This window comes from Pseudorca crassidens, chromosome 1 (assembly GCF_039906515.1).
Source record: "Pseudorca crassidens isolate mPseCra1 chromosome 1, mPseCra1.hap1, whole genome shotgun sequence".
NCBI lineage: Eukaryota > Metazoa > Chordata > Mammalia > Artiodactyla > Delphinidae > Pseudorca > Pseudorca crassidens.
Window position 1 is genome coordinate 181,733,998 of NC_090296.1, and position 271,067 is coordinate 182,005,064.

Sequence of the window (271,067 nt, forward strand, 5' to 3'; positions counted from 1 at the left end):
TGTCAGTTCCCTGCCCATCTTAACCTCTAACCCTAGTGCACAAATTAGCATCAGAAACTTCCCTTCTTGTGGGATCTTCACGCACTGATATTGCCTTTAACTGCTGAAAAGAATAGGGTTGGGGCTGCCTTTGTTTCTCTAGGAAAAGGACAGGTGGCCCCGGCCATCTGGGTGTCATTTATCCCAAGCATTTGCCTCTGATTCCCTAGACATTTCTCCCAATTTCTTCCGGAACACTTGTCTTTTCCTCTGTCCTTTACCACCCCTCAATCCCCCCGCTCTCCTTCCATTGCCTCACATCCTGGCCCTGTCACAGTGTTTTTGCTACTTCCTCTGTATTTTCAAAATCAGTCTTGTGTTCATCTTGTCAAAATCTTATCTGCCCTCTATTCTCCCTTCCTTCTAGTTATTTATAAAGTTTCATTCACTTTGATACATAAGAATTCTGACTTTTATCCTTTGCTTTATTCAAGAGCTTTCCCCATCCCCCCTCCCAAACCCTCTCTTTACCATAATCTCCAAAAGTTCATTCTTTCAATCTATAAAAAGCAGATCCTACATGCTTCGTGATTCAGACAAATGCACGGAAAGATATACAGGTGTGGATGCACAGGAAACAGTACAGTCAGGACCATGAATCCATCTCATAAACTCTCAGGCAATCGTGCTCACGTTCTTCATGTTTTCACCTGCTGCTAAATTCGGCCCTTAAGACGTTTCTTCTCCTTGAGTGGAGTAAGAGGAGTCGTCCCCTGGGTGTCTCGATCCCCTCTGCCCTCTATTTCCTAGACACATCCTCCCTCAGGTCTTGACTTTTAAATGTTTCTCCTCATACATCAAATAACCAATCTAAAAATGAACCCTGTTTGTTTCCTTTTTAAGACGGCTTGGTCTCCTTCTTGACTGTCAATAACACCTCCTCGCCTCCCCAACTCCAGGGCCTGGAATCATCTATCATTTCTCCATTTCCTCCTCGGCCACGCTCGTTCCCATGGGACCCTGGCTCCACTTCCTGAACAGAAACCTTACAAATTGAGTGCTTTCTTTTTCACTTCCACTCTGACTTTAGTTTAGGCTGAAATAATTTCCTGCTCCACCTGTATACAACCCCGACTTCCTGCCCTCCTTCTCTGCTTATCTCTTCTCGTTCCTAGGAATCTAAAATTTTACTGTGAAAATATTTTATTTTCTTAGTCCCCTCCCTCAGATGTCCTTCATTTATGTGGGTTTCTTTTTCTCTTAGATTTTTCTCTGGGATTGACTTTTCATTTTTCAGTACAAAAGTCCCACAGTATTTGCATGACCTTTCTTTTTATCTTTTCTTCTGCCCCTCACCGCAGCAGCCTTCAACTTACGGATTTATTTTATTTTAACACACTGGACTTAGAGCTTAAGCACTATGTTATACATAGCCTATACTCTGTGTCCCCTTCCAGAAAGGTCTGATTACAGAGGGCAAGGACGCATTAGATTTTGTTACTACATCACAAATGATCTCTAAACACTTCTTTTGAATCACAACAAACAGTGGCACAAGGCATCATCGTTACTATTTCTTTAAGAACATGACCTTACACAGGAAATGGGAAGTGGACAGCCCTAGAATAGCCTTGAGGAAATGTTGTGTTATGGAAACTGCTGTGGGGATAACTTGGGACATTTCCTAAGACCCAGGTAAAAGCAGAAGCAAGAGAAAGACTGTCTCAGCTGCTTCCCAGGGAGTTTTCATGCACTGAAAACTGTGGGAGTATCTCCATGACTCACTTGGTGGAGAAGGTACTTGGGACCAATTTTCCTAACTTTGGTGGAGTTGGACCAGTGCTTAATATAAGCACAAGGACAGTGGCCCCAGCAGCCTGCTTTCTGAAGTCTTTCCGTTGGTCCTGGACTCCTTCTCTGTGGTGTTCACACCACCTCTTCAGCTGGAAGATCCTTTTGAAGCCTATAGCTATGAAGACCCATATCTCCTCCAGTCCAACTTAAACCCATTCATCCATAATAACCAATATGATGCATTCACTTTCTTCCTTTGACTTTGAACTCTTAGGTGTCACCTTCAGAGTCCTTCAATACGAAGATGTACTGAAATGGCTGAGGCTGCACGATGGTCACAACTGAAAACCTGGTTTAAATGTTACTTCCGGGAAGAGTTAGTTATTGTCCTAATGTTGCCCCAAACTGGTCCCCTCAGACCACTCCTGGGAACTCTGTCACAGTTGCTTGCACTGTTTCACCTCTACGATTTTAATACATATTAGCAAAAACTAAATGAGATTTTTCATGGAGGTAATTTCAATTCCTTCCCAAAGATCAGCAGAGAAAGCAGCATGACACTGTGCCAGCTGCAGCTTTAGGGCTTTGATGGAAGGATGCAAGCTCATTCTTTATCTCTTTATGGATCACAAAGGCCTGAACTAATTAGTACTTATTAGAAAGCCAATTAGAAATACATTTTATTTCTCCGTGTGGTGTAAATGGAATATATACCAAGGTGGATTGTGGGCTAAGATACCCTCTACAGCACTAATGCCGAGATGCAGACGCAGGGTCTGGAGAGCACTGCACACAGAGTGGGGGGTTTTCACCCCATAGATGCTGGGTGGATCCAGTGCTATGCAAATGCTCGGTCTACTGCTAGGATCCATATGCTTTGGATAATGAATATACTTCCCCAGTTTGGGTCTAACGTCCTAGCATTGCAACAGGCCCCTCTTCTATAGCATTTCCTTTTCATTCTCATTCTCCTCACTCTCAATCTTGCACATCCTGGATTTTGTTTAACTGACTTTAGACACCAACAGTTAAACATATGTCATCTATTTTTGAGAACCTTCCATCTTCCTCTCTGACAACGCTCTTATTCAGTTACCCAAAGCTGCACAATCAAGGTTGGTGCGTCTCCCCCGCTCCCTCTAACCACTCTATCCTGGGCTGACCTACGTGTGCTCCTGATTTTTCTCTAAGGAATCTTCACCAATTATCCAGCTGATGAATCCAAAGGATGCAGAGCCATATTCTTCCACAAATTTCCCATTCACTCAGTTGATATTAGAATGTTAATGACTATTTATTAACTATAAAATTCATGTATATCATATGTATGTATGTATATATCCATCCATCCATCCATCCATCTCTCCATCCATCTTTCCATTCATGCATCTATATCTCTATCTAGCTACCTACCTATTATCCATCTATCTTTTTCTCATATGTACAAACTTTAATAGCAACCTATATACTTATATGGCTTGGGAGGTTGGAAGGGGGATGACTTTTCCTATCATATGCTTCTTTTGATTCAGACTCAGTAAGTAAGCTATTTTTGGCCCTCCACTCACCATTTAGGTTAGGTGTCACCTCTCCCCTCATTAGGCTAAATTTTTCTTGCTAGCCAACACTGTGTCCATTTAGAAATGGATATCATAATCTCAGGAACCTCCATGCAGAAAAAGCTATTTGCTAGTTCTCAGAAGTACTTGCTCAGGACCTCAGTTCTGTCCCACTGTCACCGCTGAGCTGACTAAGCCATCTGCCCGCCTGCTTTCTTTTCTTGTACACTTTGGGGCCTCCCATGTGTCGTTCTGAAAGCTGCCACTGCTGCTCCCTGAATTGCTTTCCACTGCTCATATTTTTATTGCCTTTGTCTTATTTTAGAATCTTACATTATTCTCATCCTTCACCTGCCTTTGAGCTTAGAAGAAATTGGTCCAGTTGTATGGGTCACTCTTTATGGTTATTCAAAATGAAATGAAAGCTTTAGCACAGAAAGGTCTAATAAAGACATTTACTTATTTCCTCCTGTAATATCAATGTTTATTTGGGGGGATGGGGGACGGTGGTGGTAGTAGGGACAGATTTTCAAGGTTTGTGATTCTAAACAAAAATGTTCAAGAAGTCCCATTACCCATAAAGTACAAAATAAACAGGCTTCCACAGAAAGGGCGCTTCCTTATGCCCCCAATATTGCTTTCAGGGCACTGGCTGCTTGGCTGACATTTACAATGGTATTTTCTTCTAGTTTTTCCATGAGATTTGCTTCCTCTTATGGGCATCTCCCTCATATCAATTTGCTATGAGTAGAAATCAGTCACATGTTTCTTCTTCTATCAGGTGCCAACTAATATATAGAACCTCATCTGTTCCTAAAATCAACCTTTTCTTTTCATTCCAGGGCATTATAATATGCTTTTTTATCCCCTCTCATATATCTTCATTTTAGACAATCGAAGTTTTGTGCCCACCTTGTGTCAATTAATGAACACAAGTGTATTAATGATTTTTGAACAAAAAAGCTGGGACTAGATTTTGAGTCATTCCTGACCCAGGGGTGCCTCCAGCATTCCCTGATCCTCAAAACCTTCTCTAATATGAAGAAGGTTCCAATAGAATCTGGGTTCACTTGCCACAAATTAGAAGTGTAATTCTTTCTCTCTTCAAAGACTCATTGGAATCTCAACAAGGAGGTTCCCCAACTGTACAAAAAATTTCACATCATCCTTCTGTATCACGTATTATTCATCCTTTTCGATTTTATCCCAAGTTCCTTGTTGCTGTATAGTTCGCCAACGCTACATTTTCTATACATATCTCCAGCCCTATCCTCAGCTTCTCTCTCATCGTTCCTTCAGGCTTCAGGAAGGATCCGTAAGCATAATGTCTGTTCTGTCCCCACTTTTCTCTGCTGGGTTATGGGAAGCGTATTCCTGGGTTTGTTACACAGCTCCCCCTCATCCTCTTGGACCACTCAGATCCAAGCCACTTCTGCTATGGGAATCAGAGTTAGCTCCTGAGATAAACATAGCTCTTGGATTTGCACAGTTTTTCTGAAAGTAGGGGCGGATTGTCAAAGCAGGGGTGGATTGTCTCATCTCCTGGGAAATAAGACTGCTGGTGTACTCTCATTTTCTGAGTAACTAAAAATGCATTTTTGTGATCTATCAGGACATGATTTAACTATAACTGATCTTCAGTTATAGTTTTGATATCTAGAAATTATGCATACTTGGTCATACCTTTTTTGAGATTGAACTGAATTCATAAATTGACTTGGGAAAACATTACATTCTTATGATATTGAATCATACATTCAACAAAGAGAGGATTTAAAAAAATATACCCTTGTACTTTATTTACTTTATACACAGTAGTTTGTACCTCTTAATCCCTTACTCCTCTCTTACCTCTCCCTTCTTTCCTCTCCCCAGTGGTAACCACTTGTTTGTTTCTGTTTTGTTATATTCATTCATTTGTTGTATTTTTTAGATTCCACATATAAGTTACAGCATACAGTATTTGTCTTTCTCTGTCTTATTTCACTAAGTATAATACCCTCCAGGTCTATCCATGTTGTTGCAAAGGGCAGAATTTCATTCTTTTTATGGCTGAGTAATATTCCATTGTATATATACACCACATCTTCTTTATCCATTCATCTGTTGATGGACATCTAGGTTGTTTCCATATCTTGGCTATTGTAAATAGTGGTGCTATGAACACTGGGGCGCATGTATCTTTTCAAATTAGTGTATGGTCATACATTTTCATAATCTTTGCCATGATGTGCACTGTTTAGAATTTGGCAATCCTGAGGAAGGAAGGCTAAATCTCAGAAAGATACTTTTCATTGTTTCTCCTGTCTCTGGTTCCTTCCTCACAGGCCTATCCTTTACTGACTATGAGCCACAGAAGCAAATGCAGCTTTCCCTGCCATGTGAGGTCACAAAGCACCACTTCCACCGGACCCGGGCTCATATGTGAGTCTGAGAAAATTATTAATGAGAAAATGGTCTCTGAAGACCTGCAGTGTGGGTGTGCAGCTACAGAGCCTACCTATAGATATTTCTCACTCCTTCCCAGAGAAGGGTTTCAGAACAAAGCAAAACTCCCTCTTCACTCTGGCGTGCACTCCCATGATTCCACCCCAGGTCAGGTCAGGCGTCTACGACAGACACTTGCTTCTGTCCATCCAGCTGTGTCCCCTCTAGTAAACGTGATCAAATAACATGCTTTGTCCTTGGTCTACTTATCAGTATGGCTGCCAAGTCAATGCCCATCTCAGCTCCAGAATAAGTCAGAAACTGCCCCGTGGCTAAAGGTTACTTTATACTCTATACTCTCTCAACTCTGGAATCTGAATCATGACTGAAATGTGAGTGAGTCAAGGCCAGCGTTTGAATAATGAAAGTTCCCAGGATGGATGCCCCAGTGTGGACAGTCACTGACTTCTCTTTCCAACCTCGTCCTGATGATGAATCAGCTTTTGTCCGTCTCGTGATTTGCCCTCTTCCTCCTGGTTGACCCTTCACAGATCTGCTCTCTTCACTGTCAGCCAGTTGTTGCCTTCTGAAACTTTAGAGGAATTAACTGAGTAATTCTACCCACGCCAGAAACATCAACTTTTTAAACCAAGCATTTTCCCATCCTTATTATTTCTCCTTCCTTCTTTTTCCTTCAAACAGCAATTTCCCTCATGAGGTCGTCTGTACATCTCTTTCCCGGCTTTTACTAGACACCCATTCTGTAGGCATCTGCCATCTTCCAGGACATTCCGTGCAAGCCCTGATCTTCTCCAAGTCTCTCACATCGTCTCCTCCCTCCCCACACCATCACCCACTGTGGTTGCTGTGGAAGCGGTCCTCCCCTCACCCCACTTTGCATTAAAGTGCCCATCCAAGCTGAGCTCGTGCATCTCTCAGACTTTCAGGAACTTGCACAGAAGTATAAAACCTCAATTTCATGACTGTGCTTTGGGGGGAGTGTTTCTCATCCATCCAAAACTATCACTTCCAGAATGGACAGAGAAACTAAATAAATAGTAAATCTGGGTAACAAAAATATTCAGAACAAAACCCCCAAATCTTATAACTATGTTTTAAATGACAATGAGAGGTAGAGTAGCAGTGAACTGAAGCGAGCAACCCTCTTTCTTCAGGTCAATGGGCCAACAGGCGCTATGGTCAGCTTCCTCCCTTCACCCTCCCACATGCTAGAATTTCTGCAGTAAAAAGCCACAGGCTGTTGGAATTCCTGTCCTAACCCCACTTTTTTCCTAACCCATCTTTGCTGCACTAATTCTTTAAGTGAAGGTGGATGAGAATTTCTGCCTCTCCAGAGCATCAGGGGACACCCTACAGACATGAGGCGACGGCAGCAAAGGAACAACCAGCTTGGCTTTCTCACTGTGGTGGCTTCTCTTGTTGGGAGCACAGGCTCTAAGCGTGCAGCCTTCAGTAGTTGTGGCTCACGGGCTTAGTAGCTCTGCGGCATGTGGGATCTTCCCGGACCAGGGCTCGAACCCGTGTCCCCTGCATTGGCAGGCAGATTCTTAACCACTGCACCACCAGGGAAGTCCGTCCCACTTATTTTTATATCTCCCTTAGTGTCTGATGTGGTAACACCTACCTACCTAGAAGGTCAACAGATTCTTGTTGCATGAATGCCTCGTTCCCAGACTCCTATATGGTGTATTTGAGGGCTCAAATAGCTCCCCAGAGAAGTCAGTGTAAAATGGGATTGGGGAAAGTCTGGCATCTGTGTAAGGTGATAATTTATTATCAGGTGTTGGACTCTGAGATGTGCTACTTTTGCCAGTTGGATCAGCTGTGTGTCAAACTCCTTTCCAGTGTTAATATTAAATTCTCTATCTGTATGTGCCTCCCTCCCCTGGTCCCCTAGGTCTGAGGGCTTGACAGTTTCGGTTAATGCAAAACAATGGTAGTGCTCGGTTTTTGCCTGATTCGTGATTAGTTTTTTTTGGTTATTTTTGTACTTTAGTATTTCATCTGCCTCCAGAGACTTTGATGCTGGGCACATATTTTATTTATCTGAATTTTAAAATGCTGTCATCCTTTGTGAGAAAAGATAAGTAAGAGTGCTTTTCGTTTGGTCCCCTGTGGAGCTGTTCTTTGTTTTATCGGCAATGCATGTGCTAGAGAACAACTTTAAAGGGATCTGTCCTGAGTGTCTGTAGGACGTATACGAATTGGAATTCATTCCTTCAGAGAAGATTTCACCATCTTCACTGTGTCCGTGTGTTAGCCTGTTCGGGCTGCAATAGGCTGGATAATAGCCGCCCAGAGATGTTCGTGTCCTAATTCCCACAACCCGTGAATGTTAGTTACCTTATGTGACAAAGGGGCTTTATTTGCAGATGTGATCAAGTGAAGGATCTTGAGATGGGAAGATTATTCTGAATTAACCGGGTGGGCCCAATGAAATCACAAGAGTCCTTATAAGAGGAAAGCAGAGGGAAATGTGACTACAGAAGAGGAAGAGAGGTTGTTGAGGATGCAAGGAGAGATTAGAGTGATACCCTTTGCAGAGGGAAGAAGAAACCACAAGCCAAGGAATACTGGCGGCCACTAGAAGTGGACAAAGGCAAGGAGACAGAGTTCAGAGTTGCCAGAAGGAGCCAGTCCCACCAACACCTTGACTTTAGCCCAGTGAAGGTGGGCTCTGAGTTCCAGAACTGTAAGAGGAAAAACATTTGCTGTTTTAAGCCACTGATTCTACAGCAATTTGCTACAGCAGCAACAGGAAACTAATACCCATGTCATATAGTGTAAGTATCCAACTTGCTTACAAAATGGCACAGAATCCTAGAAGCTCTCATTTAAACAGGGCTTTAAAGCCCACATAGTCCAACAGCTCAAGGGATGTTTGAATCCCCATTACAATATCCATGGCAGTGATCACTGGGTGGATTGGAAACTATCTACCTGGCACGTGGTCCATTTCACCTCAGATAGCTCCACTCAGGGGGGAATAAAACATTACAGATTAGCTCTTCCCAAGAGAATCTTGAAGTATCAGAAAAAGAGAGTCAGACAGATAGGTTTGCGTCTTGAATTCACCTGAGGCCCCTCAGCTGCACAAGGAGGAAGAAAACATTTATCTTACAAGGTCGTTGAAAGGATTGGAGATCCTAGCGTAATATCTGGTGTGTATTAGTCACTCACCAAATGATAAGCATCATAATTTTTATTGTGCACTAAATCACGTTTTCCTTTAGCTTCATCCAATTGTACAACCTACAGCTGTACAGCAAAAGTCAAATCCCTCCTCCTACATGGAAAACACTTTTAGTACTTAAAAATAGCAATGTCTCCTGTGAGACATCATCTATCCCAATAAAACCTTCCCGTATACTTCAGCTGTGGCTCCTATGTCATGATTTAAATCTCCTTCATAATTTTCCAATCTCAAACTCTATCCCACCCCTAGTGGAGAAATAACACACATCGATGAGGACAGGATTCATCTGAGGGGTTCCCAGCACCTGTGAATGGGGAGGACAAGCTATCAGCACCCAGGATCTCCATCAGCTTCCCCACCCAGTTGTGATGACTCAGTGTTCAGACCTATGTACAGACCCTGCCAGGTGATAATCTCTGTCCACTGACATTTAAAGGATAGTCTCTTTGTAGCCCAGTGTCCAGAGAATAGGCTGGGCTCCGGAGGAGCAATTTGATGGTAAAATATATATATTAACACTCTGAACCACAGGTATTGGCTTCCCGATTTCACTTTCTCTGGGCAGCTAGCAAATGCTCTGAGCATGCAGCAAAACTTTCCCCTAGTTATGCATTCTCCTCGTGTCATTGGCCCACATCAAACCCTTCAATAACTGTCTGTCCTTGGCACTTTCCCACCTTTGCAGCCCTCACCCCTTCCCCCTTCCAGACACCCCACCATAGCAAACTACCAGCAGTTGGGCAGAGAGTCTCTTGTTCTCCCCCCACACTTCCATCTGCCTGGCACAATCTTCTCTCCCCACTATGTCTGCTGAGCAGATTCTTATTTCACCCTCAAGACCAATCTCAGTGCTCAACTCCTCCAGGACATCGTCCCTTACCCATCCTACCCCATCACCACCACAGGGATGAACCAGAGCTCCTCTGTCTGTCATTAATACCACGTGCTTGCTGCCATCCTAACACTTATTATATTCCTTTCTATTAGATGATCATTTGCCTCTCTCCCATGTGAGTTTCTGAACTTTTTGAGAGCTGGGATTTTTTTATTTGTGGATTGCAGGTACTTAGCACAGAACTAGACTATGGAAGGAGCTTGATGTATACATGCTGGATGCAAAGATAAATGCTCCGGAGTTCTCTGGTCCTATGTGCGCACCTCTACCTAACCTTTCGCGCTCTGGTATTGTCATTATGCCACCAGTAGGGCCTGCCACACATCCACCCACGTGGAGAGATGGCGTGTTAGAGTACCATCCTGCTGCAGATGCCTGGATCTGTTCCAGGATGGCTTCTCCAAAGAACAAATGCTTAATAGAGCCAGCAATCCCAGAACTTCCAAAATGGAAATGATTATTCTTCCATGTATTTTTTTATTATTTTTGTTTCATTAAATTGTAAGGTCTTACAGAATTCTTTTGGTTATATTCTGTGCTAGAGAGAAAATCTGTACAAATGGATATGCTTGTAAGTTTGTTGGAGAAGGTGGAGAAAATTTTCACTTACACTTTCCAGCAAGGGTCTTTGATAATTCTCCCTATTCCTCTAAATTACCTACTTACATATGCTTGATCTTAATTTTGTTTAGAAAATTTTTATAAATACTGATCCAGCAGTTATGACTTATTGAAGAGAGATAAAAGGTATGTCCGTCTTCTTGAACTCATTGGGTAAAAAACACAAATAGTAAATCTAGGACACATTTCACAGGATACGCCAGAGGAGGGGAAGTGCATCAGGTGCTGAAAGGTGGTCCTTTCTATCAATAAGTGAGAACATTTTTCCAGTTTCCAATCAAACACAGACCACTGTACAATGATCTTCTGCTCCTTACCTGGCGCACCACCTGAGTGCCTGGCCAACAGTATCCTTTAGAGATGCACAAATAACAAGCTTTAGCTGGGCCTCAAGCCAGACTTTTTTGCTTCAACACAAGTCCCATAGTACCAGTCTAAGTAATGAGTCACCCTTCAGCAGCTGTATGCAACACAGGATACTAGGAAACATTCAGTGGCTTCGAGGGAAAACTAGTCTTCGGGACCAGTCCCATATGTTTCAACAATAAAATGACTTATACTAAGTAAGCCATCTAATGGTTGGAGATTTAATGGGACTTTTGATTCTTTCCCACGGAAAATCTCTTTAGTGAAAACATAAAGATAAAATTCAGACTATTGGGGCTTCCCTGGTGGCGCAGCGGTTGAGAGTCCGCCTGCCGATGCAGGGGACACGGGTTCGTGCCCCGGTCCGGGAAGATCCCACATGCCGCGGAGCCGCTGGGCCCGTGAGCCATGGCCGCTGAGCCTGCGCGTCCGGAACCTGTGCTCCGCAACGGGAGAGGCCACAACAGTGAGAGGCCCGCGTATCGCAAAAAAAAAAAAAAAAAATCAGACTATTTTCTGGTTAGACAAATGCACAAGAGGCTAAGAGTAAAAAAAAAGACATAAACAGACACTTCACTGAAGAGGATATACAGATGGCAAATAAGCACATGAAAGAATATTCCACATCAGTAGCCATTAGGGAAATGCAAATTAAAACCACAGCAAGACATCACCACACAACTGTTAAAATGACTAAAATTAAAAATACCAAATGCTTGCAAGGACGCTGAGAAACTGGATTCCTCAGGCATTACTGATGGAAAGATAAAATGGTACAGCCACTCTGGAAAAGAATATGGCTGTTTCTTATAAAACTAAACCCATGCTTTACCATAAGACCAAAAAATTGTATTACTAGAAGTTCATTACAGAGAAGTCAAAACTTATGTTCACATAAAAATCTGTACACAAATATCTGTGGCAGCTTTATTCCTAAGAGCCAAAGCCTGAAAACAACCCGCAGTCTTTCTGTGGGTGAAATAATTAATAAACTGTGGTCCATCTGTGCCATGGAATACCACTCAGCAATAAAAAGGAACTTGGAACAATTGATACACAGATCTCAAGGAAATTATGCAAATTTTAAAGTCAATATTGAAAGGTTCGATACTATATGATTCATTTACATAACATTCTTGAAATAACAAAATTACAGAAATGAGGAACGTATTAGTAGTTGCCAGAGACCAAGGAGCAGGAAAGAGAGAGAAGTAGCTGGGCTATAAAGGGTAACGGGGGTAAACCTGGGATGAACTGTTCTGTATCTTGACTGTGGTGGTGGTCACAAATCTACACATGGGATGAAACTGTATAAAACTAAATACATACACGGATAAATAAATGCATGTAACCGGTGAAATCCGAATACGGCTGGCAGAGAGCATCAGTGCGGTCTAGTTACCATGAGGGGGACACTGGATAAAAAGTACACAGGAGCTCTTGTGTTATTTCTTACAACTGCCTGTGAATCTACAGTTATCTCAAAACAAAAAGCATTAACATTGCTAATGTCTGAAGAATATCTGTAGGCTATTGATTGATAGGACTGAGGTTTTAGGTTGATGAGTTGCTCCTCTGAAAGATCACCTTAGGGCCACGTGGCCGGTGAGTAAGAAGTTGGAGCCTTAATTCCGGGTACCAAGGCAATGGATAATAGACCTGGATATCATTCTCACTTTTTCCTTTTCTTCATCCTCCTCCACACTAAATCATCAAGTCCTGCTTCCTACGCCTCCCTTAAATCTTATCTCCTCCTTTGTTTCCACCACCATTGTCTTGGTACATCTTTGTTCCCTCAATGGACCGGACTATTCCAATAGCCTTTTGACTAGCCTCTACTCTTCTCTGCAGTCCATTCGTTATCAAAAGTACCAAAAGCTAGGTGCCTTTCTTAAGAGAAATGTTGCCACTCATCTGCTTCACCAGCTCCCAGTTACATCCAGGATAATAAATAACTCTTAAGCATTAGAGAGAAGCCCCAGCAGCTCACACAATTACCTCATCATCTACCTCCATCACTTATCTCCTGCTTCCTCCTTCCCACAACCCGATACTTCAAGGATTCTGAACTACTTGGAATCCCTATTCTCACCACAAGCACTTATGCCTCTAAACCTTTGTCCATACTCTTCCCTCTCCTTTGACTGATCCATGTCACCCCCTTTTCTCCCAGGAAACCTCCTGTTCTCCTGCAAAGACCCAAGTTAGTTACGATCTTCTCTAGGATACTCCCTTATCCCCCAGTGGAATGTATCACTTCATTTTCTTTCTTGAACGTACTGTTGAATTTATAACATTGTCTTGTACATGCTGGTTCACATGTCCAGTTCCCTTTTTAGACTATGAACTCCTTGAGGACAGATTCCAAGTCCTTTCACCTTTATCTCCTCAAGATCACACATAGTGTTTATCAAACGACAGGCACTTGATAAATATTTGCTGAATTGAATTGGGGAAAAACTATGGAACTCCAGCTGTCCGACTGAACTGGCTGTGGTTATTTGGTGTCTGTGATGAAATAACAGCTGGGATTGATGGCAATGATGGCCTCAATTAATGGTCTCCCTTTATGATGTAACTTTTCAGCCCCTGCCATCAAGAGGGGGAGTCTATTTCCCGACCCCTTGATTCTGAGCTGGCCTTGTGATTTGCTTTTTCAAATAGAACACAACAGAAGTGTCTGTGTGCCAGTTCTGAGCCCAGACTTTCAGAGACCTCATGTGATCCTGCTCTCTTTCCTGGAACCTTGCCCAGTCACTATGTGAAGGAGCCAGGCCGGCCTGCTGGAGGACAAGAACCCACATGAAAGAGAGCCCACTGGCCCTAGCCAGGCCATGCCAGACAAGCCTATAGTGAGCCAGCCCCCAAGAGAGACCAACAGAGCTCTCTGACCTACAGCTGACGGCAGGTACATAAGTGAGCCAGCTGAGACCAGAAGGACCATCCAACTGACCTGCAGATTCATGAACAAAACTAAATGATTTGGGCTTCCTTGGTGGCGCAGTGGTTGAGAGTCTGCCTGCCGATGCAGGGGACGCGGGTTCGGGCCCCAGTCCGGGAAGATCCCACATGCCGCGGAGCGGCTGGGCCCGTGAGCCATGGCCACTGAGCCTGCGCGTCCAGAGCCTGTGCTCCGCAACGGGAGAGGCCACAACAGTGAGAGGCCGGCGTACAGAAAAAAAAACCAACTAAATGATTATTATTGCATGCCACTGGTGTTTGATGTCTTTGATACAACATTATTTTGGTAATAAATAATGATGTGGAAATTGGTACCAGAAGTAGGATGTTGATGTAACCAAAATCTAACATGTGCAGCATTGATTTTGGAACCAATGGGTGAGTGGAAGATGGAAAAGCAGGAAGCACACTGTTAGCAAAGGCTGGAGACGTGGTGAGGAAATTGTTTTCAAAGCTAGGAAAAGTGGTGACCTGTGTTAGGTAGTAAGGGGCAAAACTATTACTTGTAAAAGTAGAGCCCATGATTATTATGCCCAGAGAAAGAAGCCGGTCTCAGAAAGCCCCCTGTTGTATAACTCCATTAGTGTGGAGTGGCCTGAATAAACCAATCAATAGAAGTAGAAATTAGATTAATGTTTGAAATTAGAAAACGGAAATATTAGAAATAGAATGAGAATAATGTGCAGGGGCTGAGGTAGGAGAGTAATGGGGGGTGACTCCTGATGGATACAGGGTTTCTTTTCGGAATGACAAAAATGTTCTAAAATTAGACACTGTACAGTTGCAGCATTCAAAAGAGTGAAGTTTAGAGTATGTGAATTTCTTAATAAAGCTATTATTGAAAAAACTGTCACCTGCAGCAAAATCAAAGATACTCGATTGATCAACTGATCAATACAGTTATTTTACATCATATAGATAACGGTATTTATAGATATGTGTTTATCACTGTATATGTATATAAACTGACCCTTGAACAACACGGGTTTGAACTTCATGGATCCACTTTGGATCAGGGCAGCAGGCAGATGCTCTCGGCATGTGGCAAAACTTTCCCCTAGTTCTGCTGTTCTCCTCGGGTCATTGGCCTACAACAGACCCTTCAATAACTGTCTTTCCTTGGCCCTTGCCCACCTCTGCCCCTCCCCATCCCCTTCCACACATTCCGCTGCAGCAACCTACCAGCAGCTGGACAGAGGGTCCCCTGTGCTCTCCCGCACCTCCACCTGCCTGGCACAATCTTCTCTGCCACCTATGTCGGCAACTAGAAGTGTCCAAATGCAGCTCCGAACCTCGACTGTCTGCCTCCAAAACCTCTTTCACACTGTCCGTCCCAGACTGGACTCGGCCCCAGAATGTCCTGATTCACATGGGTGATTCCTATTCACTCCATAAACCAGTTAATTGTGCCACTGAAATTATATCTTTGGGAATTACAAAGAAGAATTATTTTTTGTCCTGTTCTCCAAGATTTTCTGGGTTGATTCCTTCGGCTTTCTTCTGAAAATTCCCTCCTCTCTCGGCATCATGTTGGAGTCCCCTCTTTGCTCGCCCTCTCTCTCCCCTTTAAAGGCAGGCATCCCACGAGCACACTCTCTGACGTGTGCTGGCCCCTCCTGGACCGTCCCCCCACCGAGACTCCACCGAGAGCCTTCCAGGAAGCCCCGCTCTGGGCAAGTTCCTCCTGAACCTTCCTCTGAGCCCCACCTTGTCCCCAGCTCGCCTGGTGGGTGGCCACCTGCCTGTGGACACTTCGTCCCAGGAACCTGCTCTCAGGCTGTGATGTCCGAAATGATACCTCTTACCTTTGCCGCCCCTCACCCAAAACTAAAAAGAAAACTTAAATAAACTGACTCTGGCTTATTTTCCTTTTTATAGCAGAGTGTCATTATCTTCTGTGTTACCCAAGCTCTAAACCCGATAGCTGCCCTGACTTTTATTCTCCTTGGTCCGCAGTCCCCTCCCCGCTTTCTCCCTCTATTGTTACCCCTGTGTCAGACCCCAGCCTCCCCCGTCAGGGCACTGGCCTCTCCAGGCCTCACCGTGTGCGAGCAGCATGCCCCAGGACTTGGAGCCTATATCCTGCAGCTTTCTGTCTCCCTCATGGGTTCCCAGAGCCCTGCACGCTGGCTCCCTGGGGCCCACCCGGGACTTAGATTCAGGGCAGGATCCTAGAGTGGACCATGGCCGTGGCCCTCTCTGCCCCGGGCTGGCAGCACCTCTGCAGAGGCGAGCCTCTCACCCAGCTGCATCCAGGATCCCAGCACATCCAGGGGTGATGCGTGCGGTCACCCACCTGCCCTGGGCTGGAGCCGTGGGCCATGCACCACGGGAAGGGACGATGCCTGGTTCCACTTCGTCACTAAGGCACGCTGATCCAGCGGCTGGCAGGAGGGAAAACTTGGTCGCTAGAGGATACCACCCCTCACCACACCCCGAGTCGTGGGCTGGGCTTCTCAGGCCCCCAGGGAGCACTGCACTTTCCCTGAGAGTATCCTGTGCCTAGGGAAGCATGATATTAAACAGCAAACCAAACACCCATAAAAGGTAAAGACCACAGGGGGAAAAAATTAGCTTTCGATTTTAGGAATTCAAAGGAACTCTCCCCCCACCCACGTTTTTAACAAGGGACCTCGTGTTTTCATTGTGCACTGGGTCCTGCATATTATCCCTGAAACTTCCCGTCACTCTAGTATCTTCATCTCACTTACTGGGTAACCTAGCCAAATGCAAACCTGTACAAGCTTTGGCCTCGCACGTTAAGTGGCTCCCTGCTCTGGACACCTGACCCTGTCCATCTCCACCCCTCCCCGTCTCTCTCCTTCATCCTGCTTGCTGGCCTTTCCTGCTGCTGAGCCCCGGTGGGAATTGCCAGTCCACACCCCAGACCATCGAAGTCTACCTATCTGAATATTGCTTGTCCTCCAGGGCTCAGTTAAACGGTTAAGTACCCTCCGCGATGTCTCATGACTTCCCAGGGGATGAGCGCTCTCTGCATTTCTACATCACTCCCACGCACTGGGCTATTTTATTGCCTTATGTTTCTAGTTATCTGTTATACATTTGTTTCTTTTCATTCTGAGGAGATTTTAAACCCCTTGAGGGAAGTGCCTGGGTCTTAAAAATCTGAATTCCATACACTTCAAGCAGAGCAAAGACTCCCACACAGCCGGGCTGCAGTGAATCCGGGTTGCTTGTTAGGAGACACACAAAAGCCTGTGGAGCAGGCAATCTGGGTAGAGCAAAGGCAGGGAGGTGGGAAGGGGAATAAGGGACAGCAGCGACCCGGGAAGGGTGTGGAAGCTTCAGGAGGTGGCTTCCTGACAAGAGCTGGGGCTCCTGGTGGAGGTGTGGCAGCATTACAAAAGAGTCCCCTTTCACCGTATCTAACAACTGTGTCAGAAGAGTTGTTGAATCCTCAGCACAGTTTTGCATTCCCACCTCAGTAGCCCCAGGTGCTGTTTTCATACACTGATCTCCCTAATTGTTTCTCACTGCTCGTTTGAAACGTGATTTGCAAATCCAGCCCACTGTTTCGGAGCCCAAGCCCTGGCCGCTGCCTGTCACCCGATTCAGACGTTCTGCCCCGACCTCGCCCAAGTTTGCTGCAGGACTTGTCTCTTGGAAAGAGCCTTTGTGCCACTGTTTTACAATAATATTTTGGGTAAAATGTTCAGTTTCCTCTTTGTGATTCCAGGCAGAAAGAGAAGATCCATGAGCTCCGCGTGCAAGAAAGGGTAGAGGATCTGTAATTTTCCTTAAAACGGTTCTTGGCCAGAGCTCTGGTCTAATTTGTATGATGCATAGCTCGACAATGTTATGAAACACCATGCTAGCCTGCAAGGCTAATTTATGGAAATTACAAACATGCATGGATTGGATTCTTTTTTATATTAGAAAATGGTTTGAACGGTTTGAATTTTTCTTAGGTTTTTAGTCTCCCAGGGATGAGTGGACCCAGAACTTCCTAATGTTCTCCTCTGCACATCAGAATCTTGCTGACCTTTGGGTGGTCTGTGAGTCCAAAGGCAGAAAAGCTTTTGAAAACGGCTCCTGCATTCTGTTTGGCGTTACATTTCTAAGTTTCTCTGAGATGATTTTATTTTCGTGAGACCTGCAGAATACTGCATGTGAGCTGCCTGTTTTGTTCACCTTGCTTGATGTTTCACTAGCATCTCAACCGACGGGAGTTCAGACCAAAGGACCATAGGCTCATACATCAATGAAATCCTTAATGAAAGTACATTAAAATCAGCCTTCAGGGTCTGACTTAAATCACTAGAAACGCATTTACACTGCAGAAAAAGATTTAATTGAAAGGATTTTCTTTTTCCCAAAAATATGTGTAGTCATCTGATCCTGAGTATATGCAACACCATCAAATCCAAGGTTATCTTTATAATGTAGCAAATAGCTACTGATTTGTTTAGCTTTGATGATAAATTCCATTTTTTTCTAGGTACAATATAAACTACCAAGGATTTGTTTTTTAGGAACTAAGGATGATGCAGTGGGTTTGTCTCAATTTAATATGTAATTGCTATTTGAGATAATGTTTAAATAGGTCCTAGATACTCCTTTTATACCAAGAAAGGTAGCCTAGCATCAGTTTTTGTCTAAATGAAGAAGGTTACTAAATAATAAAAATACAGTTTTTACCTCTTTAATCCCACCTTCAATCCTATAGACCAAAACAAAAGCAAAACTGTTTCTTAAAGTCATAAATTGCTCTCTTATCTTCTTAAAAACCTCAATTTCTTTGCTAAAATCTTCCTGTAATTAGGTGTGGAATATCTCACTTTTGATTCATTCATTCATACAACAGACATTTTCCCCAAGAATTCTCATTTCTCCATTCCAATTTTAGCTTTGCAAGCAAGCCTGCTATTTATTTCTGGAACTGATCAATGTCTTTCAGTTTAATCCTCAAATAATTGTATTCAAACACCCAGAGAGCACAAGTGTAGCAACCTAACTCTTTAACTCAAATTCTAAATCACTAGTTATTCATGTTAATGGTTATAATGAGTTTTTCAAGCATATATTATCATTAACATGCCAGAAAAGGAGTTTAGTGTTTCTTTCCCTTGATAAATTTCAAAAATCTCTGGGATTAAAATAAGGCCAAACCCCTTTGGTTGTGGGTATCACAGGGCAGCTGTCATCCTTTTCCATGCCTTTTTACCTCCTTTTGTTACTGAGTCCAAGCTCATACTGCTAGCCGCACGACAGGCTGATAAATCGAGAGATGAGGTATTGGGACAAGGAATAGTGACTTTATTCAGAAACCCGGCAGACCGAGAAGATGGTGGACTAGTGTCCCAAAGAACCATCTTACCCAAGTTAGGATTCAGCCTTCTTTTAGACTGAAAGGGGAGGGGCTGTGGCTGGTTGTTGCCAACTTCTTGGTTTTGAAATCCTTTGTTCTTGCAGCTGTTCACACAGGTCTGGTCACAATGTTTCTGTAAACCTCCAGCAAGACAAAGGGTATTCTCTATTCTGCAACTTTTTATCTCTCTATGAATGGAAAAGTGTTACACCTTTAAAGATCAGAGCCTTGAGAATGGGCTATCCTGTGTACCAGCGGTCCCCAACCTTTCTGGCACCAGGGACAGCTTTTGTAGAAGACAATATATCCATGGACGGGGTCGGGGTCGGGGTCGGGATGGTTCAGGCAGTAACGTGAGCGATGCGGGGGCAGCAGATGAAGCTTTGCTCGCTCGCCCACCACTCACCTCATGCTGTCCAGCCTGGTTCCTAACAGGCCGTGGACTACTACTGGTCTACCGCCCGGGGATTGGGGACCCCTGCTGTATATTTCAGGCTATAGACAACATTCTTTTACAAAAGGCTCAGAGCCAGCATGACTAAGCTCAGGCGACAGAGCACAGGGTTAGAGCTAAAGGAATAGATCCAATATGGAGTCAGGTTTGTTCTCCGTAACACTTTCTCCTTCTACAGGTAGACAGTGAACAGCAACAGGGGATCAAATGAACTGTATCTTTTCTGTGTTTCCATATCTCGACCACACACTTACACAGGTCTAATTGGCAAGATAATAAACATGATGGTGGTTTTCTGACAGGAGAGTTTGTGACACCATGGGTTCCCTCCATGCCCCCTTCACACGCACGCGCGCACACACACACACACACACACAGAGGCACTCTTACTGCTCCCTGATCTCAAGCCCTTGGGAAACTGCTCCAGCTGTTTGTGCTGGGAAACTCGGCATATCTGTGGCTTTACTCTGCAGCAAGTCAGCTCGTTCAGACAACGAGAGCCTAGAAGCTAGAGCTTCGTGTTTGGCTCTGAGCTCCTCCACAAAAGGAGGCAAATGCCCGTGCTGTCACCAGGCTCTGTACCGTCCCCACTACTCTCTCCCACTTTCCCTGCCTCATCCAGGTCACTGCCAAACCAAGCCATGGGGACGGGGTAGGACCACAGACACCGGGGGACAGGCTTAGACCAGTGGGGAAGCGGCAGGTGTAAAGAACCCAAGTCTCGATTCCAGAAGGACTCCATGCCTTGACACTGCTCTCCCCTTTTCTCTCCTGTTTCCAGCCACATTCAGCCTTCTAGGGCCAAACTTCTGATTTTCTTTACCCTCTCTTACTCAAGCCTTCCTCGACCTGACATCTCTCCCCACCTACTGCTCCAAGAATCTCTTTCACTTCCTTCCCAGAAGAAAGCCCAGAATATGCTATTGAAGTCTACCCTGCAGATTCACCCTAATTCAGTATCCTGTCCTGAATTGTTGGTCTGCAGGGTGGTAACTATACCTATGACTCTGGACAGAATCTCCTTGTCAAGCGGCTCATCAACCCTCAGGTGGAGACGATAGCAGTGAAGGCTAGTTAGTCTATGGATGGGCTTTTGTGGGGTTCATCTAGCTGTGATGCTTTATACCCCACCTATCTGGCCTCGTGGACGTCCCCTGCTGTCTGACTTTAGCCCAACATTGGAAGTAATTCAAAAAGGTAATCTTCTTAATACCGATTCTTCCATCAAAGGCTGCCTGAGTAACAGGCAAACATTCAGGCCTTGATCACATCGAGGCTTTCCTTTTCACTTAGGTTGTCTTCCAAAACATACTGTCTAAGCCAAACACGACAATAGCTGCCCTGCCTGCCTGCCTAACCACCAATGACACCGTGGGAAGTTCTCTCCGTCAACATCAGAATGTCTTCACGATGTTCTTTTGGCTGTCTCCAATGTCATTCCAAAAAGCATTCCTCTGGCTCTGTAATAGAGGCCAACTTTGGTATTCAACAGCACAAAGACTTCGCTTCCCTTCCTGCCAACTTGAGGCATCTCTATAGCTGCAAAGGACAAGAAAACTTCAGTAAGTGCCAAGACTAAATGAATCAGTCCCCAAAAGCCATAGTGAAGATTATGTAGGAAATAACAGGCCAAGAACACCCAGTGCAAAATAATGGTCATTTTGAGTGTAAATTTCATGGCCTTTATGTTACAGAAGAAACAAACAAATTAGTCAAGATCTTAGCCCCAAAGAAATTAGTCTGGAATTGCGAAAGAAAGTGTGACAAATAAATTTAAGGATTTTAAGAGAAATTGGCATTTTTATCCAAAGCACACGTCTTGTATTTCTTCAAACTTCTCCTTAGAAGATCATAAAATGCTCCATTATGAGTGTAGTGGAAACTTGATGAACTATTGTTTTTGGCTCGTTTGCAAGAAAGCAATAAAGTTGCCTTCTCTTGGCTGTTACTAGATTGTTGTCATTACCCAGGACATAGCATGAACCTATGTTATCTTCAGTTTTGTTTTTGCAAGCTAACAGTCACAAGAAAAATACCCTCTTTCCCACTTGGTAAATTACTTTATTTTCAGTCTCTCCTTTGGTATGATCTCAACTCAGAGGGAAAAGAAGTGGAGAAATTCATAGAAGATCTCAGTCGGCAGATAGAGCTGTGATAGAGCCCTGGAGAATCGATAAACATTTTTGGTTCAGTATCTTAAGCACCACTGTCATGCCAAATTGGCCCCAATATAATGCTAGTAAGGAAATGATTCCAAACTGTGAGACACTTTAGTGGATATTCTCCTTTCTCTGGTCACCCAGCGCTGCAGGACAGCCATGCTTTGGAAGCTGAGCTATTGTATCTGTGAGACACTTTAGTGGATATTCTCCTTTCTCTGGTCACCCAGCGCTGCAGGGCAGCCATGCTTTGGAAGCTGAGCTATTGTATCTGACTGATGTGTGAAGGGCAGGTCTGTCGTCTGGAGAGAAAGGTATGGTCAAGTGGTTAACTTCGTCCTCACTAAGATGGAAAGGTTAGGTAGTTAGCTAGAAATGAGCAGCTTGAGAACGGAAGGGTGAAAAACTCAAGGCCAGGGGCCTGCCTCAGCCAGTCTTGACAAGGAGGGGCTGAGGTACAGGCTGTGGTCAGCACATCCTGAGAAGACAGGAAGAACCCAACCAAAGAGGAACTCCCCGAGGTGTGCAGGCGCAGCAGACACCTGGCAATAACTTGAAATAACCTGACCCTCATTATGTCATCATTATAATAAATTTACATTGCGGCTTAGCCGTCCCACCTCCACCCAGTGGGCTTTTCGAATGGATTAGGGGTGATAAGAAGGAAGTTACAACTGGGGCACGTGCAATGTCACCCGTCACTCAAATGACGAAGCCTGACCACCAGACCTCAACCCAACCCCTCCCCTCCTTATAAACTTCGCACAACCTGTGCAGCAGGGCTGCTTTCACTTCACAGAAGCCACTCCGCTCTCCCTCCGAGAGTGTACCTATGCTTTAAATAAACTTTGCTTTGAGCTTATACCTGAAGTGTTAGTCTGCTGTTCTTCCCTTACTATCACAAGGATCGAGACTGCTGGTCCGGATTCGTCCGTTGACCTCCTCGGTTGAAACTCTCCAACCAGAACACATGCCAGCCCGGTAACAGAAGCATAGATTATGAGACAAACCCTCCAGTGTCCAAATTTTTACCTTGGAGTCCCAGGGCCGGCCCCTCCAGAGTCTTGATTTACTGCTCAGGGATGTCATTCACAGAACAAGGTGGGGATTGTGATGGCAACTAAAAGAAAAAAATGATTATTAAAAACATTTCAACATTGGAATGTGAGGCAAGCAGAAGGAGAAAGCTTCATGTGTGTCAAACAAAGGCATCCTGGTCTAGAAGAAACATGGAACGCTTAACATCTGGTAAGGCAAAAAGAACCAGGGCCAGTGATGGTGGCAGTCAAGGACACAGGGGGAAAAAATGTGGGCAAACACTAACAGCACACAGAGGGGGAGCTGAGTGCTTGAGACCTTCCAGGTCAAAGAGCTGTGCTCCCCACACCCCGTCTTCCCTCTGTCTCTTGGGAGCCTCTTTTCTTTAAAAAGCTCATTTAGTTGAAATGTTAAAACATCTACAAAGAACTGACAGACCCATAGTGAGAAAAGCCGCCTACAAACAAGACCCCACACCTTCAGGTCCTGGAGGATGCCTGGGGAGGGAGTGAGAGGAACGTGGAAAGAGACACTAGTATAGGCGGAGAGGTGGGAGCATCCCAGGGATCACACAATTGGCTCTAATCTTATGAATAAGGAAGGATTGAGATTTGCTCAAGATCATGGTCACCAGAAGGACCCGAGTCTTCTGGCTTCATCCATTTTGTAGCACCGCCTACCCAGGACTCAGATTTCTGAGGAATAACGAGGCTAATGGAATTAGATAATTCATAACCCAATTACTCATTTCTCAGTGAGATCAGGAAGGGAAATACAAAGTCAGGATGTGTGTGACAACAAGATAGGGCAGCTCAGAGGAGACCACGGGCAGACACGGGCTTGCGCTGATGTTATCAGGGAGCTGACTCTTGTCCAGGGTCTGGGACGTCCGCAGTGGTGGGCAGGAAGGGCTGAAAATTACAGGCAGGTGTGCGGGGATGACCACAAAGGTCAACAGCAGCCGGCGAGACCAACCTGTTCAGAGGTGGGGCTGAGAATGGATTATTTACTCATCCCAGGTCAAAGGCTCTTCATCTCCCAGGTTTATGGGGTCCCTGCTGTGTAGAAACACAAAAGATTGTCCCAGAGACAGTCGGTGAGTCACAGGTGCAGATAAATGTTGCTCACAGCAGATACTGGGCACGAGTTTCTCTGAATGAGGATTCAATGAATCTAGTCAACGTCCAATTAAACGAACTTTCATTATTGAGAAGAATGTATGTGTATATTTAGCTGGGCCTCTGAATACAAGTAACAAACTAATTAGAGCTACTTTTCATCCTAAAAAGGGGGAAAGGGGAAATTGACTATCAGTACCCAAGCCAACCTAAGGCACCCGCGGTTAGAAGGCTGTAGGCTTCAGGGAGAAACTGGGAATTGCCGGAACTCTCCGCTTGGCAAGCCTGCTCTGCTCTGTAGACTTCTTTTTCTTCTCGCTACCTTCTGACTCTGCCTGTCTGTCCACGCTGGGCAGGAGGTGGCCATTCCAAAGTGCCCAAATCCACAGGTCACAGCACAGCCAAAAGCAGACTCTGGTTGGCAGGTGTCCAGGCCTAAAGCCACATACCTAGAGAAGAGAATGGGATCATCCCAGCTAGGTTCCAGATCCACCCCTGGACTGATGGCTACATCCAGGGAAGGTGGTGAAGCAGGTGAGAGGTAGCTGGGGGCTGAGCCGATGGTTCCCAGAGAAAGAGGTGATGGCAGGGCCCTGAGGCATCCACCACGGATTCATTTAAGGAATTTAAGGCTGGGGACCTTGGAGAACTTCCTGGCCGAACGAGCCACTTTATAAATAAAGAACCTGAGGCTCTTAGAATTGAAATTCTTGCCCAAATTTACAACTTATAAATTTCAGAGCCAGCATTAATCTGATTCCATCATTCATTCATTCATCAACTCTTGTCAACTTACTATATGTCCGGCTCTTCTTGACCTGGGACTGTTAATAAGACTGGGTACAAACCAAACAGGATGTCCAGCTTCCTGGAGAGTACAGACATATGGAGAAAAGATCATACAGATAAATAAAATTATAACCCTGATCAGTGCTAAAAAAAGGTAGACAGTGCCAACTCCCATTTTGCTGTGTGGGGTCATCAGCCAGGTCAAAGGAGTAGGTCTCAGCATGGGAACTCAGAAGAGGAGTTACATCTAAAATAAACTTTGACATGAGTGACATCACCAAGATGGTGACATAGGAGGCTCCTGACTTTTCCTCCTGCCACAGATACACTGAATATACAGCTGCACATGGACCATTCCTTCTGGAAGAGATCCAGAAGTAGTTGAGTGACTCCTACACATTGGATGACAGAGAAATTATCCACATCAAACTGAGGAGGAAACGCTGAGACATGCCCTTGCCATAAACCACTCCCTAGTCTCAGTGACGTACAATCCGAAGAAACCCCCAAATCCCAGCTTCTCCCTGATGAGCAAAGGGCTAGGACCACACGTACAGTACTCCAACTTTAAAGCATCCAACCAAGGGGCAGACCCCCAAATCACGTACTCCGAGAGCCTACAGGGCTTGCATTCATAAGCCCCACAGAACTATTCACAGCGCAGAGGGAGAGGCAAAATGCCCATCTCCCAGTTTCTCTCTGGAAGAGGATTGACTGCGTACTTTTCTAGCTGCTGCCTGAGGGCCCAGCTTCTAATCAGCCTGCATTGAGGTGCTGAGTGCGGTCCTCCCAGCATCCCAAAAGACCTGCCCTACCTCCTCCCTGCAGCTCGCTCCGTCAGAAAAAGCAAGACTTCGGCTTCTCCCTGGAAGGAACTTGCCCTCACATCTAGCACTCCATCTTTTGTGGCCTGCACCCAAGGAATGGGCCCTCAAATCACTTAGGATGATAGCCAATCCAGGTGGGCATTTACAGAACCATACTAAACAAAACAAACAAACAAACAAACAAAAAAGCAGTTTTCAAAGGAGTATGCAAACACTTCCCACAGCTATGCCCCCTGGGCTCAGTGCAAATCCCAAACAGAAATAAAGAAAACAATCTCATTTACAATAGCATCAAAAGAATAAAAATTAAGAATAAATTTAACCAAGGAGATGAAAGATCTGTACATGGAAAACTCCAAAACGTTGTTGAAAGAAACTGAAGAGGACATAAATAGAAAGATATTCCACATTCATGGATCAGAAGAATTCATGTTTTTAAAATGTCCATACTACCCAAATGATCTACAGATTCAATGCAATCGCTACCAAAATTCCAGTGGCATTTTTCATAGAAATAGAAAAAATAACCTTAAAATTTGTATGAAATCACAATAGACCCTGAATAGTCAAAGAAATCTTGAGAAAAAAGAACAAAGTTGAAGGCATCATGCTTCCTGATTTCAAACTATATTACAAAGCCATAGTAATCAAAACAGTATGATACTGACATAAAAACAGACACAGAATGGATGGAAAAGAATAAAGAGCTCAGAAATAAACCCATACATATATGGTCACTTAATTTGCATAAGGGTGCCAAGAATATACTGTACAGAAAAGATAGTCTCTTCAATAAATGGTGTTGGGAAAATTGGATATCCACATGCAAAAATATGAACTTGAACCCCTCTTTTACATCATACACAAAAAATCAGCTCAAAATGGATTAAACACTTGAACATAAGACCTGAAAATGTAAAACTCTTAGAAGAAAACATAGGTGATAAGTTCCTTGACTTTGTCTTGGCAATGATTTTTTGGAATTGACACCAAAAGCAAAGGCAGCAAAAGCAAAAATTTTAAATGGGACCAAATCAAATGGGACTAGAAAACTTCTACACAGAAAAGGAAATCATTAACAAAATGAAAAGGCAAGCTACTGAATGGGAGAAAATATTTGCAAACTACATATCCAATAAGGGTTAATATCCAAAATATATAACAAACTCATACAACTCAATAGCAAAAAACAAACAACAATTAAACAACAACAATTAAGAAATGGGCAAAGAAATAGAAAGGGCATTTTTCCAAAGAAGCATACAAGTGGCCAACAAGCACATGAAAATACAAATCAAAGCCACAATGAGATATCACCTCACTCCTGTTAGGATGTCTGTCATCAAAAAGATAAGAGCTATCAAATGCTGGTGAGGACACAGAGAAAAGGAATCTTCATGCATTGTTGGTGGGAATGTCAAATGGTGCAAAACAGTATGGCGGTTCCTCAAGAAGTTAAAAATAGAACTCCTATGTGATCTAGCAATCCCACTTCTGGGTGTATACCCAAAGGAAACAAAACCATTATCTCAAGACGATTATCTGCACATTGTAGCATTATTCACAGTACCCAATGTATAGAGACAACCAAAGTGTCTGTCAGTGGATGAATAGGTAAAGAAAATGTGGTATATATATATATATATGTATACAATGGAATATTATTCAGCCTTAGGAAGGAAATCCTGAGAATATAGATGAACCTGGAGAACATTCAGTATTTGGAGACAAATACTGCATGGTATCACTTATATAAACAGAGAATAGAATAGTGGTTGCCGGGGGCTGGGGGTAGGGAAATGAGGAGAGGTTGGTTAAATTGTACAAATCTTTGGTTATAAGGTAGATGAGATCTGAGGATCTAATGTAGAACATGGTGACCATGGTTGATAGCATGGTATTGTATAACTGAAATTTGCTAAGAGAGTAGAACTTAAGGGTTCTCACCAAAAAATAAAAATTGAAAGGTAAATATGTGAGGTGATGGGTGGGTTAATTAACTCAATTTTTGGAATTCTTTTACAATGTATACATATACCAAATCATCACATTTTATGCACTAAATATCTTACCATTTTACTTGTCAGTCATACCCCAATAAAGCTAAAGAAATAAATATAATAAACGTTGACACTTTATACTTTTGTCAATCAATATCACTTATATAGATACCATATGCTGTTTCAGAATCTTGAGAAGCAGTTTAAAAGCACCTGTAACTGTGGCCCAGTCCTCACACTGTGTGATTGTTCACCAGCAAACAGCATTTTCTCAAAAAATCTTTATTTTGTTTAATTGGTACTGGCTGAACATTTGGAACTAATGGAGCTATTTTGTCAATTCAAAACATACTGTCTTTTTCAAAGATTCTTACAGTACAACCATCCTAAATATTTCCTTTTCAGACATTTGTGACTCCTCCACTTAGACGTTGTCATCAAAAATGTAAAGGCCTATGAAAAATTAAAATGACTTTGTCTTGGCTAAGGCCCTCAGCTAGGATAATACAATCACATGTCTTCACTTCACTCGTATTTATGAAATTGTACTTGGGGGGATTTTTTCTTTTCTTTTCTTTTCTTTCTTTTTCTTTGTAACTAAAACCAAGTCCATTTTAAAGTAGCTAGCTGCCTTTCTTCTTAAGGAAGTACGCTTGATTTTCGTGTATCATTGTTCTGTCCTATTATAATGCAGCTGATCCCATTCTCTGAAAAAGTGACATTCCTAATCTTTTCTTCCATTCCATAAAACACAAACTGAGTTGGAAAAAAATAACTCCAAAATAGCATCCTTCTATATCTGCAGTTTTATATGATCATAGCATGCTAGAAATGTCACTATAATTATAGTAACAAATTATTTCAACAATCCTCACAAGTGATGCTATTTATAGACAATCAGAAGAGTTTATACAGGATAAATCCATCCTGGTAGGAGAGCTGGTAATGGCTGTGCTTGAACGTTAGGCTGCGACTACCTGGAACCAGGTGACTCAAGTGTCCTGTGAAAACAAGAGGTTCTATTCCAACGCAGACCATGAGAAATGGGATAAATAAAAGAGGATTTTAAATGATTATAGCTTGGCACTTACTCTGCATTCCTAGTGCCTTAGGTACTATTTTTAAAATTACAATCACTGCTTAACTCTCTTTCAAGGCTTAAAACTGATTGCTCTATCAGAGAGACCTCAGGTTCAGAAGAGGTAAATGACAAGAGATCAACGCAAACAAACAAACAACAACAACAACAAAAAACCCAGGATATCCACATGTTCTTTATCTATGCTCATTTATAGACTATTAAAGTTGGAAAAAATTACAAATAGTTATTTGTGCCACGCTTACTTTCTTCATTTCATCTTGGGCAAGGGAAAAGAGCTGGCTGGATTTGCTTGTTTGTTATTGGTTTTTCCCTTTTTATTTTTAGTCTCTTTCGTTTCATGGTTTTTATATAGTTTTGCTTAACAAAGCTGTAAATTCAGGGATGCAATACATTTCTCAGTGGCTCTTTAACCTCCACTGCTCGGATGCATTTACAGAAACTTCCATTTAGCTCAGAGATTCGGCTTGGGATAGGGTTTAGAGAGGAGGGAAAACCACTTAACCAAAAGTAATCCCTCAGTAAATCACAATTTGCTCCAAATTATCTGTGTTTTGGCATATTGGGTAATGCAGCTCTCTCCCTGGGTCTCTGAGTAGAGCTGACAGTGAGGCCATTCTGAGGGTGTTGGGTAAGGAGATTCCCACCTCTACCCCCAAACCTGACCGTGGGACTCTGGGATGTCTCCTGCGTAGGTGAGTACCAGCAGGAGAAGCTGATGATGCAATCCTGGGTTTGACCTGTTTTAGCTGACATAAACAATGTCCCTAGTTTTCCTAACCTCTTTGAGAATGGCTGCCTTTGTGTCATTAAATGTTCACCTACCATATTTTAGACTCTATCAAAGACTGCTTTGTTTCCCACCTCTACATCTCTGCTGTGCATCATTGCCTAGAGACTGTGAGGGTAAATTTGCCACTAGTTGGCTGTCATTACGTTGTGGGAGCACATGTCCAGAGTGAGGCTTAAGGCATGAGGTTGAACTTCAGTGACTATTGCATGGCGTCCGGAAGGTGATCTGGGGATGCACCTTACAGGTAAGTGGCAAGTGCAGAAAGGTGCCTCAGAGACAAAGGACAAAGATTTCTGGAGTTAATTGCTGGTTGCTTCTTCTAATCCTTGGGCGGAATTAACCTAGGGAGGAAAAATAATAACAACAACAAAACAAACCTAATAACATGTGTGCAGCAGGGACTGTAGCCATAGCTCCATTTGGAATGAATAAACACATGTTAATCATTAGAGTTTGAAACTGATCCCAGAGTATGTTGCATTATAGGTACAGGCATGAAAAAAATGAATCTCTGCACAGACAATAGCCATGAAGGCTTAGATGGCAACCAAGCCACTCCTCAGAGTGTGGAGCTCAGGATGGGGTGGGGGAGACTGCATGATGTCACTGGGTCACCCTTAAGGAAGAAGGAGATGAATTTTCTTCGGATGCAGCAGGATGTCCTCTGGCACGCAACCTACCAGCTTTGTAAAAGAGCTCCAGATGGATGCTGAGTGTAAGATACCAAACACAGCAACACCATGCTAGTTGGACAGCTACCTGACAGCACTGGAAGGAGTCTGCAGAAAGGGTCCCTTCATTAAGCTAATAATACACCAGCTTATGTGGTTAACTGAAGCCAAGGGCTGGGGATAATTTTACAAAAAGGAAAAAATTTAGCTGCCATGGTAACCTGGACAACGACAGATCTTCTGGATGTGACAAGATTCCAGTCTGAATTACACAAAGTCACCATAAGCCCAGAAAGCAAAATGGATTTAATTAGTTGGTTAAATCTGCAGCACAGATAGAATGGTAACATTTGTCCTTTATTTTCTTTCCAAACTAACAATGCATCGCGAGTATGTACGTTCCTGGCAAAGGAGCAGTTTTAGCTAAGCACGTGATGGCAGAACGAGGCTTCACATGGGAAATCCCCACATTTAAATTCCCTCAAACCTCCAAATCCAAATTAGCTGTGACTGCTTGAAGGAGGCTCAGAGAACAGGCTTCACTATATGTCATTTCTAAACATGGAGTCCTCAGCGGCCCCTTCCCATGGCCACAGTTGCCAAGATTACCACTTTCTAATTTTAAGTCCATAAAGATAACTTTAGCACAGGAACCTTCTTCATCTTATTAATCAAAATATATTTGGTAAGTACATATGGCATTGTATTGAGCATTAGATAAAGCAACTTTCAACAGAGCAGAACTCGGATTTTACTACACAAAATTACATCTGTGTTATCATAGAGAGATCTGTGGAGGGATATTAAAGGGCACTAAAAACTTTTCTAAAATGGAACGATTTATAGGACTGTTTTGCCTTTCTATAATCCTCATTTCCTTGCTGTCTTGGCTGTGTTTCATAGACTACTACTATTAAACTATTAATTACGGTTACTACTTTTGGTAGCAATTACTATTACTATTATATTCGCTTTTTAAAACTTTCTCCTTTGGTTTCCATGACCCCCATCTTTGGCCACTCTTGTTCTCACCCGGAGCCTCTCTCATGTTAATGAAGGACCTGATCTCTCCTTTCTCACATTTACCATTTGATATTTATATCTAGTTTCCCCAAGTCTCCTCACATACCTAAAGTTGAATTCTGCTCCCTTTTTCCTTTATTTCCCTTGCTTTATATCAATGTTGCCATCATTCTTCTGGAACTTCAGAATTAGTGATCTGTGTGTCCCATGTGTACTCAGACACCAGGTCCTGCAGGTGCTTCCTTTAGATTTTCCTTCAACCCACATATTTTACACTCAGAATAGCAAGCGAGTTAAAGCTTTGTAAGCAGATTATGGTCTCTTAGGTCTGCATGCCTTGGAGCACATGCTTTAAGGAAACATCACTTAGAAACTCAAAGTTGTTCATCATAAGGGAATCTTGGCTGTGAAGATTCCGAAGAGACCTCACACCACTCGAGGTAGTAAGCAAAGTCAAACTTGGAGACCTGGAGCTGAGGATGGAAAACTGCTGGGAAGCAAGGTGGCATTTCTGTCCACCCAAGAGGGGCACCATTCCCTCATTTGCTGAAGCCCACTCTCTTTGTTTATTCATCAACATGCAAGTGACAACCAGGCAACAAGACATACCAGCTCCCTTTTCTATCACCACCTGGCGACATGCCCGGCTTTCTTAGGTCAAATGTCAAGGGAAAGAATAGACTGGACCAAATTAGCCATTTAACCAAGACCACACATGGCTGGTTGCTGGACCATGGGTAGGTTTCCTGTGTGTCCAGTACCAGGTACCCACCCCTTAGACAAGCAGTCCTGGCTCAGGAAGTGGGAGAGGTAAACACCGCTGCTGTTCGGAGAGCCTGTGGGTGGAGGATGGTCTTTGGAAGGGGCCATGGGGGAGGACAGGCAATGAAACAACTCTTTTCAAAAGTGCTGTTTCGTAGAATACGCTTTCCCCACCCATCCACTCAGAACACTCCTCTTCCTCATTCTTTGAAACCTAGGAAGGGTCACTGTTTTGTTCCACATTTCACTCATTTTGTGCCGAGCTCTGAGCAGAAACAATCACACCCTGCTCTTTCTTGAGCTCATATCTATTTCTGCACATAATTCACTAAACTGTAATTATCTATTTGCATGATTGGGTCCCCTACTGGACCAGGCATCTCTCAAGGATAGCTTTAGAATTTTATTCGTCTCAGTATTCCCAATGTACTACCAGCACAGTGTCTGGTAGTAAGTGCTCAACAAATGTTTTTTCAACTGAATTGCTTTTAATATGTTAATTAATATTTATGAATGTTGTCTCCCAAGTCTGCCCCTTGCTTTAGGGAATTAATTGTATGTAATTGAAAGGGCAGAAGTTGCAGTTAGAAGCAATGAATTAGAAGCATCCATAGAAATATGGATGAATCTTTAAAAATATATATATAGTCCTTAGTGGAAAAAATGAAGGGAAGCTATATAATTAATATCATTTCTATAAATTAAAAATATATGCACACAAAATAATACTGCTCATTTTTCAAGAACACATAAAAAAATACATATCAAACACACTGAAATTTTTAATTATGGAAATAGAGTAATGGAAACAGGGTATAGGGATTTTAAAAGGGAGAAAAATAACATAAGAATGAGGCCTTGCTCAGATGGAAGAGGATGATGTGCCTTGAACCGAGGAGAAGGGTTAACGCAACCACCCACTTCCACTTCAAAATAAAGAATAACAAACGGGATCAGCCACCAGTTTGATTGAACAGCGGTGGTAAAGTCAAGGTATTAGAAATGACTTAGACCTTGTTATCCATGAGTTTGATACAGTGGGGGATTGAGGTGACTGGCAGAGATGGCATGAGAGGACAAAGAAGAACTGCCCCATATCCATGGAGTTGCCCCTGGACACCCATCCCTCTTCTGTAAGATAAGGAGTGGCCTCAGCTGCCACCCACTGACCCACAACTCAATGCTTGGCCACTCAAGGCTGTTCTATCAACTTCCTTTCATAAACCTTCATCTCTTGGTAAACTGATTTTGTTACCATCTTCAATGCAGGAGCCATGAGATTTCCTAGATCTATGACTTTACTGAAGATATTCCACACTTGGAATGTCTTGTCTTCTGTCTCTTATTTCAATATTATCCATTCTTTAGGGACAAGCAAAAAGCCCCAACTTCTGTAAAGAAGATACATCCCTATATCACCTCAACGTTTGAGTCATTTCTTCTCTCAAGATGTTCACACTTATTTGGCACTATCTCCTGCTTTCTCAGAAGTTTAAGTCATCTACTCAATCTGAATTATAGCTGTATTGAGTGTATAGACATTTATTTTTATGGTATCTTTGATTGTGCCTTGTATATAGTAAACCATCAAAGAATACTGTTTAATGAAGAAGCCACTTCAATAGTTTAAATTGATGTCATGTTCAGGTGAGTTAATTAAGGATTAAAATCGCAACTTATTCAATCACTCAGGAGAGTGTTGGCAGAGAAAATAACTATCCAATCTGTGAGTCAATGGGCAAATCTGTCCATTTAAATTTTGAGTTTCCCTCTCTTTTTTCTAATCCATAGAGGTTTATGATGATCTTGGGATAAAAGTCACAACTACAGTGGGCCTTAGTTTGGCCACTCGTAAAATGAAAGCGTTTGATTCGAACTTTCTTCAGTTGAAATCTTACATGGAAACACAATCAATAATACATTGAAAATACATAACTGCCAAGACTGAAGTCGGGCAGGGGCCTGGACGCCCATCTTCTTGTTCCACTTCCCAGTCTCTTTGAAGATGAGCTTGAAAAGCCCAGGATGAAACCATCCCAAAGGCTCTCAGACACCTACCAGTTGCTGACTCTGTGAATGTAGAAACCAAACAGTCTCTTGCTTCTTTCCCGCCATTTACCATTAAGCTGGCTTTCAGGTGATACAAATCACTCAGCAAACTGTTCTAACTGGTAGGACCCTCACTGCCTTCCCAAGGTCCTATGAAGATTGGGTGGAATAGCACAGGTCAAAGTGTTTGCCAGTACTAAGCCTTAGCATAAAGGTATAGTGACATTATTTATGTTTAGGCAGCAATTATTTTTACTGTTTTTATTACTACTTTCAACGCTACTTAGACATATATTAGTTTTACTTAAGGAAGAGGAAATGGGAGCTTAAAGAAGTTAAATAAGTATCTCAGATCAGGCTAATAGTAATTAACAAAACAGTGATTCCAATTGCAGGTTTTTCTTACACCAAAATCCATGATATTTTCACAATGCCATGCTGCCTCAAGCTGAATTAAGAAAGGCTTCCTTAAAGGAAAGATGACTTTAGAAGAAAGTGTTTAAAAATAACAGAACTTATAGTGTCCATCCTAATGACAACCCTGACTAACATCTCAGAAGAGCTTGGGGTCCATCTCGTTGGATCCTTGATATGCCCTGGAACATGGGCAGTGCTGGGGGTGGTGGGATAAGAGCCTTGCATGAGCTTGGGCTACAATAAAAGATGTCAGAGGGAGCAAAGACCGACAGGTGGAATTTACACGGAGCCAAGGACTACAGCTTCTAACATGAGTAGACTGGATTTCTGGGCTATTTCTCTGGTTCCTCTTTGTTAGCTCCCACTCTTGGTAATGGGTTGACCCATTTCTGTGTTTAGTTTCTAGGCACCAAGCACATGCTAGTTAATTCAATCTTTGCTTCCCAAAGACCTCAGTCTAATACCTCTCATAGCCCGGATAAGACCTGCACACGTTCACACGCTTACTCTTTGCTTTCTGGTGTCAGACTTGTGTTCTTGTTTATGCTTCTGTCCGCTCAGGGCCCATCAATCACGACAGGAAGGATATTGATGTTGCCTAGATTACGAGATGAAGCGACTTGACCAAGATCATGCAGACAGTAACAAATTCAGTTTCCAAACCCTAAACCTGGCTGTCCCTCCACGGCATAGCTTTTGGACAAAACATTAAAAATTGGCCTGCCTATTACTCTATTGGCTCCTGATCCCATTAGTGACATACAGACTGTGTGAAATACTGTTTTCCTCCTCAGGAAGCCAGTTGATTCTTGTATAATCAGACACTGCAAATGTTGTGTTTCACGATCTCTATGGATGGTGATAGGAATGCAGCATGTCAACCTGTTTCATTCTAAGAAATCTCTACTCAAGTGTGAAAGGGAGCAAGTATTGGCGTTTACTCATTTCTTTGACCTTTCAGTTTCTTTTCTTTTGCAAGTTCTTGTTTAAATAATTAATCAGCCCCAATGAATGAGGCTTTCTTTTCTCTTTCCTAATGTCTTCTCCTTCCATAACCCCCTCTAGATCCCAAAGACTTCTATTCAGAGAAGAGAACCTCGGAGGGAGCCATGCTTTAGAGAAGGCCCTCAATACAGGCCACGTCTTAGGGTTCCACATAGCTCAGTAGCTTTACTTCCAGGAAGCACTGACACAAGAATTCAAACCCAGAACAGAGAATCCAAAGCCTCTGCTTTCAACCTCTGCTCTACTATTGTCAGTGTCTGAGTCTTCCACCCAAGGGTTCATTGTTGCCCTCAATACTTCAAAAATAGATGTGTTTTTGATATAATTCACAAAAGCCAGTTACATTTGGTACATTATTAGTAAAACCAAATAGCTAAACCAAAATAGTTCAACAAAATTTGAAAATAATATCACTGAGGCAATTTCCATTTAGAATTTCTATTACATGCTCTGATTTAGTCTAAAATTCATACAAAATATATTTACAATTCACCAAACCTTAAATCTCATACTTCAATGAGGTAAGAGAAACAGGGAATGAAGAAATAAGATTATTACAGTCCTAAATTTCTAAAAACATTCAACGCTAGTTTGGGGGTTTTTTTACTTGGTTTTCATCTCATTCAAATTAGTGTAGGCACTGCAAATAAAATTTTAGAATGTAGACAGAAGGTCTGTGAAGCATAAATTATAGGTGTTTTCCCAACTGGTTTGTATGAAGGATTTGCTAAGATCATAAAAGTTTAATTCACTAAAACTCAATTCTTCTGAAAAATAAACTAACTTGGCTTAAAAAATCACATTCAGTCCCTTAAGGGATTTTTACCGGGTGCCTAGGATTTGCCAAACATTGTGCTTAGCACCATAGGAGACACAGAAATACATATATATGTATACAGTGTGTGTGTGTATAAAATAATCTCGAACATTAATTGGTACACAATCTAGAAGTTTGGCTGGAGTTATTTGAAAAAGAGGAGAAGGACAGAAAGTACATCTATTATACTGGAAATGTCTGGAAATCCAGTTGTTATAAACACGATATGTGTTGAATTTCCTCTGCTCCACTTTGGTTTCATATACCTTATTTACAAAACATATATTTATCTAGTATTTAAGCACTAATGAAGATACAGTGATGAATAATCTGTAATCCCTGCCCTCAAGGAGTTGACAGTCTTGTAGTCATTTTGATAACTAGGTGGTTTTAAGGAAGAGAGGGAGATCTCTCTGTCCTCCCAAAGCAGGAATAGATAGCTCTGAATAGAGGAATTAGCAGACAAAAGAACCAGGCAACTTCTGGGTTGGATTTTGCAGAAAGAGGATAATGTTAAAAACAAAAAATTGACCATTGACTTCCGAGAGACAAGCCCAACACAGAAGAAAAATAGACTTTAGGGAGCCAGCTGGGTCAAGAATTGACTGTGCGTTGGACAGATTATCCAAGCCCAGGGGAAACTGTAAGAATGGTCTCCTTATCTGGACAAAGCTAGATACTTACATATACTCTATGCCTACGTGTTCTTATCAGTAAGAAACTGGTACTCCTATCTGGCTAGAAGAAGCAGTACTCCTGCCCCCAGCCCCGCAAAAGTGGTTCAGAGATGGAAGACTGAATCTCAGAAGCTGGAGGATACACATGCATGCTGCCTCTGCACCCCTGCTGCCCGCCCCCCACCTCGAGCAGAGCCCAGCAGGCCTAGTCCCCCCTCTCATCATCGAGAGGCAAAGCGAGGTCACTGAAAGGACTGTGTCACCATTGGCAGTAACTGCAACAACCAATTTAGACCCTTAATGACTGTCGTCCTGCACTTTCTCCCTCTGAAGAATAGAGACGAAATAACAAGCACATCAGAGATGAGGTAAGTGAGAAATTGAAGTCGTAACTTGGACTTTAAGACGGTACCTTGTGGGCTTCCCTGGTGGCTCAGTGGTTGGGAGTCCGCCTGCCGATGCAGGGGGCGCGGGTTTGTGCCCCAGTCCGGGGGCATCCCGCGTGCCACAGAGCGGCTGGGCCCGTGAGCCATGGCCGCTGAGCCTCCGCGTCCGGAGCCTGCGCGTCCAGAGCCTGTGCTCTGCGGCGGGAGAGGCCCCGTACCGCAAAAAAAAGACTGTACGTTGTATAACATTTAAGCTTTAGTATTAGAGATTGTGTATCTATTCATAGTGTAAAGAATAGGACACCAGTAAACCTTTTAAAAATGTGGATCAGAAACTTTTTCATGAATTAGCAGATTTGAAATAGAATCTATGACAAAGAGCTCTCCTGAAAACCCATGAATCACGTAGACAAGAATCTCATAGAACCATAGAAACTCAAGGTATGGATAGTACCTGAGGATGTAATAGCCATAATTAATTATGGATTCTCCTGGGAATTCTCTATTTGGGAATACCCGCGGTATTGGTGATGCTGCCCTGGGGCTAAGGGTTACCTGTGCTTCAATATTCCCCCCAACATCACACTTGACAATATCTCCCTGTGTGAGAGGCTTAAACTAATTTGCAAACGGGATTCTATGCTTGCCTCCAAGAGACAGGATAAGGTAATATTAACCAAGAAAAAAAAAATTGAACTTCAACAAGGAAACCCATGAAGGAGTCTAGGCATTCAAAGCAGAAAAAGGAATGATGGAAAAGGAAGCTTCTCTTCTCCCTCACTTTTCTCAAAAACTTGGATTCCTGGCATATCTTGTTCATTCTTTCAATTCTCAAACCCCACATTCTCTGTTCCCAGCTTCTACATTTTTCCTTAATGTCCTAGTCTCCTCATTCAAAGCCAAATGTGGAATTATCCCAAAAGTCATGTTTTTTAAAGAGAAATAAAATATGGAGGGTATGCAAAAAACCCTACATATTACAAATTATACATCTGAGGCATAAGAAATTTAGGACTTGCTTGAAGTCATACAGCCAACGAATCAAAAAAAACAGGGACCCAACTTCTAGGAAGATTATGGTCAGATAGACCTTGACTCTGGGGGCAGAATAATAATGAGATAATTCTTATATAGTAAATAACTAATAAAAATCATCATCACATTTCCATCCTCAAAGATCTCAGGGTGATAAGTGCTACGGAGAAAATAAAATAAGATGGATGAGGAAAGTGCTGAGTCAAGGAGAGCTGCTCATTTCATAGAGGGGGGGGGTCTTGATCAATTCACAGTATGCCTGCCTCCTGCCCCTCGACACAGCCCCTTTTTCATCCTGGCTCTTCGCTTTCTTTTTTTTTTTTTTTTTTAATTTTGCCTAGTCACGTGGTGTGTGGGATCTTAGTTCCCCAACTAGGGATCGAACCCATGCCCCCTGCAGTGGAAGCACAGAGTCTTAGCCACTGGACCGCCGGGTGAGTCCTGGCTCTTTGCTTTAAGACAGTCTGTGGCCTTATATCTTTGGTTTCCTCTACTTCTCTGATCAGTAAACTTTGAACTCCCATCAACATCAAAAACAGCAGCTTTGTGGGCTTCCCTGGTGGCACAGTGGTTGAGAGTCCGCCTGCCGATGCAGGGGACACGGGTTCGTGCCCCGGTCCGGGAAGATCCCACATGCCGCGGAGCGGCTGGGCCCGTGAGCCATGGCCGCTGAGCCTGCACGTCCGGAGCCTGTGCTCCGCAACGGGACAGGCTACAACAGTGAGAGGCCCGCGTACCGCAAAAAAAAAAAATAGCAGCTTTGCACTCAGTAAAGGGGGACATAAATGCCATGGATACGAAAAGTTTCTTCAGCAGACTGCATAGGAATTAGCTTGACTTTTTGTCAAATGTAAAAAAGAATGTGTTCAAGCTTTACACTTTACACAAAACTAGTAAGCATTGGCCTATTCGTATTCTCTTGAGTGTCCTTCAAATGTGATTCTCCAAACACTAATAAGAAAAGGGAATTACAGGCAGGATATTCAGATAACGTACTGAGAATTTCTACATTTGACATCTGTTAAACTAACTCACCTGTAGGATAAAACTAAAATATTTCATGGGCATCTACCATCTTAAAAAACCTTAATTTCCTTTTTAAAATCGCAGAGTAAATGTTTTCCTTACCACAGTCTACAAAGGCCTCCATGGTTTGGTCCTGGCTGTCTCACCGACTATGCCCATACTCTCCCTTTGCTCAATCCCTCCAGCCATACTGACCCCCTCGTGGCTCCCACTCAGAGCCTTTGCACATGCTGCCCATGTGGCTGGAACCCTCTCCCCTCCCATCCACCTGGCCTCTACCCTCCTGCACAGGATCTACTGTCTGCCCTTCGCAGAGAATCATGCTGACCTTCACACCTGAAATAACCACGCTGTCACTCTCTATGGATTCCCTACCACCTGCCTTATTTTTCTTAGTACCTCTTATCACCAACGTGTTAGATTGTATCCATAATGGTCCACAATGCATCATGGCTCCTGGCAGCCATCCCATACGTATCTGTCCCTCTGACCTTGGCTCTGAGCCCATAAAGCATGAGCATATATGATGCACAGGGTAAATGCTTTCTCTTTGGTGCTTGTTCCCATGGAACCCTAAGTCCACATGGACAGAGGGGCCTGGCCAGCCCAGCTCTGCCAACTGAGCCCAGCCTCAGCAGACCCTCCAGTTCAAGGCAGCCCCACAAGTGAGCCCAGGGGAGGCCAGCAGGAGAACCCGCAGCTCCTCCACAGAATCGTGGGGATAATAAACCATTGTGCTTTTAAGCCATTCAGTTTGGGGTGGGTTTTTTTGGGTTTTTTTTTATATTGGAGCATAGTTGATTAACAATGTTGTGTTAGTTTCAGGTGTACAGCAAAGTGATTCAGTTATATATATACATGTATCTATTCTTTTTCAAATTCTTTTCCCATTTAGGTTATTACAGAATATTGGGCAGAGTTCCCTGTGCTATACAGTAGGTCCTTGTTGGTTATCTATTTGAAATATAGCAGCGTGTACATGTCAATCCCAAACTCCCCATCTGTCCCTCCCCCGCACTGTTCCCCCGGTAACCATAAGTCCGTTCTCTAAGTCTGTGAGTCTGTTTTGTAAATAAGTACATTTGTATCATTTTTTTTTAGATTCCATTTTTTATACACCAAAATATAACCAGTACAGCTCAGGTGGCGTATTATTTCTCCCACTGTGAACTTCCCATTGGGATGTACATTCCGTGTACAGGGAGGGGCTTGGAGACAGAGCAAGCCATGATGCAGAAGTACCAGTAAGGACAGGAAGAGCATCTGAGAAGGGGACCCAGCCAGAAGGAGCTCAGGACAGTCAGAAATGCCATACAATGTTTCAGTTCATTTATAGTCTGTGACCGTGACCCAAAGCACCAGTGTCTTCCCATCCTGTCTTCCCACTAGATCAGAATTTCTTTGAGCCAAAAGCTTGGCTCACTGCATTACTGATTTCTAAACAGGGCCATCGCTGAGCTTCTAATCCCAAGTACAAGGAACAATACATCTTTTAAGTAACAGTTATCATCTGTGGGGTATAATTACAGTTACAAACCCGCCATTCCTCCCAATGCATTCGAAAGACGACTTCCCTCCCGCTTCGAAAGACGGCTTCCCTCCCCCCTCGTAGCCTCGGGCCCCGAGGAGTGAAAAAGGCCATGTCCACAGAAGAGCTCGGTCTGCCTACTGAGGATGTGCATACAGATTAAGAAGCCAGACCTAACACCCTGTCCCCTGCAGAGTGGGCTGGGGGACCGAGACTCGGGGAACCAACAGGCACAGAAGCTTTAAATAGAGCGTTAAATTGAGCCTGCAAGTGAGCTGAATCAGAGCAGACAGGAGAAGGCGGATGTCCCTTGCTTTCTGCAGCTGCTCTCGGTGGCGATAGGTGTCAGGGAAGCCAGATCTGGGCACTGGGACTGGGCTTGCTTGGGCGCTCCTCTGAGTCTGTCACACAGGCTGCATGGTCTGGAGCAAGTTCATCCAGCCGTCTGGGTGGCAGTTTTCTTACCTGCAGGATGAGGACATTGCTCTAGATGAGCTCTCAGGCCTTTTTAAGCTTAGACCGTTGTGAGCAGAAATCAGTAACGCCAGAAGCACGCTGTTTTACCCCACCTGAGGAGGTGAACCATGAAATCACTGTTCTTACCAATTGTTAAGCACAGATGAATAGTCCTGTGTAGCAAAATCATTTTTATGAAACTGCTTCCTAGAGGTTGTGTTACGTTGCTTCTAAGGTAACATCATGCATTGGTTCACCCCCCACGTATGCACTGAACACCATGCATGTCAGTCTGTGCACCAGAGCCGGGGGTGGGGGTGGGGGAGGGATGAAGACCAGCCTCATGGAAGGAGTGGCCCTGTAGTAAAGGATGTTGAGTTCCTGACGGCTTCAAAGTAGGGAGTTACCATCAGGGTGGTGCAGAGGACTCTTCTGGGGTCAGGGCTATGGGAAGGGGAAGAAGCAGGTGGCAGGAGGCCAGCAAGGGGGCGGCTACGATAGTGTGAGCATCCTGTGTGATGCAGGCTGACGGCTGTAATAAAGCGACCACACGGACCACAGCCCAACACGAGAAGCATTGCTCTGGGCAGTGGGTCAGTTCCACACAGTCATTCGGAGACCCAGGCTCGGCATCTGTGGCCCCTCCACCCCCCTGGGCCTCGCTGTCAGCAGGACTCAGCCAGCAGACGACGAAGAGCACTGAGGTTCTTGGTGACCAAGGCTGGAAGGGACATGTGCCGTTTCTGTTCTCTGTCCATTGTCGTGGCCTCGCCTGGAGCGTGGGAAAACTGTGCGCTCCTAATGTGCCCAAGGAGATAAAAGAAAGTATTTTGGAGAACAGTTGGAAGTTTCTGCTAAGAGAGCTCTGAAAGTAACAATGATGATAAAAATGGGGGCACAGAATTAGGACAGTTCAGAAGAATCATCACAGAACGTGGTGTCAGTTTGGAAGGAGGCTAAAAAATGAAGGGAAGAAGTTGGATGATGACCCTGATGTTCTAGCTTGGAAAACTGAAATTTAAAATACTGGCAATAAAAATATTGGCAATTTTAAAAGTTGGCAATCTTGGAGAATAGAATGGTAGTTGCCAGGGTCTGGGTGGAGGGGGAAGTTATTATTCTTCAATGAGTGTAAGGTTTCTGCTATGCCAGATGAAGTTCTAGAGATCTGCTGTACCATCTGTAGAGGTAACACAGTACCTGTAGTTAGTGATGTGGAATTGCGTTTTTAAAATTATTTTTATTTTGGTCACACCACATGGCTTGTGGGACCTCAGTTCCCTGACCAGGGATTGAACCTGGGCCACTGCAGTGAAAGCAAGGAATCCTAACCACTAGACCACCAGGGAACCCCCTGGAATTGCATATTTTTAAATGGTAAGAGGATAGATCTCATGTTAAGTGTTCTTACCAAATACACACACACATATACAAAAAAGAACACAAGGGAAACTTGAAGGTGATGGGTATGTTTAGTACCTTGTTAGTGCTTGTATCATGGGTGTATGCCTATGTCCAAACCCACCAAGATATATACATCAGACGTGTGCATCTTTTGTATATCAATTATCCCTTGATAAGGCTAAGTATAAAGGGAAAAAATCTGGATGTCTTTTTAGAGGGAAGCTGGTGTTATCAAAACCTCAAATGCACCATTCCTGTCACACAAACATTCTACTCTAGGACCTATCCTACAGAAAAATTGATATTATATATCTCTATCTATCTATATATATGCAAAAACATCAAGAAAATTCACTATAATAAATTATAACGTAGCCATGTAAGTGACAACCGTTAAAATTTGCAAGATTGATCTAGTGTATGCATTGACATGAAAAGGAGTCTGAATTGTACTGTCACCTTCAAGAAGCAAGTTGCAGAATGATATATACATCTGTGTTTGGGAATAAAAATACATGTATGCATATTCATTGAAGAAAAACTCCAAAAGAATATACCAGAATAAGGCAGTAAGTGACTATTTTGAGAGTTATATATTATTTAAATTTCTCTCTACAGAGTGTCTTGTCTTCACTTGGGTAATCAAAAAATATATGATTCGGGGAGGTTTATTATTTATTTATGTGTTTATTTTTTAGACTCTATAAGGCCACGCCTGTTTAGTTTTAGGGGAAGGGCAGGATGTGAGTGTGTGCATGTGTGGACATGTGTGTTATTTTTGTTGTTCCTCTGAAACGGTTTCTAACATCAGCAGTTTTCCCATTTTAGAAACAAGAAAACAAGCTCAGAGAAGCTAATGTGCTTCCCCAAGATCACAAACATCTGAAGGATCTTTACTTGGGTGTCATGGAAACCGTGGGGAGGCCCCCTGCCACCCTTCCTCTGGGCACAGGTACCCACAGACAGATGCTGGGGTCATGGTGGGCCAGGACGGGGCAGAGTGGGCAGGGCAAGAAAGGCCGTGAGCAGAATAAGGAGGGCCCCGTCTTTTCCAAAGAGCATGTGTAGTGGCAGCTAAAACAACCCCTTTGTCTGTTTTCACTTTGCCCAGTTCCTCTTACTGCCCCTTCAAGTCTTTTTGCTCCTTCCTTCTCTTCTTTTTTTTTTGCGGTATGCGGGCCTCTCACCGCCGTGGCCTCTCCCGTTGCGGAGCACAGGCTCTGGACGCGCAGGCTCAGCGGCCATGGCTCACGGGCCCAGCCGCTCCGCGGCATGTGGGATCTTCCCAGACCGGGGCACGAACCCGTGTCCCCTGCATTGGCAGGCGGACTCTCAACCACTGCGCCACCAGGGAAGCCCTTTCCTTCTCTTTTTGATTCTCCCACTTTTTTTTCTTCCTCTGCTTCCCAACAAAAGAAATAAGAGTAGGCATCAGATGACAAAGAGATGTAAAAATCAAGCCCTTCTGTCATTTTCTATAATTTTCAAATGTTGCCATGGGATTTTTTTGGTTTGGTTTGACTTGGTTTGGTTTTGTTTTTTGTTTCTAATCACAAGCCCTTGAGAGACATGGGCAATGCAGTTTTGAGAATTTGGTACCCTGCTTCCCATCGGGACACAGTCATGCCCATAAAACTGTATTATTAAGCTCTTGATCACAGGGACCATTGGAGAAATAAATGCAATTGTTGAGTTTTTTAATTACATATCAGTGCTTCCAATTAATTTATGTTTTTCTCTCCTTTCTTATCAATCCAATAACCTTTTTCAAATGTGTTGAGTGAAATAAATTACAAGGGTGTGTGTTTTGTTGTAAATTTTTGGTCTTGTTTTTGATGAATCATAAAAGGATTCATATGAAAGAATATAAAATATATTTTATGTGTTAAGATATTTCATACAGAGTGAAACTAAAACATAAAATATCACATATATTTGTATAAGCTCACAGAAGCCTGTTATTCTGACGTTCCATGAGCTACACCTGAAAGCTGTTTCTTAGCTTTATAGTCACTACAGAGAGAGAGAGAGAGAGAGATGGCTTAGCAAATAACCAGTAATGTTGCAACTTCGTCCCTGTTGCTTTACTTGTAAAAATAAATTTAAATATATATTTAAGTAAGAGGATGCTGTTTTGCATTTAATGTAACAATGAGTTTGTTACAATCATTAGCATGCAGATGGTGACACTTTGTTTCTAAATAAAGTTAGTGATAATTACTGAAAATGGTTTATTAGGTTCTTTATTTAACAGAAGAATATAATAAGAATGTAATAAGGCTCAGTGTGTGTAGGATGTGTCTGCATCATGCAGGCTTACTTAAAGCATAGGAATGCAAACTGCTTCAAAGTTATTGCAGTGTATTTGATAAGAAGAAAGAAGGTACAATATTTTAATTTGTAATCCATGGAATAGGCTTTTCAAAAATATTATCATGTTTGAATACCTTAAATGGCTATCATTTCTAGGAATCTTCTTCGGCTTTCTCTGTCCTCAAGAAAATCAAATAAATTAGACTAGACCAACCATTAATTGGTTGCCAAGATTCATTTTTGTAAAAATCATTTTGGAGTTGTAGGCGTTCATGAAAAGACTAATTGCTAAGTGGTTTAAATTCTTATTATTATGATTTAATTGTTCAAAACAATTTTCCTTTGGGAGTATTTTTTTTTCCAAGTCATTTCTTTTACTTTACCAAATGACCTTTTAAGAAGTTCTATAATCAAGCCAAGATAGGCAATATTCAGATACATTGGCACTACTAGCTTTCTTTTCTTCTCTCTCTCTTCCTTTCTTTATGAAAGTCATGCATCTTATTATTAAAATAATTCAAGTAAGGTAGAAACCTATGAAGTTAAAAACAAAAGTTCAACTTTAATTCCATCAGGCTAGTTTAGAAAAACAAAAACAATATTTTAAAATAGCATACTGAGCATTTAATATGAAAAATAACATGAAAAGATTTAAATATATATTATAGAATATTAACATATAAAATATAATATGTAATATATAAATATAATAAGAATATATGTATGTTTCTTCTGCACAGATCTTAATTTGCAATGAAGTATAGCATGTTGATTTAAAGTCTCCCTTATGGGAAATCTTTGAAAGCCCTGAAAGATGTTCCTTTCCACAGAGTACAATCTAGTAACATTTCCTTGCTGTGCACTGACTAGTGGTACTCAGGTGTTTCAATCATCAAAATATATACAGAGGGCTTCCCTGGTGGCGCAGTGGTTGAGAGTCCGCCTGCCGATGCAGGGGACGCGGGTTCGTGCCCCGGTGCGGGAAGATCCCACATGCCGCGGAGCGGCTGGGCCCGTGAGCCAAGGCCGCTGGGCCTGCGCGTCCGGAGCCTGTGCTCCGCAACGGGCGAGACCACAGCAGTGAGAGGCCCGCGTACCGCAAAAAAAAAAAAGGATGGAGATGAGCCACACAAGGAAAGGAGGTCAGTGGATTTCAGATGCAGATAACACTGAAGAATCGCTGGTGCGAGTTAGAGGGACAGGTTATGGTGTCTCAAGAGAGAGGTGCTTCAAATCAAGATAGTTTCTCCTGCATTTCAGGTCTTAATCAGTAATTCAAAGCCCCTTTAGCTAGAGTTCAGAGTTTTTCAAATTTCACAAAGCAGATCTGGTCCAAATGTCATATCCTAATGGGATCCATACAGGTGGTACCCTCGAATCAATCACATTAATATTTCTGTAGCAAAACCATGAATTGTCACACTAAGTGGGACAAATAAAGACCATTAAGAGCCTAGCAACAAGGCAGATCAGGTCATCTTGCCAAGTGAGTTGTCCAATCTGGTCAGTTTTGGCCTCCAGATGAATAGTCAACAAATAAATAAATAAGTAAACAAACAAAGGCATCATATTTGGTTTGGATTGGGATTTCAGATAAGAGATTGTAAATATAACAATCCTCCGTGCCCCAAGTCGTTTGACTTTTTATTTTCTCTTTTTCTCCAAGAGACTTTACACACTCCTTGAGGAAGAGGGCCATAATGCTCAAACAATAGGGTAATAATTGATGTGCTGTTTCTCTGAATATCACATACGTCTACCACTGCTCATCTAGAAGAATAAAGTTTTACACACGACCCATGAAAAACTTAACCTCCTATAAAACTATAGGAACAAAAGTAGGCTCACTTCTGTAGGGTCGGAGAGGGGTGGAGGGAAATTATCCTGGAGTGAGCCAGCTCTGAGGTCAGCCCCCTCCTCTGGTTTACATTTGTGGGGAGGATCCGCCCAACAGCTGTGCTTCGATCATCTTTAGAGACACTGTCTCCCACCCCCTACCCTAAGTTAGTGAATTGTAATTAGGAAACACAGCATTGAATGTGCCGGAAAATATACATCATGCTCCATTGTGTAACTGTGTAATTACTGTACTATACATGCCGGACCAGAGATTGACTGAAAACTGGAGAACTGAACAAAGTTTGGCTACTCCTGAACCAAATCCAACAGGCAGATGAATGGGGCCATCGGATCTTTCACCAAGGCTGGAGCTATACGTAAGGGAACTGGGCATGGGGTAGCTGAAAGAACTGGTTGAGGGAAAGTTTAGATTAGGAGGTTAACAGATGTGGTAAGTTCGTTCAGAATGGTTGTTAAAAAAACAACAACAACAACGTTCTATATCCTTCAGTTTCAATCATCTTTCCATGTTTCAAGCAGTGTTTCTGGCAATGTTTCATCATGTTGATGGAAGTACCAATTTCTTTTCTTCTTTTGTAATGTACCAAAGTGAATCGGTTTTTCTTTAGGGTATTTTTGCAGCGGGACATTCCTGAACTGCCATAGAGTTTGCAATGGTGGCCCATTAATAATTTCATTTTTCCAAAAGCTTACGAAAACCATATATTTAATTATGATAAGGCTAAGTAAGCTAATTAGCACTGCAAGTATCTTTCTGACAAAGTGCATTCCAGGGGGGAGGAAGAGTGAGCAAAAGTCGGAAGGTAGAAGGATGCATAAGTCCTTGGAGTTCATTCCACCAGGACAGAGCGTGTAGGTGGAATTCATGGCCGTGAGGAGTGGAAATGAATGTCACCATCCAGCTTTTTGCTCCTAAACGCTAGGCTGAAGAATTGGAATTAGTTAGTTTGTCTGCAAAAACAATGCAATTGAAAGGGTTTGGAATAAGAAAATGTCATTATCATATTTATATAGCTTTTTTCCCTAGAACTCAGACCACTTCTCGTTTCTTCTGAGTCATTTAATGTGTCTATGGCTTTAGGGGAACTCAAGTTAATTTGAGTCCTTGTCGTAGTTTTTACTGACTTCCAAGACCTGGAATCTATAAATTAGAGTCTGCCAGTGACTCAACTCTCTGAACTTCATTTTACTTAAATGTAAGTGGGGATAATAATACTAATTTTATCACATCCCTAAGAGGATCAAATGAGCAAAGATGGAAACAACATTGTGTAGCGCACGGCACAAAGTAGATGCTCATTACAAGTTAGTTCTCCTCCCAGGCCTCCCATGTCTTCTAATAATTAGGATGCTAACATCAGAAAGAAAATATCCCCTATGTCAACCTTTTTATTATTTCTCTATTCAATTTAACAGACTTTTATATGACACACTGCGAGGCCCTGGGAAAAAGATGAATCAAATAGAATTTCTCTTATCAAGGATTCTGTAGTCCAGTAAAGGAAGCGAAGACCACATTAGTAACCAGAACACACCATGTAAGCAGGAGAATTAACAAAATACCACGGAGCATAGCTGACCTAAGCGGGTGGTTCTGGGAAGACATCACAAGAGAGCTGATACCTTAGGTCAGCTTTGAAGAATGAGGAGACAGATAGATGAGCAAATCAGAGACATCAGACTGGGAGTTCCTAAACCAAGAGAGTGAACAGGGCAGACCAGCAGAACATGATTCCGGAAGGAATATGAGACCAGCTTATTAAGGAATATATTTATCCTACTATGAGTGTGAATTTTATCCTATACACACGAGAAACCATAAAAGGTGTTCAAGCAGACTTGATATTTTTGTGAGTGGTATAATCGGGTGGATTGGAACATCAGAGCTGGGAGACCCACAAGAGCCACAGAAACCTCCAAGCTCTTAGCTTTGGTATCTTGATGGATGGTGTAACCAAGATGAAGAGTCCAAGAAGAAAAGTTGGGGGAATGGATTGAGGAGAGACATGAAATTATTTGGGAGCCTTTGGATTTGCATTGACTGTGGCTCATCCACATGGAAATCTGGGTTTGAAGTGCAGTAGAGAGATCACAGCGGATTCGAGGAATCGCAGATTATAGGTGAGAGCTGAAGCCAAGGATGGGACCGGGTTCAACCAGGAAAATTTGGAGTGTGAGGGAAAGAGGTCTAAAGGTGGAATGATAGGAATCATGGTGTGGGACATAGTATGGAAAAAAGAAAGGAGCAATATCCATTATACAGAGGGAAAAAGAACCAGGGAAAAGAACATCTAGGAAGTCAATGGAGAAAGCCAGAAAAGGCTAATTGTGCTTAAAGCAGAAAGAAGTCAAAACATATTTAGGGATATATATATATATATATATATATGGACTAGCCATTCAAACACCAGGTGAAATGTTCGTCTGAATTTTTCCTTCTCCGTATCTTATTACAGAATGGCTCTAGGAAGAGATTATTAGTTCTCTTCATTCTCGGATGATCTCGGTCAGATGATTTTCATTCTTAGATGGCAGTTTGGTCTTCCTGCGTCCACTCTCTTTACAATACGATCAATCCCATTTAATGACACAAGACACATTTTCCTGAGACTCTACCAAACATGCTACTTTCCTATCCAAACAGCTTTAGTTGCTTCTAACTGCTTACAGAATCAAGTACGAAATCCTTCTCTTTGGCATTAACGACCCTTCACATGCAAGCAACAACCTCGTGTTCTGTTGCCGTTATACGTCTATCTTCTCCCTCTTGTCTACTTACTGTCCTCAGACAAATCTTATTCACTTATGCCTCTAACAGTGTTTAAATATTTGACATAATTCCCTCTACCCTCCACTTAGATGGGAACAGAGACGCCATGTCATCCTTACACGTCCTTGAAGGCTCAGCTCAAGTTCCTTTCCTACTGAAGTCCACTCTGCCTTTCTAACCTTCCATGGTTTTTACTTGGTATTTATCAGGCCAGAGACCAAGACCTGAGCCAGGCCCCTAAATGACTGTGTGACCTTTGGAAACATCTCTGGGTCTTGGTTTTCTCACCTGTAAAATGAGATCATTTTTAAGCTTCTTAAGCTCCAAGCTCCAAAGATCCAAAGTCATTTGATCCTATGTGCTACGGTGTGTATGCAGCTGAAAAGACAGGAGTCTCTAAAGCAGAGCAGAACAAAACCAAACCATGATACTGGGCATGTGCATGCACATACCACACACACACACACACACACACACACACACACACACACACACACACACACACTATTCCAGCAAGGAATGAATATTTTCCAAGAAATGAATGTGCTAACACTAGGACTTCACCAATGGAATGACGGTGACACAGTCATGGACTTTATTAAGGACCTCACAAAATTGGAAGCTAAGCCCAGAACAAACTTTAGCTTTTGATCTTTTTTAAACTTTTTATTTTATATTGGAGTATAGTTGATTAACAATGTGTTAGTTTCAGGTATACAACAAAGTGATTCAGTTGTACCTATACATGTATCTATTCTTTTTCAAATTCTTTTCCCAATTAGGTTGTTATGGAATATTGAGCAGAGTTCCCTGTGCTATAGAGTTGGTCCTTGTTGGTTATCCATCTTAAATATAGCAGCGTGTACATGCCAATCCCACACTCTCTAACTATCCCTCCCGCCCCCCACCCTTCCCCCCTGGTAACCATTAGTTCCTTCTCCGTGTCTGTGAGTCTGTTTCTGTTTTGTAAATAAGTTCATTTGTATCATTTTTTTAAGATTCTGTATATAAGCAATATCACACGATATTTCTCTTTCTCTGTCTGACTTACTTCACTCAGTATGACAATCTCTAGGTCCATCCATGTTGCTGAAAAACACTATCAACAAAGTGGAGTTAAGGCCCATGGTACCTGGCTTGGATGACTCACCTCATGTTCCCCTCTCACGAATGTCGCCCCATCTTTTCAAGTTCCTCTGAGTATCCTAGTCATAGTTTCTGAGTATTTTTTAAGTTCTTTTTTCCTCCCTGAATTATTTCTCTTTCCTTTGGGGTCGGTTTTCTCTTCTGGTGTTTTACTATTGTGCTGCAGGCTTTTCTCAAATGCTTGGTGACCCATGGTTGGCCCTTCAGACTTAAGAATGAGAGAATAAGAAAGTTATTTATGTGTCTGCCTTTCTTACTGGACAGTAAAATCTTTGAGGGAAAGCCTTATGTTTTGTTCACCTTTTTTGCTACAGTACCTTTGCAAACTTGGGATGCAATATTACAAGGATAGTATTTGGAACATAGTAATTGACCCTCTCTTTTCTATTCATAGTTATTTGGAGTAAGGGTGGCATTAATAATCAACAAGGAAGACTGAGTCAGTTATGATTACAGCCTATTCTGTGATCAACAGTTGAATCCTTATACCATTAATCACACAAACGGAGGGGTTTCACCTGGAAAAGAGCAGGCAGAAGGAGGAAGAGGAAATGAGACATTAAAGGTACAATGAAATATTTGAATGACTGTTGAACAAATACCATTTGATATGATGGTCACTGACCCCATATCAGACACTATTCTGAAAATCAAACATGGAACTCTCCCAAGCCTATGAGTAGGTATATTTTCCCCCGTTTTACATATGTGAAATCGAAAGGCAAAGACATTAAGTAGTATTGCCAAGGCCACAAGGTTAATAATTGATAAAGCCAAAATTTGTCCCCCAGCTGACGATTCTTAAAATAGTCATTTAACCTCTATAAACCTAATTATCATACATTAAAGCCTTTAGAATCGAGAAGTGGGTAAAGTTTATTAGCAATTGGAATTTCCCAGTGATGAACTGATAGGATCAAAAGCAGGGAAGTCAAGAGGAGACATTTGCAGCAATCAATAAGTTAGATCTTCAAGATCTACACCAAATTCAGGAGTCTCTGATGGTAGTTTTATGAACATAAATCTATCTACCCTCTCCCAATGAAATATAACGTCTTGGGGGTAAGGATAACACCATATTCCTCGCTCCATATTGTTCTAGCTACATATTAAGCACAGATATTTGTCAGTTAATTTTGAAATACTTTCCACTGCCTAGCCTTTTAGAACAGGCTAGGTTATCTCTGTGATGTTTAGCATGAAGGCAACGGCACAGACCAATGACTTCTAAAGCTCCCTTCCAGGGCTATGCTATGGTAGGGGACAAAAATAGACAGGAAAAAGCACCGGCGTCCTTGTGGCCTTCTGTGGCACAGTTGGAGAGTGCTATGTCGGGGCTCTGATTTTTAAAAGTTGTTTAAAAAAAAAAAAAAAGATAAAATGGAGTTCTGAGCAATTCTCAAAATGGCTTATTGATCATGTCACCCAGGTTTTCTAAACTCCACCCTGGATATATAAAAAATACCAAATTGGTGTTGGGAAAATGAGCTAACCTTTCTGATGGCCTCAAGGATACGTCTGACATAACAGCAAGCCATCTAAATATTTCTAGACTACAACATTAAACAGAAGAAGAGCAGTCAAACGATTTTACAAAACAATCTTCAGCTACAAAGAGTACATCTGAAAACGTATAGCAGGATTGGGGATAATATTTCTTAAATGCCGCTCTAGATTGTTGAAATCATTTTGAAATGATTTTTTGCCTCCAAACAATGGCAATTTGATATTAAAAATAGCAGTTTTGAAGCAAAAGCTCCTGGGGTCACTCTGCAATTGACTTCATCCTTGGATCCATTAATCTAGTTTTTTAAAGGCTAAATGAAGTGCAAAAATTATTGTTGAGTCATGAAAGGAAGAGTAAAGGATAATGATAATAATCCTTCAAATCTACTCTGGAAAATTGAAAAATAGTGCATTGTATATAACCATTTTCATCCAATAGCAAAAACATAAAGGCATGACTCAAGGAAAGAGAACTAGATGGCCTTGCTTTAAGAGAAAAATGATGAGTGTTCCTCAAATCTTTGAAAACATCAAGTGATCCTATAATAGAGAAATATGGCTGACTTTTAAAGTTGTAACGACATTGACTAAGACAGCCCCTAACTTCCAAATAAGCCATTTACCAATAGGAGCAACCTGCTTACCTGCTGCTCCACCCTAGGTGACAAAGCCATCCCTGGCCTCACTGATAACACCCATTCCCTCTGACCGTCTTCTTCAAATTGATGTCCTCGGTTGTGAGGGCCCTCCTTCCTGGAGCTGTGAATCCTGTTAGGACCCCAAGCTACCACAGCATTAGGGGCCTACTACCAAGAAATTCCCCTCGCCATCCCAAGAGAGGAGCCCTGCTAGCTCTTGCTAGCCTGTCCTTATTAGTACCCTATTGACTTAGTGCCCTGACCCCTCTTAAAAATAACCAGAGCTCAGGTCATCAAGGGTCCCACAGCTCGGAGCTACCAAGAATAGAAGTCCAGCCATGTGTGAGTCTAGAATGTCTTGGTGGACTGCCCTGTGGTTTATCTTTTATGACATTGTTTCTGTGGGGAACCATGTAGAACTTTAACAAACTAATTTTTTTTTAAAAAACATACTTGAGGGCTTCCCTGGTGGTGCAGTGGTTAAGAATCCGCCTGCCAATGCAGGGGACATGGTTCAAGCCCTGGTCTGGGAAGATCCCACATGCCGCGGAGCAACTAAGCCCGTGAGCCACAACTACTGAGCCTGCACTCTAGAGCCTGCACGCCACAACTGCTGAAGCCCATGCGCCAAAACTACTGAAGCCCACACGCCACAACTACTGAAGCCCACATGCCTAGAGCTCGTGCTCCGCAACAAGAGAAGCCACCGCAATAAGAAGCCCGTGCACCACAATGAAGAGTAGCCCCCACTCACTGCAACTAAAGAAAGCCCGCGTGCAGCAACGAAGACCCAACACAGCCAAAAATAAAAAATAAATTAATAAAATAAATAAATTAAAAAAACATACTTGAAATATCTTCTGAGTTTCTTTTATATGTATATATTTATTTATGGCTGCGTTGGGTCTTCATTGCTGCATGCGGGCTTTTCTCTAGTTGCAACTAGCAGGGGCTACTTTTCGTTGCGGTGTGCGGGCTCCTCGTTGCGGTGGCTTCTCTCGTTGTGGCGCACGGGCTCTAGGCTCACAGGCTTCAGTAGTTGTGGTTCGTGGGCTCTAGGCGCGTGGGCTTTAGTAGTTGTGGCACACGGGCTTGGTTGCTCTGCAGCATGTGGCATCTTCCGGGACCAGGGCTCTAACCCATGTCCCCTGCGTTGGCGGGCGGATTCTTAACCACTGCGCCACCAGGGAAGTCCCTCTAGCAAACTAATTTTGAAACAGATACCTAGAGCATAACCCATACCTAAGCTAGGGACTACACACGATAATAATGACCCAAAATAAGCAGCAGGAGCTGAAATTACAGAATTGAAAATATTCCGCCAGGGAAAGAAGAGGAACTAAGATATTGGGAATGTATATTTAATAGTTGTAGCTATAGAAAGGGAAAGTAAATTGGCCAAAAAAAAAAAAAAAAAAGAGAGAGAGAGAGAAGAAGAAGGACATTACGAAGGCTATTTAGGTAAAACTGCTAGCTAATAATGCTGTCACGGGAACCCCTATAAAATGCTTACACTGCAGTCTCACGTATCCCAGAATCCTCCAATGGTTTAGGAAATCGAGTTGTTGAAAGTACAGTAGCTTTTGTGTTTAGAATGGCCTCCCTGCTTTAGGCTAAGTGTGTCAACCCTAGATGCTAACAATAACCAAAGATAAAAGAAAGCAAAAATACCACTCTCTTGGTTCTTCTTTTAAAAGAAAGACACTAGAAGAAACAGAAAAATAACGAGGCCATGGCACCGATCTAGGCAGAAGGGAAAGGTCACAGTTGTGTAGAAGGCACGAACACAACACCAACAGGATACAGAGTCATTCAGCTTTGACATAGGACTGTGAGAGTGTTTGTGTTTAATTATGAAGCCCTTGGGGGCTCTTCCTTTTCCCCTTCAAATGAGGGGAGTCATCAGGAATGGAAACTACCCGATTGTGAGATTAAGAAGACAAGGTGTTGGAGTCCAATCAAGGGCCACCACAGTTCAGACAAATTGCAACCCGGCTTCTCTTTCAGGGAGGCAGGATACCACCCTGGGGGATTTTTCCATCATCCAGAGCACACCTACCTAGATCTTTGTAGACCTGACCTTCAATTAAGGCATTGATTTCCTCATTACCCACAGGTTAATTTTATAGAGAAACTCCCAGGGAGCACGAAATGGGAAAACTCAGAAGGAACAAGACAGGGGATTTTAAAGTCAGGATCGTCATTACAGCCTCAGGGGAACAGGTGGAATCTTCGGGGGCCTTTATAAAACTTTATTTTATTTATATTGTTTTCCAAGGACAGCTTTTATTAAGGGACGTGGTTGTTAAAACCACAGCCAATGTAGGCTTTGTTAGGTGGATGGAGAAGTTTCTCTCTGACCTCCTCAAGCTTTGGGCCAGCACATCACTGAGGGACATTTTTATGTTAGCAACAGACCCTACATCCTGGATTTCACAATACTGAGAATATTTGCTGCAGCTAGCCACAGCTTCAGCAGTATGAGCCCACCTAAGATCTCCGTGAAGACCCCCATATTGGCCAGAAAACTTCTCAGTCAAAAGCACAGTATGTGGTAGGTAGAGCTTGCAACCTTATATGCAAATCTGCAATTAAGCTCAAGACTGGTCTGAAAAATACTCTAAAAATAATACTGCTGGTATAGAAGAAGCTAGATGCAATGTAAGAGGAGACCTACAACCAAAATGTGTTATCATTTGTCTTCAACTTGACCTGCCACTAGGGATGCTCCATGACTGCTCCTGATTGGAACTGGAAGTGGAGAGCAGAAACCCAGTTTGGTGTTGATCTGTTTCCATTGACAAGGGTGTCTAGAAGGGCAGACATTTTCCAGTAGCACAACCGCACATGATCAGAGAAATTAAAGAACAGCCATACTTTAACCCGTATTTTCTCAAAAAATCATTTCCTTAATTTTTAAATTTAGTTAACTCCCAAATATCCTTCATGAAACAAGCACACTCCTGATCCCGCTGGATGGGAATATTGATTTGCCCTATACTTAAGAGACATCAGGCAGAGAAGAGTTTTGATGAGGGGTGTCTGTGTCTGTGTGTTTTGTGGTTTCTTTGACTTTCTCATGATTTTGATCATCCCCTGCCATTCCTCTGATAGTACGTTATTTTATTATCAGATTTCTCATGCGAGCTCACAGTATATACAGATACACATAGGACACGCACTCCATGTCACCGTCCATGTTAGGAACACAAACAATTCAGAAAGAAAATATACTGAGAAGGTTTCAAATATCAGAAGCACAAAGGAGCCCTGTTGGTATGAGTTACTCCATGTGATGTCCTGGTACAGCCATACACCCATTCCAGGTTTCACGTGACCTTGGGTGATAATCCACCCACTCTTAACAACTTTTAAAAAACTGCTCACAAGATTGTAGAATCACTCAGTTTTGCAACTGATAAGGTATTAAAGGATGACTTAATTCAATATCTGTCTTTTACAGATGTAAACCTTGGCAGTCCAGCAGGATTAAACAATGTGTTCGGAATTGCATACAATCACGGTGGAGCTGGGTCTGGACTCCCAGCCTCTGAAACTAAGTTGTGCTTTCTGTCATGTGCTTGCATGGGTGAGGCTTTCCCCTGCCATTGGTCCCATCCCCTTTTAGGCATGTACCTTTTTTTTTTTTCTATGTTGTGGTTGAATGTTTTTTGGGTTTTTTTAAACATCTTTATTGGAGTATAATTGCTTTACAATGGTGTGTTAGTTTCTGCTTTACAACAAAGTGAATCAGTTATACATATACATATGTTCCCATATCTCTTCCTTCTTGCGTATCCCTCCCTCCAACCCTCCCTATCCCACCCCTCTAGGTGGTCACAAAGCACCGAGCTGATCTCCCTGTGCTATGAGGCTGCTTCCCACTAGATATCTACCTTACGTTTGGTAGTGTATATATGTCCATGCCTCTCTCTCACTTTGTCACAGCTTACCCTTCCCCCTCCCCATATCCTCAAGTCCATTCTCTAGTAGGTCTGTGTCTTTATTCCTGTCTTACCCCTAGGTTCTTCATGACATTTTTTTTTTCTTAAATTCCATACATATGTGTTAGCATACGGTATTTGTCTTTCTCTTTCTGACTTACTTCACTCTGTATGACAGACTCTAGGTCTATCCACCTCATTACAAATAGCTCAATTTTGTTTCTTTTTATGGCTGAGTAATATTCCATTGTATATATGTGCCACATCTTCTTTATCCATTCATCCGATGATGGACACTTAGGTTATTTCCATCTCCGGGCTATTGTAAATAGAGCTGCAATGAACATTTTGGTACATGACTCTTTTTGAATTATGGTTTTCTCAGGGTATATGCTCAGTAGTGGGATTGCTGGGTCATATGGTAGTTCTATTTGTAGTTTTTGAAGGAACCTCCATACTGTTCTCCACAGTGGCTGTATCAATTTACATTCCCACCAACAGTGCAAGAGGGTTCCCTTTTCTCTACACCCTCTCCAGCATTTATTGTTTCTAGAGTTTTTGATGATGGCCATTCTGACTGGTGTGAGATGATATCTCATTGTAGTTTTGATTTGCATTTCTCTAATGATTAATGATGTTGAGCATTCTTTCATGTATTTGTTGGCAGTCTGTATATCTTCTTTGGAGAAATGTCTATTTAGGTCTCCTGCCCATTTTTGTATTGGGTTGTTTGTTTTTTTTTGTTATTGAGCTGCATGAGCTGCTTATAAATTTTGGAGATTAATCCTTTGTCAGCTGCTTCACTTGCAAATATTTTCTCCCATTCTGAGGGTTGTCTTTTGGTCTTGTTTATGGTTTCCTTTGCTGTGCAAAAGCTTTGAAGTTTCATTAGGTCCCATTTGTTTATTTTTGTTTTTATTTCCTTTTCTCTAGGAGATGGGTCAGAAAGGATCTTGCTGTGATTTATGTCATAGAGTGTTCTGCCTATGTTTTCCTCTAAGAGTTTGATAGTTTCTGGCCTTACATTTAGGTCTTTAATCCATTTTGAGCTTATTTTTGTATATGGTGTTAGGGAGTGATCTAATCTCATACTTTTACATGCACCTGTCCAGTTATCCCAGCACCACTTATTGAAGAGGCTGTCCTTTCTCCACTGTACATTCCTGCCTCCTTTATCAAAGATAAGGTGACCATATGTGCATGGGTTTATCTCTGGGCTTTCCATCCTGTTCCATTGATCTATCTTTCTATTTTTGTGCCAGTACCATACTGTCTTGATTACTGTAGCTTTGTAGTATAGTCTGAAGTCAGGGAGCCTGATTCCTCCAGCTCCGTTTTTCATTCCCAAGATTGCTTTGGTTATTCGGGGTCTTTTGTGTTTCCATACAAATTGCGAAATTTTTTGTTCTAGTTCTGTGAAAAATACCAGTGGTAGTTTGATAGGTATTGTATTGAATCTGTAGATTGCTTTGGGTAGTAGAGTCATTTTTACAATGTTGATTCTTCCAATCCAAGAACATGGTATATCTCTCCACCTATTTGTATCATCTTTAATTTCTTTCATCAGGGTCTTATAATTTTCTGCATACAGGTCTTTTGTCTTCTTAGGTAAGTTTATTCCTAGATATTTTATTCTTTTTGTTGCAGTGGTAAATGGGAGTGTTTTCTTGATTTCACTTTCAGATTTTTCATCATTAGTGTATAGGAATGCAAGAGATTTCTGTGCATTAATTTTGTATCCTGCTACTTTACCAGATTCATTGATTAGCTCTAGTAGTTTTCTGGTAGCATCCTTAGGATTCTCTATGTATAGTATCATGTCATCTGCAAACAGTGACAGCTTTACTTCTTCTTTTCCAATATGGATTCCTTTAATTTCCTTTTCTTCTCTGATTGCTGTGGCTAAAACTTCCAAAACTACGTTGAATAAGAGTGGTGAGAGTGGGCAACCTTGTCTTGTTCCTGATCTTAGTGGAAATGCTTTCAGTTTTTCACCAGTGAGGATGATGTTGGCTGTGGGTTTGTCATATATGGCCTTTATTACGTTGAGGAAAGTTCCCTCTATGCCTACTTTCTGCAGGGTTTTTACCATAAATGGGTGTTGAATTTTGTCAAAAGCTTTCTCTGCATCTATTGAGATGATCATATGGTTTTTCTCCTTCAATTTGTTAATATGGTTTATCACATTGATTGTTTTGCATATATTGAAGAATCCTTGCATTCCTGGAATAAACCCCACTTGATCATAGTGTATGATCCTTTTAATGTGCTGTTGGATTCTGTTTGCTAGTATTTTGTTGAAGATTTTTGCATCTATGTTCATCAGTGATATTGGCCTGTAGTTTTCTTTCTTTGTGACATCCTTGTCTGGTTTTCATATCAAGGTGATGGTGGCCTCGTAGAATGAGTTTGGGAGTGTTCCTCCCTCTGCTATATTTTGGAAGAGTTTGAGAAGGATAGGTGTTAGCTTTTCTCTAAATGTTTGATAGAATTTTCTTGTAAAGCCATCTGGTCCTGGCCTTTTGTTTGTTGGAAGATTTTTAATCACAGTTTCAAATTCAGTGCTTGTGATTGGTCTGTTCATATTTTCTATTTCTTCCTGGTTCAGTCTTGGCAGGTTGTGCATTTCTAAGAATTTGTCCATTTCTTCCAGGTTGTCCATTTTATTGGCATAGAGTTGCTTGTAGTAATCTCTTATGATCTTTTGTATTTCTGCAGTGTCAGTTGTTACTTCTCCTTTTTCATTTCTAATTCTATTGATTTGAGTCTTCTCCATTTTTTTCTTGATGAGTCTGGCTAATGGTTTATCAATTTTGTTTATCTTGGGCTTCCCTGGTGGCACAGTGGTTGAGAGTCTGCCTGCCGATGCAGGACACATGGGTTCGTGCACCAGTCCGGGAAGATCCCACATGCCACAGAGTGGCTGGGCCCGTGAGCCATGGTCACTGAGCCTGCGCGTCCAGAGCCTGTGCTCCACAACGGGAGAGACCACAACAGTGAGAGGCCCACGTACCGCAAAAAAAAAAAAAAAAAGCAAGAAAAAAAATTTTGTTTATCTTCTCAAAGAACCAGCTTTTAGTTTTATTGATCTTTGCTATCGTTTCCTTCATTTCTTTTTCATTTATTTCTGATCTGACTTTTATGATTTCTTTCCTTCTGCTAACTTTGGGGTTTTTTTTTTGTTCTTCTTTCTCTAATTGCTTTAGGTGCAAGGTTAGGTTGTTTATTCGAGATGTTTCCTGTTTCTTAAGGTAGGATTGTATTGCTATAAACTTCCCTCTTAGAACTGCTTTTGCTGCATCCCACAGATTTTGGGTCGTCGTGTCTCCATTGTCATTTGTTTCTAGGTATTTTTTTAATTTCCTCTTTGATTTCTTCAGTGATCACTTCGTTATTAAGTAGTGTATTGTTTAGCCTCCATGTGTTTTTTATTTTTTACCGATCTTTTCCTGTAATTGATATCTAGTCTCATAGTGTTGTGGTCGGAAAAGATACTTGATACGATTTCAATTTTCTTAAATTTACCAAGGCTTGATTTGTGACCCAAGATATGATCTATCCTGGAGAATGTTCCATGAGCACTTGAGGAAAATGTGTATTCTGTTGTTTTTGGATGGAATGTCCTATAAATATCAATTAAGTCCATCTTGCTTAATGTATCATTTAAAGCTTGTGTTTCCTTATTTATTTTCATTTTGGATGATCTGTCCATTGGTGAAAGTGGGGTGTTAAGGTCCCCCACTATGAATGTGTTACTGTTGATTTCCCCTTTTATGGCTGTTAGTATTTGCCTTATGTATTGAGGTGCTCCGATGTTGGGTGTATAAATATTTACAATTGTTATATCTTCTTCTTGGATCGATCCCTTGATCATTATGTAGTGTCCTTCTTTGTCTCTTCTAATAGTCTTTATTTTAAAGTCTATTTTGTCTGATATGAGAATTGCTACTCCAGCTTTCTTTCGGTTTCCATTTGCATGAAATATCTTTTTCCATCCCCTTACTTTCAGTCTGTATGTGTCTCTAGGTCTGAAATGGGTCTCTTGTAGACAGCAAATATATGGGTCTTGTTTTTGTATCCATTCAGCCAATCTGTGTCTTTTGGTGGGAGCATTTAGTCCATTTACATTTAAGGTAATTATCGATATGTATGTTCCTATTCCCATTTTCTTCATTGTTTTGGGTTTGTTGTTGTAGGTCTTTTCCTTCTCTTGTGTTTCTTGCCTAGAGAAGTTCCTTTAGCAGTTGTTGTAAAGCTGGGTTTGTGGTGCTGAACTCTCTCAGCTTTTGCTTGTCTGTAAAGGTTTTAATTTCTCCATCAAATCTGAATGAGATCCTTGCTGGATAGAGTAATCTTGGTTGCAGGTTTTTCTCCTTCATCACTTTAAATATGTCCTGCCTCTCCCTTCTGGCTTGCAGAGTTTCTGCTGAAGGATCAGCTGTTAACCTTATGGGGATTCCCTTGTGTGTTATTTGTTGTTTTTCCCTTGCTGCTTTTAATATGCTTTCTTTGTATTTAATTTTTGACAGTTTGATTAATATGTGTCTTGGCGTGTTTCTCCTTGGATTTATCCTGTATGGGACTCTCTGTGCTTCCTGGACTTGATTAACTATTTCCTTTCCCATATTAGGGATGTTTTCAACTATAATCTCTTCAAATACTTTCTCAGTTCCTTTCTTTTCCTCTTCTTCTTCTGGAACCCCTATAATTCGAATGTTGGTGCGTTTAATGTTGTCCCAGAGGTCTCTGAGACTGTCCTCAGTTCTTTTCATTCTTTTTTCTTTATTCTGCTCTGCAGTAGTTATTTCCACTATTTTATCTTCCAGGTCACTTATCCGTTCTTCTGCCTCAGTTATTCTGCTATTGATCCCATCTAGAGTACTTTTAATTTCATTTATCGTGTTGTTCATCGTTGTTTGTTTCACCTTTAGTTCTTCTAGGTCCTTGTTAAATGTTTCTTGCATTTTGTCCATTGTATTTCCAAGATTTTGGATCATCTTTACTATCATTATTCTGAATTCTTCCTCAGGTAAACTGCCTATTTCCTCTTCATTCGTTAGGTCTGGTGGATTTTTACCTTGCTCCTTCATCTGCTGTGTGTTTTTCTGTCTTCTCATTTTGCTTATCTTACTGTGTTTGGGGTCTCCTTTTCGCAGGCTGCAGGTTCGTAGGTCCCGTTGTTTTTGGTGTCTGTCCCCAGTGACTAAGGTTGGTTCAGTGGGTTGTGTAGGCTTCCTGGTGGAGGGGACTAGTGCCTGTGTCCTGGTGGGTAAGCCTGGATCTTGTCTTTCTGGTGGGCAGGTCCACGTCTGGTGGTGTGTTTTGGGGTGTCTGTGGACTTACTATGATTTTAGGCAGCCTCTCTGCTAATGGATGGGGTTGTGTTCCTGTCTTTCTAGTTGTTTGTTATAGGATGTCCAGCACTGTAGCTTGCTGGTCGTTGAGTGAAGCTGGGTGCTGGTGTTGAGATGGAGATCTCTGGGAGATTTTTGCCATTTGATATTATGTGGAGCTGGGAGGTCTCTTGTGGACCAGTGTCCTGAAGTTGGCTCTCCCACCTCAGAGTCACAGCACTGACTCCTGGCTGCAGCACCAAGAGCCTTTCATCCACACGGCTCAGAATAAAAGGCAGAAAAAGTAGAAAGAAAGAATTAGTAGAAGTAGAAAGAAAGAAAGAAAGAAAGAAGGGAGGGAGGGAGGGAGGAAGGAAGGAGGGAAGGAAGGAAAAAAGAAAGAAAGAAAGAAGATAAAGTAAAATAAAATAAAGATAAAATATAATAAAGTTATTAAAATAAAAAAATAATTATCAAGAAAATAAACAAAACAGACAAAAAATAACGGACGGATAGAACCCTAGGACAAATGCTGGAAGCAAAGCTATACAGACAAAATCACACAGAAGCATACACATACACACTCACAAAAAGAGGAAGAGGGGAAAAAATTATAAATCTTGCTCTGAAAGTCCCCCTCCTCGATTTGGGATGATTCGTTTTCTATTCATGTATTCCACAGATGTAGGTACATCAAGTTGATTGTGGAGCTTTAATCCGCTGCTTCTGAGGCTGCTGAGAGAGATTTCCCTTTCTCTTCTTCGTTCTCACAGCTCCCAGGTGCTCAGCTTTGGATCTGGCCCCGCCTCTGCGTGTAGGTCGCCGGAGGGCGTCTGTTCTTCGCTCAGACAGGACGGGGTTAAAGGAGCCGCTGATTCAGGGCCTCTGGCTCACTCAGGCCGGGGAGAGGGAGGGGCACGGAGGCGGGGCCTGCGGCGGCAAAGGCCGGCGTGACGTTGCAGCAGCCTGAGGCGCGCCAGGCGTTCTCCCGGGTGAGTTGTCTTTGGATCCCGGGACCCTGGCAGTGGCGGGCTGCACAGGCTCCCGGAAGGGGGTTGTGGACAGTGACCTGTGCTCGCACACAGGCTTCTTGGTGGCGGCAGCAGCAGCCTTAGCATCTCATGCCCGTCTCTGGGGTCCGCGCTTTTAGCCGCGGCTCGCGCCCGTCTCTGGAGCTCCTTCAAGCAGCACTCTAATCCCCTCTCCTCGCGCACCAGGAAACAAAGAGGCAAGAAAATGTCTCTTGCCTCTTCGGCAGCTCCAGACTTTTCCCGGACTCCCTACCGGCTAGCTGTGGCGCACTAGCCCCTTCAGAATGTGTTCACGCCGCCAACCCCAGTCCTCTCCCTGCGCTCCGACCGAAGCCCGGGCCTCAGCTCGCAGCCCCGCCTGCCCCGGCGGGGGAGCGGACAAGCCTCTCGGGCTGGTGAGTGCCTGTCGGCCCTCATCCTCTGTGTGGGAAACTTTCCGCTTTGCCGTCCGCACGCCTGTTGCTCCGCTCTCCTCCGCGGCTCCGAAGCTTCCCCCCTCCGCCACCTGCAGTCTCCACCCGCGAAGGGGCTCCTAGTGTGTGGAAAGCTTTCCTCCTTCACAGCTCCCTCCCGCTGGTGCAGGTACCGTCCCTATCCTTTTGTCTCTGTTTATTTTTTTTTTCTTTTGCCCTACCCAGGTACGTGGGGGGTTTCTTGCCTTTTGGGAGGTCTGAGGTTTTCTGCCAGCATTCAGTAGGTGTTCTGTAGGAGTTGTTCTATGTGTAGATGTATTTGTGGTGTATCTGTGGGGAGGAAGGTGATCTCCGCGTCTTACTCTTCCGCCATCTTCCCGGAAGCTCCGTGGTTGAGTTTAAGCATGTATCTTTTAAAAAAAGTTTTAATGGGTAACATTTTGTAAAAGAAAATAAACTGGCACTGCAGAGGCTTGTTTCCAAAATATCTCAATATAGTCACCTGGTTTTGATTCTTCATTTTGTTAATGTGGTGTATCACAGTGATCAATTTGCAGATATTGAAAAATCCTTGCATCCCTGGGATAAATCCCACTTGATCATGGTGTATGATTCTTTCGATGTATTGTTGGATTCAGTGTGCTGATATTTTGTTGAGGATTTTTGCATCTATGGTCATCAGTCATATTGGTCTGTCATTTTCTTATTTTGTGGTATCATTGTCTGGTTTCCGTCACAGGGTGACGCTGGCCTCGTAGAATGAATGCAATTTTTTGTAATAGTTTGAGAAGGACAGCTGTTAACTCTTCTCTATATGCTTGGTAGAATTCACCTGGGAAGGCATCTGGTCCTGGACTTTTGTTTGCTGGGAGTTTTTTTTAAATTACTGATTCAGTTTCATTACTGGTAATTGGTCTGTTCATATTCTCTATTTCTTCATGTTCTGTGGAGCTTAACATACCTCAAGAAAACATACTACACAAGATTTGAAGAAGAACATAGTGTTCCAAGCCTTTCCTTGTATGATGTGATTGCTGTTTATTACGAACTTCATTTCTAGAGTCCACCAATCATGTTAACCTAAAAACTTTTCGTTTGTTAAAGAAAACGTGTTATTTTATTGGGAAGTCTTAGGCCATGTCTTCATGGCAATCTCTCCAGAGTAAATATGTCTTCATTTTCCCCTCAAAGGCAGCTTAGAATTTATGAACCCCCAGTGATATACCCTGACACCAGTGCACACAGGTGCCTTATTCAGTATCCTTATGAGGGTATCCTGGAAGATTCCTCACCTCTAAAACCTTCCCTGAATCTCACCATTCTGTGGGTTAAGTATTGTGCTCTTAAAGTGATCTATTTATTTCAAAGTCTTTGTGAGGGAACCGGGGAGCGAGAATAGAATACAGGACATTCACTAAAAAGAAGATGAAGTTAAAACTGAACTCCTTCACCTGCTTTATAATTTTGACTGACAGTCAACCCTGAATGAAGTACTACCCTCAGATCGTGAAATAAAAGCTATGGATTCATGCTGTCTGCTATGAGTGGATATTTAGGTGAAAAACTAAAAACAAAGAACACAATAACATCAACCCTAATCAAAATGAAGAACTAAAAGTTTCAAACGCTCTCACTTGAAAACAGCTAAGTAACAAAGAGAGGGTTCTTCTGAAGAGCAGACAACTGTGGCTTCGGTGGTCTGGCATTCCTTCCCCTTTCTTCAGAGTCCAGAGACCCTCTTTTTCTCTGGGAGAATTCCTCTCTGCATTTTGTCCTCATGGCCACAGGTAGGGTGGGCAAGTGAACCAGGTTGGCTAAAGAGAGTAACCCATCTCCCTTGTGCACATCATCCAAGTGGAGCCAATCAGAATTTTATTAAGATAATCACATTCTTCTGGGGGAGGAAGCACCCTGCCCCTGAATCCTTCCTCTGTGATCACAACCTGGAAGGAAGGCTCACTTAGCCCGGAACAGCCATGACCACCTGGTAACTCTACCTGGAGAGCTCTTGCTTGAGTAGGAAGCCAGCTCAGATGAAACAAAGAAGACGACGTCCTGCTGATTGGCACAAACTGAACCTTTGGCTACACTTCTGCCGGACACCAAGTCCACTCCTTCACTTCCCTCAGATATGACCATTAAATTACTTTTTTGTTTAATTAATCCAGATTTGTTTCTTGCTATGCAACGGACAACCCTGATTACCACACACTCATGTATCCTGGAATTGACGAGGTGCTTCCTCTTATATGTTACAGGAAAGTTGTGATCTTATATCTACATAATAAAAGATGTTTGCTTGATATGATCAAGGGTAACATCAACTTCATAGATGGCAGAGTTGGTCTGTCTAGGAGAGATAAGACAGACTGTTTAAAAGATAAGACTTGGGCTGTTTAAAAGCCCAAGGCAGACATTTTCAAATCAAGGCCCAAAGAACCCTAAAAATCAAAGAGATGGGAGTCTGCTTTGGCAGACAGCATTAGATCTGAGTATTTTTGAGTCAATTTGAGTCTGAGTTAAATTTGAGTATGTTTGACAGCATCCAGTCTGTGCCTCAATATAATCCCAAAGTCTGTAAAATCACAAAGGGGTTTTAAAAAAGAAAAAACTATAGTGGAAAAATGTGCCTTGGCACACCAGACTAGAGACAATAGCACAGTATGAATTTAAGAAGCCGTTTGATGTCATAAAACACAAGCTATTGAATATTACTATGAATTTTCAAAAGAATAAACCCACTGTGTTAGTTAATTTTATTAGAAGGCCTTACTTCCAGCTTTTATAAGATACAAACCTAAATTCAAAACATCAATTTCCTATATTTTATTCCATCACAGAATTGCTGCATAACCTTGCTAAATTCGAGCTCACCATGTATCCTGGTTCTCCCATCTGTGGCATGAGAGAGAAGCAGTGCCTCTAGAGGCTGGTAAGACCCAGGTCTACTCTGAACTCTGTGAATGCAAATTATAATTAGAAAGGCCTGATGTGCACTTGCTTTTTGGCCTTACATTTCAAAAGGCAAACCTATACATATATTTTCTTATTCCCTGTCACTTTACAATTTTGCTGTCTAAACTTTTACGGTTCTATTATTTCCAGCTTCTGCAACTAAAACTTACACTGAAAAAATGAAGGAGAGAAAGTGCAGGAGTGACTCTTGACAAATATTTTTCCTTCCTGTCTACACTGCTATTTATTGTCCCTGCTGGGTTGTTTACAGCTTTTGAGCAGAAGGAAAATGTGCCTGCAAAAGGTAACCAGCTGTACTAATAAGCTGAAAACTTTTTAAAATATAAAACTTCCAAGAAAATCTGCCTTGTTCTGCATGACTTTCTCACCTCATGCAAACTTTTGTATGGCATTAGGGCAAGTCCATCCAGGCAGTGAATTTTGTAGCTGAAAATCAACAAGTATTAATGTATCACCTCTTACATAGGAGACAAAGCACTTTAACAATCTGATGGTTTAACATAATACATTGAAGAAAGATGCCCACTGACAAATAGTCTACCCAATACATTTGTCCAAACTATCAAGGCAGGAAATTATACAATTCAAAGCAAGCAAAAAATTCACATAAATATCTGTGAAAAACTTGTGCAACATCGATGTTGATTCTGGAACTTACAAAACTAAAGAAATATTTTGGTGGTATTTCACATGAATTATACAAATATGCCAGTCTGTGGATGTCTGGTATAGGGTGTAAATATGAATTCTAAATTCTCCTTTGGCCATCTCTAGGAGATTAAAGGACAAAGAAGGGAATGGGTAGGGGCAGACGTTGTTGCAAAGAGATATTTGGGGTACTTCCCTGAACATCAATAGATACAGTCACTGATTTGTTGTAAATAATGGTTAGAAAAATCCCCCTCTTCTATGGGGATTCCCCTTTTTGAATGCCTTCAAAAAGCATTTATTGAGCACCTACTTTAAATCACTAAAGCTGAAACAATACCATTCATATGCTATTACTAGTTCAGTAGGAGTTAAGCAGATTTTTGTGAGTTTCAGGAAAGACTAGCCAATTTTTCTAGGAAACTGTGTTTTTCAGTCAAATTCCCAACCTAAAAAATTATCAAAACCACAGCAACAGCAATAATAGCTCCTCTGGTGAGTCAGGTCTTCACACCAATTTCACTGCTTTCTGTTGACTTTCAGTACCTCTCTATCTCTTGTTATAGGAGGAAGGAGATATGAAAGAGAGAAACTGCTGTCCACTCATTCGACAGAATAACAAACCTACTTGCAATTATACTGATCAGCTCCTCTTTCCCTGCAGTTATAACGGAGGACCTGTCCCTCTTTCAATCTAGGGTAAATCTGTCCTTCCGTAATCCAGATTATATCCCCTCCTGCCTTCTCAGGCAATTTACACTCTGATTATCTTTTCTGTGGCTTAGTTTCAACATCTCCCCCAATACTAGATTCTACCCAACAGCATTTAAGAATGATCAAGACCAAAACAAGACAAGGATGCCACAGGAAAAGAAAATTACAGGCCAATATCCTTGATGAACAGAGATACAAAAATTCTCAACGAAATATTACTAAAACTGAATTCAACAATACATTAAAAGAATCATACACCATGATCAAATGGGATTTATTCTAGGGATGCAAGTATGGTTCAACATCTGCAAGCTACACAGTGTGATATACCACATTCACAAAATGAAGGATAAAAATCACATGATCATCTCAATAGATGCAGAAAAAGCATTTAACAAAATTCAATATCCATTTACAGTAAAAACTCTCAACAAATTGGGTATAGAGGGAATGTACCTCACATGATAAAGACCATATATGACAAGTCCAGAGCTAACATCATACCTAACAGTGACAGGCTGAAAGGTTTTCCTCTAGGATCAGGAACAAGACAAGGATGCCCACCCTTTCCATTTTTATTCAACATTGTATTGGAAGGCCTAGACTGAACAATTAGGCACGGAAAAATAAATAAATAAATAGAAGACATCCAAATAGAAAAGAAGAAGTAAAACTGTCAGTATTTGCAGGTGACATGATAGAAAATCCTAAAGACTCCATCAGAAAACTTAGAACTAATAAAAGAATTCAGTTAAGTTCAAACTACAAAATCAATACACAAAAATCTGTTGTGTTTCTGTATGCTAATAATGAACTATCAGACAGAGAAATTAAGAAAACAAGTCCAGACTCCCCTGGTGGTCCAGTGGCTAAGACTCTGCGCTCCCAATGCAAGGGACCTGGGTTGATCCCCGGTCAGGGATCTAGATCCCACATGACACAACGAAGACCCAACACAGCCAAATAAATAAATAGACATTTAAAAAAGAAAGAAAAAAATTCCATTTACAATTGCATCAAAAAATAAATAAATAGAACATCTAGGAATAAATTTAACCAAGGAGGTGAAAGACCTGTATATTGGAAACTATATGACATTAATTTAAAAAATGAAAAATACACAAATAAGTGGAAAGATATTCTGTTTTCATGGAATGGAAGAATTCATATTGTTAAAATGTCCACACTACTCAAAGCAATATACAGATTCAATGCAGTCCTTATCAAGATTCCAATGGCATTTGTCACAGAAATAAAACAATCTTAAAATTTGTAAAGAACCACAAAAGACCCCAAATAGCCAACACAATCTTGAGAAAGAAGAACAAACCTGGAGGCATCACATTCCTTAATTTCATACTATAATACAAAGCTACAATAACCCAAACAGTATGGTATTGGCATAAAAGCTGACATATATATTAATGGAATAGAATAGAGAGCCCAGAAATAAACCCACACTTACATGGTCAGTTAATCTATGATAAAGGAACCAAGAAAATACAATGGGGAAAGGATAATTTCTTCAATAAATGATGTTGGGAAAATTGGACAGCCACATGCAAAAGAATGAAACTAGACCACTATCTTGCACAATACATGAAAATTAACTCAAAATGGATTAAAGACATGAATGTAAGACCTGAAACCATAAAACCAACTGGTACATGAAAAGATGCTCTATATAATTAATCTTCAGGAAAATGCAAGTCAGAACCACAATGAGATATCAGCCCATATCTGTTAGAATGCTTATTATTGAAAAGACTAGAAATAAGTGTTGGTGAGGATGTAGAGAAAAGGGAGCCCTTGCACACTGTTGGTGGGAATGTAAACTTGTGTAGTCACTATGGAAAACAGTATGGAGGTTCCTCAAAAAATTAAAAATAGAACTACCATATGATCCAGCAGTTCCACCTCAAGGTATTTATCTGAAGAGAACAAAAACATTAGCTTGAAAAGATATATGCATCCACATGCTAATTGTAACATTAATTGCAATATCCAAGGTATGGAAACAACCTAAGTGTCCATTGATGGTTGAATGGATAAATTGTGGTATATGCATATATGTATATAAGATGGAATAATAGCCATTGAAAAAGAATGAAATCTTGCCATGTGTGACAACAAGGAAGGAGGGTATTATGTGAAGCGAAATAAGTCGGACAGAGAAATACAAATAAGTGTCTGATCTCTCTTATATGTGAAATCTGAAAATAACCTAATAGCTAAACCAAGCTCATAGATACAGAGAACAGACTGGTGGTTGCCAGAGGAAGTGGGGGTGGGAGAAATAGGCGAACTGGTTTTTTTTGGTTTTGTTTTGTTTTTGTAGTTTAAAAAAATTGAGGAAAAAAACATGTTCAAGAGAGTACCCCAGCAAACAAAAAAGAAAAAAAAAATCAACCTCCTTCCACACCGTTTCCTTCCAGAACTACTGTCTGTCTCCTTCCCTTCAGTAGGAACCTTCAGAGAGAGTGACCTTTACTCCTTGTCCCTATCTCCTTACCTCCATTCACTTCACTTCCACTTCCACTAGTCCACTCCAACCTGGCCTCTAGTCCTGTCTCTCCCTTACTCCTCTGAAATGACTCTTGTTCAAGTTAATCCTCAATAACCATCAAGCCACTACATTCAAGTGTATTTCAGTCCTCATCCAACTAGAACTGTCAACATTATCCAACTCCTTTGCTTGGCACTTCCTTTTAGAAATCCCTCTTCTACCTGACTTTTATGACACTATGTTCTACTGGTTTTCCTCTACCTCTCCAGATGCTCATTATCAATGTACATCAGCGACCCACAGATACATATCTCCAATCCAAACCATTCCTCCATATTCCTGACTCATCTGATTATCTCAAAGAGACTAAAAACTGAACCTGGACCCAATCAAACTCATGATCTTCCTTCCACACTAGTCTAGTGTTCCATGCCTAAGTGAAGGCTATCACTACCACCCATCCAGTTATGGAAGCTGGAATCTTAACAGTCATCCTTGAGAACACCCTCTCCTTTGCTGGACTATCCATCTCATCATCTGTCTTGTTGATTACACCTTCTAAATATGTCAGGAATACAACCTTTTCCAATCTCCACCGCATGATCCTTGTTCATGGCCTTCTCTTACTTCCTTCCTAACTAGTCTTTTCACTTCTTCCCTTGCTCCACTCATACCCCATTCTCATGTAAATAGCTAGAGCCATCTACTAAGAATACAAAATAAAGTTCTGTTAGGATAAATTCAGCTCATCTTAACTGTGGGTTTTGTGGTTTCTTTTTTTTTTTCACCTTTGGTTGATAGTTTTTTAATTTTTTTTTTTACTGATTTTTAAAATTCTTTAGAATTTTTTTTGGCCATTGGTTGTTGATGGTTTTAATTTAGTTTTTACTGATTTTTAAATTCTTTAGAATTTTAGTTTTCTATGATTAAATTTTGAGATAGCCTTTCCTTATTTGATTGCTCAAATTATATTTTATAGATTGTCCTACTTAAAAATAGTCCTTTTGAGATGTTGAATAGGTTCTCTCTAATGATGTTTTTATTGGTTTTATGAGTGTTTCTATTGGTTATTATTATTTTAATTTTTATAATTAAAAAGTAATTCAATGAAGGCAGAATAATCTAAGATTATTCTTTCAGACAAATAATAGTTTTCAAATTCTAGCCCTAATGTCTAACACCAACAAATACTGTGAATCTGCTCACATGATTCAAAATTTAACATTGTCTTCCTGCATCTGCATGTACTTGTATCATAGAAACTTTACAGTGTAACTTTGTTTTAAAACTTTGATGGCAGGCTTTTCTCCAATATTTAAAGAATTTTCAGTGTAACTTTTAAAAGGCCCAAAGTGAAGGATCAGAAAGTAAAAGTTAATTTGTTTATTTTCGTCCTTCCTCTGCCAATGCAAATGAAGGAGACAGCTCTACATGAGGTCCAAAAGACACCCCGTGAATGATAGTCATTTAACAGCAGTGCTATTTTTAATAGAATTATTTTAAATAATAGGAAATTAAATTCCAATTTTTAATCTTCTCTGTTTCACTTCTTCCATTCTTACATTTCAAATGTAGGTTAGCTCCTACTAAAAATATGTTGTGTCCTTGCTTTTCTGAAATATGTGGACTTGATGCTTTAAAAAACTTGACTAGACTTGATACAGATCTGAAATACCAGTCTCCATATGCACCAACCTGAAATACTTTGAGGACGTTAGCGGCTCAAATGGCCTTATGGGAGCAATGGCTCTCACCTTACTTTTGACAAATTGATGAGCGCTTGATGAAAGAAACCATACATTTACCACCCAGTCTATTTTTTTAACATCTTATTGGAGTATAATTGCTTTACAATGGTGTGTTAGTTTCTGCTGTATAACAAAGTGAATCAGCTATACATATACATACATCCCCATATCCCCTCCCTCTCACGTCTCCCTCCCACCCTCCCTATCCCACCCCTCTAGGTGGTCACAAGGCACTGAGCTGATCTCCTTGTGCTGTGCAGCTGCTTCCCACTAGCTATCTATTTTACATTTGGTAGTGTATATGTCGATGCTACTCTCTCATTTTGTCCCAGCTTACCCTTCCCCTTTCCCCTCCCCGTGTCATCAAGTCCATTCTCTATGTGTCTTTGTCTTTATTCCTGTCCTGCCCCTAGGTTCATCAGAACCATTTTTTTTTTAATTCCATATATACGTGTTAGCATAAGGTATTTGTTTTTCTCTTTCTGACTCACTTCACTCTGTATGCACCCAGTCTGTTCTTAATGATGGGCCTCGGTTCCAGCCCCGCTCAGGAGGCAGAAGCGAAGGGCCTTCTTCCCGCAGCAACCCCTCCATGGGAGTCCATTGCGCTGGGCACTGCCCATCCAGGGCCTCTGACTGGCTCTCGGGTGTGATGAATCTTCCCTTCAGTGGAATTGGGTCCTACCTAGTCTGGGGATTTGTGGTGTCCGGAAGAATGATGTGTTCACAAGACCAAAATAAAATCAACCTAGGAATACTGCCAAACTCTTCCTGTGTCTATCACTTACGTCAAGTAAAGGTCGGTCTGTCTCCCTTTGCAGGGGAATTGCAGAAGTCTAAAACTGACCCTTTTCTGCGCTTAGTAGAATCCAACAGCAGAGGAAAGAGGTTGTTAGCGAGAACAATTTGCTCTGCACCAACCCACTAGCGGGCAATTATCAATCAGTGCGGTAGGGCTGCCATTACCCAGTACTGCGTGTGGAAACTCCGGAGTCCAGAAAAGCCTCAGATCAGCTGAGACCAGAAAAATCAGAGGCAGAACTTAAATATGATATTTCCCCCAGAGTACCTTCTGCGTGTCTTATTAGTTGGTTGGAGAGAGACTGGCAAAATGCTCAGCTGGGGAGCAAGAAAGAGACAGACGTTTTCTGTGCCTCGACCCGCGGGAGGTGCCCTTCCCCGGGAAAGGCGGGAGGGAGCCCGGGGGCGAGGCTGCGGCGTGAGGGCAGTGCCTCTCTGAGTGTAGGATCTGGTGGCTTTATTTGTTAGCTGGTGGCTCCAACCTGGGAAATGCACACTCAGCAGGGAAAGGGAAGAGAGATTGGCGGCAGTTTTCTAAAAACAACACAGATCAAGTCTCCGCTTGTGCCCCTTCGCTCACCCCGCGGAGGCACAGAGACGGGTCAAAACCGCTTCCCGGACCGAGCGCGGCCGCGCAGTTCCCACTAGGAAGGAGGAGGGCAGCCTTGACTCCAGGACGCCCGGGCGCTGCGCCGCCCGGTTCGCCTTCTCTGTCAACCGGCCAGGTTCAGAGAGGCGCCTCTCCCTACGAGCCTCGGGCTAAGGTCGCCAGGGGTCACCCCAAATCTGACGATGCCGCTCGCCCCGCGCAGCCGGGGACTGGGACTGGCGGGGGTGCGCCGGGGACCGAGAGGAAGGCGGGGAGGAGGCGTCGCACGCTCGCGGTAGCCAAGCGCCCGGGCTTCCCTCCGCGGCGCTGACTCCCCGGAGTCTGCGCAGGGCGCGGCTGGCGCCCTGTCTCGCCCCGCCACTGCCCCTTCCGCTCCACCCAGGCGTTTGACTCCCGGCCTCGTAGTGCCCCCTTCCAACCCCGCGTCCGGGGTGGGATAGCCGAGAAGCAGGAAACCAGTGAGGGCGAACAGGCGCTCTCGGGCAGGGCGACTCGCGGCGCCCTGGGTGCTGGTCTCCAGCTTGGAGGCGGGGACTTCCCGGGCGCGGGCGGGCGAGCCCGGGGTGCAGCTTTGCACCGCGCGGGGCTCGCCTACACCCCAACCGGCGCGCGCCACCGCGCCCAGCCGCCACCCGCGAGCGCTGAGCCGTCGCCCGGGGCCCGCGCGCCCTGGGCCTCCTCTCTCCCGTCCCGCCCCTAGTTCTTCCGCCAAAACCTTTGACCAGAGTCTTCCTGCCAACATTCCTAAATCTCTTTTGCCAGCTCTTTGCGCCAGGTAGGAATAAGGCTCTGCTTTCGGGTGTGTGCAGAAACGCCGTTCCCAGGAGGCGTCTGACCTTTTCACCTTCCCCACGAACTCCTTCGGAGGGGGTCCGCGGGCATTTACCCCTCTCAAGGGCCTGATCCGCTGCCAAAACCTGTCTGTTCCCTGAAATGTCCTTGCTGTTCCTATCCGCAGAGGCTTTCTGCAGCAGTTCCCGGAAAGCCCTCGGGGATGGAACTGGGGGGCATCCAGCCCACAGTGAGGACGCGCCGCCGTGGGAGGCGGGGGGGGGGGGGAGCTGGAGGGCCGGCGTGACCTTGGCCTGTGGTCTGAACTGGTACCGTGAGAGCCCTGCCAGGAGCAAACCCCGCCCCCGCCACTGTTCCCCTCCCCCGGACTGCACAGAAACCCGGGGCACTGGACCCCTAATTTCCAAACCCCGAGCACCTGGGCTCCGAGTCAGGATGCTGGGCGGGGTCGGGCGACGACTGCCCCCTAGCTGGAAGGCACACCAGCTCCCACCCTCCAGGGTCCCCTCTGACCCAGAGGAGAGGACACCAGATCTCGGGTAACAATGGAGCCCGCGGTGCGCGGCGGGCACCCGAGCACGCCAGGCGCCCAGCAGCGCGCCCCTTTACCGGGCAGGGAGGCCGGGTGGGGCCGCAGCACAGCCTCGCCCGCGCCAATCTACTGACTCGGCTCTACGTGGCAGCGACACTATCGACCCTCGCCCGGCTCCGGGGTGCGTCCCCCACCCCTGCCGCGCTTTCCTCAGCCCCTCCGGGCCTGTCCCGCAGCGTCCAGGGGCACCCTGCTGCTCCTGCCCTAGGTCACTACCCGGCCGCCCCGGGCGCCTCCCGGGCGTCCGGAGTTGGGAGCAGCAGCCGCTACCTCCCGAGCGCCCCGCACGCCTCGGCGGCGGATCCCCAAGATCCTGGGCTGGGACCCCCCGGGGTACCGAGCGAGCACGCCGAGGTGGGCCAGCTCGACCCTGGCGCTGCCACCGACCTCGACGCCCAGTTCCCCAGACACACCCGCCAGCCCGCCCTGGGCGCGGACCCCCGGCGCCTCCCTTCCCGGGAAGGTCCCAACAGGGCCTGCGGGAGAGACGGACAGACACACGGGGAACGCACACGGAGGGAAACTTGTTCCTCCCCGTCTCCTGTCAGGCAATTGCTGGCGAGCCCGTGCGGGGAGAGGGGCGGGAGGAAGCGAGGGAAGGGCTCCAGAAGGGGAGGGGAGGAGGAGGTGGGGGAAGCAGGGGTGCAGTTGGTGAAACAACTCCGTCTCCCGCTCATCTTTTCATTGCTTGCTCCTCTCCTTCGCGCAGACACCTCGGACCTCCCCTGGGCGCCAGCTCCTCGGCTCCAACGCGTCCAGAAACAAGCCGGATTTTTTTTTTTCTTTCTTTCTGGAAATTGGCGTTGGTGTGCGTTTCTCTACGTCTCTCCTCCTCCCACCACCACCCTCCCCCCTTTTTTTTTTTCTGAGACATGGCCCGGGCAGTGGCTCCTGGAAGAGGAACAAGTGTGGGAAAAGAGAGAGGAAACCGGAGCTAAATGACAGGATGCAGGCGACTTGAGACACAAAAAGAGGAGGGTTTCTCTCGGATCACGGCATTGCCTCGCCGCTTTCCTTTCTCCAAGACGGACTGAGGATTTTACAGCTCTGGGAGGAGTGGAAGCGCTCCGGATTGTTGAGATCGCCCCGGTGCTCTGTTTTCCCTGCACGTTCGGTTCTCCCGCGTCTGCCCGGGAACCCAGCGAAGGGAGGATGGAGAGGGGGCTACCGCTCCTGTGCGCCGCGCTCGCCCTGGTCCTCTCGGCGGCCGGCGCTTTTCGCAACGGTAAGTGACAGGCGGAGACGCGCGGCCACGGGGGTGAACCCGGCTCCAGGCTGCCCACGTCCGGACCCCGGACCCGCGCCCAGCTGCCGGGATCCACCGCGGAGAGCCGCCTCCTGGGCGAAGGAAACTTTTATCCAGGCGGAGAAATCAAGCAATAAGATCAGTCGGTGTAGGGCAGGGAGATTTCAAGTGCTCCGACTCCCTCCTGAAGTTGGTTGTTTGGCCGTGGAGGTTCTCCTACCTCTGCTACAAGGCAGAACTGCTTACCTTCCCGGAGTAGCACACCAATTATCTTAATAATGTTTCCTCCCAAAGGCAAATTAGATGAGACTCCCTTTCAAAAATCTGATGGCTGTTGAAAGTTAATGAACACTTTACCAGGAGAACTTCCTGGTTCTCGAGCAGCTCCCCCGAACTGTTTCCTCTGGTGGGTGCCTGCAGGAGATAGCGGTTTGCTGGTGGATGTAACTCCCTCCTCCACTTTTGTAAATGGCCCTGATCTTTCTGGAGTATGAATGAAAGTTACATCGTGTCAATAAAGGAATCTGATATATACAGTGTAAGGCACCAGGATATCTGAAAATCCCCAACCTAGTTGTAGCTTCCACTTAGCTTTTAAAACCACTCACTGTTAAGTAAATGGAAGACCGTGCTGGGTTATAAACAGTATCCTGTAACCTAAATAATGTGTTTTAAAATGGGATCTGGTTGTAGGCATGTTTGACTTACACTGTAAAGTAGGTGGGAGCAAGGGGATGGCATTATCTTTACAGTAAGTCTTCAGCAATTATTATTAACTAATTATCAAATATTTACTTTTGTCTGGCTTAGATTTCAATCAGAGTAATTAGAAGGAAAGGCCATCCGCTACTTACGGTGGTATATTGTTTTAATAAGAGACCACAAGTGGAGGAGTTCATACCGAGAGGAATGTAAATCACATCTTTACGATGGAAGTTAATCTTTCTAATATGCTTTCTGGAGGTTTCGTGATTGAAGCAATCGATTTCCCCAACAGCTACCAAGCAGTGTTCTAAAAGATACACTTGGAAGCAAAACACACACACACACAATTGTGAATGTGGAGTTCAATTTATTAATGAACCTCGGAGGATGGCATCTTTCTATAGTCCGGCAGGGAACGAAATAACATTCACTCCAATTGAAAGAGCTCAAGTGGTTAGACTTTAGAAATTACAGTAACCCAACCTCTGCCTCCACAACTCTGGAGATTAAATTGGTGGTGGTGTTCATAGGATGGATTTGAAATCCAATGCAAATAGCTTTCAGACATTAGGTTGTGAGCTCCATATGTCTGTGTGTGGGGGTGTATGTGTATGTACATACATGAGAAATATATATACTTCTTAATTTTCTTCACAGACATCTGGGGAAGGCTGAGACCCTGAGCTTCAATCGGTGACTTGACTAGTTAAACCCATGTTGCTGTGCTTGCAGGGACCAGAGCCAGTTAATGCCTTTGTAGCTCAACAGACCTCTTCCAGCCATGTCCACCTCCTCCAAGTACCAGGGTCTGCTAAATTAATTCATTAACCTTATTTAGGACTAATGGTCCAGAATCGTTAGAAACTGCTCTTTCTTAATCAACTGTTAGAGAGATTTAACAGAGCCAGGGAGTCTAGGAGTCCGCATTATCTTATTACACTGTCACTTTCTCAGAAGTCACAGATTAAAGAGCTCTGGTGTGGTACTGAATCCACCTAAATGTCTTCTGAAGTGACTCTGTCGAGTGGCTACAAGCAGTGCTGTTTTATTTCACTCGTCTAACAGATGCCAGACACTGCCATGATGTTTGTACAGAGCTGGAGGAGACTTAATGAGATGGGGTCGCTTTCCAAGTTTTCTGCACATTTAAAATAATGCAAGAGCCTCGGCAGAATCACATAACAGAGTCCAATATGATCATTAGCTGAGATTCTGAACTCCGGTTACAACATCATTTCTTCTTGGCGAACCTTAAGCTTCTAAAAGCCAAGGCAAAGGAAACCCATATAAGGCCACCCCCAGTCTAAGAAACAAAGTCAAAAACATCTAGCAATCGAGAAAAACAATGTAATTTATATTGTCTTCTTTTTAGTTTATGGGAAATGACTTCTGTAATGCATGTCGCTTTATGCATTTTTGATGTGCGCTTCATCTTTCGTTTCCATTTGACCTGGTTTTCCTGTAATAAAATTCTGTAGATTTATAAATTCATGCTGAGAGCAAAGAATGCCATTCGCTTTCCACAGGGAATCTATTAGATGCAATATTAAAATCTATAGATACCATTACTGAAAATTTGTGATTGATAGGCTTATATATTTCACTGCTTTCATACCTGTTCCTCTCACATAGTTTATGCACCAAATTTTTATTGCTCGAGATTAAGCATCAGTAAATGTGGCAGCATTGCAGGCTGAGGCTCTCCAATATGAAATCCATCATTAAAAGTGACAATGAGGGTCCACACTGAACAATAAAGCAGCCCAGAGACTGGTTTCTTTGGCTCTCAGTGAATCACTTTGGCTTTTGGGTTTTTTGAAAGGAGGGCTCAAAACTTGTTAGCTCACCTTTCCTAAACTGTGACAGTGTAGCTCATCATATGTGATACCCAGACCTCCCTGTCGTGGAGCTTTTTTCCAACTTGTAGGTAATTAGAATTAATGCTGTGTAGCTATTTATTTTTCTTTCTGCCCAGTTACTTTGATCTGGTCTCCAAGACTGAGCAACTTGGAGCAGTAGAGCAGAATTATTTCTGCTTCACCACATATACTTTGTTCTCTGATGATCTGGATCTCAAAAGCAGAGATAACTCAAAATCACTTAGGTTTACAGGCAGATAAAACAACAACAACAAAAGGTCTGGCTTTAAGCCAATTGAAATCCTGGATGACAATCCCCACTGATCAATGACACAGACCAGGCTTATCATCAAAAAGCAACACAAAGGGTCAAATAGCATCTTTTAGTCGCCTTCACTTAGAACTTGCTCCTTAATGCAATTACACTTCTGGGGGGATAATTAAGTCTAGCAGAGGCTCCCTGGGGACCATGTTAACATCCATTGAGGGGACTTAATGTTTTTAATGCTAGAAGACCTTTTTCTTGGGAGGGAACTTTGTGTGGGGTGGGGGTGGAGTCCTATCAGATCTCAGTCTGCTCTCCTCCTGAACCGACTTCCTGAGATCAAAGAGTGTCCTTTGGTGGCGTGTTGGTATTGGCGCCACCTGAAGGACCTGCAAGCGCCTCTTGGAGCTCCCCTTAAAAAGTTATGGAATGTTTAATAACTGGTCATTTATATGTAAATTTAGAATACCTAACTGGTTGTCAGGAAAAGGTCTACTAAAATATTATTTTTATTGCAGATAAATGTGGAGATACTATAAAAATTGAAAGCCCCGGGTACCTTACATCTCCTGGTTATCCTCATTCTTATCACCCAAGTGAAAAATGTGAATGGCTGATTCAGGCTCCTGACCCATATCAGAGAATTATGATTAACTTCAACCCTCACTTCGATTTGGAAGACAGAGACTGCAAGTAAGTGAGAATGTTTGAACAGGGCGCCACAGCACCATCTAGTGGGCGCAGGTGTCTATGGGGGGGAAGTCTGTGAACCACCTAGAATGTAAATGGATCCAGGAGGGATTCTGATCTAGGCCAGATCATGTGTCAATGGTATGGAAATTAAATTATGTTAAGTGATTTCTGAGTTCCCTAAACCAGGGAGATTATATTTAAATGTGTAATTTCTCATACTCTTTTTTCCTGTTAACACTTTTGGTTTTGGAACTCTTTTGTTAAGAAATGTGTATATATGTGTCTTTTTTTCCTGGAAAGGTGAAGAATTAGAAACTCAAACTCTCACTTGAGTTCTTACTAAATATCGTAGGTCACTCTCATATAGTGCATTGGCAGACGGTGAGGTCGGGTATTTTTTTTAAACAAATCTGGGGCATGTTTTGTGATCTAAGAACTCTGTTTATCTTACTGAGTTTGACATGACCAAAGCAAATTGTCATTGAAAAAAAAAATGAGGACTATAGGGTAAGTCTAATGAGGGATTTTTATAGTAGATTAATAACTGCAAATCTCTTATGGAACATGCTAAAAGAACTGTTAATTCACGATGAATATAATGTTTGTTCATGTGCTTTAGCATTCCTATCTCCTGCTATGGTTAAGTTACTAAGCATCAATTTATACCAGGTTTCATTATTATGAAAACATTCTCACTAGAGGGACAGTCTAAATTATATTTCCTCACTTCGTATGAAAGAACTGTGTGTAGGTTTTGCTTTCCACAGTTGGAAAGTATGTTTGAACATTGCAAGCGGCAGTCCACTCAGATCCAGATTTGCTTTTCTCACTGGACATCCATGCAGCAGACCACCTGTCTCTGTCTTATCTGTGTCATCCTGTTCTGGCACACTGCACATGATGTATTCTCCAGAGACTTGAACCTGAATAACAACCTTCAGTGATGTTTAGATATATAGTTTTAGCAAAGGAAAGTAATCTATTTAAATCTCACTTCTAAAGTGTTTCTCAAAGACTGATACGTTTTCCCAAGTTTTAAAATGAGTTTCATTATTTAAAATATTTTCTTTGCCAACACATAACCTTTTTAGAGAAGAAAAGAATAGTATGAAAATATTCCCACCTGCAAGAAGTCCTCAAGAACCTGTTGGTTTGGTGGGGTAAACTAGTTTTTCATGGTCAGGGAGATGAGGTCATCTGGTTAATTCAACATCTGGTGCCTGGAGAATTAGCATACATTCATGTCCTGTTGGTCAATTTCCAAATAATCAGTGGAACACTACAGCAGGTAAAATTATGCCAATTTCAATTGAATCTTTGTTCTGTGATTCAGAAGTGCTTCAGGGCATTATATTGACTTTTTAATCTTGTGTGAAAGTTGACATTAATAGAGTGTTCCAGTAACTTCTTGGAAACAGGGAATTCTTTTTTTTTTTTTTGGCCAGTATTCTGTATGGTGGTTTTTACAATGTCAGTCACCTAGACAAATTGGAGACTTGTTTTCCATTTCATTTTATTTTGTTTTGTTTTATGTTTTGCATTTTACCAATACTTAAACTGCTATAGGAGATATTTTTAAGAAACTCTGGTAAAACATACTCAAGTAATAACATTATTCCTCAAAATAAGGTGCTGTTAGATTTCAGTAAACTCATGCTTACTAATTCCTGATCTGAGAGTTTTGACCATGTATATATGTAATATAATAGTTAAGGAATTCAGAATAGTTATTAGCAGTGGTGTGCTGGTCAGTGTTAACAACTGGATCTAGGGAGGGGATAGGTCAAGTCCTGATCTGTGATATTTGCCGATTTCTGTAGTGTAAATATTCCTACCATGGCCAGTTTCAAACTACAGTGATGTCACTGTGCACAGACTTGCAAAGAACTGTGTACATCTGGTTCTCGTGAGCTGGTGTGAGTCAGCTCCAGCACCCAACTGCATAGGAGTGTAAGAAGGGGAAGCCAGTTGAATGAGATAATGTGTGTAAAGTGTTTACGAGCGTCTGGCACGCAGCAAGCCTTAAATAATTCTCTGCCATATCATGATGTGAGGTAGAGTATGGTAGGATGGGGGGAGCAAACTTTTTTGTTAGTTTTGTTATTTAAACATGATAAGAAAAGGGATAATTATAACTCAGAGTAAGGGACCATTTAAGTGATATCAGCAAGAAGCTGACAAGGCCAAGAAGATTGTTTCTGTAATTACGATGGTGAGTTTTGTTTTTGTTTTTTAATGCTACAGAATAAGGTGGTTTTTAAATTGTAGCAAGTGAGTATTTGTTCTCTGTGAAGGAGCCATCTCCTGCCCAGTCTTGAAGGCTGATACCTTTAGCTTGATATGGTCAATGGAGATTATGGCCCTGGAAAATACCTTTGTGCCATGTTTCCAAGTGGTGCTCCCTGATTGTTTTATCAATGAAAATTCCAGAAATGATATAGGAAGACTAACTTAAGACATTTGCCATCACTATCTTTCCTGACTGGTCCACATGACTCCTGGTTATTGTTGAAGGTTGCAGCTGAAAATTCTACACATGTGGCACAATTATCTCCTTTTGGTTGTGAGAAGAATCCACAGCTTTAAAATCTACAGGGGGTTAGAATTCCCTAGCAAAATGGAAAGCACCAGAAACTCCTGTAGGAATAAATTCATAGACTTCCAAAGTTTATGTTGGGTGTGCAAAAGTATAGATTTTGGGGGTTTGGTGGATTGTGGGGTTTTTTCGTTTATATTAAGCCACTTCCAAAAATGTATTTGAGATGACACATCACGTTCAGAGAACTGGGAAGCTTTTACTTATCATTTCTGTTAAGAACAAGCCGTTTGTCTTATTTGAGGTATTTAATGTCTTTCCTTGTCTCAGCTATATTATATGTCTAATAGCAGTAAAAAGTACTTGCTGTTCCCGTTTTATAGTAAGATAAAATAGGGTAGTGGATATGAAAGCCCTTTGAAAAGCTAGAAGCTCCCCTCAGAAGCCGTTATCATCATTCTTAGGATATCTTTAACAATTTGGTGATTGTTAGAACATTTGGACATAGGAAACTAAGCAAACTAAATGTGTTAATCCAATAATGGGGATGATCCGCATACAATAAATCCTGCATTTCTCTTGAAACTGTCGGTATTCGAATAGTGAGCTTTCATAATGGGAACGCTCAAGAAATTGATTCCTTCACAATTTGCTTATTGCAAAACATCCTGGAGACCCAAGTAAACAATTGTTTCTTAGAGTGTAGGAATAAATAAGTAATTAAATAGCCAAGCTCTGGTAGGAAAAATACCTTTATTTCTATTTTATTGTTTTCTTTATCATGAAATTAAAATATGCTCTCATAATTTTAACCATACAGTGAAATGCACACAATCACATATTTTCATGTGAAGAGTACCAGGACTGGCCCAGTACATAGTTAACCTGTGCTAACCTTACAGAAAGGTTTTTACAGTGGATGTCGGGGGTGGGGGGTGGGGAGGGGGGGAGGATATTTCCTTAAGGAAAATGAATGTCCAAGTTGTGCCTGGTAGCTTTAAAAATTCAACCATCTATGTGTATGCCACCCCTGAATCAGGTTTCATTACAAATAAGCATCAAAGACATAATATGAGGACTCCCTGAATTCTTTCATTGAACAAGGTGTGGTATCAATCAGTCAATCCATGGAGCCATAGAGCATCTGTCTGCAGGCTAATCTTGGGCTGGGATTTCTAGCTAGCTAGTCTGTGCCTGGTTTTATTGTGATGTTGATACCAGAGGTGGCTATAGAATGTTCTGAATGGAGAAAAGGAGGAATCTGATTTCTCTCTTTTGCACCAGCAAACTCCTCCATGCTTGTGAAGTGTCAAAGCAGAGTTAAAAGCAGGAAAGAAAGAAAAACCCACCTGCAGAGTGTTGGTCAGAAGGCAGTGTTCATGGTGCGTTGAAAATGGTTTTCAGAACTTACACTGAGCTGGTTGGGTTTTACTCCACTGGAGTTTCCTTCGGTGGTAAAGCGGCCATCTTGACTCTCATAAAACTTTATATCTGCATAATAAACAAGAATGTCATTGATACAGTAGTTAGAATTTATGGAGCTTTTCCGGTTTCCCAGCAATGCAAACTATCAGCATGATAATTTATAATGGTTTGTGACAAATACTGCTGAGCAAAGAGGTGTGTGGTTACATTCAGATCAGATGTCATCTGGGGAGCAATAAAAATTTCACAGACATTGGGTTAAAAACATTAGGAAAATGAATGTGAAGCTCCAGAAAGAGAGTCTAAAAACGTGGTGGTGATGGGGGAGAAGGGAGGTCTTCTGAGTGACAACTTCCTGACTTCACTGCCTGATTTGTCAGGGCTGTTTCGTAGGATTTCACCAAGACGCAAGGCTAACATCCCATAAATGCTTTTCTGTCATTACGATTTGTAGCCTTTTCTTTGTGTAACCAATAAATTGGTGTCTTTTTCTTAATTCAGTGCAATCAAAGGAAGATTTCACTCTTGTAACTTCATATGAAGTTTAAACACATAAAACTGTAATTAAGTAGAGACGATACTCAAGTCTAGGGATTTTGTTGGAATAAATCACACATTGTCTTTAATGCTACTTTTAAAATTTCCTAAGCTGTTATAAACTTGGAAACACCATTTATTTTCATAGACTATAAACTCACTGAATGAAAATTAATCTTCCCTTAGCTCCTCAAATCTGATTTTTCCTGAAAATGTAATTATACAATGGTAACTTTGTTGTTATAGGGAATTTGGGGACTAAAAGTTCCATTTTTGGTTTCCCTAAGTTATATTTTTTGTTTTGATCTTTGTTCAGCATGGATTTTTGCATTAATTTTATTTTTTTTAAATTGCGTTAAAGTATTATCTATCCTGATTAGTGAGTTTTTTTGTATCTGAGGCATGGGCGTACCGCTAGTCCTAGACTTGGGTTTTAGAGCATCACTTAGACCAAAGCAAACAAGGACTTTGTTTTATGGAAAACAGTGGGTGTTTTTTGCCAAAGTAATTCTCTTTTTTCTATACTAAATATAAAAGTATATTAAATTATAATCTATATCTAGAAAAATATACAAAGTAAGTGTAACATTTGATACAATGTTACAAAGTGAGCACAACCATATCACCGAACCAGAGCAAACGTTTCCAGCTTCCTAGGAAGAGGCCACCTCCTGTCCACTTTAAGTCTCTGACCTTTGGCCTCAAGGGCAGCTGCCATCCTGACTTCTGTGATTCCATTTTTATAAATTTCAAAAGCAGACAAAACTCATCTATAGTCTTGAAGTCTGGATGTACTATCCTTTGAAGATCACCAAACTCTTTGGAATGGGGATAGAAAAAAATGTTCTAATCCAAAAACAGTCTTACTGAAGCATTTTTTCTAATTGTTTTTCGTTGACTCCTATAGAAATATATTTCTTGCTTATACTACAGTTACGTTAAAATAAACACAAAGTTTTTGGTCCAAGAGCCTGCTTTTTATGCCAGGCAAATTCAGAACGATCTTCCTTTGCTTTATTTTTCCTCATCTTTTCATTGCTGATTTTGATCTCAAGTAACTTCCCAACATGGGCAGCGTGAGAGGCACCACCACCAAGCTAAATTCAATTAAAAAACTATTGAATGGGTAAAAATGAACTCTTCTCAGAACAGCGGATGTCAGTGTGGTTGCTACCACCTGCAGCATCCTTTGTTGCTGCTCAAGCAGATAATCATCTACTTTCTTCCTTTTGATTTCTTTCCGCATTAGCACTGATTTAATTTGAAAAGAACTCCGTGTGTTTAATAAAATTAATTTCCTTTATTATTTCTTCCTATAAGCAATCACATTGGATCATAATGAATTTTGAGTATTATAAGGTTGTTGTGTGTTGGGCATTTCCGTAATTTGAAAGAAGCAACCTTTATGAGAAGATTAGTTGAAATCTTATCCAATTGAATCAACATGTGCATGGCATTTCCAACCAGATTTCATTTTGGGGAGGCGGCCCTTCAAAATTGATCCAAGGGAGACATATGCCTGCAGCCGGCATGCGTATTATCAGCTCCTTTCCTTCCAGCGTAAAACGTGATACTTGTATGCGTGCTGACATCCTTCGGAGAAGCACATACACAAACACACATGTGCGTGTGTGTGCTTGTGAGGGAGACTATAAAATAGACTTAACTAATGGTCGTAGTATTCATCAAGGCTGATCGTTAAGCCTGAAGAAGAACAAGAGACAAGATTAGTGTTCAGATCAGGTTCCAAATGCCTCTTAATTGGGTGTTTGTAATCAATCCTGACTGTAGGAGTCAGTGACCTGGCAGAACATAGCACCTCCGAAGAAGATATTTCCTGCTCTTCTCTGGTTGATTGAACTGTGTCCAGTATCCAGGTCAGTTAGGATGACACAAGGTCGGGACAACCCTCAGATTGGCTGTGAAGCACACCAAACACATTATGATGGCTTATGGCTGAAGTCATTTAGTCTTCACAGATAGCACAGAAGGTGAACTGCTTGCATTCAGAATTCTACTAAATGCTGCAGAAGCACGGAGAGGAAAAAAAAAAATCTTTTGGCTTCTGTCCATTCAATTGCTTGTAACGTAGTTTTTCTCCTCATCAAGCCCAGGTCTGTATTGTACATATCTTATATCTTATTTATTAGGTCAGCGTGTTTTTTCTCCTTTAATTTAAATCATCAATAGAATATTTATTTATTTATTAATTTTTAAACTTTTTTATTTTAATTTTTTAAACTTTTTATTTGATATTGGAGTATAGCCGATTAACAATGTTGTGATAGTTTCAGGCCCACAGCAAAGCGACTCAGCCATACATATACATGTATCCATTCTCCCCCAAACTCCCCTCCCATCCAGGCTGCCACATAACATTGATAGAAAGGAGTCGTCGTGGCTGGTTCTTGCTGCTTAGTCCTCTGTGGCTGCCATGTGCTCACTAAACACTCTGTGCTTCATCGGACTTCATTTCACTTAATCTTTTTATCATCCTATTTTGCAGATGATAGCACTGAGGCTTAGAAAAGTGCAATTAACTGACCCCAAATGCTCAGCTGCTGCACCAAATACCTTTCCATCTTTGTGATTGAAGGGGCTTGGGATATACTTTTTGAATGCAAAAATTCGAATGAAATATTACTAGACTACTTTTTATTCAGCAACCATTTTCTTCTATGAAACACACAAAAATTTAAATACAAACCAGCTGATTCTGAGGAAGGACTTAAATTTTAAACTCTTAGTTTGGATTAAGTGAAGCCTTGTGCACAGAAACTTCCAACAAATTGATGATTTTCCACTGAGTCAAAACTTGTCTTAGCAATGAAATTTGTGGTGGATGCGGCAGGGGGTGTATCTGCATTCTGGTTCCTTCGGTTGATGGAGTTTGAAAACACAAAACACACATAAATACAATATTTATCTGAAGGCCTGGTAACCAGGCAGCACAAAGTTTCCATTTATACAGTTAGTTCAAGGGACATATGAGATACCAGCTGTACCAGCTGTATACCAGATCCTCACAAGCCCAGGAGTAAGAAGACTGGGTTCTCTTCCAAACACCCCTCCTTCACTTAATTTCAGGCAAATAGCAGGAAAGTTTTGCTTTCCCACAGCTCCCCTATTTGTAAGATTTCGATACTTGTGTTGGCCACAGTGACTCTGTAAGGGTTAAAGAGAGAATGTTTGCTCAAGGCACTGGGTCCCTATGAGAAACAGAAGAGTGTTTTTTGAGAAGAAACCAATGCTCCAGAGTATTTTGTTTCTATCTGTTCAGACACTTGTACAAGCAGCCGGACAGGTTGGAGGTGATGGCTTGTTGCTTCTGTGATAGATTGGCATGTCACGGAGAGCACAGCCAAGTCCCGTCTGAAAGAGGATGCTGAATGTCTCCCCATTCGAGTTCTTACATTTCTTTAGAACAGCCAGAGGAGGCAAAGGCCAGTCAGTGTAGTCAGGATTTCAAGTCCTCATCTGACTCTGTAACCACCAGATGCTGTGAGCAGGCCTGCTACTGTGTAAGATACCCTTGGTCACTGAAATGGCACGGAAAAAGTTAAGATGTGGTCAAAATCTTAGTCCTGGCTAGATAGCTTTACAAAATTAGAAAGCACTAAATTTCCAAATTTAAAGAAGAAAGAACACACTCTTGACTCAAAGACAATGAAGGACACGGATACCCACAAAGTTGGTGGCCCTGGGTTGACTTGGTCTGATTCAGGATTATGTTGTTTTTTAGGTGTAGTAGCACCTACAAGGGATAGCCCATAACTTGATTTTTCATCGAAGGTTGTTGACATTAAGCTGAGGGAAGGGGCAGGGGGGGTGGGGGGAGTTAGCACTGATTGGAAGCTTCCTTTTTTTTTTTTCCAAGGAAAAAAATTTGCATTTTCCTTACCTTTTATTCCAGTGCCAATTTCTTTGTCCCTGGCTGAGGCCCCTACTGAGTAACCGTTAGGCTACACTGGTTCAGTCCTTCAAGGCACATCCTCATTTCCCTCTGTAGCTGTGCTAGCATCGTGCCTGATGTGTGTGTTAGCTCATTAACACGAACTGGGGATTTCTGATTGTCAGGGGATCATGTTAGCAGCTCCCTGTGAAAAAGTGTTCTGGTGAGAATTAGGGACGTGGGTTATAATTGCCCCTCTGCCGTGCATGCCCATCTATGAGACAGGACACAGGTCATATGGGCAGGGTTGCAATCTATGAATGGCTTGGTTATGCCACCATTGATACTGTGGTTTGACAGTGTTAACAGCATGGCTGAGGAAGACTGGACGACATCAAGGTCTGTGTCTACCTAGACACGGCTTCAGTTAATCTTTTTCCTTCTCTTTCTGAAGAAAACAAAATGCTTTCCTTTCTCTCCCAATCTTAATAACACAACGTGGATGAGATAATGTAGGTGGAAATATCTTAGGAATACAAGATAAATATGTTAAATAAAGCCTAGGTATTACTCTAACAGGAACTGCATCCGCAGGTTTTCTTCCTTAAAATAAGTTCAGACAGTAAACAATGAAGTCTGCATCCTTGGGAGGAGACACATAAATATTTCAAGAGCGCGGCACACACCACAATAGAGATGGTATCTCATGCTCAGCGTGTATTCAGCCAGCAAGAATTTCTGAATGTTCTTATAATAAATTGGCCGGTTAAGAGTGTCATAATTGCAGTCTTCTAAAAATCTACGCTACTGTATATAAAATAGATAACTAATAAGGACCTAATGTATAGCACAGGGAACTCTTCTCAATACTCTGTAATGACCTATATTGGAAAAGAATTTTGAAAAGAGTAGGTGTGTGTACATGTATAACTGATTCACGTTGCTGTACAGCAGAAACTGACACAACATTTAAAATCAACTAGACTCCGAAAAAAGTTTTTTAAATAAAAAATAAAAATCTGGATGGGTGGAGTTTCTGGAAAATTCAAGGAAGATGCTATCTCAGTGTCACAAACTTGATAATAGCATTAATGGCCTTTAAAGAGCCATTATTTGCCAAGGTGTGCCTTCGGACTTATAAATATATTCAGTACAATCCAAGGGGAAACCAACCCATCCTTTAAGGCAGGAGCCAGTGTCATGGTGGTTATTACAACAGGGATGTCCGTTCTTCCCAATCAGTGAAACCAAATAGTGCCGTTATAGTTGTGTCCAAGAGAGAGGAAACTACATGGATTTTGTATTATAAATTCATAGTGTAAAGCAGCTGGGAAAATCAATGTTTTAAAACTGATGGTCCCTTCCATCCTCCCCGCTTTCCCTCAGTTCCTAGCAGCCTCAGCCCCTTTCACCTTGCCATCTCCTTCCCCCCATTTCTGGTTAGGACAGATTTCCCAATAGTGGGGCCGGGCGGAGGGAGTGATTCTCGGTGGCCTCGAAGAAAAGCACGTCCGCAGGAAGGCTCTTAGGATAGTGGCTGAGAAGAGATAACTATTTTAGACTCTTCTCGTCACCTCACCCTCAGGAATGGTCGTATGTGATAAAAATGATGTCTGCAGCCTCTCAGAGTTCCCCCAGCACTGTTTTCCTTTGAAATGACCACAGCTGTGTATGGCTGGGGGTCCATCAGAAGGGCTTTTCTTTCTTTCTTGTGGGACCTCATGGGCCTCCCCGGTCCAACAGATTCTGTAGGACTTTCCACTCGTGAGTAAAAGAAACCCTCCTTGGACCTGTTACTCTTCAGACTAATCTCTCACCTCTCTCTCCCTTTCCTATGACTGCCAAGGGCTTTGAACGTGGTGTCTACACCCCAGAACTCCACTTTCTCCCTTAACCCTTCTCAGCCTAAGTCCTCTCCCCTCCAGTTGACTGAATTGTTTGCGCACATGTTATGTTAGATTCCAGTGACTATTCTCATGCCCCAAACCACTGGCCTTTCCTCGGCCTGAATTTCTTTAACCTTGCACAGCACGGTCCAGAACGCTTGAGACTCTGGGGCATCTCTTGATTCCTATTTGTCCCGCACATCAGTTTAAAGCCTCTAACTCATGTAACTACAATATCCATCGCATCTATCTTTTCTGTTATGTTTCTCCTGTTAGCGCTCAAATTCCAACACTTGTTAACCAGTCCCTGGTGCTGACACAGCCTCAGGAATGGGGCTTTCCTCCTTCTCCCCCCACCCCGCCACTTAGAAACATGGAGAGTTCCCCTTGCTTTATCTGTGTTTCTCAGCCTTGAATTACGAGTTCAATGCAACTAGAAATGAAATCATGTCGCTCCCACCTGCCTCTCTGGCCTTTCTCCTGTGGTTCTCTTTTATATTCAGCCAAAGTGGCCGCCTTGGAGTTCTTCATCGTCACTCCTGCTTTCCTATCCCATGCCTCTTCACGGGCTGTTTCCTTCCCAGACGGACGAGGGGTCAGTGCCTTACACAGACCTGCGTCTCCCTGTCAACGTGTGGCCCATCATCCGGCCCTACCCACAGCGATGCTTCCTTCTGAAAGCCATTTCTGATTAAACGTGGTCTCTTTCTCTGTCCTCAGACACACCCCCAAGAACTACGTTTATGCATCACTCATGTTCCTTCTAGTATTCTGTGTCTGGTCATAATCATTAATATTCTACTACTGTTCACCCAGCTAGTTTGGAAGATGCTCCAGAGCAGGGGCTGAGAGTGTTTCCCAGCCCTGCAGAGCCTCCCACAGTGCTTTGCCTGTAGCAGCTGCTCAATTAATATTTGCCGAATTGAATTGGCTGACTGACATCCTTCTCAGCATGTTCATCTAGCGCCAAAGAACCGAGTCAGCTGCCCGGGAAAAGCTCTAACTTAATTAGACTACGAACATGCACACTTACACTTCTCATTTATAAGGTAAACCCTTCATTTTCCTGGGTAGTGGAGTCAAACTTACATGTTTCCTCTAAAAACCTCTACTTTGGAAAGCCTAGAATTTCTACATGTGAGTAGCTTTAGCTAAATCTCAAAAAAGATGCAGAGATACTGCTTGACAGAAATCTCTTCTTTCTGTTTCACAGTCATCTCCACAATCTGTTTTGGGGTTAGAGGCATCAAATGTATTAACCTTGTAGCAACAGTCCAGGTTGCTGAGCATGTTCCGACATCCCCAAACTCTTGGGACTTTGTATCACAACTCTGTAAACTTTGTCTATTGTATATTACTATCTGGGCTCACATCCAAACCACCTTTACCTAAATTTCACACAAATAATTTAGAGCCTTCTTCCATTCCAGCTGGCAACCCCAATAAATGCACATGTTAACTTCACAGCAGGCTTGCTGGGGAAGATGTAGAACGTGAACCTCCCCCTTAGAAAGAGCAACACGGGATGCATCCTGTGCTGAGTGTTGTAAATATGTTTGTCCACGTCACCAGGTAAAAACCAAGCCCTGTGTCCTAGAGCAGCCATGTCAAGATGCTGTCCTGGAGAGCAGACAGACCGAGTCCGCCCAAGGCGTTTGCTGAAGTGGATAGTGAGGGGTTTCATTTGCTCCCCCGGCTCTCACCTTTCTCACCATAACAGTATTTGCTAAGCATTTCTTAAAGCTGTGTGTCACAATAGGCAAGTGTCAACCCAAGAGGGAGGGACAAAGAAGTAGCAGGTGCATGGCCATGTCCACAACAGCAAGCACCTCAGCCACCATGGCTAGTTTCCACATTCCTGCTGCCTCCCCGACGCCATGACCTTACACGAGTTCTCTGGGGTATTTCTGGATGTTTGTGTGACATCTTTGGTCGGGAAACCCATAGCCCTTCACTCTCCCATCTCAGGTTTGTCTGCATCCAGAGAACAGAACGACTCGTATGATAAGCTCTTCCATTTCCCTGCGGGGGAAAGGTGAGCTGGGGCCGAGGCAGAGGGCCAGCTGATCATGCCCTCAGCTTGTTCTCCTTTGGGTCCGTCCTGTGTTTTCACGTTCACAGTTCCCTCCGGAGACTGGCTTAGTGGTCAGTGTGATGCCTCTAGGAGCCCAGCGTGGTCCTGAGTTCTAGAAGTGACAGCCTCCAAATAGCTGTGGGCTCGCGTGTTTCATCTTTCTGCGCCTGCATTTCCTCGTCTGTAAGGTGGGAGGGATGGGTCCTGCGCAATGAGCCCCTTTTGCCTCTAACATAGCAGGACTCAGCTTGTGCAGGGGAACCCTGGTGCCACAAGAGCAAATTCCAAACATGCCTTTTCTGCCTGTTCAGCCTGGCCCTGATTCCCGTTCCTTTCTTTGGTTTTTAACAAGACCCCTCATCCCTCCCACTTCTCTCTCCAAGCTACCCCAGCTCAGCCCAGACCCTCCCTGCCTTTTGCAACACAGCCTCTGCCTGCTGCTTTTTTTTCTCCAAGACACAGATTTCATGTCCGTTTTCTACCCCCCAATTGTGTCAGGCATTTTAAACTCTATTTTGGCCGCATTTATTCCAAGGAATCATTCACGTTTTCACCTAGACCTTAATCTTACCCACGAACAGCCCTGTTTTAGCGAATCATTTATTTAAAAGAACTAGGCATGTGGCCTCAGAAATACTCATTTATTGTTCTGCTGTTGCCGAATGTAACATTTGCAGGCTACGGAAATTCTCTGTGGGAATGAGTTGTTTGTTCTTGAAACTAGATGAGCCACAGGCCCAGTTCGAAGGGTAATTTAACTGCAGTTGATAACCTGACTATTAACCTAAACTCGGGTTTGATCACTAACACAGAAGTAGCTTTTACCTTATCTTTTTGTTCAACATAGCTTGTTAAAATTAGATGGTGAAGAACGAGATTACATTGGCAAAAGTACAAAGGAATGACAACAGCGATTTTGTTCATGAATCCCACCTCACTCTTTATGTCTCCGTGGCCGTGTAAGCTACGTATCTGTTTGTAAAACAGCCTTGAGTTAAGGCGCTTACTCAGACGCCGTTGTAAAAAATCATTTTCTGAAATTGCGGTCTATCAACAGGAGAGAAGACAGCACTTTGCTGTCGCCTGCTGAGGCCCATTATGAATATTCTATTTCAGAAGCACATCACACTGTAAATACAATGTTCAGATTCATTTATTCCCGCAATAGCATTTTTTGCAAAGGTGTGATTTCATAATTTGACTTGGCATTGATAGCACATCATCATTTCAAAACTCTTTATAACCACAGGTTAATTCACCCATCCTTGGGACATCCTTTATTTGTACCAGACCCATTTTAGAATGAAATCACCCAAAGGTTCAGAGACTAAGCAGCTTGCCAAAGGCTGAACAGGGGCAGAGATGTGGATACAATCTGCTGTCCTTCTATGTTTGTCCTTTCCTGAGCACATCTGACTAGGTGCTTCTGAAGAATTTAAACACAGATGCGTTACCAATAAAGATGAATGTTAATGATTCTATTACAGGCAGGAAACTTAGTTTAAAAAAATAAGCCCAAGTCGTTCAAGATGCAGATGTAAACAGGACCTGAAATGAATGAACGTACTAATTGTACTTTTCTCCTCTGCTTGGTCCTCCTGAGCCATATTTTTGTTAAAGCGAATGATCAGTCGTGGACTAACGTCTAAAGTTATTTAGCTAATTCCCAGCATTAATTGAAAAATGTCTAGTATTTCTAAACACCGTCCTAAAAAAAGAACTCGAACTGTCAACCTCCATTATTTTTGTCATTACAGTTTTCCTGGGCCTGACCTTGAGATTTTAAACTATTCATGTTTCTTATCAGTGTTGTCTGAGGGTTTGGTTTATGTATTGATTGCACAGGCCCTGAGATGGATGATGAACACGAGCTCACTGTTAAACATTCATCGTGACATGGACTTAGAAAAAAAATACACGTGGTAATAAATTCAGAACTCACAAACTTGAAAGTTGGGATGCATGCAGGCACTTTGTAAAGCATTGTTTATTTGGACACCAGGATTCCCCCTCTAATAGCTCAGCTGTTGCCTGCTACCTCATTCATTCACTCATTCAGTACGCATTTACTGACTACCTAGTATGTGCCGATTACTGTTTGGGTTTAGGGCATCATGCCCTGCCCTCATGGCGCTTACATTCCAGGAAGACAAAGGAGAGCTGCTGCAGCAGGAGTGTCCTTTGTGCCCTCTGTGCCCTTCCAGCTGGTAGATCCTCATCAGCTTCCCCTGCTGTTCCAAGACAGGCCCCCTGGGGACCTGGCTCTTGCACCAAACAAGATGCATATAGAAGATGTCTGGCCGAGGCAACGGTTGGCTGAGCATCGAGTGTGTTCCTGGCTGTGATGCTCTCGACTTGTAACCCTCTGCTGGGGCTCCAGACCTGCTTTGATTCAGCCCTCAGCTGGGCTGCTCTTGTTCCCCAAATTCGCTTCATCTCCAGCCCCGAATACTTGACCGGTGATGCCTACTCTCCACGCCTGGCACTGACTGGCTCTTCTAACTTCATATCATGTCTTCTTTGCCTGAAATTATTGGTCCCAGTCCATCCCCGTTTCACCCTCCAGCAGGCCCTGAGTGACGGGCCTCAGGAAGCACCAGATGTGGCAGAGCGAGCATGTGGCTTCCAAAGCTTCCCAGGATGGTTTGGGGTTGCTGCAAAGTATACGTTGCCAAGAGCCAGCTCAGCAGGGCTGCTGGGGATACGGCCTCTGGGTGATTCACATACAGGAATCTCAGTGGGGACTGAACACAGTCAGCTATGACTTTTTGGAGTTGGTTTATAGCCCCACCAGCCATTTTACTGGCTCTTCAAGTGGAACACATTCAACAGAAAGGGAAGAAAGAAGCTTTATGAGATCTTTTCTACCTCATATCCCTAGCCAGGGCATAAAAGTAATAATTCTTTGATAAAAATATTAGTGACTGGGCTTCCCTGGTGGCACAGTGGTTGGGAGTCCGCCTGCCGATGCAGGGGACGCGGGTTCGTGCCCCGGTCTGGGAGGATCCCACATGCCGCGGAGCTGCTGGGCCCGTGAGCCATGGCCGCTGAGCCTGCGCGTCCGGAGCCTGTGCTCCGCAACGGGAGAGGCCACAGCGGTGAGAGGCCCGCGTGCCGCAAAAAAAATAAATCAATTAAAAAAAAAATTAGTGACTAAGTAAATGGGTTGATGTTTCATCTTACCATTGCATCTTCATCTCTTCCCCCAAAATGTCCCCATCACTCCCTGAACGTTAAGTAATGGCAATGGAAATAGAAAGAAAGAGGTATCCTCAAGGAGACGTGGTCAGAACTTGACCAGTGATAGGATTTGAGTGGAGTTGAAGACTGGGACTTCAATGATTAAATGTCTCCATCCTCGGGTCTGAAAAAACAGTAGTACCGGTAATGTCAATAGTCAAAGAAAAGAGACAGTGGGTCCCATTTCAGACATTTTGAGATGCTGTTGAAATATACACACAAAATTCTATTGCTTTCGAAGTAAGATGATCAGGTTCAATGCTGATCAAAAAGGGTTTGACCATTTAGTCTTTTTTTTTAAATTAATTAATTAATTTATTTTTGGCTGTGTTGGGTCTTTGTTGCTGCACGCGGGCTCTCTTTAGCTGCTGCGAGCGGGGGCTACTCTTCTTTGCGGTGCGTGGGCTTCTCATTGCGGTGGCTTCTCTTGTTGTGGAGCACGGGCTCTAGGAGTGTGGCTTCAGTAGTTGAGGCACGCGGGCTCAGTAGTTGTGGCTCACGGGCTCTAGAGCGCAGGCTTAGTAGTTGTGGCGCATAGGCTTTGTTGCACTGTGGCATGTGGGATCTTCCCGGACCAGGGATTGAACCCGTGTCCCCTGCATTGATTGGCAGGCGGATTCTTAACCACTGCGCCACCAGGGAAGTCCCCCATTTAGTCTTAAAAGAAGGAGGGCGATAAGAATTAACTTGCCAAACCTGTTATGTCGCCATGTGGAGGGTGGCAGATATGTTTGCTATCACGATACCGCTGATTGATTAGTAGCTGCCACTTGGAGTGCATTCGAGAAAAAAGTAGCAGAATGGACTGCAGTGCCTGCCGTGGACTCGAGGAAAAAGTGGTATCACAAGGCTTACCAATCTGCCATCTTTAATCCATACGAAGAAATGGCCTCTTTGGGAAATGGGCCAACCACAGAATGGCAGAGAAGAGTTTTATTTGGGACAAACGTTTTTGTTAATTAAATAAAAAGGCATGCATATTTATTTTTCTTGAGCACAGAGTTATCAGAAATAAATTTCAAAACCTAATTGTTATGTAAGCCCATTGACAATATTTGGATTAATTTCTCTGTTTTAAATGAAGTATAATGTATGTGTTCCATAGAATCACTTTTTAAAACTCAAGGTTTGCAGATTCTCTTTTCTAAAAAAAATACAATTTTTATAGTTCTAAATAAAAATGTTCTGTGTGGCTTGGCAAACCTCGTCTTCTGTTTTGCACAATAGGCCTTTTATGGAGACATGTACACACACTGAGTTTGCATATGTATGAGGGAGCCATGCTGCATATTTTTCCCTTAAATAAATATTTGAAAAACACAAGAAAATAAGTCACCCATAATCCTGGCACTCAAAGACAACACTGTCTGTATTTTTCATATGCCTTTTTTCAGCCTTTTTTCTTTGCATTTAGAAATATACATATGTTTAAAAGATTGAGACTGTTCCTTATAGACACCTTTTACCCTACCATTTTCTCTAAAAATTATATTTTAAGCATTTTATGTTAGGTCCTTAAATAGTTTTTAAAACATATCTTTTATGTCACATGACTTTGCAAAATAATAATTTTAACCCAAACTGCTTAGGATATTTAGATTGTTTTCAGTTACTCAGAATTACAGGCAGATGTGAACGACGCTCAGTTGTACATCTGTATTCACGTCTTTATGTATCTTTGAGAATTTCTTTAGAAGAGATTCCTAGATGTATGGTTCCTGAACTGAACAATGATAGTAATAAGACTCCTGATACAAATTACCAACTTGCTTGAGAGGGTTATTCTCAGGGATGAAGGAGATTGGTGATGTTTACTTTAAAATTACATCTACATTTTTAAAGAAATTGATATCTTTACGACATAAATTGATATTTTAAATTAGGAATTGGCACACTTTCTGCAAAGGACCAGGGAGTAAATATTTTAGGCTTGTCTGGCAAAACAATCTCAATTTCAATGACTTAACTCCTCCATTATAATGAGAAAGCAGCCGTAGACAACAGGTAAAGGAATGGGCATGGCCGTGTTCCAGTAAAACTTTATTTATAAAGACAGACCAACAGGGGTTGGTCAGATTTGGTCTGCAGGCCATAGTTTGCCAACCCCTGTCTTAATTGAAAATTTGGCTCTTCTGTGAAAACATCTGAATTTGTGGCTATCAAAAATTGGGAGCCATGCTTTGCAGTGTTTCCTTTCTGAAGATTGGAGCTTGTAGGATTGTGAATCCCAGTTACAGACCAGGGAAGCGAGTCAATCTGCTTCTGTTGCAAGGCAACTTGGAAACTAAGCAAGGAAACTATGAATCAGCCTGTTGTTTCAACATATGTGGAGTATGGAAAGGTCTATAAAGTTAGGCTTCTGTCTGCCTCTGTCAGGCAGCTGTGTCTGCCCTGCATCTTCTCTTGGTACTTTTTTGAGAAATTCACTCTGACTCCCACGGAAAGAGTCACATCTATGTATACAAATGACTTTCACTCAATATTGATTCAATCAAGGGCTCCGTCACTCATTAATTCCAGCGTTACTGCACTATTCCTAGGAAAACAAAGCTGAAGCCGGAAGGGAAAAATCTGAGAAATAACTTTGTTCTCATGGAACCTACCCAACAGGCAGTATTTTTCCCAGCTGTTAAGCATACAATTGCTTTTCCTTAGGTGACCCTTTGTAGAGCAGCTAAAAGACATCATTGACTACCTTTAAAAAGGTGTAAAACACTAAGGAAATACACCAAGTGTAACTGCCTAAGTAATGCTACTATGACAGAGATCATTAGCAATTATCTGTCAAAGAAACTTGTAAATTGACCAGGGGGATAAAATATGTTTTATCATGTTATTTCCCTGGTTGTCTACCTCTCTTGTGAAGGTGCTTTGAATGAAGAATCCTTCTGGCACAGTGAGGATGAAGGGATGTTGCTTTCAAGGGCTGTTGGCTCTTACGTAGATGCACGCACTCACGCACACATCCTTCTGACCCCAAGGATGCAAAAGCAGCTGCCTTCGTAAACACCACATCTGAGTCCAGCGGTGGTTATAGGCTCATTGCTTCTGTCTCTCTTATTTATGCTAGAGAAACAATGTGAGCTTGATGTAGACAGCCCTCTGCCAATAATAGAAGTGTGTGCCCAGTCAGCCCAAGCAAGTAACCAAGAGCTGGGGAAAAAATGGATTTGACCCTAGCAGATTAGTGTAAACAATAACTTTCCTGCACACACACACACACACATACACACACAAACCCCATATATGTATAACAGCTGTAAGTTAAAATTTTGTTTAGAAATAACTCTTTTTTACTAAAAGACCCCAAATTGTGTTCCCACCATAAGCTTCTAGTCGTAATACACATTTTTTAAAATGTGTAGAAAGTGATAAACACACATCTACCGCTCGGCAGCCAGGCAGGAAGATGACCCCAGATTTACATTCTGACCCTTCTGTTGGATGGATGAAGAAACAGGCGTTTCAACAGTGAGTGACTTGCCCAGTGAGTGGGTCCCTGGTGCAAACCTGGTTCTCCTGGTCCCCAGAACAGTGGTTCCCTTACCTGTCCACCCTTCCTTTTCAGCTCTGGTGTGTCTCCTCTTTGTGGTTTGTTGCAGGTTGTGCCCATTCGTGATGTGGTGCTTTGGGATGCTTGCACCCCCTCCTGCAGTGAGTCCTCCAGGGGGTTTAGAACTTATTCTGTGTCATCTCGAAGGGTAGAACAGGGACCAATAGGTAGAAATTATCATCCTAATACACCATAACAAACCTCCTAACTCATAAAATATGATTTCTCAGGGATGTCCAGGTTTAATCTTGAGTTATTTTAACTGAAGAGTTTCACATATTTTTTAAGTGGTCTTAGTACATTACATATGTTTATACAAACGCAATTCAGCACATTAGAAGAGTTGTTATCCACCTCAATATGTGACAGCACATCTTAGAAGGGAATTACCAGCGAGGTCACCCAAACCATTGATTCCCGCTGCTGTCCCTGTGTGCTGTGGATTGGGCCTTTGTAATGTCACAGGCGCTCATCTGTGACCTGGCAGGACACACCATCATGGTGTGCATGGTTCTATAGCAGATCACTCTTCAGTTACAAAGAACTGATTCAATTGTTTACGTTGCCTTAAGTCGTCGGGTGGTATGGATGCTTTTGCTTTTGGGGGTTTCATTGCTTAGACTCAAGACATGGTTTTCTATTCTGTCTCCGCCCTGATGAGAGACCATTTCATAACGTGGTGAGCTTCTCTCCCCGCAGAAGCTTTCAAGCAGTGGCCTGATGCCATCTTTGAGGAGTGCCGTGCATTTTTGTAAAAATTTGGACCTCGACCGAATGGGTCCACAAATAAAAGGAGATGAGCAGACTGAATGCCAGTCACATGGCTGTTGGTTTATGGAGTCGTTTCATTTCGTTCCCCAGAGCACGTAATGAAAGACACAGCTTATCTCGAAGCTAAGTTTCCATTGGATAATGGCACTGGGATGGCCACTAAGGGACAGTCATTGTGTACCAGCCTTCTGGTGCCCTGGGTGCTAAAGAGCAAAGGGACCAGTGAGGCAATAATTTGGGGCCTTTGGGGGTGGGGGGAGATAAATCAGGAGTGTGGGATTAACATATACACACTACTTTATATAAAATAGGTAAACAGACCTATGGTATAGCACAGGGAACTATACTCAATATCTTGTAATAACCTATAATGGAAAAGAATCTGAAAAAGAATACATGTATATATGTATAAATGAATCATCTTGCTGTACACTTGAAACTAACACAACATTGTAAATTAAATATACTTCAGTAAAAAATAAAATAAAAATAATTGGGGGCTTGTGGATTAGGACAGAGATGGCTGACGGGGAACCTCAGAGAAGGAAAAGATTGTTGCCAAGGTCTCTTATGCGGTGTTTGTTTTCTTCCCCATTCTCCTAGCTTTCTCAACTTTTTTCAGTGATGATACAGTTCTTCTGGGGGTAGGGATTCCATTCAAATAAGGAAAAGCAAATCAGTGAAAGAAGAGGGAATGGAGGCCAAAAATGCAAAGTATTTTACTGAAAACGTCTTGGGTCACCTCCTAAACTAATTATTATAATGTGTTTCAGTTCTTTTCAACTGTTTGACCTCTGTTTATGCGTTAACCAAATTTCATCTAGTTATTTCCCAAGAACAGCTAAGTATTACACAGGAAATGCTTGTTTCCTCATGTGATTTGGTTAAATCCCCCATTTATGTCTTGACCGGAAAACAGATTCTCAAAGTTTGAAAAAATCAGAATCTTCATTTCTTCTTTCTCAATCCCATGCCAATATTATTTGATCTTATTCAGTAAAAAAAAAAAAAAATTGTGTGTGTGTATATCATATGCCAGTATCACTAGTGGGTACCAGATACAGAAAGATCAGTAACGCTTTGTTTATTGTTCTTGAAGGGGTTACGGTGAATGGGGAAAGCAGGACTTGTAAATAGATATTTTACAGTTTCGGATGGTAAATCCTATGGCTGAAGGGTGAGTAAGATGTTTTCTAAGTCGCCGTCCAGTGTGGTTTTGTGGGCAGTTTCACTTTCCTCTCGTCACCTGCATCACATTTAACATTTACTTTCTTCTTATTAACCATCAACCTCTGATCTAGAGATTAAAATTAAAATCTGACTTAGAGATTGTGAAACCCTTTCACACTGACAAAGTTTGTCCCCATCACTGTTCCCATATGATAATGAAATAAGGTCCTGATCATTGTCAGTTGGAAAGGAACTAGGTAGAGTTTAAACGTGAAGTTGTTACTGATCTGTTAGTACCTATGGAATATGGAAGGGAGAGACGAACAATTTTACTACCCACCCCCCTGGGATTTAAAAGCGTGTAATCTATTTCAGAAGGTGGAGATTATCTGAATAAGGAGATAGCAAATGAAACCAGGCAGTCTGTAAGGGCCAGCTGAGAGTCACAGAGAAGTGTGTGATAAGAATTCAAAGCACCCCTTTTCCTTGTCAGGTAATTAAAAAGAAGAACGGGTTCTGTAGATAAGACCGATACAGGAAAGCAGGTCTTTTTAAAATGTTTGTTTGTTGTTTTGGTACAGACTTCGATCTGTTAGCCCAACTTAGAAGGAAGATAACGGATGGCGTGATTGCTCCCCCTCTCACTTTACTCTTACTCTTAGGTTCACAGCCGGGTGTGATTAACTAGAAAAGAATGCAAAATATGGTGACTGGTGAGGGACAGATTTTGCCTGAATTTGATAGATTCTGATGAGATGATGGGGGTGGGGGGGAAGATGAGATGCCTTGGATAAAGATGTCCTCAACTTTGAAAACAGGAACTGTGGCTATAAAGTAATAAAGTCGCCTCTAAAACAAACATAACCGGAGCTTTTTCATGGAAGGATATCTCCAACTAATGCCATCAGCTATGCTTCCATTGCTCAAAAACAGTTTTGAAGTGGCCTCTGGTTAACCATGGGGATAAAAGCAGCTTTTCTGTGTAGAGTCATTACTTCCAAACTCTGGGGTCCCTAGGGTTGCCAGAGCGCCTCATGCAGCTTCCCCGTCCCGCTTTCGTGCTCTGAACTGAAGTCTGATTAGCTTGCCCTCCCTCCACGGCTGTTCACCAGCCGGGACTGTTGCTCAGAGGAAATCTTTATGTCTCTCCAGCCCCTACCTCCTCATTAACAGACAGAGCAGCTGCAACTGATTCCTCCTGCAATTTCTGTGTGGCCCTTGGACCCCTGGCAGGATGCCCAGCGCCTCTGCCACGGATGGCTAGTAATGTGCCCTCCAAGAGAACATCTGATCTCAAAGTGCTAATGGCTGAAAATTGGGGGGAAGTCCTTATCCAAGGGCCATCTTTTGATCAAGGAGGGGCCCTCCGCCTCAGAGGAAATCTTTCCTGTTTACAGACTGCTGGGGCTTTGAAAGCCCTGGCAGGCTGTGGGCCAGGCTCCTTAGCTTTTACGCAAAGGGGCCAAACAGGATGAGACCAGGATGGAAAATGAATATCATAGGAACTCAGAAGGGCAGGAAGTAACAACATAAGAGGGAATTCTTGATTAAAAGTATAATTGGAAAGGTTTGTGCTGGGAGGGTAGGAGATAATGGTATTAAAATATGTCTGGATTGTGTACATGTTTATAGTTAAGAAAGCCATTAGCCCACCTTTTCTTCGGTTCTGTTTCCCTTGTCACGCATGTTATTCTCCGGAGAAATCTGAAATAGTTTTTCTACCTCAAAACGCTGTGCTAAGTGCGTTTGGGAGAAAAGACAAACTTCATTCTTTCTAATATTATTTTATATGTGAAATAGAACCTGGGAAAGACCTTATTATCCTTCGTAGAATTAATTATTCTAGAACTAATTATTAGGAAATTGAAAATTGTGTGTAAAGGTTAAAGATGCTATTCACAATGCTTTTTCCACACGCCGTTCTCCGAGAGTGACAGATGTTTGTGAACCTTTAAGAAAATGGCTCAAAAGTCGGGCATTACTATGCGTTGCTTCGAAAACTGTGTGTGGTGGTGACTGGTGAAATCCCGCTTGTGGAATCAAGATCCCCACCAAACGCCCCGCTCATTTTCCAATCCGGCTCCTAGCACCACCCGGCCCCCAAGAGACCCCTGAGCCCCACCCACCGGGTCTATCTCCACACCCAGGTTGAGCCGCCCACGGTCCACGGTTCCAGACGTAAGTCAGTAGTAACAGGTTTTATCATTGTCGTCCTGTGACAACCAGAGAATAAATTGTCCTTACCAGACGCTCTGTGTTGCAGAAAATGTGCTCGTGCAGAATTCAGTATCCGCCTCCTTGCTTCACACCCAACAGGTGATATTTATGGACTGTTTACAAGTTGCTCGCATTCTAAGGAGGTTAGTAACTTTCATATGCTGTCATCCAGTTTGTTTATTTTATGAAAACCTCCCTCCAAAGGTCAGCCCTCTTTGCCTACCTCCCTAACTTCAGGCTGAAGGAAAGATCCTGAATGTATCTCAAGGCAGAAGAGTTAAATAGGCTTTCCTGCTCTCCCCATGTAGGGCTCCCGCGCATGCGTCTCTAACTTGACGCTCCAGACGGAACCCAAGCGGGAACCCGGTAGCGGCTCTTTTGATGCCGGTGATGCTACAGTCGTGTTCCTTTGCGTGGAAACGTCTGCCTGCTTTGGACTTGGCTCAGCTCACATGGAGGAGAGACAGGGCAAGAGCCCTGTGGGAAGGAGTGTGGTCAGCACGGGCGGTCAAGCCAGCGCACCTCCCAGAAGCTGCCCGCAGCATTCCTGCTCCTGCTTCTGTGGGTCCAGGACAGCAGGTAGCAGCGCTTCCGAAATCCTCTCCCCGCTACCGGCCAGAGTGGGGCTTCAGGCCTCCGGCACAGCAGAGGCAGTGACACAGCTGTCCCCGAGAACAGTCCAGACTTTACAATCCTCCTGCCAGGGGGACACGCAAAATGTGTAGAGATTTTTATCACTGCCAATGAAACAGGAGGAAGGTGTCTTCTTGTCCTTTTGAAAGCTAAGCTAAATGGGTCATTGGAAACATTTCACTAGCACTGGTTTGAAGAGAAGTCCAGGCGGATTCCCATGGCCGTGAAGAGGACACAGGTGGGCAGGCACCTGAGGACTGTGAAAAGGCAAGTGTCTGGAAGGTCAACAACGTTGTTCATCCTGATTTGGTAGGAAGTAGGAGAGAGCAGCAAGCTCAGAGCATGAACTTTTTCAAGTGACTTTTCCAGATCACAAAGGTCATCTTTTCCCTTTCCACGGATGCTCTTTATGTGAGTAGAGAGCATTTAGCAGCCCGGAGTTCAGGTAGGGAAACCGGGAGGAGGCCCAGGGATCCCCCCAAAGTGCAACATCTGCTCTCAAGGCCACCAGGACCTATTCGTGATTCTCAACCAAGCACATCCCTCAGAATCAACCGCCTGCAGCAATTAAAAAAAAATACTCGGAACTGGTTCCTGCCTCAGCCGTCTGGAACTACAGTTCTAGGGACGGCGCTCACGAAGGACCAGAGACAGTTCTGTGAGCAGGACAGAATGAGGGGGATTCCCCGGTGGCACAGTAGTTAAGAATCCACCTGCCAATGCAGGGACACGGGTTTGAGCCCTGGTCCGGGAAGATCCCACATGCCGTGGAGCAACTAAGCCCGTGTGCCACATCTACTGAGCCTGCGCTCTAGAGCCCACAAGCCACAACTACTGAGCCCGTGAGCCACAACTACTGAAGCCCATGTGCCTAGAGCCCCTGCTCCGCAACAAGAGAAGCCACCGCAATGAGAAGCCCACGCACCGCAAGGAAGAGTAGCCCCCGCTCACCGCAACTAGAGAAAGCCCACGCACAGCAACGAAGACCCAACGCAGCCAAAAATAAATAAATAAAATAAATAAATTTATTTTAAAAGAAATAAATAAAAGAACAGAATGAGGCCCCATCTCAGCACTCAGGCCTCTGACCCAAAGGCTGCTGTTCTGGGCAAGCCTGTGGGCCTGGTGGACCCCTGCTTGGAGAGCTAGTGGACAGAAGGAAGAGCAGTCCGAGGGGGGAAAGGGGGGTTTCTGTGGTGGTGAGGGGGGCAGAGTTGGCTTATCCTGCAGAAGGAATAAGGCATGGCTTCCTCAGCCCTAACCCAGGGTCAGCCACTTACTCTGTGACCTTGGGCTTACTCAATGGAACCTTATTAAACCTCCTTGCTCTCAACTACAAAGTGGACCTAAAATCAGTACCTTGTGGAGTTATTGGGTATAAAATGAGATTATGCAGGGAAAATACCTAGTTAAGGTCCCGTCACAAGTCAGTTTTCATGAAGAGTAGGTAGTAGAAGGTATAGTAGTGGTGGTGGTGGAGGAATATTTTGATTAGTGGGAAGAATATGGAGTTTACTTTCTAGCAACGTGCCAGCCTAGACCTATCATGGTAACAGCTGCAATTCATATCGCGTCTCTGTGTGTCTGGTGGTGGGTGGGGATGATGTTTAATCCCCACAAGCACGCTGCAAGACATTCTCATTCTCATTTTACTAAAGAGGAAGCCAAGTATAAAAAGCTTATAAGATCAGCCTAAGAAGAAGACCTAAATAGACATTTCTCCAAAGAAGACATACAGATGGCCAAGAAGCACATGAAAAGCTGCTCAACATCACTGATTATTAGAGAAATGCAAATCAAAACTACAATGAGGTATCACCTCACACCGGTTAGAATGGGCATCATCAGAAAATCTACAAACAACAAATGCTGGAGAGGATGTGGAGAAAAGGGAACCCTCTTGCACTGTTGGTGGGAATGTAAACTGATACAACCACTATGGAGAACAGTATGGAGGTTCCTTAAAAAACTAAAAATAGAATTACCGTATGATCCAGCCATCCCACTACTGGGCATATACCCAGAGAAAACCGTAATTCAGAAAGACACATGCACCCCAATGTTCATTGCAGCACTCTTTACAATAGCCAGGTCATGGAAGCAACCTAAATGCCCATTGACAGACGAATGGATAAAGAAGAAGTGGTACATATATACAATGGAATATTACTCAGCTATAAAAGGGAACGAAACTGGGTCATTTGTAGAGACGTGGGTGGACCTAGAGACTGTCATACAGAGTGAAGTAAGTCAGAAAGAGAAAAACAAATATCGTATATTAGCACATATATGTGGAATCTAGAAAAATGGTCCAGATGAACTGGTTTGTAAGGTAGAAATAGAGACACAGATGTAGAGAACAAACGTATGGACACCAAAGGGGGAAAAGCAGGGGGAGATATTGGGATTGACATATATACACTAATATGTATAAAATAGATAACTAATAATAACCTGCTGTATAAAAAATAAAAAAATTTAAATAAATAAATAAGTAGCTGAAAAAAAAGAAAAATCTGCCGAAGAGTACAGAACTTGAGGTGGCAAATGAGGGTTTGAAGCCAGATCCTTCTGATGCCAAAACCACGGCCTGAATGTTGCCCAGCCAGATGCTTGGCTAGGGGACCTTGTATTCCCCAACCAGGGAAACAGAGATTATGGAGTCCCCGTCAGCCTGACTAGTTACAAGTGTGGTTATTTCCTGAGCAGTAGGTGAAAAGCACTTGGGATCTTGGGAACTCGGGTTAGAACATGAAGGGGGCCCTTCTACTTCAAGGTTGAAAATTCACGAGGCATTTCTTGGGGTTAAGAATGGCTTTGTACACACAGAAACAGCTCTTTCAGATCCGTGAGACTCTCAGCCTGGGCGGTCAGGGCACACCTGCATCTCTAAGTGCCCAGCAGGTGAGTCCTGGTCACCCAGGGTAGACATAAACTGACCGTGACTTTTACACACTACTCCTGGCACCTGTGCTGAAAACAGGCTCTCTGGCAAGATCCCTTTCACCAAATGAAAAAATGTTTCCGGAGATCCCAAGATCTTGAAAACCTCGCTTGTCTCCATAAAAATATGTATATTTTATGCCTGCCAAAATGAGTGAGATTAACAGGAAAATGAATTTCAACTGTGAACTGAAGTTGATAAGTATATTATTAACAGGAAAATATGGTACTTGTTTTCAAGGATAATGTAACGTTTAGGAATTTTTTCTTAGCGCAGCTGATTTTCTCCCAGAATCTCATTTTCTAGGGCCATGAGGCCCTAGGATTCCAGTCAGTCACCAAGAGGGTCAATCTCTGTTTTCCCCTCCCCTCCCTGTACCCTTGGGGACTGTCCAATTTAGGACAGTTAATCCTGCTTTTAAGCCCCAAAGCGTTTGAAGGAAAAGTAGTTTCCTTAGAACAAGATGTACTTTGACTACATGAGATGTAAGGTAGGAAATACAATATGCAGAGGCCCCAGCAGTATTCCAGAATCCTTACTTATATTCAATCTAAATCTAAAGAAACAGAAATTCATAACAAACAGCTTCTAAAAACATCCTTGGAAAAAACTGTTAACTCAGATTACGGATGAACTAGTCTCCCCTTAAAAGTGCGCTGCTGCTTATAATAAGACACAGCCCGTGGCCTTAACTAAATTTGCCGTAAATTATATGGCATCACTGTAGACAACACTGTAGACAACAGTGTTTGGTGTTTGTTTTGTATTAGTTTGTGTTGACCTCCAGTTTGTGATTTGTAATCAATATGTAGAGTATTTGAAGTTGTGCTGAATGACTTTCCTTTGTTTAAATTGGATTATTAGAACTGAGATGCTAATCCCATCTGGGCTCTGGTGACCCTGTCCCTTCCAGGGAACCCACTGCCTGGCCTGAACCAGCCTTGGTGTGCAGCCTCGGGCCTGCTTCCATCCCCCCCCACAAGCTCTAGAGTAAGGATGGCCCCTTGTGCCTCCCCTGGGTCAGGGGGGCAGTTACTGCCCGAGATCAACCCTCCCCAGCTCTCCTGTCTACATCCAGGCCCTCCCTGAGGGTCCAGAGACATCTTCTCCTCCTCCTTCAAGCCGATTTGGAGATTTCCGTCTGGCTTGGGTATAAGTAGTATTAAAATGAAAAGAACCTTTTTTCATGAGTCTACTTAGAGTCACTAAAAGGAAAAGGAGACTGAGAGTTCCAGAACAATCGAACTTAGGTCAGTGGACCAAGAGGCAGCCTGGCTTCAAACAGACCTTCCTGTCTGGCTGCGGGCTCCTGCCTGAGGATATGACTGAAAGAAAAGTGTTTCTCAAACTTTCGAATATACTGACCCCCTTTGATAGAAAAGATGTCCATAGACCTTTCACATTGAAAACTATTTTTTATTATAATCTTACTTATTATACATATCCCCAAAATTTATTCATCTTTTATTTATGCTTAAATTCCCCCTAGAATAAATAAAGCAATGCAAGTTTACACACTCATCCCAACCAAACTGCAAAACCCAGACACTCAGATAACAACCTCGATTTGATGTAATGAATGATGGCATTTGGTAGAAACAAAATTCTTCTTATTGGGTAACGTAATAATGGTAGGATGTGTTTGCAATTTTATGCTTTACTTGTTATTAACTTATTTTCCTTGAGTTTCAGCATGATGGACAACCCTTTTAGCCATTTTCATGGTCTTGTTTTCAATTTTTGTTTTGTTTAATTTGTTTTAGCCACTGATGGCTTAAATTCATAGTCTGTTAATGGTGGATTAATTTAATGGTGTACCCCAAAATATCATGTTGGATAAAACCCTTTTAATGAGAAGTTCTACACTGCCCACTTATGCCTAGAGTTGCTATGGGTGAGCTACGGCTTATTGGTTTCCCAGTGAGTAGACCATGGTGCCAGCAGCCAGGATGCTGGTTTTCTTAAGAGTTCAGTTCTCTGTTACTTCTGGTTCCCAAGAGATGAGTCATTCTCCCTCCACTGGGTCTTTGTCCACACGGGGAGCTTTCTTGTGGCCTGCACGTGACGTGCATTTAATCATAAACACAAATACTCATGTGCCTGCAAAAACACACGGCAGTGTTCCTTATATGATGGTGACCGAGGTTTTGTTTGGGTTGAGCTTTTTAAAAGATAATCATCAAAATGAAAACCTACAGTTTCTAAATTCTTTTATAACTGTCTGACACTTGAAGAATGACCAGCTGAGATCCACCGCCCACATCTGACATATTAGAGATGGTATCAGAGCAAGTCAGAGGCTCTGGGCTGTGACCAGAGGCTATGATGGAACCAGAGCACAACGTGACTATTTTGAATCCCAGTGTGTTTTTATGCTAAGGACCTTGGAGATCTTCTAGAGCAAACCCCTTAGGGTGTAGATGAGGAAACAAAGGCCCAGAGAGGTAAGGTGAGTCACCCAGCATCACCCAGCTGTTCAGCAGCAGAGTTTGACTTCCAATTCTGCCCTCCTGGTTTCTTGGCCAAGGCCATCCCCATCACAGCTGCCTGCTGCAACTCGGGCAGCTTAGTGGATGGGTAGCTATGACGCTGAGGAAATAGTCCTTGTTTAATGTTATTATTATTGCGCAGGTGTAATACAGATGTTGGTTCTCTCCCAGGTTCCCGTATCTAGGGTGAACCCTTCAGGATTTTACAAGAAGGGCATATTCTTTTCTTCCTCATTAACTTTCAGACACTTACTCTTCTGGCCTGTTGTATCTCTCAGCATAGTTACTAGAAATGGGTTTTGCTGAAGCATTATTCTGCAAAGAGACAGCCCCCCAAAGAGGAGTGATGCCATGAGGAAGAAGTTAGATGTGGAATTAGCCTTCTGCTACATTGTCACATTCTGAGAGCTTACTCCCAAATTCAAATCCTGCATCTGAGAGAGGCAGGAATCTTGCCACTACATAAAACGTCACGTATACATAAAAATCAGTATGTGATCAATGCCTTATATTGATAGAAATGCACTGATTTTAACTTGAGGCTGTAACCCCTACTCTGATTTTATATAAACAAGTCCTGCTTAGTTGAATTTGCTCACACCTATCTGGCATTGTTTAATGGTAACATGAAATAAAGAATATATTTAATTGGTATTAGGGATTTCTTCAGGTTGCCTGATTAAAGAACATTATCCACATTACACCTGTGACGGATGAAAGAATACACATTGGATGTGGATGAGTGAAATTCATTCATTCACATGGGCATGCAAAAATTGCTAAGTCCACAGTATAGCAATAGTGCCACCTCCCTATTATGCAAATCAGCTGTGTTTTAAGGGATTTTTGTGGATTTTGAGTGTGTGTGTGTGTGTGTGTGTGTGTGCACGCGCGCGCCCGCTATTAGTAGATATCAAGCATTCTTTCAAAGATAATGAATATGTTTTCTGTTTTCTTCCCTTTGCTGAATGCTGACTGAGTGTGTTTTAATAGGAGAAGTACTGGATTTGCAAGAGAGAATCCAGAATTCAACACTAACTCTGCTGCAGACTGTTGGTCATATGACCTGTGGTCCACATCACTTACTAGGGTCTCTGCTTCCTTATTTGTTACATTTAGGGGTCAGAGAAGATGCCCTCCAAATTCCCTTCTGTAATTCTGGTTCCTGATAGTTTTCTTTGTTTCTAGCACAATGAAATGAATTGTATTTGGTTAAATACACCATCACCATTGTAAAGACATAATAGTGCAAACAGGTTGTAAAATTCTAAGGAAGCACTTTGTTTCTGTTTTCCTCTGCACTGGATGCCAAGATATCTACTAAAGATGTTACAATTAAAGTTTACTGGGCCAAAAACATTCCAGGGAAGGAAAAGTCTGGAAAAAGTCCCTGTCCGGATTAGTGTGTTGAAGTTAATATTTTATAAACATTTCTTATCTCGTCTGAAAAGAAATAGAGAATTTGAGTATAGTGGGATAAAAATAGCTTGTTATTTAAGTACATGTGCATATGTACATTTAAATAAATTCAGAAAAAGAAGAAATGGTATGAAAATAAAATAAGACAGATTGGAACAGTCTGGTAAAATTTGTTTTAAAGTCAGGGTCATGGAATATAGGAAAAAGTTAGCAGGGAAGCTGTGGACTTTCTTCCTTTGGACAGGCACAAATCTGCTCACTTGCCTGAGTGGGATTAGGTTATCCAAATGAACCCAGAGCCTTTTCAAGCCCTTTGATGTTATGATTCCCACCAAAATGTTCAGACACTTGGCCTCTGGAGGTTCAGTGTGAATGTCAGCATAGTGGCACAGACATAAAAACTTACTTTCCTCTTGACCTTATTTGTAGTTAAGCATTAACTAAGTCAATCAGGACCCTAGAAAATGTATATTTTTTGAGTGAAGATATTTAAAATCACTTTGCTTATTGTTCAAAAATATGCTAGAGAGACAAGAGTCCATAAACAAGCATTGGTAGAATTCTGTTCTTCGTGAAAAATTAGGAAAGAAGTAAATCCGTAGAGAAGATTTGCATTCTTAACCAGCAGAAGTGGGAAAACATGTTTGAAACGTCTGTGGAAAAGTACTAGCTAGGCAGTCAGAAGTCCTGAGTCTTTTGACACTAAAACTAACTCTGTGATCTTGGGCGATTCAGCCTCCCTGCGTCTCCGTTTCCGTATTTAACATAAAGAGATGGAACCAGTTCATTTCATTTCAGCTTGAGGATTGATGTAGATAACCCTCTCTGTACGGTGTATATAATTATAATATTTACCTCTTCTAAATTGTATCCCCATTTCATTAATTCTCTGCTTCCAGGAAAAACTTTGTAACCCATGTTTTGAATGGTTATGGTCAACGAATCTGCAGCCTCTTTGAGTTTTTTTCTAGAATTCTTGCCAACACTTTCTCTTTGGAAAACTGCATATTTGGTCCCCTTTCTGTGCTCCCATTAATTTCTCACCGCACCCCAGGTCTCCACAACACACTTCTGTTCAGTGACTCGCTATGGTTGCTGTCGTTCGCAGCTGTCTGGAAAAGTCTTGTCTCCAAATTACAGTGGCTTTCTTTTCTCTTGCCCTGAAGCAACAGATGATGGGAGAGATATGTGTATGTTTCTGTTCTTCAGGGTCAGAGCTGGCTGGCACGTAAAATTCTTAACCCTCCAGTTTAATCCAAATGCAATGAATCACAAAGTAAATGCAAGCCAAGGGCTGCATATCCCAGAGGGATTATGTAAGTGAAATTAATTTTTAAAACCAGATTGCGTTAGTTAAGCCTGGGATCTTAATGTGTGCTAACAACAATGTCCCATCAGCCTACCAAGGTACCCGAGACTTACTGCCCAGATAGTAGCTGAAAATTTGAACTTGGCAGTTTTATGGATTGGTTTGTATCTAAAAAGCAGGCAGCTTTTAAGAACCCTGAGTAAAGGTTGCTTTCTGCGGACACCTATGGTGTGACTATCTGTAAAAAGTACCCAGTCATTTGTCCCCTCCTCAAAGTGCTATTGGCAGAAAAAGACTTGGTGTTTAATCCATAACCTGCTATGCACTGCACCCCACAGTGGCAAAGCACACACAGAGCCAGAAGAAAGAGATCAAGAAAGCATTAAAAATGTCAGGCCACAAGACCATGTTTAAATGATTAGGTGAGACACCGTCTTGGTTTAACGATGGCCAGGAACACCTCGGGGCCTGACCTCCCCACTGGCTCTGTTTTGATGGGTTATTGCAATCTGCTCCGAAATTGAATTTCAGTTTGTTTCGATAGCATTTTGCAGTAAATAGGAGTGCCTGCGGTATCTCGTTTGTGAATCTTGATGTAATAATCAGAGGTAATTGAAGCATGCACAAGCCACAGACTTATGACATGTTTTTAAACAAGTATTGACTGATATGAAACTAATTTAACAAAAACTGGAAATCAGACTCCACCGAGAAGGTGTGCACAGAATACAGAGTCCGTTGCAAATGCACCAAGTTTGGCTTTAAAAATGGCATGTTCCGATTTCCTTACCTTTCCTGAAGGAGTTTGGGTGCAACGTACTGACAGGCAAGGTTGTGACCCTACGACTTGGGCTAATCACCTGACGACTAGAGTTCATCATTTCTCAGTCCTGGGGTTTGGGTTAACCTGTCCGTCATCTGTCATCTCCACCTGCCTCAGTGGCTCCCATGGATAAGAAAATCTCTTGGTAAGGGAAGCCCACAAAATTAACTCCAAATGGCAATGTTTTGTGTAGACTAGCATAGATTTGGAATCTTTTTATTTATAAATTCATCTTCCTTAGATAAGATTGTAATCTTCTGTATTTATGCTCATGAATACACCAATATATGTGCATACAGGCATATCCCATGTAGGCATCACATATATCCTCACTTACGAAGTGCCTGCTGGACTTATATTCATTGTAATGTAAGTTCAGTACTAAAAAGGAGAAATGAAAGAACAAAACCTGTAATTCACATCTCTAAAAGCCATACAACAGACAGATTATTAGAGCAGGGCGTGCAATTCTCCTTAGACTCTGGATTTCAAGAGGGGTGAAAAGCATTTGAGGATAAGAATTTGAAATTAAGATGATGAAAAAAATAGTCGAAAATGTTGGCTTCTACAGATACTGACCTTAAATACAAACGGTGGTGAATTTATGCGTTCAGGCACTAAAGAAAGGAGAATGGGGGCTTCCCTGGTGGCGCAGTGGTTGAGAGTCCGCCTGCCGATGCAGGGGACATGGGTTCGTGCCGCGGAGCGGCTGGGCCCGTGAGCCATGGCCGCTGAGCCTGCGCGTCCGGAGCCTGTGCTCCGCAACGGGAGGGGCCACAACAGTGAGAGGCCCGCGTACCATAAAAAAAAAAAAAAAAAAAAAGGAGAATGAATTGTGTGTAGTGCACTCAGAAGGTCAGTATAAAAATAAAGCCTGTGAAACCTTATGATGCTTGTCCGCTGACTGAAGGAAGCAGCGGACAGTGATAATGCAGAGGCAGGAACATAACAGGGAGAAAATAATGAACAGCTTCATTAGGCAAAACTCACCGTTTGTATGCGTTTCGAACACATACTAATGTCCATTGGATTGAGACTTTATGTGGAGCAAACTACTTTAAAAGGTCATGAATTACAGCTTCTTAACATACGATTCAAAATGCATAAATGTCACCCTTATCCGTAACACGACCAGGGATGGCTGAAAAGTTGAAGTCTAAACGTGGTATTTTTCTAAATAGAAATCTTGAGGACATGGACCTCATTAGAACCATCATTCCACCTGTGGAAACTGAAACAGGTAGACTTGACATAAGTGTCTAGGGATTTATAGACATAGAGCTTATTATCACTAATAGGAACTGGGCTCTTGAATCCAACAACATCTAGATGAGGCTATGCCCCTAAGTATTTGGTGTTCTCTTCCAAAGAGACGTTGTTGTCATGATGGCTGTTTTCATAAGGTTTAATGTAATTGGAACAAAAGCAGAACACAGTTCCTTGAGTTTTCCCAAAAGCAATTTACGTGATTTGTAGAAAAAAATTTTGAAAGTGTAAGATGTTTTCTTTCAGAACTATTTACTAAACAGTTTACAAGATCCCGATTAAATGATGTTAAAATATGAATACATAGTTATGCCATGTTTGTTCTCATTTTTCTTGTTTATTTATTTTCTCAACAAGCATGAACTCGTTTCCCAGGAAACTGTTTTTGTTTCTGACTCTCAGAAAAATCCAAGATAAATAGAGAGACATATTTTCTATCCACAAGAAGTACAATCTTATCAGGGAAATAAATAAGTCATGGTAACACCTAAGAAAATAATTCCAGGTCGGCATTGGGCAAATGTATGATTACTCAGTCCATACTGGCTCAGGGCTCCATAAATTCAAGTGGAGGAAACATTTACAGGCGATTGAGTCTAAGAAAATCTTCACAGAACAAGTGAACCTTGAGTTGGGCTTTGAAAGTATGGAATTTGGATCGGCAGAAAAAGGGAAAGAGAAACTCCTAGGGAAGAGATGCCAGAATAATTCTGTGCAGTTATCCTTAGATGGGGGACATCAGGGCAGTTGTCCCTGACCTTCAGAAGAGTTAACACTATCCCAGGGTGGTAACTGGTCAGAGACGTCACGGAGTCCCCAGGACTAGCCAGGGCATGGCTCCTTCAGTTTGTGCTTTAAAATGAAAACCCTGCAACTAGTACCTGGACATGCATTTGACCTCCAAATCACCCTTTCTAATTTCCTTTTTACTCTGCCATTTATCTTCTAGGATTCATGTTTTATCTTTTGACTTTTTTTAGGGCCATTATCAAAAGTCATATTAACCAGGTTTAAACACTGTTTTTAAAAGTTCAGTTTAGAGCAAGAAGGAAATGCTGCGTTTTGTTTGCAGCCCTAGCAAAGCCTGGGCTTACAGCCTTCCTGAGACAGCCCTGCAGCTGTGAAATAGGAGAGCACAGTCTGGAGGCCGTGGAAGATGCGCTGCTATAGAAGTGTCCTCGGATTACCTTCCCCTGGCACAGCTTCCGTTTCTTTTACCTCCCCCCAGCCCCCAGCACCAGTGCTACCTCTAGTCCCTGACAGCGAGGTCCAGACCCAGGGGCGAGGAGTCAGCTCTCTGTCTGGACCACCACTCAGACCCTGGACTCCATTCCAGGTGCTCTGGGTGACTCTGGGCAAACCATTCAGGAGTTAATTCAGTTGATTCACTAGTGAATTCAGTAATGAGTTGCCTGTGAAGCCAGTGGTTTGACAAAATTGACCGGCTGGTCTAGGAGTGATGTGGACACAACTGCAGAAAAGACATCCTCACATGTCATAGGATGCTACCGGTTCACTCTCTCTTTTCAAGCCTGTACCCCAAGGACAAGCATAAAAGCCTTCTCAGCTATTCAGAAAAGAGTGCTACATATATATAAGCTATTACTACTTTTTTCACCGAAAATTTTATATATATAATTATAAGCTATTGCTATTTTTTCACCAAAAATTCTGTATATATAATTATAAGCAATTATAAGCTTGTATATAAATATAAGCTATTACTACTTTTTTACCACAAATTATATATATGTGTGTGTGTGTATGTATTTCACACATGCTAAGAATACTTTCTTCATTAATTGCAAAGCATAATGGGAGTAAAAAATAAAAGCTTTTGCTAATGGTCTTCTACCATTTGTATGGAAGATTTCCATTGAAGAGATCAATATTATTACTGTTCAAACATTTACCCAGCCAGTGTTTGACATGTCTGTCACACATTAAGGGGAAAGTATGTTTGAAGACATTGGATTTTAACGAAGAAAAATTAGAGAAACCTCCAGTTGAAGTTATTATATGTAAAGACTGCCAAACCCAACATTACTTCTGCTTCGGTAGTATTTGAACTGTTGTTAACCTGTGTTTCTGAGTGTACATTCATCAGTGAATAATTAGGGAGGAATTCAGTAGTAAGTCATTGATAGAAAGCCCATTTGACTTCCAAATTTACAAAAGCCTATTTTAAGGTTTAAAAGATTATGGAGGCTGTGTGTGTGTTTAACTAGTGAAAATGGGTATTTTGTCTCTGTCTGGGAAAGAGAATAATTACAATCTGAGTCATTCAGGGAAGTGTCCTAGATCAGTGACATTTTTGCAAGGCAGCAATAATCTTACTATATTACACACACAGAAAGGTGTTAAAGGGACTATCAGTTGGTATGGAATTACATAGTAGTATGAAGAGGAAAGCAGTAAGAGAAAATTCAACATCGAAAGTTAACAGTTACAAAAAGAGGAATGTTCTCTGTCCAGAATTTGGAGATTTTGGCTGGCATACTTAGTTTGTAAAAGAAAAATCATCAGGATAAATTAAATTTTATCTTTAGTATCAGAAAGCCAACACTTAAAGTCGATGTGGAAATTGTGTTAAATTGTCACCCAGGCATCTTTTGACCTCTGGCTCCATCCACGGGGGGTCCTGGATCAGCCCTTCCTTCTGCTTCACACCTTCCTGGATCCTTGCTCCCCAGAGCTGGTTTTTCGTTCCCAGGACAAGACCCTAACTCTAGATCACCTAGTCCCAAATCAGTAAGAAGGGCAGAGTCTGGAGCATGTGGGATGGAGGAGAAGGAAGGCAGAGAAGGTTCTGGAAAGAGAGGAGAATAGAAGTCTGGCCCTCCACCCTGCCCTTGGTGGCACAGATACCACCCCAAGTCCCCAAAACTCAGTTATAGAGCCTTTGAAATGGATACATGCTTTCAAAGTTCTCAGCATCCCTGGGTTGCTAAAATAATGATGTCACATCAGCCTTCAAGCAATTAGAGAAGTTTCTATAGTTATCTGTGTTTTGCCTGTTTTTTTTGTGTGTCGATCTAATAAATGAATTCTTGGAATTTTTCTCTTCTTACAGTACTAACAAAGTGAGGGATGAGGGGCGTGATGGCTATGCTTAAAGAGCTGCAAGGCTCTCGTGTGCAAGAGGAACTAAATGTGGTCTTAGGATCAATGGGTGGAAACTGCATTAAATAATGAAGAAACATTTATTGAGGGAACAGATCTGAGGCAAAGTCAGGAAGGCTTGGGATCATTGCCAGGCAATGAAGATGGGCCAAACTCCCTGCCTGGACTCAGTGTGTTTCCTCTTCCTGGAGGTTTTTGAAGAAGGCTGAGAAATCCCTTGGTGGAAATCTCAAATTAGAAGTAGACCCTGATGATCATAGAGACCCTTTTCATCATCTCCTAAAAATGAGATGCAATGGTTCATCTTTCATCATAATACTGTAGAAAGTTCTGATTCTTGTGTTAACTGGATTTGAAATATGCAGTTCCTTCAGTGTTCTGGGCTTCAGTTTTCTCATCTATAAAATGTATCCCTTAGATCTCTTCCCACGGTAAACTTTTGCTAGTTCTATTCATCGTGTTCACCTTAACATTAACTAGGTAGTAAAACCAGTGTGTTCCTGATTCCTTTGCTCAGAGAGACTCCGGATTCAGCCATGCTCAGTGCATTTGTCAGCGTCAGTTGAGTCCCTTTTACTGAGTATAGGCACAGTCTTACATATCGGCACCGTATTTACGTATCTTATGTATCGGCACCGACTGTCAGAAACAGTCGCTAAAACAGTTTTTCAAAGCACTGATTCAAATTAAATTTCTAACATGTAAGGCAGAATAGGAGAAGGATTAGGTTGCCAAATTTATCTCCATCTTCCCAAATTTATGTCATCATTTACGAAGTTGATTCCCTTCCTCCCTGGATTTTTTATTATTTCTGACCTGTGGCTAGTGCAAAGTAAGTGACTTTTCAAAATAGCATGTAGAAAATACTTTCTGGCCAACACGAGTTCCACCTCTATTGTGTAATAAAAGGGTCTTATGATCAATGAAATTGGTATATGTTGGGTTAAACCAAGTTAAATCAAGGTTTCATACCCATGGGACTTCTCAGAGCCTTATACTGACACAAATTATGGATATTCACAGAAGGAACATTATGATGTGCAGTGTTCCCAAATGATTTTGGGGAAAAAACATTCTTTTCAGAAGCATTTCATAAGACTAGTATTCTGAGGGACACATTTTAGGGCCAGTTTCCTACGATTTCTGCTTCCTACTTAAAAAAAAAAAAAAAAACAGCAAACAAGATCGGAAAGTGATGAAAACAATAATAATGTAATCTAGGTAATTTGCCATTATAAGAGGGAAATGCAATCAGAATTAATGAAATATCTGAAATATGGGGTATTTTTAAAGTAATACAACTTCAAGAGCTGCAATGTTTTAAATGTTTCCCCTAAAAAGATTCTCAAAGGATCTGTTTTGTCATGTATTTGTAAATGAGCACTTATTTGCCCTCAAATCAAGAACCAAAATGCGGAAGACTGCCTTATTCCTATCTCTCCCTGTGACTGTACACTGTCAGTTCTCTTAATAAACTTTATAGATATAAAGCGCAGTGAACTTTAGCCCTCTACATTAAGACCGTTCAAAGAACTTAGGCTGTGAAATGTTAAATTGTTTTATGTATTCTGGTTTTCGGTGAAAAAAACCATCTCCTTTCCTTATGAAATAATTAGTCAAAGTAAGGAAGGTGGAGTACAGCTTTCTCCTATGCCTACCTGTCTTGTTTTTACAGCTGAGTCTTTAGTATTATCAAGGGGAACTTTTTATACCTTTCTCTAGCTTGTGCTGTGCTTAGGAGAAGCATGTGTTTGAAAATGCTCCCTTTATGCAATGTTTTATTTTAGCTAACTTGACCCTTTTCCCTTTTCCTTTCTGTTAAGCTTACCATAAAGATGCTTTGGGACTGGGGAGTGCTTTAGATGGTAGGATGAGGGCTATATGATCTCCTGGTTGGGTTAAATCCATGCTCCAAGCACAGAGCCATCTCTGCAAGCTGACCCTTTATGTGGTAGGAGGGTACTTCTGGTCTTAGGCTACCGGTAAAGTTTATGGCCACTGCTTTCCTTTCTTCTAAACACACAATTACTCCTCAAGACCCATATAAATCATGAGGCCACCTAGGTCATTAAAATCTTTTCTTGTCTCCATGAGCTTGTTCCTAACACAGAGATAATTAAAGGCTTGCTTTATACCAATTAATTAGTCTGTAAAGCAAGTCAGCAATAAGAAAAAAATCATGCAAACCAATGTTTAGGCCAATAACCAATGATTCTCTGCATATTTTGTTTTTTAACTAATTTCCATGTTGTAACATAAAAAAAAGCCCTGGTTGACACTTGAAGTATTTTATGTCCATGATATATTTCTCATTATTTAAATTATTCCCTGTATCACAAATTGACTTGGGGTTACAGAATATATCCTAGGTTAGTTAGTAAGACTACTAGTAACCCAGTCATCTGCAGTTGAAACACCTGCTTTATGACTTAATAGAATTCTAAATAGTGAAAAATTCAAAAAAGAACAAATACCCTAAGCATGAATGCTTCGGACTCTAAACATGACTTACGGTAAACAGAACGCTGCTTTCAATAAACACGAGGGATTAAGAAACTCTCTCTACGCCATGATCTATTTTTCTCTTGTGCGTTTCTTTCTAGCACCATACATGAATCAGGCCCGTATCTAAAAGCTTCATATTTCTTGGCTGTGGTTAGCTCAGGGGTTTGTACTCTTAAGTAAACCTTAAGGGTCTACTGAACAGAATAGCACCATTTTGACTTGGATTGGTGCCAACTGGCCATCATAAAAGTCAGCTCAACCTTTCTCTCACCATCGGTGTCACTAAAAGGAAGAGACATCTGTCTGTCACTAGACCCATTTTTCTTCAGCATTTTTTGCTTTCCACTTTTTCAGAAAAAAAATGGGTTGTCATTACAGACTAAGGAACTTCCCCACTCCAGGATGAATAATCTCACCTACCTGATGCTGAAAAGGTTCTACTGTAATTACTGCAAAGAAAGAAAGAAAAAAAGCCTTTTAAAAAATGAGTATTTGCCAGCATTTGTTCCTGCAGCTCTGATTAGCAAACTACCTAGATCCCCACTGAATAATCACTAATTAATCAGGAGGATTTTTTTTTAACTCTTAAAATTAGCACATTAGGTCCTATAGTCTAAAACGGAATTATGCCTTTATTTCTTTTTCCAAATAATTGAAAAGGAAACTTGCAGATTATGATCCTGCTATGCCTTAAGGCAGAGTCACTGCTTTTCCAGAACTGGAAGTTGTCCCCTGGTGCGTCCACCATACCAACTGAGGGGGCTTTCTGAGCAAATTCAGCACTGCATGCTGATAGCACTAATCCAGTCGCAGATCATTAAATCAGTTGGGTACATCAGTGGAAACACTTAACGGATTTAGTGATTTCTTTAAAAAAAAAAAAAAAGTCTTGTAGTATATATATTTTCTTTAACTCCATTTCTGACTATGGGTTTAATTGACTGGTTTTTGGTGGTAGTACTAGGACAAGACGTGCTGTCATTCCAAATAGTATTTTTCAGAGTATCAGGTTATGTCATCTTCTGAGAGTTAGTCATCTTCTGACTGATAGATCCCCCAGGGAGATAACAATAGCCAAACTTCCTGTACTACCTAAACTACAGTCTGTCTTGAACTGTGTAATATATACCTTTGGGAAAGTAAAGCTGTGCTCCATTGGGTTCTCTGTGCATTTGTCTCTTTGCTTCTCCTGCATTCCGGCCCCACTTGGAAGGGGACAGCACCGTGTAGTATTTCACTGAGTCCTCCCTGTTATCTTGTAAGTTTAATTATCATTTTGTCCATTTTGCAGGTGAGCAACTGAGGCCCACAGACGTTCGTTAGTGACACTCAGCTAGTCAGTGACTGAGTGTGAGGACTTAACCGCAGCTGTGTCCCAGTTTGGCTAATTTGATGGTTGGCCAGGCAGGTGGCACCTCCTGCCCCACTGTTCCCTTTGAGACTTTGTGGGAGGTCAAAAATGGTGGCGCTTCTTGATAGATAAAAGGTGCAGGAGTGAGTCCTGAAGCTCAGAGCCCACATCAGAACCCAGTTTTTAACACCTGAGCTCGCTCTCCACTTTATCCCCCTGAGAAGCCTGAGAGAAGAGGAACAGAGAGGAGAGAACAGCCTTTATTTAAAACAAAAACCAAAAACTTAAAGATATAAGTATTTAGGGCTTCCCTGGTGGTGCAGTGGTTGAGAGTCCGCCTGCTGATGCAGGGGACGCGGGTTCGTGCCCCGGTCCGGGAGGATCCCACATGCTGCGGAGCGGCTGGGCCTGTGAGCCATGGCCGCTGAGCCTGCACGTCCGGAGCCTGTGCTCCGCAGCGGGAGAGGCCACGACAGTGAGAGGCCCGCGTACCGCAAAAAAAAAAAAAAAAAGATATAAGTATTTAAAGTAAATAAGAAGGAAGTAAATGTGTCCAAGACTTCCCCTCTGTCACTTTTTGATGGTTTGACTAGCTATATAAACTCATCTTGAGACAATCCATGAAAGTAATTCTTTTTTTTTTCCCTGAGAACAGTGGAAAGTTGGCAAGAAGTAAAACTTTTCTATGAAATAGGGAGGCGAACAAGTTGTAAATGATGTTAATATCTTCCAGACGGCACCGTTTTACTTGGGAACCAAATTTATGGTAATTAAAGGCATGTGAATTTTTCTATAAATACTGAACTTTGCAAGTTTGACACTGGAAGACTCCATTACCTCGGAGTGTAGTTGTTTTAAAGGAGGCGTCCCTGGTCTTCCGTTTGAAATGCATCTTTGGATTTCATAATCGGAGTTAAACCCTAAAGATATTTCCCCATGTGAAGGATTTTTTATCTTCCATGCCAGTAAATCTTAATTATAAAGTGAGATTCCTCAGAAATGAGAAATTCAAACTCGAAGCACTTTCCGTGAAAATTATATATATTTTGACCATTATTTTACACCACATGTCTTGAGTTCTTTTATATATTTATTTTTGAATTAAGCTATTATCACTCTTCTGTCTCTAGACATATGTGTTGGACAATCTCGGAGTGTCTGTTTTGCTTCAATCAGGAGAGCGTGACTCTCTCCAGAACCCTGCTTTCCTTTCTGCAGGCGAGGACCATGGTTGGCTGAGGGCTTTCAAACCAACAGCTGATGATGGGAGCTGAGAACATTGAAATAGCTTCCAGCCTTGTGCAGTTTCCCACCCCAGCCCTTCATCTTACCCTGGATCCTTCTAGGCTTTGCCCTGCCAGGGGATGTAAGTGGACAATCCCTGCTGCTTGGGTCTGTACTGCAGCTTCCAAGCTCCATGCGTCCATCCAGAGCTGGGTCTGAGCGATAGGCAGAATCCCAAGATCCTCGGCCCCTGGTTACACACATCTTCTCCCAGTCACTCAATCACCTATTATTAATCTAGGTGCTGCTGTACAGGGATTTTGCAGATTTAATTAAGTTGCCAAATCAGTTGGCCTCGAGAAAGGGAGGTTATCCTGGGTGAGCGTGGCCTAATCAGGTGAACCCTCACTAGGGACTCAGCTTTTCCTGAGGAGTTTTGAAGCAGAGGAAGAATCCAATGGGAGGGAAAGTCTCTGTTGCTGGCTTTGAAGCTGGAGAGGGCCAGCTCCCTTGTGTGGCAAGGAAGGTGGGTGGCCCTGGGGATCTGAGAGCAGCCCCCAGTTGGTAGCCAGCAAGGAAATGAGGACTGCAGTCCCACAGCTGCAGGAAACTGCATTCCGGCACAGCAGTGTGAGCTGTGACAAAGACACAGAACTCAGATAAGAACACGGCCCTGCAGACACTTGATTTCCATCTTGTGATACATTGAGCAGGGACCCCAGCCAGGCCAGACCAGACTTCTGACCTACAGACTATGAGCTAATAAGTGTGTGCTGTTTTAAGCCCCTACGTTTGGGGTGACTTGTTATGCAGCAGCTGGAAGCTGTCCACTACCTGCTGAATGTTTATTATCTCAGTTTCTTTCTTTCCAGTTGGTCTTCACCAGCTGTGACCCACTGCCTTTGATTATCCCTTTGTATTACTACAGTGAAAACCGTTTAATATTTCTTTTCACTCCAGTAAAAGTTTTTCCTTAAATATTTCTTTCTTTACTTTTGTAATACCTCATTTCCTGGGACTGTTTGCTCTTATACATATTATGTTATTATCTAACCTATTCATGATCCATTTTTCTATGGCTGCAGTAAAATTATTGATATTCATTATTATGGCCCTGAGGCATTACACAAGCTTAAAAATGAAAATTTTAATGTGTGAGATCAGCTTTGTGAGTTTTACTGTACTCTGATTATTTGAGAAGGGGTTATCTGACCATCATACATATAGAAATCTTTCTTGAGCTTTAATCAGAGGAGCCGCACAGCAGAGGTGTCAGGTGGACTCTATGGCATTGGAACTTCCTGGAGGAGAACGATCTGGAAGCCTGTGCACGAGTAACAAGAGTAACACCATGTGGGCCTTTGAGGAGGCCAGTGGCATTAAACGAAAGACAGTGTTGGCAGCAACTTTTTGTTCCAAGAAAGGTGAGATGTTTGACGTCCCATTTCCCATCAGTGGAGTAGGTTGCTGGAGAGATGGTCTGGCTGAAGTACATCCAGCAGCCACTGAGCAAAGCTGCCTGGTCGTCTAGCACCAGGCTCCCCTGGGCTCTGTGGCGTGGCCCAGGCCAGCCAGCGGTTGTACCTGCACCCTGGCACTTGTGCTCATCTTGAAGTTCAGTAGACGCTAGACCCTCCTCGGTCTCCTCATAGCTGGAGCCTGAGTTTGGGTGATAAGATCAGTGAAGGAACTGGATGGTGGGGCAGTGGAAATGCCACTCAGATGCTAACCTGCTACCCCAATGTCTCACGGGCAGCCACCCCCAACTGGAAAAAAGTGCAGACAGTGTCAAGAGCGTTTTACTTCGTGCAAATACGCATAAACACACGACAGGTAGAGAAGTGATAATGCTGTGGATTAGAAGTTAGGCTCACGGGGTGTATGGAAAGTACTACTAGAACAGAAGTAAGAAAAACGGAAATTTAGAAAGTGTTCTAACAAATGCAGATGAGCCCCAGGTCGAGGCTAATGTCCTACGGCCCTGCTCATAATCCGCAGAGTGTGCATATAGGAAGAAAAAGATAATATCTATATGAACAAATATATATCTAGGAAAAATATATGCCATTATTTTAATGAAGCAACAATTACTTTATAAACCTAGAAACAAACTTGAAAGGGGACTATACCAATGTAATAAACAAAGAAATATCAGTTCACGGTACAAATTTTAAAATTTTGTAGGGATTTAGAATGACTTTCATAGAAATTGGTATTTGACCCTAGGCCCGGGAGCTGGAGGGACAGCAGCTAGGTCACAGCCCAGCCTCTCTGTTCCTCTGAAAGTGCTGCGGGATTCTCCGCCGTTCCGCCAACTCAGGCCCTCTCCCCAGCTCTGAATCTCGGCTTTGCCAGCTCCATCCTGGGGGTGCTGCACCAGGCTGGCTCCAGACTTGGGGGTCGTCAGAAGGTCCTGCCCTTCCCACCTACGCACCCTGGGGATGCAGGCTCTACCTCCGCCCCGTCTTTAGTGGAGCCATCTGTGTCCAGGCCCAGGTGCTGGCACCAGGGAGAGAACGAAATCACAGCTACCTTTCAGCCCCACTCCCATTTCTGTTGTCCAGACTGGGTTTGGGTTCTAGCCACGTGGTCCCTGAACATTAGCCTGAGCTGGAGGGCCAGGACAGCTCCAGGAGGAATCCCATGCAGTGGCCACCATCAATTCCACTGAAACTTTCAACTCATGTGACTCCTGAAAGGCCAGGGCTCCCGCTGTCTCTGTCTCTATCTGTCACATGCACACCTGCACATATACCTTTGCAAACACCAGGATTCTTGTTTGTACAGCTCTAAGCACACTGTTAAGAAGACCACCAATGAAGTGTTCATTGATGTGGCATTTTCTAGCAACATTGACCAGTTGACCAGTTGTTCATGACTAATTCTAAAATAATAAGCCATACCCATCTCCCACCCTCGAAAAATACGTATGAAAGGGAGTAACAAGAGCAGATACTAGAATCAAACTTGTCCCAGACTGGGCAATGTGGAAAAGATACTAATGATTTCATTCATGTGTCTCTTACCCAGTGCTTCTACTGCTCTGGGCTCCTTCTGAGATGGTACCACCTAATAATCTCTCTCCTGGGATTACTGTAAAGACCGTGTTAGACAGTGATCTGAGAGTATATTGTAACAGGGAAGTTACTGTACAAATGGCAGGTATTACTGCCAGCATTTCAGAAAGTATGAGATCAAATCAGATTCACTTTAACTTTCTAGTACTCCCCAAAAATGTATCACACAAGGAGCCTCATTGATCCCATTGTTTTAAAAACAAAAGGCAAAGCCTTTGATTTATTTCCAAATGAAACATCAAAAAAGATAGTGTTTTCTGAGCAAGAAATATAAAATTGTTAGCTGGGCAATAAGGTATTGATTTGCTACTTCATATATAAGTAGTTAATGCTTTCAAAATAAATTTGATTAAGAAAGAGTACTTGTCCATTGTAAACATCTTGAAAAATACAGAAATAATAATACAGAAATAATCTCCCTACCCAGAGAAAAACACTTGTTAATAGCTTGCATATTTCCCTCCTGTTCTTTTACTTCATATGAATGAAAATTGAGGAGATACGGTGTAAAGTTTTTTTCACTTACTTATCATAAGCATTTTTCCTTTGTTATAAAAAATCTTTTGTTGAACATGCTTTTTAATGGCTGAATAATATTCCTCAATATGAATGTACGTAAATTCCTTCTTCTTCCTGTAGGCCTTATTTCCATTTTTCCCATTATAAAGCTTCAGGCAATACTCTTTGCATACATATTTGACATTATTCCAGATTATTTCTTTTGAATAGATTTCTAAAAATGCTTTTACTACATGAGTCTATGAACCTTATAAAAGGCTTTTCATATATTTATCTTGATTAGAACCTTGCAAAGAAACCAGAATGGTTAGGGAGTGGGTCATATAAAACTGCTCAGAAACACCGATGCGAGCTAATTGGCCCCTCCATACTCCATCATCGTATATTTTTATATCCAACTCCTCTTTCTAATACTCTGAGGAAAAAAAAAATCTGTTTTCTTCTGGGGAAGAAGGAAGGTAATTCTTGGACAACAATACAGTAATCGTTTACAGCTTGTTCAGTTGGGATAGCTATTAATGCCTTCTGTAAAATAAACCAAAGATCCAAAGAAACACATTTTTGTAGGTGAAAATTATTTTAGCCAACATCATTTCTCACTCTGGTTTATGATGTCAGGTATCGAATTTCTCCATTATTAACGTACGTATGCGTGTGAGGGGAGAGCCTCTTGGAAGGAGATTAAAAAGACACCATTACCTAAAATCCCCCTTCCTAACAACTCGAGAATGTCCAGAAGCTGTGAGGGGGTTGGTACGGTAGCTCCCCGTACAGACAACACCCTGTAGAGGATTCGGGGTTTTTTTCCCATTAACAGACCCCACCATAGAGTCGGGGGTCATTTGTACTCACAGGAGAAAACCCGACTTAAGTATAAGTGTGCTGTTCGTCTATTCAGCACCGCATACCTAGAAAGCCTCCCAAAGCACTCTTTAGTGACTGAAGACATTTCTCATTTTCCCATCACTTTTCCCTTTCCTTGGCCATTTTCCTAAAACCATAATTCAAACTTTCCAGAAGAAGAAGAAAAAAAAATCTCTGAGTAATCCTTTCAAGAATTCTTAGAAGGAAATCTTTATTCTTTTATCACTCTTATGGGAAACTAAACTCGTGATTAGTATTAGGATTCAAAATGTTTTCACCACCCACATATACCTGGGTAGTGTGAGAGCGGGGGTTATGGAAGCAGGAAGGCGTGGGGCCTGAGAAGCACGAGCTTAAAGCCAGGGATACTCATGGAAGAGCCACCCAGGGCCGCACACCCGAAAACTGAAACCTTGAGAAAGTGTCTTTAATTGTAAGAAGCTTAGGTAGAGAGATCTATGCCTTATTCCCACTAAAGGTGGGCTGTTTTACCATTATTAGTGCAGAAAGGGAAAGGTTTAAGGTAGAAGATTGATGAAGAGAGATGGGGAGTGAGGGGGAATTCCCTGGCGGTCCAGTGGGTAGGACTCCATGCTTCCAATGCAGTGGACCCGGGTTTGATCTCGGGAACTAAGATCTCACAGGCTGCGCGGCACGGCCAAAAATAATTTTTTTTTTTTTAATTATAAAAAAGAGAGGGATGAGAAGATGGCTAAATCCACTTGATGTTGGTGTTCCTGTGATGAAATGTGGGGAGGTGAGGTCTGAGGAAGGCTTTCCTGCACAGGTGGGCGGTGCACTTTGGACCCAGACGCAGCCTCTTGGTCACCTGGAAACATTCTTTTTCCAGAGCCGGGCTCCAAAGGGACAGACGGGTTAACTTTGTGATCCCTCCTCTAGCTTTTATGAATTAGGTTCCCAGGATTCCCCAGATCTCCTCCCGCAGCCTGTGCTTGTCGGTTCGGGATGCGAGTCGGATAGGTACCTCCAGGCTCACCTGCTCAGGTCTTTGGTTCCAGGACTGAGGATCTTAACATCCCAAGGAACGTGGTGCTTGCCGCGCCGGCAGCAGTAACAGAGCAGTGCAGCCGTCTGGGGGATCGAAATTTGCAAACTCAGGATCCTGGGCCTCAGGCCAGTGCAGGCGGGGCGCGTCGCTGTGGCGACACATTTAGTCTCCGGGGAGGGATGCTGGCACACCAGCTGCATTCCTGGCACCATGTTTGCCAGCGAGAAACTTATGGGGTGGAACTGGTCTCAACTCCAGAGGGAGAAGCAAGCTGCTTTCTTAACTTCCTTGGCAGTATCACCCTTTGCAATTTTTACGCATACACCCTCTTGAATATTTACATGAACTGCTATCTGTGATACATTTGGGGGCCCTGGTGGATGGTAGAAAGTGCTAAAGTGATAGCAGCATCCCAGTTTATAAATGTAACTATTGTATCCCCGAATAATCCCATTGCCTAAAATTGGCACTTAAGATGCGACGATTTATCTCTTGCTGGGTAGAGCATCCAGTCCCTCTGCCCCTTTTCAAAATAGCTTTTACTGTTGCCAAGGGGAGAGTCTAGTATTTACTACTAGAAGATAATGTGAATTAAAAGACTGGCTTCATCCACTGTTGTAATTCCCCAGCAGTGTAATAGCTGAGTTCTGTCATACCTGGGAGAAAGGTCTCCTCACAGAAATGCCCTTACTTCTTCAGAATGCCTGACACACCTCTCTTATTTGTGTCTGGAAGGCAAAATGCACTAGGATGCGGCCACTTAGTATTCAGACCATGTCGAGATGCAAGTAAAAAGCCTATAGAGCAGAGCCGGACGCACAGTCACCAGGCCAAACGCAGTCAACGGCTCAAATCACAGTTAAATTATAAGCAAGCGTGGGGCAAACCATGCAGACCTGTCTGGTCAATGAAGCAGCAGAGATAAAAGGAATTACTGCATAAATGCCAACTTGTGAGGCTTTCATGAGTACAGAGATGGGGTTCTTTCCAGCTGCCCTCAGTTGACTGTAAAAAGTCCCTGAGGATTTTGAAGGTAACGCTGTCTTCATCCTCCTTCTTTGTCTTGTCTTAACATGCAAAGCATCTCCCAGTGTCTAGAGAAACAAACAATTCCTCTGTGTAGCTCCATAGTTTTGCAAAGGGACAGCGATGCTAGCCGGCCAGTGATTTGACTCCTGGAATCAGCAGATGCAGCAGAGGAAATTCAGTTACTACAATAATTCACATACACTAGTGCTTCTTCATTCAGTGTCAGCTTTATTTTCTTCTTGATATACACAAAGCTGGCACAATTTTGACTGATGAGGTAATGTCATTTTTAATTTAGAGAGCCTTAAGCTATCCACTTTAACTCTTGATAGCATCTTTGCAGTTGTCTCATGAGACTTTACATAAACATAAGTCATGTGTCCTGGACAGTTTGCAAAGGATTGCTAAGGATGACATTGGTCATCATGAAGATTTCCCACACTTTGATCTCTTTTAAATCGCCAGATACAGTTTATGTTACTGCCATATTTTAGCCGTTCCTGAAATTAATATATCCCAGGACTTTTGAACCAAGTTAAACACAGAAATAATGTTTTGCAATGAATGGATTGTAATGTCTTCACGTCAGTTCTAGAAGTATGGAAGACAAATCAGATTATCTGGCTCCTAGGTGACTTGGCAAATAAAACGAAAAGAAAGAGCAAGACACTAAGAAATAGATAATGCCGAACAAAAAAGTCTTCCTGTTTTCCTGGGGGAATGCTAGTTTATTGGAGATGGATTTCCACCTTTTAGTGAAAAAAATGGTCCAGACACATGCATTATCTCAGTGCAATCTTTAGGGTAATATTTTATTGCTACTTCCTTCATCATTTGTCTGCTTAGTGTATCATTAAGCCTGAATTTTTAAAAATCATATCACTTTGATGATTTCAAGTGTGTCATATTTCCATTTCAAATGACAATATTCCTTTAAAGGTAATAAGGCTGGTAGTAAATAGAGTTACTTTCCATTTTTAAATAAACTTTTTTCTTTGAAGAGATTATGTTCTGCAATTCAAGTTGTAGTTTGGGGAAAAGATGATCTGTGTTTTGACCACAGTGGATACTGAGAGAGTTTTTTTTTTCTTCTAAGAAGCCTGGAGCTTAGTGGAATTGAGTTAAATAGTAAAGAATCTGTTTATTATTCTGTGGCCATATGTTTAGAGGGTCGCTCACAGAAATCAAAGTATTATTTATGGAGAGCTCCAGCCAAGGAGACATTTTGAATTCCTAAAAGAACTTCACAGTTTGAAAAGAATGCATAGCATTATGTATTGACAACCCCCCAACCCCAGACAAAGGAACACAATTTAATAAAAGAGAATTGTGCTCATGAGATTTTCCTTTTTCTTGTTAATTGGTTACTTTAACTGACATTGTCTGCAAGTATAATGGACACCATTATTCTTAATAGTTCTGTGTTGCCAGATGATGTATATGGACATGATGTAGTCCATTTTAATGATTTCATTTTGCTAGACTTCTTTCCCTCTCCATGAAATCCAGCAGTGAATGCAGATAGCAGTTTTGCTCCTGACAGATGGTGGTGGAGAATGCTGGTTTCTAAGTTACTGAAATTAAAAGGACTTTTCTCGTTAACCTGATGTTTTCTTCCATCTTTGTGTCTTAGGTATGACTACGTGGAAGTCATCGATGGAGAGAATGAAAATGGGCGTTTATGGGGAAAGTTCTGTGGAAAGATTGCCCCTTCTCCTGTCGTGTCTTCAGGGCCATTTCTCTTTATCAAGTTTGTCTCTGATTATGAGACACACGGGGCAGGATTTTCCATACGTTATGAAATTTTCAAGAGAGGTGAGTAACTTACAGGAGAACAAGTGTGACTAAGTGGTCATTAACGTTGCTTGAGCTCGCAAGAGACAAAGTGAAAAGAGAGACAAGGAGTAACGTTTTTAAACTTTTGGTAAAAAGTCATATGTTCCCATTACAAAAATGTTGGAAAATACTTTAAACAAAGGAAAATTACCCAGTGTATGGAGGAAGCATGTTTAAAAAAACTTTTAAAATGTATTTTAAGCATCACAATTTCATCATTCTAATATGCTGACCAGTGTTTATAAGGTATACACTCTGTAAAACTCCTTGAAGAACATTTATTCTTATCTTTCCTATTCAAAAATAAGTTTGATCTACTCTTGAAGTTTCATTTCTTTAGTTAAAAATGCATGAGTCCCTCTTACCTTAAAGTCACGTACATCTTCTTCCCTTTTTTTTTTTAACACCTCATTTAAGTTTATTCTTTTTTTTAACATCTTTATTGGGGTATAATTGCTTTACAATGGTGTGTTAGTTTCTGCCGTATACCAAAGTGAATCAGTTATACGTATACATATATCCCCATATCCCCTCCCTCTTGCCTCTTCGCTTTATTTTATTGCAAAATTCAAAACTGGTATTTCCCAGGAAAAGCAAAGCGCTAGTCCACTAGCCTTAGAGTTTCGAAAGCTATTGGAAGAAGAAGAGGCTTTCTGTTGATGGGAGGCATGGTTGGGGAAAGAACTTCCTGGAGGAAGCAAAATCGTCCTGCATTTAAATGGCATTCCCCTTCCAAATTAATTATCACTTGCCCTCTGCAGAATAATCACTTACTGATCTTCAGTCACAATGGTATATATTGGGATGGGATAGAATCTGAGAATGCACAGTCTCCCAGCTTTGAGGAATTCAACACACATATCAATTGATACGAATTGTAGCTTTACCTGGATGTCACTGTTTTTCACAACAGCCTGTAGGTTCCTGCTGTGTGCTCAATCCAGCCTCCCCTTTTAAGTGGACATTAATGTGCGGGAGACCTTCCAGGGACAGAGGCTCAAGATTTAAATGTATTGTCCTGGAATATAGGAGAAAGAGCTTTATTTAATAGAAAAGAAATCCAGCCACACCAAATACAAAAGCCTAAGATCCTCTGGGTCGGTGGCCACCGAGAATAACCAAAAAGAGAGTTTTAAGTGTTTCTGGGAGCATTGGCACAACTTCTTTAAATGTCAAAGAAATCTGGTACTGTCCCATATAAATATGGATAGATGGAGAGAACTTTCTTCAGAAATTCATCTGGGCACGTGCTCAGAAAACCTTTAGTAGAAATAACAGCAGACATAGGACCTCAGTGTGTTCACATGATTACATATGGACATATTTCCTTGTGTTGAGAGCTGTTTGACCTATCTAAATCCACGTATGTGTATGTACACACATGCACAAACACACGCATTTGCTTGCTGACCTGCATGTGACAGCATCAAAGAAAGTGTCAGAAAAGGAGGCAAGAATAACTTTTCATTGTCAGTGTTTCTCAAAGATCTGAAGATGGTGGATGGAGAAAGAGCGAGATCCTTCCTAAGTCATTAACAGTTCTTCAGCTTCCTTCCAGATGAACTCATCCCCACACTTCTGTTAGTCTCAGATGCACCGTGATTTCCGCCCTTTTTTCCCCTCAATGCCGTCCTTGAGACTCGCAGCCTTATTTTCTTCTTTCTCTTCTTGCCTCCCTACATCCAATATGGCTGCCAGTTCTTTTGGATTTTCGTCCCAAAGTCTCAAAGAGTCATGGCTTCAGAAATCTTGAATCACCTTGCTGTACACCTGAACCTGTTATAATCTTGTAAATCAACTATACCTCAATTAAAAAGAGAGAGAGTCACAGCTTCCTTTCCACGTCCTCTGCCATTGGCCAGACAAGCCTGCCTTGTGGTTAATCCCCATGTTATCATATCCTAGCACAGCTTCTCAAATAGTCATCAAACTACTGTCCCCAAAACACCTATGGCGGGTGTCTGTCACCTGTCGGGTCAAGTCCTCCAAGGTCAAGCTCAAGCCTTGACATCAGCTGCTCCCAACCTTCCCGGCTTCACTCTTACAAACCCACAACCTGGCTTCCTGCCCCAGGTGGGTGTGCTGAGTGAGGTGCAGCAGACCTGCATGTGAATTTTGATTTGGCTACTGACCGTCTGTGTGAAGGTTCAGAGCTTTGGATTCCTCATCTGAACAATGGATGACAGTATCTAGCACAGGCTCTTTGTGAAGATCAGCTGAAATGAAAACATGTAGCCAGTGCCTGTCCCAGAAGATGCATCCCATGCACACTAGCTGTTACAGTGATTATAGATGAAGGGGGTGCTTTATCCAGATTTCACAGCCCTCCCTCTCTTCTGGTTTAAGCCTTTTAACCTCCATGGAAACCAGGCTCTAAGCTTATTCCTCTTCATTAATGTACTTTTTATTTTCCTACGCTTGTACCCAGCTTGTCCCTTAATAGACACACACACAAATATACACATATACAAACTGTATGTATATATACACACACACACACACAACTGTGTTTCACTAACTAAATGTTTTTCCTAAGTAATCCCAAATTTCTTCATGTGTGTATGTATCATTTCCCAACTAAATTGGTACCACCTAAAAAATGCAAAGAAAACATCTTTCTTTCTCACTCATTGCACATATTGTAGTCCTTATAGATACTCCATAAAATCATGAACTAGGAGAATACATTCACGAACACATAGACAGGTTCACGGGCGTTCTTTCCTCTAAAGCCATTTAATGATGTTATAGAACCTCCATTCTTTTGAAAACATAGCACTTCTTCCAGGCTGCAGCAATTTCAGGTTTCCTCAAAACACATAAATTAGACTAATCATAGTTGAACCAATACATTAAATTTTCACTTGTTGACCTTGAGGTTTTCTGACAGTAGATCACAGGGCCATTTCTGCATCCCTGGGGCTGCATTTCTAGAGGACCACCTTTGCCTGACAGTGGTGGCCAGTCCTTACCTCTTCCCCATGCCTCCTGGAGCCCCCTGGACACCCTAGTCCTCTCCTCAGGTACCACATTCCCCTTCTGCAGGTCTCTTCCCAGATGCTAAAACCTTGGACTACCAGCCCTAAAATGATTTCCATTCACTGGAAGAAATTTCTCTAGGAAACCCCAGCCTGCACACCTCCCACTCTGCCCCTGTCCTTCCCTGGGTCTGGGTCATCCAGGCCCAGATGCTGGAAGAAGCCATATCCATTTCCCGTGGGTCTCGGTGGCGGGGGCGGGGGCAGCATTTATTGAGAGCGGGATTGGTCACTTCATACATTATTTGACTAAAAGTCTGTACATTTAATAATAATTCCAAAGAGAATATTTTAGCTCTTATCATTATCCATCCTTATGGTCCTTAACAACGAAATGTGGGGTGCCTATGGCTACACAGGATGCTGTCAGTCTTACAAGTAGCAGGGAAAGCATGGTGTCACTGGCTGCCAATGCTGTGTGTGCCCCCCTCACCCCAGTAGTTCACTCACTCCTGGGCACACCAGCTGCTCGCCCGTAGTCTTGTTTACGGCTTGTGTATTCACCATGGGATCCCTCAGCCCACTCCCGCCATCATCGTTTTTGGGGAAGTGCTCACTCAACTGTGGCAAACTTACACAACAGGGATTAAGGAACTGAGTAAGACAAATTTTGATGTATAATGGAGGAAGTAGGAAATTACAGAAGCTTTGAGTTTGAAAGGAATTTTTTTCAAATCCTAAAACCCACCTCCCATTTGTGATGCACAGAATCTGAGGACCAGGAAGGTTAAGAGGCCACGGAGGCTACACAGCAGGTCAGTGATAAAGGCAGGACTAGAGCTCAGAGTTCCTGGTGATCCATCCAGCCGTCTTCCGCTTCCCCATGGAATGTCCCCGGCCTTTGTCAAAATACGTTAGAAAACCTGGGCTAGCTTCTAAAGGGATCTGGGGCTTCCCTGGTGGCGCAGTGGTTGAGAGTCCACCTGCCGATGCAGGGGACACGGGTTCGTGCCCCGGTCCAGGAAGATCCCACATGCCGCGGAGCGGCTGGGCCCGTGAGCCGTGGCCGCTGAGCCTGCGCGTCCGGAGCCTGTGGTCCGCAACGGGAGAGGCCGCAACAGTGAGAGGCCCGCGTACCAAAAAAAGATAAATAAATAAAATAAAATAAAGGGATCTGACATGACAAGGATATACAGTGAAAGCATGGGAATTTATTTGATTTTGAAATTATGCCCTTAATTCCTGTCATTTTTTTCCCTCTCATTAAATCTTAACCTAACCTGGGTAATTTTATTTTTTTAAGAAGGAGAAAATATTGGAACCTGCATTAAACTCTCCTGTTTGCTTTGCCAGCCAAATCCCCAAGGAGGAGGTTGGAGGTCTCCAGAGTCACTGTTCCTACATCTTGGAAATCAAATTCTGAAGGGTTCCCAATTACCTACATATAAATGACTTTGTCAATTAATGACAAATTGGCCTAGTCATCTCAGAAGCCACCAAATAGCTTAGAAGCATATTATAAATTAGACGCACATTTCACAATCTCGTTACCTGAAATTGACATGGCAAAATGCCACATGGTAATAACTTTTTAACCAGAATCAAATAGATAAGCATTCGAGGCCATCATGCTAAAGGGTGAGCCCCATCGTAGAAGGCTTGGGAAGGTATTCAAGTCAGAACTCTACCGACCAGGGTTATTGTGCCGTCTACTAAGTCGTCTTCGTCTCCAGGGCCATGGCTGTCTAATACGTGCGTGGGGAGAAAGCGATTGATTTGTTTTTTCAACAGGCTGCCAGATGCGCTGCGGAGGAGATTCAGCTTACTAGCCCTCGCCACTAAAAATAGAGATCTGCTAGTTAAATTTAATGTGTATTAACGCCTAATATGTTGCCTTTAGTACTTGGCACTTTGGAAGAATATTTAGTTAAGAACAAGCCCAACAAGCCTCCTTATTTAGAGTTGAATCCTTACACTTCCTCGCAGGGTCCCCATCAGTGAGGCAACAGTCTGGGAAGAGAATTGTTGAACTAAACATCCCCGCATTGGATCCTGAGATTCAAAAGGGTCAGGTCATCTCTGTTTCCCAGGGAGCCCTAAGAGCTCTTTGACGATCAGGGCAGCAGTGGTGGTGATAAGGGGCAGAAGCTGACAGGCTGATGTCCCTGTCCATGTAGATGGGCGGTTTTCAATTGTGTGGTGAATAGCACCCTGTTCAGTGCTGATTCCATGAACTGAAATTGTGGTAATTCATGTAGTCATAAGGATGACTTGCAATATATGTAATTTAAATTACAGATCACTGTAATTTGTTGTCGTGATAACACTGAACCGTCATTTAAATTACACGTTATAAACATATACATTAACATTTTAGAATGACCTCCTGTACTGTATCTGATACTTTGGAGAAGGTTAGGATGTCAACATTGGTATCAGGTGACTTGTAGCCACAGGACCTGCCTCCCAGTTTACCGTGCCCCCACCAACACCCACAGTTTACTGGCACACCTGTGTCAACACCGTTCCAAATGAGTCACTCACCCTGCGTACATGTACGAATTACCTTTCACATTTGGTTTGTCAAAGAGGCAGAGGTCACATCTGGTAGAGTTACTGAGTCACTGGTGTAGGAATCTGAAACCCAAACTCCCTCCACTGAATTCTCTCCCTCGCCTTTGTAAATGTTCTATTTCACCAGTAAAGGGCTGTCAGCCTCAAGATTTAAAGATTTAAGCTTGAAGGGGCTGTAATTATTTCTCTAGGGCTCTGTCGAGATTTCTGTAGCTTACTCATTCAGTGTTCCCACATGATTTTGTATTTGTCATTTTTTTTTCTCTGCAAGAGCAGAAGTTTTGAAATTGCTCCACACAAATGGAAAACTAAGGTGAACACAATAAATCTGAACTTGACTTTCCATACCTATCACCACTGCAAAAAGGCTGAGTAAGGAGTGATTAGGGCCGTGGTTATAATGGTGGGCTTTTATTAGAAAGATAAACCGTCTTTGCCCAGGTTATTTCTTGGGAAGGTCGTTTAAGTGGAATTTTCACTTTGCTCCTTTTTTCTTTTACTTATAGGTCCTGAATGTTCCCAGAACTACACAACACCTAGTGGGGTGATAAAATCCCCAGGATTCCCTGAAAAATATCCCAACAGCCTAGAATGCACCTATATTATCTTTGCACCAAAGATGTCGGAGATTATCCTGGAATTTGAAAGCTTTGACCTGGAGGCTGACTCAAATCCTCCTGGGGGGATGTTTTGCCGCTATGACCGGCTAGAAATCTGGGATGGATTCCCTGACGGTAAGAATGGCAGGAAGCACCCCCAAAAGGGAAGGATCTGGGGGAAGGGTCCTGGGATCCTTTTACAAGCATCATGACACATGCGTCACTTTAAAAAGTAGCTCAAAAGGAGGAGGCGAAACAAAGCAAAACAGTAACTTTCTTTATGCAGAGCCATGACGAAATATTTGAGCCCAAGAAGACTTGGTAACTTTCTAATCTAATGCCTTCATTTTATAGATGAGGAAACGGAGGCCATAAAAGTCTATGCAAGGTCTCATAACTATTTTGCTGACAAAATTGGGACCAATCCATGGTTTTCCTGACTTAAGTATTTTGCTCATTTCAATGGCTTGCCTGTAGGTCATTAATTCATAAACTCGTCAGAGGGTGAGCTCTTAAGACATCAGTTAAATCAAACCATTCATTTTGTAAATGCAGAGACTAAGGGCCAGAGAGGTTAAGTACCTGCTAAAATTTTAACAGTGAAATATGTGTCTATTATGCTACCAAAACATTTAGAAATTTAGGAAAGGAAGGAGGAGAACATTTGGACATTCCTCATTTAGATGGATTCCTTGTCTGCTCTCTAGGGAATTTTTATCTTTGGGGATTCAAATTGCCTCAGTACATCCTTGGTACACCTTGTTCCTATCGTCTGAATTCATCATCCATTCAAAAAATATATTTATTGAGCACCTGCCATGGACCAGGCACTGTTCTAGCCTCTTGGCAAACAAAGCAAAGATGGCTGCCCTGTTTAGATTCTACCAGGGGGAATGAGGTAATAAACAGGGCACATTACAGACAAATGAAGTATGTGTATGGAATGTTAGAAGATGAGAAGTGCTATAAACAAAGAAAAAGAAAAGAAGAAGAAGTAGAGTAAAGGCATGAGAAGAACTAAGGTTAGGGGAGAGGGATGGGGGGAATTTTTAAATAGGGCAGTCAGGTCAGACCTTATTAAGAAAGTGAGAGAGATTTGAAGGAGGCGGGGGAGGTAGCCATGTGGCCAGCTAAATGAAAGTTCTCCATTTCAACCCCTGTGAACTAGAAGGTGAATGGCAAAAATACACACCCAAGTTCTGAACAGAGGGAGATAATATCAAATAATTTGTTGCAGCTGCATTGCTTGTCTTGTGTTTAGTCTGGTTTAATAGTAAGATTTCTCTGGAGAACACACTCTGCACAGATCAGAAAGGGTGGCTTGGAAGTTCTTACAAATCATGCAATTAGAACTTTGGAGCCATCTATGAAATAGTCAGATATTATTATCAAGATGGAGGAAAGAATATTTAAGTAAACTGTAAACAAAGAGCTAGTATAATGTGAAAGAAATTGCCTTTGTCTTTGAAATGAGATGAAAATGATCAGTGTAATTCAGTTTAGGTATGTTCCTCAATAGTAGAAAACACTGGAGAAAATCTGGGTTTAGAGAAAGCTTATGTTGTCATTGGAGCACATGGCTGAGTTATCATTACTTTAGCCTCTTCTTTGCTTTTTTACCATATAAATAGGGTTATGATGATCTTATCGGAACTCCTTCATTAAGTAGTGAGATTTGCCCAAACAGAGCACTGATTGATTTCCAAGTATTCAATCCGATAATTAGGAAAACAGTATTATAATAGTATTGTAATAATAGTTGGAACATTTAATAATGGGTTTATTTGTTCACAATCCAAATTTGCAGCCTTCTTTTCTAGAACTTATATTTAAATTGACATCTGAAAAGAAGGTCCAATCAACCAACTTATGTAGAAAGAAGCACATTGTTATTAGTGTCAAGGGTTTTCCAAAGTAGTAATTTTCTGGCTCTAGAAAATCACGGAGTTGAAGCGAAGAACAATTAACAATACAGGTTGTCAGCCTTGCAGTTCACCCATGTTTTAAACTATGCTGTGTTTGACTTATTCCCAGAGAAAACTGGCTTTGGAATATGAAAAATGTGATCGTGTATTTGTTAGTATCTATCTGGTCTCGTCCAGTGTACAACAGCATCACAGCCCACTCTTTTTTAGGCAGAATGAAAGACTGTGTCCTCTTGGGTTTTTTATCAGTGGCACTAGGAACATTTTTGTCATGTAGTTCAACACATAGAGTTCCTTGCCAGCAAAATCGCTTTTAGTCTTTGATAGCCTTTCCAAAAACAACAACCAGAAGGTGCTGAAGGCTTGTAACCATCAAGTGATTTTATGTTGCATTTTATCATAAGCAGTGAATTAGACGACTGAGTAATTGAAAGTGACCCATTGATTCAGATTGACTTTGAAGAGAAGCAGTTTACTCCAAAACTTGAGATCCCAGGCATGCACGTGGCAAACCCCACTCCTCCAGCTAGCACTCTCTTTGAAGCAACATAGATTCCCAAGTAGCGGCTCTGGAGTCATTGGTGGAAGTTTACATATGGTTTGAGAGCCATGAGCTAAGCATGCCTGCAAATGCTTGTGCTGAATCATGGAACCAAACATGAATGCCTGGCTCACAAAACCTGGGTGCAGATGAAGCCAGCTGTCCATCCAGGCTGGGCAAAGAGTTGGAACTGAGGCTGTGACCTACGCTCCCCAAATTATCAATGATTTTAGGAATAAGCATCATGAAAGCTGGATTGAGTTCTGTTTGGTTTTTATTTACTTTCATATTAAAATTAACCTTCTAAAATATAAAATATCAATTATATAAATATAAAATATCAATGAGATCAACCTTCCAAAATATAAATGACACAAATGTTGCAAATTCTTTTCTCTGGGGAAAAGTTGCAAAATCCAGATATTCTCCGCCAAAAGGTTTATGCTAAGTAGATGTAGCCTATCTTGTACCTTCTCAAAATGATCCCCTTTCTTGTTTATTTATTCAAAATACCTCGTTTTAAAAGTACCTCCTTGTAGTAGACTGTTGCCTTTTTTTCTCATAAAAAAGGGGCAGAAAGCCAAATTGTCTGATTCTGAGGTAGGGTTATAATTAATGGAGGGATTAGTGGGAAAATACAAAGAATGGGCTTTTGCCATTTCCTGTTGCAGGTGTATCTTTCAAACAGCACAAATCCTGTGTTGCCTTCACACCTGAGAAGCTATGATCATCGCAGGCCTGCTCTCCCCCAAGAGAGAGCTTAGTACCTGTTGCTTAAATTCTCCAGTCGTTCTTTTTTTGAATCATACTTCTGTTTTTGTGACAGTTTGAATTCATCTCCTAGGCCTTTGGCTCCACAATAACCAGAAGTAGGGAACCCAAGAGCTGTGGTCATGTAAATCCACAAATGAGCGCATACACAAGACAGATGAGGGTCTTGCAGCCGCTCTGGCTCAGATCAATATTGCATTAGCTTGCTAGGCTAAGGTTTCGCTGTTGTTCAGGAAAATTCAATACTTCTTTGTATTATGGTCGAAAAAGCCTTTCACTCTCCTATCTTGAGGGCTCCTAAAGAGAGTTGCATGCTGCTTGCTGTCCCGGGGCAATATTCAAAAGGACAGAAGGCAGATTTACCCGGCATGTCTTCAACATTATAAACCAGTGAGTCATGGAGACTCTCTAAATTCTGAGTCTGCACTAGACAAGTTCTCTTCTGTTTGCTCTTTCAAAGAGACTCCACCTCCCGCCCTCCCCAGAGGAACTGGTGACAGCAGAGGGGAGGGGAGGGAAGGCAGCCGGAGGAGCGCGGGGTGGTGAGGGTGTGACTGCAGCTTTCCTTGTGTGCTTGTATTCTTGGTAAGGTCAGTGGCTGTGGCGATCTGAGAAAGACCGCCAGGAGTAAGGCTGTAAAAGTTTGCCCACACACTCAAGAAAAAGAAAGTTATGAAACCACAATAATGGAATTTAAATGAGGGAAAAGACTGAGGGAGGATGAATAGACTCTAAGCCTCCCATTAAGATTACAGACCAGAAATGGGATTCTTTTTGAGGAAAGGAAAGACCTGAGTTTATGACTCCAGCAAGATATTGTCATGCATATGTTGCTGGCAACTTTGCGCTCTTAGGGGAAGGGGAAAGTGTTGAATTGGTGATAGGGCCACATTCAGAATGAAGAAAACTTGGCGAAGAGCTAGTACTTGTTGTGGGAGAATCTGTGGCCAGGATTAAAGCCAGAGAGAAACAAAAAGCAGTGAGAGTTTCATCTGAGATGCTGTCTTCTGCCAACTGGGAAACCTGATAATCATGACCTTTCCCCTCATTCTGCAGAGCCACTGTCCACGACCACGTGGTACCTATGTATCCGTCCTCTAAATGGGCAGACACCTTGTCTTCTTCGTAATAAAGCAGTTGACACACACAAACATTTGGGTGCTAGAGAGTGAGGGGTGACAGTAGAGAGAGAAATCGGTCACATCCATTTCTTTGAGCACGTGGAGAAGTTATCAGCTATTCAAACTCATCATTTTACGCTAACTCAAATAGTAAACCACTTTAGCTTAGTTTCTTTCTTTTCTTTCCTTTTATTTTTTAAAGAGGGTTGGCCAAGAACTGAAAACCTGTTAGCCCAGGATCCAAGCACTCTAAAAAGCAGGGTGCTCAGATAGCCACCTGCCAGGAACTCAGCTAGCATGTGGGGCTCCAGGGAGGCCAGTTCGCGTGGGGTTCACTTTCTCGATCACACCTGAAGCTTCACCCAGCTCTCACCAGCTGCCTTCGCCTTCTGCATCCAAGCAGCACACACCGGCCTGGGAACCCCACCTCCCTGCCGAAGGCCCATCCCTCCAGAGAAAGGTCCACCTACTGTGCCTCCTTGAACACAGCAATAACTCTTAGTTGAAAGGCACAGAACCATGGATTTCTTGGAGGGGAAAATGGTCCACACCAGATTGTCCTTCAAAGCCCAAACCATCTGGTATGTTTTTACCATATGTGCAATAAAAAAAAATCTAGAGAAAAGGGGATTTTTTTTTTTTTTTTGTCTTGCTGCTGATCTGGACAGGGAAATGGAAAGATTTTCCAAGCCCAGGGGGCTTCCACACTGTCTATAAGGCAACTTACAGTTGCTAATTGCCACGGTTGGTCTAAAAGCACTTCAACAAAGGGACGGCCAGTATAAGCCAAATAACGACTTGACTTGATCGCCAATCAGTCAGTGTTCCCAACCTTCTTCTGCCTCAGTTACTACCTGTTTCCTGGTGTGCAGTCAAGTGGCTGCTTTGCGTCACCTCTTCGTCCCTGGACACAAGTGCAATGCAGTCACCTCTCTAAGGTTTTGGGAGATAAAAAACTGAGAAGTCAGAAAGACTCATTTTCTTTTGTTTTGATTACAATTTGCTATTATGTGTAAGTTACCGGTATCTATAATTTCTAAATTTTTTAATTGTTACAATTATGAATTAGTCTTCAGATACAGCCCTGATTAGGACATAATCTATTGTCCTTTGTCTAATTCTGTGGTGTTCGTCATAACGAGGCTCCAGGACTGAAAGATGGAAAGAGGAAGGGGGTGGGGGTCACCCAGGGCTGGGTCGGACCTTGGTACTGCTCTGGTGCCAGGACTGGTTTCCAGAACATTCCCCAGGATCCCCTCCTAGGGCGGGGGCATTGAGGACAGATGACTCCAAGAGCCCCCTGTGGGTGATCACAAGCTGGCTAGAGTTCCTAGGCGCCGGACCGTGTGCACCGTGCGGTCCTGGAGATGAATGCCAGGGTGCACTTGACAGCCCAAATCTCCTTTGCAATCGAAGCAAGATTTTCGATTTTGTTCCTGAAAACAGTCCTGCTCACTGGGGAATGTGGTTATGCCTGTAATTGCCCTTCAGAGCACACTTGAAAACCCTCTCCGCAAACCCGATCCAATATGTTCACTGCAAAACAATTAGCTAGCGAAGACTTGCTTGGGGTAAGAAAACACTTCCGGGTTCCACTGGGACCCATGTTCACAAATGGTTCTGCTGGCATCTGCTGCAGAAGAAAAGGTATTTTTACGGTCTCTGCGTTTCTTCCTCTGCAGTTGGTCCCCACATTGGGCGTTACTGTGGGCAGAAAACACCAGGTCGAATCCACTCCTCATCCGGCATCCTGTCCATGGTTTTCTACACGGACAGCGCCATAGCCAAAGAAGGCTTCTCGGCAAACTACACCGTCTCGCAAAGCAGTGTTTCAGAAGGTCAGTATTTACGCCTCTTGCAAAGCCCTGCGGTAAATAGTCGCTATTATTCCTCCTCACACACCTGTGGCCCTGTGAACACTACAGATGTGTTTCGTGAGTTGGAGTGCCCAGGGTTTCTTTTTCTCTTTTAAATGGTTTATATGAATATCAATGGGAAGAACTCTTTGGGGTGCTTTCTTAAAACTATGTGCGAGAAGGCTGCATGTAAGCCTCTGAAATTATGGGAGAAAAAGTGGGAAACGGCAAAACTGTGCCTTGAAACAATGAAATATGGCCAGACCGCCTACCTGGTACCCTCCAGTGTGTATTGGGCTGAGAGCCAGGAAAGGACAGGCGTCGATCCTGGATGAGAAAACCAGTCAGCATCGGTGGAGTTCATCGACAGGCAGGCAGGTGGAATGGATGGTGCGTGGTGGTTTGATCTGGGGAGACCCTGGTGGAAGCTGTTTTTGTTTTTCTTATGTGAATGAAAGCGGATATTCACGTAAAAGAAGCACGTTTTAACTTCTGCTATAACTTTCCATAAAAGAAAAAAAAGTAATATGTTTTTTGTATCTTCTTAAAATACACTACTAGGGCTTCCCTGGTGGCGCAGTGGTTGAGAGTCCGCCTGCCGATGCAGGGGACGCGGGTTTGTGCCCCGGTCCGGGAAGATCCCACATGCCGCGGAGCGGCTGGGCCCGTGAGCCATGGCCACTGAGCCTGCGCGTCCGGAGCCTGTGCTTTGCAACGGGAGAGGCCACAACAGTGAGAGGCCCGCGTACCGCAAAAAAAGAAAAAAAATACACGACTAAGTTGATGTGGTCTCCAGCTCTTTTAAGAGCCCGAGGGAAAAAAACCTGAAAAAACAGTGAATAATTTGTGTTTCATCAGTTTTAGCTGCCAGGTTGTAACGTAGCACAGGGAAAAGGCAGGGGAGTTAGGAGACCTGTTCTACAGATATGCTTGTATCTTTTCTACCAGATCTTACTGGAAAACAAAAAGGCCAATTAAACTTCAAAATCTTATCTTTACTTAATTTATTTGGTTAATCCATTCATGTATTTTTGTGCCATTTTATATTCCAAATAACAAACCTAAGCTTAAAAGTAGAAAACCAGTGAAAGAAAACCTTTTATGCCACAAAACCTTATTAATTATGATAGAAAATTCAGAAAATGTGGAAATTGGGTTAGTTGAAGTTTTTCTGGATGGTTGAGAATCTTCTTTTTAATCTCTAAAGTTTTTTTTGCACTTTGGTACTTTACATTTTCCTAAAATGGATTATTCACTTCCCAGTATCATAGTTCATATTTCATTGTTTGCTGAGTATATGAGGCCCAATGGAATATATGTTTTCACGATTCATGGTCATCGTTGTGAATATTACTATTTATGCTGTAAAACTGTGGTGCTCTTTGGGACCCTATGATGCTGCACTTTACCCTGATGGATACTGTTGTGTTTTAATAAAATAAACCAACGGTGTTAACAACTATGGCCAGTCCAGGGCAGGGGCATAACAAAGGAGGAGGCCTGGGTGCCAATTGCAAGGACTCTGAAAGATGGAGAGTTAAGGTCTACTTAGCCCACCAAATATGGGCTATAAATGGACAAAGAGTCTTTTTCACTTTTATTAGATCTTAGAGGAAATAATACAATTTTATTTAAATGTAACTCTTGATGTGTATGCATATGACATGTCTGCATACATTCAACTTTGAAAATAAATCCGAATTTCCATCATTTCCTAAAAACTTTCTAATAGTATTTATAGTATTTATATCAACCTAAGCCCTGTTGGAAAAATAATCAACTGTGAGATCTTCATAGCCTTGCTTTCCAGAATTCTTGCCATGAAAATGCACGTATCGGTGCTACAATCCAATAAGTCCCTCGTTGTCATCTTTTGTAAGACTGTGTGAACATCGAAAAGACCGTTTTAGCTTTCCAGATCAAAAAAGGAAATATGCATCCTAGGTCCCCTTCGTTTTGATGGCTTAGGGTCATTTTTTTTTTTTTTTTTTTCCCCTTCAGACTTCAAGTGTATGGAAGCTCTGGGCATGGAATCCGGAGAGATTCACTCTGACCAGATCACAGCTTCTTCCCAGTACAGCACCAACTGGTCTGCCGAACGTTCCCGCCTCCACTATCCTGAGAATGGGTGGACCCCTGGAGAGGATTCCTACAAAGAGTGGATCCAGGTATGTGGCTTATACCTGGCACACTCAGGGTGGAAGATTTGGGTCATAAAATTGTTGTTGAAAAAAAGCAACGCCGTGACTAATGCCTTCCAACGAGAAGGACAGGGACCGCCACCGAGTGTAATCACTTTGCAGCATTCACAGGATCAGAGAAAAGCAGGCCTAGATGACATCCCTGAAAACCCCTTATCTTCTCAGATAACTTACATATGACTCTTACAGAATCTGAGCACAGATGTCTCACTTGGGTAACAACTGAAAGATCTGAGGGTTTTTTTCCCACAGCAGCCATACATTTTCCATGGATGTGCTTCCTTCTTTAACAGATTTTTATTTCCTTAATGAAATATATTACCTGTACTTCGAGGTGTGCCTGAAGTCATTGTTTTGTAAGGTGTTTTGTTGGTTTGTTTGCTCAGGGTAGGAGAAGAGCAGAGCGGGGTTGAGGTTTCCTTCCCCACGCTGGTCCAAGTAGCACGTGCCCGAGAAGTGGTTTAGTTGAAGGTATTGGTCTCTGTGGATTACGCACAGGCACAGACGTATGAAATGTACACGTCTCTGTCCTTAAGAGTGATGTCGGTTCTGCTCTCCCCACTTTGCTCTAATATTCCCCTCCCTGCCTTCACCCTTCCGCTCCCCGCAGGCTCCCCTCCTCTGCACCTCCACCCGGACTCATCTCCAGCTCATCCCTGGCACCACTCCCAAAGCCTAAACTTGCCCAGCCTTGATGTCTGGATACTCCCACCCAAGGCCTGATGTTCATGTTCTTGACTTTTTCACCCACTGTCAAATGAAACATCATATCTGGCTGTGTGGGTTAAACTGTGGGCAGATTATCCAATGTTATTTGCTGAAGGATCCAGATTTCCTCTTCAGGAGAGTAGGCAGAGCCTGTCCTGCACTAATTGCGAGATATATAAAAATGACTAATTCCCAGGGAGAGTTTCTAAGCAAGAAAATATACCAGGATGATTAATCCCCTACTTTCTACATCTATGCCTGTTTCAGTCTGTTGAGCACAAATACCAGATTTTGTTTTACTTTGGAAAGGTCAATATTAGTTTAACATACACTTAAAGTGAAATGGCCTATTTCAGAAGGCTGAACTCACACTAACCTCGAAATGATAACACTGAGAAACGTGTAGAGGGTGAGAAAAGAAGAGGCTTTCACCTTGGGTGGGATTGCTGAATCCAGCTCTAGATTAAGTCAGAAATGAGACGAACTTGTCTGCGTCAAAATAGCTCTTGGAGACTTGTGTTTCCACATCCCCACACCAACCAGCAGTTCCATGTGATTGACAGACGTGCCTCTAGAGAGAAGCTTACGTTTTGCAGTGCTAAGCATGTTTGCATGGTAATGTCGTTGTATGCTCGGCAGGGTGGAGAACACTCAATAATTTAGGGATGTTAGTCTTGCAAGAGTTCAGAAAATGCAACGGTAGCAATTCTTCTGGGCAAGGAATTCTGTGTCAGTAGATGCGTGGAGACAACAGGCTCTCACAAAGCATTTGTCAGCGGGACAGGGTTTACATCACTCTCAGGACTTGGGCACCATTTGAGATGGCCCCAGAAGAAAAATCTCAAATAGTCCAACTCTTTCTATCAAAGTATGGTCGGAATAAGCTAAGTAACCCAAACCCCCCAGACAAGAAGCTTTCCTTTTTGCTCATGCCACCCCCTGTCTCTGGCCGGCAGGGGGTCTGCCCCACATTTTCTCACACCAGGACCTAGTTGGAGGGAGCGGCCGTCATCCGAAACCTGTCACCAAGGCAGAGGGAGGAAGGGAGTGTGGCCAAGCATGCTGACCCATGAGGCTCCGTTGAGGAGCATGACACCAAGTTCATTGCCAAAGCACATCCCACGGCTGTCCACGCTTAACTTCCAAGGGGCAGCAATTCCACACGTGCTGGAGGGAGGACAGCACAAATGACACTTGTGCCATTCATGGGATAGTCGCCATGTATCGAGTATTTCCTGTGTGTCCCAACTCTGCTGAGTACTTGACTCATGTTTATTCAATCCTCAGAGCAGTCCTGTGACAGAGGTTCAGTTATCCTTTTTTTTTTTTTTTTTTTTTTTTGCGGTACGCGGGCCTCTCACTGTTGTGGTCTCTCCCGTTGCGGAGCACAGGCTCCGGACGCGCAGGCTCAGCAGCCATGGCTCACGGGCCCAGCCGCTCCGCGGCATATGGGATCTTCCCAGACCGGGGCACGAACCCGTGTCCCCTGCATCAGCAGGCGGACTCTCAACCACTGCGCCACCAGGGAAGCCCTATCCTTATTTTTAAAATGAGGACCCTGAGGTTTGGAGATATGAGTAAATGCCCAAGGTCACAGGCTTGGAAGCAAGGTCTGTTGGACTCCAACACCTGCTTCTTTACTCTTCGATGTGCTTTATCTTTATCACTAATTCCTATATATTCAGGTGTATCTTGTGAAGCATCCGTCCGCAACCCTTTATGCTTTTCCTCGTGCTGAGAAGCCTCACACCAGGATGAGCGGGGGCTTCCTGCTTCTAAACCAAGAATGGGGAGCCCTTACTCCTCGGCCCCTCCGGGAGGTGGATGTCAGAGGAGCTCAGCGTCAGTTCACCTTGAGGGAAAATGATCTTTTTCTTCTGCGGGATCTCAGCGGGCTCATTTCCACGCTAGTTGCGTCTGTGTACTTGGTGGGAGGTCTTAACATCCACCCATCACCTAATTATGAATAATTTCATGTGCTTCCAGCTTTTCTGAAACTCCTTGGAAGTGGCGGGCTTGTTTTCATTGGATAGATGTTTTATAAGTTAACCCATAAGCACAGCATAAGGGAGGCTGAGGGCAGGAGGTACATACCTCCCATCACAGGACCATTTATTTGTACTTGACAGTCCTATTTGTATGCACATCAGAATGAGGATGGCATTTGTTTTCTTTTTCGGCTTTGTCACATTTTGCATGAAATATACCCCACCAAACATGGTGCTGTAGCAACAAGGACAAACACTTGCATGTGTTAAATTAATAAGGCAGCCCTGGAAACTGACTCTCCCTCAAGACAGGAACAGTCTTTGGTTCAATTGTTTTCTCTAGGAAATTACCGAGTGACATAAAAAAACAATGCATCGTTAACCGCCGGTGTGGATGTCCTCCATGGTGCTTCCTGTGGGATCTGTTGTCTGGCAAAAAGCTTAAGAACCAGGGCAAGAAGCCCTTTAGTGAGGAGAAGCATGAAGGGAAGTCCCGGCTTGGACATTTCCACGTGGTCACATCCTGTTCTAAAGGCCACTTCATATCCTGACAAGCGAAAACCTCCTACTTGTCAATTGCAGAGTTAGTCACCCTGTGAGATTTGCCCACATTCTTCAGAGTATTCCATTCTGTTCCGTGTCCTAGAACTGCTGATCTTATTACTCATTTCATCTTTATCTTCTTTTTGTTTCTGGTTAAATAATCAAGGATTCTAAGGAAAGACTCAGTGTATCGGTGGCGCTATAAAAATTCTTAATTTTCAAGCACATTATTAGATCCCAAGCCATTAACCTCATTGACACTGAATTTCTTTTCCTATAAAATAAAGGTGACGTACCCTTCTCCATTCAAGCTCTGGCAGTCTACGAGACTGTGGATCGCAGAAAAAAGCAGGCTCGGATTTTTCTTTTCAGATCTGCAAACTAAGTGTGTAGAATGTGTCTGATCAGAAAACGTGTTCTCCTAAATCCTGGTGTAGCCATTCACACACAAAGCAGAATTTAATTCGTTAATTATTTCAATGTTTTATTAATGATAGTGTTCACTGCACTGTAAACAGATTTATCCTTCTAGCTTTAATTAAAGCTCTTGGGAGTGCTTTCCTCAAAACAACTGTGACTTTGCCCTGATTAGAATGCCAGGAGACAAGAGAAAAAAAAAAAGTCAAGAGACATAATGCCTGGATGGGATATGAACTTTGTTGATCCAAAGAAATAAAAATGGCACTAGGGACTAATCGATTACTACACCCTCCAGTGACTTTAGAAATAGAATTACTTGACAAACCAACTCAGGCTGAAACTCTGCTCATCTCCAAATTTGGTAATATTGTCTTTTGTGGGAAAAATTAAAAATTGGTGCTAGGTTATTCATGCCTTCTCTTATTCCAGAGAAGCAGAAAGCAGTTGGCTTCTAAACCACATCCTGTTTGGTTTGGTCCATCAGCCCTATGATGGATTAATCCCACAGAAGAGAGTAATCTCCAAGAAGACCCTCTAGCTGTAAGAATACATCAGCAAGCCCCTTCTCTGTTCACTACATTTTCTGGTAGAAATATTCATTCTGAGGGATGAGGAGAAGGAAAGTTCCAGAAGAGAGGAGCTCACGCTAACCTTCTGCGGAGGCTTGTTTCAGTGTTTTCCTTTTGCTTTACATGCATTTCCCTTTGATAATATTGCACATTTCCTAACTGAAGGAACTTTGAAAGCAGACACCAGTAACCAAAGGCCTTGGTGTAAGGAGTTGGGCTGAACTGAGTCAAAACACAGCCCCCCCCCCCACACACACACACACTCTCTCTCTCTCTCTCTCTCTCAGGGTTCACTTACTCACAGCCACAGCTGCAGGGTTGAAGAAAGTAGGTGCCCTCATTCAAACTGCTCAAATCCAAGTGGCCCTGGGTTGATTTGAGGATTTTAAAATTCATTGTAAGACATGTTCTAACAACAAAACCTTATGTTTCTATAGCATTTTCCCTTTATAAAAGCCCCTTTTCATACACATCCCATTTTAGTCTTAGAGTGTAGGTTAAGTGGACCAGAGGTTCTTTATCTGCATCTTCCTATGAGAAGGCTAGAGCCCAGAGAGGTTAAATAGTTCATCAAGTCCTGATTTGGGGGAAAGCTGCAACTTGTGGGGAAAGTCAGCCTCACAGGGCCAAAGGGGACTTCTTTCCTCAGACTTGGGACCTGAGTCACTGGGCACTGGGAGAACCGGAGGGCGGGAGGCGAGTCACAGCTTGGTGTCAGATCTGAACCAGGCCCAAGCAGCTGGCCTTTGCAGAGCTCTTTGGCCATTGGAATTGTGAGTTTTTCACCTCCTGCTCTGTCAAATGCAGTAAGCCGGGCAGATACTCTCACGCCAGCTAAACTGGGCAAAGCGAAAATCCTGGCGAGGTCTTAAGACCTCATGAGTCACAGAGGAAACGGTCCTTCCTCTCGCCAGGTTCCCAGCCCCCAAGCCCCAAGGTCTGCCCTGTAGTCCAGGGGGTCCTTCAAGGTTTACTACCCACAGGTGCCTGCACATCCACCCCAGGGGTGTGAGCTGTTGCTACCAGCAACCTCCGAATCTCACTTGCAGCTTGCGGAGAATGGAGACAAAAGATCATTTAAAGGCATGGACCTGATTTCAAGAGCTAAGAAGGGGGGCTCCCCTGGTGGCGCAGTGGTTGAGAGTCCGCCTGCCGATGCAGGGGACACGGGTTCGTGCCCCGGTCCAGGAAGATCCCACATGCCGCGGAGCGGCTGGGCCCGTGAGCTATGGCCGCTGAGCCTGCGGGTCCGGAGCCTGTGCTCCGCAATGGGAGGGACCACGACAGTGAGAGTCCCACATACTGAAAAAAAAAAAGAGCTAAGAAGGGGCTAGCTGGACATCCTTTACGTGCCAAATGGGATGAAATAACTCATGAATTCTTGGAAATGTTCCCTCTGACACACAGTATTGTTACACATTTTTATCGCATTTTAGGTGGGAGAAGTGAGTGTTTCTTACTCGATTAGAAGAATTTCTTATCTGAAACCCTTCTTTTTTTCTTCAAAGTGAGGGTTTCCCCAAATTGAAAGTAGAAGCTGATGTAATTTATCTTAAAACTTTTAAATGTCGTTTATTTTCACAAATTTCATATCTCATTTTCTTTCCTTCTCAACTCTCTTGGACAGATCTTTCATTCTCTTATATGAATGTGTTGAGTGTGGAACAGGGATCTCCTATGAAATAGTTTGTGATTTTTCATACAGTTTCTAGTTTCTAGTAGGTTTATAATCTGTGTTCAAAATCGGTTCTATCTGATGAACTGAAGTAATCCAGAACATGTATGGAGGCAAGTTATCCTGACTGTAAACACTCTGTGCTTACAGACCAGACACTTCGAGGATCGGGGGGCATTTTCTCATTCAGATCATTAGCAGATTGCTGAAATTGCAATAAAATGCTTTATAAATGTGTGACTAGAGAACGGACGAAAATAGCTCACTGGGTTACCCAAATGTGGAATGATGCATGTAAGATATAATGTTGGCAAATTTAGGGAAAATACAGCTGTTCCAATGAATGTTTATCCCCCAGGTGTGCTCTGTGTGTGTTTTGCAATTAACATTAACTTGCTACTTTAGCTGAAACATTGATCTGGAAGGGAGATAATTTGCTTTTTTTTTCCTTTTTAAAAATTTTATTATTTATTTATTTTTGGCTGTGTTGGGTCTTCGTTGCTGCACACGGGCTTTCTCTAGTTGCTGCGAGCGGGGGCTACTCTTGGTTGTGGTGCACAGGCTTCTCATTGTGGTGGCTTCTCTTGTTGCGGAGCACGGGCTCTAGACGCGCAGGCTTCAGTAGTTGTGGCACACGGGCTCAGTAGTTGTGGCACACGGGCTTAGTTGCTCCGTGGCATGTGGAAATCTTCCTGGACCAGGGCTCGAACCCGTGTCCCCTGCATTGGCAGGCGGATTCCCAACCACTGCGCCACCAGGGAAGTCCCGACAATTTGCTTTTTAAAAAAGTAGCCCAGGTGAGACTTTGGTTATCTTACCCTAGTTCTGCATTGACTTATACTTCATGCACAAAATAAATGCTTTACCTCTGACCCTTCATGTATCATAGGACTGTTATCTCTAACTAGGTTTCCACCCAGGAAGCCCATGTTCCAAAATTTACTGTCTCCTGAGGAACTTTGCCTAATGCTTTCTCTGGTACCTTACCTTGGTGTTTCACATTATAGGAAGTCATTTGAAGGAAATATGTGTTTATAGGGACAGATGAAATTCAGAGCTTTTTGTTGTTTTTGAAGGAAGATATGATTGGGGGAAACAGAATGTACATGTGACATAATTATTTAGACATTTTTAGCTGTTGTTTTGTCAGATAGAACATAGCAAGATAATTTTAACCGTTTTGGTCAAGTTGAACACTTAATTCAATTTTAAAAATCAGTCAAAGAATTTTACTAGTTAGTATTTCATGTCAACACACTTTAAAGAAAATATATGACATTTAAAGAAGCCTCTGATTTTTATGATGAAGCATCACTGGGAAGAGAGTGTTGAAAGAATGACAGGTGTTCGGGTAGAATTACACTTAAAATAAGTTAGTTTGTAGAGCATGAACATTTCCTTTTTTTTTTTTTTTTTTTTTTGTGGTACGCGGGCCTCTCACTGCTGTGGCCTCTCCCGTTGCGGAGCACAGGCTCCGGACGCGCAGGCTCAGCGGCCATGGCTCACGGGCCCAGCCGCTCCGCGGCATGTGGGATCTTCCCGGACCGGGGCACGAACCCGCGTCCCCTGCATCGTCAGGCGGACTCTCAACCACTGTGCCACCGGGGAAGCCCCAGAGCATGAACATTTCTTTTTGCTGTTGTGGTTTCTTATTGTTTTATGGCAGTGTCTATTTGGAACCAACATTCATAGTTAAATTCTAGAGGAGAGGTTTTTATATTTCTTTCCAGAATATCTTCACTTTAAGAGTAAGATTAAACATAGGTACAAACATCCTTTTGTCTAAATTCCTTATTGTTCATGTGTTCAGAGGGATTAAGTTATTTGCAAGACCACAGGGCCAGTTACTGACAGACCCGGGCTGGAATCTCAGTATCCTGGCCACCACTTCTTTGCTCCCACGGTTGCAACCGTATGAGGACGTGAATTTGGATCCTCTCAGAAGATTGTGTCTGAAGACCAAGCAGGCACGTTTAAATCCCAGTATATCCTGCTTAGCTGCTGATTGGTAAATGATGTCTAGTAAATTGAACAGTCGCTGCAGAAGCTTTAATTTAAACAAATGATTGGACTTTGTCTGGAGCAGGGGTTCTGCGTCTGGACACTCCTGACATTTTAGATTGGATAATTCTTTGTTGTGGGGCTGTCTTGTGTGTTGTAGGATGTTTAGCAGCATTCTTGACCTCCAGCTACTAGAAGCCAGTAACACACACACACACACACACACACACACGCACGCACCCTCAATCAAAACGACAACCAAAAACGACGTCCCCAGGAGTTGCCAAATGTCCTGTTTGGGGGCAAAATCATCCCCAGTTGTAAACCACTGGTATAGAAGATGCGCAAAATCCTAATCAAGTCATTTTCAAAATAATCAGACTGATCAGAATTTTGAAAGAAAAAGTAGCTGGTTGCTTGGCTGGTTTCTGTCACTTTTCCACCGTTTACTGTAGATATTTGAACAGAGTCGTAGTTCTTTTGTTTTCGAAAAATACAGATGCATCTGTTTACCTGATGCAGGAAAACAGCATCATAAACCTGCCTGCTTATTTATCTTAAGCTTCACTACTTTTAGCTGTTAAAAGTGGACGGGGGCTTCCCTGGTGGCGCAGTGGTTGAGAGTCCGCCTGCCGATGCAGGGGATGGGGGTTCGTGCCCCGGTCCTGGAAGGTCCCACATGCCGCGGAGCGGCTGGGCCCGTGAGCCATGGCCGCTGAGCCTGCGCGTCCGGAGCCTGTGCTCCGCAATGGGAGAGGCCACACACACAAAAAAAAGTGGACTGTTTTTAGCTAAATAAATACAGATGTTATTTTAGAGTACTGCACGATTGGGTCTCAAAATGCACTGATAAGAATGGGATTAAGAAAAGGAAACACAAGGATAAAATCACCAGTCATCACTGACAAGATTTAGGAAACATAAGACTGAAATGAGCTCTTCCACAACTGTATGTTGTGTGTCCCTGACCTTGACTTACCTGTTTTAGTTTTTCTGCAGTATGTAAATAAACAGTTCTTTTTTTTTTTTTAACTTCAGATGCAATCAAGAGTAAGGAACTGTGTTTGAAAACCTGTCTATTGCTTTATTAACTTATCTTTTCATGGGAAACATACTATTAAGTTTCCAATTCTGTAACCTAAACAACAACACATTAGAAGCCATCAATTACCATCCAGTTTCATATCTGTGGACCAATAGGAAGGCAAGGTTGATGGTTTCACATCTGTTTTAGGTGAAAGGCTGTTCCTGTCTGTGGTATTTAAAATTTAAAGAACTTCTGTTATTATACAATTGGGAATCCTTGGGGAGTAAAATGTTAATGAAATCCATAACGGGCACAGACTTTATGATAGCAGTTTTAAGAAATTCCTTTGGTGGGGTTTGTTGATTTCTGCCCTGGCGGTAATAACTATGTTTTACAGAGTGCGTTAATGTTCACGTCTAGGAGCGATGGCTACGTTTATGCAGCATGTAATGTAGCACACAAACTCCTAAGCTCTAAATAACTTTCATATCAGAATTTGAAAGCCCCAGAGCAAAACAACGTGTGTTCTTCAGAAGTGGCAGAACCCACAGTTGGAAACTTTTCAAGCACCTCCACAGCAAACTTCTCCAAAAGAAAGGCCCACCCTGGAAATTCCAAAGCCGGGATGCAAATGGATATTCTGTGCCCTCATATATTTCTCACTTAATGCACCATTTGAAAGGTCCACATCGAAATGGCAATTTTGATCCACATCAAAATCGCAGTTTTGGATGCTGACCTGAAACAGAGACACGCACAAACACGCATACGTATTTCCTTTCTCCACTGCAAGCCCCCAGCCTTCACATTTCATTCAATTCTACGTTCAAATAACGAGAGGAAAGTAGATTAAATTAAAAATGCTCTATAAATCCCAATAGTAATAAACTGCATTACGCTTTTATATTTCCAACTATCGAACAGAGTAAGCAGTTGAGACTAATTGCACATGTTATGACTAATGTGCAATTAGAATAATCACATATGAACTTGTACAAGTGACTTGTACATTTTTTTTTCCAGCTCTTTTTGCTTCCACGGGTTAAAAACACATTCATGGCCTTCCTTTAATTGCCTTCCTTCAGAAGAATGAAGTCTTAATTTTACCAAGGTTTTATTTTTCTTACAATCCCAGTGCTTTAAACTTCTAACTACATTTTCTGGATTTAGCAGAAAAATAAATAAGCTTCTTTATTCTTCTAGCAAGCCTGAGACGGCAATAGATAGAATTCTTCAGGGGATGGGTGATTGGACCTGACAGCTTCTGAAATCCTTTCAAGCATTTAAGATTCTGTGATTCTATTAAAAATAAATTTACTCTATCAGCTGGTACCATGGGCTTGCTTAAAAGAAAATATAAATATGCGAAGCATAGCTCGAATTCGTTTTAAATAGTACTGATAATCATATCAGGCAACACATAGCAAAAAAAAATTTTTTTTTTTAATTAAAAAGATTTTCTTTCCTTAGATCAAGTAATTGTTTAGGTCGGCTTCACCCTGAAGCTTATCTGAGGATTTCACATAGAAACCTCACTAGTGGGGCTGTTTTGCTTGATTCTTTTGTGCTAGTTCAGGGGGAAGTGCAGCTCACTAGGGGAGATAAGATGAAGTCTGGGCAGTTCATCTTTCATGTCTCTCTAATCTTTGATGGAAGTATCTGAAAGGCAAAGGCTTACCCACCATTCCAGGCTGTTCACACCTTAAAGTCTGGCCAATACTCCGTCTTTTTTCTTTCCTTAAGAAGACAAATACCACATGCAATTCGGAGCATGTTATAGGCCATCATACTAATGCAGAAAAGCGGAGGGGAAAAAAGCAGCACCAGGGATACAGCTTAAGAAGAAAGTCATCACGGCGATCTTCATGCGTGTATGACTCGCTGTGTTTACTGAGGGCTAAAGCTGACAAAGACAGACCCCATCTCCAAAGAGAAAGACCGAGACCCAGGTAGATGCACAGGCTGATGGCTACAGGTGCAAGAAAGTTGACAGAGCCTTAAGTTTGAAGATCCGGAAATTAAAGATAAAATTTCCAGTGGGAAATACTCATGATAATAAACGAAGTTAGCAAATTAAATGAAATATGAAACACTGAACAAATTGTTTTTGATATTTCAGGAGGCACACAGAGTTCATGGGGAAAAGAGAAAAGAACTTTTTTTTTTTTTAAGTTCCCAGTCTTAAAACATGAAGACAGAGTATGCAGAGTTTCCCTGGCCTAGTTTTTAACCATTATTCTGAAAATCCAGACTAGTCACTGCTGTTGTCAACCAGCAACATTTTGTGGCACACACATTTCCCTATTTCTGTAGTTTTAACTTATGTTTCCAGATACTGCATTCGTTTATAAGGATACCTTTATTTACAAAGCTCTAATACCAAGGTGGTAAGAGTTCATGTATTTAACAATCATGTACCACGTGAAGAAAAATCAGTCAATACATTTGTTCATTTAACATATTTCCTCTCAATCAACCACTCGTAAATAAAAGAATCTCAGTTACTAAGACAAATGTAGAAGGCATCTTACATGATCTACATCTGGACATTCCTGTCTCTTCTGGAGAGTAGGACAAAAAGGAAAAGCAGACAGGCATAGGTAATTTGGGGTTCAATCTGAAATATGCTGAAACTGAACTCTTATCAACTTCTGTAATATAATAATTTAGCTCCGTTAGTCTAAGAACTTTGCTGTTTTCCAGAAGAGTTTATGGGAACATCTGTTTATCTACCTATCTTTTTTTAAAGTGTCTAGATTTAGAATATTCATGTGTCTCATATAAAATTCATCTCAATTAAAATCTTTTTATCAAAAGATTTTAATTCCATGTAAAATTTATTTATTCCATTTCTTCTTATATACCAGCAGCTTTATTAAAACCACGCAGAGTAATGTGTTCTCAGGCCTGACTTTGCATCTTAAAGTGTAGTGACAAAATGATAGGATTCTTACTGTCCTGGAAACCTGCAAGGTAGCATAAAGAAGTGCTTTTTTCCACATTTCCAAATAGGAGCCTTAGCTCTATTTTTTCTGCCAAGAAGCCCACCCCGCTACCCCCAACACCACACACACCACAGTATGGCCATGTTCACCAAGAAAACATTTCACCTTGTGTCACCTCCAAGGATGTGGTGAAATAGACGTGTCTGTCCATGTGTTAAGAATGGTTCCAGTGGATAAATGCGAATCACAGCTTCTTCCATTATGTTAAGGACTCCGGGCAGGGATAGGGGAGGAAGAGCATGATATGTTTCGTGGAACATCTGTGCTTGTTCTCCTGTGCTTTGAAAGTAGACATGCAGATGCATTTTTCCCATTGTGTGACCTGGACTGAAATGCATGAAATTACTATAGACAGATTTTTTCTTTCAGAGCATTAAAAGAATTTGCAGTTCTGTTCCCTGACAACATCTGGATGGCAAAACAGTGTGTCTTCAGAGCACAAAACATTTCCCCCTTCCTCACCTTGGTTACCCACCTCCATCCATGCAGTTTCCAACTTTCCAGCCCTTTTCCTGCCACGGGCTGGCCTCTGCTCAGTCCGAAACTATAGAACATCCATTGTGAATGGTAATTACAGATGATTCTTTTAGAGAGTAATTCTTTGAAAATGCATTATTTCAAGCACGTTTCCACCTCCTTTATAAGTCATCTTCAAAAAACAAAAAAATCAGTATACACTTCCTGACTGAATGGTAAGCTTCCAAACAGGGAAAATGCACTTGACCAAATATATTAAATCATGATGTTCATCTCATCTGTTCTCAGGAATGATTGGCATCCCTTCAGAGACCCACTGTTTACACACAATTTCTGACAACCAACTGTACCTAGGCAGCCTGTTCTTTGTCTTCTCCCTTGTCTCCGGGGCAGTGTTTGTTATAACTTTTGGTGGGTGACCGACTTTAATCTCAGTAATCCCGTCAGCTCCTTGCAGGATTTTTAACGCCAAGTAGAGGGGTTTTCTTGGACACCTGCACGTCCAGATTCCCCATCAACACATGAAACTCTCATTAACCTGAGAGGCCCATGTAGATCCCTGAGAAATACATGGAAAGTCAGTGTAAAAGGATGCTGTCTAAGTTTATAGGCCAAGAGCCTGATTTAGACCATTGCCCCCATCTGCAAGTCTTTAGTTTCTAGAAACTCATCCTTGTGTTTGATTTTGAAACCAAGCTTTTAGAAGGAGGGAGAAAAATTAAAGGCGTGACTTACTGCAAAACTAATAATAAACAAGCCATTTTGTTGGTGCTGAAATAGACAGATGCTGTCTGAGTACAGATGTGTGTTGATCTTGAGTCATTTAGAAATCTCCCCAGTACTGCAGATAATAAAACTTTATGGGGAGCATAGAACAACAGCTTTTGAAACAGAAATAGACCTTACCTGTACCTGTTTAATATTTTCTTGGTCTTTCAGGTTTAAAAATCTCTTTAAACTGCTGCTAGATGGAAAGATGTATGTGTCCATAACTGAGGTTCTTGCACCTTGGAAAGGTGTTATGTTGCCTGGCCTCAATGCAGAATTAGTATTGCTGCTTCTCCTACTGGGCTGCTTCTCAGAGACCATGAGACAAACACAAAGATCACAAAAGGCCTGAAACCTGCACCCAATTCCCAGCCACACAAAGCTACAATTCCAACATCGTATGAGGATCATATGTTAATTAGGTGAAAACTTGGAGACCTATAGTTAGACAGTGAAATATTGATGTTGCTAATTTTTCAAAAATACAGAAGTGGTCTGAGAAAAGTCTAAGATACCAGATACAGCCAATCCATAAATACCCTGTGGACGTCATGATCCCAAATAAGTTGGCTGTAAAACAAAAAGATTGAGAAGAGGTTGGAGAGCATGATAGATACGGCAAAAAAGTGATTTAAGCCTTGCTGCCCTTTGAGGTAACTTCTGGGAGGAGGGACGCTTCGTAAGTTAGTGAGAGGTCTTTTGAGAAATAGATAAAAAAGAATCCTTCACGTGGCATGGACCTGGCCAACAAAACTCATCATCCAGCAGACCTTCCCTGTAAGTGGTGAACTTTTCAAAGGACTGGAAATTTTGAGTAGTTTTAATATTTGCAGTTTAAACACCAAGATAAGAATAGTCATATTCCTCAATTAAGGGTACAAGTTTGGGGCTTCCCTGGTGGCGCAGCGGTTGAGAGTCCGCCTGCCGATGCAGGCGACACGGGTTCGTGCCCCGGACCCAGAGGATCCCACATGCCGCGGAGCGGCTGGGCCCGTGAGCCATGGCCGCTGAGCCTGTGCGTCCGGAGCCTGTGCTCCGCAACGGGAGAGGCCATAGCAGTGAGAGGCCCGCGTACCGCAAAAAAATAAAAATAAAAAAAAGAGTACAAGTTTGTTGCTCAAATGCTAACATTGGCTTAACAATGGGTAGCTGGCTTTATCTGGAAGAAAGGAGTTTCAGGTCTTGCCAGCAACGCTGAACTGACAGAGTGTTGAATTTAAACTCGGCAAATGTGTATTGAGCGTTTGCTAAGGATGAGATGCTGCAGGTCGGGCTAGGTGAATTTAAAGTTAAAGAGGGCTCTGTCCCTCTTTCAAACAAGTTACAACAATCTAGCTACTACAGGCAAAACCACACACACACACACACACACACACACACACACACACACACACTCCAATTACCCACATGACTAAGGGAAGAAATATTAGGGTCACATTCTTATGTTTAATGTGTGTACCAATGCTTCATTATGACTCTCATAAAACCAGGAAAAATAACTAAATGGGCTATGCATTGGTGTTTTTGTTGGAGAGAAGAGGAGACCGCGGCTTGGAATGGCTAATTAATTTGCTAAACATACTCCAGGTGGTTCTTTAATATCAAAGCCACAGAGGTGCTCCTGGGGCCTGTGCTTTTTCGCCACCGTGCGCTGCCTGCATCACCCAGGTATTTTTCCCTGTAGCCCTAGAGTTCATTGAGGGTATTTAATGCAGCCAGTTCCCTCTATATTGAGATTTATCGTTTACTCGACTTTTTCCCTCACTGACGAGAGGGCAGGAATCTGGTAACCTTCCCTCTCTTGCACCCAAGTATCTAGCACTTATTTGTGTGATAAAAGAAGAATCTCCAGCCACCAGCTTCCCTCCACAGTGCAAGGGATATTAGACACGGAAATACCCACCACCGGAAGCTCATGATCTCAACTCATGGCCCTCTCTTTAATTGTTTGAGGAGCAAACAGTGTGATTTCGACAGCAGTGTGGACTCCTCAAGAAAACACGCAGTTTTGATGCCATTTCATTGAGATGTTTTCTTTCAAACGTAGATATAAATGGAGGGTAGGGCTGGACAGTGTGCCCTGAGACTCAGGAGAGAGGTATCTGGCTCATGCAGACTGAGGGTTAGGTTTATTCCCAGGAATGCTTGGATTCCCAGAGGCAGTGAAAGCACACATTTTAGCAGAATTAGCTCAGCAGTGCAGTGCATGGTCATGAGCTGAAAGTTTAATTACCAATAAGATTGCATGGTCTCTCTGTCACCAGCCCAGCACTTCCTGGCCTGGACCCATGGATTCCATGAAAGCCTCTGCAAAGGAGGATGTGTGTTGGGGGCTCGGGGTGGGGAGGACACTTTTCCCTGCTCTCTAAAGGACTTTTGCCAAGAGATACTAGACAGAAGGAGAATGTTCATCATATCAGATATTTTGAAATGCAGGAAATTGGCTGGGATTTTTTTTCCTGTTCCTTCTGCCTTTAACTCATCAACCCTGACCCCTTCCACAGCCAAAATCTTATCCTATCCTATGAGGTCCAGTTTGAATGATTCAAATGACCTCTTTTCCGTAAAGCCTGAACTTTCCCCTTGTGCATGTAATCGTCTTCTGGACCTCACAGCGCCTCATCTGTGGGCACGGTGGCCCTTCTTCTTTTCAGTCTGGTATTATTTTTCTCTGCATAGGCCTGCTTCCTTCCCGAGCCTGGCATACCATATATATCTATTGAATTTAATGGATTAAATGGTTTTATCTGAACCCTTGGCATCCTTCGGTTTACTTTAATTTCACACTTTCAGTTTAAGCGTCTACAATGCGTGAAGCACCATTATTGGGCTTTAAGACACATCCGTGTGGGCATGCACCCTGGCTCCGTGCATCGGTTTACAGTTTGCCCGAAATGTTTTTAATCATAAAAGCAAGAATAATAAATGCTTTATCTGCATGATACAGTCCTACTGAAATTATGTGTGGAGGTCATAAGTTCTTCTGTTACATTTTAAAATGGTTGTCATCCAGAACACTCTTTAGTCATTCTTCCATTACTGCGCCCCCTTTGTTTTAGCAGAGACAGACATCAGAAGCAGAGATCCGTTCACACAGTCTCCTTGATCTCACAGGATGTTGATCAATGCGGAGCAATTCCTGCCCATTAAGCCTTCTAACTAGGAGAATGCTCCCCTAGTTTTCATGAGTATTACAATAAACAGTTAATGGATGGAACCAAGAGTTACAGCAGAAGAGCCTAAACCAGCCTGTGTCCTCCATGCAGGAGATGCTTGCTAAATCTTTGCTGACTGAATCTTCTAGCAAGAGCCCATGGTACAAGGGTCCTATAGGCATTTGACTAGCTCTACATCATATTTATGCATATCTGAGGCTGGTTACAATTTTTTTTAAAACGGTAGCATATTTATTTTTCTTTCTTAAGACATTTCCACTATGCGATATTTACTACAGAGTTTGTAGGTTAAATTCTTAACCAGGTTTCTAGGGATTACATTTGTTCTGTTCTGAGTACTTATCCTCTTTCCAGATCAAAGTATTAGGCTCAGGTTTTCAATTTAGTGTAACTTACAAATAAGTATTCAAAAAATGTTAATAAAAATATTAAGTCCCTGAATCTTTTACCGCCCAGTAAGAACTCCTAAGTATCTAAGTTGGAAGAGGGGACCATCTAAGTGTCATCCTCCTGACTGAGCTGTTAAAGTTTCTGAGGTCCCCATCTGCCAGTGAACATGGTGTTGAAGTAATGAATCTTCTTCATTTTAAAGAAAAACAGAGTTTTCAGGTTGGCGTATGTCTTAAAAATGTACAACAATCTTTGCCAAAGCCTAGGCATTCGGTCAGCCTTTCTCTTTAACTCTACATAGAACTTTCCAATTGTCTTTGATGCTGATTACTTGTATCGCAGAGTCTATAGGAACCCCCATACGATCTCATTTTCTCCTCCTTTGTTATCAGAATACATTGTGTCCTGGTGTCCAGGTTTTACAGGTTTATTGAGTAAGAGAGGAACTCAAATGTAATATTTGTTTTCTCTGAACACAATTATATCTGTTCTAGAAAATATAGAAGGGAAAAAGAAGCCCTCAGATTTTGCATGGAATATGTGAAGACCCCTCCCATATTTCTCTTAAATTGATGTCATCAGTGAAGCTGAGCGTTTTCCGGTGGGTGTCACAGTCCTGTTGCCCTGCTCTCAAAGGTCTTTGAAATGCTGCATCAGACACCCTGAGGAGATGTGGACCCGCCGTGCTCTCCTCCCAGACAGTGTCCTCCTCTTCAAGTTCCATCTTCGTGGTTTCCACGTGGGAGTGATTTGGGTAGCTGGGTTCTGGAAATGTCTCTAGTTGAGATGCTGGTATTAACCTGCAGTACGGAGTCCCTTTCCTTTCCTCCTGCCGATGCCACTTGCCCGTTCTAACAACTTCAAGAGATCTTACTCTTCAGAAAGAACCACATGGCACTCCAGTTCCAAGAACATATCAGAATTAAATATTTCTTCTTTAATTTGTTGCTCCTGGTTTATGCCAAAAATATTAATGTGAGAATGAAAGGATATGCCAACATCCAAAGGCAGTGGAGCCCCACAGCATAATCTCCTTTATCAGCCAAAGGAGACAGAGGTCAGCCCTTGTTTGAGGACTTCATTTGTCTTGTGCTTTCCTTGTTGTTCTTTTGCGCGAAGTACAGTGGCATCAGGGAAGCCAGGCTTTGCACTGCATCTGGGCTGCACAGCCTTATCTAGTGTTATTCTAGCTGGTTGACTCAAGTCTTCGGAAAGGAAAATTCATCAGTTCATTCACTTGGGATTGTTTTACTATCAGCACAGGCTTTGTTGCAACCAGTAGTTTGCTTCCACCCAGGAAAATGCTTTCCTTTATGGAAAAAAAAAATAATTCAAGCAATTAAGACGAGAAGAGAAAATTTGTGACGTTCTCCCTGCACTGCACTTTTCTTGCTCTTGGATATTTGTGTTCTTTACCAGAATTTTTAAATCTTTTCTCATTATCTTTTGCTAAAAATGATCTGTCACCACTGTCTTGTTTTTCAACAGCATGAGTGACTCATTTGTAAAATTTGGCTTTCCAGTAGTCAGTGTAAATGTTAAACGGAGTCAAAGTAATCATAAATGGTTTCATATTCTCGATAATTATACAAATATGTAATTTCCAGAAAGAATATCTCTAAGATTTAATTTTTTGTTCACTAAGAAATTCTAAATTACCTTTTGATAATTGTGCTTTTTAAGATAGGAATTGAGGAAGAGCATGGGTGTAGCGGCATATACATGGGCCACCAGTCTGATCTGGGGTAAGTCCTGGCTTAATCACTGACAAGTTACGTGACTCTGAGCAAGGTTCACACATCACTTTGTTCCTCAGTTCCTTGTATGATTGTTAAGAGTTGAAAAGATAATGTATATAAATTTAGCCCTTAATAAAATGTCTGACACGTAGGGGTTGCCTTATGAATTTTCTATATATAATAGTAATTTTAGCCATCCGTGTTTTTTCTGTGTAATACAGTAATCATGAAAAATACATAAAGAGAGAATTATGTCACCAACTATAAAATGGTTGTATTCCTACTGGCAACTATAAGAAGTCCAAGATCCTAAGTCAAGGAACATGATGATCAGGTGCTGTGAATTAAGCCCCCAGATCCTGGAACAGCACCGATGTTCAGATGCTTAGGCGTTATCAGAAAGCACGTGTGTTATCTAAGGAAATGAGACAATTGCTTAAAAATATTTTCTTTAGCTTGTAGTGTCTAGTGATGAATTAAACAGCTCTTTGAGTCATCAGAGATGCTCTAAAAAGAATCCGACACACTCCACCTCCCCCCACCAAGAAAGTATTTTTCCTGTTTTTAATCAGACTCCAGTTCTTTGTCCTTTATTTTTTCAGGCTCTTGTACTGACCTGTCTTGGGAATGTTAAAAGCCTGGAAACACTCCCTTGTCAATGCTTGCTCCATGGGCAGTATTTTATTGAGCAAGACAGATTTTTCATTTTAGAAATGAGACTTTGCACATTACGACGTTACCAATAGCTAGTTGTGTATTATTATAGGAAGCGATGATGTCTATTTCACGGCTGGCAGGCTGCATGCTGGTATTTAACCAGCCGTTTGCAGAGGTTTGCTTCACGATGTACCGCACGATGCTAAAACGTGCCCTTTGTCCTCCAGTGATTCCCAGTAAAATGTGTATCTCTCCTGGCTTCTGTTTATCTGGGGATTGTGTTTCCTGTCATTACTAAGACAATGCCATGGCCGTAAAGTGCATGTAGGTTAATACCTGTAGACATCTTACAACGAAGAGGGAGTTGGAGGTGGACAGTTCACCCCACAGGAGCTGTAGGACACCATCCTCTGCCCCCCAGAAGGGGATGAAGACAGCTGTTTTCTTCTACTGGTGTGCCTCTCCCCACCCGGGATGAAAGTTGCGCTTTCCTCCTCTGTGCCTGATGTCTAGCTATGTCTTCTCTTTGTGTGGGGAGCACAGTGAAGATAAGATGTAGGTAGACATTCTACCAGCAGTGTTAGGCTTTTATATTTATATTGGAAACAGGATGTCGTATGGGGTCACTTCTGCTAACAGTGATAAGCTAACTCAGAGTGGCCACTTGAACTCAAAAGGAGTTTGGTAAACTTCCGTCAAATTGCCTACAGACCATCAGATAAGTACCAGATGTTTATGTTTGTCACACACACGGAGTGAAACGTTCCACAGTTTCAGTGAATGCAGTTGACGTTCAGCTCTGTGCTACCCGCCCCCCCCCCCCGCATCCTCCCACCCCATCGCCATCACCCTTAATGTTAAACAGAAAGTACATCAAACTCAGATGTGAAATCACACCCATCTTCCAATTAAAAATAAAGCAGCTGTGAAATAATGAATGACATTCTTTCAAAATAAGAAAATAGTGATGGGAGCAGAGCTGATTGGATTTAGGGAAAGCATGTGGCCTCTATCGCTGCGGAGCACAGGCTCTGGACGCGCAGGCTCAGCGGCCATGGCTCACGGGCCCAGCCGCTCCGTGGCATGTGGGATCTTCCCGGACCGGGGCACGAACCCGTGTCCCCTGCATCGGCAGGCGGACTCTCAACCACTGCACCACCAGCGAAGCCCCATGTGTGTCTGAATTTTTAGGAGAAGAAGGGAAATATTGTTTAGGATGATGAACCCTCCAAAACACAGAGGGCTACCATTATGTAGAACTGCTCGGGGTTGTGTCTTTGTCTCTCCAGCTGCCTGTCTTGGGTCGCCAATCTTGTCTACTGGATGTGAGGTTGGTGAGAGCTCATCAGATTCAGAAAGCTAGCCCACCGAGAGGACGGCCGGATTTTGAACGGTGGTCGTGACAACTGATTCTTTTGGCCTCCGAATGAGCAGAGCACAGTAGTCTTTAGAGATCAATCCATTTCTTGACAAATAGTGTCTCTAGCGGTGAGGGAAACATGGTAGGTTGTCTAGTGATGTTATTTCATTCATTCATTTCCTCCCCATTGCCTCTGCCCTTCCTGTTCCCCCTTCTCCCTAGAACAGCCTTTCCCTTTTTACCCACTTGTGAGCTCCTACTGTGCATCTTTCAGTAGGTGTCTTAGACATCAAAGTCAGCTGTGAGATGTGTCCAATCCCCCTACCTCTCCTTCCCCCGTGCATTGCCCCATCCTGTAATCTTGTGTTTGTGTCTCCCATTCTTGCTGCTCTTTGTATCCTCACCACTTAATACAGAACTTAGTGGAAACGCAGTACTAAGTGTCCACTGGATGAATGTCAGTCAAGGTGAGTAGAAGTGTTCACAGGCGGCCGACTGATTAAATAGATGATGCTACGGTCAGGCCATAGAATACCATGCAGCCATTGAAATTGATGATGTAGAAAAATACTTCTGGCATGGAAATATATCCATAAAACTAAACGAAAAGCAGGATATCGAACATAGAGGTAATACGACCTCATTTTTACAATAACAAAACATACACATGATGGTTACATATATTTTGCATAAGGAAATAGAACTCTGGAAGGCTATTATCAGCCTTTATTTCCTATTGGTGGTCTTATGAAGATTTTAATTTCTCCTTTAATCTCTTCTGCATCTTACGAATTTTCAATAGACATCTATCACTTTTCTATATAGAAAAGCAGATATTCCTTAAAAGAAATCGTAAAAGTCTGGATGGAAGTAGAGGAAAAACACAGTATGATGAATTGACAGATGGAGACCTGAGCTTTGCACTAAACATCTTCGAGTCAGAAGTGCCTTATTCTGCCCATCAGACCAAAAAGAGGAAATAGTCATTTGCAGTCAAAAAAAAGAGGAAAATGTTCTTTTAAGTTGACAAAACTTTACATGTGAAGGCACAAAGACAGAAAAGGCATATCTTGTGTTAGGAAGCATAAATACTTTATGCGGCTGGAAGATACGGTTGGAGGGAGGTAGATGCAGCAGGTGAGACTAAAACAGCAGGTAGATCGAGGCCAATGTCATGATTAGCAGAGATGGCTTCAGCCCTGGGAAAGGTATAAACACCCAGGTGTTAAGTCCCTCTGGGTCTCCTGACAGATACCTGTGGTGTGAGCAGTTGGGCTTCTGAGGCTGAGAGTTATCTATCTCCTCCCAAACTCTCTCAGGCGCTGAGGGTCTCTGTTAGGGCATTCCACAAAGGTCCCCAGGGAGAAAGGACTTAAAAGAACCTCTGTGGTGTTGCCAGTGAGCATCTCCACAGTGCTGGTCTGCGTCTTGGTAGAGTTCTGGGTACCATTCAGTTTTTTGTATTGTTTTTCTTTGCGGTACGTGGGCCTCTCACTGTTGTGGCCTCTCCCGTTGCGGAGCACAGGCTCCGGACGCGCAGGCTCAGCGGCCATGGCTCACGGGCCCAGCCGCTCCGCGGCATGTGGGATCTTCCCGGACCGGGATACGAACCCACGTTCCCCTGCATCAGCAGGCGGACTCTCAACCACTGTGCCACCAGGGAAGCCCGCCATTCACTTTTAATTGCAGTCGTTCAAGTCCCAGTCCTAATCATTTGGTGAGGTTGTCATTCATCCTTTCTAAACCCAGTAGTAGTAATGTTAGGAAGAAAAATGAAATGAAATTTCAGGTATCCCAGCACAGTGAGCAAGAGAATCTGCAGAGTTTTAAAGCACAACAGGAAACCTTATGCAATTACAAGGGGAGGTTGTGAATGCATTTCATTGCTGTTGAGAAAAGAAAATACCTTTTCTTCTTTACGAGTGATTCATACGTATGCTTTGGGGCCTTTCAGTCTGGGACTTTCATGTGTTTTCATGTCGTTTCATGTGTTGGCACCCGGTTAATTTCAGTCAATGGCTCCTTCCTTTCAAGTTAGTTGTTTCTAGTGCCTAGGATTCTTCTAGTTGACCACCAGTTAACTTCTTTCTTACCTAGTAACTAAATCTTACCCTGAGAACAAAATTTTAAAAATAGAAGTACAGCCAGGGAATGAAGTTCTGGAGTTATTTCCAGTCAGCCTAAGCTGCATATACACTCATGGGAATTTAAGCATTTCCAAACTGAAGAGCCATTTGTAGGTTTGACAGGAAGAGTTTATTTGCACAGCTCTACTTCATGCCCCCTTGGATGTCAAGCTTTTAAGGACCCTTCAGGTTGAAAGTGGATTCGGTATTAGGCATGAGGGCATGACTCAGTGGACAGTCAGCAAAGCACTAAGTGTCTGAGATCATCTGAAAACAGTTGAAAAAGTTCCGTGCAGCCATGTCTAGAGTACCCATTAACTTTCAAGTTGCAGCATTAGGAAATCAGAGTTTTTGCAGCAACCTGAAATCATCTGGTTATTTGTCCAGAATAGAGTTAGGTTTGGGCTTGCCAGATAACATCGAGAAAAGAACACCCAGTTAAATTTGAATGTCAAGTAAGCAATGAACCTGTTGTTAGTATGTCCCAAATATTGCATGGGACATACTTATACTAAAAACATTTGTTGTTTATCTGAAATTCAAATTTAACTGAAGAGCTTGCATTTTTGTTGGCGAAATCTGGGAAACGTGGACTGCCTCCGTTTTTTGAAATTTGTACACAAATTCATACAAAGTACTAGTATTCACTTTTGGAATAAATGCAAATTCCAGTTAACAAGTATAGGCACTTGATAAAATACATTGGACAAATACTTATTTGTAAAATTAAGATTTAGAACATCCACCATTATTATCTTAAAATATTTATTGCTATTAAAGGCTTGCTCTTTTTTCTTTTAAATCTGGTGAAAGCATTTATAGCCTAGACTTTACATCTTAAAATTCAGGAAAATGAAATAAAGATTGTTTTACATTGAATGGTATCCCCTTCCTTTCCAGATGAAATCTCCTATTGTTGAATTGTGTTAAGTTCAAGTTGGCTTCTCTGTGGCAGGGACATTGCTGTTTTTCCTGGATGTAAGTCTTGGTTCAGTTTTGAAGGAATTGGCAACCTGTTGATTTAACTACTCCAAGGGCCTTCAGGAAAAGCAATTCGTGGAAGACAATAGCCGTTCTTCACGAGGCAGGCTGTACATAAAATGGAAATTCTTTAGCTGTTCATGACCCATGGGCACTAGAGGGTTAATTGAAATATTGTTTTCAGAAAATTGGGTTGTCATCTAGCAACTGGAAAGCAGGATTCAGAAGTTGTGGTTGGGGGTGGTGGTGGTGTGCTTAGGGCTTTTGGGGGGTTTTGTTTTTTGGCTTTTGTCTCCGTTTTCAGGGAAAACAGCCTCTTACTAGTGAATATAATATACGGTTGAAATATCTTGTTACTCTTAATCAGTTGTAACGTGCAATTACTTTTTGTGTCCTTTACAAAATATTTGCCAATATTTGTGCTTCATTTCTTTAAAATCTCTGTATTATACAGAAATCCAATAAATAGAGGACATAGTAGAGGAAAACAATTTTATAGGAATAATCAAATGTATTCATAAAAGGAAAATATTTCTAATATAGAGAAACTGGTAATGATTTTTGTTTTAAGATGATTCGTGGTTATTAACAATGGAAATAAGGAAAGTTAAAGAAAAAATACCTATTTCACTTTTCTGAAAGCATGGAGTCCTAGGAAGTCTGAGAGGGAAGGGGTCTTCCGGGTTATCTGGTCCAACTCGTTCATTTTACAAATGAAGAACTAGAAGCCTAAAGATGAAGTGACTTGTCAGAGGCCCTATAGAGCAAACTCAAGGCAGAGCCAGTACTGGAACCTTGAGGGCCTGATCTCTGTCCTTCCCATTCACATCACAGGGCCATGGGAACAACTCAAGCCACTGCAGACCTCTGGGATGCAATCAGGGACCTTGGGCTTTGGTCACCCTCTGGTCATCACTACTGTGGTGCCCTCCAGGTGGCCCAGCCGTCAGGGGTGTGAGAAAGTCTAGTGAGGGATGAAGGTAAGGCCATTGCGCTGAGGAACATCTCCCCTGGAAACTCACCAGTGGAAGCTTGTCAAGTCCTAGCTGTTGTCCCACAGAGGCATCGTTCCTTCCCAGATTGATGCCTGGGAATCCTTCTGCCTCTCAAGCTGAACTACAAGGAGAGATACGGCAAAGGAAGAAATTTAGATGGATCAAAAATCCTAACTTTGCCCTCCTTCCCTCGACTCCATTCCAGATTATAAATCTATGGCCCGTTTCTCAACCCGCAGTACACACAAGTGCTTTCAGAGTCAGGATTGTTCTGATCCACATTCTGTTTGGAAAGAGGTAGGATGCTGCAGAGGGATGGGAAGTGGGATCATGTTAGACTCAAGTTCTAGTCCAGGCCTCTCCGTATCCAGTATGTGAGCTTATCTTGTTTGTCTTGATTTTCTATTTGTAAAATGACATCTATCTATTAACGTGCTGTTTAGAAAGTATTGTGAATCTCTTAGAAAATACAGTAACACGATATTGAACCCAGTTTTCTCTTTTGTACCAAGGATCAAGCAATCTTGGTGGCAACGATGAGAAAGGTCTGTTTTTTGGCCATTGCCAACCTAGGGCAGCTGCTGTCTTATCGTATTGGAGGCTTTCTTGGGGTTGTTGATGCCGATGGAATTAGGGTTTGTTGATCCCAGGTGGATGAAAACTACACCATGGTACCCACAGGAAAAGATGCTCCACATTCCGGACGTACAAGGATGGGCAACTGACAAGGCTGGTATTGTCTTGTAGGTAGACCTGGGCCTTCTGCGCTTTGTCACTGCTGTCGGGACACAGGGAGCTATTTCAAAGGAAACCAAGAAGAAATACTACGTCAAGACATACAGGATAGACATTAGCTCCAACGGGGAAGACTGGATCACCATCAAAGAAGGAAATAAACCTGTTGTAAGTTTTCCCTTCCACCTCCCCCAGCAATCGGGTCTTTGAAGTGGATGATCAATTTTCACTTGTTTGTTTGGGAGCTTGCTGTCTTGCCTGGTTTATTTTCGAATTGATTTAAAATGAAAAGTGCAATTAGAGGTTTAAATCTGACCAAGGGGTCTCATGTTCCCAGATCCAGAAGCCAAAAGGAAATTGTATGGATGTTTCCAAGAAAAGTCAATACCGGCCAAATTAAGTCAAACTCAAGAATCACTTTAAACCTCCCTCGGGGACACAGACTATGCACAGGATAAACACCGTCCTCTTAGAACCTCTGGAGTTGTTTTGTTTTGTCTTTCTGCCTGCGTTTCCTCATTCTCTTTCATAGATTGATCCTTTCTTCCTCTCTGTAATGGGCTGGTTTTAGAAGACTCCTTTTTATCTACCCTCTGTGGCTCACAAACTAATTTACAAGTGTGTTTGGCTGCTTCTGTGCGCATGAGCAGAACTACAGGTGTCCCCTCAGATCCCACGAGCCACACGCCACCTCCTCACTACTTTGCTGTGGAGGAGGCCGCACCATGCCCTGCGCCCCGGGCACTCTGCTCTGAATATTTGGAACTGAGATGTTTTTCTCAGCCTGCTGTTTATTTGAAGTTGTGCTTGCTCTGATTTACTAATCAAAAGATTTTGGAGAACTCATGCTTGCTGTCTCCCCCAAATTAAAAGCTTGCCCTGGAGGCCGAGTGAAATGCACAGAATTGGTGAGGATAGTAGCAAAGATCCAGGTAGCCTGGAATCCTGGGTTTGGGAAGAGACCAATTACCATGTCCTTGTCTCCATCTGGGGCATCCCTGGCCTTGATTTTCTCCTTCTGGGTCTGAAACTGAGAAAAGCCTCCTGGGTGTGAAGTGAAAGGCCTATAAGTACGCTTTGATTAGCTGCAAAGCCCTCGCTGTCCCTTGGGGCGGGCGGGAAGGCCGAAGACACAGGGATGCAGCTGCTCTGTGAACAGACCAGCACAAGACCGCTGTCTAGCCCCAGAGGATGTGGAATAGATCCTCCGTCTGGGGAAGAAACACCCTCATAGTCATCATTGGTGGAGATCTAGTGAGTAAATTTTGACCCTGAGTGTAATGACTTATTCTTGTTTTGGAGTCGTTTTTTGAAGGCATGCTTTAGTTTCAAACAAACGAAAAAACACTAATGCCAAGGACACACCAACATACAGAAGAACCCGGAGAGAGTAGGGAGGGCTGACCCCAGCTTTCAGGCCATCTCTTTAATCAATGAGCACTGTCTCTCCAAGACACGCTTCTCAGCCATGGTCCGCAGTGGTCCGCGTGGCCCGGATATGGGTGTGGGGAGCACACGAGGGCCATAGGGGCATCTGACATGCACACAGCTCACTCCTGGTCCATGATCTGGGTCACCTTGGCACACAGAGGGCCTTCCAGAGTAGGAGGCAGAAAGAATAAAGGGTCAGCAAAGACCTGGCATGTGTCTGCACCCTTTCACTGAACCCGAATGAATCCCCACATCCACCCGGAGTCCAGCTCTCGTTGCCCACCTGCCTTTCACTACTTTGGGGCCTTTCAGGCACACCCCCTGCCCTGCTTTCCTCAGAGAGAGTTGGCTTATGTACCTCAGCAACAGCGGCCTTCGACCACCAGCATTCCAGCAGCCCTCTTTCTGTTGGTGGCATGTGTGTCCTTACCTGGTTTTCAGCAAATATAAAATGCCTTCAGGGTGAACCAGACTGTGGTCCCTCCCTGAGGTGGATCCACTGGCCCTTGAAACACTGGTTTGGGAAGCTCTGCTCCTTCAGGCATGTCCCCATTATTCATCGTCACACAAAAATGCTTCCACACAGATTGTTTCCGAGAGAGATTTGCTGAAGTAAGACAGAAATCTAAAGGCTGTCACAGGCTGGGATAAATTCGATATTAAATCATCTCAGGAGAGGGATCCGGCTAACAGCCGACTTAGTAAAGCATTTGACCACCTCCCCTGGAGCAGGCCTCATGGGCTAAATGGAGTAAGAACTCCAGGCTGACTCTCCTAAGCCCCTTCTCCCAGGGGAACGGTGGTCCTCCTCCTCCTCCTCCTCCTCCTCCTCCTCCTCCTCCTCCCAGGACTCATCTGGGAAGGTGGGTGGGAGTCTCTGCACCTCTGATGGCCCAGGGATGCTCTAGCTACACAAGGCCTGTGACTGAGACATGGTGCTTTCACACAGCTGTCCCCACCCAGAGCTGGAGTAAAATCCAGGGGAGTGGAGGCTTTCAGTCCCATCTGAGACTGGTCGAGTGCCAGGGGGTTCCACGTGGCAGACAGTCCCCGTTCCTCAGAGATCTCACTGGAGGACACTGCCGTGGCGCCGTGCCCAGGCTGAGTGCCTCCGACAGACACTTGTGGGAAACCGGTTCGTGACTGGCACTCATTACATCTGCAGTTACATGCCTCATCTTTCTTAGAATAAAATGACTCATTTTTGAAACTAGAAACAGAAGCCCTGGGAAAACTGATTCTCCATTACATATCATTTATAACTCAGTTTTGATTTTGACCACTAACACATAATTTTACCAATAACTGAAAAAGATTAAAGTCTTTCATAAACGTCAGGGATAAGATCTTCCATCAAGAAATGAAGTTAAAAGGGAGGAAGCTCCCTGACCTCCTGCTGAACATAACCTAGAATTTTCAAAAAGTCAGACCCTATATTGAACTCAAAAAGCACTCCTTTGAGGGGTTCCTGGGAAAGTATAATAGTGAGAGTTCCCAAGAATTGTCTACAGTATTCTGTAAGTCCTTCTGATAATGTTAATAATTTTCCCACTTTTTTAGATAATAGCATAGTATTCTATAACAAATGCTATCCTTATAATAGTACCTCTGGAGGCTCTGTCCTTTCAGAAAATTGAATAGATGATTAGGACAACATTCTATATTAGACACAATTCTTTCTGATTGCCATTATTTGGAAAAATAACATGACAAATTATTAACACTACCTCAACCACGGTAAACAGTGAGGAAATTGTAAATAATTTGACAAGCACTGGTGAGAACATATTTCTGGATTTGTTTTCAGACAATCCAAAATGTCTGCTATTAAAGGGCCCTTCCTTTTTCCATCTAGATCTTTCAGGGAAACACCAACCCCACAGATGTTGTGATTGGAGTTTTCCCCAAACCCCTGATAACTCGATTTGTCCGAATGAAACCTATGACTTGGGAAACTGGTATATCTATGAGATTTGAAGTCTATGGCTGCAAGATAACAGGTAAGATTGAAGATCACCTGGGTTTGATTTATGTAAACTTTTAAATATTGGGAGAGTCATTTGGTGTAAATGGGGTTGGTCATTTTCATTTGATAGTTAAGAGCATACGCTTTGGATTTAGACAAAAGTGAGTTCAAAGCCTCCTTGTACTACTCGCTGGCTTATTTCTTTGGGCAGTTTATGACCTTTCAAAGCCTTAGTTATCTCACCTGGAAAACAGGGTTGTTGTGATAACGGATCAGCTAGTGGATACGAAGCATTTACATAGCCTGACGTGTGGTGGGTATTTACTAAGTGGTGCTTTTCCGCTAGACGGCAAGCTCCAGGAAGGCAGGTAAAGCTCCAAGAAGGCAGGTACCTTCCCCATCATCCTCTGTCTCCTCGGTACTCGGCACACTGACTGCTACTTAGTAGATTTACAATAAATAACTGTTGCGTGAAATGTTCTTCACCTGCTTTGTCTTTTTACTTTTTCTTCTAATTTACATATATATTTTTTAATTGAAACATAGTTGATTTACAATGTTATATTAGTTTGAGGTGTACATCATAGTGATTTGATATTTTTGTAGATTATACTCCATTTAAAGTTATTACAAAAGATTGGTTATATTCCTGTGCTATATATTATATCCCTGCATCTTACTTGTTTTTGTTTTGTTTTTTAACTTTTTATTTTACACTGGAGTATATCCAGTTAACAATGTTGTGATAGTTTCAGCCAAAGCAACTCAACCATACATATACATGTATCCATTCTCCCCCAGACTCCCCTCCCATCCAGCCTGCCACTTAACAGTGAGGAGAGTTCCCTGTGCTATACAGTTAGGTCCTTGTTGCTTATCCTTTTTAAATATAGCAGTGTGTACATGTCAATTCCAAACTCCCTAACTTTCTCTTCCCTCCACCCTTCCCCGCCGGTAACCATAAGTTCATTCTCTAAGTCTGTGAGTCCGTTTCTGTTTTGTAAATACGTTCATTTGTATCATTTCTTTTTAGATCCTACATATAAGCAATATCATACAATATTTCCCTTTCTCTGTCTGACTTACCTGTCTTTTTAATTTTGAGGTCTAGAGGTGGCCTCATCAGCTGTAGCTGTTCAGGAGGAGTTTAATTTACCAGAATTTCTCCTTTTACTCACTTAACTGCCCTGACAACTTTCTCCTAGGTTTTGGCTCAATATATGTCTATCTTTTGTTGAATGAATATGCTAACATTAGAAATCAATTTGTCAGTATTTCTCGTTTTTGAGTTTGTTTCTTCTGACATTAAAAGAACTTTAAAAGTCTCTGTTAAATTTGGAACAAGTAGGTGGATTATATCCACTTGAGAGGCGAAGATGAGGTACTGGGCGATTAAGTGGCGAAAAAGATAGGCAGGTACCGAGCAGGGAGTAAAAGAAGGTCCTGTTATTCTCACTGTGTTTCTATGGCGACCAGTACTGCTCTTACTTGTCCATTGATCTTCTTGTACAACCACTCTGTATTCTGAAGTAAGTAGCAGTCACATTAGAATTCCTTTCCATTTAAGTAAATACACTGCAAATTTTTCATTAAAAAAAAAAAGTACAGTGTAACCTCCATAGTAAGCTTAAAACTTCAAAGACAGAATCGGTAACTGATTCACCAAAAAGTAATTAAAAGTGAACAATGTTTAAAGATCTGAGAACTGGGACTTCCCTGGTGGTGCAGTGGTTAAGAATCCGCCTGCCAATGCAGGGGACAGGGGTTCGAGCCCTGGTCTGGGAAGATCCCATATCTAGCAGCTAGAGAAAGCCCGAGCACAGCAACGAAGACCCAACGCAGCCAAAAATAAATAAATAAATTTATTTTTTTAAAAATCTGTGAACTATCTTTCATATAACGTTAGTATACATATTAAGGGCGTTTAACTTCGCATTGCATGAATGCCAACACTATTGTTTTTATTTTTATCCTCTTAAGTATAATTATTTTTAGAGAAGGAAACTATTGACTTTTAAAGGAAAAAAAAAGATCACCTGGGCAGTTTTCCATGAAATTACAAGCAATTTGAAAAAGAGCTAATGAAGGAGGAAAAAAAAAAACATTTGTTTACAGTACAGTTCGTTTTGGAAAGTGAAAACTGACTTTTGATTTCTTCCCCAAATTTTATTTATTTCCATCCTAGAGACAGACTTGTTTATTGTTTTAGGATCTAAGCATTTAGAAAGTTCAAGTCCTTAGAGGCAGGAATTGGGTAGAGAAGGGCTTGGAGGGACAAAAGGGCTTTATTCCTTTATTTTTTATTTATTTTTTATTTATTTATTTTTGGCTGCGTTGGGTCTTCGTTGCTGTGCACTGGCTTTCTCTAGCTGTGGCGAGCGGGGGCTGCTCTTCATTGTGGTGCACAGAATTCTCATTGCAGTGGCTTCTCTTGTTACGGAGCACAGGCTCTAGGCACACGGGCTTCAGTAGTTGCGGCACGCAGGCTCAGTAGTTGTGGCTCGCAGACTCTAGAGCACAGGCTCAGTAGTTGTAGCACACGGGCTTAGCTGCTCCGTGGCATGTGGGATCTTCCTGGACCAGGTGTCCCCTGCGTTGGCAGGCAGATTCTTAACCACTGCACCACCAGGGGAGTCCCACCTTGGCTTTATTCTTGATCAGCAGTTGCATGAAAGTTCTAGGTCATTTTCAGAGCATTACAAATGTGAGAGACTACCCATAAATTCATAGAAACAAGGCCATCTGAGGGCAGGGTGGAAATTTCTGGTCCATTCCTCCCACCTAATTTCACGTCACTGTACCAGAAAAAAAGAAGTAAACTTCATAAAGACTCCAAATGCGTTAGTGTGAATTCTGAATTTCTGGCTCTCCTTTTAATTAAACAAAATCCTTGTTTAAGCCTGAACTGCCCTTTCTCATTTTCACAAGGATTTTCCTGAAAGGTAATTCTAGGCATATGAGTCTTTACAGGTAAACAAGGCAAATAATTTACTGGATTTTTAAAAATAGTTAAATGACCTAGTTATCTAAACAGAGGTCTAAAATACCATGTTTTGATATTTTCACACATATTCTATTTTACAGTTACTTTAAGTAGCTAATTTTTTTCAAATTGCATACTGCTGCTGTCTTAATCACGACCCCTAATATATTTTAGACACTTCCTAGTAAGATCTTTCTAGTAAGATCGCTACAACTGCCAAATAACTGATCAAAGCAGGTTTTGGGAGAGGCCAGTGTGTCATAACGATGGTCACACAGAAAGAAGGCGTGCAGACATATCCAGGCTTTGCTCTGGGCTGTCCATTTAGTGAATGAGTGACCATGGACAAGACCCTCAGTCCCTCTTATCTCCATCTCCTTGTCAGTCAGTAGATCTCCATCTCCTTGATTCAGCTGTAATGAAGATTTAAGTGAAAGGATTTTATAACGCTTGGCTTAGAGTAAATGCTCACTAAATGGTACCCAGTAAATTAAACAGTTCATGGTACTCAATAAATTGAACCTAGAATAGGCCCCAGCAAACAGAGCCCCTAATGAGACAATGGTATCAGTGTTTTCTTCTTTTTTTTTTTGTTTTTTGGGGCTTTTGTTTGTTTGTTTGTTTGTTTGCGGTACGCGGGCCTCTCACTGTTGTGGCCTCTCACGTTGTGGAGCACAGGCTCCGGACACGCAGGCTCAGCGGCCATGGCTCACGGACCTAGCCGCTCCGCGGCATGTGGGATCTTCCCGGACTGGGACATGAACCCGTGTCCCCTGCATCGGCAGGCGGACTCTCAACCACTGCGCCACCAGGGAAGCCCTCCGTGTTTTCTTCTTAATTACCAGAGTAGATAATTTTCATCTTTTAGAGGCCATGGTCCCCTCCGTGGAGACCAATGAAAGAAATACAAGACTGCAGGTTCACTGGGGGTCTGGAAGATGCATGAAAGCCGGAGCCATGTTTATCTTCTTTTCCTTGCGTCCTGTGTGCCTGGAACAAAATACGTGCCCAGTACACTTATTTCTTTAATGAATGAATGAACTGCGGTTTTATCCATTTCTTACGATAAACAAGTGACTGGATTGCAAAATTTTACCCTTTCCGCTTGAGTGGGCAAGCCCCAACTCAATCTGGATTTTTTTAAAAGAAACTGTTGAATTAAAAGTTACCATGAGAACACATCACTTGAATCCAAAGTCTCCAGAGCCCACAAGTTTTAAACCAATTTTTCCATTCAGAAATTATTTTTTAGAAATACAGCAATCCTGGAATAACCAGAGGATACAATGGTGGGTCACCATATAGAGAGATAAGGAAAACAAAATTGGAGCAAACCGTTCTACTTTGTAGGTAATTGACAAAGAAGCATTTTCATTATTTTGACAAGGTAGGCTTCATCATTTTGGCAAAGCTGGAAACTGGTGAAAATGCCCTTGCTGTCTGAGAACACACCACAAACGCTGTTGACTTTTTCGTTAACCAGAAGTTAATTAACTGCGGCTTCTGCACAGGTCAGCGTGTTCCTGTGTTGATCAGAGTTTGCAGGGATGATCTCAGGCCCTACAACATCCAGAGGTACCTTCTGAGTCATCGAGGGAAGATTAAATTATGCTCATTCAGCTTCACCCATCAAATGCAGTTATTACCTCCTCATTCCTTGAAAACTGGTTAACTATTTGGTTTACCAGTATATCTGTTTTCACGTTAAAGCTCAGTTCAGAGATTCTACTGGAAAATAACATCAATGAAAATAACCACTGCCAGAGGGGAAAGGAGTTGCGGGGGTGGGGGGTTGAAAAGGGTGAAGGAAATTCAGAGATACAAACCTCCAGGTGTAAAATGAATAAGCCACAGCGATGTAATGTACAGTATAAGGAATATGGCTAATAATATGGTAAAAACTTTGTACGGGGACAGATGGTTACTGGACTTATGGTGATCGTTTCATAATATATGCAGATGTCAGATCACTATGTAGTCTACCTGAAATTAATGTAATGTGGTACATCAACTATATTTCAATAAAAAAAGAAAAGAACCACCTAATTCCCCATCACAGAACTCATTTCTCCCTCCCATCTAGGATTGGTTTTAAGGTTTCTAAACAGGGTTGCCAAGTGAAATACAGAATGTCTAGTTCAATTTGATGCAGATAAATGCATAACTTTTTAGTATAAGTTAGGTCCCGTGCAATATTGGGGACAAACTTATACTAAAAAATTATTTGCTGTTTATTTGAAATTCTGATTTAGTTTGGCAGCCTGTTTCTTGTGTTGTTGTTTTTGTTAGATTATTTGTTCGTTAAATCTAGCAACACTATTTCCAAAGGATCTGAGATGGAGCCAGGCTAATCAGGGCACATCTGAGCTAGCCTACTGTGGACGAACAGAGCTAGATCCTAGCAGCTTATGCAAACCTTGAATTGTTAGTGGAACCTTTCTCCTAATCGTGGCTAAAAGTGAGTCACTGGTTTTCAGTCAAAGGCAAATCAAGGTGCCTCTTCCTTGATCTTGGATGAGGCCGACTTGCAGAAGGAATGCCCTTCTGACTGCACGAGGGCCATGTTGGCAGGATGTGGGCTGGTATCACAAGGCTTGTGGATGCGAGGACTGTGCCCCAGCCAGCTCTGCACTAGAGAAGGGACATTCTTCCGGTAAAGGTTCTGCCCTCCTTACAATATTCAAGTTAATTGTGTTTTTCTCCAAGTGGTAACATCTGGTATATATTACCAGCTAAACATTTTCTTTGCAAAAGCTGGTTTTGAACCGGACAGGTGTGACCACAGTGACCGAAAATGTGACTTCTATTTTTAACACTATAACTTCCAGAGACCCTCAGTAAAATCTTTTTTGTCAATCTTTTTATAATCCCCATTGAATTTATTCTTGGTTTCCAGATCCCAGCCTGGAGCAAACACTGTGGCTGAATTACAGGAAAGGGTGCTTGGGGAAAACGACAACTGCCTTTTATTGTGTTAATAAGCTGATTCATTCAACAAATATTTGCAGAGTAAATACCAAGAATAAAGGGCACAAGGAGTCATAGAAAAGTTTTTAATATGACTTGGTTCACTCCCTCAGAGAACTTAAAACCTGGGGAGGCAAGTAGCAACCCGAAGAACTGAATATGGCCAGTATACATGAGACATGCAGGTGGAGAGCTAGGAAGAGCCCCAGAGAAGGAAAACCATGTCTAGTTGGAGAGATCAGAAAAATTGAATATATAAGGTAAAATTTGAAAAGAGGTCAAGATTTTAAGATAGTGGGAAGGACAAAATGATGGGGAATTCTTTAGTGGAGGGAACAGAATGAGAGAAAGCCCCCAACTACTACCACCACCGAGGTGAGGGAGCCTTCATGGAGGAGGGGCCTTGCAAGGCCATGGTATGGAAGACCTGGCACACTGGGTTGAAAGTACGTGCATAATTTGTAGGTGAGCAGGCACCGAATTTTTTTTTTTTTTTTTTTTTGTGGTACGCGGGCCTCTCCCGTTGCAGAGCACAGGCTCCAGACACGCAGGCTCAGCGGCCATGGCTCACGGGCCCAGCCGCTCCGCGGCATGTCGGATCTTCCCGGACCGGGGCACGAACCCGTGTCCCCTGCATTGGCAGGCGGACTCTCAACCACTGCGCCACCAGGGAAACCCTGCACCGAATTTTTGAGTAAAGAAATGGCATGATCTGAACTGCACAACTCAGGTGGAAAGTATCTGAATAATTCATTCTTAAGTGTCAGCTGGTAACACGGACACAGCCTAATAGTATTAGAAACATGCCTCTCACGATGGTTACATTTTAGGCTGAATTTTGATTTATGCAGAATGGAGTTGTTTCAAAGAAAAACAGATTCTCCTTCCTGGCATGTCCTCAATGGAGATGTACAATTTTGCAAAGAGAATAATTGAAGTGTTGAACATTTTGTTATTAACCCACCAATCAGTTAATCAGTGATGGGTACTCTCCTGCTCAGAAGCTCCTTGGGCTGCTATAGAAGATATAGAAAGATCTATGATGCCATTCATTGCCTTTGAGGAATTTCTAATCTGGTTCTGAACACAGGACTCCCAATCTTAAAACATGGAGAGAACGGCTTAATGCTAAACTCTGTGCTGCTTCCTGTATGGTAGTCATATTTCTGAGAAGGGAGGGTTCAGGATAAAGGATAGAGTCATTTGAGAAGTTTTCAGGAAGAGCCTTAAGCTGGGTTTGAAAGTCTGGGCAGAACTCACCTCTGTCAACAGGAGGATGAGGGGGCAGCAGGAACATTTTGAACAAAGGCAATGATGAGAATTCTCTCTATGGTATGTGGGAAGAAAATGGATTACTGTCAGTAATAGGAAATAAAATTAGATACCTAGGAGGAAGCCAAAATGAGGGTGTTGAAAAACCAGATCGAGACTTTTTATAGTGTCCCATAAATAATGGAGAGCCATGAAAATTTTTCAAAGATCTCTTTTTTTTTATTGTGGTCAAATGTACATAACATAGTTTACCATTCTAACCATTTTTAAGGATACAATTTAGTTGCTTCAGTAATCACATTATTGTGTAACCATCGCCACAATTCATCTTCAGAACTTTTCATTATCCCAAACTGAAACTCTATACCCATGAAACACTAACTCTCCACTCCCCTCCCCCCAGCTTCTGGAACCCACCATTCTACTTTATGTCCTTTTGAATTTGACTCTTCTAGGTACCTCATATCAGTGGAATCATGCAGTATTTGTCCTTTTGTGTCTGGCTTATTTTCCTTAGCAACGGAAGATTTTTGAACATAAGAGTGACATTACAAAAAATTATGAAAAGCGACGCGGGTGTTGTTGATTCAAAACTGGGGCTTGAGAGGGTAGTCAGCAGACTACTTGGCATGTAGCCATGGTATCAAGACGATGCCAAAAGAAATGAAGATCGCAACACTTTTTTTTTTTAACAAAAATATGACAGGATTTGGTAGCAGAACAGGAATGGAAAACGGAAAACGGAAAGACAAGATGACTAGGCAGGAGCTAGCTGATTGGTGGTGATTCCACCCATTAAAGTGCAGAGTTGGATAAAGGGATTTGGTGTCGAGGGGAAAGGACTGTTTCTGTTTGGACTTGGGACATCTGAGTTGACAGTGGGATCGTGCAAAGTTCTCGTGCAGTTTAGAAACGGGGGTGGGGAGGACACCTGGGGGGAGGATGGGCCCCTCCTTCAACGCTCAATCCAAAGGTTTCCCCCACCCCCGGGAGGGGGCCCTCCTACCTCTTCAAGCTGAGCCGAGCACTTTCTTTCTCTTCACCACCTCATCATCTTCTTTTTGCTTTTGTCTTGGCAACTTTCCTGCTGTTGGAATTATTGGTTTACACATCTCCAGCCCCGCATGAACTGAACCTCCATTGGGCAGGGCCTGTACTTGATCTAGAGATAACTTCCGGATACCAAAGGGACCGAACGTCAATACTTTGACCTTAAACTTAGAAGAACTCAAAAAGGGAAGAAATGAATGTTCTTATCAAAGATTTTCTTTACCGGACTGTGAGTGTAGGGCAGGGAGTGTAGAAAGAGGAACGGGGAAGCTCTGGTTTAATGTCAGATGATCCAGACATTTGCAAATCTACATGAATGTGTACTGACCATGATTTTATTCAATATGTTGGATTCTCTTTCTAAGCATGGAGACTTCTAGAAAATCATTTTACATCGCCTATTCCGTTCCCCTCTCTAGATTATCCTTGCTCTGGAATGTTGGGTATGGTGTCCGGACTTATTTCCGACTCCCAGATCACAGCATCCAACCAAGGGGACAGGAACTGGATGCCTGAAAATATCCGCCTGGTGACCAGCCGCTCGGGCTGGGCACTGCCGCCCGCCCCGCACCCGTACGTGAACGAGTGGCTTCAGGTGGACCTGGCGGAGGAGAAGATTGTGCGGGGCGTCATCATTCAGGGGGGCAAACACCGGGAGAACAAGGTGTTCATGAGGAAATTCAAGATCGGGTACAGCAACAACGGCTCGGACTGGAAGATGGTCATGGACGACAGCAAGCGCAAGGCCAAGGTGAGGCCCGGGCGGGGGCGGCGCCGGGAGGGGGCGGGGCGGCGCCGGGAGTGGGGGGCGGTGCCGGGAGGGGGCCCTGCCTCACGGCCTTGACTTGAATCAAGGACCCCGGCTTCTTCCTGTGGAAGAGCTGCTTCTCATTTCCTGAAAGCCGTGGGATCTGCGGGGGCGAGTGATGGAGACAGTAAGATTCTAGGGGAGACAGGAATTCCACGGCTGAGAATCGCGTCGCCGGTCACCTTTCTCTCCCATAGGGAACAGCAGGTGGCTCAGGGGACCGGGAGGTCGTGAGGGTGGGTCCAGGGGGCCACTGCGGTAGGAATTCAGAATCTCTCTGCAGACTCTAGTCTTTCCATGAGCACCCGCCCCCAGGGCCCTTCTGTCACGCATCCCTTAAGTGTATTTTTACATTTAAAAAAATTTTTTTTTATTGAATGAAAAACTCTTTAAATTCTGTAGTGCTTTACAATTTTCAAAAGTTTCATAATTGTGCTGAAATACACATAACAGAAAATTTGCCATCTTAACCTTTTTAAGTGTACAGTTCAGTAGGGTTAAGTACATTCACACCGGTGTGCAAGCCCACCTCCAGAACTTCCTCATCTTGCAAAACAAACTCCACCCCCCATTAAACAATATTTTCACCCCCTCTCCCCCAGCCCCTGACAACCACCATTCCACTTTCTGTTTCTATGCATTTGACTACTCCGGGAGCCTCATGTAAGTGGAATCAGACAATATTTAGCCTTATTTTACTTGGGATGATGTCCTCAAGGGTCATCCATGTCGTAACCTGGGTCCGAATTTCATTCCTTTTTAAAGCTGAATAATATTCTATCGTATGTACAGACCACATGTTGGGTATCTATCCATCCACTGACGGACACTTTCATTGCTTCTAACTCTTGGCCATCATGAATAATGCTTATGTCTATTTCTTATACGTTGGAACCTTTCAAAAAGCAGTTGGCCCTTGAGGATCTAGTGAAAAAGAAATATTCCAACCTTCACCAGAACACGTGGCATGATTTTTTTTTTTTTTAACGCAACAGGTATTCTTTAGTGATTATGTTTTTCTAAGGCTCTTGGTTAAATATATGTGCATTTCCTGAGCACAGAACACCAACTAGGAAAGGACACCCTGAGTATGCTGCATGGCCTAGAAACTGATTTCAGATTAAAATAAGGAAGAGCCCCCAGAAGTTCAGTTCTGCATGCAGAACTATATGTGGGTTCTGTATTCAACTGATGATACTTCTCACGCCTAGCACAATTGGCCTTTCGGTCCCAGTCTTTCCGTCCCTGCTTTGCCAAGGACCTACTCCTTTTATGAAAAGATTTTAGCTCATTAGAGGGAATGGGAGTGTGGGAATATGGCTTCATACAGTCACTGGGGCCAAAGGCTTTGCAGACAATAAACAAAGCCGGGCCACGCAGCCAGCTCCCAGTCGGCCCAGATGTGGAGGCTCTGCAGAGACTGTCCTACGGCTGCACTCCGCACCAGTGGGCGGGCCACCAAGAGGGATGATGCTGTTGGAAATGTAAGAATTCCTCTCCCATCTCATCCCCAGTTAACTTGTGGTTTCTAAAACATTTCCAGTGTCGTGGGTTTTTTTTAATCTATGTGCAGCTACTCTCTTGCTTGTGTCCATTTCATTTTCCCCTTTTATGTCTACCCCTCTTGTTTTGGTAGAAGAAAAAGTAAAATAAACATCAGAAACTGGAGTTCCCCTAAGAGGCGATCTTTTCTGAGGAGTTGTGAGCCCTGTGGCTTTAGCACCAAGTGTGAATATGCTGCAAATCAACAACTTCCCGGAGCCACTGTCGCACGGCAGTGTGAGCTGTTGTGACACTTTCTTCAACATTCGGTTTCTAAGAGGGAAAGGAGACAAATTGCCATAGGCTCTGGATGGGATGCGTCTTATGCTTCCTGGCCTTTAGTATCCAATCCACTCGTCTGCGATCAAGTCTAAAGCTATCACTCCCTTTGTAGGACATCGCATATAGCATTCACAAGAAGCCAGCACACAGCTTTCAATTTTAACGAAAAACTCCATTCAAGATTGGTTGAATGTGTTAGATTTTTTTCCTAAAACATTTCATCCATCATTATCATGTTCTTATGTATTTAAACCATAAAAGTTTCTAAATTGTTTACATGGCATCTGGTCTCTGATTCCTAACATGTCCTTCCCCTGGAATAAAATCTTCAAGATGAAAAAGGAAACTGGTTAAACCTTCCATTTAGGAGCAGTATTTATTTCTAAATTGCACAAAGATAGTTAAAACATACTATATTTTAACTTGCAAATGAAGATTACCTGCTTAGGATGCCAAGTACCTTTTACATATGGTAAAGGGAGCACACTGTTTTGTGTTCTAAAACAGCACTTTGATGGATTTAAAATCCTCTACGCCCTCACCTTACTTCCTACCCTTAAATAGTGCATGATGGACAAGGGACCCCAGAGTCTTTGAATCAACTAGGCTTTTCAGGGGCAAATAGATCTAAATACTCCAAGCCCTCTTCTTCTAAAGCATGATTAGTGAAAGGACACAAAGACATTTTGTAAACAATCCTATGTTAGCAAACTTAGCCCAATTCCATACGGCCCTTCCTTGCTAATATTCTGCCCAGTTCATCACTGACAACGTTTATAATGTATTTACATTGTGCTAATTCTTTGCTCAAGGTAAAAGTAGGAGAAAAGCCTGGGACTCCGTAGATATAAGTGCTTTTCTCCTGAGAATGTTGGAGCTATGTTAACGTACACAGAACTTGCATGTGTAGTAATACTATTTTTACTATAATTAGTATCTTACTGAGAACACTTCATTGGGCCTGACGTTATACGTCAGATTCTCCATTAATGGCAGCAACTGCAGTTCTGTCAAGAATGCAGAGGCCCCCGGTAGTGAATTTACTCTTGAAAATGATAAAAGGAAACTTTAATTGAGAGAGGTGGGTCTGTATTAGCCCTGTGCTTCTAGATTCCTGGAAGATTTTCTGAGTTGGAAAAGGTCAATTAATTTACTTCTAGAACTCAGAAAAAACCTCTAGTTATGTCACAACCTTCCCAATCTAGCTTCTCTTACTTGTGTCACCCATTTGGCCTAGATATTTCCACCACCGAATGATGGCATCTTTGGCTGGTTTGTGATGTTTTGACCCAGGTATTGGGCAGGGTTCCCACTCCTGTTGGATATGGCCACCCACTCAATATGATCTACCAGATTTGGAAGCCCAAATCATAATCCGTTGAAAGAAAAAGCAATGAAACTGAATGTGTGGCCATGGGAATAGACCTCAGTGTCCTAGACTTCAGTGTTGTCATCTATTAAAATGAGGAAATCAGACTAGATTGTTTCTAAGGGCAGTGTGGTGAAGGACGCCAGATAAGACTGGTAGGTCTGAATCCCAAGGTCATGGCAAATTACTTGACCCCTCTGTGCCTTGCCTGTAAAAGAAGGGCAATAATAGAACCTACCTCTTGGAGTTGTCTTGAGGATTAACTGAGTGAATACATTTTAAGCACATGGAACAATGCCTTGCACGAGTAAACATCACATGATGCTTGATATATAAAAGGATACTCCCAGTGATAAGGCAGTTTGATTTTTCTAATCCCCTCCCCTCTTGCCATTCTGGACAGAGTTAGGAATGATGTTGGGAGAAGAGGATACAGAGAGGCTTATCCATTTCTTAAAAGAGAAAACAAACCTAGCCATTGCTCTATTTTCTTATGATTCCACTCAAGGATTTTGACCTTCCTGTCACTGTAAAAAGGAAAACAGAATAATCCAGTGGCAGCAGGGCAATAACGGCCGGGCTCCTGAACGTGTCACAGTGATGTCGAGTTAGGAATGCTCTTCACCAAGAGGTGCCAACTCACTGCAGTGCAACCAGGCATCAGAACATCGCTTAGCGGTCAGGACCCTGTCACTTTCCTGAGATGAGAAAGTCTTTTATCTACAAATGCCTCCAGCTGGTGGTACTGCTTAAGTCAACAGCAGTTCCAATGGATTGGAATAACCCAAGTTCTTGGTTACAGAGAGCTTGAAGTACGTGAAATTTACTATCTCCTCCTCCAGGAATGGAATTCCTCGCTCTTCTAGAGGACGGAGTTTTAGCAAAACCAGGACCCATTCATTTAAGAGAATGTGACAGGAGTCGTTATTGGAAATGTGGTGTCTGTTACAAGCTCTGAAAAATGGCAGGCCCCCTTCCTGAGTTTTCTTCCTCCACTTTTTCAAGGAAGTGGTAAAAGTGTCACTTCTCCCAGGCACATCAGACTGTCATTTAAAAATGTGTCTCATTAAATCCTCAGCTTCTGGTCTAGCCTCAGTGTATCCTCCAGAGTTTCTAAGAAACGACATCTGTCACTTCTTAGAGAAGGTTTGATTGTTTTTTCCCTTCTCATTTAGGAAAGGAATGTCAGCCGTTTACGAACTAGTAGAATGAGGCCCATTTCTCTGCCCTGCTAAGAGTCCTAAAGGAAGGACTTTTCTGCTGAAAGGGAGGTTTTGTTAATACCTGGTGTTCTTCATACTTCACAGTCTTTTGAAGGCAACAACAACTATGACACACCTGAGCTACGGACATTTCCACCCCTTTCCACACGATTCATCAGGATCTACCCCGAGAGAGCCACTCACGGTGGACTAGGGCTACGGATGGAGCTGCTGGGCTGTGAGGTGGAAGGTAAGCACGATTTCCAGAGCCCCCCCTGGTTCCCCAGATGTTTTAGTTCCTTCATCATGCACTTATGCCCCTGACGGTGCTGCTGCAAATTGCCCCATTTCTCCTGGGCGATCCTGTGTCTCCTGTGCCTGCTGGTCCGTAAGGCTCATCACCTGACGCCCTGCACGACTTATTCAGCAAATACGCTACTGACCCTCATTTCTCCCTGTTTCAACAGGAAGACTTGTAGACAAGCAGCCTTCTCCTGTCCCTAAGTGCACTCTGCATCATTCCCAGATCTTCCCCTAGTCCTTTGTCTACCCCCTTGGGATTAGTTTGTCTTCTCATTTGACAATGTTTACTGAGTACAAGTTCTTCCCCAGACACAAAGGGGGCACCAGGAACACAAAGGTCTATAGGACGTGGACCTTACACTCAAGTAGTTCAGCATGGATGGAGGAGGTAGACCAACACACCAGCACTTGCTGCCCCTGGGCTTTGCCCCTAGAAACCGTGCCCATCCTTCAGGACTTGGCCCCGTGCCCTGTCTTCCATAACAGTGCCTTCACATCCTAATTTTTTGTAGGTTGTTTCCATAACGCTCCTCAGATTCTGTGGGGTTGTCTTCTTTGACTTTTTTTTAAAATGATGTATTGTGAAATTCACATAACATAAAATCCTCCATTTTGTTTTTTAAATTATTTTATTTTTATTTTATTTATTTATTTATTTGCGGTACGCGGGCTTCTCACTGCGGTGGCCTCTCCCACTGCGGAGCACAGGCTCCGGACGCGCAGGCTCAGCAGCCATGGCTCACGGGCCCAGCCGCTCCGCGGCATGTGGGATCCTCCCGGAACGGGGCACGAACCCATGTCCCCTGCATCGGCAGGCGGACTCTCAACCACTGCGCCACCAGGGAAGCCCTTAATTATTTTATTTTATTTTGTTGTCGTTGTTGTATTTTGGCCGCACCTCGTGGCATGTAGGATGGTCCCTGACCAGGGATCAAACCCAGGCCCCCGCAGTGAAAGCTCCGAATCCTAACCACTAGGCCACCAGGGAATTCCCTAAAATCCACCACTTTAAAGTAAACAATTCAGTGGCATTTAGTACATTGACAATTATTTATGCAACCAACACCTCTATCTAGTTCCAAAACGTTTCCATCGCTTCGAAGTGAAACCCCCTACCCATTAAGCAGTCCCCCTCCCTCAACCCCGGCGACCACAGATTCCATGACCTTCTTAGTGTTGTTCAGAGGTCCGTGTCTGGTCCAAGTTGGCATCTGCAGTGTTGACTACCATCCCATACTAGCAGGAAGCAGCATTTGACAGGCTGAAACATCAAGACGTTATCTTGGATGAATTTTTGTTGGTTTTTTTGTTTTGTTTTGTTTTGGCTTGGTTTTGGGGTTTTTTTGGCCACGCTGTGAGGCTTTAGGGATCTTAGTTCCCCGACCAGGGATTGAATCCGCACCCCCTGCAGTGGAAGCACAGAGCCCTAACCATTAAACCACCAGGGAAGTCCCCTGCATGAATTTCTTAGGCTGCTGCAGAGAAACAAAACTTTACATGAGATAATTATATATATAATGTACAGTGAGGTCTGTTTAAAGATAGACTTAGGTTATCATAGGAAGGTCATATCAAGGACAAATTCACTTCTCACACTGACCTCAGAACTGCACTCTCCTCTGCATTTTTTCACATAATGAATGAGATGAATGTTTGAAAAAATATGATGGTTGCGTAGTGTACTATTTAATGCTTTTGTGCATTGGAATTCCCATCTGCCTTCAATTTGGGCATAAACGAGTAACCTTATACCAACTTTTTCATCCCCATAAAGGTCTTTCTCTAGGTTAGTGCAAAGAATGGCTATTGTTGGTACCCAGATGTTAATCCGTTGAGCATATGCTCAGAGTTGTTTGGAAGGATGCCTCTTAAATATCACCTTCTTGGGATTTCATAACTATTTGTGTTTTGAGCTACCCAAATATAATTACATTCCTGAGCACATTAAATATCATAAAACATTTCTTACACACTAAAGAATCTTAAGCTATAAATCACCATCCTAGTGAATAATTCATAGCTGCTTTCCTATGTGTTTATCGAAAAGCAGGCCATTATCGCCGATTCTTTATTAGGTAGTTGTTTCCATATCTGTAGTTATGTCCCAGGACCTCTGAATCATCTAGTCACTGTCAACACAGACCAAGAATGACCATGTGCCAGGACTTTGGCAAAGATGCCAAGAAAAAGAAGGGATGGGCAGACTGAACCACCTGCAGACACATTCGTTCAGTGTGCTGAGCAATGTGGTTGCCTGGAAAAGGGCGTCTGCTGCTCCGATGCAGGACTTTAGCCCCAATTCTGGGAAGCGACATTGATTTAGAAGGTGGAATGAATGGATGGTTGAAAAGACTGAGCCTGGTGGCAGTTTGCCAGTGTCAACTCTGTGGTGAGGTAGCAATGGTGGTGAAGGGGTTTGCTGCAGATGTTTGCAGGCACTCACCGAGGTGGGGAAGTTGCCCCGAGCCACACGAGGAGCCAGCACCCAGGGAAAGTGTTGTCAAAGCTGTTTAACACAGTTGGTGAAAGGGAGTGTTTTTCTTCTCCCTTAAAACGATTAACAGGCCCTTATTAAATACTGACTTTGTACCTTGTGCTACAGGAGATACCCAAAGATAGAGAAAGAGGGTGATGTGCAGCCCAGCCATCTCGGAGTCTCCATCTTATTTGGGGCTAGCTCTTATGTTTAAGAAACAGTTAGAGAACCACAGAAGATAAAAGATTTTCAAGTAGTAAAACTGGGACATCACTTTTTACTTTTTTCAATTTAATCCCCGTACTACCCTGGTCCACTTCCAGTGCAAAACTCCTCCTTTCTAAATACCATAAGGAATGTGGAAAAACCAGCAAGATGAATAGAGAGTTTGAAAGTGGCACGTTACCAAGAGCAAAGGCAGCTTAGCAAAGGCAAGCATCTGGATTGCCAAAGAGGACTCCATTGATTCAGTGTTAGCAATAAGCAGAACCCAGAATACGTGTGTATGCATTTTACAGTCTAGTTTGTACCCCTAAACGGTGTGAGCATTACCTGTACGTGGCGATTTCCTAATTATTACTGGTGTGTGTTTGGGGCAGTTGAGGAAGTTGAAACTAGCTATGTTTCTACATTTATTATAACTCTGCTCAGGCCTTTAGCACAATAACAAACAGGGTCAAATTTTTGTTGAGAAAGCAGCAGTTACCAGCACATTCCAATTGGCCAGAAGCTGTTAGAGAACAGGCCCCCACTCCCAGCATCTTGTCTGGTTTTCAGACATCAAGAGAACTGTCCATTATCTCAAGTCATGTAAAGTGAAATGTAATGCCGAAAACTGTAAGATATTAAACAGATTGCAAAAATGAGTAACAGGCTGGAAAAGAAAAATAGACGGAACTAAATTTAAAGAACTTCAAAAGCAGTCTTTGATTAATGTTGGCTACTTTTCAACTACAAACTCAAAGCTATGGGAATACCTGCCAGCAGTGGAATGTAGTCCTCTGGGAGTTAAGGTAAAATGACCCCAGGGAACTCCCAGACACCTGCCTGGGCTCACAATCTGAGAAGCTTACTTAGAGGGAAATGGAGTTGCTCTTTAAAAAATAAAGAAATAAAGAACAATATTGTACTAAAAATGAATGCTGAGACTCACTTTTGGGGAAAATTTTACAAGATAAACTTAGTAAATACCAAGAATATAAAGGAATTCTTGACAAGTCAGTCCTCTAGCACCTTGAAAATGAAAGGAAAAACAGTTCAAGCCAAATCTCTATCATCAAAGTTCCCAACTTCAGGGTCATGAATAAATAACCAGTGAGAATACAAGAACTTTACAGAAAAAGGATGTGTATGTAGATAACAATGTATAAAATGCTAAGGCAGCCAATTCTACGAAGGAGATACAGATCAAATACCAAAACAAAGCAGTCCCCAACGCATTCTGCAAACTCTGAGTATATTTCGCTCCTGAAAGAGAGGCAAACCACGCTCCCAGTCTTCTAACCACAGATTAGAGTTTTCTGCAAAAGCATTAGCAGGATCAACAGCCGGGGGCTGGAGAATACATTTCAGAGGTGTGAGAAAATAATCTTTGGATCTTGTTTCAGCACCTACAGCTGGACCGACCACTCCCAATGGGAACCTGGTGGATGAATGTGATGACGACCAGGCCAACTGCCACAGCGGAACAGGTGATGACTTCCAGCTCACAGGTGCAGAAACCATCTTCATCCCATTGCTGTACCATCTCAGTTCATGTTGTAGTCGAGACCCGCTAATTAACGTCTGTTTGTGTTTGCGGAAATCCTCACGGCGGCAGGCGGGAGGGAGCCTTGCCAAAACACGTGCATCTTCATTTCCTCATGTTGTCGTGTAAACAAATTGTCCTTCACAGCCACAGCCATTCGAGCGATAATGTTAGCCATTTTCAGAGCCAAAGGCTAGGATTGTCTTCATTGGATAAGAATTCCTCCATGGCTAAATGGAACATAAACTGATTCTCATCTTTGACCTCCACCCCCTTCCGAGATGACATGTGCACCACCCGTACATAACCACACGCTGGAGAACGTTTCTTTTCAGTTTCTAACCGGGATCAAATTTTTTGAGTGGATCCTTTAACCAACTAATTAATGAAATCAAGCTTATATTTGAAAGGCAGCTTTGAAGCTAGGATTTTGCGAATCATGTTACATTAGAATTTACAAGGGCAGAATTTGTTGTTATTTGACATCACCACTAGCAGATAGATCAGGGATGGTGTGTGCCACGTGCCTCACCAACTTATTTAGAGGATTACTCCATGATATTCTAAAACTCTAAAAGCTAGAAAGCGACCTTCTCTTCTACTTGGACTGGCAGAGGAAACATTAAGCAAGTGGGGAAATGGGACGCCACCATTTGGAAACTGGCCAAAGCACTAGAATTATCACCCTATTGCTGCCAAAGGTACCATGGGGCCTTTACTGCTACCCAGATCAAAACACAGTTTCTTACAGCATCTGACTCTCATTTTACATTAAACACGAGCCCGTGGATGCAGGTCTGTATTTTTACCCAAAAGGGATTCAGGAGAGCCCACGTAATTCATTTTCATGGGCGAAACTGAAGACGTTACCATGTAACTTCACAATAGTGCCACGTTATTAGCTAACGCATTAATGTAAAATGTGGAAGGAAATGTCCCAGATTTCCAATTACTTCAAAAGCTCTCTTCTGAAGGAGGAAGACTGCTCTGCACCCTGAGATGGAATAAGGGGTAAAATCTAGCTCAGAAGTTTAGTACCATGAACTGAGTTTACATTTAAATCCTACCTCCTAAGGTTCTCTGCCTCCAAATTTCCAGGATAATTGCTTACAGTCGAATGGCCAATAAATGTCACGTGGCTATGGGCTTTTGAAAACAAATCTTGTATATAAGTAGTTGCAAGCCACAAAAATTACTCTAATTAATGCAGAGGGCTTTTCTTTGTAAGATGTCAAGCTCCAGCTAAAAAGCTTATACGGCTGATGTTAAAACAGAGTACCAGTCTGGTGAAACAGGTCCTGCAGAACCTTCCCAAGGTCGCCTGTGAACACTCTGCAAACCTCAGGCTTTTTGCAAACCCGGTCACACGTCCCATCCGTAGTGAAAATCCTCATATAAAGGAACGTCTGCCGTCATCACAGACTCCCCTGTTCAATTACCCTCTTGAGGAGAGGTTCTTTCCTTTATAAACCCTAAAGTGGTCAGTTAATATTGATTAGAGACAAAGCCTCAGATTTATTCCTTGTGTCAGAACAACCAACCTTCTCATTTGTGCATCGGCTCATGACTGAATCAATTGAAACCTAAGCCTTTGAATGAAATAGGGTGAGTCTGTTAGCCTGGAGCAAATTGTGTATGGCCCCGAGTTGCAAACCACAGAAAATGGGTCATTTTGACTGGAAACACTGACAGTCCTTTATAAGTACAAGGCGATAGTTTATCTACAGCATTTAAAATCATTTATTGGGTAGATAGAAAAAAATCCATTCTAGTTTTTTGGTTTTTTTTTTTTACATATTACCCTGGCGAAAAAAGTCATTTTCTCAGGCCAGCACGTTTGTTTCAATAATTTGATCTATACGTGCATATATTAAGAACTTCCGGGGGTGCTGCGAAGGCTCACTCTGTTGCCCCAACAAGAAGAGGTGATCTAAGAAGACATCCTCATGCTTTGTATTCATTTACTGCATGACGGCCCATTTGTCCTTTTTTAAAAGCTTATTTTGCTCTATGAAGCTCTGTGTTAGTCTTTTCTGAAGAGGGGCGGGCTGACATTTGCCGGCGTTTGCAAGCAGCCCAGCCTGCCCCTACCTAACCCACTATCTTTTCACAGGTGAGCATCTCACCTCCTGGGCTCACACACAAGTCTGTACCCTCCTTGCTCTTTCTGTCACAGCTGCAAACTTTGAACGTTCAGTGTCCAAAACCAAATGAAAAGTATTCTCCCTTTCACCCTGATGGTTGGCAGCATGGAAATTGGGATCAATGCTCTCTTAAGGTTCGGTTCCTTAACAGAGATGATGTCACTTTAATGTCTTCTCCTGGGGGGGTGGCCTATTTGAATATAGGGGGAAATAAGTATTTAGCAAAATGCTCATTACCTATAAACAACACTGAATTCCAGGTGAACTGTACCAAATGCATGGAAATGAGGAGAGGTTTTGCTCTCCCTTGCTTGCTTGTCAGGGTGAAAATTCACCCTTGAAGTTACTCATTTGCAAATGCCTTTGATGTCATTAGATAATACAGTTGGCTTCAAAGGCACCAGGAGGCCAAATTTCACATTGGATCTGTGTGTCCCCAACAGCGGAATTTGGCTCCCAACCTCTAACACAACTGACAGTGCATATCTGTTTTTAAAAGTGAAGTTTCACCTTGAGTCTTTCTCCTTTAAGACCACTGGGAACGGAATGCTAATGCGTCTGGCCTCCCTCCAATTCTGCCATTATAGATTCACCTTCTTAACCCATAATATATGTAATGGCTTCTCCTAGCGCCTGCCTGCCTCATTGAGGCCGTGCACACGTGAGACCACTTATCCAGCATATTTACTGGGCCAGCAGGGGTACCACGACTTGGTGCTACAGTGGACTAGCTCAGAAATCTTCAGGCCATTTCAAGAGCTCAGTTTTACGGCTCTCTGATTCATGATCCGGGTGATTTCTCACCCATGGGAGCTGCAGGATAGGACTAGGCCTCGGCCAGAATAGAGATGACTACAGTCTCTATTGAATGACACTACTGGGAGGTGTACAATGGCACCTCAGAGCCACCTCCAAACTTTCCACGATGGGCATGAGCCCCCCATGCCCTTACCCTGAGTCTACCCAGGACTTTATCTCTCGGGAAAGCAAATAGATGCTCTCGACCATGATCTGCAAGGCAGGCACACATATGGAGAAATGGCTTTCGAAAGCACCAAAGTAATAAACAGCAAACCAGTTTTTCAAGAAGCGTTCAGGTGATGCTTGTGGTTGGGCAACTTGAAGAACGGGACTTTAAAACAGAAGTCTCATGACGAAGGGCGGAAAATGGCTGAGCTAAGATACCCAAGCTAAGAGGGTAAATCTAAGTTTCCACTGGTCCCCAGACCACGAATTCGAAGTCGACCCGGGCTGACTGAAGTTGATGGCATTCAGGGTGTTGTTTGTGCAGCCTTCCAGCTCCTCGGGACTGTGAAGAAATGTGTCCCTCCGCCCCTTCCCCTTTTCCTGCAGCTTCTCCGAACTGCATACTGGGCGGAATTATTTGTCCTTGGGAAAAACAAACAACCGCAGCCGCAAAAGAAAGGAGGAATTACTGCCATCTGCTTTAAAACTTCAGTTTTTAAAATAGATTGTGGGGACCAGCCTTGCAACTCCCCCCAAGACACACATCTGAAACCTTGGGAAACTATTTGAAGCTTAGAGGTCTAGGTCAAGTTTAATACTTAAGTCACTAAGGACCTTGGGCGGCCTTTGCTTTTCACTCTTGCAATTGTGAGCGTCGTCGATTAGTCTGGGAGTCAGGGAATGCCCTTGGAAGGAAGTCTGGAACTCTCCATACTGCCTAGATGCTTTATGAATAAATGTATTGTGGTGAACAAAATTTAAGACATTTGCTATAGCTGGAATTAAAGGAAGAATTATCTGAGGGAACTGCTAGCCTCTAACAGATGTATGTAAGCATACAGCATTCTCTACTAAATATTACCTACAATGCTGCCTTTTTCTCATCTCATATGTTACTGTTTCTGTGTTTCAGGTGGTACCACTGTGCTGACCACAGAAAAGCCAACCGTGATAGACAGCACTATACAATCAGGTATCAAATACCAAAGAGAAAATGTGGTAGATTTCACATATGCCTGTTCTTTCCCACAAAATAGCACATCGCTACGGTTCTCAGTTTCCGTTTCCCTCAAAGTCCTAGCAGAGATGCCACCAGCATCTGGTCCCCAAGCATGAGCCATAAACACTGCTTTCCTTTCATCCACATGTATATGCAGCAGGGAGCAACATTTCCTTCCCCATCAGTCATTGCCAAATGGTGACAATCCCCGCTCTCGGCGGAAGGAACCGAGGAACATACTTTGTTTAAACGCAGCACATCTAGGACACGGACTGTGTTTGCAAACTCAGGAGAAGGAAGTCTCCCAGGCAGCAGCCTGACTATTTATTTTCATCGCCACTCAGCAAATCGGAGACAGGCGAAGTTTGTCAGTTTTGTCTGCCACAGAGTTGGCAGGTTTACAGCCGCATTTCCAGTGGGTGCGCCGCGAGATGGGGTGCAGGAAACCAGGGCTAGCAGTGCGCCCGGAGAGGCGCGCCCTCGGGAAGGGCACCTCTGCATCCTTTTATTAATAGAGGCCCTGTGATGACTTTTAGAGCCTCTGGTTTGCTGTTGATCAGGGCCCAGCCACAGGGGTAAGGTGGTCTCCCCCTCACTCTCTTTTGTATTCTGTTGGTATTTTTTGAAAATCTTCCCCACAGACACACACCAGGGGAAACTGTCGGTATAAGCAATCAGAAGTTTTACATACTTTAAAGTTAATCATTAGAGTGAGGTGAACAGGTCAGCTCACCAGCTTCTCCCATTTCCTCTACTGAAGCCCGCAGCCTTGGCCTCCACGGTCACTTCTTAATGGGGCATGTGGTGTGCATCACTGTTTCCTCAACAGCAGACCCTCCGCAGCCAGCAGAAAACAGAAAGGACTGCTCTGATTAGCATGCTTCCTTAAAGGGTGCTGTCACTCTTGACCCAATTAACCAGCAAAACAAACTTCCCTTTAGCTGATCTTAACCCCAGGTTTCCCCATGGTGGGCTCAGGGTGACAGACTCCCTGCTACCACTCAGCTCAGACACCCCCAAATACCGAAGATGAAACTGAAGAATAGTGTTCAGCTAAATTCCAACAGCCAGCTGGGAGTCCCATCCACACCTTTTCAGGTTATAAAACGTAGCCTTGGGGGATTGGCTGGCTGCCCCTGCCTCCTGGATGGGGCTCTTGCTCTCCTCCCATCTTCCCTGATAGGAAATTCCTGGTTTCCCACTCAGCCCCATCAGGGCGGTTTTTATGGGGTAACTTCCTTGCAGGTTCTTTATGACCCTCTGTCACAGGGAAGAGGGGTAAGGTGAACAAGTGACGTTCTAATAATGTAACAAACATTTTAACTGTCTCTCTAGTTTTTCCTCTTGCCAGAGAGTTAATTACAATCACTAGGAAGTTGCCAGCTAGCTTGTTAGATCTCATCTCTTTTCCTGCCTGTCCAAAGAACTAGGGGTCATCAAAAAACCAAACATGAACAGCAGCCTTGGGGAAAATGGAAAGGTACATCAGATCCCAAAATGGGCTGACTCTCCCTCAGTGCTGGAAGTCTTTGTTATCAGACCAGGAATGGCTCTGTGAACTTTTGATTTGTGCATGAACTCAAGGCCTTTGTCTTGATAGCTTCACAGAGGAGATCCAGAGCAGACAGTCATCTCATAGGGTCTCCTGTGGTCAGAGGGCAGAGGTACAAATCGTGAACCAGTAAGACCCCTTGCTACCACCACCTGAACAAGTTCACGTCAAACTGTTACCGAGTTCAAGCTCATACTGCTCACCCCACGGCAGGTCAATAAATCGAGAGACGAAGTATTGGGACAAGGAATAGCAACTTGATTCAGAAAGCCAGCAGGCCGAGAAGATGGTGGACTAGTGTCCCAAAGAACCATCTTACCCGAGTTAGGATTCAAGCTTCTTTTAGACTAAAAGGGGAGGGGATGTGGCTAGTTGTTGTAAACTTCTTAGTGCTGGAATCCTTTGTTCTTGCAGCTGTTCGTGGACGTGTGGTCACAATGTTCCTATAAACCTCCAACAAGACAATTGTTATTTTATATTCTGCAACTTTTTATTTCTATATGAATGGAAAGGTGTAATACCTTTAAAGGTCAGCCTTGAGAATGGGCTTTCCTGTATATTTCAGGCTATAGGCAACATTCTTTTACAAAAGTGCAGAGCCAACAAGACTAAGCACCTGCAAGAGAGCACAGGGTTAGAGCTAAAGGAATAGATCCAATATGCAGTCAGGTTTGTTCTTCTTTTTTTTTTTTATAATATGGTTGTGTTCTTTTTTTTTTAATGTATTTATTTGTTTGTTTGTTTGTTTATTTTTGGCTATGTTGGGTCTTCGTTGTTGCGCACAGGCTTTCTCTAGTTGCGGTGAGCGGGGGCTTCACTTCATTGCAGTGTGCAGGCTTCTCATTGCGGTGGCTTCTGTTGCAGAGCACAGGATCTAGGCACTCGGGCTTCAGTAGTTTTGCCACGTGGGCTCAGTAGTTGTGGCTCGCAGGCTCAGTAGTTGTGGCGCACAGGCTTAGTTGCTCCACGGCATGTGGGATCTTCCCAGACCAGGGCTCGAACCCATGTCCCCTGCATTGGCAGGCGGATCCTTAACCACTGCGCCACCAGGGAAGTCCCCAAGGTTTGTTCTTTTCTGTTACAGGACCACAGGGCTTATTGATGGGGTTGTCTGTTCTACAGTCAGCGCAGAGTCCTTTACAACTTGCCTTGGTTTCCTGTTTTTCCATTGTCTGAGTCATGAATCTGGCTCTCTAGATCTTCGTTTATGGATAGTGAACTGTCTGAGCTTCTTTGAGGAGTTCCGTTCATTGTCACCTCCTGGCTAAGCCAATGCTCAGAGATCAGGTCTAACTGTGGTGTTCACCCCATGGTCAGATGAACCGACTGATACCTGGATCCCCACTGTCCTGCAGGCACCTTGACAAGCAGCAGCAAGTCAGACCCTAAACTTGCATCATCATCTGATTTTGCTGAAGCCACTAGAGATTCAAGCAGAGTCTGAAGTCTTCATGTTGAGGATTCTTCTCAATATAATACATTCATTGGGCATATAATATTCATATACTGTCTGGGTTGTAATCGGATGCATAAAAGCCTGTTTAAATGCTCTGCCAGGAACTGATGAGAAACCCTGCATTTTAAATCCAGCTCCCCCTGGTGAAGCCTCTTACCCTCCAGGGATCCCCAAACATCCACTAGAGCAGTTCAGAGTATGTTCATGACCCCTGGTTGCGTTGACCCAGGCACCTCCACTTATTTCCACTGCAAGACCAGCCTATGAGTAAGCGAGCTTGCATACCCAATAGAAGTTTTGAAGACCAGATTTAAAAATTAAATCCTTGTACGTATATGGTGCTAACGACAATCTAACGCTGGGCAAACTGGGTTCACCAGGCGCAGCTGGTGCTGGCTCACAGGGGCTATAAATTTAAGTGCAGAATATTGTTTCCTGCTATTTTGAAGAGTCAAGGAGGGATTTAGCCAGATTATTCCCAATGAATTTAATGAGAATTGTGCAGCCACAGGGCCTGGGTAATATTTTGAAGATTGAAAGGTCACACGTACTTAGTCCTATATACACATTTCATTCGTCCATTTGCTTTTTTTCCTCTTTCTTTCTCTGCCCTTTTCTCCTCTGCTCCTGTCCTTCTCTCTTCCTCTTTCTTTCTCTTTTTTTTTTTTTTTTTCCTTTCTGGAAATGTTTTTGTGTGTTGTGTGTGTTTAATAGCCTTTCTAGCCAGGCTTGAATCTTCAACATCGAACTATTCTGACTCCATACCCATCCCCCACAAAAGGTACTGATTAAAAAAAAAACATTTATTTTAATTTAACAAGATTGCCATAAATTATATGATCGGGACAAGCAGATAAAAGAGTAGTTAGAGCAGATCGCCATGTTAAATTCGTAGATTGGGAAGAACAGTGGAAGATAAAGGCTGACTTCCATTCACTGGAGCAGAAGTGCCTGAATTACTCCTTCAGGCAAAGCCATCCTCTGTCCTGGCCATGACAAAAATACCCGAGTTTTTCTTATATTTTATGACATCACCAGAATAGTAATAGCCAAATTACGGATAGTATGGTTTTCTGTAAATTATACAATAAATTTAATGTATTTACAAGGCAAATATAACCAGAAATGTGTATGCTGTAATGGCTTACTGCCCTTCTCTTTGTGCGTGTCTTATAAATAACATTTAAGTAGAGACCCCCAGAACCACACACATATTAACATTTTCCCATATTAACATTTTCTAACACGAGATTACACAACAGTACCTTTCGGGGCTGTGGGCGTTGACATCCAAGGTTGTTCAACCATTCTGTCACTGTTCAGCTGGCCACTACTTCTGCAAAATTCAATCTTGCTGTACAGAAGCGAGGCAGATTTTGGAGAGGGTTTCTCATGCTTTAAGAAGCCCTATTTCATGGTTATGATGGACTAGGCATGAAATCTCTCTCTCCAGTGACACTACCGCTGTGAAATACAGCCCTTTGCCCGAACTGAAAGCGCTCACGTTATACACATCACGTGACTTACTAGGTTTACTTTCCCAGCTGTCCCTGTGAATCCTTTGGCAGGTCACACTGTCATCGGATGGGAGAATCCATCCTGCTCAGTTTTGACAATGCGTGTGGTGCCTTCCTTCCAAATTTCACATTAGCATTTGAAAAGAGTTCCTTGGAAACTGAAAATGCAAAGTAACTCATTCTTATCTATTCAATAAACCTTTCCATTACAGTCCCTCCTGCCATTGTTGAAGTGGGGGAGGGGCAAGGGAGCCCAGACTCGGAGAAGAAAGCAAGATATTTGTGTTAAATGCTTAGACAAAGTTAAAGAAAAGATCCAAATGAGATAGGCTCTCAGCCTGACCCTAACACAGCATATAATACCATGCTTCCCTTATTGTACAGAGAAGTTGTTTTGAGGCTTTATTTTTTAGATCAGTTGGCTAGCTGCCCTAGGCACCTTCCTCCTCGTCTCAATGCTGCCATCTTGTGGACACCTGAACTCAGTGAGAAGCAATAACCCTCATTAGAGAAACCAGCCCCTATTGTGTGCTTAATTTTATTGTATATTCGGCGGATGAGTGGACTGGCAGAAGCCAAGAGAATCTTATCTTTAGGATTATTTTTTATTGTTAGCTCAAGTTTACCCCCCCAAAATTCCAAGCATCAAAGACTTCATTTTCACCATTCTTAAAAAGTTAACCAATTTTCCAAAAAAAAGGATTGAGTAAAAAAATAAAGCTATGGAGGTTTAAAAAACCCCATAGCCAAAGAGCACCTTGTAGAACACACACATCATTCCTGAGACTCCCTTCATACTTTCCTTTTAGATTCCAAAGGAAGCATTTTGAACGTTACAAAATATACAAGTGGGTACCTATTCCAGCATGCTTTGTCTTTACTTGACTTTACATTGAGGTTTTAAGTGGGGCAAACAATTTATAGGCAAATCTGAAAATTCACTAAAACAGCAGAGGCTTCCAGTTAAAATACCTGACCTGATATAAAGCACAGAAGTAAAAAATAATCTTAAGCAATGCTTCAGAGATCTGCCGGTAAAAACCTGAAGCATAAGCTGGTGTGGTGAGAATACAAATAACCTCCAGGGTGAGATATTCAGCCAAGTCACGTTGCTAGACTTTTGAGGTTCATGGGTCAATCTCTAATGAAGATTCTTTTCATTGGTGGATATCAATTTATATGACTCATCCTCAAGAGCAGAGTATCTTTCATATTAAGTGTTGCGGAAATAGGGAGAACGCTAACATAATATACATGTAATATACATGCTTTGGAAAGTAACCTTCCTGGAAATTTTATGTAGCAATTTGACAGGCAGTCCATAATCTTTTTGAGCTGGATTTAAAAAAAAATTATTTTTAAATGTTACTAAATATGATGTTGTAAGCATTTGGACTTCTCCATGCATCTTTTGAGTTTCGTGGTAATCCTGGATTTTGTGGCTTTCCTGGAATTTTCAAACAGACATGAAGTTATGTAAATCATGCTTTCCATGAACGAATTAAGGACCTCTCTGACCTAAATGATTAAATGTGTCTTTCTCTGCTTGTCTCTGTTTTTTTCCTTTCCACCCACTGAAGAGTTTCCAACATATGGTTTTAACTGTGAGTTTGGCTGGGGTTCTCATAAGACGTTCTGTCACTGGGAGCATGACAATCACGTGCAGCTCAGATGGAGTGTGCTGACCAGCAAGACGGGACCGATTCAGGATCACACAGGTAATGGAGGGTTCACTGTGGCCTCATTTCTTTGAATTAGAGGAAGTGTTACTGCGGAGGGTTGATGGGTCTCTGAGTTTAGGGAGTTTAGAAAATACTACAGAGCATTCACTTTTGCTTTTCTTTTCTGGAATTAACATCATGTCCTTCCCTAGTAGAGAGTCCCTTAGGCCACTTTGTAGAGAATACTGATTAAATGTGGCAACTCATTGACCCCTCTGAAAAAATAGCAAACTTGGCAAACCAGTGTGTGTGAATTAATACCTGTTTTCTACTTTTTCTGAACATTTTTCATGGGAAATTTCAAATGTATTCAAAAGTAGAAAAGAAATAGCAAAATGAACCCTCTCTGTACATAACCCAACTTCAACCACCATCAAATCCTACGAGTCTTATTTTATCTCTAGCATCCTGACTCTGGATTGGTTGGAAGCAAGTCCAAACACCACCATAGATGGTGTCATCTCAGTTATTTTGCAGCTGCAGAAACCATAAGTGAGCTTAACGCTTACTCTCTTGACCCATGAAGTGGAAATGGATTGGGGTAAGGGTAGAAACCTTGTTCTTTTGAGGAAGATTGTAAATGTAGCCCATTCCCTCCGAGCAGATAGAAACCTCGCCACACCTCAACCCACCTCACCTCCTGTCTTACTTTCCTTCTAAGATTAATTAGGGTTGGGGTACATAGGGAGCCGTCAGCCACTTTCCTCCTAGTCATTTTATCACCCAACTTGAAATATGGAATAAAGAACCATCAGTGTCCTGCAGAAAAATGCACATGCACACACGCACGCACACACACACACACACACACACACACAAACACCCAACCCACGAACTTCTGCCCTAATCAGTGATACCGACAGGACTGCTTCCTCAAGTCATGTTTCCCAAAAGAGACCCCAGAGGGGCATTTGCTGATGCTGAGAAATCTCATTAAGCCGAGTCTCCCCATGCCTGTGCTTGGGGTGAGTGGGCCAGTGGGCCGATGGACAGGCACAGGGTACTTCATGCCTTTCCCACTTTGTTGTTCACTTTTTCCCCTGTGAATACAACCATTAAGTAGGTTGAATAGGCCTCCTTCCATCACAGCTACTTCCTTTCCTAATAAGAATGACAAGGAAATTGGATAAAATTGGACTCCTTCAATTCTGAGACACTTTCAATTGAATCTTAAGACAAGCAGTTTTAGAAAACTTAAAATACTTTGACTGTAAATGGCACTGTACATAGAAATGGCATCAAATTAACCAAATGCAATTAGCTGAAATGAAGGCAGTAATGGTGGAAAAATTGATGCAAAGTGAAGCAAAATGGCTCAGTAGGATCTGACATTCAAAGGAGGTTAAAAGCTATGTTAGCCAGAGAGAAAAGCTAAAAGGCTTGCAGAAGTACAGTGCTAATTGAGAAAACGGAGAGAGAGTTCCCGACCCAGAGCTGTGATAAAATCCCTGAAAGGAGAAACATCAGCACTTTATGTGTTGGAGTGTCAGAAAAGGCGGGCTTGTCTTAGATTAGCGGCTGAGAAGTGCGATTCCTTCAGAAGGATTGGTCTCTTTTGTCCTCCCAGACGCCCCAATTTACTTGGCAGTGGTGCCAGGTCTGCCCAAACCAGGAGGAACCCCCGCAGCCCTAGACACACAATCATTTGGCAAGAGAGATGGGTGAGCCTGACATCTGAAAGGCAGGAACTTGTTAACATGAAAAAGTCTGAATGAAAAGAGCCCCCCCCCACAGGACACACGCACACAGCCTGCCACAGATCACGTGCGGCACTTTGCAAATCTAACGTGGAGATTTCGGAAAATGAACACTATCTAGGTACAATAGCCTGCGGCCCAATTTTGGATTTACCAAAGGAATCCCACATGCTTTTCTGCATTTGACCTCTAACAATGAAGCTACGTTCCTCCTTTCAGAGGATTTCCGAAACCCGCATCTTCCTCTGCTTCATTGCACATATGCTATCGAGCCGCCCACATACATGGCAGATGCAGTGAGGGGCGCTGGAGATTCAGGTGTAAGGGAGGGAACCCAACCCTGGAGGTGCTCACAGTCTGGTTCTGGGTGGGAAACGGCTCCAGCGCAGTGGGATGAGGGTGTCCAATGGCCGGGGGAGCAACAGTGGCAGAAGACAGCACAGGAGGGGGCAGAGAAGCGGCCTGACTCGGGGACCATCTAAGCTAAGCATCCTCAACGTCATTCTTCTCCATAAGATCGGGGACGGGGGCGGGGGCGGGGGGGGGGGTGGGCAGCAGCAAGATGGGGGCGTGTCTTACCAGCCCGTCTTGGTGGGCTGAGTGAAGGGGCACCATAGACAGGTGAGCTCACAGACAGGCGAGCATCATTTGGTAAATCAGCGGGAGGAAACAGACCCCAGGGGTGACTTGAGTCTGCGTGGTCCAGAGCATCACACGTGACTGCCGGGGCCGTGGTTTTTTTTGTTTTTTGTTTTGCGGTACGCGGGCCTCTCACTGTTGTGGCCTCTCCCGTTGCGGAGCACAGGCTCCGGACGCGCAGGCTCAGCGGCCATGGCTCACGGGCCCAGCCGCTCCGCGGCATGTGGGATCTTCCCGGACCGGGGTATGAACCCGTGTCCCCTGCATCGGCAGGCGGACTCTCAACCACTGCGCCACCAGGGAAGCCCAGGGCCATGGTTTTTATTTCCACCCTCCTTTCATTTTCCCCGCCCACCGGTTGTATTAAGCGTGCTTGAGAGCCATCTCAGACAAGCAGCCAGGTGAGGGAGGAAAGCGCCTGAGGACACATCCACTTCACCTGGACGCTGCTGACTCAGGATGCGCCCACGTACACGCAGGGAAAGAGTATCTCCCAAGCACGCCAGCCTCTGGGGCAGCACACCGAACATCCCGCTGCCCGCTGAGGCTCAGCATCAGATGCATATTTTCAGCAGGTGTGGCGTTATAGTAGCATTGCTATTTGCAGAGCAAACAGTGAAACGCGAGTTGTGTGTTCAGACCAGGTGGTGGCAGAAGGCAGTGCTCCCACAGGGGGTCATTAACTGTAGAGCCAGGAGTTAGTCCTCCAAGCTCGGCAAGCATCTCGGTTGCCAAAATGGCAGGTTCTAATAAGCCTCAGAAATGCAGCCTCACCTCTCCTGGAACCAGAAGCCCACATCAAACAGAAGCAGGGCTCACAGCTGAGTTTCAGGCTCTCAGGTGTATTTAAGGAATTTATAAGCCATTAAAACGAACTAGGGGAAAAGCATCGAAGTTTGGCGGAAAAAAAAAAGATTGCCAGATTATTTGGACAAACTGCAGCTTTATTATCAAGCAGTTACAGTGACCAAAGCATAATCAACCAGAAGTCTACCTGTTCCAATGGTAAATAGATAAGAACACATCTAAATGTTTCCATTTAGTGTCTGTGTTCACGTGTGTGCTGCTGAAGCAATCTTAAAGTTGCATGAAAATAGGTCTTCCTGTACATCCGATCTGCTTGCAATGGTGCAGAGACCAACACAAGTCATAGCCCGTGTCCGTGTGACAGTGCGTTCCAGATACGTGGTATCAGACGAGCGCTGTTTACAGCCTCTGTCACAAACGTGCTTTCACAGAAGCTGAGAGCAGAGCCTCCAGTGTCAATGAGGTTTCCATCTATTGCCCACTTTCCCTTCTCCTGCACAATTGGGTTCTGGTGCTCAGCCCAGGAGAGAAGGTTTGAGTAGCAGAACTTGACAGAAAAGAGACAAAGGTTCATCCATTGGCCACTCTCTTTAACACAGCTTTTTGTCACAGCAGGAGATGGCAACTTCATCTACTCCCAAGCTGATGAAAACCAGAAAGGCAAAGTGGCTCGCCTGGTGAGCCCTGTGGTTTATTCCCAGAACTCTGCCCACTGCATGACCTTCTGGTATCACATGTCTGGTTCACATGTGGGCACGCTGAGGGTCAAACTGCACTACCAGAAGCCAGAGGAATATGACCAGTTGGTCTGGATGGCCATCGGACACCAAGGGGACCACTGGAAAGAGGGGCGTGTCCTGCTGCACAAATCTCTGAAACTTTACCAGGTGGGCCCTTCTCTAGGATGGGGCGGATAGCTGTTTTGGGGTCTCTGGGGTAATATTTGAAAGTTATGCAAATGAGATGCAGAAAAAATTCCAAATTTTATTTCAGGTGTTTCGTGAACCTGAGATACTGCTGCAATGATGATAATCTCAGTAGCATATTTCACAGTCTCCTAGATTACAGACGTAGGACCGACTGCTGAGAAAGAAGGGAAAATGCTACTCAATAATTATTTGGGGCTGTCACAATGAACATTCCTTTAATTTGCTGCTTTTTTCCAGTTTTAAATTCTGTATCATACAAAGATACAGTGAGGAGAAGTTTCATGCCATCCCCAAGCAGTTAATATGGATTGAAGAGCAAATCGTGTGATCATTCGAAACCTCACGAATTTCATTTGCGTTCTGTGACTTGAGCTGAACAAGCGTTTGTAAGCACTGTTATCTGGGACCCAACATTTAAATACTGTGAAAACGATCTCATTTTCTTAGGTGATTTTTGAGGGTGAAATCGGAAAAGGCAACCTTGGCGGGATTGCAGTGGATGACATTAGTATCAATAACCACATCCCTCAAGAGGACTGCACAAGTAAGTATGGGTTGCTGTAGAAACCAAAGCAGTGCTTGCTCAGGGCACGTGTCTTTCCACTGAATGGTCTTTGTCGTGTTCATTTGGACCTCGAATTTTAATGTGGGCTATAAGCACATCCTATAGAACGCATGGTCTGGTGCAACAGGGCATAAGGCCAGGTCAGTCTACCTTTAGCTGCCCCATTATCTAACCTGGTTCCCTTAGAATGTCTGGTTGGTACCCACAAAACTACACAAATAATATGCAATCCAAAGATCATAGCAAAGAAGAAACTCACGGTTTCCAGGCTGTGTACGCCATGCCTAAACATTGTGATGAGAAGCGGAAAACTCAGACAGCTGGATAATTCCAAATATCTGAGTGTGTCCACAAGCAGCAGGCCTTTGAAATTTTTTAGCACAGTGGATTAAATGAAGATTACAATGTGAATGAATCATAGACACCATCATTCTTCGCTTTATTACAAATAAGTAGATGTTTCTGACTCTAAAAACAGTTGAGTTGACTCAAAAGAATAAAGGAAATTTAGAGACTTTGCCTAGTATTTCAGAGTTTATGGATTTCATCGGTCTGGTGTATATGGGTAAGAGTCTGACGTAGGAAACCAATTCATTCTCCCAGTTATTGATATATAATTATAAATAGCACCACTAATGGCAATGTAATAGCACAGTAATTAGTCTTAAGCTCCATTTGCTACACTTAAACTTTTGTTATATATCATTATATAATAGGATGTTAATTATAACAAAATGGAATAATCCTATTGGGCAAATTTAAGACAAAGGAGGCCTGTTGGCTATAATGGGTTTTTGGTCATTTCGGCAATTTACAAAGCTTTTATTATACAATGTATTGGATATACGTAATCCCTAAAGTGGCAATAATTTGATAGGGTTGATTGAAGAAATTGGGGGAAAAAGAGGACAGTCTTACCCAAAGACTGCTTCCTGCCACAGTACTTTGCAGATCTTCACAGAAAATAAGGCTTAATATTTAAGTTGCAGCTACTTCACAAATTCCCCACATCCAGATCTACACAGTTGTTAAAATGTATGTTTCATGCAGTTACGCAGGGCACGTACTGCTTGCTTTCCTGTTCCAAGATGAGAAGGTTGATGGTGATGTTTTTGGAATGGGAGAGCAAGCTCTACCAGCTGAAACCAAGAAATACATTCAATCTGGTTCAACAGGTTTTCACTGACCACCTTCTATGTGCAAAGCAGCATCCAGGGCTACAGTGAATGTATAGAAGCTAAGACGAGTCCGTGAGCCTTTCTCTTTTCATGTGACTCATCTGCTTAGCTGTGCTCACCGCTGGGCATTATACTCACAGCTAAAGTCACAGCTACAGCACCATTAAAACTTGGTGTTGCTGTAACAATGAAAAGGCGTCTAAGATAATTCTACAATTATTCGACAAATATATTTCCTTGAATATTTAGCCATGGGTGCTGGGAGATTATCAGCTCTTTGTTAATTATTCATGCATTAATAAATATTTATTGAGTCACCGCGTATGTTCTGAACACTGTTCTAAATGCTGGGGACATAGAAGTGAACCAGGTCCCTGTGTTCTACTCAGAACCATAAGGGATACCAGAACTCCACTCCCTCCAGATGCTTTCTTTTTTTTGGTAAGACACAGGACACAATCTCTGGCCTTAATGAGCTGACATACCATATGAGAAACTGACTAACACTTACGAAGCAGTTATCTACAAAAGCACAGGATGGTAGCCATATGTGCAACTCCACTTCTGTTTTCTATTTTCACCAGATTTCCCCACACTCCAAATGCCAAAACCATTTCCCTCCTCCCTGCTCTTCTCCTAAGACAACATACTCTGCTCCAGCAGTGCTTCCTGGATTTAGATCTGACACCAATTCCCTAGTCATTTAACACTGCCTCTCTATAGCTCTCCAGTTACTTGGTGGGGTCAGATTGTACTAAAAACTCCAAAGGAAACCCAGCAGAGCCATTAGTGGGGTGTGTGTGTGTGTGTGTGTGTGTGTGTGTGTGTGCGCGCGTGCGTGCGTGTGTGTGTGTGTGTAAAGGTTTATGTGTACTGTATTTGGTTGGCAGTTCAAATATCTCTTTCAATTTTGTTTGACTCGTCAGAACCAGCAGACCTGGATAAAAAGAACCCAGAAAGTAAAATCGACGAAACAGGTAAATTTGTCTTGCTGACCGATTTCTAAAATATTTTACTGTGGCTTTCAGTATATTTATGAAGAAGCTTTCTGGAACTTTGGTGCACTGGTGTGTCAAAGCAGCTCACATGAAATAAACACCCGCATCCGTGGTGCTGTGCCTGGGCTGTCGTCAGAGTGCCCTCTCCTACCTGCTCTGCAGACTTGGGAGCCTCACGCCGTAAGAGGCGCAGACTGTGTAGGGGGGCGAGCCCTGGGGACGTGTGCCACCCTGGCCATTCCCTGCCTGAGCTGCAAGAGGGGACCCAGAGGGCAATGATGTGAAACACTCTCATTTTGTAACCATGGGCACAGGAAACTAGTGAAGATTGTTTCTTACCCAAAGACCTGCAATAATTTTCATATAATAATTTGAAACCAGCCCAAATTCTTGTTCCTGGTTTATATCCAGCTATAATCTTTAGAGACCGGGAGCCCAATTTCTGTGATAATCTGTTTTGTTTGGGCCATCTGTTCCCAGCCTCCTCTCCTGAAACCCTCGTTTTGCGATAATGATCACAGTATTGATGACAATGATGCTGACGATGCTGATGGGGGTTTATTGAGTAGCTAGTATGTTCCAATCGCTTTACATAAGTTATCTTATTTAATCCTCACAGCCGCTCTCTGAGTGTATTTATCCCCATTTTACAGATGAGGAGATTGAAGCTCAGAGCAGTGGCTTGGCCTTAAGTAACACAGCAAATTACATGGTAGCCTCGGACTTCAGACTGATTAACTCAAAAATGCGTGTTTTCGTTGCACACTGCTTTGTGATCCAACGCAAGACATGTGGTCGGAGTTAGGCCTTGCCTGATATTATTTTATTCCCAGAAGTCTCTGCGCCTCCTGCCAGCAGTGGTGGTGTTGGACACTTGCCCCAGCGTCACTCACAGCTGCTGCCGGCAGTTCTGTGCCCTACCCATCAACAGCAGCACCTGTTGCCATTAGAAATGTGGACCTACTATAGCCAGCCTTGGACTTGATGGAGACAAATAAAGATGGCCCCATGTCTGCGGTTGGTCATATTAACACGTGACTCGTTTAGCTTAGTTATGTAGTCCACGCTGGGTTGTAAACTTTATTAGAGGTTGTTTCAAAACAATGTTGCATCAAGGGAGAGAACATTAATGTGTCCCCATGGCTTGTTTCCCCCTATTTAGGGACTTGCGTCTCATATTTTTAGTTTTCTTTGATTGGAATCCTTGTTGATCAGAACACCATTAAGTAAACACCAGGCCTGTTGCACATGGACATTTTGGTCTCATTTCTAGTCCCAGGTAATGAGACTCAAAGCTCCCATGTTAGTAATTTCTCATGTTCCACTCTAAAGAAAACATTTCCCCAGTGCCTGAGCGCAGAGCTGTGTGACCATCTGCAGCGAAACCACCAGGGCAGCAAAGATGCTGATTATTAAATGTGTTCTGTTCAGCACAGCACTGACCCAGCTTCTAGACTGGAGCCATAAGCCACTTGAAATGTCAGCAGCAGGCATGCCCCCCTTCTTTCTGAAAGCCCTCTCCTTCCTGAGTGAAACCACCATTGACTCAAGGAGGAAACTTGAAGATTTGATATGTGGTAGCACTACCACACAGAAGGACAGCTTGGACGGGTTCCTCGTGCCGGGTTTTGGGATCAGGCAAAGGTGCCAGGAATGGTTAAATCCCCCTCTAGACAAATGTGTGACGAAGCATTTTGCAAAGTTTACAGACCTCTTATCTGGCCAAGGACGATAAATACAGATTACAATCTCACAGATGGCGGGCTGCATGAAATCGGAATTAGATTAGAACCGAACCCTCATCGTTTACCCAGAGTCAGTGGTTTCCATGCGCTAAGCTTCCTGTCAGAATCACAGCACCAACACCCAATACCCTTCCCTCCCACCTTCAATTCCCAGCGATGAGTCAAACCTAAACGTTGGTGTTTCTTGGCGATGGGGGAGCCAAACCCCCGCTGCAGAAATCCCCCACAGGCTCTCGGGGAGGACAGCCTAGTCCGGATGTCTGCTTCACTCCTTTCTCTTTCCTTCTTCTCCATTTCTCTGTCTGCTGTCATCTGGTACGTTGACGGCTCATGGAGCCAATTTCGTTTTTCTCCCCAGGGAGCACCCCAGGATACCAAGGCACGGGAGACGGCGATGAGAACATCTCCAGGAAGCCGGGCAACGTGTTGAAGACCCTGGACCCTATCCTCATCACCATCATCGCCATGAGCGCCCTGGGCGTCCTCCTGGGCGCCGTCTGTGGGGTCGTGCTGTACTGTGCCTGCTGGCACAACGGGATGTCGGAAAGAAACTTATCTGCCCTGGAGAACTATAACTTCGAACTTGTGGATGGCGTGAAGTTGAAAAAAGACAAACTGAATCCACAGAGTACTTACTCGGAGGCATGAAGGCAGACAGAGGTGACCAGGTGAGCAGGAGAGTGGAGCGGAGGACAGAGCTTGAGCTGGGGACCGGCTGATCTTTCACTGTTCAGGCTGGGAAGTGCGTTAATGATGCCAAGCCAGGTTTTCTCAGGAGCTTCGATGAGTTCGGCCGACAGACATGAACGACTTAGCTGTGTTAACAATCGAAATGCTGTACAGTCAGCTTCCTTCTGTTGGTTTCTTTTGAATAATCAAATGCTGGTGTTGAGACCAAGTATGATTGACTTAATAATTCATTTGGACTCCCCTTTCCCTTCTCTCTCTCCCTCTTCTGGATCCTCTTCGGAAACTGCAAAATCCAAGATGCTGGTACCAGGTGTATTCAGTGGGGCCCTTTCGACGGACATGCTACCTGCAGCCCAGTGCCCAGAATATATTCGCGTAACCACATTTCAGTGGACTCCTGAAGCTGGCCTTGTGTATCATCGCCCGCGTTGTGCATAGGCAAAGAAGGAGTAGGATGCTTTCTGTTAAAGTACCGTAGCCTCAGTACCAGTCTAGCGTGTCAACTCTGTTTACGAAGCAATACCGTCAGATTTCCTCGATGTTTTCCAGTGTTGTACTCAACCTTGTGCTGTGAACTCCATACAGAAAACTGTGCGATCACCAGACACTGCTGGCAACTGGGTGTGATGCCGACAACCACAACGAAGAATCCTTGGCACTGGCTGGTCTACGTCCTCTCAAGTGCCTTTTTGTTTGTACTGGTTCTCATTGTGTTACATTAACCCGCCCTGTTTCTCGCTGGTGAAAGCCCTCCTCTTGAATCAAACCCTGGTGGCCCACTGACTAAGAAGAAAGTATATTTTAGTGTGAGATGTCAGCCTCCGGGTAGGCAAGGGCTCTGAAGATTTGGCAACGTGGCTTAATTGTTCTGCTTTTTCCGTAGTTCAATTTCATGTCTCTTGACCCTTTTGTATAAAGCTGCAATATTCTCTCTTACTGTTCTTTCATATGGAATGTATTTTCAAATGTAAACTCTTTCTCTCCTATCTCTCTGTCTTTTTCCTCTCTTAGGATTTAAGCATTTGCCATTATCCAGAAAAGAAACTTGCAGCTTTAACCTGCTGGTAATGGCGAACACTTTTACTAGACTTTATGTTGGAAAGTAAATAAATAAGGGAAATTCCTAACTTTGCCCTCCAAAGTCTAACTTTGGTTTCCTTGTTAACTGGTTAAAGTGACAGTATCTCTTTTCCTAAGCCATTTGTCTGTCTATTCCAATCGAAATGATCTTCAATAGAAATGTTTGCATTTAATAAAAATAGCGATAAGTTGAGAGAAGAAATAATACTAATTGGCTTTCAAGTGAGACCCAAAGGAATAGAGTTCTCCCCATATCCAAAAACAGGAGATTTTTACATCCGAATACACAAAAATGACCCGTGAGAGCCTTCTTGTTTTGGTATTGAGTCAGATAAGGGAAGTGGAAGAAAGAACAGTTAATTTAAGAAAGCGACAATAAATCATGGTGCCTGGGGATGAAGTATTTTAAGATGACACAGGGGAAGAAAATGAGTAAAGTCAAAACAAATGTTTTTAAAAATTCAGTCTGCAGCAACCCTGAAATAACAGAGACTTGAATGAATGCTTCTAGAAACTTCCAGTGCCTCACAAACAAAAAGCCTGCCTTGGGGCTGTTAAGACCTAAGCCTCCAATGGCACAGAGAAGTAAATATCCTATCAGGCAGCATTGAATTAACCCAAAGAAGCTTTGGTTGTTTTCCGTGTATTTGTGCCATGCCGTGTTGTAGGTAAGAACTTCCTCCCTTCCGGCACTGCTGTAGGTCTCACTCGAATATATTTGTGGGAGTCACATTGCATCGTGGAGGGGAAAGTCCATTCATCCTGGTCTAATTGAATTGAGAATGCCTTTCGTTTCCAGGAAAGTATTGATCACTATGAAAGAAGAATAGATTCTTATCCCCAGAGGCATCCATTCAGCCGTTATAATCGTACCAGGATGAAAGCACTAAGACTTGATTTACCTTTAAGGCAACAGACTTACAGTTGTCTTCAGCCAAGGAAAAATGATACTGCAACTTTAAATTTGAAAGTATCTTGCACTGATAAATATATTTAAAAATTATATGTTTATAAAGTTATTAATTTGTAAAGGCAGTGTTACAAAATGTTCAGTTTATATTGTTTTAGATTGTTTCGTAATTTTAAAAGGTGTAAAATAACATATTTTTTTCTTTATTGAGATCTATAAAACTTTCTGTAGTAAAATGTTTTCATTTTACTGGTATATTATTGCTTCATGTTTTGTACCATCATAAAATTTTGTGCAAATTTTTTTTACAGAAATTTTTATTTTCTATGACAATATGACACTTGTAAATTGTTGATTCAAAATGAACAGCGAAGCCTTAACTTTAAATGACATTTGTATTCTCAGACACTGAGTTGCATAAAAAACCACACAGAACTGAACTGTAACTTAAATTCCAAACTATGACTACTACATTCCAAAGAAACAGTTGAATTAAACATTTTCCTAAAGTATCCCAAACCTGATGGCTTTTATTATATTAGCTTTGTTATTGTTAAAGAAATTGGTATTATTCCAGCATCAAATAACTTTCAAGATTTTTTAAAGTTCTCTTTTAAAAATAATATCCTAATAAGGAGAGAAGATTAAGAAGACATTTCCTGAAAGAATATCAACCTAAACTGGATACTTGTCAAGATAAGGCATAAAGAATTTGGCATTATAAATGGAAAATTTTCAACTCCAAATCTTGTGTCAAATGTTTCTATATTCCATTTAGTAAAGTTTTTTTTTTAAATGAAATTCCCAAATATCTGTTGGTAAGTTTTGTTCTTGTAGTAAATAGATAATAAATCTGACAGTGTTTAGGCATGCAGCTATGCTAAATTTTGAGAAAGGGCAAAGTTGAGCTACTTGGTAATTCTTAGGAAAATTTCTTTTCCATCTGGGACTAAAATAATAGTAGTGGTAATAATAATAAACAAAGACAAGAGGGTAGGGTAGAGTAGAGTAAACCCTTAAGAAAGCTTGTTGTGGGCTTCCCTGGTGGCGCAGTGGTTGAGAGTCCACCTGCCGATGCAGGGAACACGGGTTCGTGCCCCGGTCCGGGAAGATCCCACATGCCGCGGAGCAGCTGGGCCCGTGAGCCATGGCCGCTGAGCCTGCGCGTCCGGAGCCTGTGCTCCGCAACGGGAGAGGCCACGATAGTGAGAGGCCCGCGTACCGCAAACAAACAAACAAACAAAAAAGCTTGTTGCAACACAACTGGCCTCCCCTTATCCCCACCATGTGCTAACGGTTCTTTCTTCACCTTTCTCTGATTATAGGAAAACTAAATTCTGAAGCACAGGGGTGGACTGCTCTACACAGCTCTTCCCAGTGAATCAATATTCCTACTTCTCTCTGGACACTGACACCTTTGGCATCTTCCAAGATTTAACTAAGAAGAGGACATTTTCCCTATTCAGTGGAGTTTTAGGTCTCTCTGCTTAGAGAAAAGATCCAGAGTTGGGTAATCACTTTACTGAACTTAAGTTCTATTTATGCTCATGGGTGTTTCCAGAAAACATGATGACTTACAAGGAGTCTATCAGAATTAATCCGGAGATACTTTCTGAAGAACGCTAAGGGCCATATAGATTAATGTTTTCTATTTCATTGTTTGAGAAACCTTAAACATACATGCTTTTCACGCATTTCTTATCCCTAGTTAGCTGCTAAGCTAGGCTTTTCTTCCTGGGTTTAATGAGCTAAATCACTGTAGAATTCTTCCCAAAGTCAAGAATTAAATAGGTCACGAGGATTGAAACATTTAACTTCAAACATGAAAATCATTTATTGTTCCATCTCCTGTCTTCCCTCCTAACATATTAATCACCACTTGGGCTGGATTGCACTTTATCTTTTTGCAAATCAGATGGATTTTGTAGCCTTCTGTAATGTTTCTGCTTCCCAGTGATAGAGCTGTTGTGTTGCATTGAAAAGCAGTTCTGCCAAGAATTAGCTCTATTTCCCTAAACTCTATCCACGAAGGCGTCTTAAGCAGCTTTTCAGCTCAGGGGTTGAGAAGCCAGAGGGAAGGGAGCTTCAAACTGAGTACAACTTAGCACCAAGAAGCAAGTGAGACCAGGATGATCTCTGGCATTTCTTTTTTTAATATTCCAAAGAAACATTGCAAGATGATACAGATAAGAGCATCACGTTATCACACGTATGCCACTTCTTAGTAGCAGTAAAGTTCCCATTAACCAATTCTATCATTTTAGGAGAGAAGGAGTAAACTCTATGGGAATCTTGTATGGTGATAACACTATACTTCTTAATACTGAGAGCATTCTATTTTCACAGCAGCTCTGGGAGCTAAGCTTTCTCATTATTCTACTTTATAAATGAGGACTCCAAAGTTTAGGCAGGTTGAGGAATGAGTCCAGCACGTATCTGGACTCATCTCCCCCTCCATTCCTCCTACCATGCCATAGTACTGCATGATCTCGACAGGTGCCCACAGAGGGACTGGCTACTCAAGAACCAGGAGCAACAGCACCACCTGGAGGCCTGTTAGAAATGCAGAGTATCAGGCCACACCCCAGACCTGCTGAGTCATTTTAACAAGATTCCCCAGATGACCCATACGCCCATCCATTCAGGTCTGAGAAGCAGCGACCCCGCCTGCAGGTACACTAAGCTAGTGGTTCCAGAATTTGCCTGGTGGTTTTGAGACACTCCAAGACAGAGAACACATCACTGCAGGTTTCTCAGAGCACAATACAGAAGAGCCTGAGCACAATGCAGCCTGGAAAACAAAGTAAAATTAGGAAATTGGAAATCCCACTCACTTAGCCCAGAAGCACGTTGCAGCCATCCTGCCTCATTGATGGTGAGAGCCCTACATGTGGACTTTTCTGAGAGGAAGAGAGTGCTCACAAAGTATGTTGCTTGGTGGAAAACTTAAAGTTCTATAGACCAAAGCGAATACTCTGTTACTCATCACGGTGTGGTCAGGAGTCAAGGGGGAGGACCAATTTGTGAAAAGCCAAATCTTCCTGTTCAAAAGAAGTTGCCTCATTCATCTCACACAGTTTACTACTTTCCAATGGCTTTAAAATCCTGAATGGTAAAAGTAGGGTGAACCCAATTTAATCTTTCTTCAGTAACTTCTACTCTTGTTCCTTAGGGTCCTTATTACAAATAAGTGAGAAACTATCAGACAGTAGAGTTTCGTTGTCCAACGGTGACTCCCAAGAGAAGGCTTTTCTTTATAGAAAGATTGTCTCTCATCTCCGCGTCTAACTAGAATGATACCTATTATGATGTAGGAGTTCCATAAACGTGAAACATTCATAGCCAATACCAAATTTTATCACTGCCCTATTAATAGAGTTGGAAAGTCACTTGTTCTGGCAGAATGTTGGATTGAAATGGACCTGCTGTCTGGGGATGGTACAATTGAGTCTCACCCTTCGGCAGCTTGATTGAGATGACTTCTCGGGATGGAGAGCAGGTTCTAGTCTTTGTAATGCTCCTTTCAGTGATTTGGGCATCTCCCCCGACCATCACTTTTGACATGAGTTAACTTAGCACCCTTCTTCACGGCCCCATCATCATCTTGCAGAGACGTGATGCTGGCAAAACTAACGATCTTGATGTAATCCTGTCTGGAAACCATTCCATGGTTTCTTAGGCTGTCACTGCTCTACTTTTATCCAATTTCTGAAGATTTTCAATGTTGATTAAAATGCTTCTTGACTTTGAATATGCGATATATATTTTTTAACATCTTTATTGGAGTATAATTGCTTTACAATGGTGTGTTAGTTTCTGATTTATAACAAAGTGAATCAGTTATACATATACATATGTTCCCATATCTCTTCCTTCTTGCATCTCCCTCCCTCCCACTCTCCCAATCCCACCCCTCTAGGTGGTCACAAAGCACTGAGTTGATCTCCCTGTGCTATGCAGCTGCTTCCCACTAGCTATCTATTTTACGTTTGGTAGTGTATATATGTCCATGCCACTCTCTCACTTTGTCCCAGCTTACCCTTCCCCCTCCCCATATCCTCAACTCCATTCTCTAGTAGGTCTGTGTCTTTATTCCCGTCTTGCCCCTAGATTCTTCATGACCTTTTTTTTTGTTAGTTTTTTTAGATTCCATGTATATGTGTTAGCATACGGTATTTGTTTTTCTCTTTCTGACTTACTTCACTCTGTATGACAGACTCTAGGTCCATCCACCTTGCTACAAATAACTCAATTTTGTTTCTTTTTATGGCTGAGTAATATTCCATTGTACATATGAGCCACATCTTTATCCATTCATCTGTTGATGGACACTTAGGTTGCTTCCATGTCCTGGCTATTGTAATAGAGCTGCAGTGAACATTTTGGTACATGACTCTTTTTGAATTATGGTTTTCTCAGGGTATATGCCCAGTAGTGGGATTGCTGGGTCGTATGGTAGTTCTATTTTTAGCTTTTTAAGGAACCTCCATACTGTTCTCCATAGAGGCTGTATCAATTTACATTCCCACCAACAGTGCAAGAGGGTTGGTTCCCTTTTCTCCACACCCTCTCCAGCATTTATTGTTTCTAGATTTTTTGATGATGGCCATTCTGACCGGTGTGGGATGATATCTCATTGTAGTTTCGATTTGCATTTCGCTAATGATTAATGATGTTGAGCATTCTTTCATGTGTTTATTGGCAATCTGTATATCTTCTTTGGAGAAATGTCGATTTAGGTCTTCTGCCCATTTTTGGATTGGCTTGTTTGTTTTTTTGATATTGAGCTGCACGAGCTGCTTGTAAATTTTGGAGATTAATCCTTTGTCAGTTGCTTCATTTGCAAATATTTTCTCCCATTCTGAGGGTTGTCTTTTCGTCTTGTTTATGGTTTCCTTTGCTGTCCAAAGCTTTTAAGTTTCATTAGGTCCCATTTGTTTATTTTTGTTTTTATTTCCATTTCTCTAGGAGGTGGGTCAAAAAGGATCTTGCTGTGATGTATGTCATAGAGTGTTCTGCCTATATTTTCCTCGAAGAGTTTTATAGTGTCTGACCTTACATTTAGGTCTTTAATCCATTTTCAGTTTATTTTTGTGTATGGTGTTAGGGAATGTTCTAATTTCATACTTTTACATGTACCTGTCCAATTTCCCAGCACCACTTATTGAAGAGGCTGTCTTTTCTCCATTGTATATTCTTGCCTCCTTTATCAAAGATAAGGTAACCATATGTGTGTGGGTTTATTTCTGAGCTTTCTATCCTGTTCCATTGATCTATATTTCTGTTTTTGTGCCAGTACCACACTGTCTTGATTAGTGTAACTTTGTAGTATAGTCTGAAGACAGGGAGCCTGATTCCTCCAGCTCTGTTTTTCTTTCTCAAGATTGCTTTGGCTATTCGGGATCTTTTGTGTTTCCATACAAATTGTGAAATTTTTTGTTCTAGTTCTGTGAAAAGTGCCATTGGTCATTTAACAGGGATTGCATTGAATCTGTAGATTGTTTTGGGTAGTATAGTCATTTTCACAATGTTGATTCTTCCAATCCAAGAACATGGTATATCGTTCCATCCATTTGTATCATCTTTAATTTCTTTTATCAGTGTCTTATAATTTTCTGCATACAGGTCTTTTGTCTCCTTAGATAGGTTTATTCCTAGGTATTTTATTCTTTCTGTTGCAATGGTAGATGCGAGTGTTTTCTTAATTTCACTTTCAGATTTTTCATCATTAGTGTATAGGAATGCCAGAGATTTCTGTGCATTAATTTTGTATCCTGCTACTTTACCAGATTCATTGATTAGCTCTAGTAGTTTTCTGGTAGCATCTTTAGGATCCTCTATGTATAGTATCATGTCATCTGCAAACAGTGACAGCTTTACTTCTTCTTTTCCGATTTGGATTCCTTTTATTTCTTTTTCTTCTCTGATTGCTTTGGCTAAAACTACCAAAACTATGTTGAATAATAGTGGTGAGAGTGGACAACCTTGTCCTGTTCCTCATCTTAGTGGAAATGCTTTCAGTTTTTCACCATTGAGGACGATGTTGGCTGTGGGTTTTTCATATATGGCCTTTATTATGTTGAGGAAAGTTCCCTCTATGCCTATTTTCTAGAGGGTTTTAATCATAAATGTGTGTTGAATTTTGTCAAAAGCTTTCTCTGCATCTAATGAGATCATGATTTTTCTCCTTCAATCTGTTAATATGGTGTATCACATTGATTGATTTGCATATATTGAAGAATCTTTGCATTCCTGGGATAAACCCCACTTGGTCATGGTGTATGATCCTTTTAATGTGCTATTGGATTCTGTTTGCTAGTATTTTGTTGAGGATTTTTGCATCTATGTTCATCAGTGATATTGGCCTGTAGTTTTCTTTCTTTGTGACATCTTTGTCTGGTTTTGGTATCAAGGTGATGGTGGCCTCATAGAATGAGTTTGGGAGTGTTTCTCCCTCTGCTATATTTTGGAAGAGTTTGAGAAGGATAGGTGTTAGCTCTTCTCTAAATGTTTGATAGAATTCTCCTGTGAAGTCATCTGGTCCTGGGCTATTGTTTGTTGGAAGATTTTTAATCACAGTTTCAATTTCAATGCTTGTGACTGGTCTGTTTATATTTTCTATTTCTTCCTGGTTCAGTCTTGGAAGGTTGTGCATGTCTAAGAATTTTTCCATTACTTCCAGGTTGTCCATTTTATTGGCATAGAGCTTTTGTAGTAATCTGTCATGATCCTTTGTATTTCTGCAGTGTCAGTTGTTACTTCTCCTTTTTCATTTCTACATCTATTGATTTGAGTCTTCTCCATTTTTTTCTTGATGAGTCTGGCTAATGGTTTATCAATTTTGTTTATCTTCTCAAAGAACCAGCTTTTAGTTTTACTGATCTTTGCTACCATTTCCTTAACTTCCTTTTCATTTATTTCTGATCTGATCTTCATGATTTTATTCCTTCTGCTAACTTTGGGGTTTTTTTGTTCTTCTAATTTGTTTCTCTAATTGCTTTAGGTGTAAGTTTAGGTTGTTTATTTGAGATGTTTCTTGTTTCTAAAGGTACGAATTTATTGCTATAAACTTCCCTCTTAGAACTGCTTTTGCTACATCTCATAGGTTTTGGGTGGTCGTGTTTTCATTGTCATTTGTTTCTAGGTATTTTTTGATTTCCTCTTTGATTTCTTCAGTGATCTCTTGGTTATTAAGTAGTGTATTGTTTAGCCTCTTTGTGTTTGTATTTTTTACAGATTTTTTCCTGTAATTGATATCTAGTCTCATAGTGTTGTGGTCGGAAAAGATACTTCATACGATTTCAATTTTCTTAAATTTACCAAGGCTTGATTTGTGACCCAGGATATGATCTATCCTGGAGAATGTTCCATGAGCACTTGAGAAGAATATGTATTCTGTTGTTTTTGGATGGAACGTCCTATAAATATCAGTTAAGTCCACCTTGTTTAATGTATCATTTAAAGCTTGTGTTTCCTTATTTATTTTCATTTTGGATGATCTGTCCATTGGTGAAAGTGGGGTGTTAGAGTCCCCTACTATGATTGTGTTACTGTCAATTTCCCCTTTTATGGCTGTTACTATTTGCCTTATGTATTGAGTTGCTCCGATGTTGGGGAGCAACAATTGTTTTTACAATATTTACAATTGTTATATCTTCTTCTTGAATCAATCCCTTGATCATTATTTAGTGTCCTTCTTTGTCTCTTGTAATAGTCTTTATTTTAAAGTCTATTTTTTCTGATATGAGAATTGCTACTCCAGCTTTCTTTTGATTTCCATTTGCATGGAATATCTTTTTCCATCCCCTCACTTTCAGTCTGTTTGTGTCCCTAGGTCTGAAGTGGATCTCTTGTAGACAGCATATATATGGGTCTTGTTTTTGTATCCATTCAGCCAGTCTATGTCTTTTGGTTGGAGCATTTAATCCATTTACATTTAAGGTAATTATCGATATGTATGCTCCTATTACCATTTTCTTAATTGTTTTGGGTTTGTTATTGTAGGTGTTTTCCTTCTCTTGTGTTTCCTGCCTAGAGAAGTTCCTTTAACATTTATTGTAAAGCTGGTTTGGTGGTGCTGAATTCTTTTAGCTTTTGCTTGTCTGTAAAGGTTTTAATTTCTCCATCAAATCTGAATGAGATCCTTGCTGGGTAGAGTAATCTTGGTTGTAGGTTTTTCTCCTTCATCACTTTAAATATGTCCTGCCTCTCCCTTCTGGCTTGCAGAGTTTCTGCTGAAGGATCAGCTGTTAACCTTATGGGGATTCCCTTGTATGTTATTTGTTGTTTTTCCCTTGCTGCTTTTAATATATTCTGTTTGTATTTAATTTTTGATAGTTTGATTAATATGTGTCTTGGCATGTTTCTCCTTGGATTTATCCTGTATGGGACTCTGTGCTTCCTGGACTTGATTAACTATTTCCTTGCCCATATTAGGGAAGTTTTCAACTATAATCTCTTCAAATATTTTCTCAGTCCCTTTCTTTTTCTCTTCTTCTTCTGGGACCCCTAAAATTTGAATGTTGGTGCGTTTAGTGTTGTCCCAGAGGTCTCTGAGACTGTCCTCAATTCTTTTCATTCTTTTTTCTTTATTCTGCTCTGCAGTAGTTATTTCCACTATTTTATCTTCCAGGTCACTTATCCGTTCTTCTGCCTCAGTTATTCTGCTATTGATCCCTTCTAGAGAATTTTTAATTTCATTTATTGTGTTGTTCATCACTGTTTGTTTGCTCTTTAGTTCTTCTAGGTCCTTGTTAAACGTTTCTTGTATTTTCTCTATTCTATTTACAAGATTTTGGATCATCTTTACTATCATTATTCTGAATTCTTTTTCAGGTAGACTGCCTATTTCCTCTTCATTTGTTAGGTCTGGTGGGTTTTTGCCTTGCTCCTTCATCTCCTGTGTGTTTCTCTGTCTTTGCATTTTGCTTAACTTACTGTGTTTGGGGTCTCCTTTTTGCAGGCTGCAGGTTCGTAGTTCCCATTGTTTTTGGTGTCTGTCCACAGTGGCTAAGATTGGTTCAGTGGGTTGTGTAGGCTTCCTGGTAGAGGGGAGTAGTGCCTGTGTTCTGGTGGATGAGGCTGGATCTTGTCTTTCTGGTGGGCAGGTCCACGTCTGGTGGTGTGTTTTGGGGTGTTTGTGGCCTTATTATGATTTTAGGCAGCCTCTCTGCTAATGGATGGGTTTGTGTTCCTGTTTTGGTAGTTGTTTCGCATAGAGTGTCCAGCACCGTAGCTTGCTGGTCGTTGAGTGGAGCTGGGTCTTGGCGTTTAGATGGAGATCTCTGAGAGATTTTCACCGTTTGATATTACATGGAGCTGGGAGGTCTTTGTGGACTAGTGTCCAGAACTTGGCTCTCCCACCTCAGAGGCACAGCCCTGATGCCTGGCTGGAGCACCAAGAGCCTATCCTCCACATGGCACAGAATAAAAGGGAGAAAAATTAGAAAGAAAGAAAGAAAGAAGATAAAATAAAATAAAATAAAGTAAAATGAAATAAAGTTACTAAAATAAAAAATAATTATTAAGAAAAATTTTTAAATAGTAAAAAAACCCTCCAAAACGGACAGACAGAACCCTAGGACAAATGGTAAACGTAAAGCTATACAGACAAAATCACACACAGAAGCATACAAGTACACACTCACAAAAAGAGGAAAAGGGAAAAATATATATATATCTTTGCTCCCAAAGTCCCCCTCCTCAATTTGGAATGATTCGTTGTCTATTCAGGTATTCGACAGATGCAGGGTGCATCAAGTTGACTGTGGAGATTTAATCCGCTGCTCCTGAGGCTGCTGGGAGAGATTTCCCTTTCTCTTCTTTGTTCGCACAGCTCCTGGGGCTCAGCTTTGGATTTGGCCCCGCCTCTGCGTGTAGGTTGCCGGAGGGCGTCTGTTCTTCGCTCAGACAGGACGGGGTTAAAGGAGCCGCTGATTCAGGGTCTGTGGCTCACTCAGGCCAGGGGGAGGGAGGGGCACGGAGCGCGGGGCGGGCCTGCGGCGGCAGAGGCCGGCGTGACGTTGGCGCGCCGTGCGTTCTCCCGGGAAAGTTGTCCCTGGATCCCGGGACCCTGGCAGTGGCGGGCTGCACAGGCTCCCCGGAAGTGGGGTGTGGACAGTGACCTGTGCTCGCACACAGGCTTCTTGGTGGCGGCAGCAGCAGCCTTAGCGTCTCCTGCCCGTCTTTGGGGTCCGCGCTGTTAGCCGTCGCTCGCGCCCCTCTCTGGAGCTCCTTTAAGCAGCGCTCTTAATCCCCTCTCCTCGCGCACCAGAAAACAAAGAAGCAAGAAAATGTCTCTTGCCTCCTCGGCAGCTCCAGACTTTTACCCGGAATCCCTCCCGGCTAGCCGTGGTGCACTAACCCCCTGCAGGCTGTGTTCACGCCGCCAACCCCAGTCCTCTCCCTGCGCTCCGACTGAACCCCGAGCCTCAGCTCGCAGCCCCGCCCGCGCCGGCGGGGGAGCAGACAAGCCTCTCGGACTGGTGAGTGCCGGTCGGCCCTGATCCTCTGTGAGGGAATCTCTCCGCTTTTCCCTCCGCACCCCTGTTGCTGCGCTCTCCTCCGCGGCTCCGAAGCTTCTCCCCTCCGCCACCCGCAGTCTCCGCCCGCGAAGGGGCTCCTAGTGTGTGGAAACATTTCCTCCTTCACAGCTCCCTCCCACTGGTGCAGGTCCCGTCCCTATTCTTTTGTCTCTGTTTTTTCTTTTTTCTTTTCCCTACCCAGGTACGTGGGGAGTTTCTTGCCCTTTGGGAGGTCTGAGGTCTTCTGCCAGCGTTCAGTAGGTGTTCTGTAGGAGTTGTTCCACGTGTAGATGTATTTCTGGTGTATCTGTGGGGAGGAAGGTGATCTCCACATCTTACTCCGCTGCCATCTTGAAGCTACTCCTCGCGATGTATTTAAAGCAGATTCAATCATTACCCTCAGATCATTTTCAAAATTTCTGCTGTGATTCATGTCCTATATCTAAAAAGACCTTATATCTGGAGTCTTAAACATAATTTTTCTTGGGTCAACTTTTAATTTTATATATATTTAAGTTACCTAAGTTCCTATGAGTTGTAAGAAGAAATACCAAATAATGTTATTCGGTCATCCAAATAACAAATCATCCCTTTGATTTATTTTCATGTATTTATTAGAAAGTTTGGGTGGTTGGAGAGGTCCAGGCAGTGACACCAGTTTGGTTTTGTTCTCTGTTCCCTTAGCACCCAGAGCTCGGACATCAGATGTGTGTGGTTCGGCTAATCGGCGAGCACATTATTGAATCTACTCTACGTAAACTTCTGAACTCCTTATCATCATGACTGCTACGATTTTCTGTGTGCTTACTGTGTACCAAACCTTACTAGATGTTTCCATCAACCTTAAAACAACCTGATGAATTGAGGTTACAAAAACTGAGGTTCAGAAAGGCTGAGCAATATGACTCATGTCTCACAACCAGTTAGTATGTAGCATCTGCAAGATTCAAACCCAGTTCTGTCTAACCCAAAGTTTGTAATCTGAGATGCTGCCCCACACGGCCTCCTCCGTGTGAAGGAATGGTCTCCTTGTTGCCAAATGTCAAGTGTTATCGGAATGCTTTGGAATGCTCAGTGCTGTGATCTCACTTGACTGTTATAGGCTGGGTATTAGTTTAACTAAGCTGTGGTAGGAAAGAAACTTCCAGTTGTAGTGGCTCAACACATAAAGGTGTATGTTTTACCCACACGGAGTCTACTATGGGTTTGGTAGCTCTGCATGTCAGCTCTGTTCAAGGATCTGGGCTGTTTCCACCTCTTGCTGTAATGCCAGTCAGAGCATGGGCTTCTAGCCTTTGTGCCAGAGAAGACGAGAAAGTTTGTTCACTGTTTCTTCAATGCTGCCTGAGACCGACCTATGGCCCCACCAAACTGTGAAGGCTCTGAGCAAAGTGGGGAGCGCATGTATATCCCATAAGGAGTGGGTGTCGCTGCCACAACCCACAAGGGCAGTCCTGCTGGAGAAGGCGGATGAGATCATCCATGACCCCCACCACCTGGGGCAGTGAGGTGCCTCTTGGGCTGGAAACCAATCACAGCTCAGGGAGAGGAGTAACTTAGGGGGAGCGGGCAAATAAAATGAGACATCTCGTGTCAAAGATGAGACTCCTGAATGTTGGCTTGCGAGGGGCCTCCTGCATGTGGGGACAGGTCAGCAGAGAAGATGTGCAGCACCTGGGCTACGGGCCTGTGGAATTATTGCAGCCCTTCTGTCCAGAGACTAGGGAGGTCAGGAAGCAGTGTGTAAAAGGAGACAGGCTCCGTGAGTCCTGGGAGCACACTTTTTTATACTTCAAGTATGTTCTGTGTATTTCTACTTGAATCTCCCTTAACAACTAGCCACTTAGTATTAATTCATTTTAGTACTATTTAGTCATTTGTAAAGTCCTCGTGCATCTCAGCTGTCCAGATGGGAGACTGGGAAAAGTTTGTGTCCAAAACATAAGAAAGGATGTCAAATTATATCCAGAGTCCTATCCCATCTCCGTTCCCTATTTTCTTTCTTTCCATAGAAATTATCACCTTTTTGTTTACTGTATACTTTACTCATTTATTTTATTATCCATCTACACTAATAGAATGCAAATTCCACGAGGGCAGTGACTTTCATCTGTTTAGTTCACTGCAGTTTCCACAGCATACAGAATAGTGTCTGGCACACGGTAAGTGCTAAATAAATATTTGCTGAATAAAGGAGCCATGGTGATTGGTTGGAATAAGAGAACTTTCATGGAAATGGGAAATGAGGGGAAAATTTAGGGGCAGGTTTAACCTACCAGGAGTTCGTTATGGAGCAAGAACTTGGAGGGTTCACATATCAAGATTTTTTTCTTAAAAGACATTTCTTTCACACCCTACTGAAACGGACCAGGACCCTATGGTCCTTGCCCACCATGTCCTCAGACTGCCTTATGTCTGTGGAAAAATTTTAGCCAAACAATAAGTTTAATCAGAGAAGTGAGAAATTACAGAAACAAGGGAAAACAGCTCCCGTGAGTTGTCTTATAGATGTTGAAAGCCCCACCAGGTGGGTGAAGTTAACTGCGTGATGTCCAGACTGTAGCCATGACATAGCTTCCACAGTTCTGAGAACTGGACTCAAAGAAATGGGAAAAAAGTAACCCTGGAACTGAAGATTAACTGTACTTAAAACAATCAAGATGATGCCGATCAGACCTCCGATGACCAACGTCAAGATGACTGTCAGAGCTGACTGTGCTGTTTCTGCGTGTAGCCCCCTCCCCACATCTATAAAAGCTCTTGCCCACTGATTGTCAGCGCGGGGAGTCGGCCTTTGGACAGGCCTCTGCCCCCTCCCCTGCCAGGCTGCCGGCCTCTGAAATAAAGCAAACTTTCCTTCCCACCAACCTGGCCTCTTTATTGGCTTTAGAGCGGCGAGCAGCCCTACCCCACTTCCGGTTACAGTCTCTGGCTCCGAACCTGGGGCTGCTGCACTCTCGCGACATCTGCTCCCGGGGTTTTCCCGAGCTGAGCCGCCATGATGACGCGCCGGGATGGCTGTGAGGAGCCGCCGCTCGAGGCTCGCTGGCCCCGGCAGTGGGGTTTGGGGGGACGCTCCTAGCAGCTGCCGAAACCATGTGTTTGGGGGATCCTCCCTGTTTCTCCCCTGCTCGGCACTGGCTGTCAACGTACGCTTTTCCTTGGTGGAACGGAAACATGCATCTGGACTTGCTGACGAGCTCCAAGACCAAGTAAGTCCACTGGTGTTTCCCGGGCAAACTTGTCTTTTGAGCACGAAGCGCTCTTGGCCATTTTGCCAGTTGGTTCTGACGTGTGTCTGACGTTGAGGACCATTTGTGAACATGAAGCGCTGTTGGGCATTTTGCCAGTTGGTCTGACGTGTGTCTGACGTCGAGGACCATTTGTGAGCACGAAGCGCTGTTGGGCATTTTGCCAGTTGGTTCTGATGTGTGTCTGACGTCGAGGACCATTTGTGAGCATGAAGCACTGTTGGGCATTTTGCCAGTTGGTTCTGATGTCGAGGACCATTTGTGAACATGAAGCGCTGTTGGGCATTTTGCCAGTTGGTTCTGACGTCGAGGACCATTTGTGAACATGAAGCGCTGTTGGGCATTTTGCCAGTTGGTTCTGACATGTGTCTGACGTCGAGGACCATTTGTGAGCACGAAGCGCTCTTGGCCATTTTGCCAGTTGGTTCTGATGTGTGTCTGACGTCGAGGACCATTTGTGAGCATGAAGCACTGTTGGGCATTTTGCCAGTTGGTTCTGACGTCGAGGACCATTTGTGAACATGAAGCGCTGTTGGGCATTTTGCCAGTTGGTTCTGACATGTGTCTGACGTCGAGGACCATTTGTGAGCACGAAGCGCTGTTGGGCATTTTGCCAGTTGGTTCTGACGTGTGTCTGACGTCGAGGACCATTTGTGAGCACGAAGCGCTGTTGGGCATTTTGCCAATTGGTTCTGAGGTGTGTGTGACGTCGAGGACCATTTATGTTGGGGACGTGTTTGTTTGGGACACCGTATCGGTCGTCTTGGAGGATTGTGACAGTTCTGTCTTGTGGTGTGTGAATGTATGTTCCATTTGTGTGATTGGTATCTTTGTTGTCTTTTGTAAAATGAGAAATTCAGGTTCAATTTATTAGAAAAATTTTAGCTATGAGATTATGACTAAAGAAAAAGAAAGATAAATTTTTTAACAATGTATGGTAACAGTATTCTTTAGACTCTGAAGAAAATTGGTTAAGATGAAACTCTTTTGAAATTCCAAAACTGGTTCTTTTCACGTATGCAGTTAGAGAAAGCTGGCTTGATTAAAAAAAAAAAAATTTCAGAATTCTGAATCCATGAGAACAAAAGTTCCTAGTAAAAAACTTGAAGTTAACTCATATCATGTCCTTGAAATACAAAAACAGCCCACTTTGCCTGAGACTTCAGCCTTGGGTTAATTAGTAGAACTTCAAGCCAGGAAAAAAAAAAGGAGGAAAGATATTTTAAACTGAAGTTTGTAAACTTAACTTACTCCAACTGTTATTAATAGACTAATGAGCTCTGTATTAAAATATTTGATTCATGAATAAGTTTTAAGATAAAGCTATGGGGTCTCTGTCTGGAGGCACATATGTCTATGTGTGATATTGCCATAAATAATAAAATAGAGATAAATTGGATAAAAGCTTTTGGATAAACACTTTCAGACTAATTATGTTTCAGGGATGTTTACTTAAAAATAGTTTTTACAGATGCTGGTATAACAGACAGTTCAATTACTTGTTTCTTGGTTTTGTTAAGATTTTAAGGGTTAAAAATTGTAATATGTAATTAAATCTACTAAAATGATAGGGGAAGCATTTCAGTGTGTGAAGCAAGTAAGATATGTGCTGTCAGCAAGAGAAGGTATAAAGAATGGAGATTTTTTTTGAAGAAAAAAAGAAGTATTTTGTCCTAGAGCTGTTTTGCTTATATATGGGGAAAATAAGTGAAAAATTAATATGGGTCCAGAAAGTTATAAAAGGTTTGTGAAAAAGGAACTTTGAGAAAAGAATTTTGTATATTGTCAAGTTTGATTTAGATTGAATTTAATTAGATAAATGAATTTTGTTATATATAGTAAGCTAGCATAAGACTGGAATTTGGTTTTCTCTCTCTGTTGAGAGAACAAAGTTTTTCTGGAATATTGAACTGCTTTTGATAACAGATTGTAAGTTTCTTTCTCTAGCTAACTTCGAGTATTCCAAAGGGCCCCTAGGCATCTCAGAAATTAATTAAAGTTGAGAATTCCCTGGTGGTCCAGGGTTGGGACTTATTGCTGTCACTGCCAAGGGCACATGTTCGGTCCCTGGTCAGGGAGCTAGGATCCTGCAAGCATGCCGCATGGCCAAAAAAGAAACAAAAGAATATTAAAGTAACTAGGATTATTTGGTACGATATTATATGGAAAACATTTGGTAACTTTCAGATCATACTGCTGAACTGGGTAAGAAATTTAAAGAATTCTAATGGAAAGTTATTGTTTTGCTTCAAACCATATTTTTGACCCCAGTGTTCAGGACTGAAAAAAATTGTCTTATGAAGTTATCACAGAGCATAATTACTTATGATGTGTATCACTGCTGGCTTTAAGTTTACTGCTAAAAGCACATGTACAATGCTTGTGTGACAATTGGGTGTAAGTGCTAAAATGTATAGCCTATAAAATGTTTCCCCTTCAGCAAACCTCTGTACTTGTTTGTTATGCCTGATTAGTTTCCCCCCAACATGGACAACTAGGCCAATATATAAACAAAAAGCAGGCCTAGCAACAAGGGGACATGAATGGACCCAGAGCAGGCCACTGAGCTACTCTGGCAATGCTGGAAAAAATATTGATTATCAGTGCTTTCTATGGAAAGATTTGCAATTAAAAGGGGAAAATGATGGAAGAAATTTTCACATATTGAGGTATGGGGAAGTCATTCTGGCTTATACATGATTTAATTTGAACTTTAGGCTAACCAAAACAGTCTGTTTGTGGCCTATTAGACATACATTGTATGTCTGCTTTAACCATTAAGAAAAAAAAAAACATTCAGAGAATAATACAGAGATGCATTTTGATTATTATCCTCATTATAATATGTCTACTAATTTTCAAATGTTTGTCCAGGTGGTATGACAAAGCAATCAAAGAGAGAGGTAATGTTTTCATAATATGAAATATCGATGCTAAACTTAGAACTTATCCTCACCTTATAGGATTTATTAAGTGATAAATCATCTGTGGTCTCATAGAAGCCTATCTCCCAGCAATTGTGGGAAGACAAACTTTCTAGATACCTGGTTGAAAATGGCATATATGTTTAGCCTGTGGGATGCCAACAGCAGTGATAAATTTTTGCAACACAGCTGGGCTACCACAGGATTAGTTAGCAAAGCAGACCTCTTCCTGAGTGGTATTGCTTGAGGATGACTGAAGGTTCTCCAAAAACCTAGCTTTGACCCTTCTGTTCAAAAAGATAAAGTATAAATGTTTTCCCTTCTCCTAAAATTTCATTTTATATAAAAACATGATACTTTTAAAGTAATAAAATAGGAGTATGGCTAGAAAAACAAGTACAATAGCAAAATGCAAAAGCTGACGAAATACAGGAACATAGCCAATGAATGAGATAGACTATGGGGCTTTTTAGCTAAAATGGTGAATAGTGCTTTGTCTGCATTACATAAGTGCAATGAAGAAAATTAAGCAAAGACGGAGATAGGGAATGCTGGGAGGAGATTTATAAATAGTAAAAGAGAAAATAGAGAAAAACAGTAATTTGAAAAAAGCCCCTTATGTCACTAACTTTCCCTCTTCTGATAACTGTGAAAATGAGATTAATATAGCAAAAAAATCAATTAAACATGGTAATGACTACAACCTACTTCACTAAACTTCAAAACCTAAAACCAAACTAACAGAAAACTCTAGAGCAGCCAGGAGCAACAAGGAGGTACAGCACAGCCTGGCTTCTCACCTGATTCTGCTCCTCACCCCCACCCAGGAGGGAGGACACCCATGGGTGGCTCAAAGGAATCCCAAGGATGCTCACTAACAACACCAAACCTTGAGTTATTCAAACTGAGAGGATGTTCCCATCTTTTTCTTTTTTTGAGTGAGGAGAAGTGGAAACTATTGAAAACTATTTTGTTTCCCAAAATAAAGGGGAAATTGGTGGGATGGGGAGAGGAGGTTTCCATGAAGCTCTTTGAATTGGGGAGACATCTGAAGCCTAAGGGCACCCCCATCCTGGGAAGGAGCTACATCCCCCCATTAGGTGATGGGATATCTGGTGTGGCAAAGCCAACTCATTCACCAGTTTCTTCCTTTAGTGATAGAATCCCCAAATTTCACCTGCCCATCTGACTTCCCAGGAGAAAGACTGCATTTCCCAGCCCCCCTTGCTACTCTGTGGCCATGTGACTATGTTCTTGCCAATCATATGGGAGAGAAAGTGATGCTTCAAACCTCAGGTTCCTGTCTTTTAAAAAAGTAATTATGCCCTTTCCTTGCTCTTTTTCCCTTCAACTGACTGCATGTGGATGTGCCAATAAGAGCCGAGTGCCACTGTAATGCATAGAAAGCTTGACAACAAAATAGAAGAATTCAGGATCCCTGATGTGTCTGTGCCACCAAACCAGATGGCTTACATTCAATTAGTTACATAAGAGAAATACAAATTTTATGTTATTTAAATCACTGTTTTGGCCTTTGTAGTTAAACTAGTATCACATCTAGTACCTGATTAGATGTCTAACTTAGGATGTTTAACAAAATCTTAAAACTGAGCCCAGATATGCTAACAAAGACTGCACACCAACCAAGATGATCTTGCCTCTTTCCTTTCTCATTTTCTCACACTATAGGTCAGATATAGTGGGAAGAAAGTCAAGAATTAGCCATTCTATATCAGAGCAAAGAGAAGGTCCAGGCTGAGTGATCTAAGCATAAACAAGATAAAAAGAAGCATCTTGGCACCAGGCAAACAAATAACAGAAAACACAAAAACAGCACAGAAAAAAAAAAAAGTAACACAATCTGGAAAAAAACATAAATCAAGAAACAAAAGAGATGTACTCACAATTACTTGATGTTATATATAGAATGTGAATAAACAAAAACATATAATTAGAAAATAAAATAACAGGATATGACAGAAATAGGGCTTTCAAACTTAAGCCAAATTGCTGAACAAACTAGTATCATTACAGGTTTAATAAATTACTTAATAAAGAGGAAAATACTTTTGAAAATAGAATTACTGGCAGAATTCATCCAGATCCGTAGTGGCCAAGGTAGGAATGAAACACAGCTCCTTCTAGAGAAACCTGACCCCAGAAATTCTCTCCCATTTGTTTTAATCTCTTGGTGCATGAATCCCTGTCTCAAGGACCGTGCTTCCCTGTTTCTGTGCAGCTCCTGGAGAAGTTGTTAGTGAGACTCAGAATGGAGTAGAGAACAAAATCTCAGAGGGAGCTAAGAGAAAATTCAGAGATCTTGTAATATTAAATCATGGAGATGTGATCATCTGAGTTCCTGGCATCCTAGAGGTTCACATTTCATTAGCTCTTAGAGAAATGATATCAGAATATGATGCTGTCCCAGTGGGATTGAAATTTGTCATTTCCTATTGAGGAAAAATGTTTTTTTAATTTATTAGGTGCCGAAGTGTCTGCATGTTATTCTAACTTCTAAAGATAAAGTACATTCACAGGCTCACTACTCTGGGGAAGGCTCTGGAGTGTGCAGTCACCTTGCACACTGGAGAGTGGGGTCTCCAGATGATGCCTCAGGCATTTTCACTCCTGGTACAAAGATCCTCAGAAAATCAGCTGGTGGCCATCTCACCCCAAACATGAAGGAAAGAGGAACGAAGGTTGTAGAGGGAACAGGGTAACTGAAATTGGTCGGCTGATTGAGGAAGACAAACAGGAGAGAAAAGTCCTTCACCGAAAGTCTTCCATGGAATCTTGGGTATTTAAGATACTTCCAAAAAAGTATTCTTCAGGACTAATGTTTCCTGGAAATGCTATATACAACTACATCCCTCTATAAGAATCACGGCTGCTTTGATATGCTAATGCACACTTTAATCTTTAATTCAGAAGGCCCCACACTTATTTACCCATGAAAAATATTTTGTGTACAATACTTTGACAATATCCTCATTCTGAGAAGTGGTTAGAGAGTAATAAACTAAGAAATAGATTTGGTTGCATGAACACAAGACAGGAACATTAGGCTAAGTTATGGTTGGAAGCGTTGCCCCAAGATGTGAAGTGTTCCTTAAGATCCTTTGTCCTAGTTGAGTAAATAAAGGACCAAGAAAACCTAAGAGAATTATTGATGAGGGAGACACAAACATATAAGAGTTGTAGGGAAGAACTCTAGACCAGAATTTATAGCATGTTCTCTATTCCTTTCTCTCAACAAATTCTTTATGCTAATGAGCCTAGAATTATCTCACATCATCATCCCCCAGCTTAATCACCTTTGATTACCTCTGTTGGGCGTCCATAACCTTGGGTTAAACAATGCAGACAGCCCCTTCCTCTTCCGTGACTGTGACAGTGTATTATAATTGAGCCATTTCTGTGTCTCTGGTCACCCTTGTATTCTCCAAAGTGCATCCTCTGTACATTAATTTGCTAGTTAAATATTGATAGCAAGCCTCTGCCTTAATGTTTACTTTGTTGCTCCATTATTGCTACGCACAGGGTGATTATTTGTTTCTGTCTTCCCAGCCTGTTTAATCAGGACTGAGTCAACCTTCCCTATGTTTAACCTTGTCGTCCCATCATAGCAGGAGAGTGTTTAGGAGAGTTTTCTGATATCAGCTCGGAAATGATTCTCTATGCTTGCTCAACGTGTGTGCCACCACAGCCAGTAGGGGTCAGAAGGGCATTTCTCTTGGGGTCAGGTGGTTGGTAGTGAGAAAGGAAAGCCCTTTCCTTGAGGGCTTGAACATCTTTCTTTGAACGTTGCCTCCTAAATGTAGCCTAAGGGAAAACCAGGGCCAAGCAGGTAGCTTCTGTGTTTTTTATGGAATGTTGACCCTGGACCTCCTACAGCACAGAAACTTGCTGTGACAGCATGCACCCCATCCGCACAAGGACTGGGGAAAGTGTTCCTGCCAAAAACAGAGACCTGGGTGCCATCTCTGCTCTTGACAGGAGTCTATTAAAAGCTCTTGGGCAAGTAACTGCACTCTATTTGCCTCACCGAGTTGTATGGAAGGATTTAGTCATAAGTGAACGGGAAGCATCTTTGAAAATTTGCTGTGCTGGGAAGGAGAGATGCATTATGGCATAGAAGTGTAAATATCATCCTTGAAGGCAAGCGGATCCTTCTGCTTTAATCCGGGTGGTGTCAGTGGCAGGCTTCAACGTTTGTTTCCCAAACTGGAAGCTGTGACTGCCCCCAGCAGAAAGGCCACGGTTGCCTTTGGCATGTGCATATTTGGGGAGGGAGTAAAAACTAAATTTTAGACATATTTGTGTTGTTATCAAAGGAAAAAGGCTTAACAGATGTGCTCTGGGCTGTTTGCAAGCAGTGACTTAGGAATTTTCTTTCTGCCTCTCCACCCCCCAATAGAACTGAGGCAAGCAAGTGAATCTTCCAGAAGGTCACTATCAGATTTTCAGTGAGAGTGCCTTGCAGCTTAGAGACTTTAGGTAACATAGGTATCACATTAAGCACACAGTTTAAAGTTCCCCCAGTGGGTGCCGACTAGGCAAATGGTCCTTTGTATTGGTAGAATGAATAGAGTATTGATGTTTCCATCTATTTCCCAGGTGGTTTCTCCCATCCCGAGTCCTGGGGAATTGAAGGCTTCTGTGGCCAGACTGACATCTCCAGTCATAGAAACTGGAATCCAAATAGCCACCCTCCAAGTAGGCTACTCGTTTTGTGCTTGACCCATTCATCAGTGGTTTTTGATTATTTGACATCCCTCTAAAACTCCATCTTCTGTCACCCTGCCATGCTTTCTGCAGACAATTGGAACACTCTCTTTCCTCCTGCTTCCTCCTCTTCGATTGATTGCCTTGGAACTTCCAACTCATTTTTGGAACTGCAACTCAAATTTCCCACTTAGTATAAGCCTTCCTGGTCCCCACAAGTGAGAGAGAGCCACCATCTAGGTCCCCATAGCACTATGCACAGACCATTTCTAGCAACATCACATGAACTTTATAACTATTTGTTTACTTTCTTTATTGGTCAGCCTGCAGACAAGAAAATCAAGGTCATTCCAGGAAGTTCAACAGGAGGAATTCAATGCAATAAACTAGTGACAGAGGTGCTGAGAAGGTTGACAAGCCCAAGAGGGGACAGTGAGGCAATGCAGATTTTAATTACACTGGACAGCTGCTAGCTACCTCCTGGGGCTGAAAGAACAAAGGGAAAAGGAGCTGCTATCAGAGCCCAGAAGCCAAGGCTACTTGGCCAGATCTGGTTCATGGGAGCTGGCACCCCTGGATCACCACCCAAAGCAGTGAGAGAGGGGGATGGCTATCCTGGCATCTCCTTAACACCCATCGTCCACTCTCCTGCTGGTGCTCCTACAACCTTGAACATGACCTGAAGCTTTCAGGGAAAGGTCTAAGATTGGATCTGAGAGCAAAGAAGCAAGTGGCTAGCTCAAATACTTTTCTCCTTCAGTTGACAGTGAACTTCATTTTGGTATCCTCAGCACAAGATACTACATAGATCTGCTGAGCAAAGTACTGACTTAAAGCGAGATCTATTTTCTTTTTTTTTTTTTTTTTTTGCGGTACGCGGGCCTCTCATTGTTGTGGCCTCTCTCGTTGCGGAGCACAGGCTCAGGATGTGCCGGCTCAGCGGCCATGGCTCATGGGCCCAGCCGCTCCGTGGCATGTGGGATCCTCCCGGACTGGGGCACGAACCTGTGTCCCCTGCATTGGCAGGCGGACTCTCAACCACTGCGCCACCAGGGAAGCCCGAGATCTATTTTCTTTGTAGTCTTGACAAAAGGGCTTATGCCTTTTTAGAAAAATAATATCAATCTTCTCAGCCTACCTTAAAACATTTTCTTTCTTTTCATCAAATTGAAAAGTTCTCTTTTTTTCCCCTTTAACTATGGTATTTCCATCTTTTGCAGGCTTTTCACAGTTCCCACATTCCCAGCATTCCAAGGGGATGATAAGAAGCTGCTGGTAATCTTGTTTGAAATTTGCATTGAGTTCCCTAGGGCCCTTCTCTTGGAGGCCAGTCAGGCTAAGAAAGGAGCTTCTTTTGGATCAGACACTTTTTAAGTCTTTTCATTATCAATTCACCAGTACAGCACATAATGAGGTCTTATAGTAGCAGATAGGGAATTCATTTCTCAGGCAAGTGGCTGAACTTGTGAGCTGCCAGATCGTGGACCATTATCTATAATTACCTCATGGGTATTCCACAAAGATCGTTTTCTTTGTAGGATTTAAAAAAAAAAAAAAAAGGCAGGTCTCACTATAGGTTTGGTAGATTAAGCCCAGACCAAAGAAAGATAAACTAGTGTTGCTGTCTAAGAGGGGGTGTTTTTCTCCACCAGGACGAAATCATTTGCCCTCTGCCTTCACCAGGAAATCACCTTCAGTGAAGCAACTGACCATGACAAACGATTGTACATTTACTGGTCTCTGAAACTCTGGGTTCTTTGCTATTTGCCCACTTTTATATGCAAGTTCTCTGTCAGTGAGTTTCTATTTCAGCCATGACATTCCTCGGGACTTGCTTACAAATCAGCCAGCCAGGTGTCAGATTCCTCACACAAATGCAGGGAAAGAAAAAATCATAAGCTATTCTACGGAGAACAAGTTCTACAAAACTCAATGAGCGAAAAAAAGGTTGTTGCTTGAGGAAGACGGGTGAGAAGGTGGCAGAGACGTGCTGGAGCCCACTGGTACAGACCCCCGGAAAGCTGATTATGTATGCCTCTTCCCAACTAAGTGTTCAGTGAAGTCATACTAGTAGCTTGAAATTGACCAGAGTGGGAATATTTACATCACAGAAATGAGCAAACACTACAAATCAGTGCTTTTTCCTTTTCCTTTCTTTTACTGAAATCCTGTAAAACATTTACCAGTGCACCATGGAGAGGGAAAGAATCTCATTTTTGCCAATCCTTGCCCTTTGATAAAGCCCATCAGATAAAGACCACCAGGGACACACCTGCAACCAAACAAATTTAGGTTCATAACTTGCTACACCAAGGGGGATGGAACACCACAGGAGACGTGGGGCTGCTCATCAAGAAGGAATTGGGGCGACAGAGGATGATTTTTAAGAGGGACTGGGAAAGAGGGAGCCTCTTTGCACTGGAGGCTGCCATGCTGCAGGCAGTTTAGAAACCGGGACTCACGGGGAGGAAGGATGAAGTGAGGCTGCGGGAGTCATTGGGAACATTGTCATTAGGTAAGAAAAGCAGTGATCGCTCCAAGGAGGGAGGTCCCCATCATTTCCCAGCTGTGGTTTTGCCCTGGGAGGCACCCTGTGTAGCCTCAGCCAGATGCCATCAGAAACTTGTTTTATTTAGGTTGTGTTGGAACATCACAGTCTGATTACCAGCAGTGCTAAGAAGTAGACTCAGGGTCCTGTTTCCTTGGAAACTGCCAAGTTGAGATAACTGTGCAATGTTGTCTTCAAATGGAAGCAGCACCAAGGCTGCTTCCCTGTGTCAAAGTGACCCACAGACTCGGAGCCTCCAGGCAAGAGCGGCCGTGCATTCCCACTGAAGTGAATCAAACAGCAAAGCTTCTCGCCGTCTAGGATGTGAAAAACTGTCATCAGTGAACAAAAGTGTTTTGCCGAGGTTCACACGTTAGCAGCCTTTACCTGCTCACCGTTGCTTATTTCACCGGTCTGGCCACTAAATTCTCAGGGAACATGGTTGCATTTTTACCCAAAGGAAGTGCAGACGCAGGGGAAGCTTTTAAGACTTGAACAGTTTTGTGTCTTAAACACCTTTTGTCTCCAGAACCGAGCACGGCCTGATACAACATCAGTGCCTAATGAATGCTTATGAAATTCAGTCCTAGGGAATGCGGTTATTAGGCAGAGAAATAGGACTCTCGGCACTGCTTGAGCCACACTGTTTAGACAGTTCTACACTCTGCAGGTTTACAAGTTGTTTGTTACCATCACAATCAAGTTCCTTTTTCTGTAGAAAATGCCACTCCAACCTCTCACGGATAGGAAGGAAAATGTGGTGTCTGCAGGTGTGCCCTCTAGGTGTGGCCCTTGCTGCAAGTAAACATGAAATGTGATCTTTTTCTATAGGTCTCATCCACACAGCCACAAATCCCCAGAAGGTTTCAGCAGTGTTGCTCTTATTTTGGTCCACAAACCACCTGCAGCTGGATCACCTTGAGAACTTGCTTTAAAAAATGCAAATTTCCATCTTGGGGGCACTAAGGTTTGAGAACAGGTGATCCAGATGGTATGATTTTTTTTTTTCCTGTAAGTTCTGTTCATCTAATAAATCAACGGGAATGTATGGATTCACTTGTTCACTCAACCAACATTTCCTGAGTGCCATGGCTACAGGAAAAAGACACTCAGGGATCTTACAGTCTTCCAGTAAACCCATATGCCAAGACTATTTACCCTGATCTGAGAGAGATTTTGTTTTCCTTTATTTAGACCAAAAAGAAAAAATGACATCACGCTTCCTGACCAACAATCAGAATTGCTAATATTTACAAGCTAGGCTGTTTACAGCAGTTACTTCTCAGAGGATGGGATTGCTTGGGAGTGGGAAAAGAAATATACTTTATTGCACTGACCCAGGTTTTCTTTCCTCCTGCACCCCAGTCCACCCTCCATGACCCGACCCTCAGCTGATAGCTCAATGCAGAGTCTGGTGCCCAGTCGTTGGCCCCACCTGAGCAGTCCCCCATGGAGGGCCTGCTTCTCCCATCCCTTCCAGACTCCGAAGGTTGGATCTCACCTGCTCGAAAGCTGGCAGGGCAGGTGGTGTCCCACCTAGAGCAAACTTTGACTAATGAGAAGCAAGACAAGCAAGAGCCATCAGAGAAATATCTTGCCAACCCACTCCAAACACACACACCCATGGACTGTTCCAGGCACGGGCCTCCCTGGGAGAACACCCCTAGGTACTGGCACATAAGCTTTGCCTCAGGCTCTGTTTTGCAAAGAATCCAGGCTAAGACATTGTCCCTATAGCACTTTCTAAAAATTAACTTTCTCCCCAAATTGTCTATTAAAATATTTTAAATGTCTAGCTTTGGTTTTATGAGTAACCATGTCCATGTCTCCCTTGACATCAGGGATGGTATTTTGCTCGTATTTGTTTATCTAGCCCAAGGATCATGCCTTCAATAGAGTAGGAATTCAATAAGCATGCATTTAATTGAATAATTTGGAGGCTTGCAGTCAGAATTACCAGGTACCTGGTGCTATCTTTGAAATGGGCTTGATCCCCTTAACCATCAGCTACCTGAGCTACCCTATGTCATCATGCAACATTAGAGGTAAAAAGTGAGTGAGAAGAGAATAACAGAGCTTATCAATTATAAATTTCAAATTTCCAAAATGAACTGCTGAGGGCACTGTGATTTTCCCGGACTGTGCCAGTCACCTGTGCACCATGGGCCCCTGGGAATCACCTCCATACAAGCGCAGTCAGTTGAAGTCGTTAGGAGGCTCAACCCATACAAGCGTGTCTCGGATTTTAATATGCAAATCACCACAACCTTATCTTTCAAAGGACTTTTCTATTTCGTAAATTTTCGTAAATTGAGAATACTCTGGTTAATTTATATCAAACAGATATTTGCAAAAATCCAGTCAAATGATCTAGGCATGGTCCCCAGAGTTAACTATAATCAACTCTTTTGATTTCCCTCAAGTATTTACAGTTATATTTCTAAATAATATATTGCTATTTCTAATTCTTGATTTGTCAATTTGGACATTAACTTTAAATCCCACCATGCTATATAAGAACTAACCTCTCATGCCCCGTATCCCTGCTGCCTTCCCCCACCCTCCCAGTGCAGGTTTATCACAGTATTGAGTTATATCAGTAGTCAGTTGGGTATCATTATACAATTACCATTCACTACTGAGCCCATTAGCACACAGGTCAATACTCCTTTCCTACACAATTCTCTTCCTGTTGTTAATGATTATTCCATTCAGTTCATTTGCCCGGTTTTCTTTGTATGGATCCCAGTTTCTCTCCAGATATTCCAGTAATTCTGTCACATGTGTATATGTGCTCCTGTCATACACTTATCCATCTCTCCCCCCAACCACAGTTCTGTTAGGACATGGCCTGGGCTTCCTGGGAGATGCCTAACTGAGCACCTGTCCTCCTGGGACTGCTCCACTTTGGGGTCCTCTGTTTCTTAGATTATTTACTATCCAATAAGTTTCACTGTAGAACAAAGACTTTGCTAGTATGTAGGGCCTCAGATTTTCCATTTCCCTAGGAAGCTGTTGGAGGATGTGCTCCTGCCAAAGGAGAGAGTAAACCAAGAAACAGGAAGTCAGAGGCCAAGGACACAGGGTCTCAAAACCAGGAGAATAAAGAAAGGAAGCTGAGTCACTTGTCACTTTTCTGGACTCCTTCCCTGCTGTGACAGACTCTCATGCTGTCCTAGGAGCAGATGACACCAGGTACCCACACGTCAAATCCCCATGATGTACACTTAAATATCTTACATTCTATATGCCAGTTATCTCCATAAAGCTGAAATTTAAGAAAAGGGAACAGAGGAACTGAAAACGTTTTTTATAAAGTGTTTGATGGCAAAGACCGTTTCTTAGTCTGACAGGCCTACAGAGCAGAGCCTTAGGGAACAAATAATCTTACAAGAATTCAATTCAGCCTGCAAAAATGTTATCCTCACATTCTTGTCGAACTTGGCTGAGCCTAGAATTTTAGGCTGGAAATCATTTTCCCCGGCGCATGGAAGGCACTGATCCACGTCTCCAGGCTCTCCGTGTCACTGTGGAGACACCAGTGCTGTCCCCATCCCCCATTCCAGTCCTTTGTGTGTGACCTGTTTTCTGGAATCTTTTAGGGTCATTTTATTACCCAGGTTTCATGATGCTGTCCTCTGTGTGAGTCTTTCTTCAGCCTTCAGTGTGTTGCTCTGAGCACATCATGGGTCCTATTGATCTAGACAACATCATGCCCTTTAGTTCTGGGAAATTTTCTTGTATTAATCCTTTCGTAATCTATGCATTCCATTCACTCTATTTTCTGTTTCTGGAACTCCTGTGAAGTAGATGCAGAACTTCCTGATTCAATCTATAATTTTCTAGTTCTTCATTTCCTTTTCTCCATTTGTCCTTTTATTTTTTTTTCTGGGATAGTTCCTGTCTTCTAATTTTTCTAATAAAATGTTAGAAGAACATTAGTTAGTTTTAATTTCCACGGTCTCTTTCTTGTCCTTATATTTTCCCTTTTTCTTTTTTTTTAAATTATGGTAAAATACATGTAACAAACATTTTCCATTTTAGCCATTTTAAAATGCAATTCAGTGGCATCAAGTGCATTCACAATATTGTACAACCACCACCACTATCCATTTCTGGAACTTTTATATCATCCCACACTAAAGCTCTGTCCCCATTAAACAATAACTCCACATTCATCCCCCCACCCCGCCACCCAACAGCCCTGGGCAACCAGCATTCTACTTTCTGGTGCCTCATATAAGTGGAATCATACAATATTTATTCCTTTGTGCCTGGCTTACATCACCTAACATAATAGTTTCCATGTTGTAGCATGTATCAGAATGTCATTCCTTTGTAAGGCTGAGTAATGCTCCATTGTACATATATCCACATTTTGTTTATCCATTCGTCTGTCAGTGAGCATTTGGGTTGTTTCTGCCTTTGGCTATTGTGAGTAATGCTGCTATGAACATTGGTGTACAAATATCTTTGTACACATTGTTGTACAAACATGTTCAGGTCTCTGCTGTCAGTTGTCAGGAGTCTATATCCCAAAGTGAATGCTGGATCATATGATAATTCTGTTTAATTTGGGGAACTGCCATAATATTCTCCACAGTGGCAGCACCATTTTACCTTTCTAAATGCACAAGATGTCCAGCTTCTCCACATCCTCACCAACACTCGTTATTTTCTGATTTTTTAAAAAATAAGAGTCCTCCTAACAGGCGTGAAATAGTATCACATTGTGGGTTTTTTTTTTTAAATATTCATTTATTTTGGCTGTGCCAGGTCTTAGTTGCGGCACTCGGGATCTTTAGTTGCAGCATGTGGACTTAGTTGCGGCATGTGAACTCATAGTTATGGCATGCATGTGGGATCTAGTTCCCCGACCAGGGATCGAACCTGGGCCCCCTGCACTGAGGGAGCAGAGTCTTATCCTCTGGACCACCAGGGAAGTCCCCACATTGTGGTTTTGATTTGCAATGTTAGGTAACTTTTCATGTGCTCATTGGCCATTTGTATATCTTCTTTGGAGAAATGCCTGTTGAAGAACTTTACCCATTTTTACACTGGGTTGTTTGGTTTTTTTCTTGTTGAGTTTTAAGAGTTCTTTACATATTCTGGATATTAATCCTTATCAGGTATGTGATTTGCAAATATTTCCCCTGTTCTATGGCTTGTCTTTTCACTGATAGTGTCCTTTGATACACAAAACTTTCGATGAAGTCCAATTTATCTATATTTCTCCCTTTTGCTGCCTGTGCTTTGTGAGTGTGTGAGTCTCATTCTCTTTTTTATAGTAATGTGTTCTAGTTTCATGGATGCAAAAGCATCTCTTATCTTGCAAGTATATTGATGGCAAGTTTGTTTGTTTGATTTTTACATTTTCTTCTGTTCCCTACGTTATCTCTTGTTTTCATCAGTGTCACTATTTCTGGGCTTTGTTGTTTTTGTTTATTTTGTCTGTCATGATGGAGGTTTTCCTTAAATGCTCGCCAAGCTTTAGCAGTTTTTCAGATTTAAAGGTGAGGTACTAAAAGCTTGATGGGGCCTCACTTGGCATGAGTGACGATGGCCAGAACAAAATAGTGGGATTTACTCTAAGATGATGAAACAGCAATCCAGCCTTTTTACGGGAAGGATTCCCAAATGTCAATACATGCAGGCATTTCTCTGGGGCCCTCAAATTCCTCCATGGAGAAATTTTTTCATCTGACCTCCTGCTTTTGGGACATCTGGCTAGCAGTCCTATAGAAGCTGGGTGGGGGAAGGGGATATTTGAGGCCATCATACATTATAAATGCATTTACTTAACCTCCTTGTTTTCAGGTGTGTCCTTCTCCATTGCCCACCCTCTGTCTCTTTGTCTGATGTCTTGGAGTTCAGAGCCTCTCAGCTTCAGTTTCCCCAAAGAAGAATGAACATCTAGTTCTCAATGGGAGGGGGGCATGAGAGAAGGGAATGTGCCTGGGGAACCTTTCTTCACATAGATGTTCTACCTGCTTTCCTATTTTAGCACCTTTCTCAGTCTGCTTAGGCTGCTAAAACAGGATACCATAGACCGAGTGGCTTATAAACAACAGAAATTTCTCATGGTTCTGGAGGCTGGACATCTGAGATCAGGGTGCCTGCATGGTCAGGTTCTGGTGAGAATGCTGACTTCTTGTTGAGTCCTCACCTGGCAGAGAGCAGAGGAGAAAACAGCTCCTTTGTTACTCTTGTAAGGGCACTAATCCCATTGGGGAGGGCTCTACCCTCATGACCTTCCCAAAGGCTCCTCCTCCTAATACCATCACATCAGGGGGTTAGAGTTTCAACATATGAATTTGGGGAGAACACAAACATTCAATCTATAACAGCATCTCATCCACAAACTATGTCTCAAAGCAGTATCCTGTACCTCCCGGTTCTGAGCCTCTCTGGGTACAAATCAGCTCACCTTTCTATAGTATCTCATCTCGGGAATCTAGGTTTTAGCTCCCTCCGCTTTCCTAAGTCTTTGCTATCTCTGTGGGCTTCTCATTCCCAGGAATGTATTGCAGTCCTTCGCCCACTGTCATCTTCTACCGCCTTTGAGAATTTATCTTTTGTATCCCTTCGCTGGCATATTGGGAGAGAAAAAAGAGATATATGAGGTCAATCTACCTTGTCTCACCAGAAGTCCCTTCTGTCTTCCTGAGCATTCCTGTGTGTCCTTTTCCTTGTAATTGCTGTAGTCAGCATTTCCCAAAGGACGTTTTGAGGAACAGTGGTTACATGGGCTGTTAATAAAGATATATAAAGAAAGGACCCCACAGCCAAATAAGCATGGGAGATGTTAGGCCATAGACATCTTCCAGCCATGCCAGTATCTTTCAAACAAGTGGCGTAGCACTCCTCAGGAAATGGCTTCAGCATTTCCACATAAGAAAACCATTCTCACTGCATACGGCGCATGCACGCACACACGCACACACACACACACACACACACACACACGCATCTACATTAAATGTAACACAGCTTGCATGTCTATCTTACTCCCCAGATTTGGCTCTAAATTATTTTAGAGCTAAAGTATTCAAGGAGAATATGCTTCAGCCTCTGAAGAGGAATTACAATAATGTTTTGAGTAATGACACAGTCAGTTTAAGTCTAGAGCCACCCATGATAAGTATTTAGAAAGGGACAGCACGCAACTGAATGCAGACGCCCTGCTTTTGAATATTGCTTGTGTTTTGATTTTATGACCACTTCTTATATACTCAAATGAGGTACATCCTGTACTGTGGCTTCCAACTTCCTAGAAAAACAATTAATCTTCCTCAATGACCAATGAAGTCTTCCCTGACAGGCATTGAAACCAACAAGGGCTTGGGCTCTTGTCTTTATTTTTCCTGCTAAGCCCTTCCTATGAAGTTGTCCCACATTTGATGTGTTCTTTGTTAAATACCACTCATTCTCTGCCAATTTAGCAAAATATGCTTTAGCTCCACAGCTACAGCTGAAAGGGTGGGTAAAAGATCTGGGATTTTTTTTTAAGAGTGGGTGGGAAGACTTTCCAGAGGCACTCAGCAATTTTCTCCATTCCAGATTTTGACATTTCTTTCATGGTTTGTCTCATTTCTGAGGAAGGACGCTTCTTGGATGCCAAAATGCCACTTGTTACAAATGCAGTCAACATCCCTGAAACACTCAAGGGGGAAACTTCATGATCCGCTGAGGTGTCTGGCTGACACGCAGTGTGGCTCAGCTGCCAGGACCCTAAATGAATTCTGATTACAATTAAATGCAAATTAGTTGCAGCAGTACATACAGAATTTCTTCAGCTGCCTCTGTATTTCAAGGCACAAATGCCATTCCAGACTGTTACAATTAATTGCCTCCAGATAAGTGTACGGCAAGGATAGCCCTATCATGTCATCTGTCAGCATTGATTTACACATCTGACATAGGGAGCGTGTAGTTTACCAGTTAGGCGGTTAAATTAGGTTAACTGACCCACCACCAGTCTGCTGCAGAAGTCACTAGATGCTTTGTGACCCACCCACCTGTCTTTCTGAGCACAACACACACACACCAGACTCCAGCTGAAACCAGGCACGAAGCCTGCCGGGGGGTCCCTTGCCTCCTGTCAGTCTAGTTCACAGTGTTTCTCCAGGGCTCAGCCCAGAGCCTGGCACATAGTAGGTGCTCATTAAATTTGTCAAATACAAGGAGGAATGAATGTTCTAGAGCCTTCCTTGCATCACTGTGATGCTTTACTTCCACAGGAAATCAGAACAGCTCTATGAATAAGGGGGCCAGAGGATGAGCAGGGAGAACAGCAGGAGAGGGCAGAACCTGTGACCGAGTGTCCCACTTGCCATGTTTCTGCAGCTGCTCAGCTGAGCCCAGGTCCGTCTAGCCTGGCTGATTCCACTAGACTGTGTTAAAGATGGAAAGTGTCAGGATGCCGCCTGGGCAGCATGTGGTCACACTTTCTCCTTAAGCAGAACCTCAAAGGCTCACAGCATGGCTCTGCTCTCTCTGCCAACACCCCACAAAGTGTCTCTACAGATGTCTCCGTTTGACTGGACCCGTGAGCATTACAGGGGGCCCATTCATGACATGGAGAAGCTCCTTATTGCATGTGGCTTGCTAGCTACAACCCAAATGGGCTTTCCTGCCATCACTGTCACTTTAAAGTGGCTGCCCAACTACGGCTATATTTCCTAAGCTCATCTTGCATCTAGATGGCCTCACGAGACTGGTTCTCACTGATGGAATTGTGGCCACTTGTGTTATCTGAAGACAGCCACACCAAGAGGGCTTGTGTCACACGTCCTACAATGTGATGCTGCACTCCTGTATCAAGTGGTGGGGTCTGTGTCCTCACCCTTCCATCTGGGTAGACTCGTGAGGCTTAGGAAGCCAAGTCATAAAAGGCAATACAGCTTCTGTCCAGTCATCTTGGGACACTCACCCTGGGAATGCAGGCACCAGGTTTTGAGGTAGCCCAGCAGCCGCAAGGCAAGTTCAAGTGTAGATGTTCTGGCTACAGCCACAGTTGACGTACCCGCAGATGCTAGCCTTCAATAGAGGGGGGTGAGTTGGCCAACTACTCCAGCCCTCAGCCTTCAAGCCATCCCAGGAGACACCAAATGGAGCAGAAACAAGCGGTCCCCACTGAGCCCTGTCCAAATTGCCAGTTCATGGGCAAAAAGAACCTTGTCATTGTTGTAAGCCACTAAGTTTGGGGTGATTTGTTATGCATCAGTAAAGAACTGGAACAGGAATGCGAGTGGAGATGATGTGTGTCACTTCCAATATGAGGCATTCAGGAACTCAGGATGCCTTGTGCATACGCTGTCTGCCTCGGGCCCTGGAGAGAGCTGGACCACAAGGTGGGAGGAGCCACGTGCCCTGACTGCCACACTGTGACTGCTCAAATACCTTCATCTAGCTGGTCAGGAGATAGAGATAAATTTCTGAAGACATTAAAATTTGAGTTTATCTTTGTTTTAATTTAATTAAAACAATTAAATTAATTTAAATCTGGAATTACCCCAACTCACTCATTTCATTTTTTCTAGTCTGTCCCAAATCTTCTACTCCTCTATTTCCCCAATTGAGTAACACTAACTGTTGTAACTTGGGTTTCTGTTCAATTTTCTGCATACCAATACACATTTCTGTGTATTATCAGAAGGACAATACTGACAAACTTCAAATCTCTTGGGTGATGTTTAGGCAGAGGATGAAGGAAAGGTAGGAAGTCACCATTCTTATTCCTCTTCCTCAACCCCTCAGTGACAAAGGCAGCACTAGTCCAGGACACAGAGGGAAGGAACCGCCATGCTTCATAGAAGGAAACCAATGCAGGTCAACAGAGCGGCTCTCCAAGCTCTGTTCCAGAGGCAGCCTTGTGTGGTAAAACTGAGACCATCACCTGTGGACCTTTAGGAGTAGACCATATTGGTGTCTTTCCACATTTCAGTTTGAGGGGAGCAGATTTTGGTTCCCATGGGCTTTGGTGTCAGATAAAGGGCTAAGAAAATCAGAGGTTCAGAGCATCACCTGCCCCACCAGTGTCCAGCCCCTTCCCCACGGGCTCAGGGATCCGAGTCTAGTGCTCATTTTTAAGCTCTCCATTGATAAGAGTCTTCCTACTTCCCTGGTTTTGAAGGGTCATAGGCCACCAGATCCTCCCAAATAATAAAGCAATGTCCTATAGCATTGTTCCCGATACTTTGGGAACACAAAAGCAGAGAATACTGGCTCGTGTTTATATATGAACAGAGGTCGGTGCTACAGGGGGTGGAGGATGGGCCTCACAAGGTCTCTCTCAGCATCTCTGGATTCCGAGAGAGCCCCAAAGATCTGGCCCTCTGCCTAGTATTAAAATTCACTTCCTCACCTGAAATACATTTGGAAAAATTGGAGAAATTCTGCTGGGGACCTCAGATTGTGTCCCTGACACCCTGGGTGGGGAGTCTTGGTGTGAAACGTGGTGTTCCAGGAAGTAACTTTTTGAATGTTCAGCATAAAATATCAGTGCCCCTGACCTGATACGTGACCCATGCATCCTCCAGGCACCCAGGGACCTGCCCCACTTCCCCCCGCAGCTTCCTTCCTAATGGTATCTTCACCTCTATTACTTGTAGCTGCCTGAAGACTTCTCTGCTTCATTTTTATTTTTATTTTTTCAAAACTGCCCAGGGAGCAATTGGAATCCAATCCAAGATGAAAAAGCTTTACCATTAGATGGAAAAGTACAATAAAAATACCCCTGGCTCATGTTTACTTTTTGAATTCCAGTAAGAACTCACTTTATCAGTGAATTTCGAATCCCCTAACCTGACAACACCCTGGCATTTTGGGGTGTGACCACAAACAAAGGAATGTGGGATTCTCTCTGTGTTGCCAGCCCTAGAACAGAAGAAATGTGACCACATGCCATTTCCCCAAATGGCCAATGGGAGAATTTTGGGTTTTTTATGCTTCAACAGGGACCCGCAGTGTGGAATTCTGCTTTTAACAGCTCATTCCTAAGTTGAACAAACCTCTTCCTATGGGACCTCAAGAATGTTAGAGATTCCCTCACCTTAACTTGGTTCCAAGCTTGGTTTAATCCCTTATCTCTTCATGAGCTGTTTTGGCTCAAGCTGTTCTGATTTCACAGAATGGCTGAGCCTTTGAGATACCTGCTCCAACCTCCTCTCTTCAGTGGGTCACTTTGGGCCTCTGGGCTTAATGTCTTCAATGGAGATCTTGTGGGATAGTGTTTCCAAATTTGTTTTCCAGAGCCTTGTCCCCTGGGAGCCGACTTGCCTGGGTTTTGTCAGTCTCTGCCCTGCTCCTCCCCGCTCCTTTCCACCCCCCTCCCCCCTCCTCCCCCTCCCACCTCCTCCATCAGCAGCTCCCTCCCGGTTGGCTGCATCCTCACTGCTGACCTTGGAGAAACCATAAAGGCCTTTGCTGCCTGTGCTCACTCGGGAAACTCAAAGGTGTCAAAAGCCAATTGCTGGTTCTCAGCCTCCTCCTTCTTTCACCAGCTCCTAACAGATTTGGGGGTTTCAAAGGCTTTGTCAATCCTCGAAACCTCTTTTCACCCATCCCTGTCCTTTAATGTCCTTGCTAAAGGTGACCCCTGTTGACAAGCCCCTCTGTCTTCTTAGTGCAGGAGCCGGGCCTGGTCTGCTTTCCTGCTGCACAGAGCTGGGAGTGGAGGGTAGCTTCACTGTGACCCCAGGGCTAGGGAAGGCTGTTCCCCCACTTCCTATGACCTAGTCAGCCTGGAAAATAGGTGGGGATGGAGCAGGGGTCTTCCTAGGTAGCCCATCCACCAGTGCTGCCCCCTCTGCTCCTGCAGACCCAGCTCCTGCTTCCACTCCCTCGACTGCTAGGCAAATAGGACCATCAGCCGGAAGCAAATGGGCTGAGAGCTTTGACAAATGCAGATTCTCTAGCAAATCAGATGAGGAATGTAGCTCAGGGATGAAGCGCATCATGATCCAGGCCCAGTGCCACCCAGGCACACAGCTGGGTGATGCTCTTATGACTTCAAGTTGCTACCAGATTTCACATGTGACCCTTCACACCCTGACTGGCACGCTTCACGTGTAGAAGAGATGGTCTTGAAGTCACATGGGAAAGGAAGGATGGAGCCTTCTAGCAGCATGTTTCCCAGAGGCAGACACTCACTCCAGGGCACAGGACTGGGTGTCACTCCTGCACTCCATATAGAAGCACTTACAAAACAGGGCTCGCAGCCAGGGGATGTGAACATCCACAGACACAGACCCTGGGCTCAAGGAAGCCTCACTCTAATAAGAAAGACCAGCTGGGGAGCCTGGGCTGCTCCCACACCCAGCCCCTAACCCCTTCCTCACTAAGACTCTCTGGGCTGGGCCCACGGGATGCGCATTCTTTTTATTTATTTATTTATTTATTATTTATTTATTTTGCGGTACGCGGGCCTCTCACTGTTGCGGCCTCTCCCATTGCGGAGCACAGGCTCTGGACGCGCAGGCTCAGTGGCCATGGCTCACGGGCCCAGCCGCTCCGCGGCATGCGGTATCCTCCCAGACCGGGGCACGAACCCATGTCCCCCGCATCGGCAGGTGGACTCTTAACCACTGTGCCACCAGGGAAGCCCGGGATGCGCATTCTTTACACACCAGGGTTCATCCTGATGTTTACTCAGGGTGGGGGAGTCCTGGGAGTGAACACAGAACCTGGTGGGAGGACCAAGGGGGAACAGCTTGCCCACCCAGAGGGGAGAAGAAAAGAATGCAGAGAACCAGGGGAGTTAAGTCATTCATTCATTCATTCATCCAAGAAATTCTCATGGAGAGCCTATGATGTGCCAGCCTCTCTTCTGGATGCTGGGACTGTGGTGGTGCACAAAACAGATAAGCAATCCCTGTTCTCGTAGAGATGATAGAGCTTGATCTCCTTGAATAGGATCCAGCCTGGTGAAGTGAGAGAGGGAAAGGGTGTTCTAAAGACAGAACCACAGTGCAAGATGAGGGAGGCTTAGGTGATGGATGAGGAATCTCTCTCCTGAGCAGGGATGAAGGGCAGGGAGGCAAAGGAGGCACCTAGAGGCTGGGGCTTCTGCTGAAGATGCGGAGGAGGAATACTGGGAGGAAGAGGAAGAAGAACGGAGGGGACAGGGAGGTTAGGATGCAGGCTGCAGGACGCACTGTGGATGACGAGATTCAGGTTGTGAACATGGAAGCTGCCGTGAGCTGGAGTGAAGCTCGTGGGGGCTGAGTGATTGCCCAGCAGGTGTCAGGAGTGCCTGTCAGAGAAGAGAAATCCAGGGACCTACCCATCATGAGAAAGGAAATCCTACACCGCAGCCCTGTGTTTGCATCTTCTACCTATGAAAGGACAAATTGTTATCAGCTGAATAAAACCAACCAACAGTTGTTACCACTTCAAGCATTTGGGGTTTGTTTTCTTGCTTTTCGAAAAGGAAGTAACCATGGGTAAGTATGTGTGTATCTCAGTTTCCCTCTGAAAACCAAGCTCTTGCTGAGTTTCCCTCACAAAGTGTATTCTTTCCTGTAACCAGTTTAGAATTGAAAAAAAGAAATTGCTGGAAAGTACCAGTTTATTCCCTGCTCCACTCCTTTAGCTGAGGATGGTTATTTTTTTGTTAATACAGGAATTTCAGTCTTGGTCTGAAATATCATACATATAAAATCCCCTGAAATATGCATGTTTGCTCTTAGAGTTGGTTCTGAAAATAATACAGTGATAAACTCTAGGCCCTTTCCTTGTATGTTTGTCAAATTCTGGTTCTTAATTGCAACTTTGCATAATAAAAAATGGTTACACACGTTTTGTTGGTTTTTTTGTTATGCTTTGCTTTGCCTTATTTTACAGATTTGATTGCTGTTTCTAAAATATATTAAATTCCTGAAGGCAGTTGTGTCATTTGTGTGGATGAATTATCTCTACTTGATAGGCCTGGAACTAATGCTAAGAGTGCTGACTGAAACGTGGGTGCGTTTGTCACCCTTGTCTCCCCAGAAATTTCTGTTAGGAAGGGAAAGGTAACGGAAGAACCAAACTTAGAGTCACAACATTTGGTGCCAGCGTCTCTGCCATTTCTGCCAGGGCCCCAGGACTCCTCTTTCAGCTGGTCCCTTTGTGTAGCAGCACACAGTGGGGGCTGAAAGGCCAAGCTGTGCCTTGGGTCTGCCGCTTAGTAGATGGCAAAGCCTCAGGTTCCTCAATGTTATACTGAAAACAGAACACCCTTCCCCTCCCCGCCCCCAACCTCTCCACCAGGCTGGATCCTTTTCAAGGAGATCAAGGTCTATCATCTCTACGAGAACAGGGATTGCTTATCTGTTTTGTGCACCACCACAGTCCCAGCATCCAGAAGAGTGGCTGGCACATCATAGGCCCTCCATAAGAATTTCTTGGATGAGTGAATGAATGAATGACTTAACTCCCCTGGTTCTCTGCATTCTTTTCTTCTCCCCTCTGGGTGGGCAAGCTGTTCCCCCTTGGTCCTCCCACCATGTTCTGTGTTCACTCCCAGGACTCCCCCACCCTGAGTAAACATCAGGATGATTGATCCCTGGTGTGTAAAGAATGCGCATCCTGAAGACCCAGCCCAGAGATTCTTAGTGAGGAAGGGGTTAGGGGCCGGATGTGGGAGCAGCCCAGGCTCCCCAGCTGGTCTTCCTGATTAGAGTGGGGCTTCCCTGAGCCTAGCACCATGTCTATGGGCGTTCGCATTCCCCGGCCGCTGCCCCCGTTTCATGAGTGTTTATGTCTAAGTGTATGGCCCATAACAAATGCTTATCAAGTGAAGCTACGGGAGTATTCTGATACTGATGTCTACAGGTCTTCTCACCCCCCACCCAGTGGCCCAGGAGCCTGGCAATCTGTCCCCAAGTCCTGTTCACAACTTCCCCCAGACAGCAGGACTTCAAATTTTAGGGGAACTAACATTCTACCCTACAGACCATGAAGCAATATGGTAGCATGCACATGGGGATCCAAATAATCTTGGAAAAGTCTTGTCCCCACAATCTGTGTAATTTTCTGAAGAAAGAGAGTATATTTCAGAGGAGAGAACATTGGCTTTGGAGCCTGGGACTGTGGTTTGAGATCCGTCTCCGTCTTCCCTAGTGTGTGATGTAGGGTGACTCACATAGCTACTCTCAGTTGTCCCACATCTGCAAAGAGGATATTAGGAATAGCCATCTCCAGGGTTTTTATTAGACTCACATATGAATGTAAACACTGACCCCAAAAAGGATAAATCAGAGCATAGGTGAGGAGCCATTAATGGTTGCTAATCAAGCTGTGTATTCCTTCCCTTACCTGTCACCCCACCCCACCTCGCCCCACACACAGCCCCTTGGTCATTTCACTGCATCTTCCAACAAAAAGGAAATATAAGAGACAGGCACTCTTATTTTAAAATTTTAATAAATAGCTTAATGGAAGGCAGGGGACGCAGGGGAGGTTGTATCTGCTTGGGTTGAAAGGAGTTTGGGGAGCGCGCTGCAGATGGCTGAGTTCACCGTGCCCGCCCTGCAGTTTCCATGGAGATAGGCTGCCTGCAGAGCACACCTGTCTCCTGTCCTGTCACATCCGAGTCAGCTCTTCATCTTACATTCGCAGGCTTTCTCTTCAAAACACTCCAATTTTGCTACTACACAACCCCCTCTCGTGCGGGGGAGTTTGCTGCACACACTCATATCGGCGTGGATCTGTGCTCATGACTGCGTGGTCTGTGTGGCTTGGCACATCAACGCAAATAACTTTGATTAGTTTCAGTCTCTCTGGATAGTAACGCTCGTATCTGCTGAGGCAGGCTAGACTGGAGCTGAAACTAAACCAATGAGCCGCAAGACTCCCACCCCCACCCCCACCTTTCTGTTCTCCTCCTTCATCAATGCTTGAATCTGCAGCTGTGCCATGTTTAACCCAGGACCCTCAAAGCCCCACCTGGCTGTTGCCTCCTCTGGGCACAGCCTCTGAGAGCCCTGGCCTGTGTGGGCTGAGCCTCCCATGTCTGCTGTTAACTACCTTCAATGTAAGATGCTCTTCCCATGGTTTCAAAGAGTCCATCACAGTTGAATGCTGGCCTCTAGTTTTAGCTTCACCCAGTACATCAAGGTCACCTGCTTTTTAAGGTTTTTAAAAATATTATTTCAGTGCTTCCCTGGTGGCGCAGTGGTTGAGAGTCCGCCTGCCGATGCAGGGAACATGGGTTCATGCCCCGGTCCGGGAAGATCCCACATGCCGCGGAGCAGCTGGGCCCGTGAGCCATGGCCGCTGAGCCTGCGCGTCCGGAGCCTGTGCTCCGCAACGGGAGAGGCCACAACAGTGAGAGGCCTGCATACCGCAAAAAAAAAAAAAAAAAATTATTTCAGTTATGTAATATTCTTTAAACTCTGAAACCCATTGAATATGTAAAAATCCCTAATTTCAGCTCAATGCCAAGAGGCTGTACCAGCCGTCTACACACCCTAGGGTGTGTGTAAGCTGGCAGACAGGCTGGAGGGAAGAGATTGCTTTGCCACCTCTGGTCCCTCTGAGCTGCCTGATCCTCAGACCTGGCACTCTGAGCACAATCTAGAGATGACTGGTTATCTCCTGTTTATAGTGATGGTTGAATGGAAAATATTACTGGGTGGTGAACTGGCACAGCTTCACCTTGAAATGACTAAGCCTGCATGAGTTGGATGAGTCACAGACACTGCCATGTTCCAGGCACAGGCCCCAGGTATGGGTTTTACCACTTTGTTTAGGGTACAGGCCTCATCCAGGTGGGACTCAAAGGCTGCCTATCCCCACGTCCTCCATTAGGAAGCAGGTGACCCCGCTGCACGCAGCAGAGCAGGGATGACAGTGATCCCTGGGGAAAGTGAGATTTTGCCTCCTGCTCATGATTTGTGGTAAAGATTTGGCATCTGATAAAGATGGGTGGCTTTGCCCCTTGCTCACAGCCAGACCTGAGTCCTGTGTGAGGATGGGAGAGTTTATTCCTTTCCTTATTCAGTCACTAGATCCCAGTACTGAAACCTCAAGAGATTTATGTTCAGTCACCAGCACATCATCTTTCTCCTCCCTTTGTATTTTATTTCCAAGGGGGCAGGATGGTAGTGGTCTGGGGCATTTTTATTTAATTAGCTAAAAGGCTCTGTGTCGGCCTGTGTCACCTATAAATTCATGCCCATTGTAACAGGCCATGTAGAGAAATACTCAAGGTTAGGATTAGCATGTCAAGAACTAGAGCTGGATCTTTATCATTAGTTACTGTCCTGTCCAAGAAAATAGACCCAGAATAAGAATCTGTGCATCATGTAACATCAAGTAAGGAAAGCAAAGGAAACACACTGTCACAGCTAAGATGAGCTGCTTCTGCACTGAAGGCCCCACTTTCTCTGCTGGGGGTAAGCTCAGTGTGGTGCAATCCAGGGAGGGGCATCCCACCCAGCCTGGTGGAGGGAATCACGGAGGTGTCCTTGTGTTCAGTCCCACAGTTCAGTAGGAATTGGCCACGAGGAGGGTGTGAGCTGACTGTTCAGAGGGAGCAGGAAACATAACTCAGAGGAGACAGGAACTCTGAGCAGCTCAGAGGGAAAGCGGTGGACTAGGGTTCCAGAGAGGAAGGCTGGACTGGATAGAGAAGGGCTTGTGTGACTTGCAGGAAGGATGTGAAGCAGGGGAGCAACAGGATCAGAAGCACAGTTCATAAAGCTCACTCTGGTGGAGGAGTGGAAGGAGGCAAGAGGGCAGCAACACAGCCTGCAGGAGACCAGGAACGAACAGGGGTAACTTGGCATCTGGGTAGCGGAAGGAGATTGAACAGACGAATGGAGAAATGGCCAATGAGATGTGGGGGATTGGTGAGGTGACAGACAGGAAGGCGGTGCGCTTAGCCTCCAGGACTTCTGGCTTCAGCATCTGGAAGAATGTCAGAGCCATTCATTGAACAGGGCGCACGGAGGTGAGCAGTGGGCAGGGTGGGTTGGGGAGGGAGGATAGAGTGATGGTGAGTTCCATTGGAGGCCTGTTGCTCTGGAAGCTCCTGGTCCTTGATTTCCGGTCACGTGCAGCAGTCAGGCTTGTGGTCTAGTTCCACGTGTTATGGTAGTTGTGACACACTTTGTGCCCCATGGGTCCCCTCACCCCCCACCCCAGGGGGGACACAGCAGGACCTGGAAAACTGGTCAGCTCTTAGTGTTCTCTAAATCATGTCAACACAAAGGAAAATGCATTTGTGCACACCATGGAAATGCTATGTGGTTCATGAGATTAAAAAGGCAACAATCTTGGAGAAAGATATTCCATGCAAATTGAAATCAGAAGAAAGCTGGAGTAGCAATTCTCATATCAGACAAAATAGACTTTAAAATAAAGACTATTACAAGAGACGAAGAAGGACACTACATGATGGTCAAGGGATCAATCCAAGAAGAAGATATAACAATTGTAAATATCTATGCACCCAACATAGGAGCACCTCAATACATAAGGCAAATACTAACAGCCATAAAAGGGGAAATTGACAGTAACACAATCATAGTAGGGGACTTTTAACACCCCACTTTCACCAATGGACAGATCATCCAAAATGAAAATAAATAAGGCAACACAAGCTTTAAATGATACATTAAACAAGATGGACTTAATTGATATTTATAGGACATTCCATCCAAAAACAACAGAATACAGTTTCTTCTCAAGTGCTCATGGAACATTCTCCAGGATAGATCATATCTTGGGTCACAAATCAAGCCTTGGTAAATTTAAGAAAATTGAAATCGTATCAAGTATCTTTTCTGACTACAACGCTATGGGACTAGATATCAATTACAGGAAAAAATCTGTAAAAAAAAAATACAAACACATGGAGGCTAAACAATACACTACTTAATAACCAAGAGACCACTGGAGAAATCAAAAAATACCTAGAAACAAATGACAATGGAGACACGACGACCCAAAACCTATGGGATGCAGCAAAAGCAGTTCTAAGAGGGAAGTTTATAGCAATAAAATCCTACCTTAAGAAACAAGAGACATCTCAAATAAACAACCAGACCTTACACCTAAAGCAGTTAGAGAAAGAAGAACAAAAAACCCCCAAAGTTAGCAGAAGGAAAGAAATCATAAAGATCAGATCAGAAATAAATGAAAAAGAAATGAAGTGAACAATAGCAAAGATCAATAAAACTAAAAGCTGGTTCTTTGAAAGGATAAACAAAATTGATAAACCATTAGCCAGACTCATCAAGAAAAAAATGGAGAAGACTCAAATCAATAGAATTAGAAATGAAAAAGGAGAAGTAACAACTGACACTGCAGAAATATAAAGGATCATGAGAGATTATTACAAGCAACGGTACGCCAATAAAATGGACAACCTGGAAGTAATGGAGAAATTCTTAGAAAAGCACAACCTTCCGAGACTGAACCAGGAAGAAATAGAAAATATAAACAGACCAGTCACAAGCACTGAAATTGAAACTGTGATTAAAAATCTTCCAACAAACAATAGCCCAGGACCAGATGGCTTCACAGGCGAATTCTATCAAACATTTAGAGAAGAGCTAACACCTATCCTTCTCAAACTCTTCCAAAATATAGCAGAGGCAGGAACACTCCCAAACTCACTCTACGAGACCACCGTCACCGTGATACCAAAACCAAAGATGTTACAAAAAAAAAAAAAACTACAGGCCAGTATCACTGATGAACATAGATGCAAAAATCCTCAACAAAATACTAGCAAACAGAATCCAACAGCACATTAAAAGGATCATACACCATGATCAAGTGGGGCTTATCCCAGGAATGCAAGGATTCTTCAATATACGCAAATCAATCAAAGTGATACACCGTATTAAAAAATTGAAGAATAAAAGCCACATCATCATCTCAATAGATGCAGAAAAAACTTTAGACAAAAGTCAACACCCATTTATGATAAAAACCCTCCAGAAAGTAGGCATAGAGGGAACTTTCCTCAACATAATAAAGGCCATATATGACAAACCCACAGCCAACATCATCCTCAATGGAGAAAAACTGGAACCATTTCCACTAAGATCAGGAAAAAGACAGGGTTTCCCACTCTCACCACTATTATTCAACATTGTTTTGGAAGTTTTAGCCACAGCAATCAGAGAAGAAAAAGAAATGAATCCAAGTTCGAAAAGAAGAAGTAAAGCTGTCACTGTTTGTGGATGACATGATACTATACACAGAGGATCCTAAGGATGCTACCAGAAAACTACTAGAGTTAATCAATGAACTTGGTAAAGTAGCAGGATACAAAATTAACGCACAGGAATCTCTTGCATTCCTATACACTAATGACGAAAAATCTGAAAGTGAAATTAAGGAAACACTCCCATTTACCGTTACAACAAAAAGAATAAAATATCTAGCAGTAAACCTACCTAAGGAGACAAAAGACCTGTATGCAGAAAATTATAAGACACTGATGAAAGAAATTAAAGATGATACAAATAGATGGAGAGATATACCATGTTCTTGGATTGAAAGAATCAACATTGTGAAAATGACTATACTACCCCAAACAATCTACAGATTCAATGTAATCCCTATCAAACGACAAATGGCATTTTTCACAGAACCAGAACAAAAAATTTCACAATTTGTATGGAAACACAAAAGATCCCGAATAGCCAAAGCAATCTTGAGAAAGGAAAATGGAGCTGGAGGAATCAAGCTCCTTGAGTTCAGACTATACTACAACACTACAGTAATCAAGACAGTATGGTCCTAGCACAAAAACAGAAATATAGATCAATGGAATAGGATAGAAAGCCCAGAGATAAACCCAGGCACATATGGTCACATTATCTTTGATAAAGGAGGCAAAGATATACAATGGAGAAAAGACAGCCTCTTCAATAAGTGGTGCTGGGAAAACTGGACAGCTACATGTAAAAGAATGAAATTAGAACACTCCCTAAGACCATACACAACAATAAACTCAAAATGGATTAAAGACCTAAATGTAAGGTCAGACACTATAAAACTCTTAGAGGAAGACATAGGCAGAACACTCTATGACATACATCACAGCAAGATCCTTTTTGACCCACCTCCTAGAGAAATGGAAATAAAAACAAAAATAAACAAATGGGACCTAATGAAACTTAAAAGCTTTTGCATAGCAAAGGAAACCATAAACAAGATAAAAAGACAACCCTCAGAATGGGAGAAAATATTTGCAAATGAAGCAACTGACAAAGGATTAATCTCCAAAATTTACAAGCAGCTCGTGCAGCTCAATATCAAAAAAACAAACAACCCAATCCGAAAATGGGCAGAAGACCTAAATCGACATTTCTCTAAAGAATATATACAGATTGCCAATAAACACATGAAAGAATGCTCAACGTCATTAATCATTAGAGAAATACAAATGAAAACTACAATGAGGTATCACCTCACACCAGTCAGAATGACTATCATCAAAAAATCTGCAGACAGTGAATGCTGGAGAGGGTGTGGAGAAAAGGAAACCCTCTTGCACTGTTGGTGGAATGTAAATTGATGCAGCCACTATGGAGAACAGTATGGAGGTTCCTTAAAAAACTAAAAATAGAACTACCATACGACCCAGCAATCCCACTACTGGGCATATACCCTGAGAAAACCATAATTCAGAAAGAGTCATGTACCACAGTGTTCATTGCAGCTCTATTTACAATAGCCAGGGCATGGAAGCAACCTAAGTGTCCATTGACAGATGAATGGATAAAGAAGATGTGGCACATATATACAATGGAACATTACTCAACCATAAAAAGAAATGAAATTGAGTTATTTGTAGCAAGGTAGTTGGACGTAGAGTCTGTCATACAAAGTGAAGTAAGTCAGAAAGAGAAAAACAAATACCGTATGCTAACACATATATATGGAATCTAAAAAAACAAAAAAAAAGAGGTCATGAAGAATCTAGGGGCAGGATGGGAGTAAAGACACAGACCTACTAGAGAATGGACTTGAGGACATGGGGAGGGGGAAGGGTAAGCTGGGATGAAGAGAGTGGCATGGACATATATACACTACCAAATGTAAAATAGATAGCTAGTGGGAAGCAGCTGCACAGCACAGGGAGATCAGCTCAGTGCTTTTTGACCACCTAGAGTGGTGGGATGGGGTGGGTGGGAGGGAGGGAGACGCAAGAGGGAAGAGATATGGGGAATATGTATATGTATATCTGATTCACTTTGGGGTTTTTTTTTGCGGTACGCGGGCCTCTCACTGTTGTGGCCTCTCCCGTCGCGGAGCACAGGCTCCAGACTCGCAGGCTCAGCGGCCATGGCTCACGGGCCCAGCCGCTGCACGGCATGTGGGATCTTCCCGAACCGGGGCACGAACCCGTGTCCCCTGCATCGGCAGGCGGACTCTCAACCACTGCACCACCAGGGAAGCCCCTGATTCAGTTTGTTATAAAGCAGAAACTAACCATGGTAAAGCAATTATACTCCAATAAAGATGTTAAAAAAAAAAAGGCAACAATCTTTTTATTCCTAATATTAAAAGACTATAATCATTTTTGTTACATGAAGCAAAAACTATAGCCCTGTTATAAATTCTGAAAGAGCTGACTGGTAGTAATCAATTTTGTTACATTAGTAAAAGCTTCGAGATTCAGGTAGCCAACCAGTAAATAATTAATAATGCCTATGTGGAAAGGCATCTAAGAGATGCAAAGATGTTTATGATGGACCACATCCTAAAATAATTTGTCATTTTAATAGGCATTCATGAATACAAATAGCTATAGTTAGAGGTATATATTTTATAAGAACTGTTAGCCGACTATCAGCAAAACGCCAGGATGGAGAGGTTAGCTCTGATTGGGGTGGGGGGAAATCGTGAGGGGAATTTTCAGGACTAAGGTCACTTGGGTTGAGGATGCTTTATGAATCAGACTGGAGCTTTGAGCATGAGTACGATTTCATTCTAAATGCCACAGTGGGTATTTCGGCCACCATCAAAGAAGAAGGTCACATTCAAGTGTCAAGGGCACACATTAGGTCAAACCATATGACACTACCATTTTTATAAGTTAAAAAACTATTTGAATATTGGCAATCTTATGAAGCTCAACACAATAATCGTATTTGATCCGAGGCCCGAGTTCCAAGAGTCCCCAACACGTGCTCCGGATCCTGCAGCCTGCTGACGGGGCTTGGCTGGTGAGGTACCAGCATCCACACATCCTCCACATCCTGAGACATTCCAAGGAGCCCACACTTTTCACTGGAACAAATTCATGTCGTTGGAGGCCTGTGGACAATTTGGAAAATTCGCTGGTGACATCAACCTCATTCCCCAGATTCTTGTGGACAATAAAGGAAAAACAATGATTAAGTCACGGTCCTGATGACAAATGCCCTGGGCAGGTCTTGCATCTGAAATTCTCACTAAAACCAAGGCTCTTAAGCCTTGGCAGCTTCTAAGAAATCCAAGTTAACTTCCTGTTCAATCTTTCGTGTAGGAGATTAATCACAAGAGCATCACCATCGTCCCAACCTTACTTTGCTGAAACTTGCCCAGGGTTGAAAATACCAGTTTGAGTCCAAACCTGCGTCCCGCAGGAGCATCCTCTAAGGCCAGGCTGAGTCAGGCTTTTTGAAGCAGGAGTGCTTTTTGGAGCCAACTGATTTGATGCTGTCAGCTGATGGGGACACAGTGATTCCTGGAAGTTGGGACCATGAACTGGGGCATATTTTTAAAACCATATTAGAAAACCATTTCAACATATGGATGGAGATGAGAAAGACAATTTTTCTGATAAATAATTGAAGTGATTACATTTTGGCCCTGCCCAGGATTGTGGATTCAACTACAGCATGACAATGGGATTATTGTGCACAGCTCTAAATTCACCCCCGCAAATGGCCTTGTTTTTTTTTTAAAGGGACAGTCTCCTTCTGGAATTAGAAAAACGCTTTGGGAAACCGAAAGATCCCACAAATGTTTTCAGACATTACTTCATTGGCCCTGCAGCCCTTTTATGGCTCCTGTTTGGCTCGGTTCAGATGCTGAGGCAAAGCAGGGAGCTGGGCCAAGGTCACCCCCCAGCACTGGCCCGAGGTGTGCCTAGCAGAGGATGGCATGCATTCTGGTTGTGACAGAGAGAAAACACTGCCTCAGCAGCTTGGATTGGTGACTGCTTTCCTTCTGTGAGCAGGAGAGAAAAAAAAAATTCAGTTAGAGCTGACTTTAGCAGTTTGGTGAATGGAGCCCGGGGTCCATGGGCACCCCCGGCAGCCACCCACGTAGGCTGGGAGGGCAGTTTGGAGAAGACTCATGGCCCTGGGTCAACATGTCCACGAGATCAGCCCTGAGGTTGTCTTCCCCAGCCATGGTCCAGCCTCCTGCTTTTACACACGAGGATGTGAATCCCAAGGGGGTGAAGGCCTTTTCTAAGGTCACAAAGAGATGCTGGCATGCCAGGTCTCTTGGTTCCAAAAAACTGGGTGAGGAGGGGAAATTGATTGGGCAGGGGAAGGGAGAGAAAAGAGAAGGGGAAGAATGAAGAAAAAGGGGCAGAAGGAGAAAAGTGTTGGGAGAGGAGATGCTTTCATGTCCCTGGCCTACGGCCTGCTGACCACCTGTGGAAACGTGTTACCATGGGAGGTGGCTCAGGACCCCTGGGAAGCAGGGACCCCAGCGCTGCCCCTGTAGGATTGGAAATGCCAGAACTGAGTGCCACCCCATCTAGGTGCTGTGCACACATGACCTCCTGCAAGAAAAGTGGGGCCCATTTTATAAATGAGTGAACTTCTCTGCCCCGTTCTATTGCCGTGGCCAGGCCTGTGTGGGCCCAGCCCTCCCCGTGTCCATGCCCACCCTCCCACAGACACGTGTCATGAATGCCACGGGTCCCCTGGCACAGGAGCACTGGGCCGGCAGGTGGAAGACACTGGGGAAAAGCAGGGGAATGTTGATCCTGGCCAACATGGTGGTACGTTTCCTCTCTTCTTGTGGTTGTAACCAAGAATCTCCCATGTTGTTTAAAAAACAAACCGGAGGGCTTCCCTGGTGGCACAGTGGTTGAGAGTCCACCTGCTGATGCAGGGGACGCGGGTTCGTGCCCCGGTCCGGGAGGATCCCACATGCCGCGGAGCGGCTGGGCCCGTGAGCCATGGCCGCTGAGCCTGCGCGTCCGGAACCTGTGCTCCGCAGCGGGAGAGGCCACAACAGTGAGAGGCCCACGTACTGCAAAAAAAAACCCAAAAAACAAAAAAACAAAAAACCGGAACAAGGCAGTTGAGAGGGAGGTGACATCATCTCCAACAACCTAGCCCCACGTGTCCGTTGCTTCCTGGGATTGAGTGTGGTTTTTGGTGTTTCATTTCATTCGTTTTTCAGTTGAGTGGAGGATGGTGAGGGTTTTCTGGGTTGACTGAACCTGAAGGAAAGGGCAGCCCTGTCCTGAGCTTTATGCCACAGGTGGCTGGCAGCACTGATGGAGGAGTCCCCATGGGTGACAAGGTGATGTCCAGGACCTGCAGGTGACATGAAGCACCAGAAGCTGCAGAGCCTCTGGCATCACACTGCCCACTCACAATAGCACTTCTCCTGCAGGTGAGAGGGACGTGAGGTTCACAGTGCGCATGACTGAAAAAGAGAACGTCCTCTGGGCAGGCGTGGTAGTGCAGAGGGACCCTGGAAGGACATATTCGGTCTTGCTTTGCTCTCTAATTGTTTCTCCTAAGTGACTCCCAAATAGGCCATGCTTCCCCGAGGTCCAGGGTCACCTGATTGATGCTCCTCCTTTCTAGAGCTGCAGGGGGCAGTGCCAACAGCCCAGCTCCCCCATGGGCATGAGCACAGCAGGGAGCTGGGCACATGTTAGCATGATGAGGGCAAGAGACAAAATGGGAAGTCTTCACGTGCCTGGCAGGCAGGAAACGTGAGCTTATCTCCTATTCCTCATGCCGCCCAGGGCAGGACCGACACGCAGGATGTGACGACACAAGTCTGTGGATAGTTCATGGGAAGAAAGGGTGAGCAGAATGGGAGTGTTTCCTGGATGCCTGTCTTGTGTGCAGGGAAAACCCCTATGGTCACTACACCCTGTCGGCCTCCCTTTCACAAAGGGTGTGCTGATCCCACTCCTGCCCTGACTGTAAATTCTGAACTGACTTCCTAAGGATGTGTCAGATCTCAAAAGGAGAAAGAGGCATTGGCTAAAGGAAGCACTGCCACGTGCTCCTTTCATAGAAACTAGCAGGAAGTGGAGGCAGAGACACAGTGTTTGGAAATAGATCAAGCAAAGGGGTGGCCTGGAGAATCACCTTCCATTTGCCTTCAGAGGCTACTCAGCATGAAAGGAAATTCCCAAGGAAAGAGCGAGATATCTGTCCCTGCCTATCTCTGCGAACAGCCTAGATGCTTAGCGCTCCGGAATGATCCAGGCTGGTGGTCCCCACCGAGGGCAGGGGAGGAATGAGCCCATTGTGCATGCTTCCTCCACCAATTGGCAGCCGCACTTCAGCCCTGGTTTTGTTTTGCCAGCCAAGCTCACCAGGACACAGACTCTATTGGAGCGTCATCATTCACATTATATAAGTAACTTCACCAGAATCTTCCTGGTGCTTTGAAAATAATGTCCCAGCTTCTCCACACTTTCTGGGAACATATTATATGAACGAAGAGGTGCCTGCCCGTCAGCCCACCTCGTGGCCTGTGGTGTTGGTGCCCAAACACCCCTTTGCAGCTCTGGATGTCCCAGCTCCATCTTCGTGCCTCAGCATCTTGGCTCTTTATCTTGCTTTGTCTCCAAGTTCTGATGACTGGGCAGTGCGCCTATTAATCTTAAATGAAATCAAGTCTCCGCCACTGCCATTTGAAAAAGAAATCACTTTGCGTTTCCCATTCGATTCCACAGTATAAAATATGTATGATTCCTCCAGCACCTCCAAGCCCCCTCGCTCCATCGATTCTCTTGGTCGCCACTGTGCTCTCACTGGAGGAAAGTACTTCCAGTCCATCAGGGACAAGCCCCAGATGACAACATTCCAAGGGCCCAGCTGCTGCATCCACTGTGTCCACAGCAAAGTTCCTGCCGCTTCCACAGGGGGCTCTTGTGGGTTTCCAGGCCACTCTGCAGAAGGTCGCTGCCCCCAGGGCTCTGGGGTCCTGCTTTTGCTTCTTATTTCTTCCACACAAATATTACAGACATCTTCTGTGACTTCAGGGGCTGAATCAGGGAGACTGGGGGTGCAGCTGGTCTGGGAGGTCCAATGTGGAGCCCCGAGGACTGGGATCTCTAAGTAGCTTGGTTGACCCCAACGTGCTTAGGTCTTCCACAGGAGAAAGCACCCACACTGTTGTTCTTGAGGCTGACGAAGGGTCTTCTTCCTGTCTCTCATAAGTGACTCCTGCTGGTCCCTGTATGCTCCTGACTTCACTGTGTACCTACACATAGTAGGTGTTCAATAAATGCTGAATATCTGGGTTTATGCTCAGCATCCCCCACATTCTATTTTTTCATCTTCTTGGTGTCCCTAGTGTGTCCCTAAGGAAGAACACCATGTTCTTTCTCCTACCCGAGACCACACCATCAACACATACCTGTCAGGTAGTATCCCAAACTCCCAAACTCCCACTCTTTGCCAGCTGTGTAACTGCTGTGCAGTGGTTATAAACAAGAGTTTTGGAGTAAGACAGACTTGGGTTCAACTCCTGGCTCTGATAGCATATCCACAGTACCTTTGGCAAACTATGTCACCTCCTGAGCCCCAGTGCTCTTATCTATGAAACAAGGATAACAAAAGTGACTGACTCATCAAGTTGTCACTCATACAGCAGGGATTTAATGAGGTATTGCAAGAAAAGACGTCAGCCAAGCGCCTACTGCGTGCTCAATACATGTTGGTTATTACGGCCTCTGTTGTTCATGAGTTTATCCACGTAACCAGGGGGCATTTCACTTTACCAAACCTTCCAGAGGCAACCGTGCCACAAGACTATGGGGACTGCACATTAGTTACTGATGAACATTTTGTTCAGCCAGAGGGAGAGATTTTGGGGTAAGTGATGCTTTGGACAGACACCTCTCACCACCAGCAATGGAGTGTTACTTCCTCCGGCCCTGACCGAGGAAAGCAAAAAACAGAAGCCCTGCACTGGGCTGGAAAGTGAACTGAGCTCATCCAGCCCTTCCCTGTGCCAAGAAGGCAGGATGGGGAAGAGACAGAACAAATCAAAATCTGATTCTGAGTCAGTGGGGCTCGTCTCAGTCACGAAGTTATTTTAAGTGGTGGCAGCAGGAGTTCGGTTTGAGGTAGCTTCATTGTATTATCTGCCCTGCGAAAAGCTGGAGAACATAAAAGAAATAATTAAAGGTCACTACGGCTAACCTGGTGTATTCCCCTGAAAGCTCACCAACGGGGCTCTTATCTGCTCTACAAATGTCTACTGAACTGAGCTGGAGCCACCCAGCCCTTCCTGGGTGGACCCTGTGAAAGCCATTAGCTGTGTGCCTCCCAAGTGTGAAACTTCTGAGTCCTATGGGAAAGAGCTCAGCAAACCGAGTTGTTTAATGCAGCTGCACTTGCCCAACCAGTGTCAGCATGTTCCAAGCTGGCACTTTCTCCATCTGTTTACATTTAGAATGGGACTCATTGCCAAAGATTAGGGATCCCTGGATTGTGAAACCCAGAAAGCACAAGCCAAAGGCTAGAAGTAAAAACAAATGGAAAAACTACTTGTAGCTTAGTTGGATTCAGAAGGACTAAGAATTTTCCCCTAGAGTGTTCAGTCCCAGAGAGAAGGGTCTTCGTGGTAGAAAACCTGGGTGGGCTTCACAGGGTCCCTCCCCAAGTTTATCACCTTGACTCTGCCCCCTTCTCCACCACCATCAGCCCAGAGACTCCTCCAGGCTGGCAGGGATGTGTTGAGCTCTTCTTAGCTCTCCCAGCCCAGAACCTGGTATCTGTGCTTGAGAAATGCTGGTTGGTTGAATGAATAAATGAATTACAGTCAGCTCTTTGTGGTGGTTTTCAAACATGGCTGCAAATTCTTCAACAGTCTGCCATTGAGAAGTAACATCAGCATTCCCTCCCCTTGAATCTGGATATGGTATTCTGACTACTTCCACCATCCTAGTTGAGCACAAGTGACACTTTGTGATTTCAAAGCCACGCAGCTTTTGTACTTGTTCTTGGAGCCCAGAGCCACATGTAAGATGTCCAGCCACCCCAAGTTTGCCATGTTGGAGAAGCCAATGCAATGACCACCTGGAGACATCTGAACTGGACATGGAGACAGATGCCCAACATGACCCCAGAACTTTGACATGTGAGTGAAGACACCTATGGATGATTCCGACCCATCGTGTAAGTTCCTCCCAGACCTTTGAATCTTCCACACTGAGGCCCCAGCCAGTGTGGAGCAGACACAAACCATTCTGTGGCCTGTCTGAATCCCTGACCCACAGAATCCAGGAGCATCATAAAACTGTGCTTGCTTGTTTCACACCATGAAGTTTGGGGGTATTTTGTATATGACAACAGACAAACGTAACATTCTTCAAGACACAAGGCAGGAGGCTCGTGCTATGCTAGCCCTTTCCAGTTGCTAAAAATCCCTACAGTCAGGAAGTTGATCTTAAGAAAACTTAAATACCCTCTTCAAAATGAAGCCCGTAACTTCTTTATTTGACCTCTGAAGAGATAGGCAACAGCTGGTTCCCACTCACACTTTATCATAGGACTTCACATCCTTGCAGATATTAAGTAGCTTTTCAGCTTTTTCCTCTTTGGGTCAAATACTCTGAAATTTTTACAGATCCTTTCATCTTTCTTCATTTTACCTTTGTCATCCTCTAAAAACAGATGCCAATAGCTTTTTAAAGAGATGGAGAACATCATCATGAAATGAGAGCCTTTGATCAAAATAACAATCCTTTTGGCATTTAAGGCACTTTATAATATGCAAACCATTTTCACCTGTATGAGTCCCAGGTTCCCATAACCACCCCATGACATGAATGAGATGGACATTTATTTCTACTTATTAAAGTAGAAATAAGCTCCTTTCTCAGGATCATACTTGCTAATAGCTGAGCTGAGACTAGAAAACAAACCTTCTTGAATTGCAAGGCTATGAACAAGGACAGAAAGGAAACTGAAAAGAATACAATCATCTGACGTGCTTAAATAATGGATTATTTTCTCTTCAATTTTCCTTGATTGTAATTTTGTCTTTTCAATAAACAAAATCAGAACATTTTTAAAAAAGAAATTCTAGGTCTTTATAATGTGTTTGGACAGTGTTGAACTATTTTGAAGTACGTCATTTTAAACATAAATAACTCAAATTATAGGCAAAAGAGAAACTACATAGTGAATGATCTTCTAATTGTTGTCATTGACTTTAATCTTTCTAGTTCTAGAAGAATGGTAGAAAATTTGTTATGGTCAGAATCAGAGATAAAAATATATTGAGTGCCACTGGGGTGGCCTAGAAAATGTACATGCGTTTGTCCTTAAATACCAATTAACAAGTGTGTTCTGTTACGTGGACAATGTTAAGTGTTAGACCATGGAGAAGCACCAGGATTTTATGGGTACCATGTAACATCTTCATCAACAAGACACTTGAATGGAAGTCCCACTGTGTCTAGTCCTATGCTTGTGATGGAACATAGCAAGCAAGCCAGGACATAATGAATGGCCCATGCTCCATGAAGTTGGCATGGGTTCACACTTACTTGCAAGGTCAGACCTTCTGGCGGCCTTAATAAGGCAAGCAGCTAGACAGGCTGTGTATGTCTATATCCTGAATAGAGCAAAGGGAGGAGAGATGGAGATGGAATGGAAGGTGGATGAAGCCAACCATTATTCCTACTTAGTAAAGTGAGGCTACATTCTTGGGATCACACCTAGAAAACAGAGTGAAGAAACCCAACGGGATGCCATGCCACACTGAGACAGCAAAGATCATAACTGTCTTCACCATGCTCCTCAAAGACAGACCCGTGGAAACCTGACTCTGAACCTCTGCTGGAGGGTTGGCAGGGAGTCCAGAATCAGCATGTCTATCAAGTCTTCCGGGCAGTGCTGAGGCACACGGAAATAAGAGTGCTCATCCGTGTCATCTTCTCAACAGCTCAAAAGGTATCAAAGAGTAATGCAAGTGTCAGAGAGGTCTGTTCAAGGGCAACTGGAGGAGTCACACTTGAACCTCTGACTCCGGAAGCAGAGTCTGTTCTCTACCGCCCATCGCCTCAACCTGGGACAAGTCTGCACTTCCCTGAACCTCAGTGTCCTTGTGCATAAAGTGAGCTGAGCAGTTGGACTACATCAGCTTTGAGAGTTCTTTTGTGTCTGATGTTTGATGATGTCTTGAGATGAAACAGTTGGCTGCATCCAAGGCACCTGGATACAAGGTGCCATTTTGGATCAGAGAAACTTGTCCAGACTTCGGGCCAAATGGTTTTCTAGTGGTCTCAGAATGCCCCCAGCATTCTGAGACCACTAGAAATGGTTTTCTAGTGGTCTCAGCAATGCCCATTTATATCGAGATCCAGTTGAGTACTGGCTGGCACTGCCTCCAACAGATCTTGCAAAATTGATTGCCACAAGCAACCCAGCTGTAGTGGAAAGGATGTGGGTACAAACTCTTCAGACTTGGGTGTGTCCCTTTAGACCAGGCCAGAGCCATCAAAGCACCATGTTTTCCTCCACCCTTTCCGACTGCCCCGAGACTGGCACAGCGCTTAGTAAGAGCGAAAGTAACACTTGATTATCTGGGGGCCAACCGTCTTTTTAGGTGGTTGAAGGAGGTGCCAGACAGAGCTACCACCAGAGAAAGAAATTTTTCACAGCCCCAAACCAGATACTTACGCTGCCTGGTGTGCCAGCATCCAGGCCTGACCCTGTGCTCCACTCGACCACTTTGCAACAAGCGACAAGTGCACGCTTACTGGCAGGGTTTGACTGCAAATCCTTATTTTAATCTGTCATTCCGAAATACACAACGGCACTTACTTAGGCCAGAAAGCCTTCTTTAGCCTAACAGTGTTTTAGAGATAAATTGGCAATGAGAGGAGCCTGAATTGTTACAGTGCTGTTTGTCAGCCGATTCCACTTATCAATTTATTATCAATGCCATTTTGCAAGAAAGTCTCCACCTTAGAGATGACACTTCATACATAACAGGGAAGTTTCGAGTCTTACTTGACTGCCAGCACATTACATAAGAGAATGTGTCATCAGGCCTCAAACAGAGCAGCAAGGCTCTGTGTGTAGGTGACACCAAAGCCAACATACGCTTAGCCAAAAAGTGATTCAACGCCTTGAGAATGTTGGATGCAAAAGGAGATTCTGTAGAAGTCAGGGGTCGATGGTGGGAGAGTGCAAGAGAGAGATCTGACAGCTCCTGAGCTCTGGACAAGCTGTTCTCAGTTATCTCATAGCAGGGAGGAAACACTGAAGGATGAAACTCTTGATACCCCTAATCACTTGAATCAGTTACACTCTTTGGCTCCATTGTATGTGTCTGTTTCTCATCCCCCTCTAACCCCTTCCTTGTGCTGCAGAATGGGCTTAATTAGCTGGTTTGGTCACCAGTTATCAACCTTAACTGAGATAAATGGCAGTTAGGGTACAGTGGGGAAAGGGGTCCCATCTGTGAAGTCCCAGTGACTCGCTAAGCCAGACAACCATTCCCAATTAATCATGAGCAAAGGAAGGCCATGGGTGGTTTTCATTCCAAGACAGCATTTTGAGAACTCCCCAGCATAATGCAGAAACCCCGAGTGTTCTTTCTAGCTCTGTCTGGTTCTGGACTGAAAGACTCGCACCATGCAGTTAGCCTCTCTGGATCTGTCTTCTGAAAAGTGAGGCTAATGTGGCCTTCTGCAGAGAAATACTGGTGAGGAATAATGATGAATTATTATGAAGCCCTTTCCAGTATCAAAGTGGTGATGTAGCAATAATGAGCTTTGACCAGAAGCCATCTGTTTCGTGGCGTAGTTGCTTTAATTGCTCCTGTTCGTTAATAAACTGGTGCTGGAGTTGCAGGAGGACGGGAGATATGTGCTTAGGTGGTCTTGTTAGGTGGTGGAGCGTGGGCTTTTGCAGACGTACAACACTGCCCTCTATCGGCGCCCAGCGTATTAACACGCCGCAGAAGCTGACCAGCCTGGCATCATCAGCCAGGCGTCTCTGTCCCTCGAAGCAGAGGCCGGGCTGGGGGTGGGGGTGGGGGAGGGCTGGTGGGCAATCCCCGTGACCAGACCACGCGGTGGAGGGCTCCTGCTTCACAGAGTGTGGTGCGTGTCCATTGGAAAGCTGCTGAGTGGAAGTCTTATTCCCTGGGATTTTAAACAGCCACGTTTCTCGGTATTTGACATCCATGGGACACTTAGCAAACGGAGTGCCAGATGGAGTTCCTGGCTCTATTTTCTGTAAGACACTTGAGAGTGAGAACTCTCCGGATGTTTGCATTTGTTGGGCTTGCTCCTGCTAGGGCTTGCCATGGCTCAGTGGATGCGGGGCACTGTGCAGAGGCCCAGTCAGGGGAGGGCTGGATGCCTGCAGTGCTGTGCATAAAAGCTTGCTTGGTCATTCACTCTAACACTCAGGCGCTCACTTCTTTTACATACGTGACTTTCTGACAAGCCATGGGGAAGAAGCAGATGATAATTGATTACCACCTTCACAAGCCTCCAAAAGAAGATAGGGC

The 271,067-nt window shown here is 43.0% G+C and overlaps 1 protein-coding gene and 2 long non-coding RNA genes across 10 annotated transcripts; 2 read left to right on the forward strand and 1 right to left on the reverse strand.

Annotated features, from left to right (window-relative positions):
• Positions 1-19,073: 19,073 nt before the first annotated feature.
• On the reverse strand, positions 19,074-31,542 carry LOC137204666 (uncharacterized). Its single transcript, XR_010933783.1, has 2 exons — positions 22,794-31,542; positions 19,074-21,141 (listed from the first exon to the last, which is right to left on the reverse strand). It is a non-coding gene; the product is annotated as an uncharacterized lncRNA (long non-coding RNA).
• Positions 31,543-75,012: 43,470 nt separating this feature from the next.
• Positions 75,013-217,083, forward strand: NRP1 (neuropilin 1). Of its 8 annotated transcripts, none has more exons than XM_067702423.1 (18): positions 75,013-75,143; positions 75,732-76,247; positions 79,616-79,790; positions 130,309-130,490; positions 136,570-136,797; positions 142,703-142,858; positions 144,878-145,044; positions 170,430-170,585; positions 173,704-173,848; positions 182,506-182,837; positions 187,395-187,539; positions 191,676-191,780; positions 195,839-195,898; positions 202,031-202,168; positions 205,927-206,201; positions 206,691-206,787; positions 208,913-208,963; positions 211,088-213,921. In XM_067702423.1, exons 2-18 carry the CDS (start codon positions 76,175-76,177, stop codon positions 211,375-211,377), a joined length of 2,775 nt encoding a protein of 924 aa, XP_067558524.1. In that variant the 5' UTR covers positions 75,013-75,143; positions 75,732-76,174; the 3' UTR covers positions 211,378-213,921. The 8 variants fall into 8 exon arrangements, with proteins under 8 accessions (XP_067558524.1, XP_067558514.1, XP_067558540.1 ...); XM_067702413.1 differs by lacking the exon at positions 75,013-75,143 and adding an exon at positions 75,552-75,570; XM_067702439.1 differs by lacking the exon at positions 75,013-75,143 and adding an exon at positions 214,735-217,083 and having other exon boundaries at positions 75,648-76,247; positions 211,088-211,397.
• A 4,006-nt stretch (positions 217,084-221,089) lies between these two features.
• Positions 221,090-228,577, forward strand: LOC137204700 (uncharacterized). Its single transcript, XR_010933795.1, has 2 exons — positions 221,090-223,893; positions 224,617-228,577. It is a non-coding gene; the product is annotated as an uncharacterized lncRNA (long non-coding RNA).
• The last annotated feature ends 42,490 nt before the right edge of the window (positions 228,578-271,067 follow it).

What these genes read in the sequence shown, in the direction of transcription:
- NRP1 (XM_067702423.1), top strand. Translation starts at nt 76,175, where the DNA reads ATGGAGAGGGGGCTACCGCTCCTGTGCGCCGCGCTCGCCCTGGTCCTC. An exon ending in CTATGGCTGCAAGATAACAG is followed by an intron (nt 173,849 to 182,505) that starts GTAAGATTGAAG and finishes TCCCCTCTCTAG; the next exon opens with ATTATCCTTGCTCTGGAATG. An exon ending in TGATGACTTCCAGCTCACAG is followed by an intron (nt 191,781 to 195,838) that starts GTGCAGAAACCA and finishes TCTGTGTTTCAG; the next exon opens with GTGGTACCACTGTGCTGACC.